Below are 281,119 nucleotides of genomic sequence, written 5' to 3' on the forward strand. Positions count from 1 at the left end.
AACATTGGGTTTGTCTTTGAGAAAATATTTTAAAGTCTTCTTGAGAGCATTAAAGAAGTGACATAAGCGAAAGGAATTACAAGTCCAAAACTGAAGTGAGCGTGAAAACCAGAGAGGTAAATAAGCATAGAAGTCTCTTTGATTTTGCTTTTCAATAAATGGTGCTTCGAAAGACACTAATTTGGACTACCATCTCATATCATACAGAAAAATAAATTACAGTCTGGTTAAATGCCTAATGTAAAAGGCAAAACTATCTTCTAGAAGGTAAACAGGTAAAGGAACCAGTCTTAGAAATGGTCCCTGAAGTTACAGCAGGAAGAACCAGGGTAGCTCCAGGAACAGAAACCCAGGTGTGGAGATTGATCCTGCAGAAGAAAGGGGTTAATCATAGTGGGCAATCTGGGGTAGGAGACTAACATGAATGGATCTTCAGGGTCCTGAGTTTCTGCCTAGGATGGGGCTAAAGGAGAGATGCAAACCTAAAGTGACTCCAGTATAAAAAATGACCAAATGTTGTAGTGCTCGACGCCATTGTCGTGTCAGATAGAGTGGCATGCCTGCTATTCAGGTGGCCAATGATAATGCTCTAGAGCATGCTTTGAAACCTGAGTTCTTACCTACTTTCACCCTTGAAACAGACCAAGTAAGCAAACTTGGACTTTCAAAAAATAAAAGTATTATATCTCCTGTAACAGTAGGTGGTTCAATTTGTTTAATTATGATGAATTTCACAGCCACAGTAACATCAGTACAGCACTGATTGTCAGTCTAGAAAAGGAACTATCTCCATCATTTGAAGATTTGAGACAAGCTGTGTAAGATTCTTAATCTGACAGTGGCTTGAATGTGTGTACCTTATCTTCATTATACCACATTATCAACCTAGCAATCTTTAGACCACAATGCTTGTATCTGTTTACTCAAGAAAGGGCCCCCTTTTCTAACTTATGCTAAAGAGCGAGCTTATAGATAAATTTTTTTTTAATGATTGATTGTTACATTATCTTGTTTTCAGTCTTTTCTTATTTAGTGATATCTGGAGATACCACAAAAATGGTTCAGTCTATCACAGCTCCAAATATGGATGATAGTCTACTCAGTGTATCAGAATCAATATGGTACATTGATCCACTTAAGACATTGGGTGTTCCCTATTGTGCAATACACCCAGGTCTGCAAAATGAAGCAGCTCCTTTTTACTGTTGAATAACAATGAGGATATATTTTTTGTTATATTTCATTTCTTTGCATTGAATGAGAGGGAAATAATATGGTTTAGCAAAAGTAACAAAATCAGTAGAATCAACAACTTTCTTATGCTAATATTAATGTGTGCATTATTATTATGTAGTATAGATGAGTATTATAAATGATTTCATACTTTTCACAGGGTGCTACTATTTACATAAAATACAAATTATAACTAATGGCTTCTCCCCACTCTGCTGTGTATAACTAATCAGTGTTTTAATGTTTGTGTGTCTTTTATAAAAATTACATGTGATTCAGTATCAAACCGTTTTTGATATCGGTTTGTACATAAACATGATAAAACAGACTTTAAAAATATATATATAAATAAAAAATAAAATGGTATTTAAAATTTTTTTTATAAGATACTATAAAAAAATAGTATTTTAAAGTGTAAAACAAAAGATAATATAGGAGAATTCCTCCATGACCACATGAAAGAATCTCTTAAACAAGACACAAAAAGCACTAGGATAAAGGGAATGATTATTCAATTCAACTGTTAAAATTAAAAACTTCCATTTATCCAAAACCAAAACCAAAGCCGAACCCAGCGCCGTTGAGTCGATTCTCCACTTACCAAAAGACATCATAAAGAAGAGTGAATGGATAAACCCCAGAATGACATGAAGTATTTGCAAAAAACTAAACCAACAAGAGATTCAAAACCCACTGCTGCCAAGTCGATTCTGACTCACGGTGACCCTATAGGACAGACTATAACTGCCCCACAGGGTTTCGAAGGCTGTAAATCTTTAGGGAAGCAGACTACTACATCTTTCTCCCAAAGAGCAGCTGGTGAGTTTCAACCGCTGACCTTTCTGTTAGTGGCAGCGGGCTTTAACCACTGTGCTACCAGGCCTCCTAACAGATTAGTAACCTGGAATGTTATAAAAAAAATACAAATCAGTAAGAAGGCGGCAATTTAATGGAAAAATTGACAAAAGACTTGAATAAGTGCTTTCCAAAAGGAAATATTCAAATGGCTGGTAAACACGAAAAAAAAACCTTAATTTCATTAATCTGCCAGGAAGTACTAATTAAAACTACAAGGAGTTTACTTGGTGATATCCTGAGCTGTACACTTATGACGTGTCATATACTGTATGTGTGTTACACTTCAATAAATGTAAAACAGAAAAAAAAAATGCAATTAGATACCAGTAAACCAACACCAGGAGCCCTGGTGGTGCAATGGCTAAGAGCTTATCCGCTAGCCAAAAGGTCTGCAGTTCTAATCCACCAGTGGCTCCTTGGAAACCCTATGGAGCAGTTCTACTCTGTCCTATAGGGTTGCTAGGAGTCGGAATCGACTCGACCGCAATGGGTTTGGTTTGGTTTAAACCCAAACCAAATCAATTGCCATTGATATCCTCATTAAACCAGTATCAGCTGCTGTTGAAGTCAGACTCGTGGTGACCCCAAGTGTGTCAGAGTAGAACTAGGCTTCACAGGGTTTTCAATGGCTAATTTTTTGGAATTAGCTCACCAGGCCTTTCTTCTGAGGCACCTCTGGGTGGACTAGAATCTCCAGCCTCTCAATTATCAGCTGAGTGCATTTACCATTTTCACCACTCAAGAACTCCAAGTCATCAGTAATTGCAAAGAATTCAAAATTTCTTTAAGTTTATTGTTTATTCAATGATTCTATTTATAATTACCTATTAATCTGTAATTTATTAGGGACCCTTTACTTCATTAGAAATATGAATAGCGATATTTAAATGCTACACAGGCCTATAATGCAGGGACAGTGGGGTGGGAAAACTGTAACAACTTCTAAATAAGAGATACCGTGAAGAAAAATATTTCTTTAACTCACATTTATTAAAATAGATTGAGAATTAACTTCTCTTGCTCCTTATTTTAGGCAATTTCATTTACTATATTAGAGTACAGCAGAAAGAAGAAGGGAAGAAGAGGTAAAATCCAGTTATAATAGTGAGTTTATGTATGTTGTTGTTAGCTGCTGTCAAGTCAATTCCAACTTCTGGTGACCCCATGTGTACAGAATAGAATTGCTTCATAGGGTTTTCAAGGCTGTGACCTTTTGGAAGCAGATTGCCAGGCCTACATTCCCAGGAGCCTCTGGGTAGTTCTAACTGCCAACCTTCCAGCTAGCAGTCGAGTGATTAACTGTTTGTGCCACCCAGGGACCTGAATTAAAGTGTACTCATTACCACACTCATTACTGTAACTTATAGTAATGTTGTGTTTCGCAAATCACACTCTTAAACTAAACACTTTCTGGAAAATGTCTAGGGAATCCCAGGTATTAGTGATATACTTTACCAATTATAGTATTTTACCACCATCTTTTTTCAGAGCTAATAATATTTAAGTGCATCAAGCCAGATGCATTTTAAAATGTAAAGTCTAAAGCACCTGACCTTATCTGTCCTAAAGCAAACATAGCTCTGTATATAGCAGTTAGGATTTTAAATGGGTCTGTTAATAGTATTATTTATATCCTCTTTGTAGTAATGAACCAGACGCTGTCTGAGTGAGACTTTTGTTGCATATTTTACGGAAAATGTGAGTTTGTTGAAATTTGCTTTTCATGTGTCTTTTCTATTCTGACCCGCATTCATTTATAAGATTATTTTACCTCTTTATCATGCCCTATTCTGTGTAAGCAGTGATGATTACATTCAATTCTATTTAAACCTTATGTTGAGGAAGATGACTTGTGAGATTTCCAAGGAAGTCCAAGAATTCTTTTTCTTGCAAACATTGTTGAAATATGAATGAGAATTCTGGACCTTCCTTATCATAGATTATCAGAATCTCAAGGGTCCTACAGGTCCAGAATATCTACGTGCATGGTCATTCATAATATAATAGCAGTTCTCAAATAACCAATGGTCATTTCCTTTATTCCCTATTCCTTGCAGTCTATGAGACCAAAAAAAAATCCAGGAATTACTTTGACTTGTAGGATTTACAGAATGAAAGATTACCCTAATCATAAAATCTACTATCACTACACAATGCTGTTGGAATTCCTGTTGTTCCATCTATACACACAGTGAATCTCTTAGGGAATTAATCCACAATTCAAGGTTATATATATAATCATATATATGTAATCAAATGTTTATGCCAACAGTAAAGATATATTTTTTTGTTACATTTGCTGTTTCAAATGCTTGTCCTAACACAAGTGAAGATACCAATTTACTTGGGAGAAACTTTCATCTGTAGGATATAAAAATCATCAGGCAAGTTTATGTAAACTTGTTTTACTCAAGCATAATCGTATTTCGAAGGTTAGCTGGATATCAACCAAGAATTAAGATAAACGATATAGTTACTACCTAATTTCCTAACTTAGAATACGTGTACTTTAATGGTGACAGATTATGACTTAATGATTGTTATGTTCATAAATAGATTACAAGGTCAACATCACTGACCTGGATCTGCAGTCATCACAAACAGAGAAAAGGACACGCTGCCCAACAGTCTGTTTTCTATAAGGAAAGCTTTCCAATCAACCCTGACAAAGCAGGACATGCTAATATTTATCCAGAGGGCAGAAAGTCACATTTGTTTTTGCACAGAGAAAATTCGATTGATTTCTGTTGACTTTTTAAAGTCTTTGTGAAAGACAATATAACTATTACCAGAAAAAAAAAAAAAATCAAACCCATTGCTTTGGAGTCGACTCCAACTCATTGCCACCCTGTAGGAGAGAGTAGAACCGCTCTAGGAGGTTTCCAAGGAGCAGCTGGTGGATTCAAACCGTTGACCTTTTGGTTAGCAGCCAAGCTCTTAACCACTAAACTGCCAGGGCTTCGCGTAACTATTAGGCCCCTGAAGAGGATTTCAAAGTGACTCTAAGAGTTATTCCTGTCACACAGATACATTAGCTGAGGCACAGGCTTTGAGGAATTAGTGACCTTTTCGGTCATTCTCCACTTACGCATTGTATAGCAATTAGACCAAAACTTAAATCTTGCATTTTCTGACTAACATGTAGTTTTAGTCATTTCAGGAGGGCGATGATTTATCTTTCTATGTATGTTATGGAAAGACAGCCAATTATTGTAAGCATAATCGAAATATTTACAAGTTTAGAAACATACTAATGAAGATGCTAGTGTCAATATTCTAACTTCTGGGATAAAGAGTTTTTCAGGGAATGTAAACAATCTTCCCCCAGTGATATATTTCTGCAGGAGGAGGGGAGAACAGATCCCTGACTTTTACAAAATTGACCTTGTTAATAAAATTTTCTCTGAAATCACTTCTTTGAAGGATTAAGACAAGAAGATCAGTGAGCACCAAGTAATTAGATCCAAATACATACTATGTCCCTTCAAATGTGTCTTCTCTGTGTTAGGTATCGAATAATTAATAAAAGAAAAAAATTTTTTTAAATATTTTAGGCTTTTGGGATAGATGGTCTTTTCTCTCTCTCTTTTTTTTAAAATTTATTCTGCTTTAAGTGCCAAGCCTTCTCAAATCAAGTTAGCCTCCCATTTAAAAACTTATACACACTTTGCTGTGTAACCCTAGCTGCTCTCCCCCGAAAGAGACAGCACACTCCTCCTCTCCACCTTGCACTCCCCGTATCCATTCAGCCAGCTCCTGTTGCTCTCTGCCTTCTCAACTCCTCTTGAGACAGGAGCTGCCCACATACTCTCCTGTGTCCACCTCAGACAATAAACTCACTCCTCACCAGTATCATCTTCTGTCTTATTAAAAAAACCCAGTGCCATCGAGTCGATTCCGACTCATAGCGACCCTATAGGGGTCTTATAGTCCAGTCCAATCCCTGTATGAAGCGTTGGCTTTGGGAATGGTTCCAGTCTTCGGCTAACGGAAGGTCTGGGGACCGTGACCTCTGGGGTCCTTCTAGTCTCAGTCAGACCATTAAGTCTGGTCTTTTTATGAGAATTTGAGGTCTGCATCCCACTGTTCTCCTGCTCCATCAGGGATTCTCTGTTGTGTTCCCTGTCAGGACAGTCATCGGTTGTAGCTGGGCACCGTCTAGTTTTTCTGGTCTCAGGCTGATGTAGTCTCTGGTTTATGTGGCCCTTTCTGTCTCTTGGGCTCTTAATCACCTCCTGTCTTTGGTGTTCTTCATTATCCTTTGCTCCAGGTGGGTTGAGACCAATTGATATACCTTCGATGGCTGTTTGCTAGCGTTTAAGACCCCAGACACCACTCACCAAAATGGGATGCAGAATGTTTTCTTCATATATTTCATTATGTCAGTTGACTTAGATGTCCCCTGAAACCATGGTCCTCAGGCCCCCGCCCCCGCTATTCTGGCCTTCAAAGTGTTTGGTTGTATTCAGGAAACTTCTTTGCTTTCGGTTTAGTCCAGTGGTGCTGACCTCTCCTGCACTGTGTGTTGTCTTTCCCTTGACCTAAAATAGTTGTTATCTACTAATTAGTGAATAACACTCTCTCTCCCTCCCCACCCTCGTAACTATCAAAGAATATTTTCTTCTGTGTTTAAACTTCTTTATTTCTTCAGTTCTTATAATAATGGTCTTGTACAATATTTGTTCTTTTGCAACTGACTAATTTCACTCAGCTAGTGCCTTCCAGATTCCTTCATGTTATGTTTCACGGATTCATCATTGTTCTTAATCATTGCAGAGTATCCCATTATGTGAATATACCATAATTCATTTATCCATTCATCTGTTGATGGACACCTTGGTTGCTTCCATCTTTTTGCTATTGTAAACAGTGCTGCAATGAACATGGGTGTGCATATATCTGTTTGTATAAAGGCTCTTATTTCTCTAGGATATATTCCAGGAGTGAGATTGCTGGATCGTATGGTAGTTCTATTTCCAGCTTTTTAAGGAAGCGCTAAATTGATTTCCAAAGTGGTTGTACCATTTTACATTCCCACCAGCAGTGTTCCAATTTCTCCACAACCTCTCCAACATTTATTATTTTGCGTTTTTTGGATTAATGCCAGGCTTGGAGTGAGATGGTATCTCATTGTAGTTTTGATTTGCATTTCTCTAAAAGCTAATGGTCATGAGAATTTCCTCATGTATCTGTTATCTGCCTAAATGTCTTCTTCTGTGAAGTGTCTGTACATATCCTTTGCTCACTTTTTAATTGGGTTACTCGTCTTTTTGTTGTTGAGTTTTTGCAGTATCATGTAGATTTTAGAGATCTGATGCTGATCTGATTTGTCATAGCCAAAAACATTTTCCCAGTGTGTAGATAATCTTTTTACTCTTTTAGTGAAATCTTTGGATGAGAGTAAGTGTTTGATTTTTAGGAGCTCCCAGTTATCTAGTTTCTCCTCTGGTGTTTGTGCATTGTTTGTAATGTTTTGTATACTGTTTATGCCATATATTAGGGCTCCTAACATTGTCCCTATTTTTTCTTCCATGATCTTTATCATTTTAGATTTTATATTTACGTCTTTGATCCATTTTGAGTTAGTTTTTGTGCATGGTGTTAGGTATGGGTCTTGTTTCATTTTTTTTTTGCAGATAGATATCCAGTTATGCCGGAGCTGTTAAAAAGACTGTCTTTTCCCCATTTAACAGATTTTGGGCCTTTTTCAAATATCAGCTGCTCATATGTGGATAGATTTATGTCTGGATTCTCAATTCTGTTCTATTGGTCTATGTATCTGTTGTTGTACCAGTACCAGGCTGTTTGGACTACTGTGGCAATATAATATGTTCTTAAATCAGGTAGTATGAGGCCTCCCACTTTGTTCTTCTTTTTTAGTAATGCTTTACTAATCCAGGGCCTCTTACCCCTTCTTATGAAGTTGGTGATTTGTTTCTCCATCTCATTAAAAAATGTCATTGGAATTTGGATCGGGATGGCATTGTATCTATAGATTGCTTTGGGTAGGATAGACATTTTTATAGTGTTAAGTCTTCCTATCTATGAGCAAGGTATGTTTTTCCACTTATGTAGGTCTCTTTTGGTTTCTTGCAGTAGTGTCTTGTAGTTTCCTTTGTATAGGTCTTTTACGTCTCAGGTTAGATTTATTCCTAAGTATTTTATCTTCTTGGGGCTATTGTAAATGGTATTCATTTGGTGATTTCGTCTTCGACGTTCTCTTTGTTGGTGTAGAAAAACCAAACTGATTTTTGTATGTTTACCTTGTATCCTGATACACTGCTGAACTCTTCTATTAGTTTCAGTAGTTTTCTTGAGGATTCCTTAGGGTTTTCTGTATATAAGATCATGTCATCTGCAAATAGAGACCCTTGTACTTCTTCCTTACCAATTTTGACGCCCTTTATTTCTTTATCTAGCCTAATTGCTCTGGCTAGGACCTCCAGCACAACGTGGAATAAGAGTGGTGATAAAGGGCATCCTTTTCTGGTTCTTGATCTCAAGGGGAATGCTTTCAGACTCTCTCCATTTAGGATGATGTTGGCTGTTGACTTTGTATAAATGCCCTTTATTATGTTGAGGAGTTTTCCTACTATTCCTATTTTGCTGACAGTTTTTATCATGAATGGGTGTTGGACTTTGTCAAATGCCTTTTCTGCATCAATTGATAAGATCATGTGGTTCTTGTCTTTTGTTTTATTTATGTGATGGATTACCTTGATTGTTGTTCTAATGTTGAACTATCCCTGCATACCTGATATGAATCCCACCTGGTCATGGTGAATTATTTTTTTGATATGTTGTTGAATTCTATTGGCTAGAATTTGTCAAGAAGTTTTGCATCTAAGTTCACGAGGGATATAGGTCTGTAATTTTCTTGTTTTGTGGTGTCTTTACCTGGTTTTGGTATCAGGCATATGCTGGCTTCATAGAATGAGTTTGGGAGTATTCCATACTTTTCTATGCTCTGAAATACCTTTAGTAGTAGTGGTGTTAACTCTTCTCAGAACGTTTGGTAGAATTCTCCAGTGAAGCCATCAGGGCCAGGGCTTTTTTTTTGTTGGGAGTTTTTTAATCTCTTCTTTTGTTACGGGTTTATTTAGTTGTTCTACCTCTGTTTTTACCTCTGTTTGTGTTAGTTTAGGTAGGTAGTGTGTTTCTAGTAATTTGTCCATTTCTTCCAGGTTTTCAAATTTGTTAGAGTACAATTTTTTGTAGTAATCTGATATGATTCTTTTAATTTCAGTTGGGTCTGCTGTGATATCGCACATCTCATTTCTTATTTGGGCTATTTGCTTCATCTCCTGTCTCCCTTTTGTCAGTTTGGCCAATGGTTTATTAATTTTGCTAATTTTTTCAAAGAATCAGCTTTTGGTCTTGTTAACTATTTTAATTGTTTTTCTGTTCTCTATTTCATTTAATTCTGCTCTGATTTTTATTGTTTGCTTTCTTCTGGTGCCTCAGGGTTTCTTTTGTTACTCTCTTTGTATTCGTTCAAGTTGTAGGGATAATTCTTTAATTTGGGCCCTTTCTTCTTTTTGTATGTGTGCATTTATTGCTATAAATTGACCTCTGAGCACTGCTTTAGCTGTGTCCCAAAGGTTCTGATAGGAAGTGTTTTCATTCTCATTGGATTCTTTGAATTTCTTTATTCTGTCCTTAATTTCTTCTATAACCCAGTAGTTTTCGAGCAAGGTGTTGTTCAGTTTCCAAGTGTTTGATTTCTTTTTTCTGCTTTTACTGTTATTGATTTCTACTTTTATGGCTTTATCGTTATGGAAGATGCTTTGTAATATTTTGATGTTTTGGATGGTGTTAAGGCTTGCTTTATGACCTAATATATGGTATATTCTAGAGAATATTCCATGTGCACTAGAAAAGAAACTATACTTGACTGCTGTTGCGTGCAGTGTTCTGTATATGTCTATGAGGTCAGGTTGGTTGACTGTGGCATTTAGATCTTCCCTGTCTTTATTGAGCTTCTTTCTGGATATTCTGTCCTTCACCGAAAGTGGTGTGTTGAAGTCTCCTATTATTATTGTGGGGCTGTTTATCTGGCTTTTCACTGTTGTTTGAGTTTGTTTTATGCATCCTGAAGCCCTGTTGTTGGGTGCATAAATATTTAATATGGTTATATCTTCTTGGTATATTGTCCCTTTAATCATTATATAGTGTTCTTCCTTATCCTTTGTGGTAGATTTAACTTTAAAGTCTATTTTGTCAGAAATTAATATTGCCACTCCTGCTCTTTTTTATTGTTGTCTGCTTGGTATATTTTTTCCAACCTTTGAGTTTTAGTTTATTTGTGTCTTTAAGTCTAAGGTGTCTCTTATAGGCAGCATATAGACGGATCATGTTTTTTTAATCCATTCTGCCACTCTCTGTCTCTTTATTAGTGCATTTAGTCCATTTACATTCAGCATAATTATGGATAGGTATGAGTTTAGTGCTGTCATTTTGATGCCTTTTTTTGTGTGTTGACAGTTTCTTTTTTCCACTTAATTTTTTGTGCTGAGTAGTTTTTCTTTATATATTGTCTTTTCTTTTTTTCCATTATTGTTGATTTTGTTTTTGCTGATCTTTATGTTTTTATTTTATTTTAACGTGTTGTCTCCTTTGTGATTACATTAATATTTACCCCTATTTTTCTAAGTTTAAACAAAACTTTTCTCTCTTTATATCACCTTGACTTCCTCTCCATGAAAGATCTATGACTACATTTTTTAGTCCCTCCTTTATTGATTTCATGTTGTCATCTTTTACATAATGATATCGCTGTTTCCCTGTTTTGAGTGTTTTTTTTTTATCTTGACTTCTTTTTGTGATTTCCCTATCTGGGTTGATATCTGGTTGCTCTGTCCTGTGTTCTACTCTTGGGTCATTATGTGATATTATTGATTTTCTAACCAGAGAACGCCCTTTAGTATTTCTTGTAGTTTCGGTTTGGTTTTTGCAAATTCCCTAAACTTCTGTTTATCTGGAAATGTCCTAATTTCACTGTCATACTTGAGAGACAGTTTTCCTGGATATATGATTCTTGGCTGGCAATTTTTTTCCTTCAATGCTTTATATATGTCATCCCATTGCCTTCTGACCTGCATGGTTTCTGCTGAGTGGACCGAGCTTATTCTTATTGACTCTCCTTTGTAGGTGACTTTTCGTTCATGCCTAGCCGCTCTTAAAAGTCTCTTTATCTTTGGTTTTGGCAGGTTTGATTACCATACGTCTTGGTGACTTTGTTTTGGGATCTACCTTATGTGGATTTCGATGAGCATCTTGGATAGATATTGTCTCATCTTTCACAATATCAGGGAAGTTTTCTGCCAACAAATCGTCAAAAATTTTCTCTGTATTTTCTGTTCTCCTTACCTATTGTGGTACTCCAATCATTCATAGGTTATTTCTCTTGATAGAGTCCCACGTGATTCGTAGAGTTTCTTCATTTTTTAAAATTCTTTTATCTGATTTTTCTTTGAATATATTGGTGCCAAGTGTTTTAGCTTCAATCTCCCTAGTTCTGACTTCAATTTCCTCAATTCTGCTCCTCTGACTTTCTATTGAGTTGTCTAATTCTAAAATTTTATTGTTAACCTTCTGAATTTCTGATTGCTGTCTTTCTATGGATTCTTGTAGCCTACTAAATTTGTCATGATGGTCTTGAATGACCTTCTTAATCTCCTCGACTGCTTTATCTGTGTTTTCCTTGGCTTGTTCTGCGTTTTGCCTGATCTCCTTCCTGATCTCTTGAAGAGTTCTGTATATGAATCTTTTGTATCTTACCTCTGGTAATCCAGGAATATCTCTTCGTCCAGAAGATTCCTTGCTTCTTTGTTTTGGGAGCTTGTTGAAGTGATCATGGTTGGCTTCTTCATATGATTTGATACTGACTGTTGTCTCTGAGCCATCTACAAGTTATTGTATTAATTTATTTTATGTTTGCTTACTGTGTCCTAGCTTCTTGCTTTGTTTTGTTTTTATGTGTCCAAATAGGCTGCTTTAGTGAGCTAGCTTGATTATTTGCACCTTTGAAGCTCTAGCATCCTGTCATCAGATGGCTAGAGCAGTTACCAAGTATATGAGCCTAGGAGTCCATTCACTTTTCTTGTATGGGTTCAGCTCAGGTGTCCAGGTAGTTGGTCACCAAGTGTGTGGTGCAGGCTCTCTTCTACAGTCTTAGAGAAGCAGGGGTGATTGATACAGGCACAGGTATCTGGTTGCAGCATGGGGTCACACTCTGAGCAAGGCAAGGGGCTGAAAACTGTCCCCTGAGCATCTGTGAGGAAAGTGTGTCTCTGTTCCCTAGAGCACACAGGTGGGTGGGTTCTGCAGCTGGACCATGGGCACCCAATGCTTTTGGTTGTAAGGACTGGGAGGCACCACTTATCCTTGGACCTCTGTTGTGCGTGGCTAGGTGGAGTGAGTGGAGCCACCAGTCCTCAGGCCCCTGACGTGGGTAGGTGAGGACCCTGTTTAATAGGCAGAGTGGTGTCAAATGTCAAAGACTCCCCTCTCCACCACACAGAACCAACAGTTGAAGTCAGATCTCAGGCACATATACTGTTGCAGTCTGCCAACAAGGGTGTAAGCTGCTGAAATGGGTCCATGCAGGTCCATGCAGGCGTGAAAGGCATTCAAAGTTCGTGGACTGATTGTGCCTGGATAGGAGCTGCTTCTGACCTGAGTTCCCAGTCTAGAGGAGTAGGCAGATTATTTTTTCCCTCATTTGTTAATTCGTTCCTTCTCCCAGGCCGGGAGAATGGCTCAGAGCGTGCAGCAGAACCTATCTCAGGCCCAGGGAAATTGACAGCTACTGAAGCCAGCTTGGGGTCTAGGGCAGAGGGAGGAGGGATCAGATAAATGGGAGCGAGTTCTTCCACAAGGGGTGGTATTTGATCCATGCAGTAAATTAGATGCAAGCACTTATCTTTTGCTGAGGGCACTCTTCTTCGCTTATTTTGGAGACGTGAGTAGACTCTGTGCAGCTCGCTCTCTCTCCCTGAGGAAACTGTGTCCTGCCAGCCCTGCTGCAGTTGTGCTAGGAGATCATGCCTGAGGGGTGCTGGTTCCCACCAAGTCAGTTCTGGCAACTCCTCGCTGCTTCTGAACCATCTCTCCCTCCGACTGCTGCTCAGTCCAATTTCTTTACTTTGCCTTTGATGTTCAGGCCCCCTAGCTTGTCATATATATAATCGACTCACTTGTTTTTTTTGGTCTTTGTTGTAAGAGGGATCACCGGAAGTGTCTGACTGCTGTGCCATCTTGGCTCTGCCTCCTATTTCTCTTATTCTTATTATCTTTTACCAACTTGACTCTACAAATGAATTATCAGTCTTATTTATTCATTAACTGGTGTGAGAAATATTTATATTAAGAAGAGCTGAACTAAAGACTAAGGGGCACAAGGAAAGTCTTGTGGCCAAAATACTTTTAAGAAACCATGCAAGAAATCTTTGCTAGCTAATGTTTTAAGTCATCAATAAATGACTTTTTCTGTACCTCTCTGAAACCTGCCCCCAAATCAAAAGCTATTCTTTATGTATCCTCCATTTCCTGGAGATGAAGTTTTGCTAAGACATGAAAGTAGTTATGATCTATTGTCATTTGTTTCTCATTTCCAAAGGAAGGTCAAATAGAGATGGGAGGTGCACATAGGTTTGGTCTTCGGTTGGTGTTTTGACTAGAGTAAATTCAAATTTCTTCTTGTTAGTTGCCATCAAGTAGTTTCTGATTCATGGCAAGCCCATGTGTGCAAAGTAGAACTTCTCCACAGAATTGTTTATTTTTTAAATTTTATTGTGTTTTAGGTCAAAGTTTAGAGAGCAAATTAGATTCCCATTCAACAATTCACACACAAATTGTTTTGTAACATTGGTTACAATTCCTGTAATGTGTAAGCACTCTCACCATTTCTACCTGCCTGCCCCATTTCCACCCATCCAGTTTCCCTCCTTGCTTCTCACCTTCACTTTCGTGTAAATGTTGATTGTTTGGTCTCATATAGTTGATTGTTTAAAAGACCACATTCCTTGCTGGTGTTAGTGTTTATTTTATAGGCCAATCTATTATTTGGCTGAAAGGAGACCTCCACGAGTGGCTTCAGTTCTAGGTTAAAAGAGTATCTTAGGGTGATAATCTGGGGGTACCTCTAGTTTCTATCAGTCCAGTAAGTCTGGTCTTTTTTATGAATTTGAGGTTTGTTTTACATTTTTCTCTAATTTTAACCAGGACCTTCTATTGTGTCCTTGGTCAGAATGGTAGGTAGTGGTAACCGGGCATCTAGTTCTTCTGGTCTCAGGATAGAAGAGGCTGTGGTCCGTGTGGGCCATTAGTCCTGTGGACAAATTTCTTCCTTGAGTCTTTGGTTTCCTTCACTGTTCTTTGCTCCAGATGGGAAGAGACCAATAGTTGTATCTTAGATGGCTGCTTGCAAGCTTTTAAGACCCCAGATGCTACTCACCAAACTTGGATGCAGAACATCTTTTTGTGTTTTATACAATCTAATGGGGAGATCTGTGTAATACGCTCACAATATAATGAACTCTCGGAAGCAGATCACCAGGCCTGTTCTCTTAGGTGCCTCTGGGTGGGTTCTAACCACCAACCTTCCGGCTAGTAGTCAAGGGCTTAACCGTTTGTGACACCCAGGCACTACTATTAGATAAGAGTACCAAGTAAGTCTTAGAAGCCAGATGCGGTTATTTACTTAGAAACAAACTTAGTAAGAGATTGCTTCTCCACTATAAAGAAGTAAAAAAAAAAAAAACCCATATTTAGTAATCTTTTTAGCACTACTAGGAAACCCTGATGGTATAGTGGCTAAGAGCTATGACTGAGAAACAAAAGGTCGGCAGTTTGAATCCACCAGGTGCTCCTTGAAACCCCTATGGGGCAGTGTTACTCTGTCCTATAGGGTGGCTATGAGTCAAAATTGACTTGTTGGCAATGGGTTTGGTTTATTTTTTTTAGAAGGAGCCCTAGTGGTGCAGTGGTTAAGCGCTTGGCTGCTAATTGAAAGGTCGGCAGTTCAAACCCAAGAGCTGCTCCATGGGAGAAAGACATGGCAGTCTGCTTCTGTAAAGATTATGGCCTTGGAAACCCTATGGGACAGTTTACTTTGTTCTATAGGGTTGTTATGAGTCAGAATCGACTCAAGGCAATGGGTTACCCTTCTAAAGATTGCTGTGCTATGAAAAACAAAGGGTTATCATGTGTTGCCATAAAACACAAAATAATCATCATCTTCTTTTTGGGGGGGGGTGGGTCATAAAACACAAAGTATCAGAATGATTCTTTTATAAACATGATGAATTCCTATCAATCTCTTGAGTTAAAATCTTGTAAAGCCTTCCCATTACACTTACAGTAAAATGAAAACTCCTTGCTAGGGCCTAAGGCTCTATATGATCTCTCCTTCAATCCAATCTCTCATTACTCCCATTTTAACTGTGCTCTAGTCATAACTGGCTTTCTTGCTTTCCTTGATTATGTTAAAATCCTTCCCATATCAGGGTTGTCACGGATTGAATTGTGTCTCCCAAAAATATGTGTATCAATTTGGCTGTTGTGTGATTATCCACCATTTTGTTAACTGATGTGATTTTCCTATGTGTTGTAAATCCTATCTCTAGGATTTTAATGAGATGGGATTAGTGGCAGTTATGTTAATGAGGCAGGACTCAATCTACAAGATCAGATTGTGTCTTAAACCACTCTCTTTTGAGACATAAAAGAAAGAAGAGAGCAGAGAGATATAGGTGGGATCTCATACCACCAAGAAAGCAGTGCTGGGAACAGAGTATGTCCTTTGGACCTGAGTTCCTATGAGGAGAAGCTCCTAGACCAAGGGAAGACTGATAACAAGAACTTTCTCCAGAGCTACAGAGAGAGGAAGCCTTCTGTGGGAGCTGGTGTCCTGAATTCAGACTTCTAACCTCCTAGACTATGAGAGAATGAATTTGTTTTTGTTAAAGCCATCCACTTGTGGTATTTCTGTTATAGCAGCACTAGATAACCAAAACAAGGTCCTTTATATCTGCTGTCCCATCTTAATATTCATGTCCTCTTCTTTGAAGTCTTTTTGATTATTCACTTACAGTATTTCCACACCTTCCTCCCTAGACATCCTCTATCTCATTATACTGTTTTATTTTCTTTATAGCACTTACCCTCATCTAAAAGCACATCATTTATTTTTGTCTACTCATTTATTTTTCTCTTTCCCTTAGAAGCATAAGCTTCGTGGAAGCTGGAACTTTGTATTATTTGCTATGGGTTGCCAGCATGCACATAAAAAAGTGCCGATGTACAGTAGATGTTCAATAAATATTTGTTGAATCAATACACGAATAAAAATTACCACAGTGGAGAAGACATCATTTCCTGTTGATGCTTCTTTCTGTTCTATTTATCTATTACTTTATTAAAAAAACACTACAAAACTTAGTACCTTAAAAAAACAATCATTTTATTATGCTCACTCTACTGTGGGTCAGGTAATTTGGCAGGCCATGGTGGGGAAATTTTTCTGCTCAATATGGTGAGGCAGTTGTTTGAACAGAACGAGGGGATACTGCATGGTTTAAAGTCAGGAAAGGTGTGGATCAGGGTTGTATCCTTTCACCATACTTATTCTATCTGTATGCTGACCAAATAATCCAAGAAACTGGACTATATGAAAAAGAATGGGGCATCAGGATTCCAGGAAGGCTCATTAACAACCTGTGTTCTGCAGATGACACAACCTTGCCTGCTGAAAGTGAAGATGACTTGAAGCTGATGAAGATCAAAGACCACAGCCTTCAATAATAAAATCTATTAAGAAAACATTCTGCATCCCACATTGGTGAGTGGCGTCTGGGGGCTTAAACGCTAGCAAGAGGCCATCTAAGATGCATCAATTGGTCTCAACCCACTTGGAGCAAAGGAGAATGAACACCAAAGACACAAGTAATTATAAGCTCAAGATACAGAAAGGGCCACATAAATCAGAGACTACATCAGCCTGAGACCAGAAGAACTAGATGGTGCCCAGCTACAACCGATGACTGCCCTGACAGGGAACACAACAGAAAATCCCACATGGAACAGGAGAGCAGTGAGATGCAGACCTGAAATTCTCATAAAAAGACCAGACTTAATGGTCTGACTGAGACTCCAGACCTTCTGTTAGCCCAAGACTGGAACCATTACCAAAGCCAACTCTTCAGACAGGGATTGGACTGGACTATAAGATAGAAAATGATAGTGGTGAGGACTGAGCTTCTTGGCTCAAGTAGGCACACGAAACTATGTGGGCAGCTCCTGCCTGGAGGGGAGATGAGAAGGCAGAGGAGGACAGAGGTTGGCCGAATGGACACTGGAATATAGGGTGGAGAGAAAGGTGATGCTGTCTCATTAGGGGGAGAGCAACTAGGAGTATAAAGCAAGGTGTATATAAATTTTGTATGAGAGACTGACTTGATTTGTAAACTTTCACTTATAGCACAATTAAAAAAAAAAAAAAAGACTACAGCCTTCAGTATGGATTACACTTCTACATAAAGAAAACGAAAATCCTCACAAATGGACCAGTAAGCAACATCATGATAAAAGGAGAAAAGATTGAAGTAGTCAAGGATTTCATTTTACTTGGATCCAGAATCAGCACCCATGGCAGCAGCAGTCAAGAAATCAAATCACAGATTGCCCTGGACAGATCAGCTGCAAAAGACCTCTTCAAAGGGTTGAAAAGCTAAGATGTCACTTTAAGGACTAAGGTGCACCTGGCCCAAGCCTTGGTATTTTTAATCACCTTATATGCATGTGAAAGCTGGATGATGAATAAGGAAGACTGAAGGATTGATGCCTTTGAATTGTGGTGCTGGCAAAGAATGTTGAATATACTGTGGACTACCAAAAAACAAACAAAAAAACAAACACATCTGTCTTGGAAGAAGTACACCCAGAATGCTCCTTAGAAACACGGATGGCAAGATTATATCTCATATATTTTGCAGCTTGACCTGGATTGAATTGGTGTCCCCCTAAAATATCTGTCAACTTGGCTAGGTCATGATTCCCTTGTATGATTGTATTATTGTCTACTATTTAAAAAAAAATTATTTTATTTTATTTTATCTTCTGATGTGATTTCTCTATGTGTTGTAAATTCTATCACTGTGATGTAACAAGATGGATTAGTAGCAATTATACTGATGAGGTCTACAAGATTAGGTAGTGTCTTAAGCCAAACTCTTGAGACATGAAAGAGACAAGTGAGCAGAGAGACATGGGAACCTCATACCACTAAGAATGCAGCATCGGGACCAGAGTATGTCCTTTGGACCTGAGGTTCCTGCTCTGAGATGCTCCCAGACCAAGGGAAGACTGATGACAAGGACCTTCCTCCAGAGTCAACAGAGAGAGAAAGCATTCTCCTGGAGGTGATGCCCTAAATTTGGACTTGTAGCCTACTAGACAGCGAGAGAACAAATTTCTCTTTGTTAATGCCATCCACTTGTGTTATTCCTGTTATAGCAGCACTAGATGACTAAGACAGACATGTTATCGGGAGGAATAAGTCCCTGGAGGAGGACATCATGCTTGGTAGAGGGTCAGCGAAAAAGGAGAACACCCTTAATGATATGGATTGACACAGTGGCTGAAACAATGGGCTCAAGCGTAGCAATGATCATGAGGATGACCAGGACCGAGCAGTGTTTCTGTGTTCTGTTGTACATAGGGTTGCTATGAGTAGGAATCGACTCGATGGGACCTAACAACAACAATAACAACAACAGTATGGTGTTTACGGTACCTGGGTGGTGCAAATGGTCAACACACTTGGCTGCTAACGGAAGTTGGAGGTTCCGGTCTACCCAGAGGAAAAAAGGCCTGGTGATCTATTTCTAAAAAATCAGCGATTGAAAACCCTACGGAGCACAATTCTACTCTGACACACATGGGGTGGCCCAGGAGTAAAAGTTGACTTGATTGCAACTTTTTTTTTTTTTTTAAATATGGTATTGACTGGGGTCACCTAATGGAATTCAGCCAGGTGCTAATCTGGACTGGAGGGTCCAAGATGGCTTCACTTACATGCCTAGCACCTGGAAGGGATGGTTACAAAGCTGGGCTCAGCTGGCCCTCTGCATGTAGTCTCAGGGCCTCTCCAGTTGGTCTCTACAGTAGGGTAATTGGACTGGCTTTCATGGTGGCTCAGGGCTCCAAGGCAGCACGGTGGAAGCTGCTAGTCCTCTTAAAGGTCTGGAACTGGCGTAAGTGTCAATTCCACCATATTCTTTGGTCAAATTAATCCCAGCCAGCCCCGGTTCAAGGGAGGAGTATCGAAGCATATGCAGCTATTTAAATCGGCTGCATTTATGAAATTAAAAATTTCCAAGTATATGCTCCTAAGAGAAATAATCCAACAAATTCAGTTATTTTAACTGTCTTTCTGGAAGTTACAGATTTCTGACTTAAATCTCCCCTAAATTCAGGGTTGGGGTCCATGGTCTCAGGAAACATTCTGGTCAACTAGCATAACATAGTTCGTAAAGAAAATGTTCTACATCTGACTTTGGTGAGTAGTGTCTGGGGTCTTAAAAGCTTGCGAGCCGCCACCTAACATACATCTTCTGGTCCCATCCAGTCTGGAGCAAAGGAGAATGAAGAAAACCAAAGAAACAGGGGAAAAGTTAGTCCAAAGGATTAATGGACCACAAGTACCGCAGCCTCCACCAGCTTGAACCTAGAACAACTAGCTGGTGCCTGGCTACCCCATCGACCACTTTGACAGCGATCACAACAGAGGGTCCTGGACAGAGCAGGAGGAAAATGTAGAATAAAATTTAAATTCACAAAAGAAGACCAGACTTACTGGTCTGACAGAGACTGGGGGAATCCTGAGACTATGGCTCCCAGACACCCTTTTAACTCAGAACTGAAGTCACTCCCAAAGTTGACCCTTTAGTAAAAGATGACACAGGTTTGTAAAACAAATAACACAGGTGAGGAATGTGCTTTTTAGCCCAATCATGTAAATGAGACCAAATGGGCAACACCTGCCCAAAAGCAAGGAGGAGAAGGTAGGAAAGGACAGGAAAATGGGAGGGAGGAATGGACATGGGGAACCCAGGGTGGAGAAGGGGAGACCGCTGACACATCGCAGGGATTGCAAAGAGGCCCAGGATGACCTTGTGAAGACCAAGGAGGAGCCATACCTGGTGATGACTGCACTCTCGCTGCCCCTGCCCCCTGTGTGCCAGCCGATGAATGACCATGTCCAGGACAAGCTGCAGGAGGAGGACGCTGAGTACACGGGCTAGAGCACCAAACTCCCCAGTGAGGGCATCAGGGACTACTGCAAGGAGAAGCAATGGATCACTGAGGCCAAGAAAAATGACGTACTGGGGCAGCTGCTGACTTGGACCAACAAGTTGTCCCAGGCCAGAGATGAGAATAAGAGGATCCACAACAACATCAGCCACAATGAGAACATGTGGCAAGATAGGAACAAGTGCAAGATGCTGTGGCAGATCCGGCAGGGCAACACCAAGCGGAGGATAGATGAGCTTGAGGCCGTGTAGATGCTCTGCGAGGAGGGCAGGACTGTGGGCGGGCAGGTTGGGTGTGATGGCCTCTGGGAGTCACTGTCAGACACCTAAAACAGTTTTTTTTTTTAGTATTCTAAATCTAGAACCCCCCCATCATATTCCAGTTTCTTTAAAAAGTGAGTAGTTATTTCAGTTATTTCCATGTCACAAAACAATTTGTGTATACATTGAGTGAGAAACTAATTTGTTCTGTAAACTTTCACCTCAAGCACAATTAAAAAAAAGAAATCGCACCTAAATTCAAAGAATCTTCAAAATGCTAAAAAAAAGAAACACAAAGTTTAAAAATAATGTAAGAGAAACTAAAACTTATGAGAAAAAAAAATCTAGTTAAATGAAAGAGGAACTGCCCCATAGAGTTTCCAAGGAATACCTGGTGGATTTGAACTGGCCAGCCTCTTGGGTAGCAGCCATGGCACTTAACCACTACACCACCAGGGCTTCCAAAATGAAAGGAGAGACTCTTTAAGAAAAGGGTATGGAATGGGCCCAATCAAATAAAAGAATGTTGAACGCTATCAGCTGGGCAAGTTCCAAAGCTGTGTGAGCAACCCTGTATATTCGCTCAGCAGTGTCTTACACATAGGTGTTCAATGAGTGTGCAGGGGATAACATAAAGTGCAGGCAACTTTGGGTATGGCAATGTTTGAACATAAGTTTCCAGTTGTTCTCTAATCACCTGCTTAGGATTCCAACTACTTTTCCATCTGGAGCATTTAAGATGAACTGGTTCCCAAATGTCCTGTTTCCTCCTACTCTACAGCTAGTTTATTACGAAGTTCCCAGGTTCCTGCAACCTCCTAGTCTTTAACATTTTCTTCTCTTTTATCATTTATTTATTTACAACTCAGAGAACATTGCTATTTGGTTTAAGTCCTCTGAAATTATAGGCAAAATTTTGTGTGATATTTCTACTATGTATACTTTTCTGGGGGTGGAGGTAGGCTCATGGTTTTTATGGGTTTCTCAAAGGATCTAACAAGGCCTCCCCCAATCAAGTATTTTGTTGAGCAAATTGTGGGCTAGGGAAGTCCATTTTTGGAACTATATCTCCCTCAGTAACACTAGCTAGCCTTGCATATGAACAGCTATAATAATAGCTGACTTAAAAATTATTATTATTATCTGCTTATGTGCCAAGAACAGTTCCATAACAGTCCTATAAGGTATTATTTCATTTTACAGATGAAGAAACTGAGGCACAGCAGTGGTGTCATTAGGGTTGGTGTTACCCAGAGTGGTAACTCATGGTGTCACTCCTCACCCCCATGGATTCCTCCTGTACCAGACCATACACAATCCTCAGTAATGTTTTTTGTACTAATGTTATTCATAAATCATAATTCCTGTAAATCGCTCCTTCTTTTCCTTTAATTACTACTTCATTCTCAAAAAAGTTCTTGATATAGGTTCACGAATACTAATTAGCACAATATTGTAGTTAAAACACCAGAAAATGTGGCAAGATCAGCAACTACAAAAGCGTCGGCAGTAAAGAAAACAACAGCGCATGCTTGATGAAACCACATGATTCCAAGCATCCTTGTGCTTGGGTGATAATGACAGCTCTGCCCAGAGTAGAAGGTTTGAAAAATAAATTAACATAGAGTTTTAGCTTTGTAGGTACATTGATACATGTAAGCTGGGCTTATGAAAAAACCTTTTTGTTTTGTTGTTATAACTACATGGATATTTTCACTCATTTTGGTGTCATTCCCTCTGATAGTATCACCTGCACCCCCCACATGCCCCTAGTGACGCCGCTGATACACAGTAATTTGCCCATAGTCACACAGCTAGCATGAAAATCCCAGCATACTGGCTTCAGAGGGACCTATACAATGAGGCCCTGTTCATGAGTAAGTTTACTCCTTTGTAAACTGGGAATAATAATAGTAGCCAGTGTCAGTGTGAGGATTAAATGGACTAAGATAGGATAGTCCATAGCTGCATGCCTGGCCCACATTACAATACACATTTTAAAAATACAAAATCTCAATTCTCAGCCTCTCTGTATTCCAGGAGGCTTTGCTATCTTTCACTGTAGAGATATCAGTGTCATAAAGTGCATGACTAGACGGGGCGGGTGGGAAAGCCTGAGATATTGGTCTCCACACTTGACTCGTTTCTTCAAAAGCTTTTGGGATCATTGTTTTTCTACAGCGATGGCGATGCATCTTTTTTGTGTTGGGGCTCCATACACACCACTGCTCTTCGAGGGGTTTAGACAGTAGTGCTGGGTTGGGAATTAGGAGGCCTAGATTCTGATACCGGTTTAGATTTGGAACAAAGCTGGATCCCTTAACTTGTTTAAGCCTCATGGTTCTCATTTATAAAATGAGGTTGATGGTGGTGACTAAAAGATTTTACCAAAGTTCTTTTGCACTGAATTATACAATATAAAAATTGTCCTTAAACCCTGAGTCTTGCAAGTGGTTAACACGCTTGGCTGCTAACTGAAAGGTTGGTGATTTGATCCACCCAGAGGGGCCTCGGAAGAAAGGCTTGACAAGATACTTTTGAAAAAATTAGCCACTGAAAACCCTGTGCGCCACAGTTCTGTTCTGACGCACATGGGGCTGCCATGCCTCACTGTCAACTTCAGGGCAACTGATACTGGTTTGTTGTTGTTAGCAGCCACGTGCCCACTATGGCTTGTGAGGACCCCATGCACAACGGAATGAACCACTACCTGATTCAGCTGCAGACAGGACCACTGTGATCCATAGGGTTGTCATTGGCTGATTGTCAGAAGTAGATCTCCTGGCCTTTCTTCCTAGTCTTAATCTGGAAGCTCCACTGAAGCCCGTTCAGCATCGTAGCAACACGCAAGTCTCCAGTGACAGATGGGTGGTGACTGCACATGTCCCTGAGTGCACTGGCCGAAATGGAACAGAGTCCCCACACGGAGGGTGAGAACTCTATCAGTGAACCACCAATGCCTCGCGGTACTGGTTTAGCCTGGTGATTCTCAAACTGTGGGTCTCCACTAAGATTACGGTAAATATTGATCGGTGAAATTCTTGTTTCAGGGTAGATATTTATATGTAACATTTGAAATGTACTGTATATCTAAAATGTAAGAAATATGTACCCTATTGCAAGTGGTAGCGTAGGGCAGTGCATCCTCCATACGTGTAAGCGGGAGGAGCCTGGGTACGGCCTTCCGAGGAAATTAACCAATCTCTGAAACTCAATTTAAGCTCCCCGCCAAAATCCGAAGGCGCAAATCTGAGCTCATACCACGACCTCTTTCCTGCTGGCTGTGGCAGTGGCCCGGAGCCATCCGGGGCGGCACCTAGGCCAACAGCGTACCTCCCCTTCCTGTCCGGGTAGTAGGGTAGCTGCGCGCCTTCTGTCGTCATCACCGGGCGCCGCTGCCTCCGCCTCCTTCCACTTCGCGGGAGAAGTTGTTGGCGCGAATGGACCCCGAGCCCCGGTAACGGATTCCCCAACCTGCCGACCCACCTGCTGCCCGTCCGCGCTTCAGTCGTTGGGCTGCAATGGTGAGCCCTTGGGGGACGTTGTGCAGCTCCGGGGCTTGGACCTTGCAGGCTGGGTGTGGACGGGGCAATGCTGGCATGCAGGATGGGGGTTGGGGGCGGTGGGTGGCTCCGGAGGGGAGGGAAGGCATAGAAGGGGCCACACACCAGGCACCGGTCACACTGTTTTCCTGGTCGCGGACTCCAGCCCTCGGCTGCGGTCAGTGCGCAGGGCTTTTGGTCCTGCGCGAGTGTTTCACTTTTCCCACCCTTGGGGGAAGGGAGGAAGGAAGGAACGTGATTTGGGGGCGCACCGTGAAGTTGTTTTCCTGTTCAGCGTTGCACCGAACCTCAGTTTGAGTCCTGCCTGCAATTTTTATATCAAGTATGGGTCATGAGGGAGAAGAATGTAAAAAAACTTTCATTTGCTGTGAATAAGTTGTCTCAAGCCTTCAACTTTAATCATTAACAGCTGCGCGAAACGCTCATCACATAGCCATTTTGAGACCGAGGGCATGGAGAGATGCTTTATTTTGTTTAGGTGGGTTCACAGAAGTCAAGGGATAACAAGGTTTACCAGGGGGAAAAGTACAACGGATAGAAATAGATGTAATACATTTGACAGCTGTCATCTCTTATCACCTGACTTTAAAAATAATCTAAAGCAAAATAAAGCAGGAAAAACTCAATGCGTAATTCCGTATAAACCATTTAAGTAAATAAAAAGTGCAATAATTATGCAGCCCGCAAAACAGACATCCATGATGGTATGGCAATGAATACAGGTATTTGTGTGAATTATTTTTAACTTAAAGGACAATTTAAGATGCGTCATTAAACCAGAAGATACTTAATACTCAGACATAATTTTGTTAATCATTCTTCAGCATATTTGTCAGAATGCCACCATTCTGGGGGGAGAAAGTTTTAGGCCAGGTTGGGAAACTTACAGCCTTTTCTGTTTCTCCTCAAAGAGGGTTAAAATAATAATGATGACAGCCATCCTGTACCAAGTGTCTGCTTCAGCCCGGTATGTAAGCTGTTTGTTTTACATACCATTTTTCATTTAAACATAACAGCAATCCAGTTTTACACATGGTAGAGGAGGCCTTCAGAGTTTAAATGGGTTGTCATGCAACGAATATGATTGAACTAAAATTAGAACTCAAGTTTTTCAGACTACTTTGTTGTACTGCCTCTCCAAGATGGTCACCATTGCATTTTGGAGTTCAGACACCATGGTAGTGTGGAAAGTTGATGAGATTTGGAGTCTTGAAGCTGAGAGTGGGGTGATGTTTTAGTCTCATTCTGCTATTTAATAGTTACTGGTCTCAGGCAAATAAGTAGCTTAACTTTAACCCCTTTAAGCCTCTAATTTCTTACCTGTCAAAGAGGGTGGGGGCAAGGAAATATAATAATAGCTGCCTTATATAATTGTCTTGAGAACCAAACGATATATAAAGCTTCCATTCCAGTGTCTGGCTTGTAGTAGGTGTTACACAACTACCAGTGATCTATTTTTCTTTATAGAAAAGTAACATAGTGTTTAAGCGTATGCCTCCGATATTGTTGTAATGCTGAACAGCTGCTGATATAGTTAACTTTTGGTCATTCGAGTACTTTAATTTTGGTTCTTTCCTATTTCTTTGGTACTTCTGCTCACAGTGCAGGTGAAAAATTAAGTCTTTCTCAGGAAAGAAAAAGGAGTCAAATTGGTGAGTTTTATTGTTTGTAATGGGAAAGGTTTTATAGAGTAGGTATATTTTGGATTTTATTGGTGTTTAGCAAAACCCTAGACTAACATTCTGTTCAACAAATGTTAATTGAACACCTGTGCACAAGTTTTATTATAGTTGTTGCTGTTAGTTACAGTAGAGTTGGCCTCTGATTCATGGCAACCCATGCACAGTGGAACAAAATGCTGTCTGATCTTAAACCATCCCCATAATCTCTTGTGGATGGATCATTGTGGTCCATAGGGTTTTGACTGGCAGATTTTGTGAAGTAGATTGCCAGGCCTGTCTTCCCAGTCTTAGTTTGGAAGCTCTGCTGAAATCTGTTCAGCATCGTAGCAACACGTAAGCGTCCATTGACAGATGGGTGGTAGCTGCACATGAGGTACATTGGCTGGGAATCAAACCCAGGTCTCCCACGCATCCCACCAACCAAAACGCATAGAAGGCAAGAATTTTATCACTGAACCACCAATGCCTCTATAGTTCCTAACCTTTGTTAGGGTCACAGTTCCCTTTGATAAATGTGGTGAATGGTATGCAAATTTTCTGCCCAGAGAAATGCACATACACACTATTTTAGAGAATTCACATATCTTCTGATACCCATTCATAGACGCAAGGTAACAGATCTTGCCCTGAGAGCTTCATTTTTCTCAAATATTTTCCAATTAAAAATTATCAGTAAAGGAATAAAATACCATATCCACACAGTGAAATATTATGTTGTTATTAGTTCTTGTTGAGTTGATTCTGACTCATGGTGACCCTACATATGCAGAGTAATGCTGCTCCATAGGGTTTCCAAGGCTGTGACCTTTTGGAAGCAGTCACTAGGCCTGTCTTCCAGGGGACCTGTGGATGGGTTCAAACCAACCTTTCAGTGAGTGGTCATGTTCTTAACTGTTTGACCCACTCAGGGACTCCACTATGCAGCCATTAAAAAATGAAGAAAGTTCATGTCCTGATATGAAAAAATTGCCAAGATAAATTAAATGGAAAAAGTAAGGTGCAGAATAGTGTGTAAAGTATGGTACCACTTAATGTAGTAAAATGGGAGAAAGAATACATACGTATTTGCTTGGAGATGCATAAACTATCTGGAAGGATACACAAGGAACTGAAAACATTTTTTGCCTCCAGGGATGGGAAGTATGGGCCTGAGAGGCAGGGTGGAAGGGAGAGTTTTACCCTTTGGAATTTTGAACCATGTGAATGCGCTATCTGTTAAAGAAATTGAAACAAAATTAAAAATAAAAAGGAATTAGAAAAAAGCCATATGGACTCCTCTGAGGATTTAACTGTTTGCTCAAAATGTGAATAAAACTTGAGAGATGCCATTTTTAAGAAGTCAGCATATTTAATTCATTGGCTGATATGTTGTTGTTATAAAGTTGTTAGGTGCCATCAAATTGATTCTGACTCATAGCAATCCTATGTATAATAAAACAAAACACTGCCCGGTCCTGCACCGTCCTCACAATCGTTTTTATACTTGAGCACATTGATGCAGCCACTGTGTCAGTCCATCTTGTTGAGGGTCTTCCTTTTTTTTGCTGACCCTCTGTTTTACCAAGCATGATGTCCTTCTCCAGGGACTGATCCCCTCTGATAACATTCCCAAAGTATGTGAGATGTAGTCTAGTCATCCTTGCTTCCAAGGAACATCCTGGTCTTACTTCTTCCAAGACAGATTTGTTCATTCTTCTGGCAGTCCTTGATATAGTCAATATCATTCTCCAACACCACAATTCAAAGGTGTCAATTCTTCTTTGGTCTTCCTTATTCATCCTCCAGCTTTCACATGCATATGAGGCAATTGAAAACACCACTGCTTGGGTCAGGTGGTTGGGTCAGGCATACCTTAGTCTTCAAGGTGACATCTTTGTTTTTCAATGCTTTAAAGAGGTCTTTTGCAGCAGATTTGCCCAATGCAATGGCCTTTTGATTTCTTGACTTACTGCTTTCATGAGTGGAAACGCTGGTGATGTACTGGTAAAGAGCTATGGCTGCTAACCAAAAGGTCGGCAGTTCAAATCCACCAGGTGCTCCTTGGAAACTCTATGGGGCAGTTCTACTCTCTCCTGTAGGGTTGCTATGAGTTGGAACTGACTTGACGGCAACGGGTTGTTTTTCGGGTTTGCTTCCATGAGTGTTGATTGTGGATCCAAGTAAAATGTAATCCTTGACAACTTCATTCTTTTCTCTGTTTATCATATGTTGCTTACTGGTCCAGTTATGAGGACTTTTGTTTTCTGCATGTTGAGGTGTAATCCATACTGAAGGCTGTGGTCTTTGATCTTTGTCAGTAAGTGCTTCAAGTCCTCTTCACTTTCAGCAAGCAAGGTTGTGTCATCTGTATGTTGCAGGTTGTTAATGGGTCTTCCACCAATCTAATGCCCCATTCTTCTGCATATAGTCCAGCTTCTCAGATTATTTGCTCATCATACAGATTGAATAGGTGTGGTAAAAATATATAGCCCTGATGCACATCTTTCCTGACTTTAAACCACACAGTATCCCTTGTTCTGTTCGAACGACTACCTCGATCTATGTACAGGTTTCTCATGAGCACGATTAACTGTTCTGGAATTCCCATTCTTTGCAGTATTATCCATAATTTGTTATGACCTGCACAGTCAGTGCCTCTGCGTAGTCAATAAAACACGGGTAAACATGTTTCTGGTATTCTCTGGTATAATTATTTTTTATTGAAAATATGCATAAGGTTGAACTACACATTTATTAATTTTAAGGAATAACCTTTTTGAAGAGCTGTCGAAACCTAAAAAACCAAATCCGTCGGCATCAAGTCGATTCCAACTCATAGTGACCTTCTAGGACAGAGTAGAACTGTCCCATAGCATCTCGAAGGAGCGGCTGGTGGATTTGAACTGCCGATCTTTTAGTTAGCACCCAAGCTCTTAACCACTGCACCACCAGAGCTCCAAGAGCTGTCAAGTCAGTCTAAATACATTGTAATCTGAGCTACTTGATTGCCCTACTCTGGTGTGTGTGAAATAGTCCTATTCCAGCAATGCTGTGACCCTATTACAATGTAGCTTTTGCCTGATGTTATTGTTTGGCCTTTAAGGCCTACATGGTCTGACCCCTACATAACTCTGATCTCATCTCTCTGTCTCTTGAACATGTTAAGCTGATTTTTCTCTTAGGGCTTTTGCTCTTACCATTTCCTCTCCTTGGAATGTTCTTCCTCTAATCCTTGCGTGTCTGCCTTTCCCCATCATTCAAGTCTCAATCATTACCTCCTCAGAGAGCCTTCCCCAGTTCTAGCTAAAGCTGCTGCTCTACTCTACAGTTCACCCTTACACGTTTTGTTCCCTAGCACTTGGCAACACCTGGAAATAGATATATATATAAAATTCACCTATTTGAATTGTGTACTTCGGTAGTTTTCAGTATAGTCACCAAGTTCTGCAGCTGTCTCCACAATCAGTTTTAGAATTTTTATCACTCCAAAAAGAAAGCATGTACCCATTAGCAGTCATGCCCCATTTCCCTCTAATTCCTGTCCCCAATTCCTAGGCAACCACCAGTCTACCTTCTGTCTCTATGGGTTTGCTTAGTCTGTACATTTCATATGAATGGAGTAATACAATATGTATGGTCTTTTTTTTTTTTTTAACTGTGATTTAGGTGAAAGTTTACAGAGCAAGTTAGTTTCTCATTCAAACATTTATGCACAAATTGTTTCATGGCATTGGCTGCAATCCTGCATTGTGTCAGCACTCTCCCCCTTTCCCTTTCCACCCTGGGTTCACCGTGTTCATTCTTCTGGTTTTCCTGTCCCCTCACACCTTCTTGTCTTTGTTCCTGGGCAGGTGTTGCCTATTTGATTTTCTATACTTGATTGATCTAAGAAGCACGTTCCTCACGTGTGCTATTTGTCTTATAGATCTGCCTAATCTTTGGCTGAAAGGTGAACTTCGGGAGTGGTTTCAAGTCTGAGTTAGAAGGGTGTCCAGGGGCCATAGACTTGGGGGTTCTTGCAGTCTCAGTCAGACTAGTGATTCTGGTCTTTTTTTGTGAATTTGATCATTTGTTGTTTATTTTTCTCCCACTGTCTGGAATCCTTTTATTGTGATCCTAGCCAGAGTGGTCAGTACTGGTAGCTGGGCACCATCTAGTTCTTCTGGTCTCGGGGTTGTGTAGGCTGTGGTTCATGCGGTCCATAAGTCCTTTGGACTGATTGCTCCCTTGGGTCTTTAGTATTTTTCCTTCTCTGCTGCTCTGGATTAGAAGAGACCAACAGTTGTATTTTAGATGGCCGCTTGCAAGCTTTTAAGACTTCAGATGCTACTTACCAAAGTAGGATGTAGAAACATTGTGTTTAAGAATTAATTTGTGCCAATCGACGTAGATGTTCCCCGAGTCTATGGTCCTTTGCCTTTGAGCCTGGGAACTTCATCCCGTGAAGTGTTTAGTTATGTCTAAGAAGTTTCCCTGACCATGCCACTTGTGTGCTCTGTTATGTGTATTAGTGTATGAGGAGCACCTACAGTCATACATTTAGAAATTTCTACCTTCGAACCTGCACCTGCCAGTGGGTGTGTTCCTTTACTTGCTCCTTCACCTCTGCATGTATTTATCTATGTATCAATTTGTAGATCATTGCTATTTTTGCAGGATTGTCTGTGCTATAGTAGTGACCACAGTTGTCCTTTATTCCTGCATTTCTCTCAGTGTGCTCTCTTGCCTTGTCGTGTTGTGCTGACTTCTCCCATATTGTGTATTACCTTTCCTGTCACCAATATTAACTCAAGTCTACTCTCTCTTTGGTAATTTTCCCTCTCTCCCCCTTCCATCCTTGGTAACCATCAAAGAGTCTTTTTTTTTTTTCTTTCCATGTATGTAAACCTTTTGTTGTTAACCTTATAAAAGTGTTCTTATACAATACTTGTAATTTTTGTGATTGACTTATTTCACTCAGCATAATGCCCTCCAGAGTCATCCATGTTGTGAGAAGTTTCGTGGACTTGTCAGTATTCCATTGTGCATATGTTTCACAGTTTGTTTATTCATTCATCTGTCGATGGGCACTTAGGTTGTTTCCATCTTTTGCTGTTATGAATAATGCTGCAGTGAGCGTGGATGTGCATACATCTATTTGTGTGATGACTCTTATTTCTCTAGGATATATTCCTAGGAGTGGGATTGCTGGATCGTATGATATTTCTGTTTCTAGCTTTTTAAGGAGGTACCATATTGTTTTCCATAGTGGTTGTACCATTTTACATTCCCTCCAGCAGTGAATAAGATTTCCAGTCTCTCCACATCCTTGCCAACATTTATTCTTTTCTGTTTTTTTGATTCATGCCGATAATGTCAGAGTGAGATGGTATCTCATTATAGTTTTGATTTGTGTCTCTGTAATTGCTAATGATTGTGAGCATTCATATTTTTGTTAGCAGCCTGAATGTCTTCCTTGGTGAAGTGTCTGTTCATTTCCTTTGCCCATTTTTTAAATTGGATTATTTGCCTTTTTTTTGTTGAGGGGTTGAAGTTTTCTATAAATTTTAGAGACTAGACCCTTGTCAGCCAAAATTTTTTTTCCCAATCTGTAGGTTCTCTTTTTATTCTTTTGGCAAAGTCCTTTGTTGAGCGTAAGTGTTTGATTTTTAGGAGGTCCCATGTATCTAGTTCATTTTCTTCTGTGTGTACATTTTTAGTAATGCTTGGTAATCTATTTATGTCATATATTAACCCTGGTGGCTGTAGTGGTTAAGTGTTATGGCTGCTAACCAAGAGGTTGGCAGTTCGAATCCGCCAGGTGCTCCTTGGAAACTCTGTGGGGCAGTTCTACTCTGTCCTGTAGGGTCGCTATGAGTCGGAATCGACTTGACGGCAGTGGGTTTGGGATCGTTGTCCCTAATTTTTCCTCCATGATCTTTATAGTTTTAGGTGTCATATTTAGGTCTGTGATGAATTTTCAGTTAGTTTTGTGTATGGTGTGAGTTATGAATCCTGTTTTATTTTTCTGTAGATAGATATCCAATTTTTCCAGCACTATTCGTTGAAGAGACAGTCTCTTCCCCATTCAATAACCTTTGTTCCATTGTCGAAAATCAGCTGTCTATAGATGGATGGATTTACGTCTGGGTTCTTAATTCTGTTCTGTTGGTCTGTGTGTCTGTTGTTGTACCAGTACCAGGCTGTTTTGTCTACAGTGGCTGTATAGTAGGTTCTGAGATCAGGTAGGGGCAGGCCTCCTGCTTTGTTCTTTTTAAATATGGCTTTGCTTATTCAGAATCGTCTTGTGGTGGCGATTTTGGTTTTTTACTTATTCAGGGCCTCTTACTCTGTCCTACAGGGTTGCTATGAGTTGAAATCAGCTCAGCAGCAATAGGTTTTTTGGTTTTTCCCTTCCGTATAAAGCTAGTGACTAGTTTTTGTATCTCGGTGAAGAATGGTGTTGGGATTTGGATCAGGATTGTATTATATTTATTATCACTTTGGGTAATGTTGACATTTTCACAATGTTAAGTCTTCCTATCCAAGAACATGGTATGTTTTCCATCTATTTAGGTCTCTTTTGATTTCTTGCAGTAGTGTTTAGTAGTTTTTTTTTGTATAAGTCTTTTATATCCCTGGTTAGATTTATTCCTAAGTATTTTACCTTTGTGGGGTTTCTTGTAAATGGTATTGTTTTCTTGATTCCCTTTTCATTGTTCCCTTTGTTGATGTAGAGAAATCCAACTGATTTTTGTATGTTAATCTTGTATCCTGCCACTTTGCTGAAAGCTTCTATTAGTTCCAATAGCTTTCTTGTGGAGTCCTTTGGATTTTCATCGTTTGTGAATAGGGATAGTTTTACTTCTTCTTTACCAGTGTGGATACCCTTTATTTCCTTTTCTTGCCTTTTTGCTCTTGCTAGGACTTACAATACTGTTGAATAAAAAAAAAAAAAAAACAAACAGCACACTGTTGAATAAGAGTGGTGATAAAGGGCATCCTTAGCTGGTTCCTGTTCTCAGGAGGAATACTTTTAGATTCTCTCCATTGAGGATAATATTGGCTGTTGGTTTTGTATAAATTCTCTTTATTATGTTGAGGAATTTCCCTTCTATTCCTATTTTGCTGAGAATTTTGATCAGGAATGGGGTTTGGACTTTATCACATGCCTTTTCTGCATTGATTGATATGCTCATGAGATCCTTTTCCTTTGTTTTATTTCTGTGATGGATTATGTTGATTAATTTTCTAATATTGAACCAATCTTGCATGCCCGATATGAATCCCACTTGGTCATGAGGTGTTATTTTTTTGATATGCTATTGTATTCTGTTGGCTAGGATTTTGTTGAGAATTTTTGCATCTATGTTCATGATGGATATTGGTCTGTAGTTTTGTTTTTTAGTGGTGTCCTTGCCTGGCTTTGGTATTAGGGTTATGCTGGCTGCATAGAATGAGTTTGAGAGTATTCCTTCCTTTTCTATGTTCCAGAATAGTTTGAGTAGAATTGGTGTCAACTCTTTTCTGAATGTTTGGTAGAATTGTCCAGTGAAGCCGTTTGGACCAGGGTTTGTTGTTGTTGTTGTTGTTGGAAGTTGTTTTTATGACCGTTTCAGTTTCTTCTTTTGTTACGGGTTTGTTCAAATTTTCTACGTCAGTTTGTGTTAGGTAGGTGTTGTGTTTCTAGAAATTTGTACGTTTCCTCTAGATTTTCAAAATTATTGGAGCACAATTTTTTGTAATATTCTGTCATAATCCTTATTTCAGTTGCTTCTGTTGTAATGTCACCCATCTCATTTCTTACTCCAGTTATTTGCATTGTCTCCCGTTTTTCTTTTGTCAGTTTATCCAGTGGTTTGTCAATTTTATTAATTCTTTCAAAAGGGCGACTTTGTGTCTTGTTGATTCCTTCTGTTATTTTTCTCTTCTCTTTCATTTTCTGCCCTAATTTTTATTACTTCATTTCTTCTGGTGACTGTGGGCTTCTTTTACTGCTCTCTTTCTAATTGTTTGAATTGTAGGGTTAATGTTTTGTCCTTCCTTCTTTTTTGATGTGTGCATTTATCTCTATAAATAGATCTCTGAGCACAGCGTTTGCTGTGTCCCAAAGGTTTTGGTATGTTGTGTTTTCATTCTCATTTGATTCTAGTTTTTTAATTTCATCTTTGATTTCTTCTATTACCCATAGTTTTTAAACAGGGTGTTATTTAGTTTCCATGTATTAGGTTTTTTTTCTTTGCTCTTGCTGTTATTGATGTCTTGTTTTATAGCATTTTGGTCAGAGAAGATGCTTTGTATTATTTCAACATTTTTGAATTTGTTGAGGCTTGCTTTGTGGCCTGAAATGTGGTCTATTCTGGAGAATGACCTGTGACCATTGGAGAAGAGTGTGTACTTTGCTGCTGTTGGGTGATGTACTTTGCATATGTCTGTGAGGTCAGGTTGGTTGATTGTGGTGTTTAGATCTTCTGTGTCTTTGTTGAGTTCCTTTCTAGTTGTTCTGTCTGTCACCAAGAGTGGTGTGTTAAAATCTCCTAGTATTATTGTCAAAGAGTCTGTTTCTCTTTTCAGTGGTGTTAGAGTTTGTTTTATGTATTTTGGAGGTCTGTTGTTAGGTGTGTATATATTTGTTATAGTTTTGTCCTTTTTGGTGGATTGGCCCTTTAATCATTACATAATATCCTTTCTTGTCTTTTATAGTGAATTTTGCTTTAAAATCTATTTTATTAGAAATTAATGTTGTGACTCTTGTTCTTTTTGGTCATTATTTGCTTGATATATCTTTTCCCACCCTTTAAGTTTTAGTTTATTTATATCTTTGTGCCTAAGGTGTATCTCTTGCAGACAGCATATTAATGGGTCGTGTTTTTTAAAAATTCATTCTGCCTGTCTGTCTCTTTACTGGTGCATTTAGGCCATGTGTATTCAGTGTGATTATCAATAGGTATGAGTTTATTGCCATCATTTTCTTTTTTTTTTTTTGTGGTGTTGACAGTTTTTTCATCCACTTAATTTTTCTGTGCTGAGTTTTTTTTAAATTGTGGCTTGACTTTTTATTTCCTTCACTGTTTTTGGTTTTGTGTGTGCTGAATCTTTATGATTTTCTTCTTTTATATTTTGGTCAGTCTGTTTGTTGGCTTTCTTTGTGGGTACCCTGAATTTTACCTTTGTCTTTCTTGATAACATATTGACTTCCTCTCCGTATGGAAGTTCTAAACCTATTCCCTTTATTCCCCCTTTATGTTTTGAAGTGGTCGTCAGTTATAGGTGAATGTTTCTGGTTCCCTGTTTTCCATCTTTCAGCTTTATTTTATTTTTGAGAGTTCTTTATCTGGGTTGATATGTGTCTGATATTGTCGTGTGTTTTAATCTCAAGTTGTTGTCTGGTGTTTTATTCATTTTCTGTCCATAAGGGCTCCTTGTAATATTTCTTGTCAAGCTGGTCTGGTTTTACAAACTCCTTTAATTTCTGTTTATCTGTAAATGTCTTGATTTCACCATCATATTTGGGGGATAATTTTGCTGGATACGTAATTCTTGGTTGGCAGTTTTTTCTTTCAAGGTTTCATATATATAATCCCATTATCTTTTTGCCAGTGTGCTTTCTGCCAAGTGATCAGAACTTAGTCTTATTGGTGCCCCTTTGTAGGTGAACTTCCATTTTTCTGAGCTGCTTTCAGGATTCTTTCTTTGTCTTTGGTTTTGGGAAGTTTGATTATGATATGTCTTGATGTTCTTCTGTTAGGGTATATCCTGTTTGGGGTTCGTTGTGCTTCTTGTATGGTTATCTTCTCATCTTTCATAATATTAAGGAAGATTTCTGTCAACATATCTGCCACAGTGCTCTCTGTGCTTTTTGTTGACTCCTCCGCTTCCGAGATTCTGATCACAGGTAAGTTATTCCTCTTAATGGTGTCCCACATAACTCTTAGGCTTTCTTCGTTATTTTTCTTGATTGTTCCTCAAACAGATTAGTGTCAAGGAATTGATCTTCTATTTTGGTAATCCTGTCTTCCATTGTTCCAATTCTACTCCTATGAATTTCCATTGAGTTGTCAATTTTTGCAATTTTATTGTTAAACTTCTGAATTTCTAGTTGCTGCTTCTGTATCGTTTCCAACTGTCTATTTATTTTGTCATCTTGTTCTTGTATTGTTTTTCTGAATTCTTCTAGTGTTTTGTCTGTGTTCTCCATAGTTTTGTCTGTGTTTTCCTTAATTCCTTTGAGGACCATATAAACCAAAAAAACTAAACCCAGTGCCGTTCAGTTGATTCCGACTCATAGGGACCCTGTAGGACAGAGTAGAACTGCCCCATAGAGTTTTCAAGGAGTGCCTGGTGGATTCAAACTGCTGACCCTTTGGTTAGCAGCCATAGCACTTAACCACAATGCCACCAGGGTTTCCAAGGACCATATACATAAGCCTTTTGAATTCCTTATGAGAAAGCTCCAGTAACTTTTCTTCCTCAGGGAGGATTTCTGGTTCTTTATTATGATTACTTGCTTGGTCAATCTTGCCTTGCTTCTTTAGGTGGTGTCTTAGTTATCTAGTGCCGCCATAACAGAAATACCACAGTGGCTGGCTTTAACAAAGAGAAATTTATTTTCTCACAGTCCAGTAGGTTACAAGTCCAAATTCAGGGTGTTGGCCCCAGGGAAAGGCTTTCTTTCTCTGTTGGCTCTGGAAGAAGGTCCTTGTCCTCAATCTTCCCATGGTTGAGGAGCTTCTCAGGCGCAGGGACCCTGGGCCCAGAGGATGCTCTCTGCTCCTGGTGCTGCTTTCTTGGTGGTATGAGGTCCCCAACTCTCTGCTAGCTTCCCTGTCCTTTTATCTCTTGAGAGATTAAAGATGGTGCAGGCCACACTCCAGGGAAACTCCCTTTACATTGGATCTGAGTAAGGGTGGTGTTACTATCCCACCCTAATCCTCTCAACATACAATTACAATCACAAACTGGAGGACAACCACACAATACCGGGAATCATGGCCTAGCCAGGTTAATACACACATTTTTGGGGGGACATAATTCAGTCATGACAGGTGGTTTGCAATTGTCTCTTGTCTCCAGGACATTAAGGGATTATTGTATTTATTTTTTATTTGTATAATTGTTTGCTTGGTCCTGTTTTTTTTTTTTTCTTTTTGTGATTCCTGGAAGGTGTGGCTGGAGTGGTATTCTAGTCACTGGATTGGCCATGCTGGAGCCCTTCCTACCTGTCTTTGGATGGGTGGAGTGGTAGGTAGATGTGGGAACCTGGGTTTCTTGTTTACTGATCTTGTGGGACAGCTGAGGGTGGGTTGGTTTGACTTTGGCCTCTGTCCATATTCAGTTTGGTGGCTTAGGAGCAGGGATGATGCTCCATTCAGGCAGAGCTGCTGATGTGGCAGGCATGGTGGGCGAGTGGGGTCATGCTTGTATTATGGTCCCCCAGTCAGGCAGGGCAGTTGGGGTATGGGGCCCTCTGCCGCCTCTGATCAAGAGGATGGGTTCTGAGAGAATGGGTTCCTCTGGCTAGGATACACGGGTGCCAGGACACCTTGTGTCTGTTGTAGCCAGTGAGCAGGCCTCTCCTCTCTTGAGTCTGAGGAGCGAGGGCTGCCTGGGGACCAGTTGGGTGGGAGAGCTTTTGCTGACACTCTGAGTCCACTGCCTCATATGCACACTCGCCCTCTGAGGTCAAGAGCCACTGTTCCTGAGTATCTCCGGTTCTGGATCGGGCACCCTCCCTGTCTCTGCTTCTTTCTGTGTGTGTCTGTAGAGGTTCTCTATCCCTTTTGGGAAAGTCGTGAAGTTGCCTTGCTGTTTTCTTTACCCAAAGTTGCTGCTGACTTTGTCCTGAGTAAGCTGTGGTGGACCGGGACGGCTGGCTGAGCTCTGACATTCTGTTACTTCTTTTTCACTGCTTTTCTTATTACTTCCAATTGGTATTCGGTTCAGTCTTTAGACTTTCTTTTTTATATTCAGGGTTCCTGGATTGTTATCTGCTTCTGTTTCACTTGGTTTTTTTGGGTCTTTGGTGCAGGGGGACGTTCCGGTGCGTGTGACTAAGCCGCCATCTTGGCTTCACCCTCAATACATGGTGTTTTCTGATTGGCTTCTTTCACTTAGCATAATGTTTTCAAGGTTCATCCATGTAGTATGTGTCAGTGCTTCATTTTTTTTTTTTATTGCTGAATAATATTCTATTGTATGGATATACTGCATTTTATTTATCCATTCATCCAGTTGATGGAAATTTTGGTTGTTTCCACTTTATGATAATGCTCCTATGAACATTTGTATATAACTTTTTGTATGGACAAGTTTTCATATGTGGAATTACTGAGTCATGTGGTAACTGTATGTTTAACCTTTTGAGGAACTGCCAGATTGTTTTCCAAAGTGGCTCTACCATTTTACATTCCTACCAGCAATCTTTACCAATGCTTGTTATTTTCTGTTTTTTAAGTATAGCCATCTGAATGGATGTGAAGGGGTATCTCTGTGGTTTTTGTCGAGCTAAGGTCCAAGGTCACCAACAAAATACACAAACCACACACAGGCTGGGCTGGGTGGAACATCTTGCTCACATAAAGAAGAGGCAAAGCAAGGTCAGCTTCACTAGTGGGCGCCAGTCCCCAGTGGCCAGCCCCCCTCGCTGGGTGGGTTAAGGGATGCAGTCATGCTCCCCATAGCAGATTCAAGGCTGATGTTGTGCATGTATCCTTATTATGCTGCAGCTGAGGGTCTTGTTCCATCCCTGCCAGGAACAGATGTAGAAATGGGGTTAGCCACCAAGGTTAAGAAGGGGAGAGTGTTGACATGTCATGGGGTTGGCAACCAATGTTACAAAACAATGTGTATATTAATTGTTTAATGAGAAAATAGTTTGCTCTGTAAACCTTCATTGAAAGCACAATAGAAAAAAAAAAGAAATGGGGTTAGCCAGGTACCATATAATACACCTGTGCAGAATAGAGAGAAAATTTACCGTGTACCCAAAACAGGGAGACAGTTTCCCTGATAGGGAGAAGAAACTGGAAGAGAGAGAGAGAGAGAAGGTCAGTTACCGGCTTTCGTTATCAGGGAATGCTTCAACGCCAAGGCTTCTGATGAGACCGTCAGAAGGCTGTGCTGTAGACTGCTTTCCCATTTTCTCAACAGTTTTGGTTTGCCTTTTCCTGATTGCCAGTGATGTTGAACATCTTTTCATGTGCTTATTGGCCGTTTGTTTATCTTCTTTGGAGAACTGAATGTTCAGATCCTTTGCCCATTTTTCAATTGGGTTATTTGTCTTTTTATTGTTGAATTGTAAGTTATTTATATATTTTATATACAAGTCCCTTATTACATAGAATTGTAAAATTTTTCTCTCATTTTGTGGGCTGTCTGTTCAATTTTAATGGTATCCTTTGAGGCACAAAAGTTTTTAATTTTGATGAAGTCAGATTTATCTAGCTTTTTCTTTTGTTGCTTGTGCTTTTGGTGTCATATCCAAGACACCATTGCCTAATTCGAGGTCACAGAGATTTACTCCTTTGTTAATAGTTTCAGCTCCTGCATTTAGGTCTTTGATATATTTTGAGTTAATTTTTGTATGTGGTGTGAAGTAGATGTCCAGGTTCATTCTTGGAATGTGAAAACCCAGTTGTGGAAACCTAGCTGTGCCAGGAGTATATGTTGAAAAGACTTTTTCTCCCCCATTAAATTGTCTTGGCACCTTTGTCAAAAATCAATTGACTGTAAAAATGAGAGCTTTTTTTCTGGGCTCTCAATTCTATTTCATTGATCGATATGTATTCTTTTGCCAGTAACACACTGTCTTTGGTATTGTAGGTTTGTGGTAAGTTTTGAAATTGGGAAGCATGAGTCCTCCAACTTTGTTCTTGTTTTTTGGTATTATTTTGGCTATACTGGGTCCCTTGAATTACCATATGAATTTTAGAATCAGCAAAGAAGGCACCTGGGGTTTTGATAGGAACTGCTTTAATCTGTAGATCATTTGGCGAGTATTGCTACCTTAACACTAATAAATAGATCACCGGGTCCCTCTGAGTCTGGAAGCTCTGCTGAAATCTGTCCACCATGGGTGACCCTGCTGGTATTTGAAATACTGGTGGTATAGCTTCCATATCACAGCAACATGTAATCCATCATACTACGACAAACTGATAGACTAGTGATGGAAAAAATTGGCCAGCGAAAACCTTATGAATAGCAGCAGAACATTGTCTGATATAGTGCTGGAAGATCAACCTCTCAGGTTGGAACGCACTCAAAATACGACTGGGATAAAGCTGCTTCCTCAAAGTAGAGTTGACCTTAATGACGTGGGTGGAGTAAAGCTTTCAGGACCTTCACTTGTTGATATGGCAGGATACAAAATGATAAAAACAGCTGCAAACGTCCATTAGTAATCGGAATGTGGAATGTATGAAGTATGACTCAAGGAAAATTGGAAGTCATCAAAAATGAAATGAAATACTTGAAGATCAGTATCCTAGGTGTTAATGAGATGAAATGGATTGGTATTGGCCCTTTTGAATCAGACAATCATATGGTTTACTATGGTGGGAGTGACAAATTAAAGAGGAATGACATCACATTCGTCATCTAAAAGAACATTTTAGGGTCTGTCCTGAAATACGTGCTGTCAGTGATAGGATAATATCCATACGCCCACAATGAAGACCAGTTAATATGACCATTATTCAGATTTACCCACCAACCACTAATGCCAAAGATGAAGAAATTGAAGGTTTTTTACCAACTTCTGCAGTCTGAAATTGATCAGATGTGCAGTCAAGATGCATTGATAATTACTGGTGACTGGAATGCGAAAGTTGGAAAAAAAGAAGGATTGGTAGTTGGAAAATACAGCTTGGTGACAGAAATCATGCTAGATATTGCATGGTAGGATTTTGCAAGTCCAATGACTTGTTCCTTATAAATACCTTATTAAATATGGATGGAATATATAGGAATCAAATGGACTACATCTGTTGAAAGAGACAATGGAGAAGCTCAATATCATGAGTCAGAACAAGACCAGGGCCCAACTGTGGAAAACACCATCAGTTGCTCATGCAAATTCAAGTTGAAGCTGAAGAAAATTAGAACAAGTCCACAAGAGCCAAAGTACAACCTTGGGTATATCCCACCTGAATCTAGAGACCATCTCAAGATTAGATTAGACACATTGAATGCTAATGACTGAAGACCAGATGAGTTGTAGGATGACATCAAGGATGCCATAGATGAAGAAAGCAAAAGATCATTAAAAAGAAAGAAAAGACCAAGATAGATACCAAAAAAGACTCTGAAACCTGCTCTTGAAGGTAGATTAGCTAAAGTGAACAGAAGAAATGATGAAGTAAAAGAGCTGAACAGAAAATTTCAAAGGACGGCTTGAGAAGATAAAGTATTATAATGAAATATGTGAAGACCTGGCATTAGAAAAACAAGGGGGAAGAATACACTCACCATTTCTCAAGCTGAAAGAAATGAAGAAAAAATTGAAGCCTTGAGCCGTAATGTTGAAAGATTCTATGGGCAAAAAATCGAATGAGGCAGGAAGCATCAAAAGAAAATAGAAGGAATACACGGAGTCACCGTACCAAAAACAGTTGGTCCACGTTCAGCCATTTCAGGAGGTAGCATATGATCAGGAACCAACATTACTGAAGGAAGAAGTGCAAGCTGCACTGAAGGAATTGGTGAAAAACAGGGCTCCAGGAATTGACAAAATGCCGGTTGAGATGTTTCACCAAATGGATGCAGCGCTGGAAGTGCTCACTCATATATGCCAAGAAAATTGGAGGAGAACTACTTTGCCAACTGATGGGAGGAGATCCATGTTTGTGCCTACTCCAAAGGAAGGCGATCCAACGGAATGTGGATATAATTGAACGATATCATTAATATCACATGCAGGTAAAATTATGCTGAAGATAATTCAGAAGTGGTTGCAGCAGTACATTGACAGGGAACTTTGAGAAATTTAAGCCGGATTTGGAAAAGAATGTGGAACAAGGAATATCACTGCTGATGACAGGTGGATTTTGGCTGAGAAGAGAGAATACCAGAAAGATGTTTACCTGGGTTTTATTGGCTATGCAAAGGCATTCGATTGTGTCGATCATAACAAATTATGGATAATATTGAGAAGAAGGGAATTTCCAGAACACTTAATTGTGCTCATGTGGAACCTGTAAATAGACCAAGAGGCAGTTGTTTGAACAGAACAAGAGGACACCTAGTGGTTTAAAATTAGGAAGGGTGTGCATCAGGATTGTATCCTTTCACCATACTTAGTCTGTATGCTGAGCAAATAATCCGAGAAGCTGGACTGTATGAAGAACTCAGCATCAGGATTGGAGGAAGACTCATTAAGAACCTGTGATATGCAGATGACACAACGTTGCTTGCTGAAAATGAAGAGAACTTGAAGCACTTACTGATGAAGAGCAAAGATTCCAGCCTTCAGTATAGATTACACCTCAACATAAAAAAAAAAATCCTCAAAAATGAAACAAGAAGCAACATCATGACAAAAGGAGAAAAGATTGAAGTTATCAAGGCTTTCGTTTTACTTGGATCCACAGTCGACACCCATGAAAGCAGCAGTTAAGTCAAATGATGTATTGCATTGGGCAAATCTGCTGCAAAAGACGCGTTTACAATGTTAAAAAGCAAAGATGTCGCCTTGAGGACTAAGGTGCGCCTGACTCAAGCCATGGTATTTTCAGTTGCCTCATGTGTGTGCAAAAGCTGGACAGCGAATAAGGAAAATTGTAGAAGAATGATGCCTTTGAATTATGGTGTTGGCGAAGAATAATTGAATATACCATGGACTGCCAGAAGAATGAACAAATTTGTATTGGAAGTACAACCAGAATGCTCCTTAGAAGTGAGAATGGTGAGACTTTCTTGCTTACTTCGGATAAGTTATTAGGAGGGACCAGTCCCTGTAGAAGGATATCATGCTTGGTAGAGGGCCAGTGAAAGACAGGAAGACCCTCGACCAGATGGATTGACACAGTGGCTGTAACAATGGACTTAAACACGGCAAAGATTGTGAGAATGGTGCAGGACTGGGCAGTGTTTCATTCTGTTGTCCGTGGGGTCACTATGAGTTGGCACCAACTTGAAGGCATCCAGCAACAACAACGACAGTAAGTCGTCCGATCCATGAACGTGGGTATCTTTCCATTTGTTTAAATCCTCTTTAATTTCTTTAAACAGTGTTTTGTAGTTTTCAGAGTGTGGCTTTTACATTTCTCTTGTTAAAATTATTCCTAAGTATTTTGTTCTTTTTGATAATACTGTAAATGGAATTATTTTCTTAATTTCCTTTTTAAATTGCTCATTGAAATTGTATAAATACAATAGACTTTTGTATAGTGTTCTTGTATCCTGCAACCTTCCTGAACTCATGTTAGTTCCAGTAGTTTTTTAGTGATTTCTGTAGGATTTTTTTATATATATGATCATGTCATCAGGAAATAGGGATAGTTTTACTTATACTTTTCAAATCTAGATGCCTTTTATTTCATTTTCTTCCCTAATTGAGTGTATATCTTGTCTTTTTCCTGATCTTATGTCTTTCTAAGCTTACTCTTTGCTTTCAAAATATAAGACATTAATATAATTTTAAATACATTAAAATTATGTTATAATTTTTCTCTGCTGTCACCAGTTACATCATTGAATATTTTAGCCAGACGTAATTTTACATTTTAGTGATTTTCAGGATAAAATATATTTGGATAAATTTTGTGAAATGTGTGGACGATAGTGAATTTCTGCTTGTCGATTTGGTGGACTATTTAAAAATATTAACCAGAAATATTTATATTTCTTTATTATCCTCAAAATAGAGAAGACAGCCAAAATATAACATTTTGGCGCCCACTCTCTATAGCACTGCAGTACTTAAAAAACTTATTTTACATAAAATCCTTTACTCTTCACAGATAAATGAACACAGTGACATAATTTGCTTTCTGTTCATATTTTTGGTAGGCAAATATAACTTGTTCGTTGGTCAAGCCCATCCGTAGAGGAAAAAAGTAGCTAGAGCTGTTTGGTTATACTTCAAGCTAAATATATATCAGCATTTGTACTTTGACCTTCTTAAGCTAAAGGCCATTATGATAGTTCACTACTCTGTGAGTTTCCTGAATAATAATTTTTTTTCTTCTCTAACTGTACTAATAGATTTATAACCAGCCAAATTGGAAACTTCTTGGTGCAGATAAATGACTAAAGAATGCATGATATTTTGAGTACTTGACAAAGTCTGGTACTTTGTCTTGCATGTGTATATTAAAATCACATTCAGGCTACCTGATAGGCAATGTTTCCCTGTGATAGTACCGTAGAAGTATTAGTTATACCTGAAGGTAGGAAATGCAAGGAGTCTTTTTTTTTTTAATTAACTTTTATTGAGCTTCAAGTGAACGTTTACAAATCAAGTCAGACTGTCACATATAAGTTTATATACACCTTACTCCGTTCTGCCACTTGCTCTCCCCCTAATGAGTCAGCCCTTCCAGTCTCTCCTTTCGTGACAATTTTACCAGCTTCCAACTCTCTCTATCCTCCCATCCCCCCTGCAGACAGGAGTGCCAACACAGTCCCAAGTGTCCACCTGCTATCATTAGCTCACTCTTCCTCAGCATCTCTCTCCTACCCACTGTCCAGTCCCTTTCATGTCTGCTGAGTTGTCTTCGGGAATGGTTCCTGTCCTGGGCCAACAGAAGGTTTGGGGACCATGACCTCTGGGATTCCTCTAGTCTCGGTCAGACCATTAAGTCTGGTCTTTTTGTGAGAATTTGGGGTCTGCATCCCACTGATCTGCTCCCTCAGGGGTTCTCTGTTGTGCTCCCTGCCAGGGCAGTCATCGGTTGTAGCCAGGCACCATGTAGTTCTTCTGGTCTCAGGATGATGTAAGTCTCTAGTTCATGTGGCCCTTTCTGTCTCTTGGGCTCTTAGTTATCGTGTAACCTTGGTGTTCTTCATTCTTCTTTGATCCAGGTGGGTTGAGACCAATTGATGCATCTTAGATGGCCGCTTGTTAGCATTTAAGACCCCAGATGCCACATTTCAAAGTGGGATGCAGAATGTTTTCATAATAGAATTATTTTGCCAATTGCCTTAGAAGTCCCCTTAAGCCATAGTCCCCAAACCCCCGCCCCTGCTCTGCTGACCTTTGAAGTATTCAGTTTATCCCGGAAACTTCTTTGCTTTTGGTCCAGTCCAGTCCAGTTGAGCTGACCTTCCATGTATTGAGTATTGTCCTTCCCTTCACCTAAAGCAGTTCTTATCTACTAATTAATCAGTAAAAAACCCTCTCCCACCCTCCCTCCCTCCCCACCTCGTAACCACAAAAGTATGTGTTCTTCTCAGTTTATACTATTTCTCAAGATCTTATAATAGTGGTCTTATACAATATTTGTCCTTTTGCCTCTGACTAATTTCACTCAGCCTGATGCCTTCCAGGTTCCTCCATGTTATGAAATGTTTCACAGATTCGTCACTGTTCTTTATCGATGTGTAGTATTCCATTGTGTGAATATACCACAATTTATTTACCCATTCATCCGTTGATGGACACCTTGGTTGCTTCCAGCTTTTTGCTATTGTAAACAGCGCTGCAATAAACATGAGTGTGCATATATCTGTTTGTGTGAAGGCTCTTATTTCTCTAGAGTATATTCCGAGGAGTGGGATTTCTGGGTTGTATGGTAGTTCTATTTCTAACTGTTTAAGATAACGCCAGATGGATTTCCAAAGTGGTTGTACCATTTTACATTCCCACCAGCAGTGTATAAGAGTTCCAATCTCTCTGCAGCCTCTCCAACATTTATTATTTTGTGTTTTTTGAATTAATGCCAGCCTTGTTGGAGTGAGATGGAATCTCATCATAGTTTTAATTTGCATTTCTCTAATGGCTAATGATCGAGAGCATTTTCTCATGTATCTGTTGGCTGCCTGAATATCTTCTTTAGTGAAGTGTGTGTTCATATCCTTTGCCCACTTCTTGATTGGGTTGTTTGTCTTTTTGTGGTTGAGTTTTGACAGAATCATGTAGATTTTAGAGATCAGGCGCTGGTTGGAGATGTCATAGCTGAAAATTCTTTCCCAATCTGTAGGTGGTCTTTTTACTCTTTTGGTGAAGTCTTTAGATGAGCATAGGTGTTTGATTTTTAGAAGCTCCCAGTTATCTGGTTTCTCTTTGTCATTTTTGGTAATGTTTTGTATTCTGTTTATGCCTTGTATTAGGGCTCCTAAGGTTGTCCCTATTTTTTCTTCCATGATCTTTATCGTTTTAGTCTTTATGTTTAGGTCTTTGATTGACTTGGAGTTAGTTTTTGTGCATGGCGTGAGGTATGGGTCCTGTTTCATTTTTTTTAAAATGGATATCCAGTTATGCCAGCACCATTTGTTAAAAAGACTATCTTTTCCCCAATTAACTGACACTGGTCAAATATCAGCTGCTCATGTGTGGATGGATTTATATCTGGGTTCTCAATTCTGTTCCACTGGTCTATGTGTCTGTTGTTGTACCAGTACCAGGCTGTTTTGACTACTGTGGCTGTATAATAGGTTCTGAAATCAGGTAGAGTGAGGCCTCCCACTTTCTTCTTTTTCAGTAATGCTTTGCTTATCTGGGGCTTCTTTCCCTTCCATATGAAGTTGGTGATTTGTTTCTCTATCACCTTAAAAAATGACGTTGGAATTTGGAGCGGAAGTGCCTTGTATGTATAGATGGCTTTTGGTAGAATAGACATTTTTACTATGTTAAATCTTCCTATCCACGAGCAAGGTATGTTTTTCTACTTAAGTAGGTCCTTTTTAATTTCTTGTAGTAGTGCTTTGTAGTTTTCTTTGTATAGGTCTTTTACATCTTTGGTAAGATTTATTCCTAAGCATTTTATCTTCTTGGGGGCTACTGTGAATGGTATTGATTTGGTGATTTCCTCTTCGATGTTCTTTTTGTTGATGTAGAGGAATCCAAGTGATTTTTGTATGTTTGTCTTATAACCTGAGACTCTGCCAAACTCTTCTAGTAGTTTTCTGGAGGATTCCTCAGGGTTTTCTGTGTATAAGATCATGTCATCTGCAAATAGAGATAATTTTACTTCCTCCTTGCCAATCCGAATGCCCTTTATTTCTTTGTCTAGCCTAATTGCTCTGGCTAGGACTTCTAGCACAATGTTGAATAAGAGTGGTGATAAAGGGCATGCAAGGAGTCTTTTTTACATTTCAGAATTTTATTAGAGTATGTTTTGTTGGCATTCTCAATTTTTCTCATCTGTGAATTGGGGCTAACAATTTCATAGGCTTGTCATGTGGATTAAATAAATTAGTAATTTTAAAGTGTTTAAGTCAATGCCTGGTACAAGGAAAAAAAAAAAAAACAAACTTCTTGCTGTTGAGTCGGTTCCGACTCATAACAACCTTATAGGACAGAGTAGAACTGCCCCATGGGGTTTCCAAGGAGCACCTGGTGGATTTGAACTGCTGACCTTTTGGTTAGTGCCATAGCTCTTAACCACCATGCCACCAGGGTTTCTGCCTGGCACAGAGTAAGTGCTATATAAAGGTTTGTCTAGTAAGTAAATAAATGAAGCCCTGCCTAGGCAATGGCAATGAGAATAGAGGGGAGAGGACAGCAGTATTTTGGAGATAGATTAGCTGGGTTTATTTGGTGGAGGGTCAGAATGAGGACAGAAACAGTACCAGTGTGCATTGAGATACGGAACAGATAGAGAGAAGCAAGCTCTCAGAGGAAGATGAGCTCAGTTTTGGACATTATGAGTTGGAGGCATCTTTAGGGCATTTGGATGGAGATGTATCTGGCGGACTAGACTGTTAGCTACATGAATGTGGATCTCAGAGGAGGTTTGGAGTGAAGACACAAGATTTAGGATGCATCAGTGTATATACAGGTGGTACTGAAGTTGAAATGGGTATCGGTTAGCTCTCAATGTGAGTATGCGGATCAGAAAATTTTAAGTTGAGGCTCATGGGAATCTATTGATAGGCTTCAGGGAAAAATCCCTAAAATTACATGACAGCTTTTGTGTGTATGTGTATTTCTGTGAAAAATATTCATAGCTTTCATTAGATTCACAAAAGCCTTAAAAACTGCTGGTAGAGTTAGTGAAGAGACCACCTACTTTGTTCCCTTGGCACACATTTTGGCATGTTTTAATAAACGGGTAACCTGCAATTGACAGCTTCCTTCACTAGATTTAAACTCTGCAAAGATAGAGGCTACAGGATAGGGAGCTGCTGTATAGTGCCTTGCACATGGTACATTTTCAGTCAATATTTGATAAACGAGTAAGTACAAATGAACTTTGTATTTCTAATAAATGAGAAACCAGGTAAAGTGCAAAACTTACGCTGGTATAAAAACATTCCACTAACCCTTTCTACATGACCTTATTTCTAAGCTATTAAACATTTAATGACAATGAATAATGTAAGCTAGAGAAATACAGTATTTTTTACATTGTGGGTCTGTTTTCAGCTTGAACTTAATTTTCTGTGTTCATTCAGGTAGTTTAAGTTAGATATTTTGGATCAGATGTCAGTTGTAAAAAGTTGACTTGTGGGTGAATAAAGATCATTATGAGTACATTAGGCCTAGTGAAAACATGAAAATGCTGAAATAAGCCATTAGATCAGGTACAAGCAGTTTTAAATGCTTCAGTTATTCCAGTTATGTAAGTATAAGGTGAACATTTTTTTTAACCTAAATTAAATTATTTCTATTTTATGCTGAATGTTGCCAGTGTTTTTTTGTATTTTTGGGTCAGGAGCCTGAAAGCTTTCTGGGATACAGTATTTCATTGAGAAGTAGTCCAAGGCTCATATGATGTTAAATATTTATGACTTTAGAGTCTTACATATCCTCTTTGACACAACTAAGAATGGAAATGGGGCGGTTCACTGTCAATGGGAGCAGCCTGTCAGGTAGCCTGTGAATAAATTCCAGGGTGAGTAGGGGAAGCTGTATATGTTCCACAGTTCTGTTTCCCTGCTGTGCTTTTTTTTGTCTGCTCTGTTTTATTTTCTAATGACAGAAAGGTTGAGAGCAGAAAGTAGAATGAAAGCTCAGAACAGATTTTTGCCTGTTTATCCCAAGCACCAAGAATAGTTCTTGGCCCATTTAGAAGGCTTTTAGTAAATATTTGTTGAACGATTAAGTGAAGGAAGTTGATGCAGGCTCTTAAAATTCTTCCTATCGGAAACAGAACCCCACGTGCTGTATTCTTTACCTGGCTTCCTCTGCTACAGTGTAGTATTGCAAAATCGTTTCCTTTGCTGGGCTTCTGCCCCTCAGCTTTGCATTTGAATCCTGCTTTTGCTTGGAGGTTGTATGTCAACCCCATTGCGCCTGTATAGTATGATTAAGAACATTGCTGACGTAACTTGTATGAACTCTGTACTTACAATCCACTTTAAAAGTAACCTTCCTGCCTGCCCGCCCTTAGTGAGCAGTCTTGGCAGCAGTGAGCACTGACTGACTCCATTTCTTTCTACGGTGAAATAAAGGTGCCTGGGTCTCTTGTTTGTTGGCCAGTACGAGTCAAGCTGAGTAAGAACCTGGGGTTTCCACCCAGTAACATAGCTAGAGTCTGTTATTGTTCAAAGATTTTTTCAGACTATTTTTCTATTTCACTTGCCAATGCCTTGCTCAGAGAAGTTCTCAAGGCCTGTGCTGGAGACTTTGCTGTGTTAGTAACATTGATTATATGTAGAGGTACTTCTGGCTTCTAAAAAAGGTAATTTGTTTGGCTAAAAAAGAAGAGGAAGTATCCTACTAAAAGTGAAAGTTTTTTTTTGTAACTGCAATACTGAAATATGACGAGAGTACTATATTACAGGGGTCAGTTTCAGAATAATTTATTTCAGAAATAATTCCCACTGTTAATTTAATACCTGTCTTAGTTATCTGGTGTGGCTATAACAGAAATACCACAAGTGGATGGCTTTAACAAATAGAAGTTTATTCTCTCACTACTTCAAAGGCTGAAAGGCCAAAATTTAGCTCCATGGGAAGTCTTTCTTTTGGCTCTAGGGAAAGGTCCTTGTATCAATCTTCCCCTGGTCTAGGAGCTTCTCAGTTCAGGGACCCCAAGTCCAGAGGACATGCTCCACTGCCAGTACTTCTTTCTTGGTGGCATGAGGTTCCCCTCCTCTCTGCTTGCTTCTCTCTTTTATATCTTAAAAGAGATTGACTCAAGATACAACCTAATCCTGTAGATTGAGTCCTGTCTATTAACATAAAAAAAAAAAACATAGCTGCCTGTAATCCTCCCTGATTAACATCATAGAGGTAGGATTTATAACACGTAGAAAACTCATGTCAGATCACACAATGGTGGACAACCACACAATACTGGGGATCATGGCCTAGCCAAGTTGACACATATTTTGGGGGACACAGTTCAGTCCATAACAATCTCCTCTTAAAATTTCTTAAATCAATAAAAAGCAGTAGGTAAAGTCATAGGAAAAATTAACCTCAAAAGATTCTTTTTATATACAGTCTTTAAAAACAAATCTACCATGAATTTTATTTTACATAATTAAGAACTCTTTCTGAGCCCAGGTGTGAAATCAGTGACCTTAGGAATAATTATTCATGTGTTCAATGAGTATTTATTAAGCACCTACTTTTCTGAGATGCTGGCCCTGCACTGGGGTTGTAGTGGTAAGACAGGCTTGCTTTATGGAGCTTATTCTTTTCAAATTTAAATTTCTGTAACTATAAAATGTATCTCCTACTAGTAATTAAGACCCAGTTCAGGTGTTGGTTCCTCTGGGAAGTCCTGGGACTCTCCGTGTGTTAGGTGTCCCCAGTGCTCTCAGGGCTGTGTGATTAGCTGTCTTAGCACTGTATTGTATTTAATTCTGGACATATTAGCCTGTCTCCCAGATAGCCAAATGAGGGCATTTTCCTCTATGTGTACTAGGTCCCTGGCACAATACCTTGTCTGTAAGCATTACAAGGATCAAATTTGTTAGGAATGATGGGTGAGAAGGGAAAGATTGCACTGCTAGTTGTGGGAGCATGGCTACTATTGATAGAACCTTAGAGTTACAGCAAAACTATGAGGGGGCAGTCACGATCAAGTGGAAAACTACGGAAGAAATTTGGAGTCAGAGGACCTAGTTTCATTCTGGAGGTTTTTGGTAGCCCAGTTCTAATCTCCATAGGAGGCAGCGTGAGGAAACTAAGGGACAGAGAAGTTAAGTAACTCATCTCAGTTACCAGCTACGAAGTTGCAAAACTGGCGAAAGGCCTGTATTTATGTGACTCATCTGTAAAATGGGGAGGTATTGTTCTAATTATATTTGCCCTATTTTTTTTTATTTATACATTTACTCTATTGTTGTTAGCTGTCGTCAAGTCAGCTCTGACTCAAGGCCACCTTATGAATAACGGAATGAAACTGCCTGGTCCTGCGCCATCTCCACGATTTTTGATACATTTGAGCCCATCTTGTGGCTATTGTATCACTCCATCTCATTGAGGGTTTTTCCTTATTTTTGCTGACCCTATACTTTACCAAGGAAACCCTGGTGGCGTAGCGGTTAAGTGCTACAGCTGCTAACCAAGAGGTCGGCAGTTCAAATCCTCCAGGCACTCCTTGGGAACTCTATGGGGCAGTTCTGCTCTGTCCTGTAGGGTTGCTATGAGTCGGAATCGACTCAACGGCAGTGGGTTGGTTTGGCATACTTTACCAAACATGATGTCTTTTTCTAGCAATCGGTCTTTCCCGATGATGTGTCCAAAGTAAAGAAGACAAAGTCTTGCCATTCTTGCTTCTGAGGAGCCATTCCAGTTCTATTTTTTCTAAGACTGACTTGTTCATTCTTCTGGCAGTCCATGCTATATTCAGTATTCTTCACCAGCACCACAGTTCGTATGCATCAGTTCTTTTTCTGTATTCTTTTTTCATTGTTCTGCTTGCACATGCATATGAGGTGATTGAGAAGACTATGGCTTGGGTGAAGCACACGTGACTCATCAAAGTGACGTCTTTACTTTTTAGAACTTTAAAGAGGCCTATTTTGGGGCCCCGGTGGTGCAGTGGTTAAGTGTTTGGCTGCTAACTGAAAAGTTGGCAGTTCGAATACACCAGCCACTCCTTGGAAACGCTATGGGGGCAGTTCTATTCCTTATACGGTCACTATGAGTTGAAAATGACTCTTTAGCAACAGGTTTGTTTTGGGTTTTGGTTATTATAGCACATTTGCCCAGTATGTCATTTGGTTTAACTGCTGCTTCCATGGGTATTGATTATTGATCCAGTAGAGTGAAATCCTTGACAACTTTTTTTTTCTTTCACTTATCATGATGTCTGTTGGTCCAGTTGTCAGGATTTTCCTTTTCTATTTACCTTATAGGATCATCAAAAGAGATCAATCTATGTCTAGTAAACCATGAAAAACTCACCATTACTATCTATCTCTGCTAAAATTTGTTTTAACTTTTATGTGATCTTTGCCTTGCTTGAATTGACCTGTTTGTTCAGTTAATAACTGCTGAAGAAGAAAGTAAGAAGAGCTACTTTCTTTTGATTCCCCTGAAATTATTTCTTTTAGAAGTGGAATTACTGGGACAAAGGGTGTGCACATTTAAATTTTTGATATATCTTTTAAAAATAATATTTGAATTTTGGTGGAAATTTAAATAGCAAGTAAAATTTTGGTAAGTATTTTGATAAATATTACCAGATTGTCCTCCAGAAAGGCTGTACCAATTTTTACGTTTATCAGCAGGGTAGTATGTGAGCAACTGTTTCCCCATATCCTTGCCAAATCTATTATTGATCTTTTAAAACTTAGGGAAAGATAATCATGTTTTAGTTGATCTGTTTATTATTTGTGAAGTTGAGCATCTTTTATTATGTTTGTTGGTTATTTGCATTTACTTTATAACTTACCTATTAATAGCTTTTATCTCTTGAGTTATTTTTTATTGATTTGTAGGAAACCTTTTATATATTACATATGTTGTAGATATTTTCAGGTTAGTTGCTTGAGTGTTAACTTTGTTTATGACATCTTTTATTTTATTTTTATGCAGTCAAATCTTGTCTTTTTTATGGATGGTTTCTAGCCTCAGTGTTCTGCTTAGAAGGCCTTCTCCTTGCCAAGAGTGCAAAAGTAGAATTTTAAATATGTTCTTTTACTCATAATTATCAGTAATTATTCAGTGCAGGTAAGGGAAGTGTTTGGATCCATTATTTGGGAGCATGATTAGCTGCTAGACTTGTTCTTTGTTTCATGGGATCTTTGAAGAACTGGAATACTAGATGAAGTCATACTCTATAAATTAAGGCCAACCTGGTGACCTGCCTTTTAGATACTTATACCCAAGATGACTGCTCACCCTGGAGATAGTCCTAAAAAGGTATGAGTAGAATGGCTTCTATTCTGATGAAAATTAATTTCCAGAAGTTTAGATTTTTAGTATGTATTGAGTTACATCTTAATTAGGATGGATTTGTGACGAATTTCTTTTAATGCTTTTGCTGTCATCAGAGTGTAAGGGCATGGGGAATGTGGGGCATTAGGGTGGAGAAGGAAGAGAAGAATAAAGGGAAAGGAAAAGAAAGGGGATGGGAATAGAAAGAATTACTTAGGAAGGAAAGGATGTAATGATGCTGCAGAGTAGCCTTATGGTACTAACAAAAGAGCTCAGCATTACCAACAAGCGCCATTTCTGGAATTACGTTTTGTCTTCTTTCTTTTTGCAGTTTAAACATTTGTGTTCCTAAAATAGATTGAGAACCACCACTTGTTTGAATCTGATCATTAACCTACAGTTTTGGTATTTCCATGGCCTTCTCTCTTTCTGTATAAACAATCACCACTGTTTGACTGAAGAATCACTTGTAATTTCAAAAGTGAAACACGTATGTGAAACTCTCATTTCCTCCAGAAGCAATAAAATAGTTGTCAGCCTCAAACTTGATTCTTTGCAAGCTATAAAGAAGAATGTGGCTTTCTTAATCGTCCATCTCCAGCACCTGCCACAAATGTCTCGGGTTCACTGCTGAGTGTCTATTTGATCAGTAGTATTTTTTAGACTTAATGAGGATGGATTTGTGATCTTTCTATATTAGGGTATTTACAAAAAAGGGTATAAAACCAGGGAAGTCTTTAATTTTTTTTTAACATGTCTGTTTATTCATTTATCTGCTTTGTTTGTTGGCTTAGTCATAAGCTGTGTGTGTATGTGTTTACACAACACACTTGTTTTGGATTTTTGGCATAGTAGGAGTGAGAATGAAAGTTCTTGCCAGGATCTAGGAAATATTTGGAAACTTTTCTTAATACTTTACAGATTACTTTTACTGGGGTTTTCCTCAGTACCATAAAGAGGTAGGTTGGAGCAGGTAGAAAGGATTGAAAACTCAGGATCATAACCATCAAGGATAGGGAGAGGGAAAGTGGTACAGTTGGCTCTTGAATTGAGTTCTTTGGAATTCAGATCCTCAATATTTCTTATTGTTCTGTGCTCTTCATACCCTTTTCTGTGAGCGGAGATAATTGTAAAGAAGATATTTCAGTGATATGAAGGGACAATAGTTCAGAAATGAGGGAAAGGCAAGCCTTACCGACCCAGAATTATGACAGATGCATAATTAGTTCTCATGAGGTGTGGATGTTTTTAGTCCCACTTTACCAGTGAGAAAGGAGATGCAGATGAATTACCTGCCGAAGGTTACACAGGAAACCCTGGTGGCACAGTGGTTAAGAGCTATGGCTGCTAATCAAAAGGTCGGCAGTTCAAATCCACCAGGTGCTCTTTGGAAACCCTATGGGGTAGTTCTGCTCTGTCCTGTAGGGTTGCTATGAGTCAGAATTGACTTCACTGCAGTGGGTTTTAAGGCCACACAGGTGGAAAGCACTAGAGCAGACCTTCAAGCCAAGGCTCTCTTCTCTTAGTTTCTTCCCTTCCCTCTATACCATGGTTTCTTCAAAACCAAGTTCTAAAAGGATAGAGGAGAATATGAAAAGTGACGGTTGTAATTGCAGAGTTACAGTGTAAATGTTTCAGTTTGATTAATTTGAATTCCTAGTTTAACAGGGGGAGAGGTAGAGCAATTGAAGAGAATATTATAATAAGCATAAAATTTTTTTCTTCAGAATTTGGAAAAATTATATAAAGAAAAACAATTTTGAAGTTATTAAGGCCTTAAATGGTTAGGTAGTGAATTATTCTCTCAAATTTCTCTCATTGGCAAGGATTATATTCTTCAACTCTGCCTTCTCCCCCACTGTGCCTCAGATGATAGGGTGTGTATGTGCATGTATGATAAATAAATACCTGTTACTTGTTTCTCTCATTAACAAAATTTCATGTACTTCTGCCCAGAATTTTTGGCCAAATTCTCAGAATTAATATTACTTTTTACTTAGGCAAATTATTTTTAACCCAGGTAGTTTTGTCGGTTACCTTTTGTGTATAAAGAGAATACTACTTTAAAAATGCTGCTGCACACATGGAACTGTTTTGCTGTGGAGAAATTTCTCAGGGTAATGGAGGTAACTTGTGTGGATGTGAACGTTACCCTCTTTGCAGTTTGAAACTAGAATTTTGTGCAGTCAGTGTTTATTTATGGATTTTCTTTTTTGTTTTCAGGACATTCGGAAATTCTTTGGGGTTATACCAAGTGGAAAGAAACTTGTAAATGAAATAGTAAAGAAGAATGAGAAAACAAAGCCCACTGAAGAAACTTTAAAAGCAAAGAAAGGAGTAAAGGAAATCAAGGTCAGTTTTCCAAACACAATTTTGAATTGTTTGAAAGGTTAAAAAAACTGAATTTCTAAATTTGATGTGTCAGGAGCCTCTAGTTAATACAGATTTCAGCTCACTTAGCACAGGGGGATAAAAAAGTAAAAAGTTACTACTGTTTCTCATTAATACAGCTTGCTACATTCATAGCTTGGTGTTTTCCTTTGTAGAGGTGGAATCCTTTTTAGTTGTTAAAACTTTGTATTTTAAGACTAAGGCTTGTTCATAGAGGCACAAGCTCCTAGCCTCAGGTAAATGGTGCTGGACTTCTTGTAAGGAGAGGGTAGGCTTTGGAAGAAAGCTTTATTCTTTTCCCTGTCCTCTTTGGGCCTCAGAGGGGTTAAGAAGTAATGTTACTATAGAAAGCAAGCAACGGAGACAGTAGTGTGTTTGAGTTAATATTGTTCTACTTCACGTAAACTGTATAGGTCCATATACCACCACCCCATCCTTTATGCTCCAGTTGTATCGCGTCTACATATGTTAATACTCCACACTTCAGTGTAATAGTTTGTGTTTTAAATAGACGTCTGTGTTTTAAAGAAATTAAGAAGAAAATGTAGTCATGTGTCGCTTAATGTCCATGATGTGTTCTGTGAAATAGAATGTTTTGTGATTTGGACGTTGTGTAAACACCTGGGTGTTGGAACACCAGAGTGTGGGGTTCCTGGGCACATGGGCCCAGGAACTGATATGCAGTGTGTGACCCAGGCATCTCCTGCTGCGGACGCCGCAGGTGAGTGCGTGGCTGGGCCCTGCCCTGCGTGTGGCCGGCCCTGCCCTGCGTGTGGCCGGCCCTGCCCTGTGTGTGGCCCTGTGGCCCCATGAAGGTCATGGCAGAGAGGCTTTAGGCACAGGCCGGGGCAGCAGGGGAGCAGTCTTGATGACCCTCTTCCTGGCTGGGCCCTACAATATTTGCCGACCATGGGTGCTCAGGAGAAGGATCAGGTGCCCACTCCTCTCAGTGGCAGGGGTGCCAGTCCCTGTGGGTGGGAGGTAGTGGGGTGGGATTGCTACCAGGTTGAGTTGTGGGCATTCTCTGGGGAGTGCATGTGCTGGACCACAGATGTATATGCAGTTGGATGTTTCCTGAACAGACGTTATGAGGCGCATGACTATAGTGTGCTTTTATATTTACCTACATATTTGTCATTTTTGATGCTCTTCATTTCTTACTGAAGATCTGACTCCACCTAATATTTTCTTTCAACCTGAAGAACTTTCTTTAGCATTTCTTATACTGTAGATCTTTTGGTCATGAATATTGTTTATCTGTGGTATTGACGAAGAATATTGACCACACCGTGGACTGCCAAAAGAATGAACAAATCTGTCTTGTTCAGCCAGAACACTCCTTAGAAACAAGGATGGTGAGACTATGTCTTACATACTTTGGACGTGTTGTCAGGAGGGACCAGTCCCTGGAGAAGGACATCATGCTTGGTAAAGTAGAGGGTCAGCAAAAAAGAGAAAGACCCTCAATGAGATGGATTGACACAGTGGCTGCAACAATGTGCTCAAGCATAACAATGATTGTGAGAATGGCACAGGACCCAGCAGTGTTTCATTCTATTGTACATAGGGTCACTGTGAGTCGGAACCAACTCGACGGCACCTAACAACAACAGCAAAAAGTCTTTATTTTGTCTTCATTCTTAAAGGATATTCTTGCTGGATATGGAACTTTGGGTTGAGAGTTTTTATTTCAGCACTTTAAGAACGTTCCACTGTCTTTTGGCTTCCATCTTTCTGATGAGATGTTAGCAGTCATTTTTATTGTTTTCCCTTGTAATGGGTTTTTCTAATGCTGCTTAAAGATTTTCTCTGTATATTTGGTTTTCAGCAGTTTGTCTGTGGTGTGCTTGGGTGTGGTTTTCATTGTGTTCATCCTGTTTAAGGTTTCTGAGCTTATTGAATCTGAATTTACGTCATTCATCAAATTTGGAAATCTTTTGATATTACTTCTTCAAATATTTTTTACTGCCCCATTCTCTCTGTCCTCTCCTTCTGGGATTCCAGTTTACATATATGCTTGAATTTTGATCATGTCTCACAGATCACTGAAGCTCATTCATTTTCATCGATGTTTTTCTTTATACTTCAGATCGAATAATTTCTATTTTTCTATCTTCAAGTTCATTGACTTTTCTGTCATCTCCAGTTTGCTGTTAAGCCTATCTAGTGAATTTCTAAATTTCAGATATTGTATTTTTCAATTCTAAGATTTTCATTTGGTTCTCTTTCGTAATTTGTTTCCTTCATATACTTCAGCATAGCTGTAATAAAAACAAACAAACAAATCCGTTGCCGTTGAGTTGATTCTGACTCATAGCGACCCTATAGGAGAGAGCAGAACTGCCCCATAGGGTTTCCGAGGAGCAGCTGGTAGATTGAAACTTGAAACCTTTTGGTTAGCAACCATAGCTCTTAAGCACTGTGCCATCAGGGCTCTGTAGTTAAAACAGCTGCTCTTATAACTATATATTATATGGGTAGTATTTTTTATATATATATATATATACACACACACATATATATAAAACCAAACCCAGTGCCATTGAGTTGATTCAACTCATAGCAGCACTATAGGACAGAGTAGAACTGCCCCGTAGAGTTTCCAAGGAGCGCTTGGTGGATTCAAACTGCCAACCCTTTGGTTAGCAGCCATAACACTTAACCACTATGCCATCAGGGTTTCTCTCTCTCTCTCTCTCTCTATATATATATAAATAGCTGCTTTAAAATTCTTGTGTGTGCTAATTATAATATCTGGGTTATATCAGGGTTCGTTTCCATTGAGTGCCTTTTCTCTTGAGTCTGCGGGCCACATTTTCACTTTGTACGTTTTATTTTGAGTTTATCTTGGACGTTGTGAATGATAAGTGGAGGGACTTTGGATTCTGTTATATACCACCAAAGAGCATTGATTCTTTTGGTTTGGCAGGCAGTTAACGTGGCTGAACTCAAATTCTAAATTCTTGATAGACAGTATTAAGAATTGAATTGTTTCCCAAAAAGATATGTTGAAATCCTAACCGCTGGCACCTGTGAATGTGACTATTTTTGGAAATAAGGTCTTTGATGATGTTCTCACTTAAGCTAACATGAGATCATATTGGACTAGGATGGGTGTAATTCAATCTGAGTGGTGTCCTTATAAAAGAGGAAAAAATACACAGAGACAGAGAAAAACAAAATATGATGCTGGAGTTATGCTGCAGCTCCAATCCAAGGCATACCTGAGGGTACCAGAAGCTAGGAGAGACAAGAAAAGATGTGTCCTAGAGCCTTTGGAGAGAGCATGGCCCTACTGACAACCTGAATTCGGAATTCTAGCCTTCAGAACTGCGAGACAGTAAATTTCTGTTGTTTAAAGCCACCCATCTTGTGGCTGATTTAAACATAGCAACAATTGTTAGGATGGCTCAGGATTGGGCAGTGTTTTGTTCTGTTGTGCATAGGGTGCTATGAGTCGGAATCAACTCAGTCACACCTAACAATGACAATGCAGCACCTTGTGATACTTTGTTATGGCATTCCTGGAAACTAATACAGGCAGAAATTGAAATTTTGTTCAACTGTTTTAACATTAGTCAAACACTTAGAGTTATTTTGTGCCTACACAGATGTGACCAAAGTTTATACGCATAATTTGGGCCCCCCTGTGGCTCTCTCCCTTCTGGGATATCCTTTTCGCTTTTGAGTTGTTGTGGTTGTTCTAGGTCCCATTTTATTTTATTTTTTAAATAATTTATTTTCGTTTTGTTCAGAATATACACAGCAAAATGTACACCAATGCAACAGTTTTTGCATGTACATTTTAGTGACATTGATTACAGTATTTGAGTTATGTCATCATTTTCACCCTGCTTTTTTGAGTTGTTCTTCCCCTATTAATATAAACTCACTGTCTCCTAAGCTTCATATTTAATCTTTAGTGTTGCTGATCGGTTTGATCCCGTATAGATAGATGTAAAAAGCATAATGCTCAAGGCAGACATTGTTTACTAGTTAAGTTAAACTGTTGTTTGGCTATAAGAAGACTTTAGAGAATATATTTGGTTTAAGTTTTTAAAGATTATCTGAGGGCAGTAGTTTTGGGAGTTCTTGCAGCCTCCATGGCTCCAGAAGGTCAGGATTCCATGAGAATTTGAAATTCTGTTCTGCCCTTTCCCCTTTTTGATCAGGATTCTTTCATAGGATCTTTGATCAAAATATTCAGTAATGGTAGCTGGGTACCATCCAATTCTTCTGGTCTCATGGCAAAGGAAACAGGCTGTTCACGGAGGAGTTAGCCACACATTCCATTTCCTCCTATTCCTGACCTCCTTTCTTGGTTGCTAGAGGTGAATAGAGTTGCCCCATTTTCTTGCAAGCGAGTTGACTCTTATATTTTTAGAGTTTTACTGTAATGGATAGAGATATATTTCTGTATTGTAATTGATTACAATTGCCTTTTGGCTGTTTGATTTCTTGTTGCTTTTTGGGAAAGTTTGAATATGTTAAAAATGTGATGTATAACTAGGAGACATAAACAATACCTTTTTCCTTGGCTTTGTTTAGTTTTCCAATAGGTATGGCTAGTGATGGGCCCAAAACACCTTAGCTTTTATTTTTGTCTCTAATTCTCATTTTCAGGAAGCACTTGCCTTGTAGTATCTGACATTCTTTTACTCTTTGTTATACATAGGTCAGTGTTGAAAGTGGAGCTGAACAATAATATAGCTTTTTCTGTAATTCTTTCTTCTTCATTCTGATGTAATTATGGTCTAGCCTATTCTTAGCCTAATCAAGAAATTACTGACATTTTGGGCTAGATAATTCTTTGTCTTGGAGGACTGTCTTGTGCTTTGTAGGGTGTTTGGTATCATTCCTGGTCCCTAACCATTAGATGCCAGTAACATTTCCTTCCTCCCTGTAATTGTTACAACCAAAAATGTCTCTAGACATCGACAAATGTCTCCTGGGGTTCAAAATTGCCCCTGGTTGGAAACCACTGAGATAAGTCCAGTGAGGAATAATAGGGTAAGTTATATAGGCTTCTTGGTGTCCTAATTACACTGTGATATTTATAGGTAAATAGTTCTTGCAAAGATGATGACTTCAAACAGAAACCACCAAACAAGAAAAAGAGGATCATCTACGATTCAGGTAATATTTCCTCTGAGGAGCTTTAAAGTCGTAAAATTATTTTCTATTCCTTAGAACATTGTTTTCCAAACTGTTGTGGATATGATGTTAATATGTGCTTTGAAAAAAAAACTTTATGCTGAAAGTTTAAAAAATTTTTATTTTACTACTGGAAACCCTGATGGTATAGTGGTTAAGTGCTATGGCTGCTAACCAAAGGGATGGCAGTTTGAATCCACCAGGCACTCCTTGGAAACTCTACGGGGCAGTTCTCCACTGTCCTATAGGGTCGCTATGAGTCAGAATCCACTCGACGGCACTGGGTTGGGTAGAACTTATCAGAGCCTAAAATACCTTAATGTATTAAAGATTTGTTTAGAGAGATAATGTAACATGTCTCAAACTTTTGAATATGTCGGATCTGTCTTTTAAAATATTCCTGCTAGGTTCTGTTCCAGCTATGTTTCTGGGAAAGTAAATTGAATAATGCCTTAGAATATTGCTTTTAAAACAGACATCTAAAGTTTTATTTTTGTGCTTGATTGAAAGATTTGGCTTTTTTTTTGTTGCATTTAAAAAGGTATTAACATAATTTAAAGACATTTTTGAATATATCTTTAAGATAGGAAACAACGGTTTTTGTTCATGTCTTTTAGGGCATGTTAAAATAATGGTAGAACTCAAAGTTTGAGTGTTTTTGTAGGGAGGATCCATCCGTTGTGAACTCTATGGATTGTCAAGATTTTGACAGTGATAGCAAAGGTTCTGATTCAATTTAAAAAGTATTTGAGTGTTTACTGTGTGCCTTTTATTGCTCTGTACTGTAAGGAATTTTAAAGAGGTACATGTCCTGCTTCCTAGAGTTTCCATCTTTCGAGAAACTCTGGACATTTAATTTAGAACAGTATGAGACAGGATTTGTAAATGCATGTGCAGGGGAAGAGGAAGGGCGCTGAAGTTTATGGAACACCTATCTTGCACCAGGTACTATGCCAGGTGCTTACACTTTGTCCTGATATATATATAAGTGCTCTTGGCAATTAGGCTGTGGTGGGTAGAATAATGGCCCTCAAAGATGTCCATGCCCCAATTCCTGAAACCAGTGACTATGTTAGATTACATGGCAAAGAGGGATTAACGTTGCATGTGGAATTAAGGTCACTATGAGTCGGAATAGACTCAATGGCACTGGGTTTTCTGGGTTTAATCAGACCTTAAAATAGGGAAATAATCCTGGATTATCCGGATGGACCCAGTGTAATCACAGGAGTCCTTAAAAGTGAATGAGGGAGGCAGAAGAAAAGAGAATGAAAATGGGAGAAGGTGTGACAAAGCGGAGAGATGGCAGCATGAGAAACACTAGGCCTGATGTTGCTAGCTTTGAAGATGGAGAAAGGGGGCCATGAGCGACGGAATGCTGACAACCTCTAGAAACTGGAAAAAGCAAGGAAATGGATTCTCCCGTAGAGTATCCAGAAGGGGCAGCCCTGCCGAAACCTTGACTTTAGCCTAGTGAGACCTGTGTCGGGCATCTAAAATAATACATCTGTGTTGTTTTAAGCGACTCAGTTTGAGGTGATTTGTTACAGCAGCAAAAGAAAACTAACACATAGGCTTCATAGTGAGTAGAAGTAACCTGCAAAATTCTTGAAAGAGGTGGGACTTGAAAAGGACCTTGAGGAATTGTTCACAAAGCCTACTTTAAAAACACACTATACTATAGTATTTCTTTTCAAAGTTTTGTCTTATTTTCGTCTCACATACAGATTCAGAATCAGAGGAGAGAGTGCAGGTTAAAAATGCCAAAAAGCAACCAGAAAAAATGACAATGTCTTCTAAACCTGGTAAAATTCTACGAAAGGATCCTGTTTCATACATTTCAGAAACAGGTAAGCATACTGAATATGTTTAGTTTTTTAAAGAGATGCAGTGTGTGTTACATTCTTGAGTATCTCATTGTTGTCTACTTCCTTTTCTTTGAATTGAATTTTTATTGCCTTTTTTGCTTTGTTGAATTTGTCAGGGGAAGGCTGTAATCATCTTTGGGATTTTCTGTGGGTTAAACCCAAACCCATTGCTGTCGAGTCAATTCCGACTCATAGCGACCCTATAGGACAGAGTAGAACTGCCCCATAGAGTTTCTAAGGAGCACCTGGTGGATTCGAACTGCCGACCTTTTGGTTAACAGCTGTAGCTCTTAACCATTATGCCACCAGGTTTCCTTCTGTGGGTTAAGGGCCAGCTAATTACAGGGGAATTGGCCCTTGGAATTTTAAGTGTGGTGGTTCAAACCCGCTAGCTGCTCCATGGGAGAAAGATGTGGAGGTCTGCTTCCGTAAAGATTACAGCCTTGGAAACCCAATGAGGCAGTTCTGTAGTAGTGCTATGAGTTGAAATTGACTCGACAGCAATGAGTTTTTTTTGGTATTGGATCATATAAGTTGAAGTTCTATCTTCAATCATAGATTAAAATATTATTGGGTTGCTTTAGAACTTTAAAAAAAATTAATAGTCTATTTCTTAGAGCAGTTGTAGGTTTACAGGAAAACTGCACAAAGTGTAGAGTTCTGTTTTTACCCCCTCCTCCCATTTCTCCTATTATTAATATCTTACAGTAGTGTGGAAACCCTGGTGGTATAGTTGTTAAGTGCTATGGTTCCTAACCAAAGGGTCGGCAGTTCGAATCCCCCAGGTGCTCCTTGGAAACTCTATGGGGCAGTTCTACTCTGTCCTGTAGGGTCGCTATGAGTCAGAATTGACTCCATAGCACTGGGTTTGGTTTTTTGTTTTTTTATATTAGTGTTGTACATTTGTTATAATTGATGAACCAATACTGATACATTTTTGTTAAAATTTTTTTTTTTTTTTTTTAAAGTCCATAGTTTACATTGGAGTTCATTCTTTGTGCTGTATGGTTCTGTGGACTTTGAGAAATGCGTAACGTCACGTATCTACCATTTCAATATCGTACAGAAGAGTTTAATTGCACTAAAAATCCCTCGTGCTCCCCCTATTCATCTTTCTCTCTCCCTCTGCACATCTGGCAACCACTGATCTTTTTATTGTCTCTCTTGTTTTGCCTTTTCCAGAATGTCATCTAGCTGGAGTCATACAGTATGTAGCTCTTTCAGACTGGTTTGCAGTATTTTTTAATTAGAATTTTTTTTCATGAGTAATCCATCATTGGTCTTATCCAACTTTAAAAATTTTGTCACTCTGGTCATTGTCAACTGCATAGGGCAATTATCCAAAACTTGAATTTCTTTCTTTTTTTTTTTTTTAAGCAAGAGCTTCTTTTGGTTTTTAATCCTGGCTGCTCATTGGAATCACCCAGGGAGCTTTTAAAATTCTAATGCAGCTGGGGTGGAAAACTCCCACACAAAGAGTAGGAAGGGATTTCATTTGTTCACTGAGCTTAAACTGCTGCTTACGCAAGTCTTTTGCTTCTTGTTAGTAATTGTTCCGTAAAAATAAATAAATAAATAATAATTTTTTTTTTTCCTTCTTAAAGTCTGTATTTCTTTTTTTTCTCTTGAATTTGATGGCATTCAGATTTTATCTTCTCTCTATTTGGTTTTGTTTCATTAAAGGCTTTATTTTTCCTTCCTAAAGTTTTGTTACAATTTGTAATCTTTCCATACAGCATTGATGTTCAATAGCTTTTTTTTTTTAATTTTTCTGTGGTGAAATGTATATAGCAAAACATTTGCCATTTTAACCATTTTTACATGTACAATTTAGTGATATTAATTATATAGGACTTTAATATGTAAGTTTTTTTTTTAATCTTGCATGCTAAAGTAATAATCTAAGTATATGATAATTCCTTATGTTTGTCACAGACGTAACCTGATTCTCTGTATTCTCTGGTGACACTGAAGATTTTAGCATTGGCTTTTTTAAAAAGATTTTTTGTTTGTTTGTTTCATTCAGCCATGCTATCTGTGGTCTCATGTATTTATCCATATTATTGTGGATAATTGGAGAGTTGATATTATTAGCATGCTTAAGATTTTTTCTTTTTAAATAATAGCTTTATTGAGATACAGTTCAGCTCTAATGAGGAGCCCTGGTGGTGCAGTGGTTAAAAGCTCGGTTGCTTACCAAAAGGTCGGCAGTTTAAATCCACCAGCCGCACCCTGGAAACCCTATGAGACAGTTCTGCTCTGTCCTATAGGGTTGCTATGAGTCGGAATCGACTCAGAGGGAATCGGTTTGGTTTAATGTTTTAATGTTATTTGCAGGTAAAGGCCAACGTTTCTGGAAATAGGAATAACAATAAAGTTTGCTTGCCTGTATGGGCTTTATTTGATGGTAAGAAGGCACCATGGTAGATAAAGTGGTCAGTCAGTAGGGAATGAAACAGGAAAGAAAGTCCTTGTAGAGGGAACCTGGAACTGGAAGATTCCCTGGCTGGAGGTGCATCATCGTTTCTTAGCAGCTGTGTGACTTTGGGCTACAGCTCAGTAAGTCTGTCTCTTTTTCTATAAAGCAGGACTATTAATTGCATAGGCTTATTGGGAAGATGCATATGAAAGGACCAGACCCAGTGCCTAGCACAGAAATTAATAAGATGCTTATGAAAGGACCAGACCCAGTGCCTAGCACAGAAATTAATAGGCAGTCAAAAGGAAAACAAAACAAAACAAAAAAACCAAAAGAATCCCACAGGTGAGCTTTCTAGACGATGTTTATTTAATAAAGTTGTTCAAAATGAGGAGATCCAAAATATAAGTGACATAAACATATTTTCTGTAAAATTTGTGGGAAAGCTGAGATGTTTCTTTATTATGGCAGTTGGGAGGTGATTCTTTTAACCTTTTTGGTCGATTACTGAGTATCTGCTCAGACACATTGTACAAATGAACTTTTTCATTAAGAGGCCTCCCTCTTAGATCTGGGTGCCTTTGCAAAGTTTTGAATATGTGGGAGGGGTAGTAAAAAACAGTATGGTGATAGATTTGTAATATAACGAAAGGTGGTGTAATCAAACTTTCCAATGGAATAGAAAAAACAAACCCTGGAAACGTCCAAGTTAGTGTGCAGTCCTATGGCCTTCAGCTGTGGGTCAAGGCCATTGTTATCTTGTGATTTTAGGTACACAGCAGGGTCAGACAGTTTAAGCTGTGGTCACAGATTTTCTTTAACATGGGACTGTTTATTTCAGATCAGGAATTTTTGAATGTTATTTTCTGAAGAGATGTCCAGCTTTTTATCTGAAAATTTTATGAACATTAGGCGGTGTTTGGGTCATGCTGCCGATGGTATGCACATGTGAAAGTGGACATTGTCACCTTGTTTTAGCGAAAAATCTGGAGATACAGTGTGCCCATCTAATACATGTTCAGTATGACACAGTATTCTATTTTTTCTTAGGATTGAATATAGGAAGGAAATGAGCTCTTTTCTTGCCTGTTTTATCTTTTCACATTCCTATAGTCTTTGAAATGATATTTTAAATAAGTTTGAGGAAGATAAATCTTTTTCCTTCCTTCTACAAAAAATAAACTGTTAAAAAAAAGTTTACAATAAAATCAACATAATAAAATCAGAAATAATAAAGAGTTTCAGAAAAAGAAAAGTATATCTTCCTTGAAATTAATACACTCACTGGAAAATACTTGACCTTAAAAATTTTTTTTTTATGACTCTACTTTTTTTTTTAAGCTAAAACTATATTTTTGTATACAGGGCCATGAGTATTTTCTTTTTACAAATATAAGGTTAAAATATTTGTGGTAATAATACTTAATAAAAATCATAACCTAAAATTGTATCTTTTATTTGGAGATTGGGAGTGTCTTGGTAGAAAAGTATTGTATGACATGATTCAGTTTTAAAAACTTGTTAGTATCAAAAGAAACAATTTTGCTTCATTATTCCATATTTTATCGTTTATTTTATGCTTATCTTCTGCATTTTGCTATAGAAAACCAGCCTTTGGTTTCTGTTGGTATTTTTGTTACAGTATAGCATTTATATTTTTAAGAGCCTGAACCTCTTGGGTCAGACTGCCTGAGTTAAATCTTTACTTACGTCTTTTGTGTCTTAATTTTCTCGTATGTAAAATGTGGGACTATTACTGGTATCTTCATTAGAGGGCATTGTGAGGATCAAGTGAGATAATGTTTGAAAAGCACTTAATATCGGGTCTGGCACATAGTAAATGTTCAGTAAGTATTAACTTATTATTATTGTATGCTTAGATCTGCTCTTAAAGACTATGCTAAAGACATTTTGCTTTTGCTCAAGTCCTTAGAGCTTTCTGTTGACTACTATGTAATTGTGCTACAGAAATTTAAAAATTGCATTTGACCCACTTATGTTATAGCTGTAAACCCCTGTTGCCAACAAGTTGATTCTGACTTATAGCGACCCTATAGGACAAAGTAGGAGCCCTGGTGGCTTAGTGGTTAACAACTCGGCTGCTAACCAAAAGGTCAGCAGTTCAAATCCACCAGCCACTCCTTGGAAACCCTGTGGGGCAGTTATCCTCTGCGCTATAGGGTTGCTGTGAGTCGGAACTCGACAGCACTTAACAACAACATTACAGCTGTACGCAGTCCAATATGGTAGCGACTAGCCACATGTGGTCATTGAGTGTTTGAAATGTAGATAACTGGAATGTATACTGTTGTAACTATACACAGGAAACCCCGGTGGCGTAGTGGTTAAGTGCCACGGCTGCTAACCAAAAAGTTGGCAGTTCAGATCCACCAGGTGCTCCTTGAAAACTCGATGGGGCAGTTCTACTCTTTCCTATAAGGTTGCTATGAGCCGGAATCAATTCAGTGGTAATGGGTTTGGTTTTTTTGTTTGAACTATATAGACTGAATTCTAATTATTTATACAAAAAAAGAATGTGAGCTATCTCATTAACAATTTTTTAATATTGATTATATGTTGAAATGATAATATTTTGGGTATATTACCTTAGATGAAATATATTGTTAAAATTAATTTAATCTGTTTCATTTTACTTTTTTTAATGTGGCTGCTAGAAAATGTGGCTCACATTTATTCTGTCGCACAGGGCTGTTACAGACAATGGGAAAAGGATTTAGGGAATAACCTAGGTTTCTACTATTTTATTTATATTTTTATATACATCTTTAGCTATATTATTATATAGTTCTTTAGACTTACCATTTAGCTCCATGACAACTATTTTTCATAAACGTTTTGTTTGATTAAATGTTTTATTAGTATTTATTGATTTTTAAGTAATCTAACCACATTAATCTCCCAATTTACAGGACAGGGAAAAAAATTGCTTTTAAATACCTGTATAGCTAACTATTGACTCTAGTAAAATGTTCCTGTAGGTTGGTAAAAACCCAAATACTTGCTGTACTGGCTAAACATATTTACTTTTAGCTGTTTAATGAAATGAGAGACCTTGAGTTTTGTTTGGCAAAGATGACCTTTTATTGTGCTGTTTCATCAGGGGCTGCTGTTTGATTGAAAATGGTGGGTGTTTTCCATGTTTTGAGGATAGTTTATTGGTAATTTTAATCGAGCATGTAATTCCAGAAGCAGTTAATGCTCTTGAAGCTATGATTATGGGTATTCAATGGGGAAAAAATTGAAGGATGTTGTGTTCTTTAGGTTATCCTGTAATATCAGTGACTTGTGACCGGGGAAAATAGAAGCAAAAACCTTACTGGGAATGTATGTGTAACATTCTCTGTGTTGTGTCTTATAGAGACATAAAGTTTGTGTATCAGACAAATAGGAATGGATTCTGCATAGAGTAAAGAGCTTTTCTTAGACGTCTTTAGGGAAATGATTGAGGCATAAAATTTCTTTCAAGTGAGAGGCAACTAAGAATTGTGTATTATTTCTTTGATTATACTTTTTCAAAAATTTATATTGATTTGTACACTTAGAATGGAACAAATTAAACTTAGAATTTTAGGAGGAAGGGGGCAGTATTTAGATTAACACTATTTTAAATTACCTAAGTAACACATTGGAAACCCTGGTGGCGTAGTGGTTAAGTGCTACGGCTGCTAACCAAAGCTTGGCAGTTCGAATCCTCCCGTGGCTCCTTGGAAACTCTATGGGGCAGTTCTACTCTGTCCTGTAGGGTCGCTATGAGTCGGAATCTACTCGACGGCAGTGGGTTTGGTTTTGGTTTTTGGAAGTAACACATTAATACATTCTCACTGAAAAATAATTAAACAGTTCACATAAAAATGTCCCATTCCGTTATCCAATCCTTTTTTCCTTACGTAACTCTCTCTCTACGTATTTAAATAATATTGTAAATTTCTGCAACTTGCTTTTTAATAACAATGCCTTAGTTCACCCTTCTTTCCTCTTTTTCCTTCCCTCGCTTTCTTGTCACATAGAAATATCTCTAGCTTATCCTTTTAAACTTCTTTAAAAAATTAGTTTAATAATCTGGATTTAATTTTTCTCATTCTCTTTATTTTTAGATGTTGGATATTGGATTATTTATACTTCATTGCAACATAATATATTTAACTGTCAGTAAATTGGTATTTCCCAATAAAGAATATGATCACATAAAAGGGAATAGTATTTCCTGAGATTAAGTGACAGTCATTTTAAGAATATAGCTTATCTACTTGTATTATGGAGAATGGAGTCCCTGGGTGGTGTAAACGGTTATTGTGCTTGGCTGTTAACCAAAAGGTTGACCGTTTGAATTTACCCAGAGGTGCCTTGGAATAAAGGCTTGGTGATCTACTTCCAAAAAATCATCGAAAACTCTACAGAGTACAGTTCTACTGTGACATGCGTGAGGTCACCAAGAGTTGGAATCGATGGCAGCTGGTTTGGTTTATTTATTATGGAGAAATAGAACGGGACACCCATCTCCTGCTTCTGGGCACAGTGCTTTTCCGAGGTGGTTTTTTTTTTTTTTTTTTTGGTTCCTTTAGTATTTACCTTTTTTAAGACTTTTTTTTTTTTTTAAAAAAAAACATATGGTACTGTTAAGTCAGCTCTTTCTTTTCCAGTTCTCAGATGTGGAAAAGAGACTTTACCTTTACCCCTGTTAAATTTCTTTCTGAAACAAACAACAAATCTCACTATTACGATTTTATCTAGTTAGGTTCCAGGTGGTCCAGATCTTTTGTTTCAGGATTCTGTCATCTGTTTATTTATTTTTTTTTAATTTAAATTTGAATACTTTTATTTAACAATGTTGCTTATTGGTCTAGTTGTGAGAATTATGACTGGAGAAATAACCAATGTCATGATAAATGGAATAAGAAGTGTTGTCAATTATTTCATTCTACTGGGATCATGGAAGCAGCAGACAAGAAACCAAATGATGTATCACATTGGGCAAGTCTGCTGCAAAAGACTTCTTTAAAGTTTTAAAAACTAAAATGTTGCTTTGATGACTAAGGTGTGCCTGACCCAAGCCATGGTCTTATCAGTCACTTCATATGCTTGTGAAAGTTGAATAGGAAGGAAGAGAGAAGAAAAATTGATGTGTACAGACTATGGTGTCAGTGAAAAATATTGAAATATGCTCTGGACTGCCAAAAGAATGAATGAACAGTCTTAGAGGAAAAACAGTGAAATCTGTGAGAGCTGGAACTCAATGAGACTGCCTCATTTTTCCAGGTTTGGGAAGTTTTCTGCCTTTGACAAGGTGCAGTCTTACTACTTTTCTGTTCTATTAGTGGAAAATATTTGAGTTTTCCTTCTCTGACAGGTTTTCACCTTATACCAGTTCTAGCTTTTGCAGGTTTTGCTGTATAACTAAAATGTTCCTTAGAAGCAAGGATGGCTTACTTCAGACATGTCATCAGGAAAGACATTATACTTGGTAAAGTAGAAGGCCAATGAAAACAAGGGGATCCATCAGTGAGATGGATTGACACAGTAGCTGAAACAATGGACTCAAACATAGCAACGATTGTGAAGATGGTACAGGCCCGGGCAAAGTTTTGTTCTGTTGTGCGTAAGGTTGCCATGAGTCGGAGTGGATTCCATGGCAACTAACAACAGTTTAAAATATTAAATCTCCACTAATGTATTTATTCAGCAAACATGGCAGTGTGTTTACTGTATTTGCATAACTGTATGGGGGGGATGGGACAATCAATGAAGTAGATAAAAGAATAAAGTTTAGTTCTGCTTTTAAGGGCTTAAATATTTGGAAGATAAGGCTTTTAAATAAAAAGTATAATGCAAGGAAAAAGTTAACATATCTTCTAAAGATAGGCATGGAAGAGGTAACTCTCATTTTGGAAGTTCTGGAAATAATTTCCTGGAGGAGATGGAAATATGAGATAAATGTGAAAAGTTTAGATAAGATTTTTTTTTTTAATATTATTTTATTATGTTTTAGATGAAAGTTTACACAGCACATTAGGTTCCCATTTAACAATTTTTATACAAGTTGTTCCCTGGTACTGGTTACAGTTCTTACAGTGTGTCACCGTAGCCATACTGTTTATTCTTTTTCCATTGATCTAGCTTCCCTTCCCCTCCTTGCCTTCTCATCTTTGCTTTAGGGTAAATGTTGACTCTCTGGTCTCATACAGTTGATTGTTTAACAGAGCGCACTGTTCACGGGTGATATTGTTTATTTTACAAGCCAATCAGTTATTTGGCTGAAAGGTGACTTACGGGGGTGGCTTCACTTCCACGTTAAAAGGGTATCTTGTCTTGAGGGTTCCTCTAGTCTATCGGTCTAGTAGGTCTGGCGTTTTTTAGGAATTTAAATTTTGTTCTGCATTTTCCTCCCATTTCGTCTGGGACCTTCGATTGTGTCCCTGGTTAGAACGCTTGCTAGCGGTAACCAGGTACCATGTAGTTCTTCTGGTTCTTCTGGTCTCATGTTAGAAGAGGCTGTGGTTTGTGTGGGTAACTTCTTCTTTGAGCGTTTGGTTTTCTTCATTCTCTTTTTATCGATATGAGTAGAGATCAATAGTTGTATCTTAGATGGCTGCCCTCTGGCTTCTAAGACCCCAGATGTTACTCTGTAAACTAAGATGTAGAACACTCTTTTTTTTTGCCTTAATTTATATTGTCGTTGAGGATATACACAGCAAGACATGCACCAAACAACAGTTTCAACATGTAAAGTTCAGTGACATTGACTACATTCTTCGAGTTGTGCAACAATTCTCACCCTCCTTTTCACAGTTGTTCCTCCCTCATTAACATGAACTCACTACTACCTGAAGTTTAGAACATTATCTTTATGAATTGTGTTATGCTCATTGATTAAGTTCTCCCCCTAGACTATGGTCCTAAGCCATTTAACCCAGTAAACCAATCCTGCATTGTTTGGATATGTCTAGGAAGCCTCCATAACTGTTCCGCCATGTGCTTTGTTATATGTATAGATACATCTGCAGCACACACAAACATGTATAGACATATGCCTACAGATACCCTGAGTATGTTGTTGTTGTTAGGTGCTGTCGAGTCAGTTCCGAGTCAGTCCCTATGCAACTTGGCGATGACAGAATGAAACACTGCCCAGCCTTGTGCCTTCCCCACAATTATCCTCATGCTTGAGCCCGTTGATGCAGCCACTGTGTCAATCCATTTCATTGAGGATCTTATTCTTTTTCACTGACCCTCTACTTTACCAAGCATGATGTCTTTCTCTAGGGACTGATACGATCACTCCTGATAACATGTCCAAAGTATGTGAGATGTAGTCTCACCATCCTTGCTTCTAAGGAGCATTCTGGTTGTACTTCTTCCAAGACAGATTTATTTGTTCCTTTGGCAGTTCATGGTATATTCAGTATTCTTTGCGAGCACCACAATTCAAAGGTGTCAGTTCTTCTTCAGTCTGACTTATTCATTGCCTAGCTTTTGCATGCAAGTGAGATGGTTGAAAACATCATGACTTGGGTCAGGTGCACCTTAGTCTTCAAGGTGACGTCTTTGCTTTTCAATGCTTTAAAGAGGTCTTTTGCAGCCGATTTGCCCAGTGCAATGTATCTTTTGATTTCTTGCCTGTTGCTTCCATGGGCATTGATGATGGATCCAAGTAAAATGAAATCCTTGACAACCTCAGTCATTTCTCATTTATCATGATGTTGCTTATTGTGTTGTGAGGATTTTTGTTTTCTTAATATTGAGGTGTAATCCATACTGAAAGCTGTAGTCTTTGATCTTCATCAGTAAGTGCTTCAAGTCCTCTTCACTTTCAGCAGGCAAGATTGTGTCATATGTGTAACACAGGTTGTTAATGAATATTCCTCCAATCCTGATGCCACATTCTTCTTCATACAGTCCAGCTGCTTGGGCTATTTGCCCAGCATACAGATTGAATAGGTATGGTGAAAGGATACAACCCTGATGCACACCTTTCCTGACTTTAAATCATACAGTGTCCCCTTGTTCTGTTTAAACGGCTGCCTCTTCATATATGTACAGGTTCCTCATGAGCATAAATAAATATTCTGCAATTCTCATTCTTTGCAGTGTTATCCATAATTTGTTATGGTCCACACAGCTGAATGCCTTTGCATAGTCATTAAAACACAGGTGGACATCTTTCTGGCATTCTCTGCTTTCAACCAGGATCCATCTGACATCAGCAATGATATCCCTTGTTCCACATCCTCTTCTGAATCTGGCTTGAATTTCTGGCAGTTCCCTGTCGATGTACTGCTGCAGCCATTTTTGAATGATTCAGCAAAATTTTATTTGTGTATGATATTAATGATATTGTTCAATAATTTCTGCTTTTGGTTGGATCACCTTTCTTTGGAACAGACATAAATATGGATCCCCTCCAGTCGGTTGGCCAGGTAGCTGTCTGTGCGTGCCAGAGAGAATCAATAGAGAAGTTTGGAAATTGGTACTGTAATTTCATAGCCAATGCTTTATTCATTATTTTCTAACTTATTACAGAAAGAGAAAATCCACTTTAAAAGTTCGAGCTGTACATTTTTACAGATTTGCGTGAAACTCATACTACTTACTCTTTCACAAAGATGAGGGTAAGCAATAGTTTGTATTTTCTTAATAACAATATCTTCTGCATAAGAATCTTTTATTTGAAACTCTTATATCCAGAGAAAAAAGCAGGGAGAATTCTACTGTATTCATGTTAAAATAAATTTTATCATATATACATAATACTGTGTATATTTTTTCAAAATACTAATTACTGGCTTCATAGAATAAAATAGCGTATTTTCTGTCTGTCTGTCTCATTTGATCTTCACAACACCTAATATTAGGGCTGACTTATTTTAAGAAGACTTATTCTCAAAAAAGCAATTTTTTTATCCAGCGTTATACATAGTTTCACTGTGAAAGAATCCAGTGGGTCTTTGGATGTTCCCCTTTCTCTTATTTTTCATATCATCTGTATTTATGTCTCTTACAGATTTGGTAGACTCATCTTTTCTGTTTCTCTCTTAATCAGCAAAATTGTTTAGCATTATTAGCACCCTGAATATAGCAGTTCAATTACTTATAAATAGCTGTTTAATTACTCATGAATCTTAGTAGTCACTCTTAGCTTGTGTTTCTCCATCTTGCCATTAAACCAGTGGCTCTCAGTTGAGCAGTTTTGCCTCCTAGTGGACATTTGGCAATATCTGGAATCATTTTTAGTTGTCACAACTGGGGGAGGGGTGTCCCATGGCTAAAGGCTGGGGATGCTGCTAAACATTCTACAGTGCATTGGAGAGCTCCCCACAACGTAGAATTATGTGGCCTAAAATGTCGGTAATGTGAAGGTTGAGAAACCCTGCCACAAGCGTGTCAGAGAAGAATTTGGTAGATATTTTGTTAAAGATTTGCAGTATTCATCTCATCTACCAGCCTGGTAACTCAGAGTAAATGAGGGCGTAGTCCGGCATCATTTATTCTCCATGAATACCTGCCAGCTTCTGTTGAATACCGTACACTCCTTTTGATCTGCTCACGATGTTATTGTACATCAGTGTCACTGAACTCTCCTGTTCTGTAGTTCTGTGGTTGGGGATCTGCCTTTCTCCTTTTGATAGTTAGGACTCTCTATCTCTTTTTTAGTCTTTAGGGACATCTGTTTTCTGTGATGTTTAGCAGTTTTATCTAAAAATCAACTTTGACTAAAACATCTTTATAAGAGTTAAATGCTTTCTTTTTCTTTTATAATTTAGTTTACTTTTTGTTGTTGAGAATATACACAGCAGAACATACATCAATTCAACAATTCCTACATGGACAATTCAGTGACATTGATTACATTCTTCAAGTTGTGCAACCATTCTTACCCTCTCTTACCAAATTGTTCCTTACCTGTTAGCATAATCTCACTGCCCCCTAAGTTTCCTATCTAATCTTTTGAGTTGCTGTTGTCAATTTGATCCCAGATAGTTCTTAAAAGTGCACAGTCCTCAAGGCAGACATTCTTTACTAGTTAAGCTAAATTATTGTTCGGTTTTAAGGAGACTATAGAGGATATTTTTGGTTTAAGGTTTAAAGATTATCTCAGGGCAGTAGTCTCAGAGGTTCATCCAGCCTCCATGGCTCTAGAAATTATGGATTCCATGGAAATTTGATATTCTATTCTATATTTAATCCCTTTTGATCAGGATTCTTCTACAGAGTCTTTGATCAAAATGTTCACTAATGGTAGCTGGGCACCATCCAGTTCTTGTCTTATGGCAATGGAGGCAGTTGTTCATGGTGGGAATTAGCTACACATTTCTATTTCTTTTTCCTATTCGTGACTCTCCTTCTTTGTCTGTTGATCCAGGAGAATAGATCATACCTTGGATGGCTGCTTGCAAGCTTTTGATACTCCGAGCACTAGGCAACAAACTAGGAGATACACTAGAGACACTAAACTTGTTACTAGGCCAATTACTAGGATGTCCCATGATACTGTGACCCTAAACTGCCAAACTAAGAAACCAAAACCCGTGAGGTGTTTGGTTGTACCTAAGCAGCTTCAGCAGCTGCTCTTTGGTTAGATGCTTTCGTATAACCTTTATTGTCTAGCTTGTTCCCTTTCATTAGTGCATATTATGAGAACTGAAAAAAATGAAGTGGTATGTGGAGAGGGAGGAGAATTGAAAAGAACACAGCAAATAATGAAGGTCTAATGATTGTTGAGGTTATGCAGCATCTTTGATAACAGACCAGACTGTTTGTTCTGGTGACATACTTTCCTGTGAGGCATTTGTGACCACATTTGAGAAGAATATGAGAATGAGAGACATAGGATTGTATTCCAGAATGTCAAGGAAGCAGGAGTATATTATGAAAATATCATTGAATACTAATAAAATAATATGCAAGTGATTCATAGATGGCTTTAATACTGAGGCCAGGATTGTTCTCTCAAGTATGAGGAAGAGGTATGTAAATGGGGATGGGAAGTTGCATTGCAGAATCACCCCGTTAGCTTTTGAAACCTGAAAACTGGACCATTCAGGCTTCCTTCTATTGCCTGTTTCATGTCTTAGAATTATAAGAAACCCTGGGTGATGTACCTGTGGTCAATTATCCAAGCTTTTTTTTTTCCTTCTGTATTCTTTTTCTGTGAGATCTAGTGGAGATGGAGGAGGGAGGAGCATGAGTAGTAAAATGCTTAACTCTCTCCTGTATATCTTTTCCCGGAAGTTGAAGGCAGCTATGACTTCTGACTTTTGTTAGGACTTACCTCCCCTTGAGTATGGACTTGGTACCTTTGATGGATAACATCACATGAGAAGCCAGTACTTTTTCTTTGCCTTTGTTATTATCTACTTCACTACCAAACCAGATGTTGCTGTTGAGTCAATTCCGAATAGACATACAAATTATAAAATAGATTTCTAACTATAACTTACTCCATTTTGATTCTAAGAGGATTCACTGGTACCAAATCTGTAGCCATCTAGTGATCTCTAGTTTCTTGAGTAATCTTGAAAGATGAGCAGTCTCAGAAGCTTTATTTGATTACATCGTGGTATATAGAATATCTGACTTACCACATAAGTGGGGCAAAGATGGTGTGAGTAGTTTCTCCTCCATTCGCTTAATTAACAAATATTTATTGAAGGCTTGGCACATGCGTGAACCCTTCTGTACTTCCAACATCAAAATAACAACTTGAGTTTTTGACCCAAGGTAGTATTGAAAAGGAACTTTATAGAAAAAGTCTATAAGTACCCAGATTCCCTTTTTAGTTTTTCACTTGTTATTGCTAAATACATTTTTTTTAATTTTTTTTATTGTACTTTAGATGAAGGTTTACAGACAAATTAGTTTCTCATCAAACAGTTAGTACATACATTGTTCTATGACATTGGTTAACAACCCCATGACATGTCAGCACTGTCCATTCTCAACCCTGGGTTCCCTATCACCAGCTTTCCTGTTCCCTCCTGCCTTCCAGTCCCTGCACCAGGGCTGGTAAGCCCCTTTGGTCTTGTTTTGTCCCATGGGCCTGTTCAATCTTTGGCCGAAGGGTGAACCTCAGGAGTGACCTTATTACTGAGCTGAAGAGTGTCGGGGGCTATAGTCTCAGGGTTTCTCCCAGTCTCTATCAGGCCAGCAAGCCTGGTCTTTCTTTTTGAGTTAGAATTTTGTTCTACATTTTCCTCCAACTCTGACTGGGACCCTCTATTGTGATCCCTGTCACAGCAGTCATTGGTAGCTGGGTACCATCTCATTGTACTAGACTTAGTCTGGTGGAAGCCATGATAGATGTGGTCCATTAGTCCTTTAAATACATTGTTTTTAATCTTTGTAACCTGATCTCTCCAGCATATGCTCCACTGATTTGGTTTCTGTTTGTTTTAGACCAAAGGAAACAAAACCACAGAATTAGGATATTCAGTGATCCATTTGGAAAGGCCAAACTCTCAGCAGTATGAACTCCAGAATTAGATTTTTTTTTCTTCTTGGTTTGTAAATAGATTTTTACAGGAACCTGCACATTATTTTGTTTCTCATTTATTTGTTATTCTTCTAAATAAATGAACAAATAAAAATCAGAGTAGAAAAGCAATCTTCTCTCCCAGACAGTTCCTCTGCTGTGTGTTGGATAATGCTAGTTTATTTTGTTTTTACCATGTTTGTGGTTTTGTTGTATATAAATAAAAATAAATGGTATTTTTTATAAGGAGACAGATAACCCGGAGGGAAATTCTGAGTGTTCGGTTGCCCATGATTTTCAACTAGGTCTCAGAAATTTGACTTGGATCTGTTTTTCATTATTTTTATTACAAGTTTCTGGGGAGAAGAGAACACAGTTTGCCTTTGGCTTCTGACAGGGCAGAAACAAATTTAGGCTCAGTAGAAAATAAGAACAAATTTTTTTTTTAAACCACAACTTCATTTAGAATGTTTCATCTCTATGCTCTGTAGGATTGTAAAATATTTATTTTATGTGAGGATGGGCACATCAATACTTGCTAAATGCTTGTGCCTTTTGCATACAGCTAGTTCCATTTTTTTTTTTTAGTTCCATCATTCCAACCTTTGGTCTTTTTTGTCTTCTTCCTCCATATTGGTACAACATTTGAAATATTAAAGGCTAAAGAGGCTTTAAGACAACTAGTTTGGAAATCATAGAATAGAGATAGTAGGACTTCTTCTGTCTTCAGGTTTTCCGGCAAGATGATGATGATATCGTCAAGGCAAGATGTCTGAATATTTTCAGATATGTCTATGACTTTATCAAATGGTGTCTGTATTTATATTCACCTTAACAAAATCCTCTATATTTATAAGAAATATCGTTATGCTTAGGATTATGAATTTTTTAAATTTTGTGTTAGTTATTTGTGGTAGGTGTTTGTGGTAGGTATTTATGTTAGTTACTCCTGTAGCTATGAGCAGTATGGGGAAAGTGTGTGCATCGGGGGCACCGAATAAATGTCAAAGCAAGTGAACATGAGAATATATCCATTTTTTCTCTTCATAACTGTATTTTACTAGAGTTGATTCTACTTTCTAAAGGGCCTGCGTAGCAGTTTATTTTGTGATCAAGTGAAAAAGGGCTCTTAGTGTGCAATTTTGCTTAGTACAATGAAAACTTCCTTGAAATTTTATCACAACACACGGTGCTTATATATTTCTTCTTTAAAGATGCGTGTGTAATTACATTGTTATTCAGAAATCATGAAAACATTCCAAAAATTATGTCTATGTTTAGGAATAGTAGATTTTTGGAATATATATCGTGAGGACACGGTCTACTATGCTGTACATGACAAAGAGGAATGGCATTGCATTCATTGTCAAAAAGAACATTTCAAGATCTATTCTGAAGTACAGCGCTGTCAGTGATAGGATAATATTTGTACGCCTACAAGGAAGACTGGTGAATACGAAGATTAGTCGAATTTATGCACCAACCACTAATGTCAAAGATGAAGAAATTGAAAATATTTACCAACTTCTGCAGTCCGAAATTGATCAAACATGCAATCGAGATGCATTGATAATTATTGGTGGTGACTGGAGTGCGAAAGTTGGAAACAGAAGGATCACTAGTTGGAAAATATGGCCATGGTGATAGAAATGACTCTAGAGAGCACATGATAGAATTTTGCGAGACCAATGACTTATTCATTGCGAATACTTTTTTTTTTAACAACATAAATGGCAACTATACACATGGGCCTCGGTGGATGGAGTACACAGCAATCAAATGGACTACATCTGTGGGAAGAGATGATGGAGAAGCTCAGTATCATCAGAACAAGGCCAGGGTCTGACTGTGGAAGAGACCATCAATTACTCCTATGCAAGCTCAAGTTGAAGCTGACAAAAATTAAAACAAGGCTACGAGAACCGAAGAACAATCTTGAGTATATCTCACCTGAATTTAGAGACCATCTCAAGAATAGATTTGATGCCTTGAACACTAACAACTGAAGACTAGGTGAATTGTGGGATGACATCAAGGACATCATACATGAGGAAAGCAAAAGGTCATTAAAAAGTTAGAAAGAAAAAAAGACCAGAATGGGTGTCAGAAGAGAGTCTGAAACTTGCTTTTGAGCATACAGTAGCTAAAGTGAACGGAGGAAATGATGACGTAAAAGAGCTGAACAGAAGATTTCAAAGGGCAGCTCGAAAAGCCAAAGTGTTATAATGAAATGTGTAAGACCTGAAGTTAGAAAATCAAAAGGGAAGAACATGCTCGACATTTCTCAAGCTGAAAGAACCGAAGAAAAAATTCAAGCCTCAAGTTGCAGTAGTGAAGGATTCTGTGGGCAAAACACTGAACAACTCAGGAAGCATCAAAAGAAGATGAAAAGAATTCAAAGAGGCACTGTATCAAAAAGAATTGGTCAACGTTCAGGAAGTAGCATATGATGAAGAACGATGGTACTGCAGGAAGAAGTCCTGCACTGAAGGCATTGATGAAAAACAAGGCTCTAGGAATTGATAGAATACCAATTGAGATGTTTCGACAAACGGATGTAGCAGTGGAGGTGCTCATTCATCTTTGCTAAGAAATTTGGAAGACAGCTGCCTGGCCGAATGACTGGGAGAAATCTGTATTTGTGCTCATTCCAAAGAAAGGTGATCCAACAGAATGCAGGAATTATTGAACAATATCATTAATATCACGTGGAAGTAAAATTATGCTGAAGATAATTCAAAAAGCAGTTGCAGCCAATACATTTACAGAATTGCCAGAAATTCCAGCTGGATTCAGAAGAGGATGTGGAACAAGGGATAATCATTGCTGATGTCAGATGGGTCTTGGCTGAGAGCAGAGAATAACAGAACGGTATTTGCCTGTGGTTTACTGACTATGCAGAGGCATTTGACTCTGTGGACCGTAACAAATTGTGGATAACATTACAAAGAATGGGAATTCCAGAACACATAATTGTGCTCTTGAGGAACCTGTTCATACCAAGAGGCCATCTTTTGAACAGGACGAGGGGATACTGTGTGGTTTGAAGTCAGAAAAGGTGTATGTCAGGATTGTATCCTTTCTCCATACTTATTCAATCTGTGTGCTGAGCAAATAATCCGAGCAGCTGGACTATGTGAAGAAGAACGAGGCATCAGGATTGGCAGAAGACTCATTAACAACCTGTGATTATGCTGATGACACAAGCTTGCTTACTGAAAGTGAAGACAACTTGAAGCGCTTACTGATGAAGATCAGAGACCACAGCCTTCAGTGTGGATTACACCTCAACATAAAGAAATAAAAAACCCTCACAACTGGACCAGTAAGCAACATAATGATAAATGGAGAAAAGATTGACATTGTCAAGGATTTCATTTTACTTGGATCCACAATCTATCCATGGAAGTAGCAACAAAGAAATCAAACAGTGTATTACATTGGGCAGATCTGCAAAAGACCTCTTTATAGTGTTAAAAAGCAAAGATGTCACTTTGAGGACTACGGTGTTCCTGACCCAAAGCATAATATTTTCAGTCACCCCATACACATGTGAAAGCTGGACAGTGAATAAGGAAGAAGAAGAATTGATACATTTGAAGTATGATGTTGGGGAAGAATATTGAATGTACCATGTTTTGCCAGTAGACTGAACAAATCTGTCTTGAAAGAAGTACAGCCAGAGTGCTGCTTAGAAGTGAGAATGGCTAGACTTTGTCTCATGTACTTTGGATGTGTTATCATGAGGGACCAGTCCCTGGAGAAGAGCATCATGCTTAGTAAATTAGAGGGCCTGTGAAAGAAGGGAAGACCCTCAGTGAGATCGATTGACATAGTGACTGCAGCAATGGGCTCAAACAGCAATGATTATGAAGATGGTGCAGGACCTGGTAGTGTCTCATTCTATTGTACACAGAGTTGCTGTGAGTCAAAACCAACTCAATGGTACCTGACAACAAGCCAAAATTCAGAGATGGGCTCTATTCCTTCCTACTAATTATAGAGATAAAGAGATGGCTAGTAGAGAAGGCTCATGAAAAGAAATTCACCTTTTAGGGGTGGCATTTATACGTATATTGTTTGGGCTAGCCTAAAAGAACAAAGTGCTGCATTTGGGGTTTTTTTGCCAGCTTATTTTTGCTGATACCACTTTTTTTTTTGGAAAAAAAAAAAAATTGCAAAGCTTTGTACTTTGGGATTCATTTTTAGTAGCTGCCTGTGTCCATTACATGACTAGACCACAATTTGTATAGCCTTCCCTTATTTTGAATATTATATACATACATGCATGTTTATACACATATGTATCATTAAACATACTGTATCACCTGCTTTTGTCACTTAATAAAGGTAGGAATATCTTTATGTCAGTAAATATGAATCCATCTACCCCTCACTTACCGACTGCCTCATTATCCGACATTTCACATTTACAACAATAGTGAAAAAATCTGCTGTCCGAGTATTGGGTGCGTTAACCTGGGTTTCTTCCCCGTGTCCAGCTCCCAGCCCACAGAGCCACTCACGTCTGTCAGGCTTGCAGCTGATGCAGCCAGCTCTTCAGAAGGTCTCTTGTGGGTCCCAGCCCCACTGCCAGAGCCACCATTGCAGCTCTTCCTGCGAGAGAGGCGACCGAGGTGGATTCTGAGGGAGTCCTTCCTAGAAGGGCCCACGAGTGGCTGGAGGAGCCCATGAGGAGGCGGGACAGTGGGGGTGGGGCTAGGTTGCTTCTGCTGCTTTCCTCTACTCAAGCGCCTTGGAGGGACCAAGTCCTGCAGTGGGAAGGGTACTGGGGTAATTCGGGGCCTAGGGGCTGCAGGAGAAGCTAGCCTCACCTTCCTCCTTTGTGGTCTGGGCTGCTGAGCTCCTCTTCGGAGCAGCTGTTAGTCTCTGGGCTTTTGGCCTTAGATTCTAAGACCTCCAAGACCAGCAGGGTGTTGCTCATTTCCATGGGGTCCTTCCCAGCCTGTGGGCAGCAGCAGGTGGCTGGGGCAGCTTCAGGAGGGCATGGACACAGTCAGCAACCCCCACCAACTGTCTTGACCCCCGGCCCTGCTGGCTGTCCAAGCCCCAGAGCTGCCAACTTTGCCTCTAGTCCAGCCGCTGGGCCCCAGGTCCGCTCAAGCGCCACTCTGATGCAGGGCATTGGGGTCCAGAGTACAGCAGTACCAGGGGCACAGCAGTTCTGAGGGTCCGGGCTCCGTGCTGCCTCCAGGTCCTTTTCCTCCTCACATAATGCTGATTTTGTGTAATGACCTGGTCTTTGGAACCTAATTATGTCCATAAGTGAGTAGGGTGTCTACTTTATAATTTATTTGTACATAAAATTCTATTCCATGGTTCTGTGATGTGAAAAGGCCTTTAGGATTTGGCCCCTAGCTCTCTGACCTTAAATCTTTCAGCTTTCTCCCCTTATTGTGCTCTAGTCACATTGATTTCTAAGCACACTCACTTTAAAGCTTTTGGACTTGTAGTTTTTATGCCTAAGATGTTCTTGACTAAGGTATCTTCATCTCAGGGCTCTGTTTAAGTGTTACTTATCAAAGAGGCTTTCCTTTGTAGATCACCCTCTCTACAAGAGCACTTTTCATCATACTTTGTTTCATCCTGTTTACTTTTTCTCTGTAGCACTTATAACTTGATTGTATTTATTTGTATGTGTTTTCTTTTATAGACTCTACTCTCTATGAGGGCAGGAATCTTGTCTTTTTTATTCTCTGCTGCATCATCACTGGTTGGATCAGTGCCGGGCATATAATGGGTGCTCAGTAAATATTTGTTGAATACATAAATGAATAAATGTGTACTCTGGATAGTAATTAGAGGGGGGTAGCGTATTACAGGCCTGGTACTGGTAAATGTGGAGCTGATTATTGGATTTGGTAGATAGGAAGAAAAAAATCATTAGAATCCCATGGTTCTTGTATACTTTTTATAAAGCTGGCAGAAGTGGTTCTGTTATATAATTAAAATTGATGTTTTCATTTAAGATGAAGAAGATGACCCTGTGTGTAAGAAGGCAGCCTTTAAATCAAAAGAGAATGGAGGATCTGCAGATAGTTATCTTGGAACATCAGACATGAAAAAGAATGAAAAAAACACTAAGACCAAGAATAAGCCTTTATCTCCGGTAAAACTTACACCCACATCAGTGCTTGACTATTTTGGAACTGGAAGTATCCAAAGATCAGATAAAAAGATGGTGGCAAGTAAAAGAAAAGAGGTGAGTGTTCTAGGTGCAGTAACAATGTTCAGACTTTGTACCTATTTCATTGTTATTAATAAGAGGAGAAATTTGGGCATTATAAATAGGTCAGCATGTTTTATTAATGAAAATAATTTTCCTATGATTATGGAAAAAATGTTTTGCCCTCATTTTAGAGGATGAGGAAGTTAGAATATTATAGATATAATTTAAAAAAAATATTAGAGTAGAAAAAGATTATTTAAACCATAAGAAAAAATTCTAATTCTTAGAATTTAAATTAAATACTCAAAAGGCAAACTCATTTTACTATTGACCTCAGTTAGACAAAATTGGACAATAAATTTGTTCCCAAATGAGGTCATAAATACATCCCTTCTAAATAGGGCATACCTATGCTACACTTTTTTATCTTCTCTACTTTGATTAATATTGGAATCATCTTTTTCTGGACATTTAGAAAACAAACAGATAAATCATAGTGAAACTAGTCCCCTGAGTGAAAACTGGCCAAATGGTGTGCCATGTTTGTTGATTTCATTATTGCCTCCACAGGACAGTGTAATCATTCTCACATATTGGCTTGCCAATGTTCTGGACTTCTTAGGCCAAGACATTTGTCTACAAGGTTTTTTGGTACTTCTCTTGAACATGTCAATAGAATTAAGTGAGAACCATCTGTCTGTGGGATATTTACTCATTCGGAAATTGGATATGTTCGGGAAGTGACCATGAGCATGATTTTCAGGCCAATGTAGATTGCAACTATTCTATTACTTGTACACTTATAGGTTTAGTTAATCAGCTACAGTCAAGAAAAAGCACTTTAGTTTTTAACTTAAGGTTTATGCTGATCTCGCTTCATTTTCATTGAAATATAGCCTTCACAAAATACAAAGGATTCCAGATTAAATGATGAAGCTATCGCCAAGCAACTGCAACTTGATGAAGATGCAGAGGTATTGATGTTTTGTTTAGATAGCATTGAAAGCTTGATGTGTTGTGACTGCTAATTAGTCTAGCCAGGCAAACAACCAAGATTGTTGTGCTCTAGTTTTGGATTGAACCTCATTGGAAGAGTTATGTATAAAATAAGTTAAAATCTAATATATGAAAATCTAAATTTATTTAAAAGATAAATGATGAAAGCAGGGGATAATTGTTTACTTAAAGACTTACTACTAGAATTTTTTGAATGGAAGGCTCCTTTAGCATATTTATAATAATTTGATTTTCCTTTCACTTTTTACATACATTTTGGACTGTGTCATCTACTTCTATGTATATGTTGATGACCCCTAAATCTGTCTCCAGTTCAGAGCTCTTTCTTGACCTGTAAGCCCATGTATTTATCTAACAAGTATTTATTGAGGACGTTTTGAGTGTCTGGCACTGTTCTGGGTTAGAGATACTGCAGTTAAAAAAAAAAAGAAATATCAGTTTGTTATAAGTGCCACCTAAAAAAAGTAAAAGAATCTAGAGTTTTGGGGTGATCAGTGGGGTTATGAGTGTTGTATTTTACGTAGAGAGGTTAGGAAAACCCCTCTGAGGAAGTGACATTGGGGCATAAAATACAGCAGCACAGTAAGCATAGGGTTGGCTGTCTGGAGGATTTCCTCTAAGCAGAGTAAACAGAAGGTGTATGTGTCCTGAGGTATGAGTGTGCTTTATGTGTTCAAGGAAACCAGTATGGCCGGAGAAGAGTAACAAAGATAGTGGAATGAGATGAGTTTGGAGAAATGGCCAGCATGAAATCCTGTAGGTCATGATAGGTCTTTGATACTGACCGAAAGACATTTGGATGGTAAGGGCTTTGGATTTAGTCTCAGTGAGATGGGAAGCCATTGGAGTTTTGAATAGAGAAGCGATATGACTTGAGGGATGTTTAAAAAAAAAGTCATTCTGGCTGCTTTGAGGGTAATAGACCAGTTTGGAGACTGTTATAGTTGGGTAGGTGAGAGAAGGTAATTGGCTTATACCAGGGTGGTAATGGAGAGGCAATGAAAAGTCATAATCTGTTTGTGTTTTGAAGGTACAGTCTTCAAGTTTTTGTTGATAGACTGTAAGGTGTGAGGGAAAGAGGATTCAGGGGTGACTCTCAGGTGTTTTGGTCTGAGCAACTGGATACATGGGGGTACCATTTACTAAGACTGGAACAGGGGAGGCAGAACAGGTTTGGTATAGAGAAATCAAGAGTTGTGTTTTGGACATGTTAAGTTCGAGATGCCTAATAGACTTCCAAATGAAGGTGCTGAGTAGATGGTTGCATAGAGGAGTTTGGAACTCAGAGGAGAGATCTAGGCTGAAAATGTATATTTGGGAATCATTAGCATTTGATGGTATTTAAAACAAGTATAGATGTTAAGGCGGGGCCAAGCTGGCGGACTAGGTGGACGCTACCGCGGATCCCTCTTGCAACAAAGACTCAGAAAAACAAGTGAATCGATCACATACATAACAATCTACGAACTCTGAACAACAAACACAGACTTAGAGACGGAAAACGAACAAATACGGGCAGACAGCGACTGTTTTCAGAACTAGGAGCCAGCGTACCAGGCAGGTGACCTTCGGAGCCCGATCTGGGGCAGAGCCCAGAGGGGCAGACGGCACAGACAAGGGGCCCAGCCCTACCCCCCCGAACCCAACCCGGGAGGAAGTCTAGCTGGTTGGCGCGGGCGGCGTAGCGGCGCAGTCGGTGGGAGAAGCATCCGGGAGGCAGTGACTGATCTTGGAGTGGGGAGAGCAGCGTCCCAGCCGGGGAGCTGTCCTGCCGGGAGTTTGGCGGGAAGTGGGCGTGGCGCGGGGGGGATCAGCTGTATTTCCCTAAAGCAACCCCGGGGCGGGGCCCACACGTTCGTGCGGGGAATGCCCACCCAGTTCACACGTGCGGCGCGGCACACCGGAGGGAGAAGTCCCCGGGAGGAAGTGACTGGTCTTGGAGCGGGGAGAGCAGCGTCCCCGCCCGGATTTTGGCTAAAGCGGGTGGGGTGTGAGCACGGGGATCAGTTATATTCCCCTGAATTGACCCAGGGGGCGGGCCTACCTGGTCGTGCGGGTGACGCCCACCCAGTTCGCGCGAGCGGTGCGGCGCACCGGAGGGAGAAGTCCCCGGGAGAAAGTAACTGGTCTCGGAGCGGGGAGAGTAGTGTCCCAGCCAGGGAGGCGTCCCGCCGGGATTTTGGCGGATGGGGGCGGAGCGTGAACGCGGGGATCAGCTCTATATTCTGTGGTGCTACACTCCTAGCTCTCTGATCCCTCCCCCACCCTCCCCAGGCGGCTCCATTAACATCCGAATACCCTGAGCCAGAGGGAGAATTCAGATAGGGATGTGACTGCATTTTTTTTTAGCTGATTACCTGGAAAATCTAGTTTCCCAGTGATGGCTCGGAGACAGCAGTCCATATCAAACCACATAGAGAAACAGACCATGACAGCTTCTCCAACCCCCCAAACAAAAGAATCAAAATCTTTCCCAAATGAAGATACAATCCTGGAATTATCAGATACAGAATATAAAAAACTAATTTACAGAATGCTTAAAGATATCACAAATGAAATTAGGATAACTGCAGAAAAAGCCAAGGAGCACACTGATAAAACTGTTGAAGAACTCAAAAAGATTATTCAAGAACATAGTGGAAAAATTAATAAGTTGCAAGAATCCATAGAGAGACAGCATGTAGAAGTCCAAAAGATTGACAATAAAATTACAGAATTAGACAACGCAATAGAAAGTCAGAGGAGCAGACTCGAGCAATTAGAATGTAGACTGGGACATCTGGAGGACCAGGGAATCAACACCAACATAGCTGAAAAAAAATCAGATAAAAGAATTAAAAAAAAATGAAGAAACCCTAAGAATCATGTGGGACTCTATCAAGAAGGATAACTTGCGAGTGATTGGAGTCCCAGAACAGGGAGGGGGGACAGAAAACACAGAGAAAATAGTTGAAGAACTCCTGACACAAAACTTCCCTGACATCATGAAAGACGAAAGGATATCTATCCAAGATGCTCATCGAACCCCATTTAAGATTGATCCAAAAAGAAAAACACCAAGACATATTATCATCAAACTTGCCAAAACCAAAGACAAAGAGAAAATTTTAAAAGCAGCCAGGGAGAAAAGAAAGGTTTCCTTCAAGGGACAATCAATAAGAATAAGTTCAGACTACTCAGCAGAAACCATGCAGGCAAGAAGAGAATGGGACGACGTATACAGAGCACTGAAGGAGAAAAACTGCCAACGAAGGATCATATATCCAGCAAAACTCTCTCTGAAATATGAAGGAGAAATTAAGATATTTACAGATAAACACAAGTTTAGAGAATTTGCAAAAACTAAACCAAGACTGCAAGAAATGCTAAAGGAGATTGTTTGGCCTGATGACCAATAATATCAGGTACCAGCACAATACAAGGTCACAAAACAGAACCTCCTGATATCAATGCAACTCAAATAGGGAAAGCACAAAAACAAACAAATTAAGATTAATTCTAAAAAATAAATAAATAAACAAAATAATACACATAACAGGAAATCATGGAAATCAATAGATAAACGATCACAATAATCAAAAAGAGGGACTGAATATAGGAGGCTTTGAACTGCCAGATGGAGAGTGATACAAGGCGATATAGAACGATACAAGTTAGGTTTTTACTTAGAGAAATAAGGGTTAATAATAAGGTAACCACAAAAAGGAATATCAACTCCATAACTCAAGAAAAAAGCCAAGAAAAACATAACGATTCAACAAACAAAGTTAAACATTATGAAAATGAGGATCTCACATGCTACTAAGAAAAACGTCTCAACACAAAAAAGCATGTGGAAAAATGAAATGGCCAACAACACATGAAAAGGCATCAAAATGACAGCACTAAAAACTTATTTATCTATAATTACGCTGAATGTAAATGGACTAAATGCACCAATAAAGAGACAGAGAGTCACGGACTGGATAAAGAAACACGATCCATCTATATGCTGCCTACAAGAGACACACCTTAGACTTAGAGACACAAACAAACTAAAACTCAAAGGATGGAAAAAAATATATCAAGCAAATAATAAGCAAAAAAGAAGAGGAGTAGCAATATTAATTTCTGACAAAATAGACTTTAGACTTAAATCCACCACGAAGGATAAAGAAGGACACTGTATAATGATAAAAGGGACAATTGATCAGGAAGACATAACCATATTAAATATTTACGCACCCAATGACAGGGCTGCAAGATACACAAATCAAATTTTAACAGAACTGAAAAGTGAGATAGACACCTCCACATTTATAGTAGGAGACTTCAACACACCACTTTCGGAGAAGGACAGGACATCCAGTAAGAAGCTCAATAGAGACACGGAAGACCTACTTACAACAATCAACCAACTTGACCTCATTGACTTATACAGAACTCTCCACCCAACTGCTACAAAGTATACTTTTTTTCTAGCGCACGTGGAACATTCTCTAGAATAGACCACATATTAGGTCATAAAACAAACCTTTGCAGAATCCAAAACATCGAAATATTACAAAACATCTTCTCAGACCACAAGGCAATGAAGCTAGAAATCAATAACAGAAAAACTAGGGAAAAGAAATCAAATACTTGGAAAATGAACAATACCCTCCTGAAAAAGGACTGGGTTATAGAAGACATCAAGGAGGGAATAAGGAAATTCTTAGAAAGCAACGAGAATGAAAATACTTCCTATCAAAACCTCTGGGACACAGCAAAAGCAGTGCTCAGAGGCCGATTTATATCGATAAATGCACACATACAAAAAGAAGAAAGAGCCAAAATCAAAGAACTGTCCCAACAACTTGAACAAATAGAAAGTGAGCAACAAAAGAACCCATCAGGCACCAGAAGAAAACAAATAATAAAAATTAGAGCTGAACTAAATGAATTAGAGAACAGAAAAACAATTGAAAGAATTAACAAAGCCAAAAGCTGGTTCTTTGAAAAAATTAACAAAATTGATAAACCATTGGCTAGACTGACTAAAGAAATACAGGAAAGGAAACAAATAACCCAAATAAGAAACGAGAAGGACCACATCACAACAGAACCAAATGAAATTAAAAGAATCATTTCAGATTACTACGTAAAATCGTACTCTAACAAATTTGAAAACCTAGAAGAAATGGATAAATTCTTGGAAAAATACTACCTACCTAAACTAACACATTCAGAAGTAGAACAACTAAATAGACCCATAACAAAAAAAGAGATTGAAACGGTAATCAAAAAACTTCCAACAAAAAAAACTCCTGGCCCAGACGGCTTTACTGCAGAGTTCTACCAAACCTTCAGAGAAGACTTAACACCATTACTACTGAAGGTATTTCAAAGCATAGAAAAAGACAGAATACTACCCAACTCATTCTATGAAGGTACCATCTCCCTGATACCAAAACCAGGTAAAGACATTACAAAAAAAGAACATTTTAGACCTATATCCCTCATGAACATAGATGCAAAAATCCTCAACAAAATTCTAGCCAATAGAATCCAACAACACATCAAAAAAATAATTCACCCTGATCAAGTGGGATTTATACCAGGTATGCAAGCCTGGTTTAATATCAGAAGAACCATTAATGTAATCCATCACATAAATAAAACAAAAGATAAAAACCACATGATCTTATCAATAGATGCAGAAAAGGCATTTGACAAAGTTCAACACCCATTTATGATAAAAACTCTTACCAAAATAGGAATTGAAGGAAAATTCCTCAACATAATAAAGGGCATCTATGCAAAGCCAACAGCCAATATCACTCTAAATGGAGAGAACCTGAAAGCATTTCCCTTGAGTACAGGAACCAGACAAGGATGCCCTTTATCACCGCTCTTATTCAACATCGTACTTGAAGTCCTAGCCAGGGCAATTAGGCTAGACAAAGAAATAAAGGGTATCCAGATTGGCAAGGAGGAAGTAAAGCTATCACTATTTGCAGATGACATGATCGTATACGTGGAAAACCCTAAGGAATCCTCCAGAAAACTACTGAAACAAATAGAAGAGTTTGGCAGAGTCTCAGGTTATAAAATAAACATACAAAAATCACTTGGATTCCTCTACATCAACGAAAAGAACACCGAAGAGGAAATAACCAAATCAATACCATTCACAGTAGCCCCCAAGAAGATAAAATACTTAGGAATAAATCTTACCAAGGATGTAAAAGACCTATAGAAAGAAAACTATAAAACTCTGCTACAAGAAATTCAAAAGGACATACTTAAGTGGAAAAACATACCCTGCTCATGGATAGGAAGACATAACATAGTAAAAATGTTTATTCTACCAAAAGCCATCTATACATATAACGCACTTCCAATCCGAATACCAATGTCATATTTTAAGGGGATAGAGAAACAAATCACTAATTTCATATGGAAGGGAAAGAACCCCCAGATAAGCAAAGCATTACTGAAAAAGAAGAAGAAAGTGGGAGGCCTCACTCTACCTGATTTCAGAACCTATTATACAGCTACAGTAGTCAAAACAGCCTGGTACTGGTACAACAACAGGCACATAGACCAATGGAACAGAATTGAGAACCCGGATATAAATCCATCCACATATGAGCAGCTGATATTTGACAAAGAATCAGTGTCAGTCAATTGGGGAAATGATAGTCTTTTTAACAAACAGTGCTGGCATAACGGGATATCCATTTGCAAAAGAATGAAACAGGACCCATACCTCACACCATGCACAAAAACTAACTCCAAGTGGATCAAAGACCTAAACATAAAGACTAAAACGATAAAGATCATGGAAGAAAAAGTAGGGACAACCCTAGGAGCCCTAATACAAGGCATAAACAGAATACAAAACATTACCAAAAATGACAAAGAGAAACCAGATAACTGGGAGCTCCTAAAAATCAAACACCTATGCTCATCTAAAGACTTCACCAAAAGAGTAAAAAGACCACCTACAGACTGGGAAAGAATATTCAGCTATGACATCTCAGACTAGCGCCTGATCTCTAAAATCTACATGATTCTGTCAAAACTCAACCACAGAAAGACAAACAACCCAATCAAGAAGTGGGCAAAGGATATGAGCACACATTTCACTAAAGAAGATATTCAGGCAGCCAACAGATACATGAGAAAATGCTCTCGATCATTAGCCATTAGAGAAATGCAAATTAAAACTACGATGAGTTTCCATCTCACACCAACTAGACTGGCATTAATCCAAAAAACACAAAATAATAAATGTTGGAGAGGCTGTGGAGAGATTGGAACTCTTATACACTGCTGGTGGGAATGTAAAATGGTACAACCACTTTGGAAATCCATCTGGCGTTATCTTAAACAGTTAGAAATAGAACTACCATACAACCCAGAAATCCCACTCCTCGGAATATACCCTAGAGATACAAGAGCCTTCACACAAACAGATATATGCACACCCATGTTTATTGCAGCTCTGTTTACAATAGCAAAAAGCTGGAAGCAACCAAGATGTCCGTCAACGGATGAATGGGTAAATAAGTTGTGGTATATTCACACAATGGAATACTACACATCGATAAAGAACAGTGATGAATCTCTGAAACATTTCATAACATGGAGGAATCTGGAAGGCATTATGCTGAGCGAAATGAGTCAGAGGCAAAAGGACAAATATTGTATAAGACCACTATTATAAGATCTTGAGAAATAGAAAAAACTGAGAAGAACACATACTTTTGTGGTTACAAAGGGGGGAGGGAGGGAGGGAGGGAGAGGGCTTTTTATTGATCAATCAGTAGATAAGAACTGCTTTGGGTGAAGGGAAAGACAACACTCAATACAAGGAAGGTCAGCCTAATTGGACTGGACTAAAAACAAAGATGTTTCCGGGATAAAATGAAAGCTTCAAAGGTCAGCGGAGCAGGGGCTGGGGTGTGGGGAACTTGGTTTGAGGGGACTTCTAAGTCAGTGGGCAAAATAATTCTATTATAAAAACATTCTGCATCCCACTTTGAATTGTGGCGCCTGGGGTCCTAAATGCCAACAAGCGGCCATCTAAGATCCATCAATTGGTCTCAACCCACCTGGAGCAAAGGCAAAGGAAGAACACTAAGGTCACACGACAACTAAGAACTCAAGAGACAGAAAGGGCCACATGAACCAGAGACCTACATTATCCTGAGACCAGAAGAACTAGTTGGTACCCGGCCACAATCGATGTCTGCCCTGTCAGGGAGCACAACAGACAGCTCCTGAGGGAGCAGGAGACCAATGGGATACAGACCCCAAATTCTCATAAAAAGACCATACGTAATGGTATGACTGCGACTAGAGGAATCCCAGAGACAAGGCTCCCCAGAACTTCTGATGGCACAGGACAGGAACCATCCCCGAAGACAACTCATCAGGCATGAAAAGGACTGGTCAGTGGCGGGGAGAGAGATGCTGATGAAGAGTGAGCTAATTAAATCAGGTGGACACTGGAGAGTGTGTAGGCAACTCTTGACTGGAGGGGGGATGGGAAGATAGAGAGAGAGGGAAGATGGCAAAATTGGCAGGAAACGAGAGACTGTAAGGGCTGACTCAATAGGGGGAGAGCAAGTGGGAGAAGGGAGTAAGATGTATGTAAACCTACATGTGACAGACTGATTGGAATGGTAAATGTTCACTTGAAGCTTAATAAAAATCAATTAAAAAAAAAAAGTATAGCTGGATGAGATCATGGGAAGAGAATGTAAACAGAAAAAAAGAGGTCTCAGGATTGAGCTCTGGGGCACTATTAACATTTAGAGGTCAGGAAGTGGAGGAGGATCCAGAAAAAGAAACTTGGAAAGTGTGGATAGTGAAGTAGGAGGAAAATCAGGAGAACTTGATATTTTATGAAAGCCAAGTGAAGCAAGTATTTCGAGGAAGAGTCCTCATCTCTGTCCGAGGCTCCACGCTTTGGTTCCTGCTGTCTGAACCCTTTCCTGCATATTAGTTTAAGTGTCACTTAACCCAGGATCCCCAAACTGTATTAGAAACCCCTCTTACATACTTTGTAGCACCTGATCATAGCTGTTATTACTTACTATAATTGCTATTTAAATGTCTTCCTACGTATAGGCTCTAAACTCTACTAAAGCAGGGTCATTTATGTTAGTCAACCATGGTGACCTCAGTGCTCATCTTAGTGCCTGGCACAGAACAGGCTCTTGATAAATACTGTTGTGAGAGAGCTCTATCCCATTATCCTGGAATACATCTGACTGTTCCCATTTTATTAATTTGACAGTTTATGGTGTGTGTTTTCACAATCCTTTTCTATGTTATCTGATCACAGTGAATTACATAATTACAAACAGGTCTCCACACCTTTCAAGGTAGCAGAGGTGATCTAGGTAAAACTGTGAGGTGATTTTTAGGGATCTAACTTTTCCTTTTTTTTTTTCTTAACTTTTCCTTATCTGTCCCAAGTCCTAGCAGTTCACTCAATCCTTTCCAAACCAGGTGTGGTACTTTGTATCAAAATCCTCCGTTTTCTCATTTCCACCACATTCTTTCAGAATCTTGTTTGGTAATTTATTAATCTGATGAAGGAATTTTAGGATATAGATGATTGGTGATGTATTACCTAATTACCCTTCTAGGGGATATTTTTCCCCCTTCTGTTCCCGCTCACTTTCACCTCTTCATTTACTCATTTAGTAAATGTGTGTCTAGTATCTAACGTGTAAGTCAGTATGTTAAACATCATCTGTTGTGCTGAGCAATGTATTAAAATACAGGACTCTTGATCACATGATCTTATAATCACCATAATGATTTTCTAATGGAAGCATCAATTGCTTTTGTTCTATCCTCTAAAACATCTAAAATCTTTTTTACCAGAAACATACTGTATAGCATGATATTTTGGGAAAGTGGTACAGAGCTCAAGCAGAAATCCTTCCATGGCCATTGTTGGTTCAGAGTTTGAAAGACCTTGCTTTGAGCAAGGTTTTTTTTTTTTTTTCATTTTTATGTGTATAATTCAGTAACATCAATTACATTCCCCAGGTTGTACGACCATCACCACAATCCGTTTCCAATTTTTTTCCTCACCCTTCACATAAACTCAGTGCCCCTTAAGCAATAACTGTCCCTCCCACCCACCCCTGGTGACCACTAATAAACTTTGGTCTCTATGCATTTGCCTACTACAGATATTTCATGTAAGCGTAACCCATTTAGTTTTTTTTTTTTTTTTTTATAATAACTTTTATTAAGCTTCAAGTGAACGTTTACAAATCCAATCAGTCTGTCACATATAAGTTTACATACATCTCACTCCCTACTCCCACTTACTCTCCCCATCTTGAGTCAGCCCTTTCAGTCTCTCCTTTCTTGACATGAGCAAGGTTTTTGTATTCTTTTTAGCAATTAGATGTATAGTTCAGTTTTGGTAAAGAAATGTTAGTCAACAGAGAGTGTATTTACTACATATGTCTGGCTTGCTTGTAGTTCTGCGTAGCTTGGGTTAGTTCATCTGACCAACAGGAGAGGTTACCGTGTTCTCAACAGGTTTATGCCAATTTCCAAGCCTTTTCTTTTGGAGTAAGTGTATTTTGAGGCTTTCTTTCTGTATGAATAATATAGGGAGGCTTTTGTTTGGTATTAAATCAGGCCCTTTTACAGAGGGTATAAAACTGTTCATAATGAGAACTGTTTTCACTGCCACGCTTTTTCTTCTGGAAGACCTCCATTTGGTTGAATGTGAAACTATTTGGAATAACAGCAGGGTAACTAGAATGTCTGCTTTGTGTGTTATATTAGCATGTTAGGAAAACTAACATCATTTAAATTTTCAAAAGTCAACAGAGACATTAGAATTAGTAAATGAAAATAGGAGTTTGATGGTTACATTTGTATGTATCTTGCTATCGTAATTTTCTAAACGTCTTAGATTCACTCTCTCTTTTGTGCCGTCCAGATGATTGTTTTCCATCAGATTGAGATTCCTTTCAGAGCTCTTTCTAGAGTTTAAAGTCAACAGAAATAAGGCATCTGTAAGTGTTGCATTAGGACCATTAAGAGAAAACTGTAGGCTTCGAATTTTATAAGAAATGTGGCTTTCAAAACATGCTCAATTTATTTATCATGCCTGGTAAGCTAGAAATAAGTGTTCTGAAATGTAACTTGGCTTAGGGCAACAAACCTGTGTTACTTGATTATTAATATTAAGTGGAAAAATATCATAGTCGTTTTCTGGAAAATATTCTTCTAGTTTTTTTGAAGTATATGAATCTAACATCATTTACAAAAAAGAAGAAAAGCAACTCATTTTGTTGATACTTTCCACAGTTGGAGAGGCAACTGCATGAGGATGAAGAGTTTGCCAGAACGTTGGCCATGTTGGATGACGAACCCAAGACCAAAAAGGTTGCTTTGTGTTGGGCTGTTTGCACTCTGAGTATCTGATAGTGTTCCTTTTCATACCTGTGTATTCTAGGCACTGGATATACACCCATGAGTATTTCTTCCGGAACACGACTACATTATTTTAATTTATAAAAATATTTTGGAGAAGCTCATTGAGAAACTTACTCTGTCTAAAAGAAGACTGGCAGAGCCAAAGCAAATCCGGACCTTTCTTCACAAAACAAGAAATTACACCTTTTCCTTATTCTCTATCATAAAGGACTCTTATGTACTTGGTCAGAGAATAATGCTTCTAAAAATTCCTATGGAACACAGGTTTCATGACTTTAGTATTAATTACCTCCTCAGGAAGCACACTTTTGCTGTTTCTAGTTGGCTAACTTCAAGATCTATATTAGGATAATCTCAAATAATAATTAGTATATTCTGGGGGGGGAATCTTTATTTATTATGATTATTTTTTTATTGTACTTTAGATGAAGGTTTATGGAACAAACTAGTTTCCTGTTAAACAGTTAGTACGCATATTGTTCTCTGACACTGGTTAACAACCCCACGATGTGTTAACACTCTCCCTTCTCAACCTTGGGTTCTCTATTACCAGCTTTTGCGGGAGGGATCTTTGAAAGCGTGAAGATTTTTTTCATCACTTTGTCTCTAATAAACTATCCTTATTTCTAATGAATCACATTCAGTTGATATAATTGTCATTATCAATATCTGATAATTTAAAAAGACTTCACCTGTTTTCTTTAAAGCAGGGATTTGCAAACTTAGATACCATCAGGGGCCAAGACTTAAGCAGACCTGTGTAGGACAGTAGGAAGTAGTGGGGACTTTGTCAGTTGAAAAGCCTTAGTCCATCTAAAGGCTTTTAAATTAAAAAAAAAAAAAAAAAAAACTATCATAAATCCTCATTTGTAATAACTTCTTTGAAAAATGAAGTTTTGAGGGAGCGGTGGAGAGAATGGATATATGTATTTTTATTTTGAGAAGATGCTGTCTTCTTTTTCTTTTGGCTTGAGCTTTAGATTGATTTTATTTTAAAAGCCTTTTTGGTTTGGATTTTAGTTACTGGATAATACTAAGAAATTTGAGAGTTGAGATGAAAGAAGCAGAGATAAGGTTCCTGCTTCCCGATTTCCCAGATTGGGATGAACTAGGATAATTTTTCGGTTTCCTCACCCATAAAATGAAGTAATAAAACATGCTTTATTTGCCCCAGAAATTGTGTGGGTGAATGAAAGAAGGTTTATTGTAGTATCCTGCCAAGTTGGAAAGTGGCTTTAAACTTAGAATTAAAACTGTAATCAATTTTAATAACAGATTTTGTGGTAATAGTTTTCCTACTATTTGTCACTTTTTTAATTTGCTTAGACTCGAAAGAACCAAGAAGAGAAAGAAACGTCTTCATCTGTCCAAGCCAGTTTAAGTAAAACAGAAAAACATAAATATCCTCATAAAGGTAATACTAGCAGGAAAAAGTAGCTGGAATATTTGTCTTTATAGAAGAAAATTCATGGTAATCTTGTTTAAACATTCTGTTCAATAATTGCCTTGTGTTTTTACATAGACATTTCATAGGACTGTTGTTGTTGTTGTTAGGTGCCGTCAAGTTGGTTCCGACTCATAGCGACCCTATAGGACAGAGTAGAATTGCCCCATAGGGTTTCCAAGGAGCGGCTGGTGGATTCGAACTGCCAACCTTTTGGTTAGCAGCAGTAGCTCTTAACCATTGTGCCACCAGGGCTCCTTCATAGGACTAAAAATTACTTTCATGATTTTAAAAACTGTTTGAGTCCCTTAATGCAATGTGTGTACTTAACTCTAGGAAGACAAAGAATTAGATGTTTAGAGCTTTTCATCTTAGAGATAGCCTCATAGAGCTGACTCATAGTTGTCCAGTCAGTTTCGTTTTTATTCTTTAGAGGCCCGGATAAGGAACATTCTGCTAGTACAGACTATCTTAATCTTATAAGTAAACCTGTTTATTCAGTACCATTTTGGTCTTGAAACCTCAGGATTTTGGGCTTTCAGGCTGTATTAAAAACATGGAATTTTTACGTGACGTATTCTAGTCAGTAAGTTTTCTCTGTAAATTTCAGATAATTAAAGTTTATCTGTGGAGTGAATTCCATGTTCCTAGACGTAGATTACCATATTACTTTAAGAAATGAGTAGTTTACGTTAAAAAAGACAGACAGATCCCTTAACTTGAACTGGTTACATAGTGAAGAAGTAATCTATAAATTTCTAATTCTTAAAAAAATAATTGTGCTGTGTAATCTGTAGTACTGAGATCTTAATGTGGTCATGAAATCACCATATGATAGTGTTTGCTACTAAGATTACTCTGTTGAAAAGTGGAAAAAAAAAAAGTTGATAATGGCTATCATTTTCTAAAAACAACAATCATAATTTTTTCTTTCTTCCTAGTAAAAACAGAACAATTTTCAGATGAAAGAAAGAACAGCAGTCCTAAGAAACAACCCAAATGTGAAAGTTCGAAAGAATCTGAGCCACATCCTAAGTCGTCAGCTCACAAAACAGGAGAACCCTCTCCTGGAAAGGCCAGTTCTAAGCTGGCACTTCTGAAAAAAAGAGAAAGGGGTTCCTATCGAGAAGTAGAGCCCATGGGCTCAAAAAGACAAGAAAATGCTGGTGAATTGAAAGGAGAAACAAAAACACCTAAGAAAACCAGAAGTTCTCCAACTAAAAAAGAGGTAGCAACTTTTTAAAATGAATATCATTTTGGAGCTGTGTGTTGATCTGGGTTTGATTGTTTTCTGTTTTATTTCTAACTTGTAGTACTTCTGGGGCCCTGGTGCTGTAGTAATTAAGTATTTGTCTGCTAACCAAAAGGTTGGCGGTTTGAATCCACCAGCTGCTCCTTGGAAACCCTGTGGGGCAGTTCTGCTCTGTCCTGTAGGGTCGATATGGGTTGGAATTGACTCTCGACAGCAGTGGATTTGCTTTTTTTTTTTTTTTTGGTAGTACTTCTAAGATGTTGTCTTATTCAGAAGCTGTTGCAGAGTATAGATTATTAATATGACTACATCTTTAATATGGTTTTTTAAATATGAATTATTAATATATCCAAATATTATAAATTAATATATCTGAATTAGCCAATATTTGAGTATTATTGTGTGTCAGATGTTATGCCAATACATTATATATGTAAATCTTCACAACAGCACGGTGGGTTATTGACTATTATTCAGCTTTCAAAGATGAAGAAACAGGCTGAAAGACCTTAAGTAACTTTCCCAAGATCACCCAGCTAGTAAGTAAGTGGCAGAGCCTGGTCCTCTGAGGCAAAAAAAAAACAAACCAAAAACCGGAATAAGACAGTGGCTCTAAGCATGGACCCTGGAGCCAATTTTGAATCATAGCCCTGCCATCGAGTAGATGTATGACTTTGGTCTAATTATTTACCCTCTTTCTGCTTCAGTTTCCTCATTTGTAAAATGGGGATTATAGTACCTAGTGAGTTAATAAATGAAGCCACTTAAAACCATACCTGGTACATAATAGGTGCTATATAAGTTTTGGCACTGGGGTTTGGGTATATAAGCTTTAGCTGTTATTAAAATAATTATTTGGATTTGTTCTGAATTTGCTCCTTTTTGCTTTTGTGTAACAATGTTGAGATACTGAAATCATTTTCAAAGGAAAAAATGGTAAAATACATAATGCCTTTCAAAAGTTTTCTTTGTTTTCAAATGTATTTGAGAAGCAAATGGTCTCTTTGAATATGGAACCACTTTATCTTCATAATGAAAAACCACTGTCTATTCCTTCATGCCTCTTGGGCACTTAGAATTAAAAGCAAAATGTTGTCTATTTTAGCTGCTCATAACCATGATTTTTTAGCGTAGCACGGTGAAAGGGTGGTGATTTTCAAAATACTTTTGTCTGGTTAATGTTCGTAAATATGCTTAGAGGAGCAATTAACTTTCTGGCCTCAGGTTTATCTTCACTAAATATTTATTTGGTAGATGAATATTTAGGCGCACTAGACATGTTCAGTTTATAGAGGCTTGTCTTTTTTTATTAAAGAAGAAGGAATCTTTACATGACGTCGTTCCTCCTCACTGTATTTTTTAAGGTTGGAATAGAAATGACTCAGAGCTTTTGCTTAAGCAGTTTAGGAATATCAAAATCTATTTAATAAATTTAGTTTATCTTGGTCAAGTAACAAGTAATTCTGACCTCATAAATGGTACACTTCAAAAGTTATTTTATAAGTTGTTTAGAATTTTTTTTTCCCCATAGAATTAATGTTCTAAATGAATGGTTTTCTCATTTTGGTGTGCACTGGATTCTCCTGCAAAGCTTGATAAAAATATGGTTTCCCAGGGCATGCAGTCTGGGCAGCTGTGTTTTGTTTTGTTTTTTAATTTATATTTTTCTCCTCTTTTTTTTATATTGTACTTTAGATGAAGGTTTACAGAACAAACTAGTTTCTCATTAAACAGTGCACATGTCATTTTATGACATTGGTTAACAACTGCACGACATGTCACCAGTCTCCCTCTCAACCTTGGGTTCCCTATTACCAGGTTTCCTGTCCCCTCCTGCCTTCTAGTCCTTGCCCCAGAGCTGGTGTGCCCCTTTAGTCTCGTTTTGTTTTATGGGCACGTTCAATCTTTGGCTGAAGGGTGAGCCTCAGGAGTGACTTCATTACTGAGCTGAAAGGATGTCCGGGGGCCATAGTCTCAGAGTTTCTCCAGTCTTTGTCAGGCCAGCAAGCCTGGTCTTTGTTTTTGAGTTAGAATTTTGTTCTATGTTTTTCTTCAGCTCTGTCCAGGGCCCTCTATTGTGATCTCTGTCAGAGCAGTAAGTGATGGTAGCTGGTCACCACCTAGTTGTACTGGACTTAGTCTGGTGGAGGCAGTGGTAGGTGTGGTCCATTAGTCCTTTGGACTAACCTTTCCCTAGTATCTTTAGTTTTCTTCATTCTTCCTTGCTCCTGAAGGGATGAGACCAGTGGACTATCCTTGATTGCTGCTCACAGGCTTATAAGACCCCAGATGCTACTCACCAAAGCAGAACGTTGAACATTTTCTTTATAAATTATGTTATGCCAGTTCAGTTAGATGTTCCCTGAGACCATGGTCTCCACAGCCCTCAGCCCAGCAATTCGGTCCCTTAGGGAGTTGGGATGTGTCTGTGGAGCTTCTATGACCTTGCCTTGTACAGGTTGTGCTAGCTTCCCCAGTATTGTGTACTGTCTTACCCTTCACCTAAGTTACCGCTTATCTATTGTGTATTTAGTGTTTTTCCATCCCCACCCCTCCCATCCCTCATAACCATCAAAGATTGTTTCTTTTTTGTGTAAACCTTTTCATGAGTTTTTACGTTAGTGGTCTCATGCAATATTTGTCCTTTTATGATTGATCTATTTCACTCAGCATAATCCCCTCCAGATTCATCCATGTTATGAGATGCTTCACAGATTCATTGTTGTTCTTTATCGTTGCACAATATTCCATTGTGTGTATGTACCATAGTTTGTTTACCCATTCATCTGTTGATGGGCATCTAGGTTGTTTCCATCTTTTTGCTATTGTGAACAGTGCTGCAGTGAACATGAGTGTGCATATGTCTGTTCATGTGATGACTCTTATTTCTCTAGGATATATTCCTAGGAGTGGGATTGCTGGATCACATGGCATTTCTATTTCTAGCTTTCTAAGGAAGCACCGTATTGTTTTCCAAAATGGTTGTGTCATTTTGGGCAGTGGGATATTTTAATAAGCCCCTCAGATAATTTGAATGCCAGCACACCAACCTTTGATAACCACTGTTAAAAATTAAAATTAGGTTCTAGAGCCATCCTAGAGTGGCTTATTTAACTCATATTATAACCAAACTAGAGCCCTGGTGGTGAAGTGGTTAAGAGCTCAGGTTGCTAACCAAAAGGTTGGCAATTCAGATCCACCACCTGCTTCTTAGAAACCCTCTGGGGCAATTCTACTCTGTCCTGTAGGGTCACTATGAGTTGGAGTTGACTCGACAGCACACAACAAGCAACATAACCAAACTAGCTTAGCTATTTTATCAAGTCACTTCTTTATATTACTACTCTCAGAGATTTGGGGTGACTTACAAGTTAAAAATAATGTAAAATAAAAAGATAAAAAACAGCAGCGACCATCTTGTAGTAGTTTTAAAATGAGAATTATCTAGGATGTTTTTCCCTCAAATACACATGTCCTAGCCATACCCTGTATCTCTGAATCAGAAACTGGAGGTAGGTCATGGGATATGTAGTTAAAAATTACCCCAGGATTTTCTGAGATATACCCATGGTAAGATCTCCTGAAAGAAATAGAATGGAAGAGATTAAATATAGATGAAGAATAGTTGCATATAGAATGTGTCTGTTCTTTGGTGTAAACCTTGCTCCTTGTTTGAGCTGGCTGCTTATGTGAAGGCCTTGAGTCTCAGATTGGGGTGCTCATACCCCCAGGAGTGTAGGACAGTGTGTTAAGGGTGTTCCGGCTCATAGGATAAACATAGCATATCTTCTTGGGTGATCAGGTTTACTTGGGGAATATTTATTTTTACCTTAAAATAGATATGGACATATTATGGAATAGAATTTAAAATTTATGTGAATTTCTAAAATAAAACACATGCTTTCATTTTGTTTGCTTAGAGTTGGCAACTTGGCTAATACCTTTAGAGAAAGTAAAAGGTTTGAGAAGGGCTGATGCAGGGATCTTTCTAAGTTAGGCATCTGTAAGGTGGGGAGTCAGTACTTACATCACTAAAAATGTCACACTGAAGTGACGATATATTTACTTGTAGATATGAATTTTTAATTTTATATGAATTTTGCACGACTGTTCAGTTTCCTTTCCCTCTTCTCAAAGTCTACAAGTCCTGAAGATTCGGAAAAGAAACGCGCTAATTACCAAGCTTATCGAAGCTACCTAAGTCGAGAAGGTCCCAAAGCTCTGGGCTCCAAAGAAATACCAAAGGTAAGAGCACTGAGAGTCCATGCCATTCCGTAAAGGTCCCTGGCCTGTGAGTCCATGTATGTGTTCACTGAGAATTAATAATTGAAAATTAACAACAGAAAAGCCTCAGTCACTATCTTAGGGGGTTAGGGATGTTTATTTTGAGTCACTGCTGGATACTCATAAGAATTTTCCTTTAAGTAACAAGTAGGCCTAGGAGGCAGTCAAAATATTTGTTTAAATAAAATTAAAAAAATGACATCTCTTCTCAGAAATATTTCTTAATGTGAAATTGCAGCATACTCATGTAGCAACTAAAGATCAGGTGCCAAATTACTATTTTCATAGGTTTAATTTTGTTTTTAAACCTAAAAATTATTTTAAAATGTCCTATTTTCTTAATGTGTATTTAAATTTCTAGTTGTACGTGAGACCAAGTCTCGCTATGCTCACTTCTAAGGAGCATTTTGGCTGTACTTCCTCCAAGACAGATTTGTTTGTTCTGGCTATCCATAGTATATTCAATATTCTTTGCCAACACCATGATTCAAAGGCATCAGTTTTTCTTTGGTCTTCCTTATCCAGTTTTCGCATGCATATGGGGTGATTGAAAATACCATGGATTGGGTCAGGCTCACCTTAGTCCTCAAAGTGACATCTTTGCTTTTTCACACTTTAAAGAGGTCTTCTGCAGGAGATTTGCCCAATGCAATACTTTGTTTGATTTCTTGACTGCTGCTTCTGGTCCAAGTAAGATTAAGTCCTTGACAGCTTCAGTATTTTCTCTATTTATCATGATGCTGCTTATTGGTCCAGTTGTGAGGATTTTTGTTTTCTTTATGTTGAGGTGTAGTCCATACCGAAGGCTGACAGACGGGTGGTGGACAAGGGTTGGATGATAATTAAAAGCGGGAAGTGTGAAAGAATGATTTCCAATTTACTGTCATAAGCAACTGGGTGGATGCTGGTGCCATTGGTGGCAAAGCAGTTTTGGGGAGATGGTGATGACTTTGTTGATGGACATAATATACTTTAGAGTATATGAGACAGACCCATGGAGATGCTGAGTAGACAAGTAGATACGGGAGTCTGGAGCTCAGGACACTCAAGGCTGGATGTAAAAACTTGGACATTATTGACATGTAAAAATATTTGAAGGGGCTGATATCGTCTGGCAAAATAGTGCAGGATGAGAAGAGGGCTTCAGCCCCAACTTCTTAAAGGAGTAGAGGAGAGGGCGAAACTCAAAAGGATACCGAAAAGAAGCAGCACAGTGAAGGAGGGACGCTTGATAAAGGTGGTGTCACAGAAGCGAAGGGAAGAGAGTATTTTTAAAATGAGTGAGTGCTTAAGTCTGTCATGTTGCTAAGATACCATTTAGGAGGAGACTAGAAATTCTTCATTGCATTTACTAACATGAATAGTCATTAGTGCAAGAGCAATTTCAACAGAATAATAGAGGCAGAGCCTCTTGAAAGTGGGTTGAAGGGTGAGTGGGAGTAGATAAAACAGAAACAGCATAAACAAGTAATATTTTTGAAAAGTTTGGTTATAATAGGGGAGGGGAGAGAGAGGACTTGTAGCTAGAAATGGGAGGCTGGGCTTAGGGAGAGAATGTAAACGTTTTTAAGGAAGGAGATACTTAAAGCTTTTTTTTTTTTTTCCCTGATGGGATAGATCTACCAGAAAGGGAGAGATTGAAGGTATACCAGCAAGAGAAGGGAGAATGATAATCCAATGTCTGAGATTTCTGAGAAGGTGGGAAGGGGAGGGTATCCTGACCACATATACCCAAAAAACACATTGCCACCGAGTCGATTTCGACTCACAGCGACCCAGTAGAACAGAGTAGAACTGCCCCATAGAGTTTCCAGGGAGCACCTGGTGGATTCAAACTGCTCACCTTTTGGTTAGCAGCTGTAGCTCTTAACCACTATGCCACCAGGATTTCCTGACCACATATGGAGATTAGTAATTCCCCTAATGAAGAGGGGGAGAGGATGGTATAACTGAGGGAGATGAGCCTCATGGATTCAGTGAGTTGTATAGGAGGCAAGAGGAAGGTGCCGGCTTTGTATCCTGTTCATGATGTATGAGAGACTAAACAAGCCTCTTTTTGAGAGGACTTCATGATTTTGGAGAAGAGGTCGAGGCTACTGGGTAGTTAGTTGGTGCCAGAGTAGGAGTTCTAAAATGAAAGAGTTTGGTAGAGAGGCTAGAATGTTGAGATTGGATAAGGTAAAAGATATACAGAGCCATGTGAGACGATAGTTCAAGAGATGGATAGATGATTAGGGTGTGGGATAGGGACTTGAATGGGTAGTTTTTGAGAGTACTAGATCATTTCAATTCTAGAACGATAGGGCTTGTTAGGGACCTTGAGATGCTGTTAGAGACTTTTTTCTCTAAACAGATTCATAGCTATTTCTTTTTTGCCTACTGAGAAAGATTTTTCATCTGAATAGTGTGGATTGAACTTATATTGGAGCAGTCTTCAAATTTTGTTTGGCTTTTTCAAGTCTTTTTAAAGCCTGTTGATCTCAATTCTCTTTTCAAAGAGTAATAAGTAACTTTGAATATCATAGAGTTTTCATTTTGCTTGGTTGTACCATTTTATTGAACCATTGGGTTGCAAAAATAAAAAGTGCTAAAACAATTTACTGTCTGAAAGTAGAGGGCTCCAATGAAACCCTTTGAAGCTGAAATAGGGTAAAGTGAAGAAGCAATTACCATTAATTTATATAGGAAAAATTTTGGGGCATTCCCAGACCCAAAATATAACCTAGCAGATAAGACATAAGACCTAAAATAACAACAACAACAAGAAAAAACCTAAAATAACACTAACATATAGTAAAAGCAGGAATGATATGGTAAATACACAGCCTATATAAAGGAGAAATAACATATGTACAGTGTAGTTTCATTTACCAGAATTGGGAAGACAGCTAGCACACTGGAGGCTGAGATGTAGTGGTGGTGGTGATGGTAGCCATGGTAGTCTAGCTGGCAATAGCACATAGGGTTGGGTTGAAGGGCTGGGATTCAAATCCCACAGAAGAGCACGATTTATATTACACTAAGTATAACACCTTTCCAAGCACTCTTAGGTTTTTCTGATACCTTAGGACACATCTTGCTAATGGATGCACAGAGTAAATGGAGATAAGGCACAGATGCTCACAGACATAGTTCAAAACTATGGTGGCTTGGTGCTGAGATGCTTAGTCTCTGGGGAAGGAGCTTGGCAATACCACTGTCGCTGCTCAGGGTGCACACTGCATCTTTAATGGGTTGCCGCAAAACTAACACTTGAAAGCTGTTTTCACTTTTTACCTTTTTTTCATAAAAGTGAAAATCCTCTTCGGATTTCTTTTGGTTAGTGAAAACAGGTATTAACATAGGTCTTCCGTAAAAGCGAAGTGGTGTAAAGTGAACTTTCGAAAAGCAATGGATACCTATACAGTTGTAATTAAGATTAAATGCTTCTTCCATCCAGGTGTCTTTGTCCACGGTCTCTTGTATTATAAGTGTTATCTTTCCAATCAAGGAATGATAAAATGATCTTGCCTGTAAGTTACTAGCAGGTTGTTAGATTTGCTATCACAAGGTGATCAGCAGAGAGAAGGGCAGGAGCTCAAACTTGTTAAGGTGATGCGAGCCAGTCTTAGAATTGAAACTTTCCCCTTTTAACAACAGCAAGAGTTGCTATAGGTGGTTTGTATGTGATTATTTACTTAAATTTATACAAGTTAACTGGTAGTTTAAATATAAAGCAAACATAATGGTAAATAGTATGAATGGTTAATTGTAATAGGCTTTGCTAACAGTATTGGATCCTCACAACTGGACCAATAAGCAACACCAAGATAAACGGAGAAAAGATTGAAGTTGTCAAGGATTTCATTTTACTCGGATCCACAATCAACATCCATGGAAGCAGCAGTCGAGAAATCAAATGACACATTGCGTTGGGCAAATCTGCTGCAAAAGACCTCTTTCAAGGGTTAAAAAATAAAGATGTCATCTTGAAGACTAAGGTACGCCTGACCCAAGCCATGGTGTTTTCAGTTGCCTCATATGCATGTGAAAGCTGGGCAGTGAGTAAGAAAGATGGAAGAAGAATTGATGCCTTTGAATTATGGTGTTGGCGAAGGATATTGACTGTACTGTGGACTGCCAAAAGAATAAACAAATCTGTCTTGGAAGAAGTGCGACCAAAACGCTCCTTAGAAGCAAGGATGATAAGACTTCGTCTCACATACTTTGGTCATGGAGAAGGACATCATGCTTGGTAAAGTAGAAGGTCAGTGAAAAAGAGGAAGACCCTTAACGAGATGAATTGATACAGCAGCTGCCACAATGGGCTCAAACATAACAATAATCATGCAGATGGCACAGGACCAGGCAGTGCTTTGTTCTGTTGTATATAGGTTCGCTGTGAGTCAGAACTGACTCACTGGCACCTAACGACAACAACAAACAGTATTGGATGTGTATTTCTCATTGGCGGTTTTATAACTTTATTAAATAGTAGCTTACCTAAGAATTTCTTAGGATTTAATTTGAAGCCCTACTTATTTGCTGTAAATTTTCAGCAAATTTTTCATGCTGTGGTTATTTATGAGGAACAATCAACTTCCTGCAGCTTTGATGTCAAATATTTCTTTGGAAAGCAACCATGTAATTTCCTCTCTGCTTGAACATTTTGGTTTTTAGGGAGCTGAAAATTGCTTGGAAGGCCTTATATTTGTAATCACGGGAGTGCTGGAGTCCATTGAACGAGATGAGGCCAAGTCTCTAATTGAGCGTTATGGGGGAAAAGTAACCGGAAATGTCAGCAAGAAAACAAACTACCTTGTCATGGGTCGGGATAGTGGACAGTGCAAGAGTGATAAGGTGGGTCCTGCTGCGTTCTCAACACAGCAAAACAGCTTGTGAACCTTGGCAGGTTCTGATATAACCTTTATACAGAGTTAAGTGAAGGGGAAAAAGACGGAAAAATAGTTTCTTGCCAACAGTATTTTTTCTTCACAAAAGTGTTGTTGGCCTTGACCCCAGGATTTTGGCTTTCCAATTGAAGGCAGAGTTCCTGTTTACTTGACTTGCTTAGTTATGCTCAAGTTTAAGTCTTTTTTTGAAGATAGAAGCAAGTGAAATTTTCTTTTTTTTTTTTTTTTCTAGTTATAAGTATTCTATATATGACACTGTATACTCCATTTTAACTTTTTTTATTGGAAGCTCATAGGGGAAGAATCAGGCCTGTTGGGTAGGTCTGTCAAGTAACAGAGTACCCAAGTAACTATGGTTTAAAAAAAAAAACCGTTGCTTATTTTCCTCACGTAACAAGAATCCCTGAGGTAGGAAGTTGCTGGGGATGGTTCAGGAGGTCAGTCATATAATCAGATTATTTTCATCTTCAATGCTATTGTCTTTATTGTGTTAGCCTTAGTCTTTGTGCATGTTACCTTGTGGTTTTGAGGCAGCTACAGTTCTAGGCATTTCAAGTCTGCTTTTAAGACCGGAGAAAGGAAGAAGTGGCAAGGTGTCACAGTAGCCGTGACTATTCTGTTTTATTAGGAAAGCAGAAATTTTCCCAGAAACACCTGTAGATTTCCACTTAAGTCTCATTGGCCAGAGCTGGTCACATGACCAGAACTACAAGAGAGGCTGGAGGGGATCAGGACTCTCCTGACTGACTGCCTTAGACCAATTGTGATCTGTCACTGGGGGATGGGCACATAGGAGCTCTGTCAGCAAGTAGGAAGGTGGGAGAAAGTGTCTGCCATATGAGGCAAACATGAGAGAGAGTGTGAAGAACTGAACTTAGGTCCTAGTAGCTTTGTCCCCTTTTAGGGTAGAGGGAGTAGATAAAGTAATCCATAGAAGTAGTAGTGTGACACCTTGAGTGCCAACCCACCACTCTAAGGAATGTGTCTGTCATGTTCTTTCTTGTTAATGGTACTTTTCTGATGAATATATTTTTTGTATTCCAGTGTTATTTAATTTGCAAGTGTTTTTTTTTTTCACTTACTAATAGGCCCTAGTATCATATTTTTTACAGAAGGGATGCAATTAAAAAAAAATTTTTTTTATTGTGCTTTAAGTGAAAGTTTCCAAATCAAGTCAGACTCTCATACAAAAATTTATAAACACCTGGCTATATACTCCTAATTGCTCTCCCCCTAATGAGACCGCACACTCCTTCCCTCCACTTTCTTTTTTCGTGTCCATTCGGCCAGCTCCTTACCCCCTCTACCTTCTCCTCTACCCTTCAGGCATGAGATGCCAACATAGTCTCATTAGTCTGCTTGATCCAAGAAGCTCATGCTTCACCAGTATCATTATCTATCCCATAGTCCAGTCCAATCCCTGTCTGAAGAGTTGGCTTTGGGAATGGTTCCTGTTTTGGGCTAACAGAAGGTCTGGGGACCATGACCTCTGGGGTCCTTCTAGTCTCAGCCCATTAAGTCTGGTCTTTTTACAAGAATTTGGGGTCTGCATCCCACTGCTCCCCTGCTCCCTCAGGGGTTCTTTGTTGTATTCCCTGTCAGGACAGTCGTCGGTTATAGCCAGGCACCATTTAGTTCTTCTGGTCTCAGGCTAATGTAGTCTCTCCTCTATGTGGCCCTTTCTGCCTCTTGGGCTCGTAATTACCTTGTGTCTTTGGAGTTCTTCATTCTCCATTGCTCCAGGGGGATTGAGACCAATTGATGAGAAAGGATGCAATTTTAATGACTTGAATTTTTAATCAATAGGCAGCAGCCTTGGGAACAAAAATTATTGATGAAGATGGATTATTGAATCTGATTCGAACTATGCCAGGCAAGAAATCCAAGTATGAAATAGCAGTTGAAGCTGAGGTTTGTATATAAAGAACTTGATTTATTTAAGTTGGAGTATTGTTTCATTTCTTGGATGGATACAGGCCTATTTACTAAAAGATGAACTTCCCCTCCTACCACAGATGAGGTTACGTTACTGCCTTTTGAGCTGGAGGACTCTGTTTCAGAGTGTCTTCTTTGGTGTATCTTCTTACCTTTCTCAAAGGATCATGAGAATACAGGACGGTATTACACTTATCAGATCTACTTATTAAACTTTCTGTATTTTCTGTTTTTGGGGGTTGACTTTTTGCAAAGATTGTTGTCTGAGAGTTCTTTAAAAGATATGTTATAGGTGTCAGCATGATAAATTCATTTTCAGTTAGAATTATATCAGGACTTTTTGCTGTGACGGACACTTAGCTTATATTAGCTTTAGCAAAAAGTGAGGAACATATTGGTGCATATAACTGAACTATGGCAGAGTGGGTCTGGTTTAAATGCTGCTGGACCAGAGACTATGAATGCTTTCAGGATGCTTTCAATATCTGTGTCTCTGCTTCTCCTAGTTTTAGCCTCATTCATTCCCACTGCACACAGGCCTTTTCCACATACAGGACACAGGGTGCCGGCAGCTCAAAGTTAATGTCTCTAGCTCTGTCACCCCAGAGGGGAGATGGTCTTCCAGTTGACTCCAGTTAGAAAAATCCTGGGGAAGGATTTGGGTTGGCCCTTTACCCAGCATCCTCTAATCTTAACAACTTAAACATAATCATAATACAATTATCAAAACTGGGAAATTAACACTGGCACAATACTGTTAAATGAACTACACACGTTACTAGAACTTCATGTTTTTCGCCTGATGTCCTTTCTCTGTTCCGATATCCAATCCAGGATCCCACACAACATTTAGTTGTTGTGTCTTCTTAGTTTCCTTTACTCTGTGACAGTTCCTCAGCCTTTCCTTGTCTTTTATGATCTTGACACTTTTGATGAGTAGTGGTCAATTTTGTGGAATGTATCTCAGTTTGGGTTTGTTTGATATTTTCTCATGATTAGATTGAGGTTGTACATTTTTTTGGAAAAACTACCATGAAAGTGATATTGTATCCTAGAAATATATCATATTGGATGTACATGAAGTCAGTATGTCTTATTACCGGTGATGTTAAGCTTGATTACTTGGTTAAGATGTCTGCTGGCTTTCTCCACTATAAAGTGACTAGTTTTCTCTTTGTAATTGAAAGCTATCATGGGGGAGATACTTAAGACTATGCTACTACCTTTTTTCTCCTCCAGCTTTCACCCACTGATTTTAGCATCCACAGGCAAAGAGACACTAACTTTTTTTAAATTGAAATATTATGCACATTCTATAAATGTCATTCTTTTAAAGTATGTAATTCAGTGGTTTTTTATTATATTCACAAGGTTGTGCAACCATCACCACTGTCTAATTCCAGAACATTTTTATCACCCCCGCCCCCGCCCCCAAAAAGCCTGTAGTGATTAGCAGTTACTCTTCATGCCCTCTTCTCCTGCTCTAGGCAACCACTAATCTAACTTCTGTCTTTGTGTATTTGCCTATTCTGGACTTTTCATATAAGTGGAATCAATAACAGGTGACATTTTGTGCCTGACTTATTTCACTTGACATAATGTTTCCAGAATTCACCCATGTTGTAGTATGTATCAGTATGTGACTTTTTTATGGCCGAATATTATTCCATTGTGTTGATCACATTTTGTTGGTATCATTTATTTGTCCATTCATCAGTTGATGGACATTTGCATTGTTTCCACTCTTTAGCTATTATAATGCTGCTATGAACACTCATGTGCAAGTTTTTGTGGCGGCATCAACTTTTAACCTGCCAGAGAACTTTGAAATAAAAATCTCTTACTTATTACTGCCATTTTTTTCAAACTGAAATTGGAATACTTATTTTTTAAAAAATGAGTAAGAAGCACCGCTTCATAAACTAATTTGTTCTCACTTAAAAAATTATACTTGGGTGCATTTTGGTGTGTTTGTTGCTACATTTTTATGAAATTTGGGAGGTGGCAATTTCCACAAACAGTAGGGTCCAAAAGACTAGCTTACTTGGCTATCTCTGCTTGCCCTCTAGAGTAATTTAGCGGGATGGAAATTTTGTATGTCTCATCAGGTTTCTTTTTTCTCACTTTTCCAATTTTTAAGATGAAGAAAGAAAAGTCCAGATTGGAGAGAACACCCTCCAAAAATGACCAAGGAAAAAGAAAACTTAGTCCAAATAAGAAGGACTCAGAATCTAAAAAGAACAAACTGACTCCCAAAAGGGACAGCTCTTTAAACTCAATAAAAAAGGAAACAAGTGCGTTTCAGAAAAGCCTGGACTTTGAGGAGCAGGTGGCTGAGGAGACAAATGTTAACAGCGGGGCTAGGAATTTGGCTGATGACAGCAGTGGACACAAAGTGGAAAGTTTGCTCTGGGTGGATAAATATAAGCCAACCTCGCTCAAGGCCATAATTGGACAGCAGGGTGACCAGAGCTGTGCCAACAAACTCCTACGCTGGCTTCGAAACTGGCACAAGAGTCCATCCGAAGATAAAAAACACGGTGATTTTACAGCTTCACTCGTTTTTGTGTGTGTTTGTCAACATGTAATTGTTTATTTATACATATGCGAGGATGTCTAATAGTTGGTTCATTCACCTACCAGCAAACATTTATTAGAGCCTGCTCTGAGCCCAGGTGCTATACTAGGCTCTGTAGGTGCTGTGGTGAACAAAAGACAGTGTGGCCCCCTCAAGGAGCTCACGGTCACTGGGGGAGACGTGTAGAAACCAGCAGTTAAAATGTGTTGTGCTAAGTAGTGTGATAGGGGTAGGTACAGGGTGCTGTGGGGGTAGGGATGTGGCCAGGGAAATCTCTCTGGAGAAAGGGAGGTCTAAGCTAAGGCTTGAAAACCAAGTAGAAGATACCTAGATGAAGGTGGATGAGGTGGGCATTGAGTGGGAAAGAGTACTTATGCTGAGGTTTGAAGACATGTGAGAGCAAGGCTGCTGAAAGTGCAAGAGGACTGGGGTGAAAGATGCAAATAAAAAGCTGAGGCATGCTTACAGAGTCAAACCAAACCAAACCAACTCTGTTGCCGTGTAGTCGATTCCAACTCATAGCAACCCTACTGGACAGAGTAGAACTACTCCATAGGGTTTCCAAGAAGCAGCTGGTGGATTCGAACTGCCGACCTTTTGGTTAGCAGCTGGACACTTAACTGCTGCACCACCAGGCAGCCTAAAAATTCCAGTACCACGTAGGATTTGCTTCTGATGAGCCCAAGCTTCTGAGTTTCTGTGCTTGTTCACCACTTATTTGTCATGGAAAATGCAAAGCCACAGTATATATTTAATGTCCATAGTGTTATTGGCATCGAGGTCCCAGATCACAGATGTTAGTGGTGTTTCCTTAAGCTCCAGCCGCCTTTGGAGGAAGATCCCTTGGGAGGGGTATTGTGTGAGAAATAAGAAGGCAGAATTTAGTGTCACAATGAATTCCCAAAGCGTTGATGGCTTATTAATATCTAGGTGGTCACTTAGATGTTGGCCAATGATGCAGATTTACTTTAGTTGGATAATGTAATTGTAATGATACAGGGTTAAATACAAGTTGGATTCCTTTACCTTCCCAAAACCACATAAAGTCTTTACACCTGGGGGATGAGTGCTTCATGTGGCTGGAGAAGACTTTCTGAGGCCACGGGTGAACCATAGCCCCTTTTCTCATGGCTGCTGGCAGTAGGTTTAGCCATCTCTCTCATTCATTGAGTATGTATGGAGCACCCTTTCTGTGCCAGGCACCCAGGTGGTGAGGGGAGAAAGGATGCTCTAGAGTTGAACTGTGCAAGATAATTCCAGGCACATCGTCTTTAATTCTTTTTTTTTTGGATCACATAGCTGATTGTGCTTATTAACATTTATTGAGGCATGCCAGACTCTGTGCTCAGCACCTTCATCCTCACAACATCCTCACCAGGTACATCCTATTGTTTTCCTCATTTTACAAAGGAGAAAACAGACACTGGGAGGTTGAGCCACTTCTAAAGTACTCCCATCTGGCTTGTGAGCTTACGGTGGAGTTGGGCTCAGGATCGGGCAGTCTGCTCCATGGCCTGTGTTTTGTTGGAAAGGAAACTCTTAAAAGTATTGTTTAAACTCAGAGTTTTAAAGTTAATTTTAGTTGAGTTTTTTTTTTTTTTTCTTTAGGGGTAAAGTAGGGTGTAGAATTTTACTAAATGCTGTAGAAACTGTTATTTATATTTGGAAAATACTCTGCAAATTTAGAACCAAACTAGAGGATTGTTCTCAATGCTAAGTTTATCACAACTATTCCTGCCATTCTTGAATTTCTATTAGGTAGTACTGGTTAACACTCTGAAACTTCTTTCTTTTCTAGCAGCAAAGTTTGGTAAATCTGCCGGCAAGGATGATGGCTCTAGTTTTAAGGCAGCACTGCTCTCAGGCCCTCCGGGAGTTGGCAAAACAACCACAGCTTCCCTGGTTTGTCAGGTGGGTGTGCTGCTGTAGTGCGCTTGGAAAGATTACCTAGGAGTAGGTGTGTGTGCAAGGTGTGTTTGTGTGTGTGTGTGCACAGGTCTAGTATCTATATTATATTTTAACCTGCTGTGTATATACTGGAAACCCAGGTGGTGTAGTGGTTGAGTGCAATGGCTGCTAACCAAAGGGTCGGCAGTTCAAATCCACCAGCTGCTCCTTGGAAACTCTATGGGGCAGTTTTACTCTGTCCTATAGTGTCGCTGTGAGTTGGAATCGACTCGACGGCACTGGGTTTGGTTTTGGTTTGGTGTATATACTTAAAAAAAAAAATCAAACCTTTAGAATTTGCTTTAGTTGTGGCAATATTTGTCATTTTTATTGTTTTTTAATAAATAATTTTCAATTTATCTTTTTTAAATAATTTTAGATTAATATTAATTAATTTATAGTTAGCATTTACCTGTGTGCTGGGCAATGTGCTATGCACTTGGAATGTATCACAAATAACATAAATGCCATAAGATCCTTGTATATAGATACAGATATTTTATAGACCCCTGTAGTATTTCTGGAAACCCTGGTGGTGTAGTGGTTAAGTGCTGGTGGCCGCTAACCAAAAGGTTGGCAGTTTGAATCCACCAGATCCTCCTTGGAAACTCTGTTGGGTAGTTCTACTCTGTCCTACAGGGTTGCTCTGACTTGGAATCGACTTGACGGCAGCAGGCTTTTTTTAGTTTTTTGGTAGTATTTCTATGAGGCAAGATACTGTTTTCATCCTCATTTGACAAATGAAGCCGCTTAGGGAGGAGGCTGGAGGCCCAGTGTGAACGCAGGCAACCTGACTCAGCGTTTCTGCACTTTGCCACTGTATAATACTGCCTCTCTTCTTGTTTCTATCACTTTCTATCTCTAGACAATGAGGGAACTTGATCTGCTTTGGCCCTAGAGCAAGTTAGAGCTCCCGTGTTGGGATCGAAGTGATAAAAGAAGGGATGGTGAATTTATTGCTGGTTTCCCTAACCCTCTGCCCTATGAGCTGGTGGTTTCTTTTGGTCTTTGTTACATGGACCAGAGCTTAAATTTTTAGCTGGTACAGCAAAACTTGTGGAAGCCAAAACCTATGTAAGGCGGAAACCTGTCAGATAAGGAAAACTCAGATATTTTCCATTAAAGCGAGGAATAGAAAAGTGGTAAGACTGCGTGCACCCTGTCAAAGGCAGAAAACTTGTGAGACCTGGAAAAAAAGGCAGTCATGGCAAGTTCTGGCTCTCATAGGTTTCATAGTATAAGACCAATATGTTTTCCATCGTATTTATAAACATTAAAAAAAGGGCAAATATATATATATATATTTTCTTCCATAGCCCCTATAGTTGTGGACATGATTCTTTTCTCCCTTTATTTCTTTATTGTTATCATTACTTTTTTAGAAATAGAATTAGACATTTTATAAGCTGGTCAGTTTTGAGTATCAGAATGACTTGATCATGCTTTGTGAGGAAAATTGTGTGTTAAGTAGTTTGACAAAGAATGATTTAACTTTATATCTTAAGGAGGTAAAAATTGCCTTTTGGGATTGTACAAAAGATTAATCCTATATCTGATATTGAAATCTTGGTGTGATCATGTTTAATTCTTTCTAGGATTTTTAGAACTAATCTTAATAAAATTGCTTTGTCAAATACACTGTTGTAACTATGGTTTTCAGACCAAACTTGTATGTGTTTATGTGTGTGTGTCGTATGTATGTACATGGTATTTGTTGAATCTGTCATTAGAGGCATACGCACTTGGGATGTATTTTCTTGTAAATGACACAGATGTCTTCTAGGTCCGTATGTGTAGGTACAGATACTAAGTTAATCTCATTGTTGGTTAGTACCATACTTTCTCTTTAGTCTTTCAGCCCATGACTCTTTACGTGGTTTTTCTACTCCCTTTCTTCCCTAATGGCCCGGCTTTTGGGGGGAATTAATTTGCATTGTGATAGTAATGGTTTCCTGTATTTTGATTAGGAATTGGGGTATAGCTATGTGGAACTGAATGCAAGTGACACCCGGAGTAAGAACAGTTTGAAGGAGATTGTTTCTGAATCACTGAATAATACCAGCATCAAAGGCTTTTATTCAAGTATGTGGTTTTTTTGAACTGTTTTCTTTGGTTATGTCAGAAAAACAAGTTCATTTCAACATTCAGTAACAGATATTGAACACTACTATGTGCCAGGCATCGTGCTACATTCTGTGGCTAAAGAGAGGATAAGAAAGGCCTCTGATGTAACTCTTGCAGGGTAATAGTTCTTATCATGTTTTAGGTCTCACAGATTTCTGAGAATCTGATAGAAGTGCATACGTGCTGATATTTATACATTTTGCAGGTAATTAAAGAGGATTCACAGGTGAGTCAGACAGTGTGGTGAGTGAGATGATAAAGGTCCATCATTCTGTTTGGGACATCAGGGAAGGCTCCCAGGGAGAGGTGATTTTAAAGAATGAGTCAGAAGAGCTTGAGTGTGAAAGGGGTCATTTCAGGCAGAGGTAGAGGAGAGGAGTAAAGACAGTGTGAATGTGTGCTGTGTTTCAGATTGTAGCTTATGGTTTTGTGTGGCCAGAGTTTATGGGGGAAAAGACAATGCCCAAATTAAGGGTTAAACCCCACATACTCAGAGCCTCCCATGTACACACGGCCTCCTGAATCATGTCCTTTCAGTGGTAGAGAATCATTGTGAAAAAGAAGCTGCTCAGAAAACGGCACTTTTATACACAGCTGGTTGGAGTGGAAATGGTACAACCCTGTGGAGAGCAATCTGGCAGTATTTGCCAAAGTTAAAAGTACACATAGCCTTTAAGCCAGAAATTCTAACTCCTGGAATTTAGCTGTTGTTATACTTGTGTATGTGCGAAATGATGTATGTACAAAGAGATTCATTTAGTATGGTTTATAATAGCAAAAGATTGGAAGCGTCCTAGTATGTCATCCCTAGATAGTGATTAAGAACACTATGGTATGTGTGTAAATGGAATATTAAACAGTTTTTTTTTAAAAATGAGATGCTCTATATCCACTAATAAAGAACAGATTGCCAAGATGTATTAAAGGACATAAATCAAAGTGTATATTTTTATGCATATATGTTTTTAACATGTATAGAATACCTCTTACAAGAGGCTGATAACCACATTTGCCTCTGAGAAGGAAAAGGGGGCAGGAGTCGAGGGGGAATTTCCTTTCACTGCATACTCTTCTGTACCATGTGAATTTGGTAGCAGAGACCTGTATTTCCAGTTCAAAATGTTCTGTAATTTTATTTAAAGGAGTAGTTTTTGAACGATTATCATTTTGTTCATTCCATTGCTTCTGTGCATGGCCCAGGTGGCGCCGTCCATTCACCAAGTGCCAAACACGCTCTCATCATGGATGAAGTGGACGGCATGGCAGGCAACGAGGACAGGGGAGGAATTCAGGTACAGGATGGCCGCATGTTTGCAGTTTTCCTGCTGAGTTTTAGATGTTTTTATTTATGTAAGGACATAATTGTTGTGCACTGATATGACCGCTAAGGCATGTTGCTGAGGAGCTGTTTTAAATCTAGAATATGTTGTGTGGCATTTCATTGTTTTCTAAATATTTTCGTGTTGCACATTTGACTTTCAGGAGTTAATTGGCCTGATAAAACATACAAAAATTCCCATTATTTGTATGTGCAATGATAGAAGTCATCCCAAGGTTCGCTCTCTGGTTCATTATTGTTTTGATCTTCGTTTTCAAAGACCTCGGGTTGAACAGATTAAGGTAACGATGATTGGACTTTTTTCCCCTCTTCATCACACTATCGTATTTCTGTAAGGGTCAGTTTTTTAAAGTATCTGATAGGTATTTTTAAAGTATCTGGCTATATGAATTTTTAAAAAAATTATTAAAGATTCCTGTCATCATTTTCAGGGTGCTATGATGTCTGTTGCATTTAAAGAGGGTTTAAAGATTCCCCCTCCAGCTATGAATGAAATAATTTTGGGAGCTAATCAAGATATCAGACAGGTAAATTAATTATATCATCTATGACTTTTGGGCTGGGGTGACTTTAGTTGATTCTTTTGAATCGATGGCTTTTGCGGGGGGTGTTTTCCCATGATGACATTGTCTTAACTTATTTGCGATTCTTTTAGGTTTTGCACAATCTGAGTATGTGGTGTGCGCAGAGTAAGGCACTAACCTATGACCAGGCCAAGGTCGATTCTAATAGAGCCAAAAAGGACATCAAGCTGGTAAAATACATTTCCTTTTCTTAATTACTTTACCAAGCCAAAGCACTTCTTGTTTTGAAGGTGTTCATAGAAATGGTCTTTATAGCTCCTTGACACACCTGAGGAACCGATGGATAGTTATTACAAGAGCCATGGACACCTGTTAAAAGTGTTCCCAATTCAAGTTAATTTTTCTTCAAGTACTGTCAATGTATATTGTAAATTATGAGAAAGGTTTAAGTTTTATTTACACTCATGCTTCAGTTATCATAAAATGAATTTTCTAGGGTCTCTTATGGGTAGATTTCATCTTTTAAATGTTTGGAACTATTCAGAATATTATTTCAAATGGTCTAGTTTAATAACCTTTCTGAAACTAGAAGTCTGTATTAATTACCTCTGTGTTCCATTTCACGTAGTCATTAGTCAGAATTTATTACAGCCAGAGCAGTGATTAAGAAGTGTTTTTGTTTGTTTTACTGTTACTTTTTTAGGGCCCGTTTGATGTTGCCCGGAAAGTATTTGCAGCTGGAGAGGAAACTGCCCATATGTCACTTATGGACAAATTGGATCTCTTTTTTCATGATTATTCAATAGCCCCCCTCTTTGTCCAGGAGAACTACGTACATGTGAAGCCTATAGCCGCAGAGTGAGTGTTCAGAGACGGTGAGGGGTAGAATTAGTATCTTTCCCAGCACTTCAAAGGCCAAACACTCAGGGAGGGGACGTCAGGGGTGGAGAGTAATGTAATCCACACTCGTTCTTTCCTGCAGGGGTGACGTGAAGAAGCACTTGATGCTGTTGAGCAGAGCAGCAGATAGCATATGCGACGGTGACCTAGTGGATCGTCAGATCCGGAGTAAGCAAAACTGGAGCCTCCTGCCCACACAGGTTAGCATAGTGCTCAGCTTAAAGTGTAGACTCTGCTTTAGTGGAAGGGAACCAAGTAGCTTTTAGATACTGAAAGCAGTACTGAAATAGCTTTTAGATATTTGAAACCCCAGGTAAACATTGTGGCTCTTGCGGCAAAAATACAATTTGTTATAGATGAAAACAGTGTGACCACTATTGTCTTTTTCTTAATCTACTCTTATTTTTCAGTTGTTTCAAAAATATCTTTATGTGAATGAACACATGGAAATAGGAATGTTAGATTTTGGTCATAACTAAGATGTCAGTCAGAAGTTTCATGTGCTCTCTTTTACCTGAAGAATCCACATATTGTTTTTGTTTTGGGTTTCTCAGAGTTACTGTATAGCTTCCCCTTGAAGAAATGCAGGCAGGGCAGGGTGCCAGCTCTTTGTACGATATATGAGTTCTGATTTTCTTCTTTCTTGCTAAAGAGGCAGCTTTAGATCGGGTACTGTATTTAGGTTGATATCTTTTACTCAAAACTGAGTTTGGCAAACATTCATATTTAAGAATATTCTTATTTGAGTTTTGAATATTTATACAGGGCAGCTTTAGTGGTACAGTGGTTAAGAGCTCAGCTGCTAACCAAAAGGTAAGTAGTTGGAGTCTACCAGCCACTCCTTAGAAACCCTATGGGGCAGTTCTACTCTGTCCTATAGGGTTGTTATGAGTTGGAATTGATTCAACAGCAGTGGATTTTGTTGTACAGCATTGCTGGTCTAAATAATAAGCAAGGGACTCTCAGACCACCTACCTTTTTCCTAACTCTACCCACTCATTGTTTGAAAACAAAAAACAGAGATTCTTTCTGGATATAAGTTTTGTTTTAAAAGTATGTATTTTTTCTTTACCTAATAATTATACCTTTGAGAATTTACCCTAAAGAAATAATTTCAAATGAAGGAAAAGCTTAATGTATGAAAGTATTTCCTAAAGCATTAGTTCTGAGAACAAAACATTGGAGAAAATCTCCATGTCCAGTAACATAAGAATGACCAGTTACAGTAAATCCTCATGATGGAACATGATGTAGACTTGGAAATTATTTATAAAGATTATCTAACCTGAAAAAATGCTTGTGACAGAATATTCTTAGAATAAAACTGTATACAAAGTTATATGCATAGCACGATAAAACCTGTGAAAACTAGAACGTGTGTAAGGCAGAAACCTGTTAGAGAAGAAAAACTCCATATTTCCCACTAGAATGAGCAATTGGAAAGTGGTGAGACTGCACCCTGTCAAAGGCAGAAAGCTTTCAAGACCCGGGAAAACAAGGCAGTCGCGTCGAGTTCCTTTAAAAAAATGAAACAGTGGATACAGAAGATATCTAAGGATGCCCTCTTTTATTTTTCTCAAGTGCCAGTTTAATTGATTTTCTAATTGTTAGACTTCCCCTGCTTTGATGTTTACAGACAATTATATTCCTCTTAAACTAATTCTTTCCTGTGACATTGGCATCCCTGAAGTAACTGATGCGTTGAGGTCAGTTGGTTGAGGAGGCTGAGGCGGCAGGAGGATCCCCCTGAGGCATTTACTGCAGTCTTCCGGGAGACGTTTCCCATACCCACCCATCAGATGAAGGGAAAGGCCTGGCTCTCTGTCATCAGGCACCTGGCAGAATGTTGCTTTGTTTTCCATACGTTGATTGGAAGCTAGCAGCTGCTAAGGAAGCAACTTTGTACTGAACATTGAATTCTGGATTTCACTTGCCTTTTTTCAGGCCATTTATGCCAGTGTTCTTCCTGGAGAGTTAATGAGGGGGTACATGACTCAGTTTCCCACCTTTCCAAGCTGGCTGGGGAAGTACTCTTCTATGGGCAGACATGATCGTGTTGTTCAGGACCTTGCATTGCATATGAGTCTCAGGTAAGTGGTGTTACTCCATTTCTGACATTTTATTGGTGTGGTGTTTTTTAGCCTTTATCCAAAAAGGATAGCATCTGTGTTTTAGTTTTGATGTAATGCTAACTAGATTTACTATCCTGGCTAAGTGCCTTTTATTTTTTCAGCCTTTGTTTTATCATCTGGAATCAGGATAATACTTGGGAATCACTTAGATTGTGAGGATGACACAGGACCAGGCACTTCTGTTCTGTGGCACATAGAATCGCTGTGAGTCGGAACTGACTCAGTGGTACTTAACCACAACAGCATCACTTAGCCAGATGGTAAATGTTTCATTACTTAAAAACTATATACATTTGAGGTGGTGTTATTATTTATTGCACTATTACAACACTCGACTGCTGACTGAAAACTGAAAAGTCAGTGGTTTCATCCCACCAATCGATCCATGGAGGAAGATGTGGCAGTCTGCTTCTGTAAAGATTTCGGCCTTGGAAACCCTACTTTGTCCTATAGGGTCGCTGTGAGTCAGAATCGATTCGATGGTAATGGGTTTACTACTATGCCTCTTACTAGTAGGGGTAATTTCTCAGCTTCAGAGTGATTTTGTAGGAAAAAATGAACTAGATAAAAAAAGAAGCTAGTTTTTACCTATCCTAGCAGCTTTTTTTTTTTTTTTCTTAGCAGCTTACTCATTTGGGATAGTTCATATAATTTAGGATATAACAAGAAGACACACAAAACCAATGTTCTTGTTGAAGTTTAATGAAGTTGAAAATACGTGTATTTGGTACAATATTGTTTAAGTTTAGAAACCTAGAAAATGTGCATGCACATAAATGCACTTTAGGGATTTATTTTTAACCATAAGAACTACTTAAGCTGCCTTCTTATTTCCCTTGTGGCCCATGGAAAGTATGTTAGTATTTGGTCCCCGGGTATACCCTTAGCTTTTGGTTAAAGGTGAACGACTGAGTTCATCTCTTCTGTTCCTGTAAAGTCCTATTTTCTACTATGTCTCCTCTTCCTAGGCTACGGCCTAAGTCTTTTTTGCCAACCTTGTATTAGTTTACTATTGCTGCTGTAACAAATTACCACAAACTTAAGTGGCTTAAAACAATACAGATTCCCAGCACAGCTAGATGGTGCCCAGCTACCACCACCGACTGTTCGGACAAGGGTCACAATAGAGGGTCCCAGACAGAGCTGGAGAAAAATGTAGAACAAATTTTAACTCACACACACACAAAAAAGACCAGACTTATTGGTCTGACAGAGACTGGAGAAGCCAACCCCATGAGTATAGCCCCTGGACACCCTTTTAACCCAGTACTGAAGTCACACCTCAGGTTCACCCTTCAGCCAAAGATTAGATGGGCCCATAAAACAAAATGAGACTAATTGGGCACATCGGCCCAGGGGCAAGGACGAGAAGGCAAGAGGGGACAGCAAAGTTGGTAATGGGGAACACAAGGTCGAGAAGGAGAGAGTGTTGACATGTTGTGGGGGTGGCAGCCAGTGTCACAAAAAAAATGTGTGTTTGTTTAATGAGAAACTAATTTGCTCTGTAAACCTTCATCTAAAGTACACACACGAAAAAAAGAATTTACAGATTTATTCTCTTATAGCTCTACAGGCCAAAAGAATCACTGGACTAAAATCAAGGTGTTTGCAGGGCTGCATTCCTTCTGGAGGCTTTAGGGGAAAATCTGTTTTCTTTCCTTTTGCAGTTTCTAGAGGCCACCTGCATTACTTGCTCAGGGCCCTGACGCCCATTTTCAAAGCCAGCAGCATACCATTGTCAAATCTCTCTCTGACTCTGATATACCTGCCCCCTTTCCTCTCTTTTATAAGGACCCTTGTAATTACCTTGGGCCCACCCAGATAATCCGTCAGGGATCATCTTCTCATCTCAAGACCTTTAACTTAATGATGGCTGCAAAGTCCTCTTTGTACTTTACAGTTAAGTTGTATGGAAACATAGGGATTAGGATGTGGACATTTGGGGGAGGCTGTTCTGCGTACCACAATCCTCATCCTAGCTTTGCTTTTCCACCTCCTCTGTTAGTCTGTCTGAGCTAGGCCAGCAGCTCCTGACATCCCCTCTCTTGCTACCTAAGCCCACTCTTTTGGTCCTCCTCTGCTGCCCTTTGCTTACCTTTTGCATCCCTTATTTTAATTTACTATTAAATATTTGGAAACCCTGGTGGTGCAGCGGCTAAGAGCTATGGCTGTTAACCAGAAGGTCGGCAGTTTGAATCCACCAGGTGCTCCTTGGAAACTGTATAATTACTTTTATAACATTCAGGCTCTTTGGACTATTTTAATTTACTTGTTCTGTTCCTCACCGCTCTTTGCATTGGTCAGGCTGAGGGCCTACCCGCTCGGGTCTTTTCCTGCTTCTTGCTTGCTGCTTTTTGAAGATCTGTCCTAGGCTGTCCCTCCTGATGTTCCCACTGTACTCCGCGGAAATTCCGAGCACTGGATTTCCATGTCGTTTCGTGGCTGTCGTTTGTATTCTGTCACCTTCACCCCTTAGACTGAATGTTTCTGGGGGTAGGAACTGAGGCTTGTTCATCTAGCACATAAAATTGCTCTATAAATGTTACTTGAATAAATCTGTCCAGGATGTTACTATCAGCAAGAACATCTGGTGGTTCTGTGTCACAATTTTTTCAGTAAATTAAGCCTTTCCTGTTTAACTTTCTAACCCTGGTCAAATCACGGGCTTCAGGTTCTCTTCACTTTAATAAATGAAAGTCTGATTTTATTATTGGTTCTTAATCTTTTTGGGGTCATAGATACCTTTGAGATCTGAAGGCTTTGACCTTTATTCTCAGAAAAATGCACATATGCATAAATGATTTCAAGGAAATTATAGATTCCTGGGGTTAAGAACCCTTTAGATATATTAGGTGTTACCTTTAGGCTTTTCTAGATTTAATGTTCTATAGTAGGTAATAATTATGTAACAAAGTGCAAGGTAATATTTTTAGAAATAGTTTCAGGATATTCTGAGCACTATGGCTGAGGAACTCATACCTTGCTTCAGGTATTAATATTTTTGATTATGGAAGACTAAATCTAAAGAAAATGGATGAAGTTGAAATAGGAGAGTTTTTTTTTTTTTTTTTTTTTAACTCTTTGCCTAGGTAGTAAAACGGTTGTGAGGGTAAGGTTATAGACTTCTGATCAGGAGACGAACCTCCTGGCTTCTGTGATTCAGACATTAGTTACATGAAGGCAGGAGCAGGACCCAGTAGGTAATTTTTTAAAAGGATTTTCATATTTTAATGTATGTTCTGATATAAACAGCTTTTGAGGTCTTTTGTTTAAAGTATGCATACTATAATTGGTTTGAAGATGGAGGCAGCTGGGTTGGAAAGATTTAGAGTGGTGGCATCTGAAATACTGTTTTGTTCAGCTGTTTTCTGTCTTCTTTAAGAAGGAAGTGGCAGCATTTAAGAGAGAAAGAAAAACAGTTGTTTGCATGGTAACAATCTAGTTCTCAGCACGTCTCAGAGACTTAGCACATCCCTAGTCTTCCCCTGGCCAGTGTGGACCACCTTTGGATTTTGCAGGAACAGTCTCTGCAGTTTCATTATATTTGGGGAAGTTCCTGTTCCCAGAATCGAAGGTTTCAGAGTAACAATATTAGAAATGTGGGGGGAAAATTCTCGTAAAAAGACCAGACTTAATGGTCTGACTGAGGCTGGAGGGACCCCGGAGGTCATGGTCCCCAGCAGACCTTCTGTTAGCCCAAGACAGGAACCATTCCCAAAGCCAACTCTTCAGACAGGGATTGGACTGGACTATAAGACAGAAAATGATACTGGTGAGGAGTGAGACTCTTGGCTTAAGTAGACACATGAGACTATGTGGGCAGCTCCTGTCTGGAGGGGAGATGTGAAGTCCAAGGGGGACAGAAGCTGGCTGAATGGACATGGAAACACAGGGTGGAGAGAAGGAGTGTGCTGTCTCATTAGGGGGAGAGCAACTAGGAGTATATAGCAAGGTGTATATAAGGTTTTGTATGAAAGATTGACTTGATTTGGAAACTTTCACTTAAAGCACAATAAAAATATAAAAAGAAAAAAGTGTGAGGGGAAATACCCTCATATATACTTCTGTATGCTACAATCAGACACACGTAGCAAGCGGCAGTGGCACTTGAGGTAGAAAGTTTCACTGCCTATAGCTGATGCTTTTAATATTTTGAAATTTGGAATGAGTAATCTTACAGCTAAGTCTGAGCACAGGGACACACTGTTGTTCCCTGGGCTTTAAAAGTAGGAGGGAAGTAGAACCCACATCTGTGTTTTTCATTCGCTGATCCAGGTAAGTAGAAAACTTCCTTCGGGCACGTTGGTGTGTATCCATTGCTCTGACGACATAGCGTCAGGCTTTCGCTTCACAACTTGCTCCACAGTAGCCATTCCTTATAACCTGGCATTCATTGGCCAGTATTAAAATCGGATTGAACTCTGCCTGAGTACTTCAGTGTTGATATTGCATAGATGACTTGAGTTGTGATATTTTGCCATTGACTGTCTACTTTGTTTTGGTTTAAGAACGTACTCCAGCAAAAGGACCATAAACATGGATTATCTGTCACACATAAGGGATGCACTTGTACAACCCTTGGCCTCACAAGGGGTGGAAGGAGTGCAGGCCGTTGTAGCACTTACGGACACATATTATTTGATGAAAGAAGACTTTGATAATATCATGGAACTTAGCAGCTGGGGAGGCAAACCTAGTGCTTTTTCCAAGCTGGATCCCAAGGTAAATTGTATAACCCTCTGGTTCTCCTTCACCTTGCAATTACCAGGATTCTGCTAGGAATACTTAGAGATGTTTTAGATGCTTTAAAAAGGTCTCATTTTTTTTCCTTACATGCTTCCTTCTTATGATCTGTGCTTTCCAAAGGTAGTCTTTGAATACAGTAATATAATAAGAGTAGATTTTTGGATTTGACTTTACAATTTTTTTTTTTTAATCTTTGCTTTATGCTCAGTGTAAAAGCAAGAAGTGACATCTGAGGAACAAATATAAGTGTATTCCTCAGAGGGAGGAGGATGAGCCTTGGGAAGTAGAGCAAGCTGTAGTAATGGACTATTAAAATAAAGATGTTATATTAGCTGAGGAATTGTGTAATTTTTCTTTTTTTAGTCTGCCTAATCTGTCGATTCAGTATTTATTCCAGTTGGACAGTTTACTGTAATAACGTATCCCCTGCTTTCTCCTTGTAATAAGCATCAAAAAACTACAGTGATAAGACATGAATATGTAACATCTGATACCTTACTGCCTGTTGATTTGGGGCTGTTTTAGAAGGCATATTCTCCATGGCTTGCCTTCTCTAGAATTTGGCCTGACTTCATGGTTATCCGTAAACTCTCACAGCAGACATCCATTGTCAGAATTCATGAAGTAATTTCTAGGATTATGCTTAGAAGCTTTTATATGTTTGTGAAGCTTGAAGTTAAGGCTTAACAAATATTTAATATTTTGAAGTATCTATTAATTACTGTGGAGCCCTGGTGGCACAGTAGTTAAGAGCTCGGCTGCTAACCATAATGTCGGCCATTTGAGTCCAGCAGATGCTCCTTGAAAACCCTATAGAGCAGTTCTACTCTGTTCTGTAGGGGTCGCTATGAGTCGGAATCAACTCCACTGCAACAGGTTTGGTTTAGATGTTAACTACTATGGGAAAGCAATTTGTGTTTTGCGAGCTTTTTTAATTTATTGATTCACCTAACTTTATCACTTTGTAGAAATCTGGACAGCATTGAATAGTTAAAAATGATGACTTACAGTGCAGCCCTCCCTGCCTTTTTTTTGGTGTGCCTAAAGTTCCCAAGGAAGCCCTGGTGGTGCAGTGGTTAAGAGCTACTACGTCTGCTAACCAAAAGGTTGGCAGTTTGAATCCACCAGGTGCCCCTTGGAAACTCTATGGGGCAGTTCTCTGTCCTATAGGGTTGCTATGAGTCAGAATCAATTCGATGGCAATCAGTTTGGTTTTTTGGTTTTTAAAGTTCCCAGATACTGATTCTTAACCTTTTTTGAATCATGGACCATACTGAGAATATCATGAAAAATTTGGAACTTTTCCGTATTATCATTACATACACTTAACGTATATATGCACAAATCTTTTGCAAACAGTTCCACAGGGCTTCCAGGCTCTTTCAAAGTCTTTAGGCTTACAGAGTTTAGAAGACTTGTTTGACATTTAGTTGTTTATTTTAATATGTTCCTTTCATGTAGGTCAAAGCAGCCTTCACGAGAGCTTACAATAAGGAAGCCCATCTTACTCCATATTCACTTCAGGCAATAAAGACGTCTAGACGCAGCATAGGTCCAGTGCTGGAGTCTGAATACAATGAAGAGTTAAATGAAGATGACTCTCAGTTTGATGAGAAAGACCAAGATGCAGTGGAAACGGATGCTATGATCAAGGTAGTGTTTTAAGCTATAGGTGGGAGAAGCTGCGGTACTCCCTTCAAAAGAATTTGCCTCCTCTTGCATATAACTTGCCTTCTGAATACTAGTGCTTCTTAGTAAGTAGCAGAGTAAGTTGAAAACACTTACTTTCTTTTTGTTCATTATAGTTTAGGGTGGAAATATATAGAGTTTGTTATTATATAAACAGCTTCTTATAGTAGTAAAAGAGCCAAGTAGCAAGAAAAAAGGTCACTGTATTGATGGTCACAAGCCCTTAGAAAATATGTTATTTTTATTTGGCCGCTGAAGGATTCCTTCTTACCCACAGACACACATTTTCACAGCATAATCGAGAAACATTTTTAATGAAACCATTTCACCCTTCTGCTGTTTGTGTTTTGTTACAACCATCGAGATACCTGTAGAAGTTTCTCATAGCAAAACGTCCTTATCTTTTTTGTTAGGAAAGATTAAAATCCATTATGGTATCAGCTCACTGTTTACCACTGGCTGAGGCAAAGGAATCTGAGTCTGTGTCCTCCTCTATGCTGAGCTGTGCGTGTGGATCATTCTTGCCCCTTGTTGCTACTCTGTGTGTGCTGGGGTAGGCACAGTGGATCCCCTGCCAGTGGAGCTCCAGTCTCATGTAGATACAATAGGTTGACCCCTTCTTACCTCATCACAAACAAAGTGCTCAGATCTCTTACCTGAAACTTGAAAGGAAGTTCTTCACGTAAACATTGGCCTATTTTGTAAATCATCTCCTGCTTATTTTGCCTTTCCTAAATACACCTATGTTCTATATCCAAGGAATTGCTTGCATAGTGAATGTAGTTTTGGTCTGGATTCTAAGTAGCTTTGTAGTTGTTACTGCTATCTTTTAAAGGCTCTAACTAGCCCAGCTAGACAACCACTGCTTGAAAGTAAACTCATCAGGGGTATCGGCAGTGCAAGAAGTAGATGCGTGCAGCCTCTCTTTTCATTTAATTCAGGTAGAGGTAAAGATTAGACATACTGTAGAAGAACTTATTTCAATTACTCATAAACACATCTAATTAAGTATTTTTTGTGTATCCTTTTCCCCCTACAGAAAAAGGCAAAACCTTCCAAGCCTTCAAAGTCAGAAAAAGATAAGGAGTCCAAAAAAGGAAAAGGAAAAAGTTCGAAGAAATGAAACTGTTTTTCACTACTGACAGCCACTTTTTACTCACCCTGCTGACCAGTCTAGCTGGTCTTGAGAACACCTGATTATTCCAGAGGAACCATGTTTTGGCAGTAATGGGATGACCGCTGGTCCCATTAGGATATGATACAGCTAGAAGGATTAACCAGTAGGCTAACGTACACCTCTTATAGAGGTTGATAGGACTATCCCTTGTCAATCTAATCAGATTGGTGTGCTTCCAAATTACTGTGTATAATTAAAACTGGAAACTAAATGTGGGTTGTGGAGTTGGATTTTAGTTAACAGTAACATGCCTTGGAACAGTGGTACTGAGGTGGGTTTTTTTAGGCTTAACAGTTTATCCTAGTGGACTTTTTAGGACCAAAACTGATTTTTTTTTTTAAAGGTAGTTAGTATTATGTGGTGAAATTTTGTAAATAAATCACAATACAAAACAGTCACCACTTAGAACTGGGTATTTGTACAAATACCTTGCAGAGTATGAATTAGGAATAAAATATGTTCCATATGATAGATACATGTATAAAATCTTAAGATTGTCATCTTGTACAGTAAAATATTATGTTGGTATATTACTTGTCAATTTGCAAATGATCGGATAAAAAAACTTACTATATTCCCTACTAGGCATTGTGTGAGACATAACTTTGGCAGCTGAAGAGTCCAAAAACCCAAAACCAAACCCATTGCCGTCGAGTCGATTCTGACTCATAGCAACGGCGTAGTGGTTAAGTGCTACAGCTGCTAACCAAAGGCTCGGCAGTTCAAACCTGCCAGGTGCTTCTTGGAAACTGTCCTATAGGGTCACTATGAGCTATGAGTTGAAGAGTCAGACTTCTTAATTACTGTTTTTGTTCCCTCTAGGAGTTTATTATTGCACAGCACGGTGTGCTAACCACATGGCTGCAGTGAATGGAATTTCATTAGTCTTTGTTATACTACAGGGTGTGGGGGCTGCAAAAGCGTTGCCAGATATTCTTAATGCTTCCAGAGTCTCAGCCTGTCAGATTCAAACCAGTAAGGTGTAGCTGGATCAGATTCTTAGGCTCACTCTGATATGGGACAAGATGAACACTGGTTTTGTTTAGTTCTTCCTTCGGAGATCTGGTTCTGTCCTGTGCTGGATTCCATAGACCCTGCTGGAACTTTAGATTGTACCTATAACTATACTTATTGAGCAGCCCTGAGGCTGTGGAACTGGGCTGCAGTGTGGGGGCCCTGCTGTTTTTTAATCTTGTCAACAAATGTTCAGAGTAGCTCTGTGAAGTATATTCTAAAAGGGATGTAAAATAAGGATACTGTTCCCTGCCTTTAAAGAACCTATAGTCTTGTTTGGGAGATGATGCATAAAGATTTTGAGACATTTAAAGTATATTTATCAGTGTGAAAAATGTCTTTCATGTAGACTAAATTCATTATGGGAAGAAAACATTGCCTAAGCCTTTGCCTGCTGGGCCATGTCCCTCTCTCAGTTAAAACCCAGCTTGAAAATCTTCTTCAGTAACGGTTTCCTCGACTGATGACTGCTTCACCCCACCAGTGGGGAAAGCATGGCCACCATATGCATATTCTTCCGTTCCTGTTACTTTTGGATATGGAAGTCATGTCTCCTTAGTTGCTCTGTACACCCTGGGAAAGGGGCTGTAATCTTGCAGCCAGGACAATGAATAGTGTCATTTACTAGTTCATTAGAGTGCCTATGGTTCTTATTTCTATTGCCTTATCCTTCCAGTAATAAGATATAGGAATAAGAAAGGAACTTAAGGGTAGGTTTTATGATAATAATTTGTATTGTACCACTTAGTAAGGCCATAGGCCTCTGGCCTATTCTCTGGCCAGCCACTGGAAAAGAAGAATGAGTCATAAAGCTGGAGGCATCATGTATGGGTGGGATACTTGGATGCTGTAAAACATTACTGGCACTTTGGGTCTTAGCCTAGATTTGTAGGTACTACTGTACATTAGGCTACAGGACTCATTTTTGTCAAGTGCTCAGACTTTGGTGACATTGGTCTTGCATGACAAGACAGCATATAGGCTGTAGGCAGCTGTTGCAGGAAAATTATGGGGTCCCTGGGAGGTGTGTGTGTGTGCATGCACTGGTGGAAGTCGGGGGGAGGATGAGGAGAGCCCTCCAACAGCCTTGGAAAAGATTCCAAATAATGTGCGTTTTAAGTAGAGGTCAAATGACTTAATTTTGTGACAGGAATTCTACAGTATGTAGTATACTGACTCACTAGGTAAAAGCTTATGGTTTCATTCATTTTTCCCAATATTGGCTTTATTGATTTTTAGTGTTTTGATTCTAGGACTAATTCTACTAAATAGCCTTGATTTGTATAAACTTACTTCAGACTTTTAATAGTGTTTACATGTATGCTGCACAAACTTCAAGTGTGCTTCCTTTATCTCTTTTTTGTCTCTAAACCCAGGAAAACATTACAAATATCTAGTCAACAATTTTACTTTAAAGGAGATATTCCAGAATATAAAAGTTATCAAAAAGCTAAATATTTACAATTAGGTCATAGGTTACTATTAACAGTGCAGAGCACAGACTATGTAAGACTGTGAAGAGGAAATATACAAAGTGTAATAAACAAAGATTATGTATCACTAATTTTGCCAGTGTACAGAAGTTGAAAAGTGCTGATCTTGAAAGGTCGCCTTCGTTTATATTTTGGTGCCCAGGAAGGACCACCTCCAAATCCACTAGGGGTGGACACACAGTCATCCATGGAAAAATGCTGGTTTCTCAGAAACTTTATATCTAGAAAGGACAAACAAAAACACATGGTTTTAGAAGGGTCTCGCGTAACAACCAGCATTCAGTTGGCAAGAAAGCATAGTGTACTAAAAATTTTTTTGCTTATCTCCAGAATGTGGAGCAGGGACACTATATTCACGTTAGAAATCTCAAGTCTATAATCAGTGCTGGGTTCCATTCATGACCTTGCAACTGACTAAAATTGTGTGGACAAGCTGTTGAGCCTTTAATTTTTTCAATTATAGAGGATGATGATAATCACCTCAGTAGGAAGAGTGAGAAAATGGAAGATAAGTGCTCAGCAATCTGTAGAGAAAAGTTTTTCCTGATGTTAAGCACTTGTTAAGAGTTCCCTGTCTAAAGAGAGTCTGTGACAATAGCTGCAGTCATTACCCACTATATAAGAAGACACTTATTGTAGTGATTTTTTAAAAGAGACAGTGCAAAAACGTAACTCTGCAAGGAGCTGTGATAACCATGGTCTAGGTACTTAAAGTTTTCTAAGGCTCTATTTTAATGCAGGGGTAGTGTTTCGAGAGATTTTGTGGAGGATTATTAAAAATACAAGGCAAGTTTCCATTTTTGGTAGTGGCAGAGTTATAAATTAACTTTCCCACAGATCATACTTATTAATTCTGGACAAAATAAACTATTCAAAGGCAGTGGAAAGCAAACAAGCAGGCAGAAACCGAAAAGGTGTCAACCCTTGAACGGAGAGAACTCCACCGGGTAAAACTGGTGCTTAAATGCTTTTCACCTGAGGGCAAGTTCATGAAGCATGGGATGGCTAGAACTTAAGCACCATTGTTGGAGTCTTCCTGGCTTGAGGAGTCTGAGAAGAGTAAATGGGTGCCAGAGTTGCTGGAATGTGAGGGGGGTTGCTGGAATGTGAGTTGCTGGAGAGGAGTTTGCTTTCAGATCTACATATAAACTCCACCCAAATCCTTAACTTCACATGCTTGTAAAAGACTCCAAGGAGCCAAGTTTAACTGCTTCTCAGAACCAAAATCAATACTTTATAAAGGAAAACAGAGAATCTATAATTTCTACAACATCTCATCCCCAATGTCCAGTATACAATATTACTAAATATGCAGGGAAAAAAGGACAGGTAAGAGAAAAAGCATTCTGTATAAAATGATCCGGAGATGACCCAGATGTTGAAATAACAAAGGACTTCAAGCAGCTATTTTAAATATGTTTAAGGATGTAAAGGAAAATACGGTCACAAGGAATGCACAGATGGGGGAATCTCAGAGAAATGGAAACTAATTCTAGAACTGAAAAGTGTGAAATCTGAAATAAAAATTTTACTTAGAAGAAAGTGTCAGTGAACTTGAATATAAAGAAAATTACCCAGTGTGATGAAGAGGAAACATGAAAGTGAAAGAACCTTCATAACCTATGGCTATTGAGCAGTCAAATGTGCATGTAACAGGAGTCTCAGGATGAAAGGACAGAAAAAGTATTTGAAAGAATAATGGTCAAAATTTCCAAAATGAGAGAAAATGAAGATCCAAGAATTCTAGAACATACAAAGCAGAATAAATAAAAGGCCAAACCTAGGCATGGCATAGCCGAGCTGAAAACCAAAGTTACAAGAGAAAATCCTGAATGCAGCCAGAGGAAAATATTACATACAGAAGAACAATGACATTTGATTGCTGACTTCTCATCACTAACACTAGAGATAGAAGACAATGAAATGATATCTTTAAAATGCTTCAAGAAAAAAGCTGTCAACCCAGAATTCCATATCCAGCGATAAGATCTTTCACAAATGAAGAAAAATAAAGACAGAAAAATAGGTGCAAGCAGTCCTGCACTGTAAGAAATGTTAAAGGACATTCTTCAGGTGGAAAGGAAATGACACCATATGGAAACCTGGAAGGAAACAGGAAAAACACAGGAAATGGTAAATATATGAATAAATGTAAAGCAACATATCTTCTAAGGAAAAATTATCACTGCATGTAAGGTTCATAATATGTAGATATATGAATAGCACAGAGGAAAGGACAGGTGGGCTGAGGTAAATGGAACTGAACTTTTGCACAGTTCTTACATTTTATGTAAAGTGATATATTAACTCAGCAAACTGTGGTAAAGATATAAAGAATTATGCAAAGAGGTAAAGTAAAAGTCAATACAGGAATAAAAATGAAATACTAAAAAATATTTGATTGGCCCAAAAGAAAGCAGGACAGGAAGAACAGTATAAAAAGCCAATGAGGCAAATATGAATCAAAAAACAAAATGGTACTCCTAAATCCAACCTGAATAAAAACTTACATGAAAATTATAGAACAATATCCCTCATGAGCATAGAAGAAATTTCCCAATAAAATATTAGCAAATCAAATCCAGCAATACATAAAAAGATAATATATCATGACCCAGTGAGTTTATCCCCAGAATAAAAGTTGATTTTAACATTCAGACAGCAATGTAACTCATCATATTAACAGAATAAAGGAGAAAAATCATATACTCATCTAACTGAAACAGAAAAAGCATCTGACAATATTCAACACCCAGGAGACTTTCTCAATTTGATATTAGGTCTCTTCTGAAAAACCTATAGCTAGACATCGTACTTCATAGTGAAATACTGAAAGCTTTCTCCCAAAACTGGGAATAAGGCAAGGATGTCCACACTTCAACTACACAACGTTGTACTGCAGGGCCTAGCTAGTGCAATATGGTAAGAAAAAGCAGGAGGATTGGAAAGGAACAAGTACATTTGTAGGCATAACTGTCTACATAGAAAATCCTTAGGAATCTGCAAAATAACTCAGAAGTAATGTGAATTTAGCAAGGTTGTAGGATATAAAGTCAATAGTAAAAATTACATTTCTCTATACAAAATTGGAAAAATGAAAAAAGTTTTAATTCCATTTAAAGTACTTGTCAAAACCCAGAGTGACTTGGGAATAAATTTAACAAAAAACATGCAAGATTTCTGTATTGGGAATTACAAAATATCAAGGGGAACTGACCTAAAGAAATGTAGAATACACCAGGTTCATGGATTGGCAGATTCTATATTGTCAAAATGCCAAAAGATCTACAGAATCAAAGTAATTATGGTAGGAAAATTCTAGGATGGCCCCCAAGATTCTCAATTTTGGTATTCTTCCCTTGTGTGATCATTTTTCCTTGAGTGGATGGGGTTTGTAAATATGATGGGATTTCACTCATGTGATTAGATTACATTATATAGCAAATATGAAGGGGGTTTTGCAGATGTAATTAAGGTCACTAATCAGTTGACTCTGAATTAAAAGAGAGATTATCCTCTGTGGGCCTGGGCTAATCAGGTGAACCCTTTAAAAGAGGGCCCAGACTTTTCTTAAAGAGAGATTTGAAGTGAGAGACATGCTTTCCATGCTGGCCTTGAAGAAGCACACTGCCATGGTGTGGGGAAGGCCTCGTATCAGGAAACTGCAGGCTGCCTGCAGGAGTTAAGGACCTCAGTCCTACAACTGTGAACAACTGAATTCTGCCAACAGTGAGCTTGGAAGGGGACTACAAGCCTCAGATGAGATTCCAGCCCGAGTTGACGCCTTATATAGATACAAAAGATTAAGAGTAGTCAAAACAATCTTGGAAAAAAATAAAGATGGAGGATTCACATGACCTAACTTTAAGAATCTGTCGTTGTTGGGTACCACTGAGTCCATTCATAGTGACCCCATGACAGAGTAGAACTGCCCCACAGGCTGTAATCTTTACAGTAGCAGATTGCCAGGTCTTTCTCCTATGGAGCCGCTGGGTGGGTTTGAACCACCAACCTTTCAGTTAGCAGCTGAGCACTTAACTGTCTGCACCACCAGGGCTCCTTCTAAGCTATATTAAAAAAAAAAACCTAGTGCAAAGATATATTAGGCCACAGTAATTGAGACTGCAATATTAAAATAAGGGACAAATACATCAAAGGAACAGAACAGAAGGTCCAGAAATAGACTCATACTTAAACATCCAATTGATTTTCAACAAAGGCACCTAAGCAATTCAACGGGGAAAGGAAAGATATTTCAACAAATGGTGCTAGAAAAACACCATTACAAAAAATAGGCTCCTACCCCCACCTCACACTGTAAACAAAAATTATTTTGAGATGTATCACTCTTGGAGCTTCTGGAAGAAAACATAGAAAATATGTTCCTGACTTAGGAGCAGGCAACTTTTTTTTTTTTTTTTTTAACCAAAGGACACAGAAAGGAAGCAACAACCATAAAACAAAGCAAAATCGATAAATTTCATCAAAATAAAAATTCTGCCCATCAAAAGAAACCATTAAGAAAATCAAGAGGTAAGCCACAGAGAGGGAAAAATATTTGCAAAACATAATCTGACAAAAAACTTGTATCTAGAATATATAAAAAACTGTTGTGACTCACTAAAAGGATAAGAAATTGGTGCCAAGATCATTTAATGTGGGAAAAAATACTTTTTTCAACAAATGGTGCTAAGAAAACTGGATATCCACATTCAAAAGAATGAAGTTGGACCCCTATTCTACCATATACAAAAATTAACTCAAAATGGAACAAAGACCTAAATGTAAGAGCTAAAACTATTAAACTCTTAGAAGGAAACATAAGAGTAAATCTCTGTGACCTTGGATTAAGCAATGTTTTCTTAGATATGACACCAAAAACACAAGCAACCAAAGGGGCAGGAGGGAGGGGATAAGTTGAACGTCAACCAAAATTAACTTCTGTGTGCATCGAAGTACACTATCAAGAAAGTGAAAAGATAATCTACAGAATGGAAGAAACTTTTTGTAAATAATTTTTCTATATAAAGAACTCCTACAACTGAACAATAAAACTCAATTAAAAATTGAGCTGCTGTTGTTGTTACATGCCATCGAGTTGGTTCTGACTCAGCGACCCTATATACAACACCACAAAACACTGCCTGGTCCTGCACCATCTTCACAGTCATGCTTGAGCCCACTGTTGCAGTCACTGTGTCAATCCATCTCATTGAGGGTCTTCCTCTTTTCACTGACCCTCTACCAAGCATGATATCCTTCTCCAGGGACTGATCCCTCCTGATGATATGTCCAAAGTAGGTGAGATGTAGTAGTCTCGCCATCCTTGCTTCTAAGGAGCATTCTGGTTGTACTTCTTCCAAGACAGATTTGTTCTTTTTTTGGCAGTCCATGGTATATTTGATATTCTTCTCCAGCACCACAACTCAAAGGTGTCAATTCTTTGGTCTTCCTTATTCATTGTCCGGCTTTCACGTGTTTAAGAGGCGACTGAAAACACCACGGCTTGGGTCAGGCACACCTGTCAGCATACAGACTGAATAGGTATGGTGAAAAGATACAACCCTGACGCACACCTTTCCTGACTTTAAACCATGCAGTATCCTCTTGTTCTGTTTGAACGACTACCTCTTGATCTATGTACAGGTTTCTCAAGAGCACAATTAAGTGTTCTGGAATTCCCATTCTTCGCGATGTTACCCATAATTTGTTATGATCCACACAGTTGAATGCCTTTGCATAGTCAATAAAACACATGTAAACATCCTTCTGATATTCTCTGCTTTCAGCCAGGATGCATCCGACATCAGCAATCATATCCCTGGTTCCACGTCCTCTTCTGAATCCGGCTTGAATTTCTGGCAGTTCCTGTTGATACACTGCTACGGCTGCTTTTGATTGATTGATCTTCAGCGAAATTTTACTTGTGTGAGATATTAAGGACATTGTTCGATAATTTCCACATTTGGTTGGATCACCTTTCTTGGGACTAGGCATAAGTATGGATCTCTTCCAGTCGGTTGGCCAGGTAGCTCTCCAGCTCTTTGCACATGTCATTGTAATACTTTGTCTTCTCAAAAAACTGAGCAAAGGACTTGAATAGTGCTCTGAAGAAGATACGCAAATAGGCCAATAAGCACATCAGAAAGTGCTCAAATCATGGGCCATAAGGGAAATGCAAATCAGCGACAATGAAATGCCACTTCACACCCACTAGGATGACAACAATCAAAAAGACATACAACACATTGCTGGTAGGAATGTAAAAAGGTGCAGCTATTGCGGCAGGGCTTTTGCTTCCCAACTAGAGACTGCGTCCCTTGCAGTCCGTGTTGCCACATAACTAAATTTATTTTTGTTGTTTTTGTTGAGAATATACGCAGCAGAACATACACCAATTCACAATTTATACGTGTACAATTCAGTGACACTGATTACATTTCTTCAAGTTGTGCAACCATTGTTACCCTCCTTTTTCAATTTGTTCCTCCTCCATTAATAAACTCACTGCCCCCTAAGCTTCCTATCTTTCAAGTTGCTGTTGTCACTTCGATGCCATATAGATAGGTCTTTGGTGTGTGGGTGTGTCCTGCTAAAATGCATATTTTTTTAAAAAACAATATTGAGTTTTTGGTGAAAGTTTATACAGCAAGTTAGGTTCCCATCTGACAATTTCCACACAAATTTTCTGTGACATTAGTTACATTTATCACAGTGTGTCAGCATTCTCTTTAATTGCGTTCTGTTTATTCCTTTTCCAGTACTCTAGTTTCCCTGCCCCCTTATCTTCTCATTTTTCCTTTGGAGTATTGTTGACCTTATATTCTCATACTGATGGCTTTTAAGTAAGGCACCGATTTTATGGGTAATATCCTTTATTTTGTGTGCCACTCTGCTATTTCACTAAAAGGTGACCGACCTCAGGGGATAGGCTCGGTTCTAGGTTTAAAGAATGTCTCAAGGCAGCAGTCTCAGGGAGTCCTCTGTTCTCTACTGTTCCAGTTTATCTTTTTTTTTTTGGTAAGAATTTGAGTTCTGCTTCACATTTTTCTCTCATTATTGTGACCCTGGTCAGGACGGTCAGTAGTGGTAGCTGGGCACCATCTAGTTCTTCTGGGCACCATCTAGTTCTTCTAGTTTCAGGGTAGCTGAAGTTGTGGCTTGTGTAGGCTTGTTTCTTCTCTGCACTTTTGGTTGCCTTCTTATTGTTTTGCTCCTGGCAAGTAGAGACCTGTAGTTGTGTCTTAGATGGCTGCTCACAAGCTTTTAGGACCCCAGACGGTACTTACTTCACTAGGATGCGGATCATGAATTTTGTGAGCTGTGTTATGCCAATTGACTGAGTTGTCCCGTGAGACCCATACGATAGATCTTAAAAGAGCACGATGCTTAAGGCAGACATTCTTTACTAGTTAAGCTAAACTGCTGTTTGGTTTTAAGAAGACTTCAGGGGGATGTTTTTGGTTTAAAGTTAAGGTTTAAAGATTATCTTAGGACAATAGGTTCAGTGGTTCATCCAGCCTCTATGGCTCCGAAAAGTCTGGATTCCATAAGAATTTGAGATTCTATTCCACACTTCCCCCCTTTTGATCAGTATTCTATAGAATCTTTGATCAGAATGTTCAGGAATGGTAGCTGGATACCAACCAGTTCTTCTGGTCTCATGGCAAAGGAGGTGGTTGTGAATGGAGGCAATTAGCCACACATTCCATTTCCTCTTCCTGTTCTGACCTTCCTTCTTCTGTTGTTCCAGGTGACCAACTGTTGTACACTGAATAGCCGCCTGTAAGCATTTAAGACCCAAGGCTTTACGCAACAAAGTAGGAAGTAGAACAGGAGCACTGAATATGATATTAGGCCAATTAACTGGGATATCCCATGAAATCATGACCCTAAACCTGCAAACCAAGGAACCAAATTCCATTAGGTGTTTGGTTGTTCATAAGCAGCTGTGATGTGTGTCATCTTGGCTAGGCCATGATTCTCAGTGGTTTGGCAGTCATATGATGATGTGATCACTTCAGTGTTGGGGTTTGATATAATGTGATCTCCTCCATGATGGGGGAAACCCTGGTGGTGTAGTGGTTAAGTGCTGTGGCTGCTAACCAAAAGGTCGGCAGTTTGAATCCACCAGTGCTCCTTGGAAACTCTATGGGACAGTTCTACTCTGTCCTAGAGGGTCACTCTGAGTCGGAGTTGACTCGACGGTAATGGGTTTGGTTTTTGGTTTCCCATGATGGGATCTACTGTGAGTAGCCAATCAGTTGAAAGGGAGTTTCCTGGGACGTGTGGCCTACATGGAATATAAGTGGACATTCTGGCAAAGCTTGTGGGCTTTTGCTTGCTCTGGCTCCTGTTCCTCTGACCTCTGGTTCTTGGGACTTGAGCTAGCAGCTTACCTGCTGTCTTGCCTGCCTATCTTGGGATTTGTCAATCTTTACAGCCTGTGAGGAACAGAGCTGTTCTCTGACCTGGCGATCCTGCGTTCACCAGCCCCTGTGGCTATGTGAATCTGGAGAAGCCTCCAGCCTGATCCATGGAGTTGGGATATTTCAGTCTCTACAACTGCATGAGCCATTTCCTTGATATAAATCTCTCTCTCTATATGACAGCAATTACATTTATCAGCTGTGCAAACCTATACTTAATCAATGCAATTTTTCCATCATTGTAAACCAAAACTCAGTCACATGACCAGATTCTTGCCAATGAAATGAGGGTGGGAGGACTATATGTAGCTTCAGTGTGATAAAAATGAGGATTGGAAAGAAAGAGAAATGGGGATTTTTCAAATCTCTGGAAGTCAAAATTTTCTCAGAATTACATCAGAGAACCTAAACAAAACTCATTTTTATTAACTGGCTTTGGTTTTAATGGACTGATTAAACAGAAGTCCCTGTGGTCTGATAAAATATGTTCTAGTTTGGAATCCACGATTCTGCTTGGCCAAATAATCTGTCACTATGGAGAGTGTACTACCTGAATTATATTTTAATACCTCAAAGCTCTGTTGGCAGATTGCTCAGATCTCACAAGTTACATGATATACAAAAGGAGTCAATGCCAATACAAATTTTAAAGTTGCATGTGCTCTCATGTGGACCCTGTGCCCTGGCATGGTGAGTGGGTGGTGTGGCACTTACCCGCACGTACTACTCATTGCTCCACCTCTGTTCGCAGGTACTGGGTAAATTCTGACATTTTTTTCAGTTGAGCAAAGTTTAATCTTTCTGAACACATAGGACATGTGTTTTCAGTGTTCAGCATGCTGTTTGGGGGAGGGAAATGCAGAGCACATTAAATCTTTACTATTCCATTAGCTTTGGGCTGCTCTACTGTGAAAAACAACTATTTCCTGTCTGCACTTTTTTAACATGTCATCATGCAATTTAAGAGTCAGTTATATTCAGTCTCATGCAAGATGCCCTTTAAGGATAATGTTCTCAAAGGTCATAGAAGATTCTTTCAAGAAGCTGATTTAGGAATCCTTAGGAATATAAACAAATAGATTTAAAATAAAAGAGCGGCTGAATGCGAAGTCTATGTATTGATAAATCTGTGGGACTGAGTGAGATGATACACACTTACATCTTAAATTCTGAGTACAGAGCAGGGAAGTCACAATGTGGACACACTGTCCAGTCATCTTTCAACATATGTCGACCCTGGAAACAGTACATTTAAGAGTAAAATTCATCTTTATTTGTAAAACTCCCACCATTGTTCAATTATAATAATTAGACTACAGTTAAAAGCTGGACCTTTTAATTACAAAATTATTGATATTTCACATAGGTGGGTAATCAGTTAGAAAGAGATGACATCAAAAGGGCGAAAGCCAGATTTTATCAGATTCGTCTATAAAGGAAGAATAATCTTATATTTTGTGATATCACTATCTGAATTTGTTTTCCTTTAAAACATATTAACTCATGAACTAACAAATAATCTGATATTTTAAGTTTTCTAATAATCCCACCCACCAACTGCCATCAAGTTGATTCCAATTCATAGTGACCCCATAGGGTTTCCATAGCTGTAAATCTATGGAAGCAGACTGCCACATCTTTCTCCCATGGAGCCACTAGTGGTTTCAAACCCCCAACCTTTTGGTTAGCAGTCAATCGCTTTAACCACTGTGCCGCCAGGGCTCCTTTTTCTAATAATAAGCCTTAATAATAAAATAACTACCACTTATTAAGGGCTACAGCATGCCAAGTACTATACTTGGGTTTCATACTTGTTATCAATCTATGTGTTATTTCAGTAAGATAAGAACTATTCTGCTCATTTTACAGATGAACCCAGGAAGCTAATGCAAATTTCACCAGGGTATACAGCGAACGAGTGGCACAAAAGGATTTGCGCCCAGGACCATCTGATCCCCAAGCCTGCCCTGCAGTGCCTCCTTGATATTCATGTAGATTATTACCAGTTTTGAAGGTACTTTGCTGACCAAGAAGTTAGATGCTAAATGTTTCAGGAAACATGAGGGTAGGATTACTTCCGAAGTGAAGAAACAAGTATTTAAATGGGTTCTCTATATGCGTACAAAGAAAGGGATAATATCATAAAGAAACTTACTGTTGCAATGCAGTACGGGATGTTATTTTTACATCCAGGGCAGAGGAGTTCACACTCCGGGAGAAGAAACCCACAGAATGGGCACGGGGTGGTGGCCTCTTCTGTCTCGGATGTGTCAGGCCTCCTAGGAGGAGGGATCGCGTATCATTTAAAAACAATGACTTAATTTCATGTAACATGGAGAGCAGAGAGAAGGCGTGCTTTGAAAACCAGTAACATGTAACACACCTACTTCTTTACAACTAGACTCTGAGACTAGAGATACCAGCTTACCTGCAGCCCCTCCCCATCGGCTGCTCCAGCTCCAGGGAGGAGGAAGAGTAACTAGGATTGGGCGCTACATGGGCTGTGCTTGAGAGTTGGTGGAGTTCCAGGATGTTAAACGGCAGAAAACCTGGGTGGGTCTTACTGTCTCCTCTCTTCCTGTGCCACTGAAGTGGTGAGCTTGCCATTTCTGCTCTCTCTCCTTTTGTGTAACTGAAGTGCTGAGGGCTACCCAGCGCTGCTCAATAGGGTTTTCTGTGACAATGGAAACGTTCTCATTCTGTGCTGTCCAGTTCAGTACCTACTAGCCACATGCAGCTTCTGAGCACTTGAGATATGGTTAGTATCGAGGAACTGACTTTTAGTTCTTAAAAAACTTAATTCAAATTTAAATAGCCATGTGTGGCTGGCAGGTACTATATCAAACGGCACAGCTTTAGATCACTCTTGCATGGGGAGAGAATGCCTGACATCTCTTTCATGCCAGAAGCTAGGCCAGTGTGGCACTAAGCCATGGCGGCAAATGTGCTCTCTCATTTGCTAGTTACTTTCTCCCCACCTCCATGCTGGTGGGTGTGCTGAATCAGACTGATTTGGTCTGAAGTTACTTAGTCTTCTACACTTTAAAAAAAGGGGAATGTTCCACGTAGCTCTGTTTAGCTTAGGGTTCCCCACCATGAGGTTGGCCCTATCCCCAGCTAATAATTCAGTGGTATTTGCTTCCATGTGTTATCACTGCTGGTGCATTCCCCTCCCTTGGTTGAGGTCTGGGTCAAGATTCAGGTTCGCCTGGGTCCCCTGGTCATAATGACAGTTAATACTGTTGTTGTTGTTAGGTGCTGTTGAGTTAGTTCCGACTCATAGTGACCCTATGTACAACAGGATGAAACACTGCCCGGTCTTGTACCATCCTCATGTCTACTCTAGGAAGCAGCTCTTCCCCAGTTGTATTTTGAGTGCCTTCCAACCTGTAGAAATCCTGGTGGTATAGTGGTTAAGTGCTACAGCTGCTAACCAAAAGGTCAGCCTTTCTAATCCACCAGGTGCTCCTTGGAAACTCTATGGGGCAGTTCTACTCTGTCCTATACAGGCGCTATGAGTCGGAATCAACTGGACGGCAATGGGTTTTTCCAACCTGAGGGGCTCATGTTCCGACACTATATCAGACAATGTTTTGCTGCTATCCATAAGGTTTTCACTGGCCAATTTTTTTCCAAAGTAGATTGCCAGGTCCTTCTTCTTAGTCTCTCTTAGTCTGGAAGCTCTGCTGAAATCTGTCCACTATGGGTACCCTGCTGGTATTTGAAATACTGGTGGCATAGCTTCCAGCATCACAGCAACACACAAGCCACCAGAGTATGATAAACTGACAGGTAATTGGTAGATAACAATGAATAGGTACCTCAAATGCCATAGCCACTTTGAACAAGTGAGAGTTTAGAATTAATCCATGATGCAATTTTTCCTTTTGTAAACTCAAATGTACCTCTTCTTAATTTTCTTTGATAAAATCAGGTAAATGTAGGCCACTTACTGCTTCTGAAGTGAGGACATGCTTTATGTGCCCTTGGAGCTGCACAGGGTGTGGAAATGAACTCTCCATGTTGACATGACGTTTCTTAGACTGAGAAATACTCACTATGTTATGTATCTCTCTGTGGCAGGCCCTGTTTACTGCCTACCATTCTTTTCTTTTTCCTTACCAACAGAACTTTGTTTTTACGCAGCAACGTGCTTTGCAGCTAGAGACAGCCATGTGGCAGAGTACTGGCCAGTGAGGCCTAAGTGGAAGTCCTGGGCCTCGTGTCCTTCCCAAATAAAAAAGGAAAGACTTTTAACCTTTTCTTTTTCTACTTCTTCCTGCTTTGAATGGGGACATGATGCCTGGAGGTGACCAGATTTCTTGTACCCATGAGGAGGAAAACTACATGCTGTGGAAGGCAAAGCTGGAAGACAGAGGAATCTGTCCTGGTGGCATCAGGACACAGCTGCACTGGGCCTGGGCTGCAGTGCTCTGTTGTAGAAGCAAAGACATTCTGACCGTTTAAGCCATCGTTTGTTGGGCTTTCTGCTGCTTGTAGCTGAATACAGTCCTAATTGCTACCCCATATCCATTTTCTCACTGAGCCTGCACATAAGCAGTTACATTCTGCAGACACATTTGTGAAATGTGATTAGGTAGTGGAAACAGCTGTCACCGCCTACCTGACCATGGCCTCAATCTTCTTTTTGTATTTGGCATCTATTTTATTGCGGTACTCAGGCCTCATCAGCATAGCTGCAAAGCTGAAAGCCGAGTTCTTCAGGCCTGCTCTGTGACACTCGATCACAGTAGACGTCAGGATTGGCACAATGTCTGCAATACAAATCAAAGAGCAGAAAGAGCACCATGTCTCCTGTCTTCAGTGGTACTGGCCTGATGCTGTCCCTGGTTCAGTAAGTAAAGGCCAATCTCTCAACTTTGTCTGTTCTGGCAAAGAACCAGAAATGACCTGTTTAATGAGGGAAGGGAACAGTAGTAGAGTCAGGCCAATCATTCATCAAAATGTCTTTCCTTTGGTCATACCAAGTTCTGCCTTGAAGCAACCAAAGCTTGCACACCTTTGAGAGACATTTTGCATCTGACAGGACTGCTGATGCAAAGGGCAAGGGAGATGAGTAACTGCACTAACCTCTTTGCATGCATCCAATTACTTCTTCAGACAGATACCCGGAAGCTGAATTACTAGCTCACAGAACATGACCTTTTCTAAAACACTCTTATTACAAATAGCCAAATTGCTTTCTAGAAGCCATAACAACTTCCATCCCCACCAGTCATCACAAGCATGCTATCATTGTTGCACCACACAATTATTTTAAAGACATTCTTATGTTAAAAAAAAAAAAAGTATATTCACAGAACAGGGGTTAGTGAATAATGACCCACAGGTCAAATCCAGTCCTGAGGCTGTTTTTGTATGGCCCATGAGCCAAGAACGGTTTTCATATTTTTTAATGGTTAAAAAAAAATCAAAACAAGCACAATATTTTATGATATCCAAAGATAATATGAAATTCAAATTTCAGTGTCCATAAATAAAGTTGTACTGGAACACAGCCACACTCATTTGTTTATGCATTGTTCACGCTACAACAGTAGAGTTGAGCAGCTGTGACGGAAACCATACGGCCTGCAAAGCCTGAGACATTTACCATCTGGCCTTTACAGAAGTTTGCTGACCCCTGTCATAAAATGTGGCTAAATCTATTTACTCAAGAATGTTACAATGATATGTTTTTTAAAATAATGGGACCTTTTCAGAGGCAATACCCTGTACTAGTTGAGAACACAGAGTCAGACTTACTAGCTGACTGTGATTTTGGGCAAGTATTACTTCACTTCTCTTGCCCCGTTTGCTTATCTAGAAAATAGGGACAATAAAAACAGTACCCATGTGAGCAGAAAAGGGTTAATATAGTAGGTCTGAGACATCTATCCTTAGAAAGACCTGCATACAAGGCTGGCCCTTGGCTGGTATCTGGGAACTCGGATTTTGGGAGGGTTCCCACCATCCCCAGAACTGATAGGAGTGGCTCACTGTGCCTATATGGTCTGTATTATGCTAAACACCTGCTTTCCTTCTGGGAGTCGGGAAACTTGATAGGTGCCAGGCAGAATGTGCCTACGTGACCAGTCCCCAAGAAAAACCCTGAGTGCTGAGTGAGTCTCTAATGAACTTCCCCGGTAGACAACATTTCACACAGGACGCCACAACTTACTGTGGGAGAAATGAAGTGTGTCCTGTGTGACTGCACTGGGAGAGGACCCTTGGAAGCTTGTGCCTGGTTTCTTCTAGACTTCACCCCATGTGCCTTTTCCCTTTACCAATTTTGCTTTGTACGTTTTCACTGTAATAAATCTTAGCCTCGAGTACAACTATATGCTGAGTCCTGTAAGTCCTCGTAGAGAATCACCGAATCTGTGGGTAGTCTTGGGGTCCCCAGACACACCACTTTATGAGGTTGTAAGGATTAGCTGGGTTAATATACGTAGAGAGCTTAGAATGATGGCCGAAAGAGTCAGTGAATACAGAGCTTATAATGTTATACTAATGCAGAAATGTGGATACTAACCTCTTCTCAGGCAGTACTTACGTGATGGAAATTTGCTAATGTTGTTGGCCACCCGAATAAGCATACGTGCCCCCTTCATATGATCTCCATTTTTTACATGAATCTGAAATAAATGATAGATTTTATTCATCGTAGAGACTCTGATTAACCCCAACTACTCATATATAAAAGAAGAACCCAATTCAAGCTTTGCTTCCTCAAATAAATAACTCCTTGACATGACCAGAACTGGGTCATCATGAGACCCTCATAGCCTCTCTTGGCTTCTAACACTTGGAATTTCACCCATATTTTCCCTCCTTCCAGCAGCTGTACCCAGCACCACAGGCTCACTTCTACTCTACCCTTTTGTTTCACTTTTCCTTAGACTATCTGAGAAGTGTTAAAACCCTGGGCCATGTCTTACCGGCCATTACTGGGGGACTAACCATACCAAGTTGACCAAGCTGTCATGGGACCCGAAAGCTGAGTTAATCAGGAGTTATCAGGAAGAAAGAGAGAGAATGAGTGTTAAAGCAGTAGAGTACTGCCTGTTATAAGGCAAAAGAGCAATGGTGGGTGGAGGGGCCTGAGAATTGGCATGTATGACTGGGATCTGTGATGCAAGAAAAAGGCGCACTTTGGAAGAGATGAAGCTGGAGAGTCGGCAGGGGCCAGGCATGAGAGCTACTGCAGTCACCCGGGCGTGAAATGAGGTGGTGGACAAAGGTGGGGCAGTGGGGATGGTGAGAAGCAGACAGGTAAGGAGTTAGACTCAACGATTTGGTGAGTATAGAATAACTCTCAGGTTTCAAGCCTGAGCAGATGGATACTGGTATAATTTACTAGGCATGAAAACATAATTAAAAATATTAACTGAATCTAAAAGATGGGGAAGGCACTGACTCTCTGGGCCTCAGCACTGCCCAGCTCGGCTGTCCACACCCAAAGGTCCTAGGCTGTCCCTCAGCCAAAGTCACTGTCTCAGCTCTGGGGAGGAGGCATCCCCCAAAGCTGAGCCTGGATTTCCCCTGAAATGTGAATGAATCTTCAATCCTCTGTGTCAAAGATGCCCTTGACAGTTGTTCTTACTTGATAGGATCTGACAGTTCCCCTTTTGATATCACATTAAAAATCTTAGACAATCTTGAAAATGCTTGGTGCTTGCTTAAGAAATTAGAGCAGAGTAAAACTCACAAGGGTGCTCTTCTGGAAGAGGGGAGAGGAACCTGGTCCAAAGAGAAGTGACAGGCCAGCCCCTGGGGCCAGAGGAAAAGAAAAGGACTCAAGAAGCATCCCTATGGCTTATGGTGGTAGAAAGCCCTGCTCGTTGAGGGCTTGGTACATGAATCTCTATTTTCTCTCCTCATCTTCCACCAACTTGTTTTTATCCCTCCCCCAACCTTAAAGGCTCTACTTTGCTGGGCTCTGGGCCCCAGGGCATTAGCATGACCACTCATATCTGAAGCTGAGAAAGACCTCCTCCCTCTTTCTCCCACTGAGAGGAGTGTAAGAGGAGTCCCCCTGCTGATCTGAAGGGACATGTGCTCCTGGGGATTCAAAGCTGGAATTCTAAGTCTATTTTCCCTTACAGTCAGTGTCGTAGACCCATGTGGCCCATGTGGCATTTACATTTAAAAATTAAAATAATACAAAATTAAAATTTTAATTTCTCAGATCCACTAGCTAACTACATTTCAGGTGCTCCCCAGTGTGACTCCCATATTGGGAAGCATGGATATAGAACACTTCTATCATTGCAGAAGGTTCTATCGGACAGTGCTGATGTAGATGATAATTAGGATCTAAATAATTCATAACACGGCTACTCTATCTAGGTACCTTACAAGTTGAATAGGCTCTTATCGACTGGTCAGGGAAACAATTTAGTATCAATATGGGAAGATGTACTTTGACATAAATGAAATTTTGGAAAAATATGTAAGCTGGGTTGCACCTGTATCTTTACATAGATGTATGTGTGCATGTATACATACACACACACACACATCCACATATATAATAAACCAAAACCAAACCTGTTGCCATCAAGTTGATTCCGACTGATAGCGACCCTATAGAACAGAGCAGAACTGCTCCATAGAGTTTCCAAGGAGTGCCTGGTGGATCTGAACTGCCAACTCTTCAGTTAGCAGCCATAGCGCTTAACCACTACGCCACCAGGGTTTCCACATATATAATATGTATGTAAATTATACATACAAGTACTTGATATTTGTATGCTCTATTTTGTTTCTATTAAGAATTACTAATAAAAAAATCAAAGGGTACACACACACATGCATTTATAGACATATAGAAAATATATACACCATGATGTTAACAATTGTTACATCTGAGTGATGGACTTAAAAGATGAATTATTTTTTCATTATACTTTTCTATATTCTCTAAATTTTCTGTGCAAGTGTATTATATTCAGAAGAGAAACAAATAGTATTAAAAAGTGGATAGACTTTAATAAAATCCACTATCTTGGAAGTAACGAATTAACAAGCTTAGATAAGCAAAAATGTTTTAAGTAAATCTATTTTCTTGAACAGGCAGTACACTCATGTGGTTCAGAAATCAAAACCAGTACACAAAGATACACGTGGAGATTTGCTCTCCCTCTTATCCGCTTCCACCCTCAGCTGGGGTTGGTCCCCTGCCTCTCCTGCCTGACCCCTTGTTCCCTTTAGGCAACCACTTTTTATTCAATTCTTGAGTATTTTTTCCAATGAATACTCATTCTTTTTGCTTTTGTTGTACACAAAAGGCAGCATATTGTATAATTGGTCCGCATCTTGCTTTTTTCACTTTACATAGAGATCTAGGACGTTTCTCTAATCCAGTGAAGAGGTACCCAGAGGCAATCCCAGCAGGTGACATGCACACCTGGCAGGTTATGTCCCGGGTCACACAGTGCCTCACCTTCACCAGTATGTAACTGTGTAGAATCATGAGGTTGGTGGCCATCTCAGAGGGAATTTTGATTTTCTGGGATTTAAGTTCTGCATACATGCTGAAGAGAACATCATGTGCATTCCGATAGTTTCCTTGGAAAAAAGGTGGTAAGACGACATCATTACAAAGCACAGAACCCAAGGACTTTCTCAGGACTTCCGTTTTACAAGTGGATTTTGTTAAGTACATTATTAGCAATATCTTAATATTTTCTTATTTAAAGTAATTTAGTAGTTTTTCTTATTTTCATTGATGGTCCTATCACCTATTCTCCCCTAGGGGGGAAAATGTGATGCCAGCTCAGACATCTCACTCCTCAGAACACCCTCCTGGCCCCAAAGTCATCAAGTTCCCCTGAGTCTACCTGCTGAAGCTGTCAAACACAGGCTCTCTTCCCATGCCCCCATTAATGCTTCCCATCATTTCTCTCTGCAGTAGTGTACTGATGGGGATTACCAGTGAGCTTTATCTGCCTCTATTCTGATGCCAGAATATTCTTTTAAAAACCTCAAGCTGTCGATCACACACCCACTTAAAACCCTCCTAAAACCCTCCAAAGGCTTTAAGGATCAAATGTGAATTCCTGAGCAGAGGACTTAAAGCCCTTTGCATCTGCCTTTCTTTACCTTTCCAACCTTATCTTTGCCTCTACACACACTCCAGTCATGCAACATGCTGCAGCATCCCTCCCCTCACGCCTCCCAGCGTTTGTGTTCTCTCTGCTGTTACCCTCACAGCACCCCTTCCCCCTCCTGCTAGCTCAGCCTTTCAGAATGAAGCCCAAGCTTTTGTTGCCTCCTCTGATCTCCGTCCTCCAACTCTTCCTGCCCCAGACTTCAGGATGAGGGATCCCCTTTTCTGTGCCCTTCTACCAGCTGCCATGGAGTTGATATCGACTTACAGCGGCCCCACGTGTGTCAGATTAGAACTATGCTCCATAGGGTTTTCAATGGCTGATCTTTGATAAGTAGATTGCCAGGCCTTTCTTCTTCTTGTCTTTTTTTAAATTGTACTTTAGATGAAAGTTTACAGAACAAACTATCTTCTCATTAAACAGTTAGTACACATATTGTTTTATGGGATTGGTTAATAACCCCATAACATGTCAACACTCTCCCTTCTCGACCTTGGGTTCCCTATTACCAGCTTTCCTCTCCCCTCCTGCCTTCTAGTCCTTGCCCCTGAGGTGGTGTGCCCTTTTAGTCTCGTTTTGTTTTATGGTCCTGTCTAATCTTTGGCTGAAGGGTCAACCTTAGGAGTGGCTTCATTACTTAGCAAAAAGAGTATCTGGGGGCCATACTCTTGGGGTTTCTCCAGTCTCTATCAGGCCAGTTAGTCTTTTTTTTGTGTGTGTGTGAGTTAGAATTTTGTTCTACATTTTTCTCCAGCTGGGTCTGGGACCCTCTATTATGATCCCTATCAGAGCAGTTAGTGGTGGTAGCTGGGCACCATCTAGTTGTTCTGGACTCAGTCTGGTGAAGGTGGTGGTAGTTGTGGTCCGTTAGTCCTTTGGACTAATCTTTCTTTTGTATCTTTAGTTTTCTTCATTCTCACCACGGCTTTCTTCTGAGGCACCTCAGGGTGAACTTGAATCGCCAACTTTTCAGTTAGCAGTTGAGCATTTTAACTACTTGCAGCACCCAAGGACTTCAGTGCCCTTTTAGCATATTTCTATTTTAGCACTTATCACCCTGTATTACAACTCTGAATTTTCTTGTCTCTCTATCCCATCAAATCCTGAATGTTTGAGGGCAGAACTGTGGCTCAGTCCTCTCCATACCCTGAGCTCCCAGCACCGTATCTGACAGACATTAGGTGTCAGATAAACATATGGGAATAAAGTTATGACTTATTTAATTCCACCTTGTCCAAAGCTGTGTTGTATATTCATGAATATCTAAGAGAATCAGCTTACAAAAATTAGGGAAGATAACAGAGTAATTAACTGACTTAGTAAATATTTACAGAGCATATAAATGAACGAACCATTCTGGCAAGTCTATAAATAGACCCTATGTATTATAAAGAACTAGATCGATAATAGTATCACATATTTATCTTCCGTCTGCTAACATCTCTTAGATCGCTAAAACCAAATACACGGGTGAGTTTGTAGAAGGGAGGCTGCAGGCTGGAGAGGCCAGGAAAGTCACTGCCCAGGAGACAGATACTGCAAGAGGCCTTGAAGGACCAGAGGAAACTACCTAACAAGAGAAGATCCATGATGCTGAACTGTTTTACTTCTCAGAAACCTAGACGTAGTCATCCCTCTAGGCTTTTGGATTCACAGCAAACCTAGATCAGAAACCGGCCACTCTCTCCTGGGCAGAGAAGGGTGGGGGGCCTGATTCTACTGCCTGTTTGGGGAGAAAAACACGAACATTAGGGACCTACCTGAAGACTGCTCTTCTCTGGCAATTATAATGGCAGTCCGAGCAGCCTCCCGGTATTGTTTCAGAGCCATGTACAAGCGGAACAGATACTTGGCATCCTGACATATAAACAGAGAAATAATCACTTTCATCATCACATAGCTAAAGGGAGAAACACTTGACATTTTGTATTTCAGTTAGAATCACATTCACCTGCCAGTAACTGATAGTATTTTTAAAAATACCAATGAAAAAAGAATTAGTTTCTCAAACACTTATTCAGCGTTTAATGTGTGCCAGATTCTAAGTACTGTTCTAAGTACTTGAGAAATAATAACTTATTTAAATCCTCATGACCACCCTAGGAGGAAGGTACTATTATTATCCTCATTTCATAAATGGGGAAGCTCAAACAGAACTAGGGAGGGGCAGAGCCAGGATGTGAACCAAGGGATTCTGGTTTCAGGGTCTGTGTTCCTAATGACTACTCCAGACAGCATCTCTTGTGTGCTTAAAAAAGAAATGTATCCTTAACAATGCACCAACTTCACAAATTCTCAAAAGTTTTTACATCTATACAAATTCTTTCTGATCTACAAAGTTTTGATTGGCCTTTCACCATTTTCCATCCCTCTTCCCTCTAACTTTAGACTATTTCACATACTTGATGCTTGTTTCTAGATTATTGAGATAAGTGGACATATTGTGAGGTTATTTAGAACAGTTCAAAGGCCTGTGGCCTTTGGAAGGTTAACTTAGCCTCTCTCCATCTCAGTGACTTCATACATAAGTGAAGGAAATGGACTCTGGGATTGCCAAAACCTTCTCCAGTTGTGACATTCTGTCATCACCATTTCTCCAATCTGTGATTGAAGTTCCTTCACAAGGAGATAATCCTCGAACACCGAAGCAAAAAGGGAGAAAAAATTCCACAGTGCTCCCAAAGGTGTGTGACCGAGAGAAGACTGGTATCTTTGGGAACCCACAGCGGGTTATGTATTGTGAAAATATGCTCTTAAAGATTTATTTCTGCTGTATATTTACAGAGAATTACTTTTATGCTTAATATGATTTCAGGCATCTAATTTTTAAATTTATTTTTGTTCTTGTTGGTTTGTTGTCGATTTGTGACTTGTTGATTTGAGATGCCAGCTGTTACAGAGTAGAACGGCTCCATAGGGCTTTCTTGGCTGTAATCTTTACAGAAGCAGATTGTCAGGCCTGTTTCTTCCATGGTGCTGCTGGGTAGGTTTGAACTGCCAACTTTTTGGTTACCAGCTGAGTACAAACTGTTTGCACTACCCAGGGACCTTGGCATCTAATTTTTTTTGTTAACAAGTATTACTTTGTTAATTACCATAATTTTTGAAATGTGAACAAAATGCACACTGTTGGGAATTAGTACCAACCCTGTTATATAGTTTCAATAGTCATTTTTTATAATCTCTAGAATAAATAAAACTGTTACATCTGAGCAAAATTGTGGTAGACACTGTTTCCTAGAAGGGGCTTGGCTGTTTCACAGGTGGTGATGCCAACTGTAAGGAGTAAATGTACCCCAACAGCCCCTAAAACTCAGGGTCTGACTAGATGAATTCTAAGGTTGCTTTCAGAGGTAAAAATGTACAAGGCCATGATGCAAAAGCCAAACAGTTAAGAACAGGGCAGAAAACAGTAAAACCGTAACTGAGATACTAAACGTCCAAATGAAGTAAACATGTTTAGTACCTTTGGCATGCCATCACTCTCCCCCATAAGGTAGTCTATCAGTTGGCTGGTCAGCAGTTCATCTTTGGCCTGACCAACCTGTTTAATAAGAAAGAAAACAACAAATCAGCATCTTAAACCTAACAAGAGGAAAAGACAAATAACCTTCTGCTAACGAAAAAAAAAAAAAAAAATGTATATATGTAAAAGTACCTATAGTAAAGTACCTGAAACATGATCTAAGCTCAGATCTTTCTTCATTCATTTGTAGAATCTCCACTGATAAAAATTCATCCTCAGAAGCTATAGTTTTTCTCAGTTATTGTATCAAACTACTGTATTTTTTACACACATAGAAAATTTATTTCTTGGGTGTTTTAATAAAAACTTTTGTAAGATAACTGACAATGAAACCTAGAGAATATAGCCCCTCAAGCACAGGAACTGGGCCTTATACAACAATAAGCTACCGAGTACCCTCATCTCCAGTGGCCTCCTGAGGAGACGCACATGCACACAGCGACACATAATATAAAGCAGAAAGAGATGAATGTTACAGCCACAGGCGCCCAGAAGCGGGGAGGCCTTGGGAAATGGGGGTTGGAGCTCTGGAAAGGGCCATGGCCTGGAGAGCTAGACTTGAGAATCGTCTTCTTAAAGGTGAGCATTTAAGCCATTAGAATGTTGGGTGATATTGATCAGAGAGAGAGAGAAAAAAAAAAAAAGGTAGTATATTGCAGAATGGAAATGTACCAGTTTTAGTTAGTAGGAATAAAATGTGTGAGATGAGGAATTCAGGGGAGACAGCAGGGAATTACTGACAAAGTTCAAAGACTTACGTCTAGAATAAATGGCCCCGGAGAAAATGGAACAAAAATGTAGAAGCTCAAATTCCTAAAAAAAAGCCAGAATTACCGGACCAGTAGAGACTAGATGATCCCCCGGGACTATTACCCTGAGATACCCTTTGACTTTGGAACTGAACCCACTCCCAGAGGTCACCTTTCAGCCAAATACTAGATTGACTCATAAAATAAATAACAGCACCCGTAAGTAATGTGCTCCTTTTAAATAATGACCTATACGAGACCAAAAGGTCAACATTTACCCTAAGGCAAAGATGAGAAGGTGGGAGTAGGGAGACGGATGCCAGGCTAATGGAAACAGAACATCCAGAATGAAAATGAGAATGCTGACACATTCTAAAACATGTAACCAATAACACTGAACAATATGCATAGAAATTGTTAAATGTGAACCTAATTTGCCGTGTTAACTTTCACCAAAAATATAATTAAAAAAAAGTCTTATGTTTATAAAAAAAGAGGTGAGCCCAGAGCACCACTGGAGCTCAAGGGGAGGACACTGAACAGAGCAGTCCTGTCCTTTGTCGTATTGTCATACCAAGGATACAGTCTCCAGTGTGGACTATACCTCAACATAAAGAAAAGGATTACAACTGGACCAATAAGCAACATCATGTAGATGGAGGAAAGACTGAGGTTGTCAAGGATTTCACTTTACTTGGATCCATAATCAACACCCATGGAAGCAGCAGTCAAGAAATCAGAAGACACACTGCATTGCACAAATCTGCTGCAAGAGGTCTCTTTAAAGTGTTAAAAAGCAAAGACGTCACCTTGAGGACTAAGGTGCGCCTGACCCAAGCCATGGTGTTTCCAGTCACCTCACATGCATGTGAAAGCTGGACAATGAATAAGGAAGACCTAAGAAGAATTGATGTCTTTGAATTGTGGTATAGGTGAAGAACATTGAATATACCATGGACTGCCAAAAGAACGAACAAATCTGTCTTGGAAGGAGTATAACCAGAACGCTGCTTAGAAGCAAGGATGGTGAGACTACATCTCACATACTTTGTACACGTTATCAGGAGGGATCGGTCCCTGGACAAGGACATCACACTTTGTAAAGTAGAGGGTCATCAAAAAAGAAGGCCCTCAATGAGATGCACTGACACAGTGGCTGCAACAATGGGCTCAAGCATAGCAACAATTGTGAGGATGGCGTTGGACTGGGCCATGTTTCATTCTGTCGTGCATAGGGTCACTATGAGTCAGAACTGACTCGAGAGCACCTAACAACAACAGTTGTTGTGTCACGAGGGACAGAGCAACACATGGTCTAGCTTGTTATATCTCAGGAAAGGTATAAGCAGGCGTTTGGGAGGCCTTTGCACAGTAGAGGAAGGATGAGATCAGCAGGAGATAGACTTGAGCGTAGAGGTGATCACGGTGAACCTGTGGTGTGGAGAGGCTTGGGGCTACAGAGTTTCTATACACCTCAGTGACTGGGAGGTGCGAGTATAAGAAAGCTAAGGTTGTAGGAATCTGTGTGGCCTCTGCTCTTGCCATTCTATAAGGAAGGGATACTGGGACTGAGAAAGAACAGAGTTCATTATATGGTGGCTTTTGTGGATGAGTTTGGGTGAAGAAGCCAGTACAGAAAAATGGTTAAAAGCATGGGTTCTAGAGTCTGCCCACCTTAGGTCAAATGTTAGTGACACGGTTTGGCACCTGTGTTATCTTGAGCAGGTTACTCTTGGGGCCTCAGTGAGGATAATAACAGTACCTACCCCACAAAATCGTTGTGAGAATTAAATAAGCTAATACACATAAAGGGTTTAGACTGGTGCCAGGCAGATAGGGTTCCCAGATTTAGCAAATAAAAATATAGGACAGCCAGTTAAATTTGAATTTCAGAGAAGCAACAATTAATTTTTAGTGCAAGTATGTCCCATGCAAATGTGGCAAACCTACTGGCAGAGTAAGCACGCAATTAGAGCTCACTATTATTTTTATTGGAAACCCTGGTGGCATAGTGGTTAAGTGCTACGGCTGCTAACCAAAGGGTGGGCAGTTCGAATCGGCCAGGCACTCCTTGGAAACTCTATGGGACAGTTCTACTCTGTCCTATACGGTCGTTATGAGTTGGAATCGACTTGAGGGCACTGGGTTTGGTTTTTTGGTCACTGGGATTATTTTTATTACTAGCAATAACGGCAGCTGCCACCAGGGAGAGTTGAGCACACCCAGTGTTAAGGTAGGTGGAAAGGAGACTGAGTAGGGAATAGATGTGGCAACTCAAAATTAAAATCACTAGAAGGCTGGGGATACAATGCTGAGGAAACTTACATTTAAGACGGAGAGAAGCCAGTGAAGGAGGCTGAGAAGGGACCATCTGAGCAGTAGTTGGAGAACCAGAAACAGCAGTGTTCTAAGGGAGTAAAAATTTCAAGAAAGATGTCGTATAATAGTGTAAAATGCTGCTACAACATGGAGTAGTGTGAAGACTGAGAAAAAGACTTCTGTAGTTAGTAAGTAAGAGCTAACTGGGGACCTTTTAGAGAAAGTTTATGAAGTGGTGTAGGTAAACTTTCTCTAAACGGTCCCCAGTTTCAGAACCTTGAGGTGTGAAGAATGGGACAGGGTGGGTGAAGTGTCAACACTCTGAAGATGTTCTCAATTAATTAAGAGGTATGCCTTCTGGTTGAGAATCATCAGGCTAATGAGTGCACAGACTGTGAGAAAGAGCAAGTCATAAGTAAAAGTGATTTTTTTTTGCAGGGAAGGGGTCTCAAGGTACAACGGAAAAAAAGAAATGGAGGATTGAGAAGGAGACTTGAATCACTTGTATAATGCTTTCATTGAGCTGGGGATGTGTCCAATTCGACAAATATTTTATTGAGTCCCCACAATGTGCTAAATACTAGATACTTCAGTGTATAAAGAGATGGTCCTTTATCTTGAGGAGCTTTTAATCTGAAGGGGTTAACTGTTGTGGTAAGTAAGGTAAAAGTACTTACAGGGGTTCTAAGGAAGATGAATTTCAGGAAAGGCTGCATAAAGAAGTGGCATGTGAAGTGGGTCTTGCATGTTGTGTAGGAGTTTGAAAGGCAGAGATGCAACAGGGAGGAGTGTTCCTTCTAAGGTTTAAGGTAAGCAAGAATGAAGGAATAAAGGAGGGAAAACCATTAAAGGAGAAGTATGTGGCCAGTTTAGTTGCAGCATAGGATACTGACCTGTTGTTGTTAGGTGCTGTTTCGTCAGTTCCAACTCATAGCTACCCTATGTACAACAGAACAAAACAACGCCCAGTCTTTCACCATCCTCACAATCACTATTATGCTTAAGCCCATTGTGCAGCCATCACATTGAGGGTTTTCCTCTTTTTCACTGGCCCTCTACTTTATCAAGCCTGATGTCTTTCTCTAGGGACTGATCCCTCCTGATAACATGTCCAAAGTATGTGAGACACAGTCTCACTATCCTTGCTTCTAAGGAGCATTCTGGTTGTACTTCTTCCAAGTCAGATTTGTTCGTTCTTTTGGCAGTCCATGGTATATTCAATATTCTTCGCCAACACCACAGTTCAAAGGCGTCAATTGTTCTTCGGTCTCCTTTATTCATTGTCTAGCTTTCGCATGCATATGAGCATGATTAAAAATACCTTGTGGCTTGGGTCAGACCCACCTTTGTTTTCAAGGTGCTATCTTTGTTTTCAACACTTTAAAGAGGTCTTTTGCAACAGATCTGCCCAATGCAATGTGTCTCTGGATTTCCTGCTGCTGCTTCCATGGGTGTTGACTGTGGATCCAAGTACAATGAAATCCTTGACAACTTCAGTCTTTTCTCTGTTTATCATGATGTTGCTTAGTGGACCAGTTGTGAGGATTTTTGTTTTCTTTATGTTGAGGTGTAATCCATTCTGAAGGCTGTGGACTTTGATCTTCATCAGTAAGTGCTTCAAGTCCTCTTCAGTTTCAGCAAGCAAGGTTGTGTCATCTGCATATTGCAGGTTGTCGATGAGCCTTCTTCCAATCTTGATGCCCCATTCTTCTTCATGTAGTCCAGCTTCTCAGATTATTTGTTCAGCATACAGGTTGAATAAGTAGTTGAAAAGGTACAACCCTGACACACACCTTTCCTGACTTTAAACCACATAGTATCCTTTTGTTCTGTTTGAATGACATCTTGATCTATGTACAGGTTGTACTTAATTGTACATAAGCACAATTAAGTGTTCTGGAATTCCCATTATTAGCAATGTTATCCATAATTTGTTATGATCCACATAGTCGAATGCCTCTGCATAGTCAATAAAACACAGGTAAACATCTTTTTGGTATTCTCTGTTTGCAGCCAGAATCCATTTGACATCAGCAATGATATCCCTGGTTCTATGCCCTCTCTTCTGAATCCATCTTGAATTTCTGGCTGTTCCCTGACAATATACTGTTGTAGCCACTTTTTTTTTTTGTAGCCACTTTTGAACGATCTTCAGCAAAATTTTACTTGTGTGTGATAATATGATACTGTTCGATAATTTCTGCTTTCAGTTGGATCATCTTTCTTGGGAATAGGCATAAAATGGATCTCTTCCAGTCGGCTGGCCAGGCAGCTGTCTTTCAAATTTCTTGGCATAGAGGAGTGCGCACTTACAGTGCTGCTTTTGTTTGCTGAAACATCTCAATTGGTATTCCATCAAATCCTGGGGCCTTGTTTGTCACCAATGCCTTCAGTGCAGCTTGGACTTCTTCCTTCAGTACCATCAGGTCCTGATCATATGCTACCTCCTGAAATGCCTGAACATCAACCAATTCTTTTTGGTATAGTGACTCTGTGTATTCCTTCCATCTTCTTTTAATGGTTCCTGGGTCACTTAATATTTTCCTGGTAGAATCCTTCAATATTGCAACTCAAGGCTTGAATTTTTTCTTCAGTTCTTTCAGCTTGAGAAACGCCCCATGTGTTCTTCCCTTTTGGTTTTCTAACTCCAGGTCTTTGCGTATGTCATCATAATACTTTAGTCTTCTTGAACCACCCTTTGAAATCTTCTATTCAGCTCTTTTGTCATTTCTTCCTTTTACCTTAACTGCTGGATGTTAAAGAGCAAGTTTCAGAGTCTCCTCTGACATCCATTTTGGTCTTTTCTTTCTTTCTTGTCTTTTTAATGGTCTCTTGCTGTCTTTATGTATGATGTCCTTGATGTCATTCCACAACTTGTCTGATCTTCGGTCATTGGTGTTCAATGCATCACATCTATTCTTGAGATGGTCTCTAAATTCAGGTGGGATATGCTCAAGGTTGTACTTTGGCTCTCCTGGACTTGTTCCAATTTTCTTCAGTTTCAACTTGAACTTGCATATGAGCAATTGACAGTCTGTTCCACAGTCAGCTCCTGGCCTTGTTCTGACTGATGATATTGAGCTTTTCCATCATCTCTTTCCACAGATGTAGTCGATTTGATTACCGTGTATTCTATTTGGTGAGGTTCACGTGCATAGTAGCCGTTTATGTTGGTGAAAAAAGCTATTTGCAATGAAGAGGTTGTTGTTCTTGCAAAATTCTATCGTGCGATCTCCGGCATCCTTTCTATATCCAAGGCCAGATTTTCCAACCATCAATCCTTCTTTGTCTCCAACTTTCTTTCACATTCCAATCACCAGTAATTATCAATGCAGCCTGACTGCATGTTTGATCAATTTCAGAGTGTAGAAGTTGGTAAAAATATTCCATTTCTTAATTTTTGGCCTTAGTGGTTGGTGCGTAAATTTGAAAAAGTTATATTAACTGGTCTGCCTTGTAGGCGTATGGATATTATCCTATCACTGACAGCATTGTACTTCAGGATAGATCTTGAAATGTTCTTTCTGACGATGAACGCAACACCATTCCTCTTTAAGTTGTCACTCCTGGCATAGTAGACTATATGATTTCCTGATTCAAAGCAGCCGATACCAGTCCATTTCAGCTCACTAATGCCTAGGATACCAATGTTTATGGATTCCATTTTATTTTTGACAATTTCCAATTTTCCTAGATTCTTACTTTGTACATTCCACTTTCTGATTATTAATGGATGTTTGCAGCTGTTGCTCTCATTTTGAGTTGTGTCACATAAGCAAACAAAGGTCCCAAAAGCTTGACTCCGTCCACTTCATTAATGTCAACTCTATTGAGGAAGCAGCTCTTCTGCAGTCATATTTTGAGTGCCTTCCAACCTGAGGGGCTTGTTTTCCGGCACTATATCAGACAATGTTCACCATGGGTGACCCTGGTGGTTATTTGAATACTGGAAGCAAAGCTTCCGGCATCATGTCAACACACAAGCCCCCACAGTATGAAAAACTGACATATGGGGGTTGGAGGGTAATGACCGCAGGAGTGTAATTGGCAACTTGGTTGGAAAAAGACTTAGGTGTTATTCCCAGCTCTATTACTTTCTATTTCTTCAGGTTGGTCATATTATCTTCTGGGAGCTCGATTTCCTCATTAGTCCAATAATGTGGGTTAGACTGGATCACCTCCTGGGAGATCTAAGATTCTGTGATCCACTAATAGTAGCTTGGGAACAAATTGTGGAGGCAGTAGGGAGCCACTAAACACCTTGCAGCTGAAGAATATTAAGTGCTACAGCTGCTAACCAAAAGGTCGGCAGTTCAAATCCACCAGATGCTCCTTGGCAACTTTATGGGGTAGTTCTACCCTGTCCTATAGGGTTGCTATGAGTCGGAATCAATGGCAATAGGTTTGGTTTTTCTGGTTTTAACCGGACTTGAGAAAAATTCATCCAGTAGTCAAGTTCAGAATGGACTTGTCTGAATGAATGAAGTAATCCCAGGAATGAATAATAAATGCAAATATACTGGTTTTGTAGACTACATGTCACTGATCTTAATAAAATGCCACATTATATGGCAAAACAAATAGAAGTAGATTCTGTGGGATTAAAAAACAGCAATAAAAGGAGAAAGCTCTGAGAGCTATAAGTGACATCCATCGTTTTGCCTGATACACATTCAGTTCTTCTGAGAAATGCTCCTACCTCCATTTCAACCATAGGGTCTAGTAGGACTTGCATGTCCTAGATGACCCTATCTCCATGGCCAAAGATTTTGGTCTAGGGATTGAAATAGACCCAGTTCGCCCAGTCATGCTATTCTATCACTGTGGCCACCAGTTGATTGGTCCTGGAATGGACAACCAACAAAATCAGCCCTTATGGACTATAGGAACAGAGTCCTAGTCTTTCTTTGGTAGGAAAGATGAGAGATGTAGTCTTGGGAGCTGTTGGCAATCTTAATTCTGGCTTCTTAGAGGAAGTAGTTCTTAGAAAATGTTTTTGATATGCAGAGAAAAGCAAAGAATAAGAGATCATTTTACAATAGTCTTTTGTGAATGGCTGGAAAATAATTTCCATTCCTTAATAACTCTACTGTAGTTTCAACATCCAGATATTTTTAGGAAACTAATTTTTATGTCACAATTGATTTGTTAACATTTTTACCGAAAAGGCCTAAAAACAGTGATCACCTTAGTAGCAGTGAGTTTTCCTAGTACCCAAATTGTGGTCTTAAAATAACATTTCTCACTAAAAAGAGCCAGGACTTCTTAGAGAAATGGCTGATTCCAGGTCTGGGGCAAGGAATGGAACCTGTAACACATTATTGTACCAGAGAGCAAAGAAGCCATCACAGATGAATTGGGTTGTGTCAAAGGGAAATAAGAGTCAATATAAAGGTACAATTTGGGACTCAAAAAGACCATTAACCGCAATGGATTGAAATACACCCAATATGCTAAAAATCTATGAGTTCATAACAATATTAAAAACAAAAGCACCCTAATTCATTAGTCATCTTTGGAGAATGCTAGGGAACCAACCCATTAGTCTGAAAACTGGTAAACAAAGGGAAAGAATCTAGTATTTACCTTATCTTTCCTGTATCTTAGGGTACCCAAATAGCTAATGCGGAAAACATAATTCTACTGTATGTAAGAATCACAGCTAATAAATGCAAAAGGAATGACAGAATACCAGCATTTTTCAAGCCCTAATGAAATAATGGATTTAGGTAATAATCATAGATGGCTGCTGAAATCATTATGTGAAAGTTTGATGGGGAATTTTATAACAGCTGGATCAGGCTGACAACACCTGAACCCAATGATCAACCCAATGTTATCAAAGCGAGACAACTGGAAATTATGTGCCTATTGATGTGATGAGTAAGAAGTACACGGCACCATCTATGCATCTGTTTTTTCAAAAAAATCAAACTTAAGTTTGATCAAGCCTCTAGAGTTAACTACTAGTTCGTGGGAAATGCAGGGGATAGAGAAAGAAATGATAACGGCAAGGATGCAATCAGCTAAATCTAAATGTTAGAAATTCCTTGGGATAAAGGATCCAGTTCCTTAATAAATAAATCACAAGCAGAAGGAGGGAGAGAGGGAGGGTGGAGGAAGACGGGTGAGAGAAGATACCCCTCTATATTAAAAGAGACTTAAGAGACATACAAATCAAATGTAATGCATGGACCTTCTTTGGATTCTGGTGTGCACTAACTAATATACTATAAAAAGGAATTTATGTGATAATTGGGGATATCTGAACTAGGTATTTGATGACATCAAGAAACCACTAGAAAAACTGGAACCTTATACATAGCTGGTGGGAATATAAAATGGTGCAGCTGCAAGTTAAACGTATAGTTACCATATGACCCAGCAATTCTACTCATAGGTATAAAACTAAGAGAAATGAAAACTTATGTCCACACACAAAAACTTGTACACCAATGTTCATAGCAGTATTATTCATAATTGCCAAAAAGTGGAAAAACCCTAAATGTCCATCAATTGATGAATGGATAAATAAAATGGAGTATATCCATACAACAAAACATTATTCAACTACAAAAAGGAGTGAAGTATAGATACATGCTACAATATGGATGAACCTTGAAAACATTACGCTAAGTGAAAGAAACCAGATATAAGAGACCACAGATAGTGTGATTCCATTTATATGAAATGTCTAGAATAGACAAATCCCTAGAGAAAGAACAGTGATTGCCAGGGGCTGGGGAGGAAGGGGAATGGGGAGTGACTAGGCACAGGGTTTCTTTTTTGGGTGATGAAAATGTTATGCAATTAGATAGTGTGGATGGGTCACGACTTCGTGAATATAGTAAAAACCACTGAATTGTACACTGTAAAAGGGTGAATTTTATGGCCTATGAATTATATCTCAATAAAAAATTACTGTTAATTTTTTTTATGTGTGATAATGGTATCGTAGATGTGTAAAAAACCTAAAAGTCACTGTCTCAATAGATGCAGAAGAAGTATCCTATAACATTCAACTGTTCATAATAAAAATGCCCAGCAAAGAACAGAAGGCTGTGTCCTTAACCTGATAAAAGGCATCTTAAAAAAAACCTAAAGCTAACATCAAACACTTAATGGTCAAATACTGAATGTTTTCCTGCCAAGTTCGTGAATAAAACAAGAATGTCCACTATCATTGCTTCCATTCAAAATTGTACTGGAGGTCCTAGCCAGTAATTAGGCAAGAAAAAGAAACAAAAGGCAAAATGATTGGAAAGTATGAAATAAGATTATATTTGTAGATACCCACAAATAAATTATTATAAGTTTAGTAAAAGTATAGGATATGAGGTAAATATACAAAAATCAAATGTTTTTCTATACTATAGCAACAAATGTGGAATATGAAATTTAAAAATATCATTTACATTAGCACAAAAAAACCATCAAAGACCTAAGAATAAATCTAACAAAAGATGTACAAGATCTCTTTATACTGAAAACTACAAAATGTTATTATTGGAGAAATTAAAGTAGATCCAAACAAATGGAGGGATATACCACGTCCATGATTTGAAAAATTCAACATCATTAAGGTGTCGGTTATCTCTAAAATTGATCTACAGATTCAATACAATCCCAATCAAAATCCCAGGAGCTTTGTGTGTATGTGTGCAAATTTACAAGCTGGTTCTAAAATTTATATGTAAAATCAAAGTGCAAAAGACCTAAAAATCAAGTTAATAATGAAGAAAAAGAAAAAACATGGCAAATGTATACTACTTGACTTCAAGACTTATTGTAAAGCTATAATAATTAAGACAGTTTATTAGCAGAAGGATAGATAAATTAATCAATGAAAGAGAATAAAGAATGTAAAAACAGACTCAAGCATATTCAGTCATTTCATCTATGACAAAAATTCCACATTAAGTCAGCGTGGAAAGGATGGTCTTTTTGATAAATGGTGCTGGGTCAACTGGATAGCCATATGGGAAAGAAAGGTCCTTGACTTAATGCCATACACAAAAATTAATTCAGGATGGGCATAAGCCTAAGTGAGAAAGCCACAACAATCAAACTTCTGGAAGAGAATACAGAATATCTTCATGACCATGGGATAGACTAAGATTTCTTAAACAGGACTAAAAAGCACTAACGATAAAATAAAAGATTCACAAATTGGACTTTTTTAAAACTTAAGAATTTCTGTTCATCAAAACACCACTAAAGAATGAAAAGCCAAGCCACAGCTTGATAGATTTTCACAATGCATATATCTAACAAATGATTTGTATCCAGAATATATAATGCAATCCTAAAAATCAGTAAGAATAAGATTGTATGACCCAATTAAACATGGAAAAAAGACTTGAAAGGCACTTCACAAAAGAGGACATTCAAGTGGTCAATAGACATATAAAAAGTCTCTCAATATCATTAGTCATTAGAAAAATGCAAATTAAACCATCATGAGATACCATTACACATCCACCAGAATAGTTAGAATGAAATAGACTGATAAGCATTGGTAAAGATGAGAACTAAAACTCTTACATTGCTAAAACAAACAAACAAAATCATTGTCTTTGAGTCGATTCTGACTCATAGTGACCCTACAGGACAGAGTAGAATTGCCCCATCGGATTTCCAAAGGCGGCTGGTGGATTCAAACTGCTGACCTTTTGGTTAACAGGCAAGCTTTTAACCGCTGTACCCCCAGGGCTCCTGACATTGCCAGTGGGAGTATAAATGAAAAAATGTTTGGTGGTACTTACTACTGCTAAATATACATATACTCTAAACCAACAAAAACCAAACCCAATACCATCAAGTCGATTCCGACTCATAGCAACCCTATAGGACAGAGCAGAACTGCCCCACAGAGTTTCCAAGGAGTGCCTGGCGGATTCGAACTGCCGACCCTTTAGTTAGCAGCCGTAGCACTTAACCACTATGCCACCAAGGTTTCCACATATACTCTATGATCTAATAATTCCACGTCTGGGTATATACCTAATAAAATGAGTGCTTATATCCATCAAAAGACATGAACTAGAATGTTCATGACAGTTTTATTCATAATAGGCCCAAACTGGAGACAAATTAAATGTCTATTAACAGAAGAATGGGTAAATAAACTGTGGTATTGTCATACAATGGAATATTACAGAATGAACTGCTGATACACACAGTAATAGATGGATTTGCAGACATAGTGCTGACTGAAGGAAATGAGGCACAAAAGTGTACATACGCATGATTTCATTTATACGAAGTTCATAAAAAGGCAAAATCAATCTATAAAGACAAGTCAGAATTTTGGTTGCTCTTGGTGAGGGGTGCCAACTGGGAAGTAACATGAGGACATGTTCAGGGAAAATGTTCTATGTCTTAATCTGGGTGGTGATTACAACAGTGTATATATATATGTATGAAAAAATTAATTGAGCTGTATACTTAGGATTGCTTGATGGGTGGCATACATAGTTAAGCATTTGACTATTAACCAAACTTATTTGGCGGTTTGAACACACTCAGAGGCACCTCTGAAGACAGGCCTGGCGATCTGCTTCCAAAAGGTCACAGCCTTGAAAACTCTATGGAGCAGATGTGCTCTGGACACCTGGGTTGCTATGAGTCAAAACTGACTCGATGGCAAATAAAGACAACAACATACTTAGGATTTATACACTTTATCGTACGTAATTTACACTTCTAAAACAACAACCCAAAGATCCTTATCTTTTAGAGATCAATACTGAATCCACAAATAAAGTGAAATGACACTGTGATCTGTTTTGAAATAGTCCAGGGAAACAGGGATATAAGGTATGGTATTAATAAAATAAGATTGGCCATGTGTTGTAAAGTGTTGAAGTTTGAAGATGGGCACACGGGAGTCTTATAATGTCTGCTCCACTTTTGTATATGTTTGGAAACTTCAAAAAGTAAAAAAAAATTTGTATTCTTAAAAGTCCCCCACGTGCCTGTCAGTTTGTTGTACTGTGGGGGCTCGCGTGTTGCTGTGATGCTGGAAGCTATGCCACTGGTATTCAGATACCAGCAGGGTCGCCCATGGAGGACAGGTTTCAGCTGAGCTTCCAGACTAAGACAGACTAGGAAGAAGGACCTGGCAGTCTACTTCTGAAAAGCATTAGCCAGTGAAAACCTTATGAATAGCAGCGGAACATCATCTGATATAGTGCTGGAAGATGAGCCCCCCAGGTTGTAAGGCACTCGAAAGATGACTGAGGAAGAGCTGCCTCCTCAAAGTAGAGTTGACCTTAATGACATGGATGGAGTAAACCTTTCGGGACCTTCATTCACTGATGTGGCGTGACTCAAAATGAGAAGAAACAGCTGCAAACATCCATTAATAATTGGAACCTGGAATGTACGAAGTATGAATCCAGGAAAATTGGAAATTATCAAAAATGAAATGGAATGCATAAACATCAATATCCTAGGCATCAGTGAGCTGAAATGGACTGGTACTGGCCATTTTGAATCGGACAATCATATAGTCTACTATGCTGGGAATGACAACTTGAGAGGAATGGTGTTGCATTCATCATCAAAAATAACATTTCAAGATCTATCCTTAAGTATAACGCTGTCAGTGATAGGATAATATCCACACACCTACAAGGAAGACCAGTTAATATGACTATTATTCAAATTTATGCATCAACCACTAGGGCCAAAGATGAAGAAACAGAAGATTTTTATCAGCTGCTGCAGTCTGAAATTGATCGAACATGCAATCAAGATGCATTGATAATTACTGGTGATTGAAATACGAAAGTTGGAAACAAAGAAGGATCAGAAGTTGGAAAATATGGCCTTGGTGATAGAAACAATGCTGGAGATCAAATGATAGAATTTTGCAAGACCAACGACTTCTTCATTGCAACTACCTTCTTTCACCAACATAAACTGCAACTATACACATGGACCTTGCCAGATGGAACACAAAGAAATCAAATTGACTACATCTGTGGAAAGGGACAATGGAAAAGCTCGATATCACCAGTCAGAACAAGGCCAGGGGCCGACTGTGGAACAGACCATCAATTGCTCATATGCAAGTTCAAGCTGAAACTGAAGAAAATCAGAGCAAGTCCACGAGAGCCAAAATATGACCTTGAGTACATCCCACCTGAATTTAGAGACCATCTGAAGAACAGATTTTTTTTTTTTTATTAACTTTTATTAAGCTTTGAAGAACAGATTTGACACACTGAACACTAGTGACCGAAGACCAGATGAGTTGTGGAATGACATCAAGGACATCATACATAAAGAAAGCAAGAAGTCATTGAAAAGACAGGAAAGAAAGAAAAGACCAAGATGGATGTCAGAGGAGACACTGAAACTTGCTCTCGAATGCTGAGCAGCTGAAGCAAAAGGAAGAATTGATGAAGTAAAAGAACTGAACAGAAGATTTCAAAGGGCGGCTAGAGAAGACAAAGTATTATAATGACACATGCAAAGAGCTGGAGATGAAAAACGAAAAGAGAAGAACACACTCAGCATTTCTCAAGCTGAAAGAACTGAAGAAAAAATTCAAGCCTCGAGTTGCAACAGTGAAGGATTCTATGGGGAAAATATTAAATGATGCAGGAAGCATCAAAAGAAGATGGAAGGAATACACAGAGTCATTATACCAAAAAGAATTAGTCGATGTTCAACCATTTCAAGAGGTGGCATATGATCAGGAACCAATGGTAGTGTAGGAAGAAGTCCAAGCTGCTCTGAAGGCATTGGTGAAAAACAAAGCTCCAGGAATTGATGGAATATCAATTGAGATGTTTCAACAAACAGATGCAGCACTGGAGGTGCTTACTCATCTATGCCAAGAAATATGGAAGACAGCTTCCTGACCAACTGACTGGAAGAGATCCATATTTATGCCTATTCCCAAGAAAGGTGATCCAACCAAATGTGGAAATTATAGAACAATATCATTAATATCACATGCAAGCAAAATTTTGCTGAAGATCATTCAAAAATGGCTACCGCAGTATATTGACAGGGAACTGCCAGAAATTCAGGCTGGTTTCAGAAGAGGACGTGAAACCAGGGATATCATTGCTAATGTCAGATGGATCCTGGCTGAAAGCAGAGAATACCAGAAGGATGTTTACCTGTGTTTTATTGACTATGCAAAGGTATTCGACTGCGTGGATCATAACAAATTATGGATAATATTGCGAAGTATAGGAATTCCAGAACACTTAATTGTGCTCATGAGGAACCTTTACATAGATTAAGAGGCAGTTGTTCGGGCAGAACAAGGGGATCCTGATTGGTTGAAAGTCAGGAAAGGTGTGCATCAGGGCTGTATTCTTTCACCGCACCTATTCAATCTGTATGCTGAGCTAATCCGAGAAGCTGGACTAGAAGAAGAATGGGGCATCAGGACTGGAGGAAGACTCATTAACAACCTGCGTTATGCAGATGACACAATCTTGCTTGCTGAAAGTGAAGAGGACTTGAAGCATTTACTAACGAAGATCAAAGACCACAGGCTTCAGTACAGATTGCACCTCAACATAAAACAAAAATCCTCACAACTGGACCAATGAGCAACATCATGATAAACGGAGAAAAGATTGAAGTTATCAAGGATTTCATTTTACTTGGATCCACAATCAACAGCCATGGAAGCATCAGTCAAGAAATCAAAAAATGCATTGCATTGGGTAAATCTGCTGGAAAGGATCTCTTTAAAGTGTTGAAGAGCAAAGATGTCACCTTGAAGACTAAGGTGACCCAAGCCAAGGTATTTTCAATTGCATCATATGCATGTGAAAGCTGGACAATGAATAAGGAAGACCGAAGAAGAATTGATGCCCTTGAATTGTGTTGGCGAAGAATATTGAATATACCAGGGACTGCCAAAAGAAAGAACAAATCTGTCTTAGAAGAAGTACAACCAAAATGCTCCTTAGAAGCAAGGATGGCGAGACTGCGTCTTACGTACTTTGGACGTGTTGTCAGGAGGGATCAGTCACTGGTGAAAGACATCATGCTTGGCAGAGTACAGGGTCAGCAGAAAAGAGGAAGATCCTCAACGAGGTGGACTGACACAGTGGCTTCAACAATGAGCTCAATCATAACAACAATTGTAAGGATGGCCCAGGACTGGGCAGTGTTTCGTTCTATCGTGTATAGGGTTGCCATGAGTCGGAACCGATTCGACGGCACCTAACAACAACAACGTTCTTAAAAGTCTCACTAAAGAGTTTACTTACAGTTTCAATTGCCATTTCTATTGCCACATTATCTTCTGAGCTTGGGCATTTCAGGAAGTGCTTAAGTGCCTGCAACGAGAATTGTATAGCAATTTCACACTGGGGAAAAACAATGCTTTCACATATACACAAAGTAATTATAGTTTGGGAAAATGTCTTCATCTCAGCTAGGGCCTTGTTTAGTGCTGGGTACTTAAAATACACACTTAAAAGGGTGGGTGGTTTAAAACTCTCTGAAGAATCTACTTCTGATTTCAGATAAAATGCAAATAGAAAATGTGCCCCTCTTTCAGTAGGAAGATTTGATTATTTCCACTCACTTATTCATTCAACAAATATTTACTGATAACTAGCTACTATGTATGTAGGACTGTGCTAGAACTATGGACAATACCAGGAAGGGTAAGATGAGACCCCTCTTCTTGTGTGTGTGTGTGTTTTGAAATAATATTTTATTGTGTTTCACGTGAAAAGTTTACACAGCAAATTAGGTTCCCATTTAACAATTTTTATACAAACTGTTTTGTGACACTGGTTACAATTTTCATAATGTGTCAACATTCTCATTATTTCCATTCTGTTTGTTCTGTTTCCATTGATCTAGCTTCCCTTCCCCTCCTTGTCCTCTCATCTTTGCTTTTGGGTAAATGTTGACTGTTTGGTATTATGTAGTTGATTGTTTAAGGGAGCACATTACTCACAGGTGACAGGTGATAGTATGTATTTAATAAGCCAATCTATTATTGGCTGAAAGGTAACCTCCAGAAATAGCTTCAGTTCCAAGTTCAAAGGTTTTCTTGCAGCAATAGCCTCAGTGGTTCCTCCAGGCTGTATCAGTCCAGTAGGTCTGGCCTTTTTTAGGAATTTGAATTTTGTTCTACATTTTTCTCCCATTCTATCCAGAACCTTCTATTGTGCCCCTGGTCAGAGCCGCTGGTAGTAGTAGCCGGGCACCATGTCGTTCTTCTGGTTTCAGATTAGATGAGGATATGGTTTGTGTGGGCTATTAGTCCTGTGGACTAGTTTCTTCTTTGAACCTTTGATTTCTTTCATTCTCTTTTGCTCCATTCTAGTACAGACCAATAGTTGTACTTAGATTGCTGCTTGTAAGCTTTTAAGATCCCAGATGCTATTCACCAAACTAGGATATAGAACATCTTTTTCTGTTTTATACAATCTAATTGGGAGATCTATATGATTATAATATGATGAACTAATTATTTTAAATCATAACTGTCTAATTCCTAAACATCTTACCACCACACCTATGAAGAAATGTAAGGTTTTAAAAGATGAAAAGACAAATAGGCAATGTAGCCAGCTGGTTTCCTAAGTGCTCTGAGGAAGAAAAGATTATTATGTATAGGAGTGATGCACGGTGTCGTGGAAGACACAGGACTTGAAGGATAACACGTCTGTGGTGGGTGGTGAAGTGAGCAGAGAAGAATCTAGGTCAGAATAAGAATGAGGAAAGGGCTAGCAGGAGTGTTCTTCAATGGAAACAGCTAGATTCCAGGTTGGGAAGTTAGGTTGGTTGGTCCAATTGTGGAAATTCTGAGTGCCAGTTATGGAGCTTAGACTATATCTGAGAGGCCAGTAACAGCAAATTGTTGGCCGGAAGCCTGAATTCACACATAGACATATTTTCTTTGGCTGGTGTGGTGCTGTACAAATATCTGGGCCCACATTTTGAAACTGGGAGATCCTTATTTCTGTTTCTCTTGAAACATCACATGATCTAGCAATATTGGGCCACTAATTCCAGAATGGCAACAATCTACTGGAGGTGAGTAGCCGCTGTTCTCTTCAGACCAGGCATGTGCCACCCACTTGTCCCTGCCCTGTCACATCATGGATGCATGCCTTCACCCCACTGCTTCACTTAGTTAGGTCCCTACTTTGGACACTGTAACTCCTGCCTCTGACAAACGGGCTTTTTAGCGATGGACACTTATACTATATTGGGAACTAAGTGAAGGATGAGTAAGAGAGAGAGAAACTAAAAACAAGGAAAATAGGACATTATTGCAATAACCTAAATTGAAGTGACTGGGCTTGGATTTGGCTGATGTTCAGTTGAAATGAAAAGGAACAGATTTGAGAGAGATTATGAAGGAAGAAAGCGAAGGGTGTGGTAGGGAGAGGGAGAAGTCAAAGTTGACTCTGAGATTTCAAGTCGGGAGGTCTGGGAGCTGAGGGTATTTTTAAATATTTTCCATAACCATTCCTGTGGAGTCCAGTGTATGTTTTCTTAGCAAATACTAACTCGTGAATACTGGCCACACAGCAAGAAGAACTTTCCAGCCTGAAAATGTCTTTTTTCTCCTTCAAAGTGTAAGGCGATGCTCTGATAGTCTTCATTAGTAGTGTCTTCAGAACCTACAACAGAAGTTCATTGAGTAAATGATCTTTGAGTTAAACTTGTTTACTTTTATTGCTAACCCCAAAAGAAGATCTAAAAACAGGTGATTAAAAATTTAAAACTGCAAAAGCCAATGTTATTATCAGTGTCTGTTTTCATCATAAAACACATTCATTATAATAATCTCAAATGTCCACTCTGTGCCATCTTCTTTTCATTCTAAAAAGGAATCAGAAGAGGAAATTATGAGTGTTTTGTGAGAAGCAAGGTTATGGTTTGCCATCACTCTGAGTGACTTTTATTATTCTCTAAGAGTCTCAATCTTATTTCCTAAAACAGCAGCAACAACTATGACTACAACCTCAGCCAGGATTTGCTTAGAGTTACAGAACAACAGAAGCCAAGTTAACCACGATACAAATGTAATCCAACTTCTTTCCCTCAGCAATGGGTGGTTTAAACAATTTTGTTGTTAGTTGCCATCAATTCCAATTCACGGTGACCCCATGTGCGCAGAGTAGGCCTGCTCCGTGGGATTTTCAAGGCTGTGACCTTTTGGAAGCAGATCACTAGCCCTGTCTTCCAAGATGCCTCTGAGTTGGTTCAAACCGTCACCCTTTCAGATAGCAGTTGAGTGCTTAATTGTTTGTGCCACCCAGGGAATAGGTTCGAACAACAGTCTATGTATAGTTGTCAGACAAGGAAGATGACTGATGCTCAAGTGGCCAATAGATGCTATTTATAGATATTACTGTTTTTCTTTTAAGTTTTTTGATTTGGGGCTTAAGCATATTAAACACAGAGGACGAAGGACTCCAAAGCTGCTGGAGTTCCACCTCACTGTTAATATCTACCCTAAGCTGAAGGCCCAGTAGGATGCTGAATTCTCGTACCAAGAGCTCTGTGCCTGCAGTCCAAGGCAGCTATGGAGTTTACAAAAGAAGGGAATAAAGCAGGGTAGAGAAAATTGTGTGTGTGTGTGTGTTTTGCTTGTATCTTTTTTAAAAAGAAGGATAAGTTCTATTCTTATGAACTTAGAAAAACTTAAATGCTTTAGTGCAATGATGTTTTGTGATGTTAGGAAGGCAACATCATTTGTAAAGTTAAATGCTGACAATTCTAATATCATTTTTATCTGCACTTCCTTTTTTCTTTAGCTCTTTTTCTCCAATTATCTTAATGACTTTTCAAAATTTTAGAAGATGCTTTTCCCCATTTCTTCCCGTGAAGACTGAAACAAAAATTTTCTCATGAATCTTATCAATCCCTAGGGTCATTTTGTGAATTTTAAAAAACAACAACACAAATAATGTTATGTATGGCCCATAAGATGAAAATCTGCAAATCATTTCAGTAGTTTCTGAGAACAACAAGCATGGGAAGAAAATCTATAAACAGTTATTCCCAGACTATAAAGTTCTCTTTTGGACCTTCAAAATCTTTTAAAATCACAACCTGTATAAATCACCCTACATCAAAGTATATATTATAATTTGTAACTCCATTTTTTAAATTCATGAATACATTCACATTTTTTAAAATTACCCTGCATTTCCTATTATCTTCCTTTGGAAACTTGCTTAACCACTGGTTGCTAAATAGCAGGATTTGGGCAATGTGGCCTCGCTTGGTATTCACCCAAAAAGTCTTAATTTTTGAAAACTGAAAATGGTCTTTTCTTATAATACCATCCTACTTTAAGGTGATAGTAATTAGCTACTAATTAACCAGTTGGCCATCAAGTTGATTCTGACTCATGGCAACCCCAAGTGTGTCAGAGTAGTGCTGTACTCAATAGGATTTTTTCAATGGCTGATTTTTCAGAAAGTGGTCACCAGGTCTTTCTTCCAAGGTGGATCTGGGTGGACCTGAACCTACAACCTCTTGGTCAGCAGCCAAGTTAACCATTTACACCACACTGGGACTCCCAAGATATGCTAATAACTGGTGTGGTTGAGTGTGCTTGTGTGTATATCAATCTGATAATTATATTATAAGGGTCAAAGAGTTTTTATGATAAAAATCTTTCAGAGAAATTAGGGAAAACAATGGTATTTACCAATAATGTCTGCGTAGATTTCCATTTTGTTGTGCTGCTGAGCCAGTGTGAAAGCTTCATTATTGCATTTGGACATGACCAGAAACTGGATGGCAGACCCATAGTCACCTAACTGTAGAAAAAACCTATAACAAAGAAAAAACCTAATTAGCTTGAGTATTATTTAAAATTCATTTGTGATTTACAAAACCAAATATTTTTCAATTATGAAAAGCCATTTAAAAATAAATAGTTTTTTGGTTAAACCACAGTTCTACATTATATGCTTACTCTTGAAAACCATAATCTCATATGCTGTCCATAAGAGCCTTTGAATTTAAACATCTAGACCTAGAAAAAACATACAAAAGAATAAATATTCCTTTTGAATTTATTTCTTTGATGAAGGGAAGGTGAAGTTTCTCTTTTTAAGGCTAGTTTTTTTTTGGAAGTCCAAAACTATGAACGTATTCTGTTACCTGGCTACCATCTTGGCTCCGTCCAGAGACTTGGTCTCTCTGACAATGCTGACAGCTTTTTCGGGATTGTTGAGGTGATCCAGGTAGATACGGATGACACTGTTCCACTGTTTGGCATTCTCATAAGCCGCAACAGCTTCTTTGTATCTGCAAGAAACACTTAGTTCAGACAAACTTTCTTATGAACACTGTCATATTGGGGGGGGGGTGTCAATAAATGTTTGAAATCCTTTTCTATTTTATTGATGGTAGTTGCTTATTTTCCTTGAACTTCTTTTTTCCTTCATCAGAAAAAAAATACCAGAAATCATTCCACTAAAAACATGTTCTTTTTTAGGAGTCTGATAAACCAAGAGGAAAATACCAATATTGAATCGTGTTTTCTCATCTGAAGCATATCAGTATAATTTTTTACTTATTCCTGCCTTTTTTTTTTTTTTTTTGAGTAGGAGAACTCTGAAAAGTAATATAGACTTATTGTAGAAAGCACAGAATTTTTTACAAGTATAGGTATAGCTTAAACCCAAACCCAGTGCCCTCGAGTCGATTCCGACTCCTAGCGACCCTATAGGACAGAGTAGAACTGTCCCATAGAGATTCCAAGGAGCGCCTGGCGGGTTTGAACTGCCAACCCTTTGGTTAGCAGCCTTAGCACTTAACCCACTACGCCACCAGGGTTTCCAGGTATGGCTTAAAAAAAAAATGAATAAACAGTGATATATAAGAGAGTGAGCTCTAGATGGCGCTCAAGATCTCTCTTCAGTCCCCACTACTACTCCAGCTCTTTCCATTTCAACAAGACTTTTAGTGTAGAGCTCTATTTCCTTAGGTTATTTTTCTAAAAGTGGAGGGTATTAACCTTTAAAAATCTTTTAAAGCATATCATCAAATTACTTCCCAAAAGTTACAGAAATTTACACTCCCATTGGTCATGTATAACAAGTGCACTTTGACACAAATAAATCTTTCCCAGTATGGTCGCTTAAAACGATATACTATTGCTTGAATTTAATTACTTTTAGTAAGGTAGAACTTTTTACGTGTTTCTTCAATAGTTGTATTTCCTTGTCTGGAACTTTTCGTCTTGTCCTTGGACAATTTTCCTGTTAGAGTTTTTGGCTTTCTTGTATTAAGTTGTAGGAGATCTTTGTATACTTAGGATATTAACTATCCACTGCTATATTTCAATACTGCTTTGTGGCTTACATAGTGCAACCATATGTGTGGATCCAAGTTTCTTCACTTTCCTTTCCATCTGCATCCCTAAATTACCCTCCTTAATAAAGTTATTATCACTTTGCCTGCATGCCATATTATACCAAAATTTCAGCTTCCAGTAATTAACCCTCAAAAAAAAGAGACAGTAATCTGTATTTAAATACATAAGGTACATAAGGTATAGGAAATTTTACAGGCTGGCATGTCAGACTGGGAAGGGATATAAAAAGATGTTTTCTTTCTTTCTCTGCTTTGCCTTTATTGCTGTTGTTCCGTGCCACCGAGTTGATTCCGACTCATAGTGACCCAGTGTGACAGAGTAGGACTGCCTCATAGGATTTTCTAGGCTGTAATCTTTATGGGGCAGCTGGGTGGGTTCAAATAGCCAACCATTCAGTTAGCAGCCGAGCACTTAACCATTGTGCCACCAGGGCTCCTTTTGCCTTGCTTAGAAGGTTGCAAATATCAATGGCTGTTTTCAAAAACTTATACATTCATTTAAATTGGTATAAATTTGTGAAACTGTACAAACCTTCCATCTGCTTCTTTAGCTTTGGCATACTGCAAGTGAATCTTAGGAGAAGAAACATGAGGCAGAAGCTCACCAACTTTTGCCCTACAGAGAGAGGTTCAGGAGAATAATATCAACACTGCATTCGCTCCAAAAGCAGCATTCCCCAACCAAATGTTAATTTTGGGGATTCGAAACCAGTTACTCTGATCTTGGCTCCTATAGGTAAAAGCAGATTGAACTGCTTTTTCACCTGACCCATAGACCCAAGGTAGGAAAAGATGGGTTAGCTCATTAACTCTTTGGGGGCAACAGGGCTTTTTTTTCCCTTAGTAATTAATCTAATCAGGGATTTCCTATACCCAACCAGATGAATGCTCTTGTTCTTTGGAAAAAATCTATTAATATGAACTGATCTAAGAAGATAAAAAGAAGAAGGGGAGAAGGCCCAAACAGGGGGAACAAAATGCACAGGTAGGCAGAGCAGCACTGTAACAAGCAGGGAGTCCACTGAAGACACTGCACAGAAGACTCATGTATTTCCAAAGCTTCCCAGAAACAAATTTTAACAAATGCTTACCAGTTCTTACAGCGGATGTAAACAGATGCTGCTTTGTCATAATAGAGACCTTTTTCATATAGTTGGGCTGCTTCTGAAAATTGCTGAGATAATATAAGATTATTAAAATATTAAATTTATTATGTATAAAACCATGTGAATATTTACACAGAGAATGGTATACCTTCATATTCTCCAATATGGCTCCACAGTCTCTTTTAAGGACTCTGCTGGGATGTTTGAGGGCTTGGTTAACCCCTCGGCGTATGTCTCCCATTCTAACGGACATCCGGGCTACTCCAGCCAAACACGCTTCATCATGTTCCTGTAATTGTAAGGCAATTAAATGCTAACAAATCAGAGCTTAAAGTGTTTATTTCATAAAGAACAAATAATTTAAATCTAAAATGAGTCCAAAGGATGTGATTCACTTTCATGAGTCTTTTCAGGCAAGTCTCAAGATTTTGAAATAATAGTGAGCTTAAAAAAACAAAAAAGGTGTTAAGAGTTTTTTTTTTTTGTCTTCAGAGATCTAGATCTTTTATGCTTATGACCAAGTGTTTACTAACCTTTGTCATAATACCTTGTATGTCTTAGTATGCCTTCCCAGTATAAAATTTTATGTAAGAAGTAATATACTAGATATATAGCATATATGCTATAAAATTATTAAAAGAAAAACCATTTATCAAATTGAAGATTTCTCTAGTAGGCATAATTAAACTTTTTAAAAAACCCTAGTTGTTAAGAATTGTTTAGTCCATTAAAAATAACAATGATAGCCAAAGAATTTTTCAAATAACTAATACTTAACTAGTAATAAAGTGAAAGAGAGGAAGACCCTCAATGAGATGCATTGACACAGTGGATGCAACGATGGCTCAAACATAGCAATGATTGGGAGGATGGCGCAGGACTGGGCAGTGTTTCGTTCATTGTACGTGGGGTCACTATGAGTTGGAACCTACTCGACAGCACTTAACGACAACTGGTAAAATGTAATATCAGGTTACATTTTATCTAAAGCAGCATGTCCAGTGGAGATTTTCTGTGATAATGTAAATATGCTATATCTGCCCTGTCCAATATGGTAGCTAATAATAGCCACATGTGGCTGCTGAGCACTTGAAATACAGTTATTGTAATTTTTAAATTTTTGTTTAATTTTATTTAAAAATTTTAATGAATTATTTTATCTAATTTAAATCACTAAATTAATATAGCCAAATGTGTCTAGAGGTTACTGTATTTGACAGCACAGATAAAGAATGAACGAAAATAGATGTAGCCAAACAAAGAAATGTCAAAAACCCAAGAGGAAAATGAGCAAAAGATATGTTTAGGTAATTCATAAAAATATATATAGACAATTGGCCAATAAATAAAAACATGCCCAACTTCACTAATAATCAAAAAAAAAAAAAAGGCATGTAAAATAAAATGAAATACTTTTTTGTTTATCAAACCGGTAAGGTTAAAACAGTTGATAACATTCAGTGTTACTGAGAATATGGGAGGAATGAACATTCTCTGTATTACTGATAGGTGGGGGAATTCGTACAGTTCTTTTGGAGAACAATTTAGCAATATCAAATAGTAAAAACACATAATGACCTAGAAATCTGACCAAGATAAGAACATACCCTTCAGAAATACTGTCTTCAGTAATTAATGATACATGTACCAGGGAGAATATTCATTGCAGTGTTGTTGATAAAACAAACCAAAAAACCATAATTCAATGAGAGTAGATGAAAAAATTATGGTCATCTAAACAATGGGATATTAGAAGCTTTTAAAAGATTAAAACAGATGTTTATATACTGACTTGGAAAGGCCATGAAGAAAGTGAAGTGCTGCCTTATAAAGAGGGGATGCTCAACTGGTTTTTGCTGAATGAACGGAGGTGAGTGATTTCATTTTTAGTAAAAATCCATATTACTCACACATTTGTATGCTTGGAAGAGATTCTGAATGGAAATACTATATAAAATCATTAACAGTGGTTACTGTTGGGGGAGTGGATGGAGGAGAGAATGTTGGACTCTCACGTGTCATGTTACACAGTCCTGTGATTTTTTTAATTGGCTATAATGAGATGTATCACTTCTGTAATAAACACGCTAGCTATAAAACAGAAAATACAAATATTTTCAATCCCTACATCACCTGACTTAAAACCCAAGTTTTATTATAATTAGCTTATTGAGCTAAAATTTTGGGCTGGGGGGATGGAGGGACACAGTGGATAAAGTACATACCTTCCAAGTTCATATGACAGACGGCATGGCAGAAGTAGTTCTTATGGACTGGGAACAGTAGTTACTGGAACTTTTTAAGAAGGTAAAAGGAAAAGCCTTATGAAAATCATAGCTGGCCTAGAAGTTGGAAGGGGTAAAAATCTTACTTTCAACCTTGGTAAGACGCTCCTATTTAGAATGTAATGGGAAACACATCTTTTGGAAACTGAAAAAATCTTGTCATCTTCAATTTCTAAGAGTTTAAAGTTACAAATAAACTGAAAAAGGGCTTACCTGCTAAATACTGAATACAATGCAAATAAGATTATGATTTTTTAAAAATGAAAGCAAACCCAAAGATAATTATGTCTTTATTCAAAGTTACCTTATTATCACCTGTTATTCCTTTCTCATAATGAGCCAAAGCATTTACATAATCACCCCTGCAAGAAAAATCAGAGTGAACTTTAATACATAAATATCTTACTTACATATAGAAGATTTTAGATAATTTTTGTTACTGAGCTGCTTAAGCTCACAAAAGGTGTGATACACAATATATATCCAAAGTTCTTCTTCTGAAGTGCAGTCCATTATTATTCTGCTACTTAGAAAAAAAATTATTAAACCAGATTATGCTGGACTGTAAGATATTTACTTGGTGGTATGCTAGGTATTTTTTGGAATCTACATTAAATTTTATGGGCCACTTTTGATTAAGTATTTTCTTCAGGGAACTAAATGACAATCGTGACCATAAAAAACAAATCCCTTTTCCAAAGGTCCAATATTTATAAGCAGAATACAGATTGAGAGAATCCGGGTTGCTGTTGCTTTATTAAAGGGTAGAAATGGAGGAACACACTAGATGAGGGCAATACTGAGGACTCTGGCTCTTACTCTGAAAAAAAGTATTATATATAATATAAATAATAATACTATTGCCATGACTGGAGCCCTGGTGGCGCAGTGGTTAAGAGCTCAGGCTGCTAACCAAAAGGCAGGCAGTTCAAATCCATCAGCTGCTCCTTGAAAACCCTATGGGGGTAGTTCTCTGTCCTATGTGGTTACAATGTGTAGGACTTAGATTTTTTTCTTTTTGGTTTTATTGCCATGACTAATGCTAATAAGGTTCTGCATATCTAGAACACATATTTATTATCTCAATTTATTTTCATTATTTGGGACAGATTGGGTCAGTGTTTTGCCTAAGGTCATTTTTGAGATCCTTCTTCCTCTGAGAAACCACCTCCTCCAGAATAAATTAATCAGCTCTGGAAAGTGCAATATTTGAGACTTACCTTGGCTCTACCACTTACAGCTTAGACAAGTTACTTGACCTCTCGAAGCTTCGGTTTTCTTATCTGTTGTTGTACAAGGGCTTTATTGGAGGAGAAGCTGTTCTGATTGATAATTTTGTTTTGGTGAACCGAGGGCTACACAGTCAACAATGCTCCCAGGTGGAAATTTCTAATTTTTGGACTCAATTACGTTAACCCAGTTAGAGATACCTTCTACAACAGGAAAGACAGTACCTCCTTCAGAAGTCTGAGGTTTTTCTTGGGCAAGCTCAATTAGGAGATGGTAAGTTATGATCTTGCAATTCTCACTTTATTTTTAAGGCATTTTGGCACACTTGTTTCATTATTATTTTATTTTGGAACTCACATATGAATCCGGCTCATTAGCCTAATTCCAGACTGGAGAGCTAAATCCCTCCCAGATTTAGTCGACTGGTCCTGCTTCGACCTAATCAAGGTCTTGGATCCATAATGAAACAGACTGTTGGAACTGAGCACAGGCCTAGGGCCTGTGGGGCCCAAATCAGCAGCTGGTAGCTGCTGGGATATTTGATGATGATGAAATATACCTAAGCTGGTTATCATTATAACAAGGGAAACTCTGATTATTGGGGGCCGGGATGTGTGTCTAGATCAGGGTCCAGTGGTCAACATACAGAACAGCGAAAAAAACTTTAAAATTGGTGGCTTCATGGTCAAGAGTTGAGCAGAAAGGACAGAAAACAACAAAGCACAGGGCTCTCAACTGGGCTCAGCTCATCTGACTATAATGAGAGAAGGTTTTAGAGTTTGTTACAAAAGCTTCAGTTCCCCTGAAAAAAGTGAAAATCAAAGTCTTTGGGATGGACTGAGGGTGTACTGGGGTATTTGTTTTGTGATGGGATCTGGTGGGTCATCTCCCAATGTAGTGACCTTTGTATCTTCAACACAGGAGTCTTGTCTCTAAGATCTAGTCACCTTCAGGATGGAGATGGAGGGAGAAGGCACTGGGGCCTTGTCATTTGTGTTATGTACTAAGACTCCAATTTTCCCTTTTTAATATATGGGTTTACTTTGTAAAGGGCAAAAATGTGGCAAATTTAAATTAAGGTCTACTGAGAAGAAATGAAATCTCCAAAAGTTTTTACTTGTAGAACGGAAAATTTTAAATGAGGTATCCTGGTTAGAAATGAGAGAATATTTTGATAGAATTTGATAGAATATACAACTATAATTTGTGTGTCAATATTCTCAATAAATCCAAAGTTTATATGAAAATACAGTAGGACTACATAAAAGTATGCTTTAAAAAAAGTCAAGTGTTAAAACCATATTATCTTTGTTCAAAAACCAATTTTGCCCACATTTTAGTATTTTTTGAAGTTGGGATGTATTTTATAATAAATGTCAAAAGAAATTTGCCAGTTGTCAGACAAAGAAAGTCATAATGTAGTTGTCATTGCACACACACATGTGAATTTATATTTGTGAGGAAATTATTCATTTATTGTCTCTGCAGGTATTTGCATTGGTAGCACCAACCACGGCCGCATGTTAACTTAAAACTGGGTCCCACATGTCTCTAAAATTACACTGCCATGTGACACTGAAATAAAAATTGATAGTCTGTCATAGCAGAATACCAGGAAATTCTAAATCTCTCAGACTAGATTATGGAATTTTCAAAAGTAAGGGAGATTCTGAAGCCTATTCATGCCATCCTAAAGGATTACTGCTCAAGCAGCAGGTATCATTCTGTGAAAAGATTCTGGCTTGACTTCCAATACTAGATGCAATTCAATTCTTTAAAAAAAAGAAAAAAAACGATACTTTGAAGCAAATAGAAGATGTATACCAAACCCCAATTATTTTCTACTATACCTTGAAATTACACTGCAAGTCCTCAAAGTGTTAACAGAGATCAAGTTCATGAGCACAGGTTATGAAAAGCAGTGTGTCACCCTGATGCTACGCATGCCTGCTGATGGCCAAATGTGATTCAGAACAATATTTAGACTCTAAATGTGGAAAACGATTAGGCTCAAATTTTGATTTTGATACGGAAAACAAAAGTGATTGATAAATGTATAGTTAAGACAACATTAATTAGAAAACTTTTTTGATGTACACTTAATATCATTTTTTTGTCTTTCCTGAAAAGCAATTATTAAATCAACGAACCAAACCAAACTCATTGCTGGCGAGTCAAATCTGACTGACTCACAGCAACCCTACAGAGCAGAGAAGAACTCCCCCCATAAGGTTTCCAAGGCTATAATCCTTACAGGAGCAGACTGCCTTATCTTTCTCCCACAGAGCGGCTGGTGGGTTCGAACTGCTGGCCTTTCAGTTAGCAGCTGAACAAAGGGAATTATAATTAATGGCAGTTCAGAAATGAACATATGCAGAATTTAGCTACTGATTGAAAAATGTAAAGATGAGGACTTACGTGAATTCGAGCTGAACGGCATATTCTTTTGATATAAATGGTATTTGGTCTGGGGCCAAACGCTTTGCCAGCTGTAAAGCACTGTCCCAATGCTGTAAATCCCTTCTCATCTGTTAGGAGGGGAGAGGCCTTAATTTCAAATGACCAAATTAGTGTGTAAAGTCACCATATACATCAGTTTTAATAAGAGTGATTACGAAAACTTTTTGTTTAAAGAAAGAAACTTAATATTTGCAAGTATATTACTACAGCATGCATTCTCAAAAGGAGTGATAGAGCCCTCAGGGAAGAGAAAATTGGTTTCCAGGGGACAAATATGTCTTAGTTATTACAGTAGTTTGTGGCCCCCAAAGGTCTATCCTACTCAACAAAATCTTATTTCTTATTATTTAAATTTTCTCAGCTGTTGTTGTTAGGTACCATCGAGTCAGTTCTAACTCATAGCGACCCTACGCACAACAGAACAAAACACTGCTGGGTCCTGTGCCATCCTCACAAACATTATGCTTGAGCCACTTGCAGCCACTGCGTCAATCCATCTCGTTGAGGGTCTTCCTCTTTTTCGCTGACCCTCTAACCTTACCAAGCATGATGTCCTTCTCTAGGGACTGGTCGCTCCCGATGACACATACAAAGTATATGAGACATAGTCTCCCCACCCTTGCTTCTAAGGAGAATTCTGGTTGTACTTCTTCCAAGACAGATTTGTTTGTTCTTCTGGAAGTTCATGGTATATTCAATGTTCTTCGCCAACACCATAATTCAAAGGCTTCAATTCTTCTTCCTTCTTCCTTCTTCACTGCCCAGTTTTTGGATGCATATGAGGCGATTGAAAACACCATGGCTTGGGTCAGGTATACCTAGTTTTCAAAGTGACATCTTTGCTTTTTAACACTTTAAAATCTTTTGCAGCAGATTTGCCCAATGCAATGCGTTGTTTGATGTCTTGACTGCTACTTTCATGAGTGTTGACTGTGGATCCAAGTAAAATGAAATCCTTGACAACTTCAGTCTTTTCTGTTTATCACGATGTTGGCTTATTGGTCCAGTTGTGAGGATTTTTATTTTCTTTATGTTGAGTTGTAATCCATACTGAAGTCTGTGGTCTTTGATCTTCATTAGTAAGTACTTCAAGTCCTCTTCACTTTCAGCAAGCAAGGGTGTGTCACCTGCATATTGCAGGTTGTTAATGAGTCTTCCTCCAATCCTGATACCCTGTTCTTCTTCACGTAATTCAGCTCCTCAGGTTATTTGCTGAGCATACAGATTGAATAAGTATGGTGAAAGGACACAACCCTGCTGTGTATGTTTCCTGATTTTAAACCATGCAGTACCCCGTTGTTCTGTTGGAATGACTGCCTCTTGATATATGTACAGGTTCCTCATGAACACAATTAAGTGTTCTGGAATTTCCATTCTTCACAATGTTATCCATAATTTGTTCTAATCCACAGTCAAATGCCTTTGCATAGTCAATAAAACACAGGTACACATCTTTCTGGTATTCTCTGCTTTCAGCTAAGATCTGTGACATCAGCAATGATATCCCTCATACACGTCCTCCTCTGAATCCAGCTTGGATTTCTGGCAGTTGCCTGTCAATTCACTGCTGTAACCGTTTTTGAATTATCTTCAGCAAAATTTTACTTGTATGTAATATTAATGATATTGTTCAATAATTTCCACATTCTGTTGGATCACCTTTCCTTGCAATGGGCACAAATATGGATCTCTTCCAGTCGGTTGGCCAGGTAGCTGTCTTCCAAATCTCTTGGCATAGATAAGTGAGCACTTTCAGTGTGCAACCATTTATTGAAACATCTCAATTGGTATTGCACCAATTCCTGGAGCCTTGTTTTTTGCCAATGCCTTCAGTGCAGCTTGGACTTCTTCCTTCAACCCCACTGGTTCTTGATCATATGCTACCTCCTGAAACAGTTGAATGCTGCCCACTTCTTTTTGGTACAATGACTTTGTGTATTCCTTCCATCTTCTTTTGATGCTTCCTGCGTCGTTCAATATTTTGCCCATAGAATCCTTCGATATTGCAACTTGAGGCTTGAGTTTTTTCTTCAGTTCTTTCAGCTTGAGAAATATAGAGTGTATTCTTCCTTTTAGTTTTCTAACTCCAGGTCTTTGTACATTTCCTTATAATACTTTGTCTTCTTGTGCTACCCTGTGAAATCTTCTGTTCAGCAATTTTACTTCATCATTTCTTCCTTTAGCTTTAGCTACTCTACATTCAAGAGCAAGTTTCAGAGTCTACTCTGACATCCATTTTGGTCTTTTGTTTCTTTTCTAATGATCTCTTACTTTCTTCATGTACTATGTCCTTTGATGTCATCTCACAACTGGTCTCGTCTTTGGTCATTAGTGTTCAGTGCACCAAATCTATTCTTGAGGTGGTTTCTAAATTCAGCTGGGATATAGTCAAGGCTCTCACGGACTTGTTTGCATTTTTTTCAGCTTCAATTTGAACTTGCACATGAGCAATTGATGGTCTGTTCTGCAGTCGGCCCCTAGCCTTGCTCTGATTGATGATATTGAGCTTCTCCATTGTCTCTTTCCACAGATGTAATTTATTTGATTCCTGTGTGTTCCAAGTGGCGAGGTCCACATGTATAGTCACCATTCATGTTGCTGAAAAAAAGTATTTTTTGAATAACACCTTTCAGTGAGTCACTGGTCTTGCAAAATTCTATCATGTGACTTCAGGCATCATTTCTATCACCAAGGCCATATTATGCAACTACCAATCCTTCTTCTTTGTTTCCAATTTTCGCATTCCAATCACACATAATTATCAATGCATCCTGATATCATGTTCGATCAATTTCAGACTGCAGAAGTTGGTAAAAGTCTTCAATTTCCTCATCTTTGGCCTTAGTGATCAGTGGGCAAATCTGAATAGTAGCTGTATTAACTGGTCTTACTCGTAGGTGTATGAATATTATCCTGTCTCTGACAGCATTGTATTTCAGGATAGATCTTCAAATGCTCTTTTTGATGATGAATGGCATGTCATTCCTCTTCAATCTGTCATTTCCGGCATAGTAGATAATAGGGTTGCCTGATTCAAAATGGCCAATACCAGCCCATTTCACTCACTAATGTCTGGTATATCAATCTTTAAGCATTCCATTTCATTTTTGATGATTTCCAATTTTCCTAGGTTCATACTTTGTACGTTCCATGTTCTGATTATTAATGGATGTTTCCAGCTATTTCTTCTCATTTTGAGTGGTGCCACATCAGCAAATGAAGGTTTTGAAGGCTTGACTCCATCCATGTCATTAATGTCAACTCTACTTTGAGGAGGCAGCTCTTCCCCGTCGTCTTTTGAGCACCTTTCAACTTATGGGGCTTATCTTCAGGCACTGTATTAGACAATGTTCTGCTGCTATTCATAAGGTTTTCAGTGGCCTATTTTTCCAGAAGTAGACCACCAGGTTCTTCTTCCTAGTCTGTCGTAGTCTGGAAGCTCTGCTGAAACCTGTCTACTATGGGTGACCCTGATAGTATTTGGAATACCGTTGGCATAGCTGCCAGCATCACAGCAACACGCACGCCACCACAGTATAACAAACTGACAGACAAGTGCTAGTTTTTCTCATTAGAGAAGTGATAATAAAAAAGGTTGAGAAACACTGTACTAAAGGAATTGATGTTATTTTCTTAGACAATCTGAAGCTATCACAATATGAAGACAAAACAAAAAACAAAAAAAAAAACCCGTTGCTGCTGAGTCAATTCTGACTCATAGTGACCCTAACGGACAGAGCAGAACTGCCCCCACAGGGTTTCCAAGGCTGCAAATCTTTACAGAAGCAGACTGCCACATCTTTCTCCCATGGAGTGGCTGGTGGTTCCAAACTACCAACCTTCCGATTAGCAGCTGAGGACTCAGCCACTGTGCCCCAAGGGCTTCTCAATATGAACGACAGGAGATATAAATAAAATGTAAATGTGCCTTTCTTCCTGCTTCCTGTGGCCTTTTATCTGTGTCTAGTATACAATTCCAATATAAACTAATCATTAAAGAATCTTTCAAAGTGCTTTCCTCACTTTAGTCCCACTTCCTAAAAGCTGTTAATAACTAACATTTTTCAAGTGCTTATTCTCTGCTAGCACTGTTCTAGGGCATTGCCTTATTTACTTTTCACAACTACCCTATAGGAGAAGGAAGGAACTTTTCATATCCTCATTTTAGAGATGCAGAAACTGAGGCAAAGAGAGGCTAAGTTTTGTACATGAAGTTACACAGCTTTTATGAAGTAGAGCTGGGTGGTAGGGCTCTGCCTCTGACCTCTTTGGCTGGCTAACTCATCAGCCTTCAAAGTGAGGTTAAAGGAACAACAGGGTGCAATCACCCCTCTCCATTCGGAAGCCACTAACTCAAATCCTTTACACATCTCATAGTACACGACCAGTGTACACAGCTCAGTGGAGAAGTGCTAAGATGGTACCTTTGCTCTCACTCACTGGAGTCATATTCCTACTTCAGTGAGTACCAATCCAAATTTGAAAATGTCTCAGGTATCCCCAATTGTCTCAAAGAGTACTATAAAATTATCTAAATTTGTCTTAAAGTTAATTCAGTTCATTTAAAATTTACAAATGAAAATTTGCTATAGAACAATTTGAGAAAGGGAAGTTGTGAAATTAGTAGCACATATATTTTTAAAACAATCTCCTATAAACAGCTGTAGAAATGCAGGTTTGAGGGGGAGTAATATTAATAATGACAATAGCTACCTTTTTTCTGTCTTTACTATTGATCAGATACTGTGCTAAAAGATTTAATCTCATTTTTAAATCTCTAACAACCTTGTGGGGTAGATATTGTTATCCTCACCGTAAAGAAGTGGGTCTAGCGCTCAGAAGGATTAAATAGCTTGTCTAAGGTTACTCAGAGCTGGGATTTGAATCCAGCTGAGTCCAACTCTAAAGTCCACGTTCTTAATCACTATTCTATATTGCCACATCTCCTTTCTTCCCTGCCCTTGAACTAAATCCTTCACTCGATCCTACAACACCCACCTCTGGGAAAACTAGTGATGATACCCTGGTCCTCAGCCCACCCCTTAAAACACAAGAGAACTTCAGATAATAAGTAAAAGGCAAATGTGCCTGTTTTCTCATCTTGAAAACAGAACTTTCTCATAGGATTGTTGTGAGGGTTCAATGACTTAATATACGTCAAATGCTTAGGATAGCGCCTGGCACACATAAGCATTCAATAATGTTGGCTGTTTTTACACATTTTTCTAAGTTACAAAATCTATTCTCTTTGGACACATCTAGATTTTAATTAATTTGGTTATATTACAATACCACAACTTTTATGCCTCCACAGAATGCAGAATGAAAATAACCTTTTTTTAAAGTTAATGAGTATTAAGGGTATCTTCAAGCTGAAATGTCTTAATTTGGGGGGGTGAGGGGAGTGGGTGGAGAGGCATGAGGTGTCTGGGGCTGAGAAGTTTTAACTATATGAAAGGTGTGATCCCCTTTGAGTGTTCTTCCCATCTTTCTTTGCTGCTATACCTCCAGGGCAGCAACAGGACAGCTGGATGCCAGGTACAGGTCCTGAGCCAGGTTGAAATCATTAGTAAACATGGCAAGATGTCCTGCCAGAAGGTTGTGGTCCTCTATGCCCTAAAAATAAAAGCATTTTTGATGAAAAGAAATATAAGGGTTTAATTTTTTTTAAGACTTTACTCATTAGGAAGTGGTAATGTTCTATCAATTCACTTGTGTATGAGTTAGGTAAGATTAACCACAGAAATTTAAAATATTTGAATAAACAGCATTTAAATCTTATCTAGCAGTTCTCATAAAATGCTGTTTACCTTTATTTCTTCCAAGGACATCACCATTCCAGCATTTCCAATTGTCCGATAAACACGGATTGCAAACTCCACTTCCATGTGATGCAAGCAGGCTCTGGCCAACTCGTTCCAGGCAGTGTTATCATTCAGAATCTGGCACATTTCCCAAGCATCGGAAAACCTAACAAGTACATAAGCTCAATCACAGAGTGCTGCCTGCCACCCACTGGGCAAAATTCAGATTATATATAATTTAATATCATGCCCTAGACAAATTTTGCAAAAACATTTCTTCATTGGTTATTTTCATTTGTATGTTACGAAAAAATAAACTCTTCTTTCTTATTTGTACAGATAAATGCTTTTTCTAGAATTTCCCTTATTAATCTGAATCTACTCCCTGTAACCCCTCTCCCAGAAATCCCATGATTTTATGAGACAACAGAATTAATGAATAATTCAATTATTTTTCTTTTACTTCACACGTAGATGAAGATTATTTTTGTCCTCACGTTGCAACAATTTTGTTCTCAAATCAATTTAATCTCAAGCTATTAAATCAGTTGTTATTAGTTGCCGTCAAATAGATTCTGACTCGTAGCGACCTCACGTGCAGAGCAGAACTGCACTCTATAAGGCTTTCAGGGCTGAGTCCTTTCGGAAGCAGTTCACCAGGCCTTATTTCCAAGGTGCCTTGGGGTGGGTTTTAAACGCCAACCTTTTAGTGCTCTATTCCTACTAACTCCAGAGATTTAAAACAGGGGTTAACAAACCAGCACTCACGGGCCAAATCCAGTCAGTTGCCTGTTTTTGTAAATAAAGCTTGAGTGGAACACAGTCAATACATTTATTTATGTATTGTCTGTGGCTACACAGCTGCTAACCAAAGGGTCGGCAGTTCGAATCCTCCAGGCGCTCCTTGGAAACTCTATGGGGCAGTTCTACTCCATCCTATAGGGTCGCTATGAGTCAGAATCGACTCGATGGCACTGGGTTTCTGGGCTGGGACACTACAACAGCAGAGTAAAACAGCTGTAACAGAGACCAAGTGGCCCACAAAGACTGAAATATTTACCATCTGACCTCGTACAGAAAAAGTTTGCTGATCTCTGGTTTAAAACATGAACGTAAAGGCCAATTAACCTTTTTGTGGAACCACTACTTCAGAAAATATATTATACCCATCCATCCATCCACTGATCTATTCATTTATCCATCCAACACACATTTAGTGAGTACCTACTGTGTGCCAGGAACTATGCTTGGGACCAAGACAGAAAGATAAAACATACAGTCACTGTCTTTAAGGAAGTCATAATGGGGGAAGGAAGAAGAAATGGTAAGCAAACAGATGATACAGTATCATGGAGGTAAAATGCAATATTACAATATGCAAATCTTTAAGTGCTTTGTATGAATTCACTCGTGGAACTACCCAAACAACCTTATCTACTAAGTATTATTATTATTCCTTCTTTGTAAGGGAGGAAACTAAGGCTGAGAGACATCAAAAGACTAGCCCAAGTCACACAGCTATAAAAGGTACCATGAATACTGTATTCTTGCCCTGAAGCAACACATCAGTAAGGCCCCCAACTCAGGCTGCCAGTGGTGGTGGTAGAGTCAGGGAACGCTTCCCAGAAGAGCGGAGGCCTCCACCGAATGGTGACAAGGACGGGTTATTATATACAGAAAAAGGGGAAAGGCATTCCAGGAAGAAGAAGTGTGCGCCAAAGCAAACATGAAAAAATACGTAACTCAAGCAGTCAATGGAACAGAGAGGGAGTCACAGATGGGAACAGCTGAGGCTGGCATTAAATCATCAAGTATGCCTGTATGTCATGCTAAGGTCCCTGAAGAGTTTGGAGCTTTCCTAAAGCCACTGAAAAATCTTCAGCAGGGAGATGAGAGGATCAGATTCAAACTTTCAGAAGCGTGTGGAAAATAGATTAGAGGGTCATGAGGCTATGGGAAGAAAGAGCAGTTAGGAGGTAGTTACGTTATTCCAAGTGAGAGACGGTGAGGGTCTGCGCTAAAACAGGGGAAAACAGGAGGAGAAAAGGATGGTGTGTGTGTGACAGGGCATGTGCACATGTGGTTAGGACATGGGAGAAGAGGGGCCTGGGGAAGATGGTGAGTTCAGTTTTAGACATGGCTTGCTTGCAAAGCTCGTGGTGGTAGGCAGTTGTAAATGCAGGTCTAAGTTGCAGACACAGATTTTGGAATCAGCTTCATAGGGATGGTAACTGAGGCCATGGAAGTAGAGATCACTCAGGAAGAACAACCAGAGTAAGAAGAAAGAAGGAGCTCATGGGACCCTGAGGAACTGCAACCTTTAGGAGATGGGCAGAAGAATCAGAACCACAAAGGAATTCAGACTGGCCCTAAGAAAACACAAACCAAACCTGTTTTTGTTGAGTCAATTCTGACTCATAGCAACCCTACAGGACAAAGTAGAACTGCCCCATAGGGTTTCCAAGGGGTGGCTGGTGGATTTGAACTGCCGACCTTTTGGTTAGCAGCTGTACTGCTTAACCCCTGCAAAGAGAAAAAAGTAGGAAAAGGAATTCTCAAGCAAGGCAAGCTCAAACTTCATTATGATGAAACCAAGATATTGCTGAAACAATGAAGTTTATTAGACTTTCACGAGAACTGAGTATCTGGGTTCTTAGACACCTTTTGATTCTGAAGGACTTTTCTTAAAATGAAGCACCAACAACACCTGACAACAGTATTTCCTTTAGAATTTATATGCATGTTCATATCCATTATCTTATCTAAGCTTCAGGATGATCCTGAGCAGTAAACAAGGTAAATACTATTATCTCCATTGAGTTGAATGGGATTTGACCTTTAAAACCACAAAGTAAATAAGAAGCTCCAAGAGAGTGGCTTTAAACCCTACCTTTTCAACATTAAAGTCTGTGTCAGCATTTGTCTCAGTTCATTAGGCCCCACATCTTTTAAACCTTCGAGGAAGCTGTGGGTGCTAAGATAGATGTTGTTTATTTTTCCACTCTGCGTCTGGCAGGTCAACTCTCCATTGTACAGCAGCAGAGGTTTATGAGAGAAGGGAACTTTGGTGCCACCAGCCAAAATGACCTTGGATCCTATATTATAAAACACACATCTTAATGCTGAAAGCTAGTACTCAGCACGAACATCAGAAAGGAATGTTTTGATTTCATTGTAACGGAAATTCATTTACCAACAAAAGTACAAAAATGTGATTAAGTACCTTGTATAGTGTCCTTGTGAAAGACGTAAGTGTATACCTTATCATCATCATAAGCAATAAACACGCCTTTATCCATGGGCCAGTTTTCCCAAAGAACACCTTTAATTGTTGGTGAGAAATCTGGAATCTCATAGGTAGCATCATTAACCTACAAGAGAGGATTTAAAGATTTGTCCCAAGCATGTGTTTAAATCATTGTCATTTGCTCTGGTGGAAGCCTGTTTAAAGCCTTAGCTAGCATAGCTTGCCAACCCATATTCCATGTAGAAACAGTCCAGCCACCAATAGGAAGGAAAGCTTCTTTTCCTACTCCTAACCCGTATCTGGCTTTTTGAAAACACTGTAGTTATATGGCATATCAAAGATTTTATCTAATATTTGGCAAGTTTGTAGGGAAAACTACAAGTCTAGACACAAAGTTTCAGGTTAAGGAAAAAAAGTTAAAGATGTTCAAGATGACAGAAATTTAAATCATAAACACAATTGTGTCTAGAAAAATTTCAGTAATATGGAGTATAAAAAAAAAAATAACCCAAACCCACTGCCGTCAATTCTATAAGTGCTCAAATTAGGGGACAGCAAATTAATTTACATATGACTTAATATGAATTGAAATAAATTCTACTAGATATATTTTATTTCCAAGACTTACCTATAATACATTCTGATAAATATAAAATGTATTGTTATAGCAATATAACCCACTGCCGTCTATAATTGTTACAGCAATATAAGCTATCTTAAAAAAATTAATCCATGTTACTCCTGGGAATTCAGGAAAATAGCTAGGCTTACTGCATATCCTGAATGGATGGCTCAGAAATACCTGCCTCCTCGCTACTCTGGTTTCCCTTTTAAAATAAGAAGGAAATAGAAAAGTACTGAAAATAATAAAGTTATAGAGCTGTGCTGTCCAATATGAACTGACTTGACGGCACCTAACAACAACAACAAGCCACACTGGCTACTGAGTACTGAAATGGGCCTAGTCCAAACTGAGATATGTGTAAGTGTAAACCTCACGCCTGATTTCAATGACTTAGTACGAAAAAGAGAATGCAAAAATCTCATTAACAAGATCTTTGTATTGATTACGTGTTGAAATAATAATATTGAATTAAATAAAACATTATTAAAATTAATTCTACTTGTTTCTTTTTTTTTTATCTCTTTTTAAAATGAAACTAGTCAAAAATTTAAAGTTACATATGTTATATTTCTACCGGACAGTGCTGCTTCCATGTATGGTACTACTTCCTCTTACATATGCTGTTGTTGTTGTTATTAGGTGTCATCGAGTCGAACGTGACTCACAGCAACCCCACACGCCAGAGGAGAACTGCCCCATTGGGTTTTCTCGGCTGTAATTTTACAGAAGCAGATCTCCAGGTCTTTCCCCAGTGGAGCCACTCAGTGGGCTTCAACCACCAGCTTTTTGGTTAGCAGCCAAGCGATTTAATTCTAACCTCACACTCTACAAGACAGATATTGTTATTACAATCCTCATTTTACAGATAAGGAAACTGAGGCACACAGAATTTGCCCAAAGTCACATAGCTAATAAGTAGAATCTGAACCCAGGCAGTCTGGCTTCAGAGTCTATGCTTCTAATCGCTATGCTATAATACTCTTGGTCCGTACAGGTGAACACGCCAAAGCCACCGCACTGGTGGCAGAATAAAAAAAAAAAAAAGAGTAACAAGGCAGATACTGCACTAAAAGCTTGACATACATTATCTCATTTGATTTTCATACAACAACTCTGCAAGGCAGGTACTAGAGGTATCTCCATTTGTAGATGAGGAAACGAGGAGTTCAATCAAACTGAGAGCTTTGGAGGAAGATGCCCTGGGTTCATACCATTCATGCCACATGCTAGCTGTGTGACCATAGACAAGTTACTTCTCTTCTCTATGCCTTAGTTTCTCCATCTGTAAAATGCAAATAGTATGCGTACTCATCTCTGGGATAGCTGTAAGGATTAAGAGAGCTCACTAATATATAGAAACAGCACTCAGCACAAAAATCTTAGCTGTTATTGTTACTACCCTTAATAAACCTCTGGGCCCCTCCTGGCACAGTGGTTAAGAGCCACAGCTGCTAACCAAAAGCTCAGTGGTTAGAATCCACCAGCCACTCCTCAGAAACCCTAGTGGCCAGTTCTACTCTGTCCTATAGGGTTGCTATGAGTCGGCATTGATGTGACGGCAATAGGTTGCTGTTTTTGTTGTCTGTCTGTCTTTAAAATCCATGTACATAGCTACTACACTCTATTGCTTCCAGAGGGCCACATGTTTACGAGCTTTCTATAACATATCCCAAGCCATCCTTTACGGGCATACAGGGATTGACGGGGTACAAGATTGTTCAGTTAGGGTATACTCAAGAAAAGAAGTCATTTTTCCCAGTTCCCATCTACAAAATGATTTGCTTCTCTTACCATGTACATAGGAAGGGGAATTACTAGTAAATGTAAGAATTTTCAAAATAGTATTTCGACGAGTTACGTATTTCAATATATGTGAATCACAGGAACAATGTTTCTCTCAGACTTTCTGGAGTAGAAAATTAAGCTACAACAGTGGCACACTATAACCAGGTAGTTGTGAAAAATCAAAGAAAATGCATGGCACTCTGGTCACTGAGGGGCTCAGGGCAGCCCCTCCCTCTGTGCTAGGCTTTGAGGAAGGCCTTGGCACAAGCCCTCTTTTCCTTTCCCTCCCAAGCTGGCCTTACATATAGAAAAGACCAGGTATAATTGAAAGAAGGAATTTACTCCTGTAGGCACCACAGTCGCCTCTGATACATATCTTGCCTACCAAAAAACCCCCAAACCCACTGCCACTGAGTCGATTCTGAGCTGTAGCAACCCTACAGGGCAGAGCAGAACTGCCCCGTAGGGTTTCTGAGGCTGACGTTTTTACAGAAGCAGACTGTCACAGCCTTCTCCTGGGGCGTGGCTGACCTCTTGGTTACCAGCTGAATGCTTAACCACTGTGCCACCAGGAATCCTTCAACAAAGTTAAGAATGTTTAAAAATACAAGTAATTGAATTTAAAAATGGATCTGTCTGTTTTTAATCATCTAATATAAAGATAGTTTATCTTTGTTCAGGATCTTCCAAATAAGAGGAAAACCAAGTGAGATGGGCAGAAAGGACAGCGTAATTCCTGACCTCTGGGGCTTACTACATATCTGGAGAGAAAAGTCATGCATGCAGGTATACTATAATACTGTGCGGTCATAACAAGGCTAGAAAAGTGGAATAACATACAATCGCTATCTTTTCCATTAAAAAAAAATCTCTGGGAATGAAAAAAACTGAAGATAATGGAAAAAAAATTCCTTCATACAGTCTTGAAAATGGATCTATTATGACTAATTCAATCACAAGCATGATAACAAAGTACTAAGTAAAATCCCTTTCACCGTTTAAGAGAAAACAACTTTATATATATTCACTTTAAAAACACTTGTTATATTGCATTAAAAAATATTTTTTTATTTTCCAAACTTACTGGACAATAGACAAATCCGTCACTTTTTTCATCAATGAAAACCAATCTGGTCCCATTTGGATCAGGAAAAATCTTTTTCACACTGACAGGATGTCGATAGTCATTAACAAATTGCCAGTCTTCAATATAGAAATACTGAATGACACCAGTCTAAAAAATATTCAGTAATGGAAATACAAAAGGTTGTCAAGAAAATACTAACATGTTGCTGTTAAAAAAAAGAAAACTAGCACGGCACCCTTACAAAAATACCTTGTGGAGGGAAGGGAGTGATTGGCAAACAAATGTAGAAGGTGCATGTTATTTGTGTAAAAATACAGTATAGTGAGAGTTGTGAAACATCACTACAATCAATTTTAAAACATTTTAATCACCCCAGAGAGAAACCCGCCCACTTGGCAGTCACTTCTCATTTTCCCCATAGCACCTGGTCCTAGGCTAGTCTACTTTCTTTTCTCTACACATTTGCTCATTCTGCACATTTCATATAAATGGAATCATAAACATGTGGCTTTTGGCGACTGCCTTATTTCACTTAGCATTATGTTTTCAAGTTTTAGCATGTATCGGTACTTCCATTTCTTTTTATCGCCAAATAATTCCACTGAATGGATAAACCACACTTTATTTACCCATTCATTGACTGACGGACAGTTGGATTACTTCTACTTTTTAGCTTTTATGAATAATATTGCTATGAATGTGGGTGCACAAGTTTTTGTGTGGACATATGTTTTTAATTCTCTTGGGTATATTCCTAGGAGTGGAATTACTGGGTCATATGGTAACGTACCAAAATACCCAGTGATTCTGCTAGGAAATCCTGGTGGTGTAGTGGTTAAGAGCTACAGCTGCTAACCAAAAGGCTGGCCCTTTGAATCCACCAGGTGCTCCTTGGAAACTCTATGGGGCAGTTTTACTCTGTTCTGTAGGGTCGCTACCAGTTGGAATCGACTGGATGGCAATGGGGTTTTTTTTTTCCTGGTTTATGGTAACCTATATTTAACCCCTTTGAGGAACTGCCGAACTGTATGCCCAAGTGGCTGCACCATTTTATTTTCCCACCAGGAGCATATGAGGGTTCCAATTTCTCCACATGCTCGTCAATACCTGTTATTATGCCTTTTTTATTTTAGCCCTTATTGTGGGTGTGAAGGCTTATTTCAGAAAATAAAAACTTATTTGCACACAAAAACCTATCTATGAATGTTTGTAACAGCTTTCTTTGTAATAGCCCCAAACTGGAAACAATCCAGATGTCCTTCAGTGGGTGAATGGTTAAACAAACTGTGCTATATCCATCCGTATCACAGAATACTACTCAGCGATAAAATGAAATGAACTATTGATACACACAGCATCTTGGATTACTCTCCAGAGAATTATGCTGAGTGAAAAAAGCCAGACAAAAAGGAGCACACATTGTATGGTTCCATTTATATAAAACTCAAGAAAATTCAGACTTATAGTGACAAATCACTGGATGGGGGGGCGAGGGAAGAATCAGGGGCATGAGAAAGGGCACGAGAAAACTTTTGGAGGTAATGGATATGTTCACTATCTTGATTGAGATAATGGTGTTTCATGAGTATATACATATGTCAAAACTTACCAAATTGTATACTTTAAACAGTACAGTTTACTGTATATCAATTATACTTCAATAAAGCTATTAAAAAATGTATTATCAGAATCACTGAAGAATGACACTGAGGGAAATGTAGACTACTATAAAAAAATTTTTTTTTTTTTTTTTTTACTATACTTTGAGTCCTTATGTCGGAATGCTATGTGGCATAACGAAAAGAGTGGACTTGGAATCAGGAAATCTTGTTCAAATTCTGCAAAAAAATTTACTGTCCTGCTACAAATTCAGCATCCTTTCAAACTTTAGTGTCCTTATTTCTAAAACGGACACCGCGATACCTCCTCTGCTTACCTTATAGAGCAAATGAGAGAAAATAAGTGAGGTCAGGGCTTTATAAACGAATATGTGTCATACAAATGTATTGTGTGTGCTATCATTTACATCCCTTACTGGTTTATCTGATACATGAGACCTGCCCTACTGATGTATATTATTGCGAAGACTGATTATTTTAAGTCAAACTTAAATGTAAGAGGGTTGCTTACATGGTAATAAGTCTAGAAAATATGCATATTTAAAAAAACTGTGAGAAAATGGAAACTTGAAGCCACGAATAACTTTTTCTAATGTGGAAAACAATGCCTATCAATGTTACAGAATTGTGTTAGAGACTAAACAGATATGAAACGCTTTGAAAAATGTTTGAAAACCTTTACAAAGATAAGATGCTATTACTATATCTTTTATGTCCATGTGGCTACAGTAATATTTAGAGGTATAGGGCACTAATGCTTCAAAAAACCAACAGACTGAATGAAGTGGGGTCCTCAACATTCAATTAAATTTACTATTTACTGAGTTGCACGTCACCAGGGCTCTGATATTTGTTGAATGCCTGCTAAATGTAGACACTGGGGATCTGAAGGTGAATGAGATGTCTTATGTATATCATTGAATTAAATCCTTAAAATGCCGAGATAAGGAATGTAAGGCTTGGAGGGGTTAAGTAACAGGAAACAATAGAGCTGGCATCTGAGCCCAGATTGGGCTCCAAAGTCTGCTCTTTTCACTATGCCATCAAAATTGCTTAAAATCACAGAAGCACTTGATACAAGCAAATAAATCATCCCACCGATAAGCTCTAGATAAATTTAAAATTAATCACACATGACTTCATTCTTGTATTGGGTTCAACATAGGAAAGAAAAAAAAACTGATAGGAAAAGGAATACAATCAAGATTACAAAGTATAGAACAATGAGATGGCACCCGGCTACCACCACCGACTGCTCTGACAGGGATCACAATAGAGGGTCCCGGACAGACCTGGAGAACAATGTAGAACAAAATTCTAACTCAGAAACAAAGTCCAGACTTGCTAGCTTCCCAGAGAGTGGAGAAATCCTGAAAGTATGACCCCTGGACACCCTTTCAGCTCAGTAATGAGGTCACATCTGAGGTTCACCCTTTTGCCAAAGATTGAAGAGGCCCATGGAGCAAAACAAGGCTAAAGGGGCGCAGCAGCCCTGGGGCAGGGACTGGAAGGCAGGAGAGAACAGGAAAGCTGGTAATAGGGAACCCAGGGTTGAGAAGAGATAATGTTGACATGTCGTGGGGTTGTTAACCAATGTCATAGAACAAAGTGTGTACTGTTTGATAACAAACTAGTTTGTTCTTCATCTAAAGTACAATAAAAAAAAAAAAAGATGACAAAGTAGAAATTAGAAATTCCCCACACTATATATGAAAGAAGATAATACATACATCTGTACCATAGATGAGGAAATCACCAGTTAAGGCATGACACAAAATACGACACTTATCATCCAGTGCTGGGAAAAGTCGAGTCTCACGTTCTTCTTGGGCATCCAAAATTTCACTTTCTATCTAAAACATGAAGAATAACATTGGTTCAGAGATTTAAGGTAATTTTAGTCTTATTTGAGTAAACCTGGTTTGCAATACCAACCTGGGCTGGGGCTGGGGGGAGAATGTCTTTTTCTTAAGTTCAACCAAACATTCAGACTCACAAGGCTACCACAGCCCGTCTATTCAGGATATCAGACGGCAACCACAGCTCACCAGCAAAGCAACATCAGGCATTTCTCTCTAGCGGGAATAGTCTTTGCAGTAGGCTATGCCCCTGTTTGGTAGCTAATCTTTTTGTCTTCCTGGGTGCAAAGAACCAAGGAATGAATGTGGGAGATGCCCTGAATTAAAAGCCCCATGCTTCACAATAGCCATTATCTCTTGAACAACTCAATAGGCATGGTTTCTAGGATCCTCACAGGTGACATCCTCAGATACAAGGGTCAATGCACGCAGGGAAGCCCAAAGGTATGGCGAACCCATCACTTAGTTATAGTTCATTCATAGTTCCTTCTAGATGTAATTCTCCTGTCAGCGTCATGTTTACCACAAGCAATGTTGTGAGTAGCACAACTGACACTTTATCAGGTTTTCTTGGGGAAGAGAGCTAGAAAGTTAACTGAACATCTGATTCTCATACAAAAGAGGAATAGTTTCGTTAATCCTTAACCACTTTTGGCTTTCTACTCTGTACATAGTTGGCTCCTGACCAAAGTTCTTGGTAACTAGAAATTAAGATGTTTGTTATCATCACTTAACTTAGCAGGCCCTTGCTGCTGTTGTTGTTAGTAGCTGTAGCGTTGATTCCAACTCATACCGAGCCCACGTGTGCAGAGTAGAATTGCCCCATAAGGTTTTCCATGATGTGACCTTTTGGAAGTAGATCGCCAGGACTATCTTCCGAGGTACCTCTGGGTGGGCTCAAACTGCCAACCTTTCGGCTAGTAGTCAAGCACTTAATTATTTGCACCACCCAACCACCCAGCAATAAAAACCCAGTGCCGTTAAGTTGATTCTGACTCATAAAATTATACTTACCAAATGTAACTGGACTCTGCCCTCAAAAAGTGCAGCAGCATAGTCAGAATGAAGACAAATACTGGTGACTGTTCCCAAATATTCCACATCTTTCAGTTTTTTCACAGCTGTAGTAATTTTTAAAACCAACATATTAAAATGTATATAAAACTACCTTATATAAAGTTTTGCAAGTACTTTTTAAATGTGTGCCTTTCCGAGGATATTCTGACCTTTTAATTTTTATTTTAGATACTCTAAAGAAAAATCTTAGTAGCCACATAAATTTGCCTTCAGGAATCTGATAATGATTTATAAAGTAGCAAGAAATAAAATCACATGCAAAAAAAGTAAGAACTAAACCTTTGTGACAAGAAGCTTAATGGTGTTCTCTAATTAACAGAATAATTCTCAGGCTTGCTCTATTCCTGACAGATATTTGACCCCCAACGGGGAAGAGACAGGGTGAGGGGGGAGATGAAAAGAGTGAGGTTCTCTTCACATGCTAATAACCATTATTCAAAGAATAAAAGTAGAGAGGAAACTAAAATTTATTAAGTACCTATCAGACTTAGGGAGCCCTGGTGGTGCAGTGGTTAAAAGCCCACCTGCTAATCAAAAGGCCAGCAGTTTGAATCCACCAGCCACTCCCTGGAAACCTATGGGACAGTCCTACCTTGTCCTATAGGGTCGCTATGTGTCGGAATCAACTCAAAGGCAACAGGTTTTTTTTTTTTTTTTTACCAGACTTAGGCATACTTAACACAGCCACTGTGCAAAGTGAGATCACGTTTTATTTCATTTAATCTTCTTCATGATCCCTTAAAAGTGGAAGTATCCTCATTTTCCAGATTAGAAAATCAACGCTTAGAGAGAGAAAGTAATCAGCCTATGATTACTTAACTAAAAGAGATAGAGGGGGAGTTTGAACCCAAACCCATAATCACACGCATTGCCACCAAGTCGATTCCAACTCATAGTGACCCTATAGGACAGAGTAGAACTTCCCTCAATAATAATTCAGATTTCCTGGTCTTAAAAAGAAGCTCCATTGCTTCCCAAATAATAACAGAAATCGTATGCTAGGTAAGAATACAACTGGATTTAGACTTACCATTCTCTCCAAGGACATAAAACCAAGCTCGATTATTCATTCCTACGGCCAGGTGGTAAAGACCTACTGCTACAAAGTTGGGTTCCACGTCTACAGAAACTGTGATTGGTAGCTCCTAGAGTACAGAAAAGTAACAATAGTAAACCAGCTGCTAAAACTGTTTTGATTCATTCATAAAAAAAAAAAAACATAATTTCCATACTTCTTCAACATGGTTGGCTACAGTGACTTCAAGGAGGGAGGTGAGATAGGCAATCCGTGTGCTGCAGGCAGCCCCGAGGATGGGAAGCTTGGTCAGGAAAACATGGAGTGAGCCCCTTTGGGTGGACAATGCCAGCAACTGACCATCATCTGTCCAGGACAAGGTACCCAACCCTGAAATAAATGACAAAACAAATGATTATTCAAAAACAAATATACTGTTGTAGGCAAGTAAGCAAGCAAATACTTTCATTTAAGCTACCAGAAGTATAAAAAGATTCAAATGTGCTCTTTAAAAGATAGTTCTAACAGTATTTATACTAGTAAAGTCATCAGGGATAACCATACAGTCATGAGCACTGACAAATTAAAAACTGGCTCAAAAAGGAAAGTATATAAGAATAATTTACATTTTATAGTTGAAATCAGGATAAAATTCACTACAAATTAATGGATCAAAGTGGATTTATATCATTCTAGTCAAATAGTATGATTCAACATCATTACTAAAATAGGAGGCTATCATAGGTAACTCTAGTGAAGGATATTAATTTTATTCCTTACAATAAATGTAAATCAAACAGTAAACAACAGTATTTTCTGAAATTGGAATGATAAAATATCAATATGCTTCAGATAAAGCAATACCTTTATTTTCATCATCCAGGTTGATTATAGCATACATGTCTTTTAATTCTGCCAGGTCATGGATTTTAATGCTGAAAAATATATATACATGGTGGGTTTTTATATATATATTAAACATTAAATAATATTGTTTTAGTTCACCAAAAAGATAAACTATAGAACAGGTCTGTGGTCTCCAAACAGGGTGTAGGGGATGATCTACTGGGTTAAGGTCAGAAAATATTAGAATTTTTCCATATTTATATTTTATCTTTTAAATTACTCTGTTCCAGAGAATCCCTGAAGGAGCAGGAGAGCAGTGGGATGCAAACTCCAAATTCTAGTAAAAAGACCAGACTTAATGGTCTGACTGAGATCAGAGGGATCCCAGAGGTCATGGTCCCCAGACCTTCAGTTAGCCCAAGACAGGAACCATTCTCAAAGCCAACTCTACAGACATGGATTGGACTGGACTACAAGACAGAAAATGATACTGGTAAGGAGTAGGCTTCTTGGATCATGTAGACACATAAGACTATCTGGGCAGCTCCTGTCTGGAGGGGAGATGTGAAGGCTGAGGGGGACAGAAGCTGCCTGGATGAATATGGAAACACAGGGTGGAGGGAAGGAATGTGCTGTCTCATTAAGGGGAGAGCAACTAGGAGTATATAAACAAAAAAACCAAACCCAGTGCCCTCGAGTCAATTCCGAATCATAGCAACCCTGCAGGACAGAGTAGAACTGCCACATAGTTTCCAAGGAGCGCCTGGCGGATTTGAACTGCTCACCCTTTGGTTAGCAGCCGTAGCACTTAACCACTACGCCACCAGGGTTTCCAGGAGTATACAGCGAGGTATATATAAGGTTAGTTCTACTCTGTCCTATAGGGTCGCTATGAGTCGGAATTGACTCGACAGTACTGTTTTTTTTTGTTTTTACATAAGGTTTTGTACAAGACTGACTTGATGTGTAAATTTTCACTTAAAAAAAAAATTACTCTGTTCCTTTGGGGGTTGTGTATGCCCAGTTTAATTTTCTATCTATAGCTTCAGGAACAAGGAGGTCAACGCTGTCCTGAAGAAAAGTTTGAGTAGAAAAACACACTCCTGAGTTGAAGCAATGTTAATAATTCAGAGGATATAGGTTTCTCTTTGCAATGTTTTTTTTCCCCTGTGGAGTTCCTTCATACAAAAAGAAATGAGGCATAATAGAAAGAGCACTAGCCCTGAAAAATGGGGGCATAACATTACTTCATAGGGTTCTTGGGAAGAATAAGAAGGTTAATAAAAATGAAAGTTTGTAGCACGATGTTGGGAACTAATAGTTGTAATACTTCTTTCCTCCTTCCCTTTCTTCCCTCCCTGTGTTTTCCCCTTACATTTTTTTCCTCATTGTTTTTTATTTAATTAAACTTGTAATTTTGAGATAATTGTAGACTCACACGCAGTTTTGAAAACAATACAGAGAGATTCCATGTACCCTTTACCTAATTTCCCTCATTTGTAACATCTTTAAAAATCATAGTACAATATCAAAATCTGGATATTAACATTGATACAATTTACCAAACCTAATCAGATTCTCCATTTTACTTGTGAGTTTTTTGCCCTGTGTTTTTTGTTGTGTAGGTATTTACTGCTATGCACTTTTAACACACGAGTTTCATGTATCTGCAACCACAGTCAAGATACAGAACAGTTCCATCCTTGCACTGCCCTTACAAGCGCACCCACCTCCCTCCTATCACCACACCCCTATCCTCATCCCTAACCCTTTGCCAACACTAATCTGTTTCTCTGTCTCTGTAATCTTGTCATTTCAAGAATGTAATATAAATTGAATCATACAGTATGCAACATTTTGGGATTGGCTTTTTTCACTCAGCATAATTCTTTGGAGATTCATCCAAGTTGTGTGTATCAATAGTTTGTTTTACTTTCAGGTTGTATTCCATAGAATGATGTACCATATATGAAGGACATACAGACTATTTCCAGGTTCTAGCTATTACAAACAAAGCTGCTATAAACATTCTTAGGTTTTTGTGTGAATATCATTTCTCTGGGATAAATGCCCAGGAGTACAATTGCTGGGTCATATGATAACCACGTTTAGTTTTTTAAGAAACTTCCAAGCTGTTTTCCACAGCAGCTGTGCCATTTAACATTCCTACCAGCCATGCATGAGTGATCCAGTTTCTCCGAATCCTCACCAACATTTTATTGTCACCAGTATTTTATTTTAGTCATTCTAATAGATGCACAGTGATATCTCATTGTGATTTTAATCTGCATTACCCTAATGGCCAATGAGGAGTCCCTGGGTGGTGCAAATAGTTAACATGTTTGCTGCTAACAGGAAGGTTGGTGGTTCAAGTCTACCTGGAGGCACCTCAGAAGAAAGGTCTGGAGATCTACTGCCACAAAAATCAGTCTATGATTTTTGAAAACCCTATGGTGTACAGTTCTACTCTGACACAGATGGGGTTGCAATAGTCAAAACTGATGGTAAATAGTTTTTGGTTAATGGCTAATGATGTTGAATACTTTTTCATGTGTTTATTTGCTATCTGTATATTCTCTTTGGTGAAATGTATGCTCATCAAAAAATGTCTTTTGCTTATTTTCTAATTGGATTGTTTGCTTTTTTTTTTTTTTACTGGTGAGTTTTGAGAGTCCTTTGTATATTCTAGGTACTAGTCCATTGTTAGACATGTGGTTTGTAAACATTTCCTCCCAGTCTGTAGCTTGTGTTCTCATCTCCTTAACAGATCCAGGTCTTCAGCAGAGCAAAAGTTTTTAATTTTAACGAAGTCTAATTTATCAGTAATTTTTCCTTTTAAGGATCGTTCTTTTGGTGTCAAGTCTAAGAACTCTTTGCCTAGCTATAGATCCAGAATTTTTCCCTATGCTTTTATCTAAAAGTTTAAAGTTTTACATTTAAGCTCAATGACCCACTTTAAGTTAATTTTTGACTATGGTGTGAGGTTTAGGTTGAGGTTCTTTTTTTTTTTGGCTTATGTATGTCCAATTGCCCAGGCACCATTTGTTGAAAAGGCTATCTTTCATCCACTGAATTGACTTCACACCTTTTTCAAGAATCAGTTGTGCATATTTGTGTGGGCCTATTTCTGGCTTAGGAGTCCTGGCAGCACAGTGGTTTAAGCGCTCAGCTACTAACCAAAGGGTTGGGGGATTGAAACCACCAGCTACTCCATGGAGAGAAGATGTGGCAATCTGCTTCCATAAAGATTTAAAGCACTGGAAACCCTATGGGGGTCAGTTCTACTCTGTCCTGCCAGGTCACTGTGAGTCAGAATTGAGTCGACAGCAGTGGGTTATTTCTGGATCCTCCATTGTTTCATTGATATATGTGTCTATCTCTTTGCCAATACCACAACATCTTGATTACTGCAGCTATATGGTAAGCTTTTATATCAAGCAGAATGAACCCTTTCACTTTATTCTTTTTTTAAGATTATTTTTAATTATTCTAGGGCCTGTGCCTTTCCATATATATTTTAGAAAAAGCTTGTCTTACGTCTTCAAAAAACCTTGCTGAGATTTTGATATGAATTTTATTAAACCTATAGAGCAATTTGAGAATTGGTATCTTTATTATGTTGGGTCTTCCAATCCATGAACATGGTGTATTTCTCTCTTTATTTTGGCCTTTTTTATTTCTTTCACCAGCATTTTGTAATTTTCAGTGTACAGATCCTGTATATGCTTTGTTAAGTACACATTTTCTCTGGAGCAACTGAAAATTGTATTGTTTTTTCAATTTCTGTTTCCACGTTTTTTATTTTTGTGTGTTGATTGATCTTTGTGTGCTGATCTTATATCCTGCAACCTTGGTGAACTCACTCATTTGTTCCAGAAGGTTTTTGTTTGCTTGCTTGCTTTTTTGCAGATTCCTTGGGGTTTTCTACACATACAATCATGTTATCTACAGAGAGTGATTTACATCTTCCTTTCCAGTCTGCATGCTGTTTATTTCTTTTTCTTGCCTTGTTGCCCATACAATGTCAAACAGGAGTAGTGAGAGTGGGTATCCTTGTTTTCTTCCTAACCTTAGACAGAAAACATTCAGTCTTTCACCATTAGGTATGATGTTCGTCGTTGGTTTTTCATAGGTGTTCTTTGTTAAGTTGAGGTAATTCTCTATTCCTCACTTGCTGAGAGTTTTTAATCATGAATGGGTGTTGGATTTCGTCAAATGCCTTTTTCTGTGTCAACTGATATGACCATATGGTTTTTCTTCTTTAGACTGTTGATATATTATGTTGACTTTTGAATGCTGAACCAACCTTGCACAGTTGGAATAAATGCCATTTGATCATGAGGTGTAATTCTTTTTATATATTGCTGGATTTCAGTTTGCTAAATTTTGTAGATTTTTGTGTCGAAGTTCATGAGAGATACTAGTCTATAGCTTTCTTTCTCTCTTGTTTTCTCTCTTCCTTTTTTTCTTTTAGCACTGTCTTTGTCTCTTTCAAAGAGTTTAGAGATATTTTATGAGGGTAATATCAATGTCATAAAATGAGTTAGGAAGTGTTCCCTCCTCTTTTGTTTTCTGAAAGTGGCTGTGTAAATTTGGTGCTGATTCTTTATAATTAGTAAGTTACAAAATTTATAACTAACAAATATTTGGTAGAATTTTCCAGTTAAACCACTCAGGTCTGGAGGCTTATTTTGGGGGAGGTTTTAAACTATGAATTCAACCTCTTTAATGGTTATAGGACTATTCAGATTGTACATATCACCTGGGTTGAGTTTTGGTAGTTTAATGGTTATGGGACTATAGAGGTTGTACATATCATCTGGGCTGAGTTTTTATAGTTTTGTGGTTTTTGAAGAATTGCTCCATTTCTTCTAATGTGTAGAGTTTCTCAACATAAAGTTGTCTGTAATACTCCCTTATTACCCTTTTAATAGCTTCAGGATCTGCAGTTATACCCATTTTCATTCCTGATATTGGTGACTACTGTCTTCTCTATCTCTCTGTCTTTTTTGTCAATCTTGCTAGAAATTTATCAATTTTATTTTTTTCCTCCAAAGAAGTTACCTTTTTAATTGATTTTTCTCTATATTGTTCTTATTTTCAGTTTCATCCCTTTCTACTCTTCATTATTTCCTCCATTCTGCTTGCTTTGGGTTTATTTTGCTCTTTGTCTAGTTTCTCTAGGTAGGAACTTAGATTATTGATTTTGGAACTTCCTTCTTTTCCAATATAAGCATTTAAAGTTATACATTTCCTTCTCAGCAGTGCTTTAGTTGTTTCTCACATATTTTGATATGCTGCATTTTCATTTAGCTCTATATTTTTTCTTTGAAACTACTCTTTGATCCATTAATTATTTAGATGTTGTTTAATTTACAAATGTTTAGAGATTTTTCTGTTGTCTATTGATTTCTACTTTGAATCCTTTATGATCTAAGAATGTATATATATATATTTTTTAGATTTCAATTATTTTAAATTTATTGAAGCTTGTTTTAGTGCTCAGGAAAGGTATATCTTGGTGAATATTCCACAGGTGCTTAGAAAAAAATGTGTATTCTGTGATGTTGGGTGGAATGTTCTATAAATGTCTGTTAGCCTAGTTGTAGTACTGTCAGAGTCTTTTATTTCTTTGTTGAGATGTTCTTGAGTTTTTTTTTTAATTGCTTTATACATTATTGAAAGTGGGATATTAAAGACTCCAACTGTTTTTGTTAGTTGCTTTCGAGTTAGCTACAGTGAAATTTTAAATTTTGAAATTTATGTATACCAGAATGAAACATTGCCTGGTCCTGTGCCATCTTCATGATCTTTGACATGCTTGAGCCCATTTTTGTGGCTACGTTATTAATCCATCTCATTGAGGGTTTCTCTCATTTTTGCTGACCCTTTACTAAACATGTCTGTTACGGATTGAATTGCATACCCCCAAAATAGGTGTTGTAAATCCTAACCTCTATGCCTGTGGTTACAGTCCCATTTTGGGAATGGGCTATTTTTGTTATGTTAATGAGGTAAGATTAGTGTAAGGTAAGTCAATCTCTTTTGAGATATAAAAGAGATTAAACAGCAAATTGCAAGCAGAAATGGGGAAAGGCAGATGCCATACCACATGAAGATCACCAAGGAACCAAGGAACAAGGACTTTCCCTCAGAGCCAACAGAGATAGAAAGCCTTTGTCTAGAGCTGGTATCCTGAATTAGAACTTCTAGCTTCCTGAACTGCTGGAAAATAAATTTGTTTGTTAAAGCCACCCATTTGTGGTATTTCTGTTATAGCAGCACTAGAAAACTAAGACAATGTCCTTTTCTAATTATGTGTCTTTCCTGATGATGTGTTCAAAGTAAGCAAGACAAAGTTTTGCCATCCTTGCTTCTGAGGAGCATTCCAGATTTATCTTTTTTAAGATTGATTTGTTCGTTCTTCTGAAACTCCATGGTATGTTCAATATTCTTCATCAACACCACAATTCAAATGCATCAATTTTCTGTCTTCTTTTTTCCTTGTCCAGCTTTTGCATACATATAAGACAACTGAAAAGATCATGGTGTGGGTCAGGCACACCTTGGTAATCAAATTGATATCTTTGCTTTTCAGAACTTTAAAGAGGTCTTTTGCAACAGATTTGCTCAACGCAATCTGTCATTTTATTTCATAAGTGCTGATTCCGTGGGTGTTGGCTACTGATTCAAGTAGCATGAAATCCTTGATAACTCCATTTATCATGATGTTTCTTAGTGGTCCAGTTGTGAGGATTTTTATGTTCACGTATAACTCGACTGAAGGCTGTAGTCTTAATCAGTAAGCACTTCAAGTCTTCTTCATTTTCAGCAAGCAAGGTTGTGTCATCTGTATTTTGCAGGTTGTTAATGAGTCCTCCTCCAATCTTAATGGCACATTCTTCTGGCTTCTCAGATTATTTGTTCAGCACACAGACTAAGTACGGTGAAAGGGTACAACCCTGCCACACACCTTTACCAATTTTGAACCAGACAGTATCCCCTTGTTCTGTTTGAATGACTGCCTCTTGATCCATGTACAGAATCTGTATGAGCACAATTTAGTGTTGTGGAATCCCATTCTTTGTAATGTTATCTGTAATTTGTTATGATCTGCAGTCAAATGCCTTCACGTAGTTGATAAAACACAGGTAAATATATTTCTGGTATTCTCTACTTTTGGCCAAGATCCATTTGATATCAGCAAAGATGTCCCTTGTTCCACGTCCTCTTTGAATCCAGCCTGAATTTTGGGCAGCTCCCTGTTGATGTAAGGCTGCAGTAGTTTTTGAATTATCTTCAACAAAATTTTGCCAGCATGTGATATTAATATTTTTAGGTAATTCTTGCTTTGCATTGGATAACCTTTCTTTGGAACAGGATGAGTCTTTTTCCAGTAGGTTGGTCAGGTAGCCGTCTTCCAAATTTCTTGACACAGACAAGTGAGCACTTCCAGCATTGCAATCGTTGGTGAAACATCTCAATTAGTTTTCTGTCAATTCCTGGAGACTTGTTGTTTGCTAATGCCTTTAGTGCAGCTTGAAATTCTTCCTTCGGTAGCAATGGAACTTGATTATATGCTGCTTCCTGAAATAGCTGAACATCTACCAATTCTTTTTGGTAAGGTGACTCAATATATTCCATCCATCTTCTTTTGGTACTTCCTTCGTCATTCAATTTTTTGCCCATAGAATCCTTCAGTACTGTAACTCAAAGCCTGAATTTTCTCTTCAGTTCTTTCAGCTTGAGAACTGCTGATTGTGCTCTTCCTTTTTAGTTTTCTAACTCCAGGTTTCTGCACATTTCCTTATAATACTTTACCTTGTCTTCTCAAGCTGCCCTTTGAAATCTTCTGTTCAGCTCTTTTACTTTATTTCTTCCTTTCACTTTAGCTACTCTGCACTTAAGAGCAAGTTTCAGAGTCTCTTCTGATATCCATTTTGATCTTTTCTTTCTTTCCTGTCTTTTTAATGACTTTTTATTTTCTTCATGTATGATATCCTGATGTCACGCCACACCTCTTCACTCTTCTGGTCTTTGGTCTTTAGTGTTCAATGTGTCAAATCTATTCTTGAGATGGTCTATAAATTCAGGTCATACTTTGGTTCTCATTGACTTGCTTTAATTTTCTTCAGCTTCAATTTGTACTTGCATATGAGCAAATTGATGGTGTGTTCTGAAGCTGTCCCTTGGCTTTTTCTTGACTGGTGATACTGGGCAACTCCATTGCCTTTTTCCACAGATGTAGTCAATTTGATTCCCGTGCAATTCATCTGGTGAGTTCCACGTGTAGAGTTGTTAAAAAAAAGTATTTCCAATGAATAAGTCATTGGTCTTGTAGAATTCTATCATGCAATCTCTGCATTGTTCCCATCACCAAGGCTGTATTTTCCATTCTCAGTAATTACCAATGCATCTTGACTGCATATTCAATTATTATCAGACTGCAATGGTTCATAAAATCTTCAATCTCTTCATCCTTGGCATTTGTGGTTGGTATGTAAATTTTTTTTTTCCTTTCAGGTGTAAAATTTAGTGATATTAATTACATTAATCATGCTACGTAACCAGCACTCATAATTGTTGCCAAATTTCCCATCACCATAAACACTCAACTACCTCCATCCTCCTTCCCTCCCACCCCAATAACCATTAATAAAATTTAGTCTCTATACATCTATTTTTGTTAGTTCATATATGTGAGATCATACAATATTTGTCTTTTTTTGATTGACTTATTTCACTGAGTATAAGGTTTTTGAGGCTCATCCACATGCATAAATTTGAATAATGGTCATATTAACTGGTCTTCCTTGTAGATGTATGGATATTAACCTATCACTGACACTGTTATTTCAGGAAGGATCTTGAAATGTTCTTTTTAACAAAGAATACTGCACCATTCCTCTTCAATTTGTCATCCCCGGCATGGTAGAAAGGAGCCCTTGTGGTGCAGTGGTTAAGCACTTAGCTGCTAACTGGAAGGTCAGCGGTTAGAACTCACCAGCTTCTCTAAGATGTGGCAGCCTGCTGCCATAAAAATTTCAGCCTTGGAAATCCCATGGGGCAGTTCTACTCTGTCCTATAGGGTCACTATGGGTCCAAATTGACTCAATGACAATGGTGTTTTTTTGGGTGGGGGTGAGGCATAGTAGATTATACAATTGTTATATTCAAAATGCCAATACCAGTCCATTCATCTCACTAACCTCTGCAATAACAATCTTCAAGTATTTCATTTTTGACAATTTCTAATTTTTCTTGATTCTTAACTTCATACATTCCACGTTCAGATTACTAATGGGTGTTTGTGGCTGTTATTTCTCATTTTGAGTGGTGCCACATCAGCAAATAAAGGTCCTAAAGGCTTTACTCCATCCATGTTATTAAGGTCGACTATGTTGAGAAGGCAACTCTTCCCTGGTCATATTTTCAGTGCCTTCTGACCTGAGGGGCTCATCTTCCAGCACTATATCACACAATGCTCTGTTGCTATCCATAGGTTTTCATTGGCTAATCTTTGGAAATGGATTGTCAGGCTTTTCTTCCTAGTCTTAGTCTGGAAGCTCTGCTGAAATCTGTTCACCACATATGACCCTGCTGGAATTTGAAATACTTGTGGCATAACTTACAACATCATAGCAACACGCAAGCCACCACATTACAACAAACTGAATCTCCAACTGTTATTGTTAAAGTGTCGATTTCTCCCTTCAATTCTGTCAGGTTTTACTGTGTGTAATTTGGGGTCTGTTGTTAGGTGCATACACATTCAGTATTATTATATCTTCATGGTGAGTTGACACTTTAGTGATATCTCTGTTTATCCTTGGTAATTTCTTTTCTCTGAAGTCTACTTTGTCTGATCTCAATATGGCCACTTTAGCTTTCTTTTGATTAGCATTTGCATGGTCTCTCTTTTACTCTGACCTCAGTATACTGACCTACTTTTATCATTATATTTGAAGTAAGTTTCTTGTAGACAGCATATAATTAAATCACTTAAAAAATTCATTCTAAAAGTCTTTTTCTAACGACTTTGCCATTTACACTGAATATCATTACTGATATTTCGATTTAGGTCTACTGTTTTATTATTTGCTTTCTGTGCGTTCCCTCTGTCTTTGGTTCCTCTGTTTTCTCTTTCTTGCCTTCTTTTTAGGTTATTTGAACTTTTTTTTAGTATTCTATTTTATCTACTGTGTTTTTATATAAATCTCTTTGTATAGTTTATTTAGTGGTAGTTCTAGGGATTATTCTAGGGATTATATAGCACACATATTTAATTTTTCATAGTCTACTTAGAATCAATATTTTACCACTTCAAGTAGAATATAGAAATATTACCACTTTTAACACCTTTTACTTGCTTCCTTTTATATTGTAGTTGTCTTAGGTATTGCATTTTCATACACTGAACACCCTATCAGACAATGTTATAATTTTTGCTTCAACTATCAATATAAAGATCTTAAAGAAAAAGAATAGTACATTTCATTTACCCAGATATTTATCATTTCTGTTGCTCTTACCTCATCCTTGATATCCCAAATTTCCTTCTGGCATTGGTTCCCTTCTGTATAAAGAACTTCCTTCTGCAATTCTTTTAGAGCAGATCTGCTGGCAATACATTTTCTTCATCTGAGAATATTTTTATTTTACCTCCCTCACTGATGGATATTTTCATTGGATATAGAATTTCGGGTCGACAGTTCTTTTCTTTCAGCACTTGAAGAATGTTGTACCACTTCCTTCTGGCCTTTATGGCTTATAATGAGATATTCACAGTCATCTGAAATGTTCCCTGGCTGCTTTCAAGATTTTTTTCTTTATCATTAGCTTTCAGCAGTTTGAATATGATGTGACTGGGTCTGGGTTTCTTTGGGTCTATTCTGTTTGGGATTTGCTGAGCTTCTATAATTCACAGGTTTATGTCTTCAGCCAAATGTAAGTTTTCAGCCATTATTTCTGGGACTCTGATGACACAAATATTAGGCTTTTTGGTATTTTCTCACAGGTCCCTGAGATTCTGTCAATTATTTTTCTCTGTTGTTTGGGCTGGGTATTCTCCACTGATCTATTTTCATGTCCACAGACTCTTTACTTGGTCACCTTAACTCAGCTATTAAGACCTCTGTATTTATTGTATTTCTTAGTTCTAAAGTTTTGATTTGGTTCCTCTTTATAGCTTCTATTTCTTTGCTGAGACTTCCTACCTTTCCATTTGTTTTCAGAGTGTTAGCCCTTAATTCTCTATTTTTATAATAGCTGCTATCTACATTATCTTGGCATTGGTGTCATTGATTGCCTTTTATCCATGCAAGTTGAGATTATCCTGATTCTTCACATACCAAGTAATTTTGGATTATACTTTGGACAGTTTGACTGTATTACAAGACTGTGTCTTCCTTAAATCTCATGGAGATGGTTGATATTTTGTTTTAGCAGGCAATCAACCCAGCTGGGTTCAGGTCACAAGTTCCAACCAGCCTTCTGTTGGTTATGGTTTCAATGCCAGTTCCATTTCCAAAGACTTTGCAGTAATGTTCAGATGTGTCTCACACCTGGCCCACTCAGTGGCCGGTTTGGGACCTGGGCTATAATCTATTCCTTAGTTCAGTTCTCAAAATCTTTGGTATGTGCTTAGGATAAGATTCACACCTCCACAGCTCGGGGATGAGCTCAGGAGTTCAAAAATATCACTGTGGGTTTGCTTTCCTGAGCTCCCTCCTCTGTTCGATCTCTCTGGTACTCTGAGGTTTCCTAAGCTCCCAGTATTGGTCCTCCAGCAAGAAAGCTTAAGCTCTAGTTACCCAGCTCTGCCTTACCCTTCTCATGACTGAGGGGCCAAGTAGTAAGAGGACAGAGAGAAAAATAAGCAACAGGGGTCGGCTCCTCCTCTAATCAGACAGGAAGATTACCTTCCCTCAGAGTTTTAGGAGTCTGTGGGTCCTTGCTGCCACTGCTGTTGCTGCCACTGCTGTGGTAAAATTGCTTGGTGGCTGGGACGTGAGAGAACAAAAAAAACTAAAAAGAGGAAATCAGAGGTCTTTTTCCAGCCTTTCTGAATGTTATGATTCCCCTTTCCTCCAATCTGAGCCAGAACTAGAGGGCTTTTCCTAGAGCTCTCTCCGTCTGTGCCCAATGCCAACTTCCAGGTTTCGGGCTGCCTTGAGTGCAGGCTGAGAGAGATTGGAAGACAAACAGGAGACTCACCACTGGTCAAATTCTGGTCTTCTTCTCAATTCTGCCTGCTACTATTTACTTTACAGAGTCCTTACACAGCTGCTCCATGCATTCTGCCAGGTTTTACGGCTGTATTCAGTGGGAGAGACAGAGTGGATCATGCCTGTTTTATTTTTAAGACTGATTTTCAAGCACACTCCGTTTTAGGTTTATATCCTGACTGTTAAAGGCAGGGATAAAGGAGTCTCAGAAATGTTCAACTGCAAACATGTTCTAAGAGTGTAAGAAAGTATGGTTGTCAGGCTCACATTAGCGATCAGAGTCTTGTCAAATCTCTCGAGTATTCCCTGTATACACTTTCCCATGAATATGCGACTATAACTTACCAGTTATCTCCACATGTTGCAGTTTTGTTAAGGGCGTATGATATTGCAATACTGGTTAGGTTATCTTTATGATCACGAGCCTGAAATATCTCTTGGCCAATCTCTCGAATATGCGTAGAAATAACCACAAAAATTCCACATGAAAAGCCAATCATGATGTAGCCATCACCATACCTGAGCAACAAAGGCAACAATACAGTGAAAAGGGAGATTAACCATAAATGGCACTAGCGTAAATTAGCAAGTACCTCAAACGAAGGAATTACAGGATATAATTTATTAAGACAACGTTCTAGGTAGTTTTACATACTAAATCATAGACTATCATCCAGAAAACGTTATATACAGGATAGAATGATACAGAAAAAAAAAATTATATATTATAATTAGTAAGGGAAAACACAGGGATGTCTTTCTATGATGACTTTTTTGTACATACCAATTGTAGCAGACGATGTTGCCATAGCGCTGCTGAAATTCTAGATCAATTGGGTTATCTGGTTCGTTCAGGTTAAAAAGGAACAAAGTTTTCTTGCCAACCACCACACTTATCTGCCAGAGAAGGTTAAAAAATAGTGAAAGAAATTACTCAGTACCTCATGAAAAGACCAATAACAAAATTCAAAACAGATGAATCTAATTTATGTAAATAACGAGCCAAATTTAGATATGCTATCTTTCACATCTTTAAAAAAATGCAGTAATTAGTAAGACAACCATGTGCCTCACTCAGTAAATGCATTTCACAAACATATTCCCATAAGGGTCCTTGGAAGGAACCCTGGTGGTGCAATGGTTAACCGCTTGGCTGCTAACCAAAAGGCTGATAGTTCAAACGCACCAGCCGCTCGTAAGAGAAAAGACCTGGCGATCTGCTCCTGTAAAGATTACAGCCTTGGAAACTTAAGGGACAGTTCTACTCTGTACTATAGGGCTGGCAGGAGTCAGAAACAACTCGAGGGCACACAACAACAACAACAAGGGTCCTCGACTTTACACATCTCCAATGTATCTTTTGGAATAAACTAAACTAGTTTTGTGGAATTACATTTTATAAATTCTCTAATGCTCTTATCAGAGTACTGTGCAATATAGAAATGTAAGTCTGACACAGGTCTACCGCAACGGAACTCATATTTAGGTTGTTCAGAGTATAAAGTTCTTCCACGCAAAGAGGTCATTCTACTTTTGGTCTAACTTGGCTTTTTATGTCATCACTCTTTCCAAAGGATACACGCAGGTCACTGGTCAGTGTGGCTAAACTAGTGTCCCTCTGCTACTCACGCAAGTCAATTTTCCCTTTCCTTTCAGGTTGCTATAAAGTCAACTCCGACTCAGGGCAACCCCATGTGTCAGAGTAGAACTGTGCTCCATAGGGTTTTCAATGGCTGATTTTTTCAGAAGTAGATCACCAGGCCTTTCTTCCAAGGCACCTCTGGGTAGACTCAAACTTCTATCCTTTTGGTTAGCAGCTTAGTGTGTTATCTGTTTACACCACCCAGGGACACGCAAGTCAATGCATAATGGTAATTCTCAGTAGAGGGCATGACTCTGTTGAAGAGAAAAGGAGTATATTAGATATGTGGGCTAATTAAGAGTGATGATTAAAAAAAAAAAAAGATAAACACTTTCATATATTTCCTTGATTCTAAAATGCTATTGATTGTAGGGCATTATAATTTAATAACAGCTTTCTAGGAAATGAAATACTACTTCATTAAATATATTCATGCTAATTGTGAAATTTATATGGATTTCAGAATATTACAATGTGGTAGGGAAAATATATCTAAGTATTAAAATTACATCTAAATATTAAAGACAGAAACAACTTCCAGAGCACTGGTAACCGCATCTGGTAGAGTGAAAATAAAAAATCATCTACAAATTAATACTTCTGCCACCTACTGTTCTTGCTACCACAAGAATGAGACGAGCAACGCCAACTGCAACAGGAAACTGTCCATGTTTGCTGTAATACTAGGTGGTCGGCAGCAGCAAAAACAACTTTTAGAGAGACTGAGAGACTGGGCCCTACCTTGATTTAATAAGTGATGGACCATAATTTATTGATCACTATAGATTCTGAGCCATCCTAGAAAAGGAAATAGTATATTATACACAATTATCAAAATGATTTGGGGATGAATTTGATTTAGAATTCTTACTGTGCTTTCAGCAGAAGCAGTTCGGTCATCAGTCCTCATCATGGAAAACTGCATGTCACTAGGATCTGATCTCACTGACGTCTGCGGGAGTTAAAAATATTATCAGTATGAACCAATCCCACCATCAGATTAACTCTGAATATTAAAAAAATAGCTAACTTGCTTCCATTTCTGACTATACGGTGAAAATCCTACTAGAACAACTATCTAGAAATTCTGGATGAAACAGAACACATATCTTATTAAAGGGATATACGATCTTGAAAAAAAGTAAGGACATTCCCATGGACCATAGCAAAGATTAAACTGAAAACCAGAGTGGCGGGTAGAAACTAATGCTGCAGCTATTCAGTGCAGCTAGTAAAAGGAGACTATGAGGAAGCCCATTTATCTTGGCCAAGGTTTTGTTTTGGAAAAAAACAAAGAAAGCTTTCCATTAAGAGTTTGTAATCGAAGGCCTGCCCTTCTAGCCTCACTCCAGCCTGTGTTCAAAAATGTAGATTTTGAGTGGTCTGGGAATTCCAAAGGTGAGAAATTAATATAAAAAGTGGAAAGACCCAGACTTGTAATACCCTTGCAGTGTTTGACAAAAAAAAAAAAAAAAATTGAAAGCCTCCTCCAAAGCTGCAAAAAAATTCCAGAGGTAAGTTCTATTGCAGATGAGCTCATAATCCAAAGTTATAAACTGCCTAAAGAAATAGTGCATCAACAGCAAGAGTCAAGGAGGAGGAAATGGAACAGGTATCTAATTGCTTCCATAAATAAATGTCTCCTTTGCCATAAGACCAGAAGAACTGGATGGTGCCCGGCTACCATTACTGAACACTTTGATCAAAGACTCTATAGGGGAATTCTGATCAGAAGCGGGGGCGGGGGGGGGGCGGAGGATGTAGGACAGAATTCTAAATTTTTATACAGTCCAGGCTTCTTGGAGCCATTCAGGCTAGGTGAAACCTGAAACTGTTGCCCCGAGATCTTTAAATATTAAATCTTAAACCGAAAATATCCCCTCAAGTCTTTTTTAAACCAGACAATAGGTTAGCTTATTTAGTAAAGAAGGTTTGCTTTGAACATCATGTTCTTTTGAAGAACTATCTACAAGGGATCAAAATCACAACAGCAACTAGAAAGGTCAAATAGGAAGCTTAGGGGCAGCACGTTCATGTTAATGGAGGAGGAGCAATTCAGAGAAGGTGGCAAGAATGATTGCACAATTTGAAAAAGTAATCAGTGTCACTGAATCATACACGTAGAACCTTTTGAATTGGTGTATATTTTGCTGTGTATACTTCCAACAGTAATAAAAGAAAAAAAGGAATTGAAGCTGTGGAACAGAATTAAAAATATAAAAGGAAAAAAGAGCAAGAGACGGTAGACATAAGAATTAGACCTCAAGATCTAAAAATAACAGAATTATCAGATAGATATTTATTATAAAGTAAATACTTTAAAAATGAATAAAGGCATAAAAGGACTCATGAATACGAGAAAAGACAGCACTTCCAAAAAAAGTTCAAGATTTTTAAAAGAACTACAAAGTACTTTCTAAATTTAAAAGTATGATCATTAAAAAAACAACTCGGTGGGACAGACAAAAGATCACACAGTTGAAGAAAGAATACGTGAACTGAAGGGCAGACCTTAGGAAACTGTCCAGAAGACAATTTCATAGAGTAACAAAAAGATACATGAAAGAGAGATTAAAAGACATGAGAAGGTTCAACATACATCTAACAGAAGCTCCAGAAGGACAGAGTAGGAAGGGAAAGAGGTAAATTCAAAGAGAAAATGACTATGAATTTTCCACAATTGATGAAAGACAGCAATTTTTAGATTCAGAAAACATGACAAGTCCTGAGCAAGATAAATAAAAAATAAATTCACGCCAAGTAACGTGGTGATCTGCAGAATATCAAAGTCAAAGAAAAGATCTTAAAGGAAATTGAGAGACACACAAGAAGCAATCCTCAACATGTATACTCTTTTTACCACATGACAACTTAAGCAGTATATCTAATTCTGGAAGTACCGTTCTTAGGCATTAGAAATGGGAAATAGTTATCTTGTATGTAAATAACGGCTGACTGGTAGTAGCTGCCTTAGATGCGTGGTGAAAAAAAATTCTAAGGACCTGTCTTGATTCAGTGGAGGAAAAAAATGCAAAGATTTATTAGTGATATCTGATGTGGAGACAGAAGGGGGGAGCTACAGCATTTGTACTGTGTATTTACCATTCTAATCTAAAGGGCATCCAAAATACAGTAAACAAAATTACACCAAAAAAAAAAAAAAAAAAACAAACCCATTGCTGTTGAGTCAATTCCAACACATATTGACCTTAAAAGACAGAGTAGAACTGCCCCCACAGGGTTTCTAAGACTGTAAATCTTTACAGAAGCAAACTGCTACACCTTTCTCCCACAGAGCAGCTGGTGGATTTGAACTGCCAACTTTTCAGTTAGCAGCCAAATGATTTAACTACTGTGCCACCAGGGCTCAGGTTCTAGAAACTATGTCATATCAAACTATTTTGTTCATTAATGTCAGATTAATCTTCCTTAAGAATCATTTTAATCATGTCAGAGAGACAGAGAAAGAAATATCAAAACTATCATCGTCTTAGAGCCCCAGTAATTCTGGGACTCTGTTACGACAGCTTAGCATTTTGGGGTAATTTGTTATGCAGCAATAGATAACTAATACAGGGCCACATTTCATATTCCTTTGCATAATGCCAAGGACCTAGAAGGTATTCAAAGTATGCATTAGTTAACATTGCTCTACCCAACAAACCCTAACATTGCTCTAGCAATACTAAATCATAGTGAAATTCTTACATTGGTGAGGTCACATAGCTATTGGCAACACGAATTCCCTTAAGAAGGGAGCTTCTGAAGATCCGATCAATCTTAGGAAATATAAACAGTAGTAAAATTTAATCCTAAAAGTTAAATTAGGATTACCTTGGGAGCAATTTAACATGTTGGTTAAAGGTATAATCTTAAGAATCGACCAGACCTGACTCTCTGAGTCTAGGGCCCAGTGTTCATTAACATGTATATTATAAATATATATATATGTAAGTTGCTTCACAAATCAACTGTATTACTATAACACAGATCTGATAATCCATGCTAATCCTAGACTAAGAGAAATGTACAAAGCAGGATATTTGGATAAAATATTCATGTTAAAACGTTTTAATAAAGAAGAAAGTTTTTAATGTTTAGAATATGAAGTTATTATGAATCTATCTCAGAGACATTTTTCAATTATATAGCTTAGTTTGACAGATAGACTATTTGGGGAAAAAGTTAATTTGAATGTTTCAGAAGAAAGAGATGTTAGTACAATACCTGTCTTATCGTGTCGCCTTCCTGGTTACTAACTGTAATCATTTTATCTTCACCCCCTAATGCAAGCAGATTTTCTGCATTCCAACATCCACACGTGATTCTCTTAGTATGTTTTCCTGAAAAAGAGATGATTTCTATACAGACACAGGGATTTCTCAAAAAAAAAAAAAAAAAAAAACCCATAAAATATCTGTGATATCAATCTCAAAGTGTAGGTAATATACCATGGAATTAAATAGACAAGGAATTTAAGATCTCCTCAAAGCTGTTATTGTCCAAGCTACCTTACTTAAAACAGTTCATTATCAAGTTGTAAATCAAGATAAAGTTATTTAATGGCAATCCTAGTTTTCAACTTTTTATGTGGATATAAACATAGATCCTAAGATTAAAAAAAAAAAAAGATATTCCACTCCTGGATAAGTTTTCCTTGTCTACCACATAACCTAATCCTGTAACAATAATGTCTTACAAGAAGTAAAACCCAAGCCTTCACAGTATGGTAGACCCTTGGTATAAACTGATTTAACACTCACAGTTTTGACTATTCATGTATAACTAAAAGCTACATAATAATTTGTGATAATCCTGGGGGGGCAAATATGAACACCTTTGAGACTCCTCTCAGGAGCTGAGTCACTAGTTAGTAAGTGATACCAGATAACCATTCAGTGCCAGGAAGCTTTTTCATTGAGCAGTCCAGCCAGTGCAAAAGGTGTATATTCTGGGAAGAATGATATGCTTGATTTGTGAAGGTCTTAAGATGAATAAAACCCTCAAGAGTCCCAAAATTAATGCTATCAGTGAGATGTAGAATGGTTAAGTGTACAAATTCTGGAGCCAGACTGCCTAGATTTGAATCTTGGCTCTACCACTTAATGAATAACTTTGGGGAAGTTATTTACATTTCTATTTCTTAGTCACCTCATCCATAAAATGTGAATAGTAGGACCTATCTCATAGAGTTGAGGATCAAATGAGTTAAAAGTACTTAGAAAATGCACAGGAAGTCCTATCTAAGTGTTAGATATTTTAGCTGTTTTTGAGAGCGGAGACCATGTTCATTTTATTCTTTGTAACCCTATAGGACTTAATATAGTACCTACACAGAAAGCCGTTACTTAGTAAGTGGCTATGAAGTAAGCAAACTCAGAGGCAGGAGTGTGACCGGTGTGTCAGAGGATCAGCAAGGAAGACAGTGTGGCTGGAGCAAAGGAAATGAGAAGAGTATGAGATAAAGAGGCCGCAAGGTCCGTATTATAGAGGGCTTTGAGGATTTTGGCTTTGACTCTGGGTGAGTCAGAGAGCCAATGGAGAGTTCTGAGCAGAAAAGTGTCACGATCTCACTTTTTAAAAGGCTCGTCTGGCCTCTGAGTTGAGACTATTCTATAGTGGGATAAGAGTCGAGCTGCACAGAGACTAGTTAAGAGATTTCAGAATTCGGGTGGGAGAAGTTTGAGGCCTACACCATGGTGGTAGCAGTAGAAGTGGGGAGAAGAAGCTGGGTTCTGGAGATACTTGAAGGTAGAGCCGACTAGGTTTCTGACAAATGAGATAAAGAGGGTATGAGAAAGAAAGGAGTCAGATGCTGCTAAGGTCTGGCCTGAAGATCTGGAAGGATAGAATGTCATTAATGGAGACAGGGAGCAGTTTTGGACGTTTTAACTTGAGTTGTCTACTAGACATCTGATTGGGGATGCTGGTAAGCAGTTGAATGCGTGAGTCTAAAGTGTGGAAGAGAGGTCTGGACTAGATATACATTAGGGAATTGTCAGGTACAGACAGCATTTCAAATCAGGAGACCAGAGCACATAAGTGAAGGAACACTCAGAGAAGAGACTGGAGACACAGGAGATTTTGGTGATGACAGACTAAGGAACTTAGGTTGTACATCGGAACTGGGTGCCTGAAAAGGTAGGTATTAGGAAATGAAAAGAGTACACAAAGACAAACTTCTTTCTGGATCCAAGAAAGGGAGAAGAAAATCTCCTTTCTCCTTCTTCCTGCACACCTCAAGGCCCTTTTGCTTCCTGTGCTCAGAACTCAGGTTAGCCTTAACATAATAATAGTTAACACCTATGCTTGCTTACACTGTTCTGGGCATTTTACATGTATTAACTTATTTAATTAATATTAACTCACAGTTAAGAAACTTGTTAACGAAATATGAATCATGTTGTTGGGGCACTGGTGCTATATACTTGAATGGTGGTAAACGAAATTTATGTATATCTGAACAGTGCAAAGGGAGAACTGCCTGTATGTAGCCTAGTTCAAGGAAACAAATCAGTGCAACGTAAAACAAGGTAAAAGATAATAAATTATTGTAAAGTGGTGACAGGTCATGCTACCATGTACCTGCTATCAGAAGTGGAATGGCTTGGTTTTAGGAAATTAAGTTATTTAAGAGGCAAAAAAGACGAGCCACAAATCACGACCAACACTGAGAGAGGTGGTTACATATTTAGCTAAAAGATCTAAGATAACTAATTAACCTGAAACTTTTCAGGTCCATTTTACACAGTCAATAAGTAAGGCTGTGATCAGAATCAACATTCATTTTAAATACAAAGATCTTATATAACTTCATATATGTATAACAAGGAATCCTTGGGTGGCTCAAAGGGTTAAGCACTTGATTAGTAGCCAAAAGGTTGGTGGCTCAAACCCACCCAGAGGTGCCTTGGAAGACAGCCCTGGTGATCTGCTTCTGAAAGATCACAGCCTTGAAAACCCTAGGGAACAGTTCTACTCTGCACATATGGGGTTGTCATGAGTCAGAATTGACTCAAAAACAGCGACTAAGAACAGTAACATAAGTTAGCTGATCAGATATACCTGTAGATAAAGTGAGATACAGAAAATGCCTACAGAGGTCAAATAGACTAATTATTTCACATGGTGAAAAGGAGATTTATGTAACTCAAAAATTTTTGGTTTAATTTTTCAAATGAGATAATGATGTTACTGTTTAGCTGTAGCACTGAAGATTAATATTAAAAATATACATATGTGTAAAATCAATTGGAAATGATTAAGTGTCCTTAATGTATAGGCACCTTCTCAAGTACTTTGTGGGCACCGTTCTCTCCAGAGTTTAATTCCTTTGTAAGCAGTAAGTTATACTTTTCTGGCCACCTGAATGCACTTAAATCCATTAGCTCAACCATTCACCAGCATGATGTTACAATAATTAAAAGAATCACTCTTTTTCTTCATGGGTATTTACTGACCAAATGACCAGAGGTTGGGGCAATCAGATTGAACCAAGAAGGTCAAACAAGGAACAGAACACAGAGGACCTCTAGCTAGCTGTATACCCTGAGGCAAATACAACTCATATTCCACACCGAGATTACATAGGTGTTTGGAGAGTGAGGCGTCAGAGTTAGGAATCTAGATTTACTCTGTCCAAGCAGTCATTAAATGTTTTAGTCCATCTGCTAATGTGTTGATATCCATATGAGCTATTCCGTATCTAGAGGTACAATCTGGGTGAGAAAGGGAGAGATGGAAGCCATGCCATTAATGTACTGGCGCCAAAAGGCATAGGCTAACCTTAGAGCAACCTACTGTACGTACCCAGAGAAATTCTTAGTGAAAAGTATAGAGGGAGCTTCTCATTTAGCCAAATGTAAAGCTGGACTGGGAGGGTCTTTATAGTGCAAAATTTTCCTTGCAAAATCAGGGAAATCTGAGGCATTAAAAACTACATTTCTGTAATGCATCTTTAGCAATGTTTCCAGCTATACCTACCAAGGACAGGAATCTTTCGAGATGTCTGACGATTATAAATAAGCAAATTTCCTTTGACAGTTCCAACAGCCAGGAAACTTCCGACCTTTGACCACAGAAGGAAAGACATCTGATCCCTGTAGCATTAAGATATAAATTACTAAACAACTCACAATCATAACTTCTAAATAGGTCTTTTAAAAAGTACTTTATGAATAATTTTAACACCTACTTAAAAGCCAAAGAACAAAGTTACAAGTTCACACTCTAGGACAAAGACTAAGTGCTGAAGATATTTTGGGGAAGCTTTATACGATGATCTTAAAGTCAGTCAGACTTAAAATACAAATATGACTTCAATTCAGTCACGACAGAACTTCAAATTTCATGAGATGAGCCAATTCCAACTCATGGTGACTCCGTGTGTATCAGCGTAGACCTGCCCTCCACAGGATTTCCAATGGCTGATTTTTCAGTAGATCTCCAGGCCTTCCTTGCAAAGCGCCTATAGGTGGACTCAAACCTTCAACCTTTCGATTAGCAGCCAAGTGTGTTAACTGTTTGTACCACCCAGGGATTCCTCTTGATATATAGTTACTTGCCTACCAGTAATAATTGTAACTCTAAATTTGGTTAAAATCTTAATGGATAATGGAACCTCATGCTCTAAAAATATATCCAATACATGATATATTAAATTGGAAAAATCACTGGGAATTCATGACCTTAAAAAAGACATCTTTTCCAACCCTGTCACTACTAAGAGTAGCCCAAAAGCAGGTAGAAAGCACTTTTGTCGCCACCAGGTCTTATGTGCATTCTAGGACTCAGTTTGAGCTTTAATACGACTGCCTGTCAAAGGGAATCAAGGTTCACTGGTGTGCAGTTCATTCCACATATTGGGAAAAGAAGTCACAATGGATCTAAAACAGTAGTTCTCAAAATGTGATCCAAGGACCAGCAGCATCAACATCACCCTGGAACTTGTCAGAAATGCCAATTCTCAGGCCCACCCATACCTAATGAATCAAAAACTCTGGAGATGAGTCCCAGTAATCTGTTTTTAATAAGCTCTCCACGTGATTCTGACACAGTTAAATTTCGAGAACCACTGACGGGTGACGCTATTGTTTTTAAAAAGCAGGCTTGTATTCAAGAATATTTAGGGCAGTGATGAAAGGACAAAAGAATAAGCTTAAAGGGCTTCCTCTGGCTAAATTAGGAGAATCTGGGCATTAAAAATGATATATTTAATTGAAACAAGTTGAGTTTGTGAAAGGCCATAAAACCATGATGATACTTGAAAAGAAAAATTAATATAAAGTATATGAAAAGGCAGTTGTAATTAAAGGTGAATATAAGAAAATGTTTAATTAAAAAATTAATTTTGGCAAGCAAGGGAGAATTAATATACCAGGCTTCTCTGATTAAGTATATGTTTTATAAAAGTATCTGTTTCTCTGTTTAAATAAGTGTGGCAGCCATGAAAATGTACCTCTCAGATCTTTGACCATGAGGAATGTAACTGACCAGGGGCGCCTGGACCCAGCCATGCCCGCAGCCAACCCATTTCCAGATTTTCTTGTATACGTTTTGCTTCCTCTTTGGGCTTTCTAGGTGTTCCACTGAAAGCAACTTTTTTTTTTTTTTTTTCAATTGTGCTTTAAGTGAAAGTTTACCAATCAAGTCAGGCTCTCATACAAAAATGTATATATACCTAGCTATGTACTCCTAGTTGCTCACCCCCAGAGACAGCACACTCCTCCTCTTCACTCTACATTCCCCATATCCATTCAGTCAGCTCCTGTCCCCCTCTACCTTCTCATGTCACCTCCAGACCGGAGCTGCCCACATTGTCTCATGTGTCTACTTGAGCCAAGAAGCTCACTCCTCACCAGTATCATTTTCTGTCTTACAGTCCAGTCCAATCCCTGTCTGAAGAGTTGGCTTTGGGAATGGTTCCGATCTTGGGCTAACAGAAGGTCTGGGGACCACAACCTCTGGGGTCCTTCTAGTCTCAGTCAGACCATCAAGTCTGGTCTTTTTATGAGAATTTGAGGTCTGCATCCCACTGTTCTCCTGCTCCATCAGGGATTCACGGCTGTGTTCCCTGTCAGGGCAGTCATCAGTTGTAGCTGGGCACCATCTAGTTCTTCTGCTCTTAGGCTGATATAGTCTCTGATTTATGTGGCCCTTTCTGTCTCTTGGGCTCATAATTACCATGTGTCTTTGGTGTTCTTCATTCTCCTTTGCTGCAGGTGGGTTGAGACCAATTGATGCATCTTAGATGGCCGCTTGCTAGTGTTTAAGATCCCAGATGCCACTCACCAAAGTGCGATGCAGAATGTTTTCTTAATACATTTTCTTATGCCAGTTGACCTAGATGTCCCCTGAAACCAGGGTCCCCAGACCCTCACCCCTGCCACTCTGGCCTTCGAAGTGGAAAGCAACTTTTTTTATAGAAACTACTTACATTTCACAATTTTAACAATTTTATTCTAAATAATTGGGTAGGTTTAGTAGAATGATTATACAGAACAATAAATGAAATAAATTACTTCTTTTATAAGAAAATGACACATCAATGTATCTTTAAAAGGAAAGTAGTAAGTATTGCTAGCATCAAATCTACAACTCATCATGTTTGTGAAGATTTAAAAAATAAAAGAAGTTATCCTTACCTCATGCCACTGTCTAGCTGGCTGGTTTTACTTGTGTTGGCATCCCACAGATAAATGCAACTAGATTTCTCAGCAATCACTGCTAGGATATCTCCATCTTTATCCCAATCCATAGCAACACAGTTACTTTTTTAAAAAGAGAGCAAAACATCACTACGCATTTTTTAAAAGTAGAGAAAAGAAACTTAAATACTCATATACTCGTGATTTTTGTCTATAACATGACCATTGAATCTATTTTGAATAAGTCATAAACTTGTTAAAGTGAGAAACACAACTCACTATTCACCCCTTGGGATACTACTAACTTGAGTTTTTTGTTGTTGTTGAGGGGATGGAAAGAGTTCTATTTTAAATACCATTTTAATATACTGTAGTAAATATAATTATACACGATAAGTTAACAGATTTTCTTTAATCCTATAAAGAACCTGATCCTTTGGTAAGACAAACTCATCAAACACCTGTACAAATGAATCATATCTGGAATCAAGAGATAATTTGTACAATCAAATTTTGAAAGGTTATTTTTGATTTACAGAAAGAGAAGGTACTGATAAGAAATGAAGCGATAGCTAGATAAATTGAGTATAAAACAGGTTAAGGCTAGGTAAATGCAGCATTGCAAAACAGTGAAAACAGTGAATTCTGAAGTAGTGAATAAGAAATGTTATTTTCATTTTATATCTTGGTGGAATAAGAAGTGTGATTCGGTTAAGATGAGAACATAATTATACATAGGAAATGTTCTCTTCAACATGGCTTTGGCGATTTAAAATTATTCCAAAAATTTTATCATACTTTGAAAATTTCCCTGAGGATTGACCTTTTCTTCTCTGATGCTATCTTTCATTTTGAGACTCTTTGTTCTTGGGTGTTTGCTAAATCATGCTTGATTTACCCTTAAGACAGTTGAGAATTACTTCAATTATCTTCTTCTGCAAACTGCAAAAATATGCTTTGGGATCTTAATTTTCTATAATAGTCTCAAATTTTGGGAATATGGAAGAGGGACGCTTTCAAATTATTGACAGAATCATTTTTCAATTAAAGATTGAATATATAACAGCATTTTATCTGGAGATTGTCAGTCAAATTCAATTACTATGAATACAGCAAAGAATTCAGAAGTAAAGAAATTAAGCCATTATGTAACCAAAATAGATGTCACAGAAATCATGCAATAAAACTCATACAATTTACTGGAAGATGTTTTAAGCCTGGTGCCATAGTAGTTAAAAGCTACGGCTGTTAACCAAAAGGTCAGCCGTTCAAATCCCCCAGGTACTCCTTGGAAACCCTATGGGGCAGTTCTACTCTGTCCTATAGGGCCCCTATGAGTCAGAATCGACTCGACAGCAGTGGCTTTGGTTTTTGGTTATTTTATTTTAGACATAATCATAACTACCCTGACTTCTGTTTCCCAGAATACAGAAACCAAGTATCAATTAAGACAGCAATGAGAAATGCCAAAATAGTGGCCGTAGATGTGTGGAGCACACCGGGAGGTAGAAAAGGCTATAGAGACTGAAAAAGGAAACAAACTGATTTCAGAGATGGTGGCAATATAGAAAGCAGACATGAATTCATAAAGCATAAGGCCACAATAGGTGAGGGACTTTATACACCTTAATGCCCATTGGTGGTGTGATGGCTAAGAGATACGGCTGCTAACCAAAAGGTCAGCAGTTTGAATCTACCAGGTGCTCCTTGGAAACCCTATGGGACAGTTCTACTCTGTTCTATAGGGTCGCTATGTGTCGGGATTGACTGGACAGCAATGGGTTTGGTTTTTTTTTTTTTTTAATGCCCAATGAGAATATCAGTAGAATAGCAAATACTGGTAATGATTACAATGAATCATCAAAAATAGCTAAATTATGCTTAGTGTAATCCAGAATTATTCCTTGAAGGGGATAAAATATTCACCCTTTAAGAAGTATCTGGAAAGTATTGATTTTCCAACAATTTACTAGAGAGGAAATATTAAAGTAGCTGTAGGCTGAAGTTCCTGCCTATACAAACACTAACGTGTGTTTTTAATTAAATGAGAATTCTTTCATATGTACTCATTTACAGTCTTGCCTTAAAGTTTCCTTGTGAATGTGAGTTTTATCAATATAAATCTCTAACTTAATACGCTATGTATCTGCATACTTCATTAAAACCAAAAAAACCAAATCCATTGCCATCAAGTCGATTCCGACTCATACTGACCCTACAAGATAGAGTAGAACTGCCCCATAGAGTTTCCAAGAAGCGCCTGGTGGATTCGAACGGCTGATCTTTTGGTTACCAGTTGTATCACTTAACCATTACGCCACCAGGGTTTCCAACATGTTTCATTAACTACTTAAAAATTCTATTTGATTATAGTTAAAAAACAGTTCTTTCATCTTTTAGGTAACAAAGCTTAAAAACGTCTTTGACTTGCCTCTGTACTTACCCAGGTAAGTTAATTTCACTTCTTTTTTGACCATGGCGATCAAAGATTTTCACAATATGATTAGCTCTAAAAGCAATTAGAACACAAAGATATGATTAAAATGCTTTTTATTTCTTTACACACCTTAATAACTTACATAAAAAAATTAAGCCACCACTCAAGTGATTTCAGTATTCGCTCATGATAGTTTGGTAATTTGTATCTAAACAGTTATTACTTTTTAATAATTACTTTACCAGGGAAAAGGTGCTTTGAGCTGTGACGTCAATGGAAGTGAACATATTCCTTTTCCCACCATACAGCTGTCGCACAAGAACGTCTACTGAATTAAATGGTGTGATCATGTGGGCATACATCTATCTAGAGTCAGGACGAGTTACTTAAAACATTCATTGGTTTCTTACCCTGTTACTGCAAGGTAGTTTCCTGATGTTTTTTGCCAGGTGAATCGTATTGGTGTGCCAAGCAATGTCTTTTCTTGCAGTGAGAAAACACGCTAAAAAAATAGAGACACAGACTTTTATATTTTCAAAACATATACAGTTTAGGTTGGCCCTGGTGGCACAGTGGTTAAGAATTTGGCTGCTAACCAAAAGGTCAGCAGTTCAAATCTATAGCTGCTCCTTCGAAACCCTATGGGGCAGGTCTACTTTGTCCTATACAATTACTGTGAGTCCAAATTGACTCGATGGCAATGGGTTTTGGTTTAGATACAATTAAGGGTTGACTAGAAAAGAATGTGAAAACCTGATCATGAAAACAGCAAGATTCGGAATGGCGAAGGCTTGTAAAAGAGCTGATCCAAAAGAGGTTAACAACATAGCAAACAAACAGAACAACCAGTCAACCAACCAACCAACACACCACTATCTAGTTGGTACAGTATGGATCTCAAGACAGAGAAGATCCAGTAACATTTTTCCTTATGTCTTTGAATGTTAATTTTATTTTAAAAAACATAATTTTTTAAATAGATGTTTAGGATTAAAATAATTTAAGCTTGAATTTTATTAATTATCACGTGACTTTTATCAGTGGCACAGCTGTTTTTTTATTAAATTTGATTTAACAATATTGTTGTTTTAAAAATCTTAACCATGATAGAAATACAAAATGTCACTACTTCCTTCAGGAGTCCCACAGTGGTGTAAATTGTTAAGCACTTGGATATTAACTGAGAGGTTGGTGCTTTGAACCTACCCAGAGGTGCCTGGGAAGAAAGGCCTGGTGATCTGCTTAAAAGGTCATAGTCATAAAAAGCCTATGGAGGACAGTTCTACTCTGCAACACATGGGGTCACCATGAGTTGGAATCAGCTCCACTGGAACTGGATACTTCCTTGAAAATTGTTTCTCCTTTTACCCATTGGTTAAAGATTAAGTGTTTAATCTGGCTATTGGGCCAACAGGGTATCAGTTGAAAAACCATTCTTTTCTCCTCACTAGACCATCTAGAACTGTGGTATCCAATATGGTAGCCACAAGCCACATGTAGCTATTGAGCACCTGATTGAAATGTGGGTAGTCCAAATTTTGATACACTGTATGTATAAAATACATATCGGATTTCAAAGACATGACAAAAATAATGTAAACTACCTCACTGATAATATTTATATTCATGACATGTTGAAATGATAATATTTTTGGTATATTGGGTTAAATTAAATATTAAAATTAATTTTACCTGTCTGAAGTTTTTTAACATGGCTACTAAAATTTTTAATTACATTGGCTTTCATTATATTTATGTTAAACAGGAACACAGAGCTCAGTGAGAAAATTTAGATTTAATATTATTAAAGGTATGATGCCTATATCATGTTGTTGTTGTTAGGGGCCATCGAGTTGGTTCTGACTCATAGCAACCTTATGCGCAACAGAATGAAACACTGCCCAGTCCTGCACCATCCTTACAATCATTGTTAGCCTTGAGCTCATTGTTGCAGCCACTGTGTCAATCCACCTTGTTGAGGGTCTTCCTCTTTTCCACTGACCCTGTACTCTGCCAAGCATGATGTCCTTCTCCAGGGACGGATCCCTCCTGACAACATGTCCAAAGTATGTAAGATGCAGTCTCGCCATCCTTGCCTCTAAGGAGCATTCTGGCCGCACTTCTTCCAAGACAGGTTTGTTCGTTCTTTTGGCAGTCCATGGTATATTCAATATTCTTCGCCAACACCACAATTCGAAGGCGTCAACTCTTCTTTGATCTTCCTTATTCATTGTCCCCACGTATCTGTCAGTTTGTCATACTGTGGGGGCTTGTGTGTTGCTGTGATGCTGGAAGCTATGCCACCAGTATTCAGATACCAACAGGGTCAGTCACCCATGGAGGACAGGTTTCAGCTGAGCTTCCAGACTAAGACAGGCTAGGAAGAAGGACCCTGCAGTCTACTTCTAAAAAGCTTTAGCCAGTGAAAACCTTATGAATAGCCTATATCATAGGAATATGAAATTTAGATAGGACTACAGGAGACTTAACAGTTTGAGTTGCAACACAAAACTCTTCCAATACTCAGACACTGATCAATGAACATTTTATATGCCAAAGATGAAATCCATGTCTGTTGAAAATATACACGAGCTATCCAAAACTAAACCCACTGCCGTAGAGTGGATTACTCATAATGACCCTACAGGACACAGTAAAACTGCCCCATATATTTTCCAAGGCTGCAAATCTTTATGGAAGCAGACTGTCACATCTTTCTCCCCTAGAGTGGCCGATGGGTTCCAACTGCAACCTTTCAGTTAGCAGCCCAGCACTTAACCACTGCACCACCAGGGTTTCTTACCTGTGTTACAATCACAGGTACGCCCAGGTTTGTGGAGCATGAAGACACTCTTGAAGAAGAATACGAAAACATCTCACTTTTGCAAATTTTACAAAAACATATGACCACATTGCCCTGAAACTTGACCTTCTCTACTTTCACAGCAGACCTGCCTCTGGCTGCGAACTTACATATAATTTTTCTTCAGCGGAGCTATACAGATGCTCCATATACAGTGCAGAGGAGAAAGTGCTAGCATTACAACCAGAAAAACTAAGATTTAAGTTTTAACTCTTCCTGCTACAGAATCCCCAATTATAAAACTGCAATAATAATATCTCACTTAAAGTACCTCATAACTTGCAAAGTGATTTTAAAAATGTGAGTTATGTTTATCAGTCCGTCAATCTCAATTTCCATACTAACAGCCACGCAGAAGCATTAGGATGTATAGAACAATTTTTTTAAATGTGAGCTTTCCATTCCTCGGCCAGATCAAGGCAGGGTGGTGTTGCTGAGGTAAAGTGGAAGGGTAAATGAGCTATAGCCAGTGACCTGGGAGTGGGGTTCACTAGAAGCCCAAGCCTAGAAACCGTGTGTGCAGAGGACGACACACATGAACGTGAGAACTGCGTGTGAAGGTGCAGATGTCTCCGTGAATAATGTACACTCGCCACCAGAGGATCTGCAAATTGGACTATCACAGACAATACAATTTGAAATTATTCTTTAGAGGTTTCTCACTTTTTTTAGGTGGTGTAACTGAGGCGTTGAGCAATTGTGCGGCTTGCAAGGTTTAGCTGCAAGAAATGAGGCAGCTAGTGACACGTGGGAGTGACACCCGATCGAGTCTACTTCACCGAGACCCTCCAAACGCATTCACGACCAGATCTTTCCGCCTTGCGAAGTTCGAGGTCTCTTGAGATCCAGTCTGTCCATTTCCGGCCGTGGCGGAGTTCCCTCTTCCCACACCACCCATTCGCGGTCCCAGAAATGAGGCCTCCCTCTCCACCCCTGTGTTTTCTTTCTTTTCGTCTTGTTCCTTTAACTTCGTCCCCGCCCTCCCCCGTCTCTAGTCACGCAGTTGGGAAGACAGAGGAAGGCACACAGCCCTCTCCTCAAATTGATGCTTGGCCGGCTTAGAGAAGGGCCAGTGGTCGCGTTATTCCTGCCCCCGCCCTCCCGGGGTTTATAAGTTATTTACCTTCATCTCAAAGCTCTAACAGCCGCGCGATGCAGCGTGTGCGCAAGCGCACTCCGTCTCCTCCAAGAAGGCTACCGCGTTCGTGTCACCCAGGAGACCGCACGACCAGCGACCAATCAACGAGCGCTGTCTGATGGGAGGCGCCTCGCGAAGCAGGATACCGCGCAGGGATGAGCGCTTGACTCTTCGCAAAGGCGGGTGGGAGGTGTGGGCTAGAATCACGTGATGTCAGCGGGGCGCTAGGACGTCTACTTCCTGACTGAGCTCTGATTGGATGAGACTCAGAGACTCGCCCCCACCGGAGGCGGGCTCTGAGCTCCGAAAAGGCGCCCCGGTAGATTTTGGCCCACCAATACTATTATACCAGCTGTAGTATTTGTGCTTCACTATTTAGAGTATGAAAGTACATCTTTTGCCGAAATAGTGAAACAATCCGTCTTTTTTCAAAATCAGGAAGGACCATGATTTACTTAGAGAAAATTAAATGACTAACTGAAAATAACTAATGATGAATGCGACGTCATGATAACGGACAAGGATTGAAGTTGTCAAGGATTTCATTTTACTTGGATCCACAGTCAGCGCTCATGGAAGCAGCAGTCAAGAAATTAAATGACATATTGCACTGGGCAAATCTTCTGCAAAAGACTTCTTCGAGCTGTTAAAAAGCAAACATGTCACCTTGAGGACTAAGGTGCACCTGACCCAAGCCATCATGTTTTCAGTGGCCTCATATGCGTGTGAAAGTTCTACAGTGAATAAGGAAGACCAGAGAACTGATGTGTTTGAAGTATGGTGTTGGCAAGGAATACCATGGACTGGCAGAAGAACGAACAAATCTGTCTTGGAAGAAGTACAGCCAGAATGCCCCTTAGAAGTGAGGCTGACAAGACTTTGTCTCACCTACTTGGGACATGTTATTAGGAGGGATCAGTCCTTGGAGAAGGACATCGTGCTTCATAAAGTAGAGAGTTAGTGAAAAAGAGGAAGACCGTTCACAAAATGGATTGACACAGTGTCTGCAACAATGGGCTCAAACATGGCAACAATTGTGAGGATGGTAGAGGACCCAGCAGTGTTTTGTCCTATTGTATGAGGCACTATGAGTCAGAACCGACCTAACGGCACCTAACAACAACAACAATGATGGATATTCCCAGATTCTTATGTAGGATGCTGTTCCCATGTACTGGGGTTTTCAGTTAGGTTAATTTTTAAATTTTTACTTTAATGATTCTGCGGCCATTCAGGGAATACTAAAGCTGAGGACATTTCTCTGCTGCAGGGTATATTTTATGTATCTTTAGATGTCTAAATTTAGGTGTGAAATCTGCACATTAAAATGGAGATGTCTTTACTACGTGATTGGGTGAAGGGGAGAAATGTTAGAGGAGTAAAATTCAGAAATTGTCCACTTACATGGTAATATTTAAAGCAGAAGGAATGGGACCATTAAGGTTTAGGGAGAAATCCATATGTAGAGAAAGAAAATTATGCCGGAAAAATTAAAATTAGGAGAGTATGAAGTCCTGCAAGCCAGGGAGAAGCTATTCAAGAGATTCGAAGTAGATGTACACTTTGAAAAACTATTGGATTTGGCTAGGAAAAAGAAGTTAATATAAGAGTGATAGGGTAAGGATGAATATCACAAGTTAAATGAAGTCAGTTTATTTACAGATATTAGGCAACTAAGCTTCCTGAAAGGAGCCCTGGCAGCGCAATGGTTAAGAGCTTGGCTGCTAATCAAAAAGTTGTCAGTTCGAATCTACCAGCTGCTCCTTGGAAACCCTGTGGAGCAGTTCTACTCTGTCCTATAGGGTCACTATGAGTCAGAATCCACTTAACAGCAATGGATTTGGCTTTTGGTCTTTTGGTTTTAGGCTTCCTGATGGTGAGACCTGAATGGTAATTCTTGAAGAAATTAGCAGCCTGCAAAAGCTTAGATTATTTATTTATTTTAGCCTTAAGCAAAAATGTAGAGTCAAAATAATAGGTCCTCCAAAAATTTAAATTGAGTCATTGTGCTTACCTATAGCAGACAGTACCAGGCAGTGTTTCATTCTGTTGTGCAAAGGGTCACTATGAGTTGGAACCAACTCTACAGCACCTAACAGCAGCGACAACATAGCAGACAGTTACTTATCAAAACTCTAGTTTAAAAATTCATAGACTTTCTTGGCTTTTTAGCTAATTGAGTGCCAAACTCTGCCTGTATTCATATTCAGCCCATTCACCCAGTCCTGCATTTGAGGAATCCAGGGCCACTGGCCCACAATTGAATGTAAAGCATTGTGTATTTGCATATGTGTGTGTTTGGTAAAGTAAACCAGTTTGGTAAAGTAGAAAACCAAAAACCAAACCAAACCCACCGCCTCCGAGTCGATTCTGACTCATAGCAACCCTACAGAGGGTCGGCAAAAATAAGGAAAACTCTCAATGTGATTGAGTGATGTAGTAACTGCAATAGTAGAGTCAAACATACCAACGATCATGATCAGGAAGATGGTGCAGGACTGTGCAATGTTTCGTTCCGTTATACATAAGGTGACCATAAGTCAGAGCCAACTCAATGGCAGCTAACAACAACTACAACATTTTTTTTGCTGTTGTGTTTATTGTAAATATATGTGTAACAAAGCACTTGCCATTTCAACAGTCTTCGCATGTACAGTTCAGTGACAATAATTATGTCCATCGTGTTGCAACAACAATGTGTTTTACTGGGAGCGTTTCCACCAAATTCTCAAGTGGATCTGTAACCTAAAAAAAGATCAAGACCATAACTGTTATTCCATACCACACTAAGGGGCATGAGTTTCATTCTTTAGGCTTTGGAAAACCACTGCTGGGTTTTCAAGAAGAGTGCTGTGATCTTCAAAAAGATTATTCTGGCAGCAATGTGAAAAATATTTGTTGGGGATGAGATTGGAGGAGGGAAACATAAGGACAATGATATACTCCAAGGGGACAATGGTGGGCCCCAACAAGTCGTCACAAGTAGAGGAAATAAAGTTGGAAGTCCACTGAGGCCAAGGTGGCTGGAGTTTGCATGGCAGAGTACTGGAGAGGAGAGAGTTTCACAAAGAGAAAGCACCAGAGATCTGCAGAGGGTGCCCCTTAAAGTCTTCCCTGAGTACTGATCAGGACATGCTTGTAAGGAAACTAGTCAAGGCAGCAATTCTCAGAGTTCACACAAGACTGAGAACAGTTCCTGTTCCCACCAGCTAGAGTATATCAGTTGTTGTCAAGTCAGCTCTGACTCATGGCTACCCCATGTAGTAGAACTGTGCTCCACGGGATTTTCAATGACTGATTTTTCAGAAGTAGATCACCAGGCCTTTCTTCCGAGGTGTCTCTGGGTGGACTCGAACCTCCAAACTTTTGCTTAGCAGCTGAGCACATTAACAATTTGCACCACCCAGAGACCAGCCAGAGTATAAAACCTCATAATTCATGGGGCGTTGAGTAGAGTATGCAGAAAGGCTTTATTCAATATTAGGGAAAAATTAGTTGTAGACTAATCTTGCCTCTGGTCTTGCCTAGCAAAGCTTTTAAAAAAGACCCAAAAGAATCAAATTGTTACCAAAGTTTAATCCTTTAAAGGGTAATTTTATGTGTGTGTGTGATGCCTGTTTTTTCACTGATGAAATGGTTGCTGAGTCATTGTTTGCTGGTAATTTTTTATTATTTTAAAAAATGGGCTGCCAGTTGCAAACAGGCCACATCAGTACCATGATCCATGAAGTATATCACAAACGCAGTACGTATCAGTACTATGGCCCAGGAAGAGTATAAAAAAATGTCATCAGGGAAATGAGCACTTTATAAAAGATATCAGGGAGGTGACTAATACAAGCAGGCCATCTTTGTCATGTGTTCCGTGAAGCAGATCACACATGCAGTACATATCGGTACGACGACCCAGGAAGTGCATCACAAACTGTTTTCACCTCCAAAATAATTCACTTGCTTGACTATTTTTGAATGCTGGAGTAGTATCTTCCCCAAAACACAAAGAAAATAGTAAACATCCTTGCAAGACTTATCTGGCTGTACAGAAGCCAAAAGACACAAAAGTTTTGCACAGTCATTCCTCCAGAATCATCCCCTCATGCGAATGGCTCTCAACACTCAAATGCAGCGCAAACCAACTTCCTTCTTTTTAGGCAGTTGCACCAGTACCTGCCACAACACCAGAATGTACTAAAGTGGCTCAAATGCCTGCCAATAAACCTCCAGGGGCAGAAAATGTCAGTGGTAGTTTCATCTACCAGTATGAATGAGTTAATTGTGTTTCAGTTAAGTTCAAGAAGACTTACAGTAATACAGAAACATACAGTACTAAAAAGGTAAGGAGCCCAGGTGGCACAGTGGTTAAGAGCTTGGCTGCCAACCAAAAGGTAGGCAGTTCAAATCCACCAGGTGCTCCTTAGAAACCCTATGGGACAGTTCTACTCTGTCCTATAACGTTGCTCTGAGTCAGAATTGACAGTTTCAACTTGAACTTGCATGTGAGCAATTGATAGCCTGTTCCACAGTCAGCCCCTGGCCTTGTTCTGACTAATGATATTGAGCTTTTCCATGGTCTCTTTCCACAGATGTAATTGATTTGATTCCTGTGTATTCCATCTGGGGACGTCCATGTGTATAGTCACTGTATATGTTGGTGAAAAAAGGTATTTGCAATAAAGAAGCCGTTGGTCCTGCAAAATTCTAACATGCTGTCTATAGAACAATATCTATCAAAATTTCTATCACCAGGGCCATATTTTCCAACTACTGATCCTTCTTCTCTGTCTCCAACTTTTGCATTCCAGTCACCAGTAATTATTAATGCATCCTGATTGCATGTTCAATCAATTTCAGACTGCAGAAGTTAATAAAAATCTTCATTTTCTTCATCTTTGGCCTTAGTGGTTGGTACATAAGTTTGAATAATAATAGTCGTATTAACTGGTCTTCCTTGTAGTTGTATGGATGCTACCCTGTCGCAGACAGTGTTGTACTTCAGGATAGATCTTGAAATATTCTTTTTGACAATGAATGCAGTGCCATTCCTCTTTAATTTGTCATTCCTGGCATAGTACCCAAAAAACCCAGTGCCGTCGAGTCGGTTCTGACTCATAGCGACCCTATAGGACAGAGTAGAACTGCCCCATAGAGTTTCCAAGGAGCGCCTGGCATAGTAGACCACATAATTATCTGGTCCAAAATGGCCAATACCAGTCCATTTCAGCTCACTGATGCCTAGGGTATTGATGTTTGTGTGTTCCATTTCATTTTTGATGATTTCCAATTTTCCTAGAGTCATACTTCATAACATTCCAGGTTCCGATTTTTAATGAATGTTTGCAGTTGTTTTTTCTCATTTTGAGTCGCACCACATCGGCAAATGAAGGTCCTGAAAGCTTGACTCCATCCACGTCATTAAAGTCAACTCTACTTTGAGAAGGCAGCTCCTCCCCAGTTTTGAGTGCCTTCCAACTGAGGGGCTCATCTTCTCACACTGTATCAGACAGTGATCTGCTGCTATTCATAAGGTTTTCACTGGCTAATTCTTTTCAGAAGTAGACTGCTGGGTCCTGCTTCCAAGTCTGTTTTTGTCTAGAATCTCAGCCGAATGCTGCCTGCCATGGGTGACCCTGCTGATATTTGAATACCAGTGGCATAGCTTCTGGCATTACAGCAATGCTCAAACCCTCACAGTACAACAAACTGACAGATGCATGGGGGTTGAAAACACAATGGTTGAAATTTTCCAAATTCAAACAAAGTATAACCCCACAGATTCAAAAAGCTAAGTGAACACTAAGAAAAAAAAAAAACTGACAGAGTTGGCTGGTAGGCTAAGAAGGGCAGTGACCAGCAGTAGCTACTATTAGGCCCCTCAGTCATGGGGGTGGGCTCAGCAGTGCAGGCTGTGCTGAGCAGTCTGCTCTGCAGTCAGCAGTGGTCCTAGGGAGGCTGCACCGCTATGGACGAGGGTGAGGTGTTGGAGCACAGTAGAAGGATTCCACCAGACCAGGTGAGGCGCAGCAGTCATCGGGTCTGTGGAGATCTTTGTTGACTCCTGGGATGGGGCCATGGGTGGGGCTTGCACTTCCTTGGGATGCTGGTGGCCTGGGTCACTGCTAGGAGCCACTGCTGGTCACTGGGCTCTGCCACCAGGCAGCTTGGAGAAGTCACTTCAGTGGGGACCCTGCCTGAGGTGAGTGTAGCAGCAGTGGTGGCAGCAAGGCTGCTGGAGGCAACAGAGGATGGAAAAGCAGATGGAGGAGGTCAAGGCTGAGATCCAAGAGCAAAAGCACAGGTGAATCACTGGTTCTCAAAGCGAAAGTGGCAGTGCCTGGCCCAAGGACGAGCAGCTGTCCTCTGAGTTGCTGGAGAAGGCGACGGCTGCTGTGCAGCCCAGGCCCAGGCGGAAGCTGCGGCACCTCTTCCAGGACAGCTCCACAAAGACGAAGTATGTTAGCAGCTCTGACTTTATCCCTGAGTCTCCTTCCAAAATGCAGCCACTGCTGTCACCAACCTCTGTGAAGAAAGCTTGGTCAGCCATAAAGAGAAAGGTAGTCCTGATGCATGTGACAACATGGATGAACCTTGAAAACATTATGCTGAGCAAAGTAAGTCACAAAGGGATGAATACTGTATGATCTCCTTACGTGAAATAAAAAATATATAGAAACTAAAGATTATTGAATTGGAATGGACTCTACAGAAATAAAAAAAAAAATTTTTTTAACCCAGAGTGGGAGGGGAAAAGGGGGAGATTTGCTTAGTGGGTTGTGAGTTTATGTTACTGGTGGTAAAATAATTTGGAAAAGGTTGGTGAGAATGTTTGCATAATTTGAAGAATGGAATCAATGTCACTGAATTACACATGTAGAAGCTGTTGGTGTATGTTTTGTTATATGTATTTTCGCCAAGACACGCATACAAAAACTATATATTTTCACAAAAGAAAAGAAAAAGAAAGCTTGGATACCCTCAGCGAAGTTTTTGGTATTGGGATTCAGTTCGGCTACGGGTGATTTTGATGACTAAGATGTATCTGACCCAAGCCATGGTCTTTTCAATTGCCTCCTACGCATGCAAAGGCTGGACAATGAAAAAGGAAGACAGAAGAAGATACGATGTACTCGAATTGTGGTGTTGGTGAAGAATATTGGATATATAGTGAACTGCCAGAGGAATGAACAAACCAATCTTAAAAGAAATATAACCAGAATGCTACTTAGAAGTTAGAATGGCAAAACTTCAGCTTGCTTACTTTGGACATGGCATCAGGAAAGACAACTCACTAGAAAATGATGTTTGGTAAAGTAGAGGGTCAGCAAAAATGAGAGAAATCCTCAGTGAGATAGATTGGCACAATAGCCAAAACAATGTACTCAAACATACCAATGATCATGAAGATGGTGTAGTACCGGGCAACCTTTCCTTCTGTTACACATAAGATAGCCATGAGTCAGAGCTGACTAGACAGCAACCACCACCAACAACAACCAGCAATGCAATAAAGATGTGTTAGCTTGGGTTGAAAAATTCAGAACTGTAAGTATTGAAGATTTCATCAGCATCCTGGGTGGACTGAGAGTAGTGTCCCCTAACTGAGCTGTTGTTGTTAGGTGCCATTGAGGCAGTTCCGACTCATAGAGGCCCTGTGTACAACAGAGTGAAACACAGCCTGGTCCTGCGCCATCCTCACAATCGTTGCTATGTTTGAGCCCATTGTTGCAGCCACAGTGTCAGTCCATCTCGTCAAGGGTCTTCCTCTTTTTCACTGACCCTCTTCTTTACCTAGCATAATGTCCTCCAGGGACTGATTTCCTCCTGATAACATATCTGTAATGGATTGAATTGTGCCCCCCCACCCCGAATATGTGTCAGCTTGGTTAGGTCATGTGTGGTTGTCCTCCATTTTGTGATTTTCCTATGTTATAAATCATAATCTCTGCCTGTGGTTAAAAGGACTGAGGTGGGATGTAACACTCTTGCTAGGGTCACCTCCCTGATCCAGTGTAAAAGGAGTTTCCCTGCGGTGTGACCTGCACCATCTTTTATCTCTCAAGAGATAAAAGTGAAGCAAGCAGAGAGTTGGGGACCTCATACCACCAAGAAAGCAGCACTGGGAGTAGAGTGCGTCCTTTGGACCTGAGGTTTCTGTGCTGAGAGGGAAAGACAGATGCATCGCAAGAAACTTCCTTCAGAGGCAACAGAGAGAGAAAGCCTTCCCCTGGAGCCGGTACCCTGAATTTGGACTTCCAGCCTACTGGACTGTGAGAGAATAAATTTCTCTTTGTTGAAGTGATCTACTTGTGGTATTTCTGTTATAGCAGCACTAGACAACTAAGACAGTGTCCGGAGTATGTGAGATGAAGTCTCACCATCCTTGCTTCTAAGGAGCTTCCTGGCTGTACTTCTTCCAAGACAGATTCGTTCATTCTTCTGGCAGTCCATGGTATATTCAACATTCTTCAACAGCACCATACTTCAAATGCATCAATTCTTCTCCGATGTTCCTTATTTATTGTCCAACTTTCAGATGCATATGAGCTGATTGAAGGTACTATGGCTGGGGTCAGGTGCACCTTAGTCCTCAAAGTGACATCTTTGCTTTTTAACATTTGAAAGAGGTCTTTTGCAGTGGATTTTTTTTTTTTACCCAGTGCAATATGTTGTTTGATTTCTTGACTGCTCCTTCCATGGGCATTGATTGTGGATCCAAATAAAATGAAATCCTTGACAACTTCAACTTCAATATTTTCTAACTGAGTTACTTCAATGGAAACTAGCTCATCTGTACAGACTGATTTGCAACCCTTCTAGAAATTTGTAATTCTGCATGGGAAAGCTGTTTAAACACATTTCTTTGATAAAATGGTTAAGAGTATGCTTGTGGACCCATTTTTACATTAGGGTTAGGTCCAGATATATTGTCTGTTTTTTTGTCTACACTCACACTAAAAAATCTTCAAATAGAATGTAAGCTAAGAACTTATCCTGGTGATTTTTGGACTATCAAATGCTATCCTAAATATTATGTTTTTAGAAAGTTAGCTTGAGTTTATTGGCATTACAATAACAAACTCTGCAACATTGATTTAAATTTATTTCTATGCATTTGTATATTGTATATGTTTTCTTACTCTTTTCTGAGTTAAAGAAGAAGTTCTTGAGACTTAAGGATTCTATTGCATTTATAATCACTTGGAGAACCTGATCAGTGACCAGACAAGAAAGAGAGGTAATTGTAGAGTTGAGCTGGTTCTCGTTGGACCTCCCTTTGACACCCTTATTTATCTAGTGTTCCTGTAGAGGGTCGCTGTGTGTTGGAATAGACTTGACAGCAATAAGTTCGGGTTTGCTTTTGGTTTGTAGAAGGTAGGAATTGATGACCCAAATAGAAGTAAGAATTACTGACTTCCCTTGTACCTTATTATTCCTTAGTTTCTTGCTTTGATAAAACTATTAGAGGTGCAGCCAGTAGATGGGTCCATTATCATCTCCTGGGCCAGACCTAAGAGTTTAAGTATAACTGGAGAAGCCTGGAGAACGAAGTCAATGACAAGTCTGTTGTTGCTTGTTGCTCTCTAATAAAGACTTCCAAAGAGAACTGGGAGAGTTAACTTTTTGTGGGACAACATTCAGTGCTGATGTATACATAAAAGAATAACAAAATAAGACTTGGTTGAAACCAAGATGAAAATACGGATGTAACAAGTGACTAAGGCGGTAGAAGTAATCATTGAGTTAGGTCATAAGTCCTGTTATAAATTTCTGCGTCACAGTGTAGGTCATCTAAAACAAAATAACCTGGTAATAAAACTAGTGGGTTATATACAAAGGCCTTGTATACTGTTGAAACTTTAATGTTTGTAGAGATTTTTATTCTCTTTGGCAAACCTTGATTTTTTTCCTAAAACCTCAGTCAAAAAATGATGTTGGAAAAAGTTTTTTTTTTTTCCTGATTTGTGAGTTTCTTTATGACAAGTTAAAAACAAACCAACTTTTATTCTAAGAAAGTCTGTAATGTCTGAATGTAGTACTTAAGACAGCGGCACAATTATTTCTGATACAATGAAATGATCCCATCAGAGCTGTTGAAACTCATGCAAAAAACAGGAAAAAGAGACTGATCTGTTCTTACTGGATTACAGTTTCACAATATCTTTCTCCCTTAAATTTGGAAAAACAATTACTAGAATGTACACAGTTTGTCAGATTCATTTTTACTGTGTAAAAAGATTTGAGAACCAAATTTGAACATAAACAGTCTAGAATACGAATTTTCAACATAGAATTAATAAGACCAATGATTTCCTCGTGCATAGTACATTTTTTTCCCCTTTAAGTGTGTAAGAAAACAGGCTTTTAAAATAGAGACTTCATTAGCAATTCCAGATCTAACATTTGTAGTTTTGGCTGTTTGGAAATTACTGTGAAAGGCCATTTTTAATTTTGTGGCAATTTGTAATTTTGCTGAGCTTCGTATTTGGATCAAAACCTTGAGGCTGGTGTGTGGGATGCTCAAATCATGTATCCAGTGGGTGGGCTTAGTTTTCTGTCAGACATCTGTAACTCATTGGAATTAGTTTTATTTTACTTGTTATCAAAGACATTAAACGTGATTTAAAACTGTTTCTTTGTGAGGAATAGTCTTCAAGTGAAAAAACAAAAACCAAAATCAACTTTATGTGTCAGAGTGGAATTTGTGCCTCAGTAGGAAGCCAGAAACTGTATGATTGTTTATACATTCATGGATGTGAAGGCTCATGAAGTCTCTAAATCATCTGTCAATAATGTCAAGAATCTAGTGTACTATGTTTCTGAGTTTGGAATGGGGGTTGTGGAATGCTGTAACTTGATAAGCAGTTTTAAGGATATAATTGAAGTCAACTTGACAATGAGGTGGAATGACTAAATTGAGAACAATTTTTGGAGAATGAATGTTTATTGAGTCAATAAACATTTGTTGAACTTACTTTATATGCCAGATACTGTAGTATGCTAGGTACAGATATTAAAGAACACTATGCCAGTCTTCAAGAAGCTATGGCTTTATACAGATAATAAACAAAAAAAAATTATAAATCAAGAAGGACTCAGGTTTCTGGCTTGTGCACCTGAGGGGGTAGTTACGGCATAGAGATAGAAAAGGAAAGATCAGTTCAGCATGTTGAATCATGAGGACTCGTGGACATCAACTTGGAGATATCTAGGTTGGAAATATGCCTTAGGAGAGGTCAGAGCTAGAAATGTTGAGTCATAGGCATATCACTGGCATTTGAAGCCATCAGAATAAATAAAAATTTTCCCAGAGAGCATGAAAAAGGAGAAAAGAGTATTTCATTGGTTTGATTTTGGAGACAGTTATTTTTTGTCTTTTTTCCTCTTCTTATAGATTTGATGATTGATATGTAATAGAACTGATTAGGATGAGAAATGAGACTCTTACTTTGCTTAAGCTTGGACTAAAAAACAAAACAAAACCCCTTTGCCATCGAGTCAATTCCTCCGACTCATAGGAAATGAAAGAGGCTTAGCCACTGGAAGTTGGGGGGTTACTTAAATTTCACAGGGCTACTTCAAAGAAGCACACACTTTTTGCGTTTAGATTTTTGAGTAGACTGGAGGAATGTGAGGATGGAGGTTTTCTAGTCCACACACACAAAAGAGAACCTCAATTGTTTTGTTTTCTGTAGTGCCCTGAGCAGTGCCTTGCACAGAATAAACACTAGTTTATTGCTCCTGATGTGGACTGATGGTATTTATTACCTAAGAGTTTACCATCAATAAGATGCATAAAGAAGCCCCACCAATGAAAAGAAATTGCTAGTATCAATTAGTTGAAAAAATAAGTGATATGATAGTTTTGCTCTTTAGCATGCATAGTATTTTTAAGATATTTTTTAGAACAGTTTAAGTTTACAGAAAAATTGAACAGGAATTACAGAGAATTACCATATATTCCCTCTCCCCCTGCACTCTGTTCTCCTATTATTAACATCTTGTAATAGTGTGGTACATTTGTTGCAATTGATGAACTACTATTGATGTGTTATGATTACCCATAGTTTACGTTAGGGTTCATTATTTGTGTTGTATGGTTCTATGAGATTTGACAAATGTATAATGTTGCGTAGCCACCATTACAGTATCATACGGAATAGTTTCACTGCACTTAAAATGCCCTGTGCACCGCCTATTCATCCCTTTACTGCTTCCCCCTTAACTTAAAGGAGCCCTGATGGTACAATGGTTAAGTGCTTGGCTGCTAACTGGAAGGCTGGCAGTTTAAACTCACCAGCTCCTCTTGGGGAGAAAAATGTGTCAGTCTGCTTCTGTAAAGATTACAGCCTTAGAAACCCTGTGGGACAGTTCTACTCTGTCCTATAAGGTCACTGTGAGTTGGAATTGACTCAATGGCAATGGCTTTTTTTTGGATGTTGTCGTTGTTAGCAGGCATCAAGTTGGCCTCTGACTCATGGCATCCCCGTATACGATGGAGGAAAACTCTACCTGGTCCTGTGCCATTCCCATAATAGGTTGCAGATCAGACCATTGTGATTCATAGGGTCTTCACTGATTGATTTTTGGAAGTAGCTCACCAGGCCTTTCCTCCTAGTTTATGTTAGTGTAGAAGCTTCGCTGAAACCCATTCGGCATCAAAGCAATACACAAGCCTCCACTGACAGATGGGTGGTGGCTGCACATCAGGTATATTGGTTGGGAATCAAACCTGGGAATCAAACATACAAGGCGTGAATTCTACCCCTGAACCACCAGTGTTCCTTACTGGCTCCATAGCTTTGCCTTTTCCAGAATGTCATAGAGTTGGAATCATACAGTGCGTAGCATTGCAGATTGGCTTCTTTCACGTAACAACATGCAGTTACGGTTCATCCGTATCTTTTTGTAGCTTAGTAGCTCGTTTCTTTTTATCGCTCCATTATATGGATGTACTACAGTTTGTTTATCCATTTACCTATTGAAAGACATTTTGATTGTTTTTGATTTGGGGCCATTATGAATAAAGCTGCTATAATCATTCATATACAGGTTTTTGTGTGGACATAAGTTTTAAACCCATTTTGGTAAATACCTAGGAGCGTGATTGCTAATCAAAATGATCAGGTTCCAAATGGTTCTTGAAAAAGTTGGCTTAGAATGGCAGAATTCAGTACACAACTAAAAATTATTGTACTGACCATCCCTTGAGAATTGAAAAGTTTACGTGAAATGACCTTAAAAAACAAGTTAGCTTTAAGTTCCATGTTAGTCTCCCAAGGTGGCATCTGTGCATTGGTTGGTAATCAATCTTGTGTGTATCAATGACACCCAAAGTGAAATTACTCAAAGACTGGCCATGGCTGAAGCTCATGCTAGGAGAGTGGCTGGGACAACTCACACCGAGTCTTAGGAAGATGCCTTGGGACATTTTCTGTTGGCTTTTGAGCATCCTAGTTGAGAGAAATCTGCCAGTCCCTGATTATAATATTAACTAAATCTGCCAGTCCCTAATTATAATATTAACTAGTATATTTTTGTTCCTTCTATGTTGGTGAATGATAACTCGAGTCTTAAATGCCTATATGCAGCCATCTAGAGTCCAGCTAATGGTCTTGTGCCAGTTTTATCAACAGAAGAAAACTGAAATGCCAATGGCTTAAGGCCTACGTTACAAGTAATGAGACCTAAAGAACTCAGATGGTGCCAAGTTGCAGGAAATCTTTGGTCACATTCTTTCAACAAGTGAACATCCTTTAATAGGTGAATGGATAAACTGTGGTACAAATGAAATTGAAGGACAATGACCAAAAGATAGGAGTTATGCTAAATTTGTGTTTTGTCTTCCGGATTTGCTGGAGATAAAAAGTCTGGAAGGTTTCTCTTCAAAGGCCCCCATTTGAAATTCCTATCTCCTTTGACCTCATGGATATGCGCAAACATTTTTGCTTGCATACATATTTTGACCTGCTTACTTGCTTAGATGTTTTAGCTAAGTTTAGATTATTATGTATTCTGCATATGTTGTTCTCCACCTGACCTGACAGTGTGATCAAAATATATATATATTTTTAAATGCTTTTTTTCTCCTCTCTGCCTTTTGTTTTCTTTATAACCTCTCAAGTTGCCTTAGTTCCGGGGAATACTTCCTAGTTTTACTTCTTTTGAATCTTTCCAAAAACAATAAACTCTTCAAATTTAATTTCAGCTTTGTCAGAATTTTTTTTATTATTAATCATATGCTAAGCCTGTGTTTAGCTATAGCAGAAATTGCCAGACTGTCTTCCAAAGAAGCTGTACAATTTTTAATTCCAACCAGCAATGAATGAGCCTTCCTTTTGCTCCACATCCTCACCAGCATTTGGTGTTGTGGGTGTTCTGGATTTTAGCCATTCTAATAGGTATGTGAACACCAGAAAGATGCTTACCTGTGTTTTATTGACTATGCAAAGGCATTCAACTGTGTGGATCATACAAAAATTATGGATAACATTGTGATCAATGGGAATTCCAGAATACTTAATTGTGCTCATGAGGAACCTATACGAAGATCAAGAGGCAGTCATTCAAACAGAACAAAGGGATACTATATGGTTTAAAATAAGGAAAGGTGTACTTCAGGGTTGTATCCTTTCACCATACTTATTCAATCTATATGCTGAGGAAATAATCTGAGAAGCTGGACTATATAAAGAGGGACGTGGCTTCAGGATTGGAGGAAGTCTCATTAACAACCTGCATTATGCAGATGACACAACCCTGCTCGCTGAAAGTGAAAAAGACTTGAAGCACTTACTGATGAAGATCATGGACTATAGCCTTCGGGTATGGAATACGTCGCAACATAAAGAAAACAAAAATCCTCACAACTGGACCACACAACATCATAATAAAAGGAGAAAATATTGAAGTTGTCAAGGATTTCATTTTACTTGGGTCCACAATCAGCACTCACGGAAGCAGCCAGAGGATGCATTGCATTGGACAAATCTGCTGCAAAAGACCTCTTATAAGTGTTATAAAACAAAGATGTCACCTTGAAGACTAAGGTGTGCCTGACCCAAGTCATGATGTTTTCAATCACCTCATACGGATGCAAATGCTGGACAATGAATAAAGAAGACTGAAGAAAAATTGATGGCTTTGAATTATGGTGCTGGAGAAGAATATTGACTATACCATGGACTGCCAGAAGAATAAATAAATCTGTCTTGGAAGAAGTACAGCCAGAATGCTCCTTAGAAGCTAGGATGGTGAGATTTCATCTCATGTAGATTGGACATGTTATCAGGAGAGACAAGTCCCTGGAAAAGGACATCATGCTTGGCAAAAAAGAAGACCTCAACAAGAAGGATTGACACAGTGGTTCCAACAATGGGCTCAAGCAAAGCAATAATTGTGCGGATGGAGCAGGACCAGGCAGTGTTTCATTCTGTGGTACATAAGATCACTAAAAATAGGAACCAACTCAATTGCACATAACAAAATAGGTACGTAGTAATATCTCATTGTTTTGATTTGCAGTTCCGTAACGACATATGATTTTGAACATCTTTTCACGTGCTTATTTACCATTGTATATGTTTTTTTGAACAAAAAAAAAACAGAACAAGGGAATACTGATTGGCTTAAAGTCAGTAAAGGTGTGCGTCAGGGTTGTATTCTTTCACCATACCTATTTAATCTGTATGGTGAACAAATAATACGAGAAGCTGGACTATATAAAGAAGAAAGGGGCATCAGGATTGGAGGAAGACTCATTAACAGCCTGCTTTATGCAGATGACACAACCTTGCTTGCTGAAAGTGAAGAGGACTTGAAGCACTTACTAATGAAGATCAAAGACCACAGCCTTCAGTATGGATTACACCTCAACATAAAGAAAACAGAAATCCTCACAACTGGACCAATGAGCAACATCATGATAAACAGAGAAAAGATTGAAGTTGTTAAGGATTTCGTTTTACTTGGATCCACAATCAACAGCCATGGAAGCGGCAGCCAAGAAATCAAAAGATGCATTGCACTGGGCAAATCTGCTGCAAAGGACCTCTTCAAAGTGTTGAAGAGCAAAGATGTCACCCTGAAGACTAAGGTGCGCCTGACACAGGCCATGGTATTTTCAATCACATCATATGCATGTGAAAGCTGGACAATGAATAAAGAAGACTGAAGAAGAGTTGATGCCTTTGAATTGTGGTGTTGGCGAAGAATATTGAATATACCATGGACTGCCAAAAGAACAAGCAAATCTGTCTTGGAAGAAGTGCTGCCAGAATGCTCCTTAGAGGCAAGGATGGCAAGACTGTGTCTTACATACTTTGGACATGTTGTCAGGAGGGATCAGTCCCTGGAGAAGGACATCATGCTTGGCAGAGTACAGGCTCAGCGGAAAAGAGGAAGACCCTCAACAAGGTGGATTGACACGGTGTCTGCAACAATGAGGTCAAGCATAGCAACGATTGTGGGGATGGCGCAGGACCGGGCAGTGTTTCGTTCTGTTGTGCATAAGGTCGCTATGAGTTGGAACCGACTCGACAGCACCTAACAGCAACAACAACAACATGTTTTTTTGATGAGTAGTCTCTCTAGATCTTTTACTCATTTGGTAACTGGGTTGTGTTTATATTGCTGAGTTTTACAATTTCTTTGTATATCTCGGATTTAAGTCCTTTATCAAATATGTTACCCAAATATTTTCTCCCAATCTGTGGCTTGTCTTTGCATTCTCTTAACATTTTTGTTTTCAGTTGTCTACTGTTTTTGAAACATATATTTTTAATGTTCCAGGTTTCTTGGGAACATGGTTGGGCAGCTTGGGCAATAGAATGGAAGCCAAGAACAGCAGTAAGGTTTATTAAAAACAACACTATACTGGGACTTAGCTTAACCTTCTAACTAGCTGGCTGACCTAACCTCTTTGGACCATGCCTTCTGTACTTTTCAAAAATAGATAATAATACTTATCCTAATTACCTGATTTGGTGGTTGTCAATGCTAGTGTCCTTCATACCGTTGCATGGTCCATCCATAGCGTATCATAGGCTTTAATCATGACACTGTCATGCAAAACTTAAGGCAATATGTTGGCAAAAGCAGAAATACCAGAAAAGCAATCTAATGTCTAGAAAGTTGGCTGTGTCATTTGGCATACAATGGGGATGATAGTAATTGAGAGTTTTAAAGAAAGAATTGCATAAAGTGATTAGAAAAATTCTTTGCATTTAGGAATTACTAAATAAAAGTAAATTTTTTTATTCTGTGCATTTAAAATCACTTGATAAATAGTAAACAAACAATTAGAGTTTTTCCTTCTGTTTAGGCTCCCACTTAAAAGACTTAATTATTTTCACTTTCTTCTGGTGTTTATGCCAATGGATTACTATGTGTTAAAATGGAGATGGCAACACTGGCATTAATTTCTGAGAAATCTACGTTTAATAATTGCATGCTAATAGGAATAAAACAAATCAATTGAATAGTAGCATTATGTTAGAAAAAGCTTTCTTCTATATATATATTCAGTAAGTACTGAGAAATTTCACCATTTCTGGGTGCACAGAGAAAACTCATCGCCGTCGAGTTGGAGTAGAACTACCCCATAGGGTTTCCAAGAACTGGCTGGTGGATTCGAACTGCTGAACTTGGGGTTAGCAGCCAAGCTGTTAACCACTGTGCCACCAGGGTGCGCAGAGAAGGGATATCGGGTTGCCTGAGGGGAGAGCGTTGGTAAACTATGGCATATCAGAAGAGAGTATGTTTAGTTGAACCTTGAAAAGTAAATTTTCCAAGTAGAAAAGAGAAGCATTAGGGAGAGTGATAAGAAAAAAAGGACCACAGAAGTATATCAGAGTGGAGAGTATGCAAAACACTTTGTGGAAGGGAAAATTCGGAGACAAAAAGGAGTTTCTTAAGCTGGGGCCATTGATAATAAAACTGTGTACTAGTTAAGATACGTATTTGAGCGTGACTGATCTCTAGTTTACTGTTTCCTCTATCCCCTTCACTTTTTTCATACGTATAACATCAAAAACAGTCTGTATTCTTTTTAATTGATTAATTTACAAAGCAACACATCTTTTCCTATTATAAGCCTTCTGAACATCACTTTTCAGTTTATTATTTTTAAGTTGCAAGAGATATTTTGTTATTTTATGTAACTTAGAGACTCTAATGTCTGTTTTTTTATATTTATTATTCTTTTTGTTCTCATCAGATTGACAGAATAGGTAGGATTTCAGTAGGTAAATAAGAGGTAAATAAGATATTTACAAGTAATGCAGTATAGAGGAAGATGCAAACAAGGTGATAATTACTTACTAGATTGAATAACGGTACCTGATTTTCTCACCTTTGCTTTTCTAATTTATGATGGACCAAACAAGACCAACCTTAGTAGGTTGTTAAAAAGATGTTATAATGTATAAGATGGTCATTAGTCATGCCTGACATATAGTAGGCACTCAATAAGAAATAGCTAGGATATTGTTGAAGGAGTCCTGGTTACTGTTATTCAGCAATGAAAAGTTAAATTCAGAATTCATTTTTTTTTTATTTCACCATTATAATTCATGTATGCCATGATAAATCCTGATTATGAAATTAAAAGTATAGTACTTATCAAAGCAATCAAAAACAATTTTTAAATTGAAAGATGATAGATGCAATGTATACAAAAAAGAAAATACACAGAGGAGAATATTCAGAGAGTGATGACATTTATGGAAATAATGGAGATGGGGCAAAATGTTGATAATTTTTTAGAACTGGGGGATGGACACATGGGAATTTATTATATGATTTTGTCTACGAATTGTTATGTGACAGTGGTTACCATTTTTACAATGTGTCAGCATTCTCATTATTTCCATTCTGTTTGTTCTGTTTCTATTGATCTAGCTTCCCTTTCCCTCCTTGCCTTCTCATCTTTGCTTTTGGGTAAATATTGAATGCTTGGTCTCATATAGTTGATTGTTTAAGCAAACACATTTCTCATGGGTGATATTGTTTATTTCGTTAGCCAATCTATTATTTGGCTGACAGGTGGCTTGCAAAAGTAGCTTCAATTCCTAGTTCAAAGATTATCTTAGGGCAATAGTCTCTACAGTTCCTCTCGTTTCTATTAGTCCAGTAGGTCTGGCCTTTTTTAGGAATTTGAATTTTACTGTACATTTTTCTCCCATTCTATCCAGGACCTTCTATTGTGTCCCTGGTCAGAACGGTTGGTATTGGTAGCTGGGCACCATCTATTTCTTCTGGTCTCAAATTGGAAGAGGCCATGGTTCATGTGGGTTAGTAGTCCTGTGGACTATTTTCTTCTTTGAGCCTTTGATTTCCTTCATTCTCTTTTGCTCCATATAAGTACAGACCGATATTTGTATCTTAGGTGGCCGCTACAAACTTTTAAGACCCCAGAAGCTACTCACCAAACTAGGTTGTAGAACATTATCTTTGGGAACTATGCTATGTCAATTGACTAAGTTGTCCCAAGAGACTATGTTCCCAATCCTTTTAATGAAGTATACCAATTCTGTAAGTTGTTTGGTTATGTCTTGGAAGCCTTCTTAACTGTGTCCCCTATGTGGTTTGTTACATATGTGGATATATATGCAGCACAAATAAACATGTACATACATACGCCTACAGATACACCTATACATGCACGTGCGTTTACTGACATATACCTTTCTATACACGCATATGCATCCATATCTAGCTATGTAACCACACACATACTTTTTGGTTGTTTTTACTGTTGCCCATATGTTTTTTATTGTGAAATTAAACATAAAATTTCAAGCATACAGAACAGTATAAAACCCATTGTGATTCTGACTCATAGCAACTTATAGGACAGAGTAGAACTGCCCCATAGGGTTTCTAAGGAGCAGCTGGTGGATTCAAACTGCAGGCCTTTTGGTTAGCAACCAAACTCTTAACCACTGCACCATCAAGAGCTCCAGAACAGTATAGGAAGTAATACAATACATACTCTTACTCCCCCTACCCAGATTCATTATAATCTTAACATTTTGCCTTATTTCCTTGAGAACTTTAATTATTACTTTTTAAGAAATAAAACATTATAGATATATTTAAGGTCCCTTGCCTATCTTCCCTGATCCTGCTTTCCTCTTTCCCTCTATTCTTCGCAAACCCCCCCCAAAAAAAAAACCAAACCCATTACCGTCAAGTCGATTCCAACTCATAGTGACACTATAGGACAGAGTAGAACTGCCACATAGTTTCCAAGGAGCACCTGGTGGATTCGAACTGCTGACCTTTTCATTAGCAGATGTAGCTCTTAACCACTACACCACCGGGGTTTCCAGCCTTCTCAAACGTAGCCTGTCATCAGTGAAGTGAGTAACCTCAACCTATTTAAACCCTACTTACCAGGTGATGTCACATATTGGAGACTACGGCAAGAAATACAATCTAAATTTTCCTTAAAAGTAAGGATAGAGAGACTTCAACTCACGTACTTTGGACACATTATCAGGAAAGATCAGTCACTAGAAAAGGACATCATGTTTGGTAAAGAGCCAAGGAAAATGAAGGAAATCCTCAATGAGATGGATTAACACAACAGCCACAACAACGGACTCAAATATACCAAGTATCGCGAAGATGATACAGGACTGGGCAACCTTTCCTTCTGTTATGCATAAGTCAGAGCCTACTCAATGGTAGGTAACAATAAATAATGGTGAGACACTGAAAGTAAACTGTTGGCTCTGTTTTGATTGGTTTTTTATATTTATTGTTATTTAAACACGAACTTTTAATGAAAAGTGTAACAATTTCATTTTTAAATGAGAATTGATCGTTATTTGGGGCTGAAATTTACTGGTAATAAATAGAATTTGTAAAATCAATCATGGTATACTATTCAAGGAGTATTTTAGAAAGATCTTCTAATACAAAAACTATGTCAGGCACAGCACTAACTATAGCTGGCAAAATACCATTTCATTTTCTGAACAAATTATGTTTTTGTTTCTAGCTACAGATAGTATCTTCAGATTTTGACTGAAAAAAATTGTTAAACTATTTGAAAAATAAGTCATTTGAAATTTAACTGGTAAAAATATTTTAATTTGTGGTGTTCTTTTGGAAATATTTGTATCCTTTGGAAAAGTTCATGTAAGTTATGCAATATAAAACTGCCTTTTAAGTATAAGTAAATACATTTACTAGAACAATTTTCACAAAAATCTTTAATTTATTTGGAAAATGGTGGCACTGTGAAAAAAGTAGTACTTGTCAGAATCTGCTACAAAAACTGGTAAAGATTTCATGAAACTCAACAGAAAGACACTGAAAAATGAATAATATAGTTCCCTGCAATATCAGGAAGGTGTTTTTCCTGAGTAAGAGAGGATTTCCAAGATGATGTAGAATTAAGGTTTTTATAAATAGAGATCTTTTTATTATATGCTACACTTCCAGTGAATACCAATATTGTTTTATCATTTTATATTTTTGCCTCCAATATATCATTTAGAGATATATTTATATATATATTTGGAAAAAATCCTTATTTTGTGCTCATTCCAAAGAAAGATAATCCAACAGAATGCAAAAATTATCAAACAGTGTCATTAATATCACATGCAAATAAAATTTTTTATATATAATTTTTATTGTGTTTAAGTGAAAGTTTACAAATCAAGTCAGTTTCTCACCAAAAACCCATATACACCTTGTTACACACTTCCAGTTACTCTCCCCCTAATGAGACAGTCTGCTCTCTCCCTCCACTCTCTCTTTTTGTGTCCATTTCACCACCTTCTAACCGCCTCTACCCTCTCCTCTCCCCTCCAGGCAGGAGATGCCAACATAGTCTCAAGTGTCCACCTGATCCAAGAAGCTTACTCCTCACCAGCATCCCTCTCCAACCCATTGTCCAGTCCAATCCCTGTCTGAAGAGTTGGCTTCAGGAATGGTTCCTGTCCTGGGCCAACAGAAGGTTTGGGGCCATGACCACCGGGGTCCTTCTAGTCCCAGTCAGACCATTAAGTTTGGTCTTATAAGAATTTGGGGTCTACATGCAAATAAAATTTTCTGAAAATAATTCAAAAGCTGTTGCAGCAGTTCATCAACAGAGAACTGCCAGAAATTCAAGCTGGATTCAGAAGAGGACGTGGAATGAGGGATATTATTGCTGGTGTTAGATGGATCTCGGCTGAAAGCAGAGAATACTAAAAGATGTTTACATGCGTTTTACCGACTATGCAAAGGCATTTGACTGTGTGAATCATAACAAATTATGGGTCATATTTTGAAGAATGGGAATTCCAGAACTTGAGGAACTGTACATAGAACAAGAGGCAGTCATTCAAACAGAACAAGGGCATACGGTGTAGTTTAAAATCAGGGAGATATGTGTCAGGGTTGTATCCTTTCACCATACTTATTCAATCTGTTTGCTGAGCAAGTAGTCCAAGAAGCTGGACTATATGAAGAAGAAAGAGATATCAGGATTGGAGGAAGACTCGGTAACAACCTTTGATATGCAATGCAGATGACACAACCTTGCTTGCTGAAAGCAAAGAAGATTTGAAGCACTGACTGATGAAGATCAAAGATCACAGCCTTCAGTATGGATTATATCTCAACATAAAGAAAACAAAAATCCTTATAACTGGACCAATAAGCAACATCATGATAAACTGAGAAAAGATTGAAGTTGTGAAGGATTTCATTTTATTTGGATCCACAATCAGCACCCATGGCAGCAGCAGTCAAGAAATCAAAAGACTCATTGCATTGGGTAAATCTGCTGCAAAAGACCTCTTTAAAGTGTTCAACAGCAAAGTTGTCACTTTGAGGACTAAGGTGAGCCTGACCCAAGCCATAATATTTTCAGTTGCCTCATATGCATGCAAAAGCTGGACAAAGAATAAGGAAGGCCGAAGAAGAATTGATGCCTTCGAATTATAGTGTTGGTGGAGAATATTGAACATATGATGAACTGCCAGAAGGACAAACAAATCTGTCTTGGAAGAAGTACAACCAGAATGTTTTTTAGAATCCAGGATATGGAGATTTCACCTCATGTACTTTGGACATGGTATCAGGAGAGACAAGTCCCTGGAAAAGGACATCGTGCTTGGTAAAGTAGGTCAGAGAAAAAGAAGACCTCAACAAGATGGGTTGACACAGTGGCTGCATCAACGAGCTCAAACAAAGCAATGATTATGAGGATGGCGCAGGACTGGGCAGTGTTTCATTGCGTTGTATGTAGGGTTGCTATAAGCCAGAACTGACTTGACAGCACCTAACAACAACGTATCATTTAGACTTCTAGAGTTTAAAATTATTGTCATTTGATGAAATAAATAATTTCCTACCAATATTATAAAAAAAACCTATTGCTGTTGAATTGATGCTTACTCATAGCAACCCTATAGGACAGAGTATAACTGCCCTTCAAGGTTTCGAAGACTGTAAACCTTTACAGAAGCTGACTGGCACATCTTTCTCCTGTGGAGCGGCTGGTGGGAGCAGCTGGAGAGGATGAACTGCCGACCTTTCGGTTAGCAGCTGAGTGCTTAACCTCTGTGTCACAAAGCCTCCTTTTCAATATTACAAAGGAAGCCTACTAAACATGCCAGTTTATAACTAGGGAGAGATAGTATATTAAAATATAATATCTGACCACAGGACTCTAAAATGATCCTTTAATTTTAAGCTTAAATTAAAAATTGATATTTAACAGTAAACCAATATGTTTGATCAATTCTATATCAAGCATGATTCTAGGTGCAAATACATGGCTGTGAAACAAATAGCTAAGGAAATTCAGAAATCAAAATTAGTCCTATGTCCATGACAATGAAACAATTCCTATTTTCTAGGGAAAAAGTTGTTGCAATTATTTCCCCTGAGTTCATACAGGATCGTAGTTCTCAGTCCTGGCTGCCATTGGAATTACTTGCATGTCACTTGGGAAGGCTCAAGTTCTACCCAGATGATTTGAAACCAAATCTCTATATCAAAGCTGGCTATCTGTTTTTGTTTTGTCCATGTGTTGTACTATCAGGGCTGTGAGCCACTGATTTATTCTATAATTTACCAAATCCAAAGAAGCAGATGGAAAGCTTGCTTCATTTCTGGAGGTGAATAGCTTCTCTTAAAAATCCTAGGCACAAGAATGTAATATGGTTCAACTGCCGTGGAAAACAATTTGACGGCTCCTCAAAAAATAAAACATAAAATTACCACGTAAGTCAGCAATTCTGCTTCTAGGTATACATACAAAAAAAAAAAAAAACAACAAAAAACCCATTGCCATTGAGTTGATTCTAACTCATAGCGACCCTATAGGACAGAGTAGAACTGCCCTGTAGGGTTTCCAAGGAGCACCTGGTGGATTCCAACTGCCGACCTTTTGGTTAGCAGCTGTAGCTCTTAACCACTATGCTACCAGGGTTTCTAGGTATATATATATATATGTATGTGTATGTATATATATATATAACAGGAAATCAAACAAATGCTTGTACACACATGTTCATAACAGCACTACTCAAAATACCAAAATGTAGACACAACAGATGAATGGATAAACAAATTGTGGTATATATACACAACGGACTATTCATCAGCCACAGAAAGGAACGATCCACTGATACATGCTATGGTATGGATGAACCGTGAAACGTTGTGCTAAGTGAAAGAAACCAGACATGTGTTGTATGATGCCATTTACATGAAATGACCAGAATAGGTAAATCCATGGAGATAGAAAGCAGATAGGTGGTTACGTATGGGCGCTTGGGAGAAGGGAGATGGGGGGTAACTGCTTAATGAGTACAGGGTTTTCTTTGGAGTGATGAAAATGTTTTGAAACTAGATAGAGGTGGCAGTTGCAAAAAATTGTGAATGCAATTGTTCAATTTAAAGTAGCTAATTTTATGCTATTTCAATTTCACTTCAGTTAAAAAAAAAAAACCCCAAGCACAAACACTAAATTATTACATTTAATGAGATTTTCTTGATAAAACAAAAACAACTTTCCTAAAAATTGGATTGAATCTTGTCATAAAACAACTAGTGATGCTACTTAATTATGTAAGCCAGGTTTTTTGTTTGTCTCATAGTCTTAGGTACTTATCTATATTCTGGGTGTACCTAAGAATATACTGTATTTGGAGATTTGAATCTCTTTGAAACCACGCATTTGGGTCTGTACTGGGGAGCACGCGGGGACTGAATGGTACCCTTTGCCCAATTACCAGTGTTAGTGACTACTAACCCACGTGTTTAGGTCTGTACCGGGGAGCGCGCGGGGACTGAATGGTACTCCTTGCCCAATAACTAGTGTTAGTGACTACTAACCCACGTGTTTAGGTCTGTACTGGGGAGCACACGGGAACTGAATGGTACTCCTTGCCCAATAACTAGTGTTAGTGACTACTAAACCACGTGTTTAGGTCTGTACCGGGGAGCGCGCGGGGACTGAATGGTACTCCTTGACCAATAACTAGTGTTAGTGACTACTAAACCACGTGTTTAGGTCTGTGCTGGGGAGCACACGGGGACTGAATGGTACTCCTTGCCCAATAACTAGTGTTAGTGACTACTAAACGTCCAGCTCTGCCCTCTAAGGCTATAAAATAGAAGCTACTGTTTTCTCTAATAGGACAAAGGAGAAGCACGCCAAAGGGAGACGAGGAAATGAAAGAACTAAGAGAATAGGAAAAATCAGGGTTGTGGGTTGAGAGGTGTGAAAACTGTTACAGGTAGCTATGGACTTTGAGTTTTTTCTTGAAAATGCGCCCAAAATGAGGATTTTTTTCTTAAAAAAAAAAAAAAAAAAACTTATGGTATTAAAAAATGCCTAGATATGGGATCCATTTGGAGCCTAAAAAAAAATAGCGTTTGAGAAAATGATGTTCTGAAGGATTGAAAATGGTGGGCAAGTAATATAACAGTTCTACTGCAACATTGTGGCATAAACACACCAGATCAGACTTGCAGGGGAGAAGTGGTCAGAGGCCTCTAACTGATAACTGTACACCCAGGAAGAGGGCAGGCCTAACACAGAGCTGAGCCCCTCACACACTCTGGTTACATCAGGTTTTTCAAACATGAAAGCTATCCCTGCTTACAGAACACATTTTTATTTTCCTGGTTAATGTGTAAAAATGTGCTATTCACAGGAAACACTGCCATACTGCCATGACAATACATAGGGAAGGTGTTGCCGCACATACCTAACGAACAAGTAGCAATTCCCTTCCAGGCTCCCCTGCTGGCTTTTGTATTTTCAAGAAAATCACATTAAATTTAAAGCTTGCATATATACGCTTTTTTTTTTTTTTTAACTTTTTATCTTAAAATATTACAGATTTACAGGTTTCCAAGAAATGTACCAGGAATTCCCATGTACCCTTCCTCAAGCCTCATCCAGTGTTAACATTTTACACAAACTATTTTTTTTTTATGGTATAAGATTAAAACCAAGAAATTAACATTAGTACAATCCATACAGCTTGTTCAGATTTTACTAGTTATACGTGCACTCGTATGTGTGTGTGTATGTATATGTGTATGGCTGTATGCAATTTTGCCATATGTAGCCTTGCATAACCACCACCACAATCAAGACACTCAATCATACCATCACCACAGATTCCCTCGTGATAACCCTTTATAGTTGCACCGATCCCCCTCCCATCTCTAACCTCTGGCACCCACTAATCTGTTCTAGTTCTTTATATGTACGTTATTTCGTGAATGTTACATAAATGGAACCATGCAGTATATTTCTTTTTGGGGCTGGCTTTTTTCACTCAGCATAATCTCCTTCAGGTCCATCCAAGTTTTTGTGTGTATCAGTAGTTTGTTTCTTCCAATGGCTGAGTAGTATTTCAAGGTATAGATGTACTACAGTTTGTTTACCAATTGAAGGTCATTGGGTAATTTCTAGTTTTGAGCTGTCGTGAACAAAGCTGCTATGAACATTCACATACAAGTTCCTGCGTGAAAACAAGTATTTTTCTGGGATAAATGCCCAAGAGTGCTATTGCTGGGTCATACAGTTAGTCCATTTTTAGTTTTGAAAGGAACTGTCAAGCAGTTTTCCAGAGTATTCAGAGACTTTTAAGAGAAAATATATTCATTTTCAGAAATATTGAATTTCTCAAATGAATTTTCCCATATTTCTTCAAATAAATAAAAATCTTAAAGGAGAAAGGAAAGGTAGCTCTTTTTTAAAATGTACAGCGTGTATGTCTGGTGTTTTACATTTTATTTGAGATGCATGCAATTTATTTTTTTAATTCTGTAATGATTCCAGACGTTGCTAGAAAGCAATTGATCCTGCCCAATTTGTGGTCTTACGACACACTAAACATAACAGAACCATGGGAGGGTGGTCCTGGGTGCTGCTGATGGCTCAGGGAAGAAAATAATTTTTCACGGAGTACTTTGGTGAAAACAATATTTGCAAAGAAAATTGATATGAGAGAAGACAATATACTTTTTTCTATTTGTCCACTGAATTGTAAACGACGAATGAATGAATATCTCATGACCGAGTAGTATAAAACTTCTGAGAGTCAAGATCCTGCTAGCCCCGACACCTTTTAAAGATAAGAAATAATGAAGAAGAGGAAAGTGAGGGAGATGGAGGGGTTAATACCGGTCAGGGACGCTGCCGTTTTCAGAACGAGACAAGGTAGGAGATAGATCAAAACTTGGGAAATAGAGCATTCAGCATAAATTAGCTGTTCCCAGTTTGCTTGATCTTTTTTTAAATTTAAACCTAAAAAATTCTGCTCGCCTTCCCACTTCCTTGTCCCCATCTCCTTTGTGCTTTTCCTCTGCCCTGTAGCTATCTGAAAAATAAATTCCCCTCCTCTTCCAACTTGGCTTATCACTTGCAAAATATTTAAATGTATTTTTTATCACCTTAAACTCATAAAAATGGTAATTTCAAAGGTTTCAGAGCTTCTTTCCATGGCTTCATTCACTTTTCCTCATCTTATCCACAGGGAAGAATATTAATTTTCTTCAAAACCTCCTGAAAGGAAGAAATAGAAAATAGAATTTTCTGTGCTTCATTTGCTTAGATTTTTCAATATCACAAATATGACTCATTTTCATCAAATCTATCTCATAATCAGTTGCCTGTGCTGCAGGGGTTGGTGGGGTAATATGTGGAGAAGCTGTCATTGGCAGTTCTGAAATTGGATGTTCAGTTGTCAATAATCAATTATTTGTAGCCTGTTTTCAACTCTGGAGCCCAAGGTGATACAAATTGTTAACACACTTGCCTGCTAACCAAAAGGCTGGAGGTTTGAGTCCACCCAGAGGGGCCTCAGAAGAAAGGCCTGGTGATCTACTTCTAAAATATCAGCAATTGAAAGCCCTATGGGGCACAGTACTACTCTGACACCCATGGGGTCACCGTGAGTAGGAGTTGACTCAACCGCAACTAGCATTGGTTTCAACTTTATTAATATTTCTTATGCATCTGAGGAAGGCAAGAAATTTGTTCTGTGAAAAGCTGGAAGGAGGAGGCCTAAAACCTGGACACCATGTGCCAAGTCTAAAACTGGGTCTGATTTTTTTTTTTACTATTTAAAAAAAATTTCAAAACAATCAAAAAGTTACATAAAAACTGAGAGTATAGTTAAAAGAATCTTTTTTTCCCTTGAACATTTGCAAGTAAGTTGCCATCATGATGGCCCACCACGTGGAATACTTTGCATTTTATATAAAGACACTCATCTATAAAGCCACACTGTTCCCTTTGTTAGGTGCTGTTGAGTGGGTTTCAATTCACTATGTACAACTATGTACAACAGAATGAAACACTGCCTGGTCCTGTGCCATCCTCACAGTCATTGTTACGTTTGAGCCCATTGTTGCAGCCACTATCTCAGTCCATCTCTTTGAGGATCTTTTTTTTTGCTGACCCTCTACCAAGCGTGATATCCTTCTCCAGGTACTGATCCCTCCTGACAACATGTCCAAAATATGTAAGGAAAATCTCATCATCCTTGTTTCTAAGGAGCATTGTAGCCGTACTTCCAAAACGAATTTTTTTTGTTCTTCTGGCTGTCCATGGTATATTCAATACTCTTCTCCAACACCATAATTCAAAGGTATCAATTCTTCCAAAAGAAAAAAACCAAAACCATTGCCATCAAGTCAATTCTGACTCATAGTGACCTTACAGGACAGAGTAGAACTGCACCATAGGAGCCGTAGCTCTTAACCACTGGTTAGCAGCCTTAGCTCTTAACTACTATGCCACCACGATTTCCAATTCTTCTTCGGTTTTCCTTAATTGCCCAGTTTTCGCATGCTTCTGAGGCAATTGAAAATACCATGGGTTGGGTCAGGCTCACCTTAGTCCTCAAAGTGACAACTTTGCTTTTTAACACTTAAAAGAGGTCTTTTGCAGCAGATTTGTCCAATGCAATGCATCATTTGATTTCTTGACTGCTGCTTCCACGGGTGTTGATTGTGGATGCAAGTAAAATGAAATCCTTGACAACTTCAATATTTGCTCTGTTTATTATGATGTTGCTTATTGGTCCAGCTGTGAGGATTTTTGTTTTCTTTATGTTGAGGTGTAATCCATCCAGAAGGCTGTGGTCTTTGATCTTCATCAGTAAGTGCTTCAAGTCTTCTTCACTATCAGTAGGCAAGGTTGTGTCATCTGCATAACACAGGTTGTTAAATCCATGCTACAACCATAAAAAATGGAAAATTAACATAGATACATTACTAATAGCACTAATTCACAGACTTATTTGTGTCTTGACAGTTGTTTCTATAATGTCCTTTATAGCAAAAGGATTCAGTCCAAGATCATGTGCTGCATTTAGTTGTCATGTTTCTTTAGCCTTCTGTCTGAAACAGTTTTTCAGTCTTCATTCTCATGACCTTGACACATTTGAAAATTCCAGTCAACTTGGAATTGGAGTTTGTCTGGTATTTTTTCACTCTTAGAATCAGGTTATGCACCTTTAAAATTTTTTATTTACTTTGTTTTTGTTGAGAATATACACAGCAAAATGCACACCGATTCAACAGTTTCTACATGTACAATTCAGTGACACTGACTACATTCTTCAAGTTATGTGACCATTCTAACTCTAGTTGTTCCTCCCCCATTAACATAAACTCACTGCTCCCTAAATTTTCTGTCTAATCTTTGGAATTGCTATTGTCACTTTGATCCCACATAGATAGTTCTTAAAAGAGTATAATGCTCAAGGCAGACATTCTTTACCAGTTAAGCTAAACTATTGTTTGGTTTTAAGAAGATTTCAGGGGATATTTTCAGTTTAAGGTTTAAAAGATAATCTCAGGGCAATAGTTTCAGCGGTTCATCCAGCCTCTATGTCTCCAGAAAGTCTAGAGTCCACAGGAATTTGAAATTTTGTTCTGGATTTTCCCCCGGGTTATACACTTTTGGAAACCCTGATGGTGTAGTGGTTAAGAGCTAAGGCTGCCAAACAAAAGGTCAGGAGTTGAAATCCACAGGTGCTCCTTGGAAACCCTATGGAGCAGTTCTACTCTGTCCTATAAGGGCAGGAATAGCACAGCAGTGATGCTATGTTTTTCTCATTGCATCCTACCAGGTGGCACAAGATTTCTATTTGTCTCATTACTGATGGTGATCACTTGATTAGGGTGATGTCTGTCTGTCAGGCTTCTCAACTGTCAAGTTACTCTTTGTAACATTGTAATTAGATATTTTGTGGGGAGGTACTTTGAAACTATGTAGACATCTAGTTCATCAAACTTTGAATTTGTATGTTTATTTGTATCTATATAGGTGGTTTCCTATTTTATTCAGTAGGTTATAATTCCTTACTATCATTTATTTTTATGCTTAAATTGTTTCCATTTGTCCAATAGAAGCCAATCCAGTTTAGCTCCTACATCTTTTGATATGTCTCTATCATTCTTGGAGCACAATCTTATTTTCTAGCACAATAAGATGTTCCATGCTCACCTTTGGAGCCCTGGTGGCACAGTGGTTAAGAACTTGGCTATTAACCAAAAGGTCAGCACTTCAAATCCACCAGCTGCTCCTTGGAAACTCTATGGGGCAGTTCTACTCTGTCCTATAGGGTCGCTATGAGTCGGAGTCAACTTGACAGCACTTAACAGCAACAACAGTTTCATCTTTATTTTCTCTGCCTCAGCTCTGGAATCAGCCATTTCTCTAAGGAGCCTGGTTCCTTTTAGTGGAAACTGGTAATTAGAAGCCAAGATCTGGGCGCAAGGTATGATCTTTGTTATTCCCAGGCTTTCTCAGTGGACAGAACTTGGTCATCTATCTATCTATCTATCTGTCTGTCTGTCTGTCTGTCTGTCTATCAATCATCCATCCACCCATCCATTTATACATCTTTCTGTGCATATATATATACATATATATATGCATGTATACACACACACATATACATCCCCCATGCGTGTGCCAGTTTGTTGTACTGTGGGGCCCTGAATACCAACTAAGATGTTTCAACAAACGGATTCAGGGCTGGAAGTGCTCACTTGTCTATGCCAAGAAATTTGGAAGACAGCTACCTGGCCAACTGACTGGAAAAGATCCATATTTATGCCTGTTCCCAAGAAAGGTGATCCACCCAAATACAGAAATTATCAAACAATATCATTAGTATCACACGCAAGTAAAATTTTGCTGAAGATCATTCAAAAGCAACTATGCAGTACATCGACGGGGGATCTGCCAGAAATTCAAGCCAGATTCAGAAAAGGGTGTGGAAACACTACCGAAAATGATGAAGAGAAACCAGATAACTGGGAGCTCCTAAAAATCAAACACCTTTGCTCATCTAAAGACTTCACCAAAAGAGTAAAAAGACCACCTACAGACTGGGAAAGAATTTTCAGCTATGACATCTATGACCAGTGCCTGATCTCTAAAATCTATATGATTCTGTTAAAACTCAACCACAAAAAGACAAACAACCCAATCAAGAAGTAGGCAAAGGATATGAACACACACTTCACTGAAGAAGATATTCAGGCAGCTAACAGATACATGAGAAAATGCTCTCGATCATTAGCCATTAGAGAAATGCAAATTAAAACTATGATGAGATTCCATCTCACTCCAACAAGGCTGGCATTAATCCAAAAAACACAAAATAATAAATGTTGGAGAGGCTGCGGAGAGATTGGAACTCTTACACACTGCTGGTGGGAATGTAAAATGGTACAACTACTTTGGAAATCTATCTGGCATTTTCTTAAAAAGTTAGAAATAGCCTTTCGGCCCTGCGGCTGCAGCCATGAGTATGCTCAGGCTTCAGAAGAGGCTTGCCTCCAGTGTCCTCCGCTGTGGCAAGAAGGTCTGGTTGGACCCCAATGAGACCAATGAAATTGCCAATGCCAACTCCCGTCAGCAAATCCGGAAACTGATCAAAGATGGCCTGATCATTCGCAAGCCTATGACCGTCCATTCTCGGGCTAGATGCCGGAAAAATACCTTAGCCCGCCGCAAGGGCAGGCATATGGGCATAGGTAAGCGAAAGGGTACTGCCAATGCTCGAATGCCCGAGAAGGTGACCTGGATGAGGAGGATGAGAATTCTGCGCCGGCTGCTCAGGAGATACCGTGAATCTAAGAAGATTGACCGCCACATGTATCACAGCCTGTACCCGAAGGTGAAGGGGAATGTGTTCAAGAACAAGCGGATTCTCATGGAACACATCCACAAGCTAAAGGCAGACAAGGCCCGCAAGAAGCTTCTGGCTGACCAGGCTGAGGCCCGCAGGTCTAAGACCAAGGAAGCACGCAAGCGCCGTGAGGAGCGCTCCAAGCCAAGAAAGAAGAGATCATCAAGACTCTGTCCGAGGAGGAAACCAAGAAATAAAGCTGCTCCCCATCTCTTGTCTGTACAGAATGGCCTTGGCAGTCACATAGATCAGTTGTTCAATAAAACAAGCCTTTATCTGCCTGCCAAAAAAAAAAAAGTTAGAAATAGAACTACCATACAACCCAGAAATCCCACTCCTCGGAATATACCCTAGAGAAATAAGAGCCTTCACACAAACAGATATATGCACACCCATGTTCATTGCAGCCCTGTTTACAATAGCAAAAAGCTGGAAGCAACCAAGGTGTCCATCAACGGATGAATGGGTAAATAAATTGTGGTATATTCACACAATGGAATACTACGCATCGATAAAGAACAGTGACGAATCTGTGAAACATTTCATAACATGGAGGAACCTGGAAGGCATTGTGCTGAGCGAAATGAGTCAGAGGCAAAAGGACAAATATTGTATAAGACCACTATTATAAGATCTTGAGAAATAGTATAAACTGAGAAGAACACATGCTTTTGTGGTTATGAGGAAGGGAGGGAGTGAGGGTGGGAGAGGGCTATTTACTGATTAGTTAGTAGATAAGAACTAATTTAGGTGAAGGGAAGGACAATACTCAATGCACGGAAGGTCAGCTCAAATGGACTGGACCAAAACCAAAGAAGTTTCCGGGATAAACTGAATGCTTCAAAGGTCAGCGGAGCAAGGGCGGGGGTTTGGGGACTATGGCTTAAGGGGACTTCTAAGTCAATTGGCAAAATAATTCTATTATGAAAACATTCTGCATCCCACTTTGAAATGTGGCGTCTGGGGTCTTAAATGCTAACAAGCGGCCATCTAAGATGCATCAATGGGTCTCAACCCACCTGGATCAAAGGAGAATGAAGAACACCAAGGTCACACGACAACTATGAGCCCAAGAGACAGAAAGGGCCCCATGAACCAGAGACTTACATCATCCTGAGACTGGAAGAACCAGATGGTGCCTGGCCACAACCGATGACTGCCCTGACAGGGAGCACAACAGAGAACCCCTGAGGGAGCAGGAGATCAGTGGGGTGCAGACCTCAAATTCTCATAAAAAGACCAGACTTAATGGTCTGACTGAGACTAGAGGAATCCTGGCAGTCATGGTCCCCAAACCTTCTGTTGGCCCAGGACAGGAACCATTCCCGAAGACAATTCATCAGACAAGGAAGGGACTGAGGGACTGGACAATGGGTTGGAGAGACATGCTGACGAAGAGTGAGCTACTTGTATCAGGTGGACACTTGAGGCTGTGTTGGCAACTCCTGTCTGGAGGGGAGATAGGAGAGTAGAGAGGGTTAGAAACTGGCAAAATTGTCACGAAAGGAGAGACTGGAAGGGCTGACTCATTAGGGGGAGAGTATGGAGTATGGAGTAAGGTGTATATAAGCTTATATGTGACAGACTGACTTGATTTGTAAATGTTCACTTAAAGCTCAATAAAAATTATTAAAAAAAAAAAAGAAAGGATGTGGAACGAGGGATATCATTGCTGATGTCAAATGGATCCCAGCTGATAGCAGATAATACCAGAAAGATGTTTACTTGTGTGTCTTATTGATTATGCAAAGGCATTTGACTGTGTGCATCATGACAAATGATGAGTAACATTGAGAAGAATGAGAATTCCATAACACATAATTGTGCTCATGAGAAGCCTGCACATAGACCAAAAGGCAATCATTCGAACAAAACAAGGGGATTCTGTGTGGTTTAAAGAGGAAAGGTGTGAGTCAGGGTTGTATCCTCTCACATACTTATTCAATCTGTATGCTGAGGAAATAATTCCAGAAGCAGGACTATATGAAGAATGGGGCATCAGGACTGGAAGAAGATTCATTAACAACCTGCATTAGGCAGATGACACAATTTTGCTTGCAGAAAGTGAAGAGGACTTGAAGTACTTAACGATGAAGTTCAGAGACCACAGCCTTCAGTATGGATTACACCTCAACATAAAGCAAACAAAAGTCTTCTCAACTGGACCAATAAACAGTATCATGATAAATGGAGAAAAGGTTGAAATCACCAAGGATTTCATTTTACTTGGGTCCACAATCAAGGAGCAGTCAAGAAATCAAATCACACATTGCATTGGACGCATCTATTGCAAAAGACCTCTTTAAAGTGTTAAAAAGCAAAGATGTCACCTTGAAGACTAAGGTGTGCCTGACCCAAGCTGTGGTATTTTCAATCATCTCATGTGCATGCGAAAACTGGACCATGAATAAAGAAGACCAAAGAAAAATGGATGCCTTTGAATTGTGGTGTTGGTGAAGAATATCGAATATCATGGGCTGTCAAAAGAATGAACAAGTCTGTCTTGGAAGTACAGCTAGAATGCTCCTTAGAAGCAAGGATGGCAAGACTTCATCTCACATGCTTTGGACATTGACTTAGTCATCTAGTGTTGCTATAACAGAAATAACACAAGTGGATGGCTTTAACAAAGAGAAATTTGTTTCCTCACAGTAAAGTAGGCTAAAAGTCTAAATTCAGGGTGTCAGCTCCAGGGAATGGCTTTCTCTCTCTGTCGGCTCTGGAGAAAGATCCTTGTCCTCAATCTTTACATGGTCGAGGAGCTTCTCAGGCACAGGGACCCCGGGTCCAAATGATGTGCTCTGCTCCTGGTGGTATGAGGTCCTCCTGTGTCTCTGCTCGCTTCTATCTTTTATATCTCAAGAGACTGCCTCAAGACACAATCCAACCCTGTAGGTTGTGCCCAGCCTCACTAACACAACTGCTGCCCATCCTCCCTCATTAACATCATATAGGCAGGATTTATAACATATAGGAAAATCACACAATACTGGGAATCATGGTCTAGCCCAATTGATACCCATATTTTTTGGGGGACATAATTCAATCCATGACAGACATGTTATCAGGAGGGACCAATCCCTGGAGACAGACATCATGCTTGGTAAAGTACAGGGTCAGTGAAAAGAGGGAGACCCTCAATGACATGGATTGACACACTGTAACAATGGGCTTAAGCATAACAACAATCATGAGGATGGTGCAGGGCTGGGCAGTGTTTCATTCTATTGTACATAGGGTTCCAATGAGTTGGAACCAAATCGACTGCACCTAAAAACAACAACAACATATACATTGAAAATCATGTTCACACTGATATGTCCAATTCCAATTCAATACCATAGAGCTCATTCTAGTTTTCTCCATTTCTGTATTTGTAATTCCCTTCTCCAACAGTGAGAACCTTGTCTTTCATTATCCTTAATATCCATGTGAACAATCCTCTTGTATGCAACCAGTCTCCAATCTCTGCTGCCACACCCACCTCTGTCTAGATGCCCTCCTCTGCCTGCTAGGGCTCCTGACTCCTCTTTCCTGTCTGTTCCCCCTTGTGGATGCTTTGTTTTTACCCTGCCTGGGCTCTGACTTCTCGTTCTTGGCTGGGCCCTGTGTAGCTTTTTTCCTCACCCTGCTCAGGCTCTGGCCACTCCAGGATGGATCCTCACACAGGGATGCCCTCCTCTGCCTGCTTGGGCTCTGACTCTCCATTCCAGGCTGCCCCTCTCATGGATACCCTCCTCACTCTACTCAGGCTCTGACGGTCTTACCCTGCTTGGAGTCTGACACCCTATGCCAGACCAGCCCTTCTTGCACCTCTTGGAATCCACAACTCCAGACGGGGCCACCACAGCTTTCTCTGATACCCCTTTCGATGCCTTCCTTGCGGTGCTCTACCTAATGGCCTTACTATTCAGTTATTAGGGAAGGAAAGGATTTTTTTTTTAATTAGTGAAAAATTACTTAAACACTAGCCATGTTTTTGTTTAAATAGATTCATTTCTCCAGTTGGGTCATTCTGAATCTCTTATCCAGCTTTAAATTGGCTCAGCAGCAAAATCAGATAAGATTTTGGGCTGATATTATTAGTAAGCAATATAGCTTTTCAGTGGTTGTCGTTCAAAAAAAAAAAAAACTTTTATAAGCCATGCTATTTTGTTCCCTAGTGTTTACTTCCCCCCTTTCTGTTCAACTCCATGATTTCTCCTGTACACTACCACTATTTTTTTTTCAATTTTTATTGTGCTTAACTGAAAGTTTACAAATCAAGTCAGTCTCTCACATAAAAACTTATATACACCTTGCTACACACTCCCAATTGCTCTCCCCCCAATGAGACAGCCCACTCCCTCCCTCCACTCTCTCTTTTTGTGTCCATTTCGTCAGCTTCTAACCCCCTCTACCCTCTCATCTTCCCTCCAGGCAGGAGATACCAACATAGCCTCAAGTGTCCACCTGATGCAAGAAGCTCACTCCTCACCAGCATCCCTCCCCAACCCATTATTCAGTACAATCCCTGTCTGAAGAGTTGGCTTTCAGAATGGTTCCTGTCCTGAGCAAACAGTAGGTCTGGGGGCCATGACCACTGGGGTCCTTCTAGTCTCAGTCAGACCATTAAGTCTGGTCTTATGAGAATTTGGGTTCTGCATCCCACTGCTCTCCTGCTCCCTCAGGGGCTCTCTGTTGTGTTCTCTGTCAGGGCAGTCATCAGTTGTAGCCGGGCACCATCTAGCTCTTCTGGTCTCAGGCTGATGTAGTCTCTGGTTCATGTGGCCCTTTCTGTCTCTTGGGCTCGTAATTACCTTGTGTCCTTGGTGTTCTTCATTCTCCTTTGATCCAGGTGAGTTGAGACCAATTGATGCATCTTAGATGGCCACTTGCCAGCATTTAAGAGCCCGGACGCCACTCTCCAAGGTGGGATGCAGAATGTTTTCTTAATAGATTTTACTATGCCAATTGACTTAGGATGTCCCCTGAAACCATGGTCTCCAAACCCCTGCCCCTGCTATGCTGGCCTTCAAAGCATTCCGTTTATCCCAGAAACTTCTTTGCTTTTCATTTAGTCCAGTTGTGCTGACCTTGCCCGTATTGTGTGTTGTCTTTCTTGTCACCTAAAGTAGTTCTTATCTACTATCTAATTAGTGATATTCCTCTCCCACCCTCCCTGCCTCTGCCCTCTTGTAACCATCAAAGAATATTTTCTTCTCTGTTTAAACTATTTCTTGAGTTCTTATGACAGTGGTCTTATACAATATTTGTCCCTTTGCAACTGCCTAATTCCACTCAGCATAATAATGCTTCCAGATTCCTCCATGTTATGGAACGTTTCACAGATTCATCGTTGTTCTTTATTGATGCATAGTATTCCATTGTGTGAATACACCATAATTTATCCATTCATCCATTGATGGGCACCTTGGTTGTTTCCATCTTTTTGCTATTGTAAACAGTGCTGCAATGAACATGGGTGTGCATATATCTGTTCGTGTAAAGGAAGCTCCAAATTGATTTCCAAAGTGGTTGTACCATTTTGCATTCCCACCAGCAGTGTATAAGTGTTCCAATTTCTCCACCACCTCTCCAACATTTATTATTTTGTGTGTTTTGGATTAATGCCAGTCTTGTTGGAGTGAGATGGAATCTCATTGTAGTTTTGATTTGCATTTCTCTAATGGCTAATGATCGTGAGCATTTCCTCATGCATCTGTTGGCTACCTGAATGTCTGCTTTAGTGAAGCGTTCATAGCTTTTGCCCATTTTTTGTTTTTGCAGTATCATGTAGATTTCAGGAATCAGACACTAATTGGAAGTGTCATAGCTAAAAACTTTTTCCCAGTCTGTAGGTGTGGTCTTTTTACTCTTTCGGTGAAGTCTTTGGATGAGCATAGGTGTTTGATTTTTAGGAGCTCCCAGTTATCTAGTTTTTCTTCTGCATTGTTAGTAATGTTTTGTATACTGTTTATGCCATGTATTAGGGCTCCTAATGTCCCTATTTTTTCTTCCATGATCTTTATCATTTTAGATTTTATATTTAGGTCTTTCATCCATTTTGAGCTCATTTTTGTGCATGGAGTGAGGTATGGGTCTTGTTTCATTTTTTTGCAGGTGGATATCCAGTTATGCCAGCACCATTTGTTAAAAAGACTGTCTTTTTCCCGTTTAACTATTTTGGGGCCTTTGTCAAATATTAACTGCTCATATGTGGATGGATTTATGTCCGGATTCTCAATTCTGTTCCATTGGTCTATGTGCCTGTTGTTGTACCAGTACCAGGCTGTTTTGACTACTGTGGCTGTATAATAGGTTCTGAAATCAGGTAGAGTGAGGCCGCCCACTTTGTTCTTCTTTTTCAGTAATGCTTTACTTATCCGGGGCCTCTTTCCCTTCCATATGAAGTTGGTGATTTTTTTCTCCATCTCATTAAAGAAAGTCGTTGGAATTTGGATCAGAATAGCATTAAATGTATAGATGGCTTTTGGTAGAATAGACATTTTTATAATGTTGTCTTCCTATCCATGATCAAAGTATGTTTTCCCGGTTATGTAGGTCTCTTTTGGTTTCTTGCAGAAGTGTACTGTAGTTTTATTTGTATGAGTCTTTTACATCTCTGGTAAGATTTATTCCTAAGTATCTTATTTTCTTGGGGGCTACTATAAATGGCATTGATTTGGTGATTTCCTCTTTGATGTTCTTTTTGTTGGTGTAGAGGAATCCAACAGATTTTTGTGTGTTTATCTTGTGTGCCGATACTCTGCTGAACTCTTCTATTAGTTTCATTACTTTTCTTAAGGATTCCATAGGGTTTTTTATGTATAAGATCATGTTGTCTGCAAATAGAGATAATTTTACTTCTTCCTTGCCAATCTGGATGCCCTTTATTTCTTTGTCTAGCCTAACTGCTCTGGCTAGGACTTCCAGCACAGTGTTGAATAAGAGTGGTGATAAAGGGCATCCTTGTCTGGTTCCTGATCTCAAGGGCAATGCTTTCAGGCTGCCTCCATTTAGGATGATGTTGGCTGTTGGATTTGTATAAATGGACTTTATTATGTTGAGGAATTTTCCTTCTATTCCTATTTTGCTGAGAGTTTTTATCATGAATGGGTGTTGAACTTTGTCAAATGCCTTTTCTGCATCTATTGATAAAATCATGTGATTCTTGTCTTTTGTTTTATTTATGTGATGGATTACATTAATTGTTTTTCTAATGTTGAACCATCCCTGCATACCTGGTATGAATCCCACTTGGTCATGGTGAATTATTTTTTTGAGATGTTGTTGAATTCTATTGGCTAGAATTTTGTTGAGGATTTTTGCATTTAGGTTCATGAGGGATATAGGTCTATAATTTTCTTTTTGTGTGATGTCTTTACCTGGTTTTGGTATCAGGCATATGCTGGCTTCATAGAATGAGTTTAATAGTATTCCATCCTTTTCTATGCTCTGAAATACCTTTAGTAGTAGTGGTGTTAACTATTCTTTGAAAGTTTGGTAAAACTCTGCTGTGAAGCCCTCCGGGCCAGGACTGTTTTTTGTTGGGACTTTTTTGATTACCTTTTCCATCTCTTCTTTTGTTATGGGTCTATTTAGTTGTTCTACCTCCATGTTAGTTTAGGTAGGTAGTGTGTTTCTAGGGAATCATCCATTTCTTCTAGGTTTTCGAATTTGTTAGAGTACAATTTTTCATTGTAATCTGATATGATTCTTTTAATTTCAGTTGGGTCTTGTAATATCATCCAGCTTGGGTTATTTGCTTCCTCTCCTGTTTTTCTTTTGTCAGTTTAGCCAGTGGTTTATCAATTTTGTTGATTTTTTCAAAGAACCAGATTTTGGTCTTGTTAATTCTGTTGGTTGTCTGTTTTCTCTTTCATTTAATTCTGCTCTGATTTTTATTATTTGTTTTCTTCTTGTGCCTGAGGGTTCCTTTTGTTGCTCTCTTTCTATTTGTTCAAGTTGTAGTTTGATTTTGGCCCTTTCTTCTTTTTAGATGTGTGCATTTATTGGTATAAATTGACCTCTGAGCACTGCTTTCACTGTGTCCCAAAGATTCTGATAGGAAGTGTTTTCTTTCTCATTGGATTCTATGAATTTCTTTATTCCATCCTTAATGTCTTCTATCATCCAGTCTTTTTTGAGCAGGGTATTATTCAGTTTCCAAGTGTTTGATTTCTTTTCCTTGATTTGTCTGTTATTGATTTCCACTTTTACGGCCTTATGGTCAGAGAAGATGCTTTGTAATATTTCAATGTTTTGGATTCTGCTAAGGCTTGCTTTATGACCTAATATGTGGTCTATTCTAAAGAATATTCCATGTGCACTAGAAAAGAAAGTATAGTTAGTTGCTATTGGGTGGGGTGTTCTGTATATGTCTATGAGGTCAGGTTGGTTGATTGTGGCATTTAGATCTTCTGTGTCTTTATTAAGCTTCTTTCTGGATGTCCTGTCCTTCACTAAAAGTGGTGTTGAAGTCTCCCACTATTACTGTGGAGCTGTCTATCTCACTTTTCAATGCTGATAGAGTTTGTTTTATGTATCTTGCAGCCCTGTCACTGGGTGCATAAATATTTAATATGGTTATATCTTCTTGGTATATTGTCCCTTTAATCATTATATAGTGTCCTTCCTTATCCTTTATGACGGATTTAACTTTAAAGTCTGTTTTGTCAGAAATTAATATTGCCAGTCCTGCTCTTCTGTGATTGTTGTTTGCTTGATACATTTTTTTTCCATCCTTTGAGTTTTAGTTTGTTTGTGTCTCTAGGTCTAAGGTGTGTCTCTTGTAGGCAGCATATAGACAGATCTTGTTTTTTAATCCATTCTGCCACCACCGGTCTCTCTATTGGTGCATTTAGTCCATTTATATGCAGTGTAATTATGGATAGGTATGAATTTAGTGCTATCATTTTGATGTCTTTTTTTGTGTGTTGTTGACAGTTTCTTTTTCCCACTTAAATTTATGGGTTGAGTAGATTATTTTTACATATTGTCCTTTCCTCATATTCATTGTTGTTGACTTTGTTTCTGCTGTGTCTCTATTTTTTCTTTTATTTTATTTTGATGAGTAGGATAGTTTGTCTCCTTTGTGGTTACTTTATTATTTACCCCTATTTTTCTAAATGTAAACCTAACTTTTATTTCTTTGTATCGCTGTACCTTCCTCTCTATATGGAAGGTCTATGATTGCATTTCTTAGTCCCTCTTTATTGTTTTGATGTCATCTTCTTTTATATAATGACATCGCTGTTACCCTGCTTTGAGCATTTTTTTTTTTAAATCTTGCTGCTTTTTTTTTTTTTGATTTCCCTGTCTGGGTTGACTTCTGAATGCTTTGCCCAGTGTTCTGGTCTTGGGTTGATACCTGATATTATTGATTTTCTAACCAAAGAACTCCCTTTAGTATTTCTTATAGTTTTGGTTTGGTTTTTATGAATTTCCTAAACTTCTGTTTATCTGGAAATGTCCTAATTTCACCTTCATATTTAAGAGACAGTTTTGCTGGATATATGATTCTTGGCTGGCAATTTTTTTCCTTCAAATTTTTAAATAAGTCATCCCATTGCCTTCTTACCTGCATGGTTTCTGCCAAGTAGTCCGAGCTTACTCTTATTGGCTCTCCCTTGTAGGTGACTTTTCATTTATCCCTAGCTGCTCTTAAAATTCTCTCTTTATCTTTGGTTTTGGCAAGTTTGATTATAATATGTCTTGATGACTTTCTTTTAACATCTACCTAATGTGGAATTCAATGAGCATCTTGGATAGATATCTTCTCATCTTTCACGATATCAGGGAAGTTTTCTGCCAACAAATCTTCAACAATTCTTTCTGTATTTCCTGTTATCCCTCCCTATTCTGGTACTCCAATCACTCATAGGTTATTTCTCTTAATAGAGTCCCACATGATTCTTAAGTTTTCTTCACTTTTTAAAATTCTTTTATCTGATTTTTCTTCAAATATATTAGTGCCAAGTGCTTTATCTTCAAGTTCAGAAATTCTGGCTTCTACTTGCTCAATTCTGCTCCTCTGACTTTCTATTGAGTTGTCTACTTCTGTAATTTTATTGTTAATCTTCTGAATTTCTGATTGCTGTCTATGGATTTTTCCAGCTTATTAAATTTTTCCTTATATTCCTGAATAATCTAATTTCTTCAATTGCTTTATCTGTGTGTTTCTTGGCTTGTTCTGTGTATTGCCTGATTTCCTTCCGGATGTCTTGAAGGGTTCTGTATATTAAACTTTTGTATTCTGCCTCTGGTAATTCCAGGAATGCACTTTCATCGACAAGATCCCTGGATTCGTTGTTTTGAGAGCTTGTTGAGGTGATCATGGTCTGTTTCTTTATGTGACTTGATATTGACTGTTGTCTCTGAGCCATCTATAAGTTATTGTATTAGTTTATGTTTGCTTACTGTGTTGTAGCTTCTTGCTTTGTTTTGTTTTGATATGCCTAAATGGGTTGCTTGAGTGAGCTAGCTTATTTTTGCCTTTGGAGCTCTGATGTCCTGTCCGCAGATGGCTAGAGCTGTTATCAGGTATATCAGTCTAGGAGTCCATTCACTTTTCTTGTATGAATTCAGCTTAGGTGTCTAGGTAGCTGATCATCAAGTATGTGGTAAAGGCTCTGTCCTATAGTCTTAGAGGGGCTGGAGTGACTGGTGTAGGTACCGATATATGGTTGTAGCAGTGGGTCACGCCCTGAACAAGGCAGCGGGTTGAGAACCAACCCTGAGTTTCTCTGAGGAAACCATGTCCCTGTTCCATACAGTGTGCAGGTGGGTGGGTTTAGCAGATGGACCATGGGCACCCAAAGTTTTTGGTTGTAAGGACTGGGAGGTACCAGTTATCCTTGGACCATTTTTGTGGGTGGCTGGGTGACCTGAGTGGAGCTACCAGTCCTTAGGCCTCTGATGTGGGTAGGTGAGGACCCTGTTTATTAGGCAAAGCAATGTCAAACATCAAACACCCACTTCTCCACTGTGCAGCTGAAATGGTTGGAGTCTGCCAACTAGGGTCTATTCTCCTGAAATAGGCCCACACAGGTCCATGAGGAGGGGAAAAGTGCTCAGAGTCCACAGATCATTTATGCCTGGACAGGAGCTGCTTCTGTTCTGAGCTCCCCTGGTTAGTGGAGCTGGCAAATTATCTTTTCCCCCAAATGGAAACTTTTTCCCTGCTCTAAGGCCAGGAGAATGGCTCTAGGTGCTCAACAGTGCCTATCTCAGGCCCAGAGAATTCAGATGCTGAAGTCGGCTTGGAGGTGGGGGTGGGGTGCATTAAAATATATGCAAGTACTTAGCTTTTGCCGACACCACCATTCTTCTCTGGTTCTGGAGGTGTGAGTAGGCTGTGAGGCTAGCTGCTTCTCCCTGAGGAAACTGTGCCTGAACGCTAGTACCAGCCCACCACCATGGCTCCGTAAATGGTGCCTGAGGTCTCCCCACGGTTCAGGTCCGGTAACTCCTCTCTACTTCTGAACCGTCTCTTCCTCCCCCTGCCCCTCTGTTCACTTTCTAAGCTTGGTTTTGGTACTCAGGGCTCCTAGCTTGTCATAAATATACTCATTTCGCTTGTCTTTTCAGGTCTTTGTTGTAAAGGGGGCTCACAGGAAGTGTCCATCCATTCTGCCATCTTGGCTCCACCTTGTAAATAACTCTTTATACTACACCTTCCATGGTATAATTATTTTATGGTTTCCGTCTCTTGATTTGATCCTGACTGGTACATCACAGCTGCAAAATCCTCCTTCTCACATCACTGTGTCATTTTTCTTAGAATTTTGAAGCTTTTGTCTCTCATATTAAAATCATGGATCTATGACTTCCTACCAATGTTTCCTCTAGAAGCGAGAATGGCAAGACTTTGTCTCACATACTTTGGACATGTTATTAGGAGGGACCAGTCCCTGGAGAAGGACATCATGCTTGGTAAAGTAGAGGGTCAGTGAAAAAGAGGAAGACCCTCAATGGGTCGGATTGACACAGTGGCTGCAACAATGGGCTCAAACATAGTGATGATTGTGAGGATTGCTCAGGACCAAGCAGTGTTTTGTTCTGTTGTACACAGGGTTGCTATGAGTCAGAACCTACTTGGTGGCATCTAATACCACCGCCAATGGCTCATCCTTTTGTTCCTACTGATTACTGCTCTGTTCGTCATCCGTACTCATGGCTCTATTGACAGCAACAATTCTTCTCTGAACCCAGATTGTTAAATATGCCATCCTTTCCAAAATTCCCTTCTTGTTTCCTCTCACCACAGAAAAGTAAGCATTAAGGGCCTGCTCGTGTGTATGTGCATGTGTGCATTCATGCACCTGTAAGCAGAATTATATAGCTTGGTCCTCACTAAATGCAAACACCGAAAATATAGCAGATGTGATGGGGGCATATCAAGCATGTACCATCCGATGCAATCAAGAACAGCTTAAACTCACCTCCATGTAACAATCTTGCATAAATACCTCTAAGGTTATACAAACAGGGGCCCTGGTGGTGCAGTGGTTAGGCACTCAGCTGCTAACCGAAAGGTTGATAGTTCAAAACTACCAACCACTCTTCGGGAGAAAGATGTGGCAGTCTGCTCCTGTAAAGATAATAGCCTTGGAGACCCTGTGAGGCAGTTCTACTCAGTCCTATAGAGTCCCTATGAGTCGGGATCAGCTCGTCAGCAGTGGGTTTTTTAAAGTTATACAGATTTGGTTGGTTTTGAAGTTTGGCTCTGCTACTTACTAGTTACTTTCTACAACATTAAGTGGAAATAATATCTACTTTTACTACCCAGGATCATGAATCAGCATAGTTTTTTATATATTGACATAATCAGAGAGGCAATAACTTAAAACTTCTACAGGATAAGTCAAAGAAAAATTTACCCGAATAATTCTTATCACTGACAAGACAGAACAATTCTAAAATGATGTCTATTGGAATGTTTAATATTGTCATTATTGTCAAAAGATTTGTCATCGTTATGCATTCATGGAACTGATGTACTGCGATTTTGATGTCCTTAAGTAAACTATCAGTTAATATTTTGTTGTAGGTTTTACAATATTTTCTTAAAGGCTATAACATGACTATAATAATGGCAATCAATGTAGCAAGCAATATAGAAGACTAGATGGAATTAGAGAAGAAAATATCTCACTATATTTTGAATAATTGCAGAATTGTTTAATGAAATTAACAAATTTTAGCATTGTTAAAGGTAACATGAATGAGAGAAATATTTTACTGACATCGGGTAGATAAGGCATTCCCTCCTGACATTTTTCTGTGCTTAATTTCCTGGACATTTATTATTGTGTTTAAATACATTTCAGAAAGATAGTTTTCCTTGACTGTCTGGTAGAAATTGCCAATGAAAATATCTGGGCTTGGAGATTATTTTTAATCATTATAGGACTATTGAGATTTTCTATCCCTTCCAAATAATGTAAATTTGGGCTGCAACTTTACAGAAGGGCTGGCTTGTGGTTATATACATTTTTGACAATCTCCTAATAATGAGGAGTGAGGTACCCTTACCCTAGAGGCTGTAGCATTTTGAGGTCCCAGCTTAATAGGGATAGGTCTTTCCATCTTGGATGTGCCCTGGGCTTTGGCTTCCCTCTCCCAATCCCTGTGGGGCCCACAAAAGCAAAGGAAAAGTTCACAGGTTTGGCAAATCCCCTAATTGCAAAAGAGCTCCAGTGCACTGCTCACCTTTCTGTGTTTTTCCTTTCACTTAGATTTTTATCCTCGTAATCCTTAATATTTTGACTCTTCTTCAATGCTTTAAAGAAAATAGATTCTATTCAGAATTTCTGGTTGTTTTAAGCAAGATGACTGATCTGAATAATGTACTCAACCATATTACCCAGAAACTGAAGTCTACTTTTCATTTGACTATACTGTATCTTCTTAAATAACTGTTAAAAATATTCCATTTCTTCTACAAAAATACCATAAAATCTCACTGATTTGGTAAATTTGCAAAAAGCCCATCTAAATTAGTGAAAACCACTAAACGGCATGCTGTTTTAAAATAAATTTTCACTCTTGCACATACTAAATAAAGCTAGTAAACTATTATCTAGTAGTGGTCCTTAGGGAATGTCTTAGTTATCCAGTGCTGCTATAACAGAAATACTACAACTGGATGGCTTTAACAAATGGAAGTCTATTCTCTCACAGTCTGGGAGGCTAGGAGTCCAAATTCAGGGTGCCAGATCTAGGGGAAGGTTTTCTCTCTCTGTCGGTTCTGGGAGAAGGTCCTTGTCATCAATCTTCCCCTGGGTCTAGGAGCTTCTCAGCACCGGGACCCTGGGTCCAAAGGACGTGCTTTGCTCCTGGTGCTGCTTTCTTGGTGGTAGGAGGTCCCCAGAGTAGATCTTGCCTGGTCGATTAGTGGGTAAACAATCTAATGCTTGGTGAATTCTGCTTCACAACGATAGGAAGAGCCGACGTCGAAGGATCAAAAAGTGACGTCTCTGTGAATGCTTGGCTGCCACAAGCCAGTTATCCCAGTGGTGACTTTTCTGACACCTCCTGTTTAAGACCTAAAAGGCCTGAAGGATTGTGAGGCCCTGCTTTCACGGTATATATTCGTACTGAAAATGAAGATCAAGGGAGCTTTTGCCCTTCTGCTCAATGAGAGGTTTCTGTCCTCCCTAAGCTTGCCTTAGGACACCTGCGTAACTGTTTGGCAGGTGTACTTCCCCAGCCAAACTCCCCACCTGGCACTGTCCCCTACTGGTGAATCACACCCTTAGGATTTTGGAGCAAACCCCTGCCATCCTCTGCAGCTAACTACTCCCCTTTTGAGAAATGGCTTTTTGCTGTTACTGGGCATTAGTAGAGACTGAATACTTAACTATGGGCCACCAAGTCACCATGCAGCCTGAGCTGCCCATCATGAACTGGGTGTTGTCTAACCCACAGAGTCATAAAGTTGGACGTGCACAGCAGCATTTCACTATTAAATGGAAGTGGCATATATGAGATTGGGCCCGAGCAGGACCTGAAGGAACAAGTTGCATGAGGAAGTGGCTCAAATGCCCATGGTCTCCACTCCTGTCACATTACCTTCCATCTCCCAGTCTACACCTATGGCCTCATGGGGAGTTCCTTATGATTAGCTGACTGAGGAAGAGAAAACTCATGCCTGGTTCACAGATGGTTCTGTGCGATATGCAGGCACCACTTGTAAATAGACAGTGGCAGGTTACAGCCCCTTT

General features: G+C 38.9%; 3 protein-coding genes across 8 annotated transcripts; 2 read left to right on the forward strand and 1 right to left on the reverse strand.

The window, feature by feature from the left end:
* The first annotated feature begins 24,050 nt into the window (after positions 1-24,050).
* On the forward strand, positions 24,051-145,526 carry RFC1 (replication factor C subunit 1). 4 transcript variants are annotated; one of them, XM_003411302.4, is made up of 25 exons: positions 24,051-24,190; positions 55,535-55,663; positions 60,763-60,838; positions 62,584-62,706; positions 83,621-83,853; positions 84,717-84,794; positions 96,154-96,231; positions 97,609-97,696; positions 98,668-98,954; positions 103,116-103,223; positions 107,922-108,101; positions 109,961-110,065; positions 112,230-112,629; positions 114,466-114,578; positions 116,582-116,696; positions 117,939-118,030; positions 118,221-118,358; positions 118,509-118,604; positions 118,733-118,831; positions 119,305-119,459; positions 119,584-119,701; positions 121,446-121,591; positions 126,142-126,355; positions 127,841-128,032; positions 129,108-145,526. In XM_003411302.4, the coding sequence occupies exons 1-25, from the start codon at positions 24,188-24,190 to the stop codon at positions 129,189-129,191; spliced, it is 3,450 nt and encodes a 1,149-aa protein (XP_003411350.1). In that variant the 5' UTR covers positions 24,051-24,187; the 3' UTR covers positions 129,192-145,526. The 4 variants fall into 4 exon arrangements, with proteins under 4 accessions (XP_003411350.1, XP_010589721.1, XP_023405568.1 ...); XM_010591419.3 differs by having other exon boundaries at positions 114,469-114,578; XM_023549800.2 differs by lacking the exon at positions 107,922-108,101.
* Positions 140,909-233,348, reverse strand: WDR19 (WD repeat domain 19). Of its 3 annotated transcripts, XM_010591417.3 has the most exons (36): positions 233,218-233,348; positions 229,642-229,733; positions 229,238-229,303; positions 226,792-226,917; positions 224,132-224,247; positions 220,376-220,491; positions 217,020-217,100; positions 215,291-215,403; positions 214,852-215,025; positions 202,298-202,368; positions 201,651-201,823; positions 201,449-201,563; positions 200,356-200,462; positions 199,213-199,335; positions 195,861-196,010; positions 192,343-192,490; positions 192,010-192,214; positions 189,126-189,285; positions 188,821-188,931; positions 183,274-183,383; positions 179,930-179,987; positions 177,489-177,629; positions 177,326-177,408; positions 176,767-176,850; positions 175,017-175,163; positions 174,559-174,683; positions 172,404-172,516; positions 170,138-170,206; positions 153,763-153,840; positions 152,057-152,153; positions 149,630-149,754; positions 146,738-146,819; positions 144,806-144,956; positions 142,337-142,460; positions 141,341-141,417; positions 140,909-141,020 (listed from the first exon to the last, which is right to left on the reverse strand). In XM_010591417.3, exons 1-36 carry the CDS (start codon positions 233,221-233,223, stop codon positions 140,909-140,911), a joined length of 4,029 nt encoding a protein of 1,342 aa, XP_010589719.2. In that variant the 5' UTR covers positions 233,224-233,348. The 3 variants fall into 3 exon arrangements, with proteins under 3 accessions (XP_010589719.2, XP_023405566.2, XP_023405567.2); XM_023549798.2 differs by lacking the exon at positions 195,861-196,010; XM_023549799.2 differs by lacking the exons at positions 220,376-220,491; positions 226,792-226,917; positions 229,238-229,303; positions 229,642-229,733; positions 233,218-233,348 and having other exon boundaries at positions 224,132-224,241.
* Positions 233,349-265,515: 32,167 nt separating this feature from the next.
* On the forward strand, positions 265,516-266,122 carry LOC100658966 (large ribosomal subunit protein eL19-like). The gene is given in 2 exon segments (XM_064286292.1): positions 265,516-266,046; positions 266,049-266,122. Coding segments are annotated over 2 exon segments (582 nt in total). The 5' UTR covers positions 265,516-265,523; the 3' UTR covers positions 266,108-266,122.
* Positions 266,123-281,119: the final 14,997 nt, after the last annotated feature.

The sequence above is a fragment of the Loxodonta africana genome, chromosome 5, assembly GCF_030014295.1.
Source record: "Loxodonta africana isolate mLoxAfr1 chromosome 5, mLoxAfr1.hap2, whole genome shotgun sequence".
NCBI lineage: Eukaryota > Metazoa > Chordata > Mammalia > Proboscidea > Elephantidae > Loxodonta > Loxodonta africana.

Bases quoted from the DNA above. Each gene is read 5' to 3' on its own strand.
- WDR19 (XM_010591417.3), bottom strand. The intron at 176,851-177,325 runs GTAAGCATTTGT...CTCTCTCTGTAG, and splicing joins TACATCCGCTGTAAGAACTG to GGCAAAAGTTGGTGAGCTTC. The intron at 170,207-172,403 runs GTTAGTATTTGC...TTCTCGTTGCAG, and splicing joins TGTGTGGCCAGTATTCACGA to GCACTTAAGCACTTCCTGAA.
- RFC1 (XM_003411302.4), top strand. The intron at 116,697-117,938 runs GTATGTGGTTTT...TGCATGGCCCAG, and splicing joins CATCAAAGGCTTTTATTCAA to GTGGCGCCGTCCATTCACCA. The intron at 118,832-119,304 runs GTAAAATACATT...TTACTTTTTTAG, and splicing joins CCAAAAAGGACATCAAGCTG to GGCCCGTTTGATGTTGCCCG.